This window comes from Muntiacus reevesi, chromosome 13, assembly GCF_963930625.1.
Source record: "Muntiacus reevesi chromosome 13, mMunRee1.1, whole genome shotgun sequence".
Classification (NCBI taxonomy): Eukaryota; Metazoa; Chordata; class Mammalia; order Artiodactyla; family Cervidae; genus Muntiacus; species Muntiacus reevesi.
Window position 1 is genome coordinate 58,032,941 of NC_089261.1, and position 288,358 is coordinate 58,321,298.

General features: G+C 43.7%; 1 protein-coding gene across 4 annotated transcripts; it reads right to left on the bottom strand.

Moving 5' to 3' along the window:
* Window positions 1-29,388: 29,388 nt before the first annotated feature.
* ZNF827 (zinc finger protein 827) lies at window positions 29,389-216,232 on the bottom strand. Of its 4 annotated transcripts, XM_065904481.1 has the most exons (15): window positions 215,686-216,232; window positions 178,900-179,946; window positions 167,898-168,070; window positions 161,589-162,069; window positions 144,241-144,474; window positions 116,715-116,954; window positions 114,260-114,314; window positions 96,354-96,457; window positions 50,508-50,645; window positions 46,619-46,790; window positions 45,602-45,768; window positions 37,369-37,560; window positions 36,830-37,007; window positions 34,812-34,844; window positions 33,186-33,318 (listed from the first exon to the last, which is right to left on the bottom strand). In XM_065904481.1, the coding sequence occupies exons 1-14, from the start codon at window positions 215,726-215,728 to the stop codon at window positions 34,829-34,831; spliced, it is 3,240 nt and encodes a 1,079-aa protein (XP_065760553.1). In that variant the 5' UTR covers window positions 215,729-216,232; the 3' UTR covers window positions 33,186-33,318; window positions 34,812-34,828. The 4 variants fall into 4 exon arrangements, with proteins under 4 accessions (XP_065760550.1, XP_065760552.1, XP_065760553.1 ...); XM_065904478.1 differs by lacking the exon at window positions 34,812-34,844 and having other exon boundaries at window positions 29,389-33,318; window positions 215,686-216,231; XM_065904480.1 differs by lacking the exons at window positions 34,812-34,844; window positions 215,686-216,232 and having other exon boundaries at window positions 29,389-33,318; window positions 178,900-179,252; window positions 179,407-179,540.
* Between the last annotated feature and the right edge of the window lie 72,126 nt (window positions 216,233-288,358).

Here is a 288,358-nt window from a genome sequence, read left to right on the forward strand (position 1 = left end):
AAAGCTGGTTCTTTGAAAAATGTAAAGAAAAACCAGTAAGACTCTAGAAAGGCTAACTAAGAAAAAAGTAGAGAAAGGACATAAATTACTATCAGAAATAAATCAAAGAAGGAAAATCACTACAGAGTTCACAGACATTAAAAGGATACTAAAGGAATACTATGAAAAATTCTATACTGACGAATTTGATAACCAAGATGAAATGGATCAATTCATTGAAGACACAAACTGTCAAAACTCAATAAGAAAAAATAGACAATCTGAATATGCTTATATCTGTTAAAGAAACTGAATCAATAACCTTCCCAGGCAGAAAGCAAAAGGCCCAGATGGGTTCACTGGTGAATTTTATCAAACATTTAAGGAAGAACTTATACCAATTCTCTACAATTTCTTTCAGAAGTTAAAAGGTGAAGGAAGTCTTCCTAATTCATTCTATGAGGTCAGCATTACCCTAATGCCAAAGCCAGACAAAGAGATTACAAGAGATATTACAGATAAATACATTTCATAAACACAGATTCCTAAATCCTCAGCTAAATATCAGCAAATAAAAGAATTATACACCACATCTAAGAGGAATTTATGCCAGGCATACAAGGCTAGTTCAACATTCAGAAATCAGTGTATCCATTACATCAACAGGCTAAATAAAAAATCACATGATCATATCAATACATTCAGAAAAAGCTTTTGACAAAATTTAATACTCATTCATGATAAAAAAAAAAAAAAAAAGTCTTAGTAAACTAGGGAAAGATGGGAACTTCCTCAACTTGATAAAGAAAATCTACAAAAACCTATAGGTAACATCATATTTAATGACAGAAGCTCAAAGCTTTCCCACTAAGATCAGGTACAAGGCAAGGATTCTCCACTCACCACTCTTTTCAACATAATACTGAAAGTACTAGCTAATGCATTAAGACAAGAAAAGGAAATAAAAGGTATGGAGATTGAGGAGGAAAAACTGAAACTCTCTTCGTTCACATATGAGTCAATTTCCTATGTAGGCAATCTAAAAGAACTGACCAAAAAGAAAAGAAAGTCCTGGAACTAATACGTGATGATAGGAAGATTGCAAGATACAAGGTTAATGTACAAAACTTGATTGCTGTCCTATATACTAGCAATGAACAAGTAGAAATTGAAATTCGGTGCAATCCCAATCAAAACCACAACAAGCTATTTTGTGGATACAAACAAAGTGATTCTAAAGTTTACATAGGGGTGGATAAATAGAGCACAGAGGACTTTTAGGACAGTGAAAAAACTGTGTAATAGTATAATGATGGGTACATGCCTTTATATATTTGTCCAAACCCACAGAATGTACTGGCTTTCCTGGTGGCTCAGTGATTAAAGAATCCACCTACCAATGCAGGAGACGCGGGTTCCATGCCTGGGTTGGGAAGATCCCCCAGAGAAGGAAATGGCAACGGCTCCAGTATTCAGCTGGAGGATTCCATGGACAGAGGAGCCTGGTGGGGTCGCGTGGGGTCACAGGAGAGTCAGACACAACTTAGTGCCTAAACAATAGCAGAATGGACAACAGCGACAGTGAACTGTGATGCGAACTGTGGACTTCAGGAGATTGTGAGGCTATTAATACATTGTAGGCGTACCAGTGGCAACAGTGGTTACTGCTCTGGTGGGGGAATGCCAATAATGGGAAAGCTACGCCCCTGTTGGGGCAGGGAGTACATTGGAACTCTGTATCTTTCTCTGTTTTGTTGTGATGTTAGAATTGCTCTAAAAAATTAAAATCTTGAAAAAAGAGAAGCACTTAAAAAAGGTTAATTTTTCTTTCTCGTGGGGGAGAGGGGACATAAAGAAGTATTTTGTAGCTCAATTAAACTTTAAGAAAATTAATACTGAAACACAGGCCCTATTTTAGACTTCAGGAAAATTTCATAGAGAAAGACAAAGACATGTAAAACCGAATTACTCTGATAACATTTTAAAGCTATAAATTCAAATAATTTCAATGTCTTCTTGGCTGTTGCCAATATGATTTTCTTTTAAAAATAATGTTAAAGTGGTTAAAAAAAATTAAAACATTTTTACCTACTCACCCTGGGAGCTCCAGAATGCTTACTATATGAGTTAACTTTTAGTCACAGCTTTGTCTTACTTCTTATTTTTCTGTTGATCAGATTCTAAAGGGAAATAAGTGATGTATGTACAATTTGCTGGTATAGCCTAATTGGGAATGTAAGGAATTTTATTCTGACACTGCGTTTGATCCTGGTTTTTCTTCTTCATTTGCATGCAGGACTGTTACCGCATATAACCAGTTCCTCTAAAAATTCATTTATTGTCAAGCATGGAGTGGTAAGCCCAACATTTCTCAGTGATTGTTTACATGGAGAGCTTAAACGATTGCATGCTGCTTTGCTGTTATTATCTAGGAAACAAACAAACTGGAGCGGAATGAAGTTGTTAATATATTCATTCACGGAACATTTATTTTTGAGTGATTATACATTTAGCTTTCTTCTAGGTGATGGAGATATAAGATTACCAGCATTAGCTGTGAGATGATGATTCTCTGCTTCTTTCACAGTCATGAATTTTTCCTCTTTCCTGTGTGTGACAATAACTATACATACTACATGGACAGTTAAAAACAAAAGCAGCTCTCCTCTGATTGAAAACTTTCAAACAATCCAGAAAAACAGAGACACAGTAAAAGTTACCTGAACCCTTCCCCTCCTCCCAGGGGTAAACCACCATTAATGTTTTAGTGATCTTCCTTAGAAATAGCCCTCTGTACTTAGGTGTACATAAAGACGCTCACGGGGGCCTCCCTCGTGGCTCAGCGGTAAAGAAAACAGCAGTCAGGGCAGGAGACAAGGGTTCGATCCTTGAGTCGGGAAGACCCCACGTGCTGCAGAGCAACGAAGGCCCTGTGCCACGCCTACTGAGCCTGCGCTCCAGAACCCGAGAGCTGTAAGCACAGAAGTTCTCAGGCCGAGAGCGGGTGCTCCTCAACAAGAGAGGCCAGGGCAGTGAGAAGCCTTGGCGCCCCGACTGGAGAGGAGCCCCTGCTCACCGCAGCTAGAGAAAAGTCCACGCAGCAACGGAGGCCCAGCACAGCCAGAACAAGTGAAAAGTTTTTTAAAGATGCACACAGTCAAACACATAGAATACACAGATGGGGTCCATTGTCCTCTGTAACCTGCTTTCATCATTTAAGGTTTTCATGGACCTCTTTCAGTGTTAACATAATCATTATTTTAATAGATACATAATATTCTATTGACTGGATGTATCATCTTAAAAATATGCCATAATGCTGGGCATTTAGGCTTTTCAAATTTGTAACTTACAAATTACACGGGAATCAGTTAATGTGAATGTAAGTTTTTTATAATTGTTCCATCATCATCTCAGAGTACTTTCCCATAGGCAGAATTCTTGGGTCAGAAGGGATACTTATTTTAAATTCTGATATATGGCCAAATTGCCTTTCAGAACATTGGTTTTACGAAACAGCAGCCCACAAGAGTGCCTGTTTTCCTATATTTTCTCTAATGCTGGCTTTAAAAATAATTTTAATATTTTCTAGTTTGATAAAAATAGTTCAATCTTCTTTTGATTTTCATTTCTTTATCACTGAGGTTGAGCATCTTCTGTTTACTAGTTATTCATACTCTTTTCATGAATTATAGTCAGTTCTCATTATTCAAGGTAGTTATCTTTTTTAAAGTCTCTACTAACATGACTCAGGGAACACCGGAACTATTGCTCCTAAGAGAAATATAGGGTCTGTTTCCTGTGAGCCTCTGGTCATACGATTTTCACCAATTGATCAGTACGTAAGTTTGTTTTCCATGTGTCTCTGTTTAACGGCACCTTATTTAACATATATTGTTGATTCATTAACATTGATCCTCCAGCACTATAACTTGTGCCTAAACAAAGCTTATCTAACAACCACATTTTCTCTGGAAGGTACTTCAACCTTCTCGCACTTAGGAACTTTAAGCAGCGCATCAGTACTGCACCTGGGGGCCGTTTAGAACAGTGAGATCATTAACAAAAGACAGGAAAATACAGAAGGTGTGGCACTAGATAGGCTGCAAAAAGGGCACTTGTTTACAGGACCAGAACCCAAACAAGAAGGCAGAGTGTGCTCTTGTTGGGCCTCCACCAAGAACATGCATGCCAAGTGACTCAAACTCTTTGCCACTTTGGGCATATCCTTGAATGATCTCAAAAGCACTATGAGTATTGATTTTGAATGGAACCCATGAACAATGAGGATCGATCGTATTCACTTCCTTTGACCACCTTTCTATTGGGGTGTTTAGCTTTTTCTTAACTACTTTGCATAAACTATTTGCATATAAGGATAGTTATGTTATATTTGCATATAAGGATAGCTATATTTGCATATAAGGATAGCTGTCCAATTTTATAAGTATTTTCTCCAATTTTGTCTTTTCATTTGAGTATTATTTTACTATGGTGGCTTTTGACAGCAGTATCAAAGTACCTTTTGAATGGGGAGGACAACAGTGGAAAAAGAATGTTATTAAATTTCTGTTGCTGTGAAACTGGTTGATATTTATTTTCATCTCTTCTTCATAGGCACACCAGATTCTGTCTGGGGATTCTCCTCCAGCACCTCCACCTCCAGGTTATGAAAGACCATGTAAGTCTGATCCAAAACTACCACTTTACATCCACATTTTGCTTTTAGTTATGACCTTTATCGGATATTTTCATACATTCCAGAGTCTGAAGCCATTTAAGGCCTTTCGCATTTCTGCCTCCTTCCTCCCGTCACACACTTTATTACTTCATTGTACATACCTCTCCTTGGAGAAGGGAATGGCAACCCACTCCAGTCAGTGTTCTTACCTGGAGAACCCCATGGACGGAGGAGCCTGGCAGGCTACAGTCCACTGGGTCACGAAGAGTCGGACACAACTGAGCGACTAACACACACACACACACCTCTCCTAACCTAAATGGAAGGATGGTAGGATGCAGACATAAAAAGGGAATTCCCACAGAGGCACTTGACGGCGGCAGCGCTGAAAAAGACTGTATCTGTGAGAAGGTTGTGATGGTGGCAGAAGCTGGGCTTAGAGGTAGGTGGGTAGTGTGTGTGTGAAGTAGGTAGTGTGTATGGAACTATTGCTTAAAAAATGGTTTAGGAATGTCAGTACAGTTCATCTATTCATATTGTAATAGACTTTACCATGAGTACTTAACCCACTAGCAGTCTGTCTGTTTACACTAGATGTCAGACTTAAAAAGCCAGCACCGAAGAACCTGATGAAGTACGGTCTTCTAAGGAGAGAGCTCCTGAAACATGTAAGAATCTTTTTGCTTGTCACCCAACAGTGGCTCCTTGGGAGTGTCAACAATTCTGCACAGTGTATCCTCGAGGGTGGAGGTGTGTGTATGTTTAGAGTCGGTGTGAAGGTAATCCAACATTTACAATCACGTGACACAAAGAAACAACTCTGGAAATAGGCTGTTTTGATAAGCAATCTTCCCAAAAGTATCATGAATATTTCTTGTGTAGGTCTCTCCAGTTATTTTGGAAACAAGCCTCAAAGAGGCTTTGAGCGACTGGAACTTCTCTTGGACCGTCTAAATGCTCAGCAGTGATGGCAGGGATCTGTGGGATTCCACCTCATGAGAAAAAGGCAGTAACTTCTCAGACTGTCCTTCCCTTTCGGGGACCCACCCTGGGTGCCCAGTATCCTGGACTCACCCTCCTCCCGTGTCCATTCTGCCACCCGCTATCTACTGGCCCTGTTCCCCTGACATGGCCCTCTAGAGCCCAGGCTTTGTCTTACCTGCTCAGACTTTCTCCAAAGCAGTAATTTTAAGCAGGAGGTGACAATGGGATCCTTCCTCTATCTTAAGAGTTCTGGCAGAGACTTCTAGAGAAAGAATAAAAACTGGTTTCTACAAGCACCCTACTGACTTTACTTCATTTAATATAGAAGTTACAGGGATTTCCCTGGTATCCAGTGTTCCCAATGTACAGGGCATAGGTTCCATACCTGGTTGGGGAACTAAGATCCAACATGCCTCACAGTGCGGCCTTAAAAAAAAAAAAAAAGATTAAAAAAAGTTACAATGACTTTTGCTACCTTATTACTTTTGCTTATTAAGATTTCTCTTTAAATTGACTTTAAAAAATGTGGCCTCACCCTAAGTAATTATATTTACAGCATCATGGGTTTGGTATACTAGTTATGTGCATTAGAAAAAAAAAATACTCTGACCATTAAAATAAAAAATGTTATTCAAGTACCACCTAACATTATCACAAGAACTACCAGTACAGACAGTATAGATAGATATCACTAAAGAAAATGCTAGTCTATGGGCACCAACAGCTTATCTAATACATTTAGCTAAGGGGACAGGGTTGAACAGCCCACTTCGGTTCCCAGGTAACTAGAATGGTGGTATTCCAGAAATGGCGTATTTGTCTTCATATTTTTTGGTTTAGGACTTGGTAACTTTCCTAGCTCAGGAGGGCAGGGCTGTGGTAAGCTGTGGAAGGAATTACTCTGGGGCATTTGAAGCTGGGCAGTCCACTGAATGTTGTATTATGCAGATAGCCAGGGACCTCCCTTCACTGTAGAGTTGGTGCAGGCTTCTAGGAAGGGTAGCTGATTTCCTGAAAGTGTATTTACTGCTAGCTGGCCTCCTGGGAGTTGCCTGGGCAAATCATTAACTATTGTTAAATAAATAAGTCCCTCTCGCTGCACAGAGCTGTACCCGTGCCAAGCCAGTCCACGGCCAGTGTCTGCAGCTGTTCAGGGGAACAGTTGTCTGTCTCTCCGAGGGGCTTCCCCGCCCTCCCTTCCCTAAAGTGAATGTTCTATACTCACAGTAGCCTCTTTTAAGTCAACAATTCCGGACAAATTAATGACTTTACATCCTGCTCTTGTTTTTATGGTACAACAAGAAGCTGAAAGTACAACACACACAGACACACCCCACACAGTTCACACGGGCTCCTTGTTTGGGAAACCTTGGGCCTAAAATTCTGAATAAAAGAAATCAGGATTTTTAACTTATATAATAAAGCAAAATCAATTTTTATATTATATTCTACACCAGTAGCAAGTAGGGACTGAATGAAGTTTTCAGCAACAAGTAAGGACTGAATGAAAAATTTAACCATCATTAACGATATTCTCATTTTTAAAAGTATTTGCTTGGTGTCTAATGCCTTTGGTAACCATCTTCTAAATATTTATATTTCTGGGTTCTATCTTCAAGAAGTTCATGATGTAACACTGGAAAGTAAAGAAATCCACACCCAGGGCCATCTGGACTAAAAGGATGGTAGGGAAGAAAGGGGAAAGAATCTTACCCGCTAAAGGATGATTAAAGGGCAGTAAGCAGTGAACGGGTGCGGTTATCGATTCCAGGAAATCAGTGGTTCGGTTATTGATTCTAAGAGTTCTTGCCCCCCTTTCCTCTCCTGCTTATTAATCTGGCCTTCCTGACACAGACACGATATATGAAATAGACAAATTAAAGGAGATGGAGGAAAATGCAGGAACAATTCCAATTTCTGCTCGTTATCGATGTCTTGGCAATTTAAATCCCAACTGTGCAAAAACTAACCTTAGTGGATGGGCGAGTGCTGACAACCGGGCCATTTTTTTCACCCCCAGTTTCATGAACCAAGTGATTCTATAAGCAAGACTAGTTCATCTGGAGGCTCAGAAGTTGATCAAGTCGTTTATATTCGGAAAGGACCACGGTCGTCATTCGTTTAGCTGAGTTGGAAAGCGAAGCCACAAAGTTGGAGGCTCCAAGCCTGCTTAATTAACGACTTGGAGGTATGAGTGGGTCCGGGAAGACACGGGCCTAGGCAGGTTGGTTTTCTTGGGCACTTGCCGGGCTTCAAAAGCCTTCATCCCTCAATTTGTTTTTTCTCTCAAATTGGAGGAGGGGACCAAAGTTATCGTTATACAGATCATCAAACTTTCCTGTAAAGACTTGGAAGCAGACTTCTCTGCAAGAACCACAGAAATGGTGTTGTGGCCCCGACAGCTGTCGGCTCTAGTGTCCAAGGAGCCAGTGCCGTCCATCTGGGCGCCCCAGGCGGGGAAGGGCGCAAGGGCGTGAGAAAGGCTCTTTTGTATTCAGAGCAATCGTCGCCTGAGCCGCAGCCTCACACAACCAGCCTCGCCTCCCCGCGAGGCGCCGCGGGGAAGCAAGTTGGCGGGAGGGGGCGGCTGGCGGTGCGGCGGGGGCGGAAGTGGGGGCGGAGCGATTCGCGGCCTTTCTCGCCCGGGGTCCCTCCAGAGCGGCCTCGCGTCCCACAGGCCCCGCCCACATCCAGCCCCGCCCACATCGCAGTTCCAGCCCCGCCCACATCCCAGCCCCAGCCCCGCCCCACGGCGGTCTTCCTGTCGGAGTTCCTCGGGTCTCTGAATTCCGCCGCTCTCTCCTCTCCTCCTCTCCAGATCCGCCTCCTGCCTCCACGAACCCCCTCCTCCTCCGCGCCGCGGGCCTCCGCCTTCTCCGGCTCCTCCTCCTCCATTCTACGACCCTCCCCCACTGCATTCCCAACGCCCCCTCTGGCCCCACCCGGGCTCGACGTGCCAGTCCCTCACCCCGCCCCGCACTGCCCACCGCCCCGCCGCCCCGGCCGGTGCCTGTGCGCAGCGCCCCGGAGGGAGGCCACCGCTGCGGAGACCCTGTGCGGGGGAAGGCACGCCGCTGTCCCGGGAGCCAAGGGCCTCGGGGACTGCCGTCCCACCGAGGGGCAGGCCGAATCCCGTGTGGTTACGGAAGTAGCTGTCCCCTACCTCTCTTCCTCCGCACGCCTACCCTGCTCTCTGCCTGCTGCCGGGTTTACTCCCGTTCAGCGAGCAGACCTTCTCCACATGGTTTCTGTTAAATAGAAAAGGTAATTAAAAGTCGCACCACCACCCCTACCTCGTCCCTCCCCCAGCCCTTCCCAAACCTCCTTGTGGTTATTTTTGTTCTTTAGCCCAGGTTAGGCTAAGTACTATCCCCGAAAGCCTTCTGGTCTGATTCCCAGGATCCCTTCGTATGGTTTCCATTAAGGGCGCCAAACTGCTTTAAAACTGCTGCCTTGGAGCCACTCAGAAACCTCCAGGATTTTTGCTCTGGCCAGCTTCATGCAGAAGCTCTTGAGCAGAGGGAGGTAAAGGCTCTGTTGAATGTCGGCTTAAAGAATGCTGCTGCTGCGGCTAAGTCGCTTCAGTTGTGTCTGACTCTGTGCGACCCGTAGACAGCAGCCCACCAGGATCCTCTGTCCACGGAATTCTCTAGACAAGAATACTGCAGTGGGTTGCCATTTCCTTCTCCAGACTTAAAGCACATACACAATCTAAAACTTGAGTGTTATATTTTATTTGGTGGGCAATTAAAGACTTCAAGCTCAGGAGACAGCATGTCAAGTGACCCTGGGAGAATTGCTTGGAAGAGGCAAGGGGAGGAACCAGCTTATACGGGAGTTTTACAGCAAAGGGCAGTAGTCAATCAAATGATTATTGTTAACTAAAGAAAACCAGATATCCCAAGTTAAGGAATTTAGCGCTTCTCTATGTATGGGAAGATACATAGATAGTCAAGATACAAGATAGTCGGTTGTTATTGTTCAGTTGCAAAGTTGTGTCCAACTCTGAGAACCGGTGGACTGCAGCACGCCAGGCTAACCTGTCTTTCACTGTCTCCCAGAGTTTGCTCACATTCATGTCCATTGAGTTGATGATGCCATCCAACCATCTCATCCTCTGACACTCCTTCTCCTCTTGCCCTCAGTCTTTCTCAGCATCAGGGTCCTTTCCAGTGAGTTGACTCTTCATATCAGGTGGCCAAAGAATTGGAGCTTCAGCTTTAGAGTCAGTCCTTCCAATGAATATTCAGTGTTGATTTCCTTTAGGATTGATTAGTTTGATTTCCTTGCTGTCCAAGGGACTCTCGGTTCTTTTCCAGTATGCGTGAGTGCTAGGTCGCTTCAGTCATGTCTGCCTCTCTGCGACCCTTTTGATTGTAGCCCACCAGGCTCCTCTATCCATGGAGATTCTCAGGGCAAGAATATTGGAGTGGGTTGCCATGCCCTCCTTCAGGGGATCTTCCAACTTAGGGATCCAACCTGCATCTCTTATGTCTCCTGCATTGACAGGCAGTTTTTTTTACCACTAGTGTCCAGCACCACAATTCAAAAGCATCAGTTCTTCAGGGCTTAACCTTCTTTATGGTACATCTCTCACATCTGTACAGGACTACTAGAAAAACCATAGCTTTGACTATATGGACCTTTGTTAGCAAAGTGATGTCTCTACCTTTTAATATGCTTTCTAGGTTTGTCATAGCTTTTCTTCCAAGGAGCAAGTGTCTTTTCATTTCCTGGTTGCGGTCACCGTCCAAAGTAATTTGGAGTCCAAAACGATAAAACCTGCCACTGTTTCCACTTTTTCTCCTTCTGTTTGCCATGAAGTGATGGGACTGGATGCCATGATCTTAGTTTTGGGTCACTGAAATCATTCCTTTGAAATCATCGCCGCATCTCAGCGATGTGGGGCCAGTATCTCATTTTTATTTTTTTTTACATCCTGAGCATCCTTGGGAGCGGCTGCAGCCTAATGGCTGCCAGGTTGCATGCAGTATGCTCCTTCCGGAGTGCCCTCAAGGCTTACATTGGAGGGCTGCGATCCCTGATGACTGTTACTTCCTTGTTTACCGATATCCAGGAAATACTCCATTTCTCATGAAGGTCTAATTGCCTAATGCTCCTGGTCTTACGCTTTAATTAATGTTTTACTACTCCAAGAAAATACAGTTCTCTCTGTCAATAGGTATTATTCGTTCTTTCAGTATTTGTGGGGTTTTTTTTTTTGCTGTATGCAGGCATAGCTTATTAGAATAACAGTCTTTAAATTAAAAAACCCGATGTGAACAGTTTTAGAGATGATTTTGCAGACTATCCTGGCCACAGAAATTCACTTTAACCAGCAACATTTATATGGCTGGGTCTACACCACCTCCTTTGCTGGCCCCCATTCCTCTACCAGCCCCTGACAAAGTCAAAAAAATAAATGTTCGCTTCTGGAAAAATAGTCCCTTAATTGGGGTTGGGGTTTGTGGTCTAAGAAAAAAGGGAACAGATAGGTTCGTAGAATCAGTGTTGTAACTGAAAAGTTCCTTAGAATTCATCCCGAATAAGTCTGTTAGTTTATTGAAGAGACTCCCAAAGTGTAGGGTTTAGGGACAATCCACATGGCTCATCAGTAAAGGACTAATTCAGAACTGGGGCCTAATGTGGAGAAAGACTTGGACATCTAGTGCTTTATCATGCACAGAAAACGGACGGATCAAACTCAGTTCAATCGTAACACATTCTCCATGTTTCTCTCTCCTGCCTTTTGCTGTCCTGCTCTGGGTCTTGCATATTTGGGGAGTTCCAGCTCTTTCTTCCATCCCATAACCTAGGCTTCACTCCCTTCTTTCTCTTTTTTTCTTCCTTCCTAACCCCCCAGCCTACCCGAGCCCCATCCGTGAGATTTTTATTTGGATTTTTAAAATGAAACCAGGTGCTACATAAAACAAAAGCAAAGTAATAACAAGGAAAGACTATCCAACGCCTAAGGAATGTGCTGAGTTTTATGACTCAGGCTGTCCTGGCAAAGAGCTCCGACTTACACAGAGAGGTGGGTGGCACAGAGCAAGGACCATACATGGCAGCCTCAGCCTCCCCAGATAGGCACGGTCAAGGCTGCCTGTGACTCACCGCCCCAAACCAGAGACTCTTGTTCTTTCTGAAACAAGACTTCCCAAGACTAGAGCCAAAGGATCATCACATTTTCCCGAAGAGACCAGTTCAGGCTGACATAGCAGGGGCCACCCTGAGGTTTGGAGGGGAAGGGAGCCTGGGCAGGAGGCCACCCCCGGGAAAGGAACCAGCTCGATGGACTTGGGCTAGGGCTTTGGTGCCTCGAAGTGATGAGTAAACTGCAAATGACAGGAAACTCAGCAAGAACTGTTCTGGAGACAATGGCTTGGGAACTCCAGGTGGCAGGAGAGTCTTGGAGGAGGGGAGGGTGGCGATGGTGCTGGGAGCCCACGGTGGGTGGGTGGGGGGGTCCCCTTGACAAGTGGTGTGAGGTGCGGAGTGCAGAAAAAGTGCATCAGAGACTGGCAGGGTTTCTGGGGGTGCCCTGGCTCATGTGCTCAGGAAGAGCAGATAAGAGCGGCAGTGGTGGACTTTACATAAACACCCCAGACACTCGGGCGTACATCTTGGAATTCTGAGAATTCTTCTCCAATGAGCACAGTAATGGGCTGAGGTGTACATTTTTTCTGTTACTAAGGGGCAGACGGAGAGAGCTGAGAGAGCTAGGGTGCCCGACTCTCCTGGCAGAGTGGGGGCAGGGGGTCTGAACTTGGGTGACAAGGGTCTGTCGGAGCTCCCTTCATTACACAGGCCCCGGGTCCAAAGGAGACCCATAGAGCTTCCTCTGGTGTCGGCCACCCTATTGAAGGCTGTCACTTTCTGCAGGAGAATGAACCTTGACTGGCATAAATGAGATCCCACGCAAAAGCCTCATGGAGGGCAGCCTAATTTTTCCCTTTTTTTCTTCTCCTTGCCAGTGGAATACCATGTCAAAAAGCTACAGTGACTATTCCGTAATGGCAGGAAAAGCTCTGCTTAACTTTTTCATTAAAGTCTACTTACCTGGAAAAATAAAGCCTTTTAAGGACCATGACTACATAAATATTTATAGTGTGAACAGGCGTCACTCTTGGTTCTGAGGGAGAATGGGCTCATTCAGTTTTATTTATGATGTGACACTCTGGTGAATGACATCCGTCATCTGGGTCGGCCCTACACTCCCTTCCACTGAAGCATGTTTATGGAGTGATTATGCCTGCAAATATTTGCTATATTTAGTCCCTCTCCTCCCCTAACCCCCCTTAGCCTTTTTTTAACACCCCAAATGAGCAAAAAGCCAAGCTTATGGTCTTGGGAAGATTTGAACCCTAATGACAAGACGCAGGGGCTGGAACAAGCAGTGCAGAAGCATTTGACAAGTTGGGAGGCAATTAGGGTGGGAAGGATGAGTTATTACAGCATCACCCCCACTGTAGGGTGCTTTGTGGGGCCTGCAACCAGCAGGTGAGGGCCCTCGGCGGGGCGTGATGGGTTTTGACAGGTGATGGCCATAGCCCCGAGTGATGAATGCAGATAGATCCCGGTGGAACTTTCCTTCCCAGGCAACTTTCTCGGGACAAGACCCCACAAGCCCTCAGATCTGTCACCGTGCACCCTGAGGGCTCTGGGGGCAGGGGTGGTGGGAACTCTGTGACCTCAGCTGGGTCAAGGTTGCTGGTGTAACCCGAGTGGGCCACACCTGGTCTCTGGCTGGGGGCGTCGGAGCTGCCCTCCATCCGCTGTGGAGAAGGGAGGGCCCCCTCTGGCTTCTAGCTGAACAGCTGCACACGCCTGCTCTTGGCATTTCAGGCTGGACCTAGGCTTACTTCAGGGCCCAGTGCCTGCCTCCGGTCAGCTTGGCTACCTATTGTTTATCCTGGGAAGGGCTGGGTCTTGGCAGCAGGGCCTGAAGTGGTGCCTGCCTTTTATTTTTAGAGATGGGAAAATGCTTGCTTTTTGGCAGCCTCTCTTTCTCTGGCACACATCGGGATGGCGTCAAAAAGTTCAAGCAAGAGATTCCAAGCCCTAGATTCATGGTGTGTGTCATCAAAGGCAGTAGGACCACAGGCCTTTCAACAGAAGCCTCTGCATAGCCCGAGATAACTCATCAGCAAGCCTCTTGAACGAAGTGGTTCCCACTGGCTTCATCCTGGCAGCGGGAGGCTTTTAGTCCTCCACCCTCTTAGCCTGGTCTTCTAACGAGTCCCTTTTCAGAACCTCAGCTGGCTGAAGTGTTAGAGTTCTTACCTCTCTTCAGCTCCTCACCTACCAATCCATAGTCTAGTCCAGCTTGATAGAGTAAGAAAAAACCGTCAGTCTGCTAAACCTGACACTCATCACCCCTTCTCAGAGCCACCGTCATTGTCATCACAGTGACTGGTGCGAGGCAACCAGCTTCCACAGCAAGAAGAGCATTACCATCCCCAGGAAGGGCATTTTCAGACTTTATTAGAATTAGTGTTTGTCCCAGCATGGTCTTAGAACATATTTTTGTAGGTCCTGTGATTACAGCTACTGATAGTTTATCTGAAAGCATTTTGTAAACTGTAATGACATGTTGTACAAAGGTAAAAAGGAATGGAGATAAAAGTAAAGAATTAACTTGCATTTCCAATTTTTTTCCCCAACCTTTTAATGAATTACTTTTTAGTTACAAAATAAAAAAATGAATATATTCTCCTTTGCCCCCTTGATTACCTTTTGGGTTCATTTTTCTTCTTGCTGGAGTACATCCTCTGGTAGGTTTTCCTCTCTCCACCAGAAAGTACCTGTGGATAATAAATTTTCCTGAGGGCTTTTGTGTCTGAGACTTCATTTTCATCTCTCTCTAGTATTAAAAATTTGGCTTATTATGAAACTCTAAGTTCATATTTATTTTTCTTGAGCATATCAAAGCTATTTGCCCTATTATTTTTTTTGAAACGTCTATGATTGATCTGACTCATTCTTTTGTAGACTCTTTTAGGACTGTCTTTGTCGTCTTGATTCTTCGGGAGTTTTATTATGATATCTCTCTGTGTTAATTTAGTTTGTAAGCTTATCCTTCTCAATAGGCTCTTTCAATCTGAGGGCTCAAGCCTTTAGTTCTAGGATGTGGGGTGGTGAGGAACAAACCAGAAAGGTTATACTGACCTATGTAATAAAGTTCTGGGGAGAGAAAAGGGGCCATGTGGCCTGAACATTGGGGGAACTCTAAGGGGTTCTAGAGAGAGGGAGAAGAGTAAAGTTTGGAAGAATTCATTGCCGGCGAGGTGAGAACAATGTCCTCAGAGGGTCTTTAAGATCTTTGGATATACATCAAGAATGTACTCCCTTCTTTGGTATTTTATGAAGAAGCTGAAGCTTGAATTGCTGTTAATTATATTTTTTCCGTGAAACTATTTTTTTCTGTGATTTGATGCTGAAACTGAACCACAAGACTCTCTTGAGTTAGTCTGAGTTATAGAAACAATTATTTTTTTAATAAAATTTTAAGCAAATATCTTTGTTTCATTCTGTGTCTCTCTCCTCTCTGACCTCCTCTCTCTTCTTTTATATAATGAGGAAATGAAATTAGATGCTTCAAAGTCTTGCGTTTCTCTGTAACTGTCTTTCTCTCTTTTGCTCATCCTTCGTCTATCTACCTAAATATTCTTTTTTTTATGACTAACAGCTTATAAGAAGCATAGGCAAATAGTTTGTTAACTCATTTCTGTAATCTAGTTTGTCACCAAGTGAGCGGTTTTGAGTAGATCATAAATTTGGATAAAGAGGACAGCACAGTGACCGAGCTTATAGCAGGTCAGGACCCTTGGCTTAAGATCTGGTGTATGAAGCTCTGCCAACCCCCACCCCACCCACACCATAGAAGCTTATTATTCTAGCCTGAGGAATTCATTCCATAAATTCTCTTGGGCCACGCATTGGAGTTGATATGTGGCGTACAGGAGGGAGACTTGGGAAAGGCTCAACCCAAAAGAGCATCCTTTAGCAAACAAAAGCAGAAGATGCAAACAGGATTTATTCTTCCATAAACATAGTCGTTGGGTCAGTTTTTATTTATCATGTGTCTGTCTTACCTTTTGGACAGCACAAAAGATGGTTACTAAACATTTTAAACTATGAAGAATATAGATGTTAGCATTAAAGGTCCAAGTTCTCCTAGGAGGTTTGGATTGTGTGTGGGCTGTTTCTTCCACCTCTGATATACACGCTAACGTGGTTTCTGTGAATTGACAATAAGCATATGCAGCCTGTAAACTGAATTACTCACTCTCCTGACTGAACAGTGATTAGGGCTTGAGTGGACTTCACTGGTAGCTCAGCTGGTGAAGAGTCCACCGGGAATGCAGGAGACCCTGGTTCAATTCCTGGGTTGGGAAGATCCCAGGAGAAGGGATAGGCTACTCCACTCCAGCATTCATGGGCTTCCCTGGTGGCTCAGTGGTAAAGCACCCACCCACAACGTGGGAGACCTGGGTTTGATTTCTGGGTTGGGAAGACCCCTTGGAGGAGGGCATGGCAAGCCACTCCAGTATTCTGGCCTGGAGAATCCCCATAGACAGAGGAGCCTGGCAGGCAACTGTCCATGGGGTTGCACAGAGTCGGAGATGATTGAGCGACTTAGCACACAGCACACAGGGCTTGAGGAGCCCCACTAACCATGCAGCCCCAGTGCCCAGACAGATTCGGACCTCCTTGTTGACAGACGCTAGTGGTACTCTCACTGGCATTTGAGACTGGCCTAGGTAAGGGGAAATGCAGTATATCCTGTGAATACCATTTTGATGTGTCATCCTTTTCAGGTCACTCCATACACAGCAACTGAACTTTGGAGGTAGATGCCTGCTGGTCTTGGGTTAGCACCAAGGTGGGAATGAATTCTCAAGTGGTAGAAGCCGATCAGGGTTCGCTCTGCTGACCTCTGCTCTTCTAGACTGAGGAATTGTTCTTCGGAGATTCTCTCGGTCCACCCAGGGATTTGATGTGTGACGTGGGGAGAGAGATTTGGGAAAGGCGCCAACATAGCACTGATTATCAACAATAGGACCTCAGAGCAAGTGAAGACAAAGGATGTGATCAAAATTAAGATCAGAGTCTTGTTTTTTTTAACTTTCATAATACAGATTTTATTTTTTTTTATTTTTATTTTTTCCATTTATTTTTATTAGTTGGAGGCTAATTACTTTACAGTATTGTAGTGGTTTTTGCCATACACTGACATGAATCAGTCATGGATTTACATGTGTTCCCCATCCTGATCCCCCCTCCCGCCTCCCTCTCCATCCCGTCCCTCTGGGTCTTCCCAGTGCACCAGCCCTGAGCACTTGTCTCATGCATCCCACCTGGGCTGGTGATCTCTTTCACCCTTGATAATATACTTGTTTCAATGCTGTTCTCTCTTAACATCCCACCCTCACCTTCTCCCACAGAGTCCAAAAGTCTGTTCTATACATCTGTGTCTCTTTCTGTTTTGCATATAGGGTTATCGTAACCATCTTTTAAAATTCCATATATATGCGTTAGTATACTGTATTGGTCTTTATCTTTCTGGCTTTCTTCACTCTGTATAATGGGCTCCTGTTTCATCCATCTCATTAGAACTGGTTCAAATGGATTCTTTTTAATGGCTGAGTAATATTCCATAGTGTATATGTACCACAGCTTCCTTATCCATTCATCTGCTGATGGGCATCTAGGTTGCTTCCATGTCCTGGCTATTATAAACAGTGCTGCGATGAACATTGGGGTGCACGTGTCTCTTTCAGATCTGGTTTCCTCGGTGTGTATGCCCAGGAGTGGGATTGCTGGGTCATATGGCAGTTCTATTTCCAGTTTTTTAAGGAATCTCCGCACTGTTCTCCATAGTGGCTGTCCTAGTTTGCATTCCCACCAACAGTGTAAGAGGGTTCCCTTTTCTCCACACCCTCTCCAGCATTTATTGCTTGCAGACTTTTGGATAGCAGCCATCCTGACTGGCATGTAATGGTACCTCATTGTGGTTTTGATTTGCATTTCTCTGATAATGAGTGATGTTGAGTCTTCTATTTTTAATGAGCGATCTGTGATGATCTTTTATTTATTTTTGCCTTGCGGCCCTATGGGACCTTAGTTCCCTGATCAGGGATCGAACTGGCATTCTTTGCATTGGAAGCTCAGAGTCTTAGCCACTGGACCGCTAGCGAAGTTCCTCAGAGCCTTCTGAGAATGTAGGGCAAACAGTGAAAACCATTCATGTGGATCATCAAGGGAATTGGGTGTTTCTTCAAGCTGCCATTAGCATTTCTTCTTTTCTGGAGTGCAAGATTTCCTCCACTTTCTGTGTAACCACTGTTCTATCTGTCTCCAGGGAGGGGCATGTTTTCCAAATTATAGGTCTCTCCTGCCTTCCTACAAAAAAAAAAAAAAGAAAAGAAAAAGAAAAAATGACAGTGAGGTTTTTAAAACTGTGCTTTACTGAAAAAGAACCATGCATTTGCTTTAAATTTTCAGGATACTATATTTTCAATTTTTGGTTACTCTATAATTGTGTCTTCTCTCTGAATTTCCTACACTTTCTTTCATCTTCCCACCAACATTTATGTTAAACAATGAATGCTCTATACATTCGTGGGTAAAGACGCTTCTGGAATTTGGTCCCCATGAAGAGAATCCAATTTTGTTTATCATTATTTTTTAATAACTTAAAAAGTATTTATTTGGCTGCACCAGGTCTTACTTGCAGCATGCAGAATCTTTAGCTGCGAACTCTTAGTTGCAGAGTGTGGGATCTAGTTCCCTGACCAGGGATTGAATCCAGGCCCCCTGCATTGAGAGTTCAAGTCTTAGCCACTGAACCAACAAGGAACTCCTGAGAATCTAATTTTAAAGGGAGAAATTCTGAAATAATCACCACCCCTTGTCTGGAAAATTTACGTGTTCATAGAACAGCATTTGTAAAAGCAGGCCTACCTCCAGAGAAACATGTGACAAGTATCTGGCAGATGCCATCACTGTAATAATGTACTCCCCTTAAAAACCCTTCCATTTTCACTTGCTCTAATTTACTGCTTTAATGGAAGAGCCCGCCATGGTGACACATACACTTTTGTTTGTCAAAGTGTGAGGCCCTGCCAGATGGTCTTCTTCAGAAGAAACGCTTTCAATATGATAATGTTTATATTTGTGTTTCTGGCATGAATTAATAATTTTCTCATGATATTTAATAAGAAACAGATTATTTCATTTCCAACTCATAAAACCCTGTGCCTTTCTTTCCATTATGTCTGATGAGAGTTATTTTCTTCCTGTTGGCAAAGGTGGCAGTGGGTAGGAGCAGGGTCGCTAAATTGTAGCTCTTTTGCCTCAACTGGAGTGTGTACAGCCCAGAAGGGCTGGAGATACACTGCTCCATATAAAGATGGACTTTGCAGTGCAGCAGAAAGCGACAGTAAGGGTAGCATGAGACCAGGCCTCCAACATAAACGATCTCTTTTAAGTTTCAAGATTAGACCCCCGTGGTCTAGTATTCTGGATGTTGGTAACTGAGTCTGTCCTCTCTGGCCATATCCATCACGTTTTGTTTTGTTTTATTAAAGTTAGTCCCTTGGACTGCAAGGAGACCAAACCAGTCTGTCCTAAAGGAAATCAACTCTGAACATTCACTGGAAGGACTGAAGCTGAAGCTGAAGCTCCAATACTTTGGCCACCTGATACAAAGAGCTGACTCTTTGGAAAAGACCCTGATGCTGGGAAAGATTGAAGGCAGGAGGAGAAGGGGATGACAGAGGATGAGATGGTTGGATGGCATCACCAACTCAATGGACATGAATTTGAGCAAACTCCAGGAGATGGTGAAGAACAGGGAAGCCTGGAGTGCTGCAGTCCATGGGGTCACAAAGAGTCAGACAGGACTGAGGGACTGAACACAACAAAACTTATTTTATTTATTCATTTTTAATTGGAGGATAATTGTTTTACAGTGTTGTATTGGTTTGTTGTTATTTTTTTTTTTAATTAAAAAAAAATTTTGACCACACCATGTAGCCCGAGGGACCTTCATTACCCAACCAAGAATTGAACCTGTACCTCCTGCAGCAGATGCACAGAGTCTTAACCACTAGACCCCCAGGGAAGTCCCTCCATCATGTTTTTAAAGAAACCTATCATATTACCTTCTAACCCTGTAACTTTTCACTCTGGAGTCCTTATCTTATCAGTCTGGGCATAGTGGAAAGGTGGGAGCAGGAATGACTTTCCATCCTTCGACTATTTTTTTTTTCAATTCTCCAGACTCTTGTAATTTAGTGTGCTGTGTGTACTTGGTCACTCAGTCATGTGTGACTCTTTGCGACCCCACGGACTGTAGCCCCCCAGGCTCCTCTGTCCATGGGATTCTCCAGGCAAGAATACTGGAGACGGTTGCCATTCCCTTCTCCAGAGGATCTTACCAACCCAGGGATCGAACCTGGCTTCTGCTTTGCAGGCAGACTCTTTACCGTCTGAGCTAGAGGGAAGTTGTATTTAGAAGTACTCCTGAATTTTACCCACGCGGTTCATTTCCCATGGATGTCTTTGACTGACAGAAACTTGTCCAGGCAGACAGCAAGAGCAGGGCATGAAGACAGACCGGATGCACCTCAAAGGAGGAATTATACCAAAAAATGATGTGGAAAATTGGTGTGGAGTGTGGCTGGGATTGTAGATTATTCTCTTCTTCGAAGGACTGTGAAGTGGGGGTCAGGAGAGGTTAGGGCTCCCCGAGAGGGAAGGGAGGGTTCAGTATCTTTGGGCAAGTATGAGGCACGTGTGATTTTTTTCTTTCACTATCAAACTTCATAGGGCTTCCCTGATGGCTCAGTGGTAAAGAACTCACCTGCCAATGCAGGAGATGCGGGTTCAATCTCTGGGTCGGGAAGATCCCTGGAGAAGGAAGTAGCCACTCACTCCAGTATTCTTGCCTGGGAAACCCCGTGGACAGAGGCATCTGGTGGGCTACAGTCCATGGAGTCGCAAAGAGTTGGACCCAATTCAATGACTAAACAATAACAACCAAACCTGATACAAGGGCAGACTCTTCTCTTTGTCACCAGCTGCTTACCAGCAATTCATTCTGGAACATGTGGCAATTTGGTTTCCACCCCTAACCTGTCACTGCATCGTGAAAGATCACCAAGGGCTGGCAGATCAAGGTCAAGGCTGTGGGATTCAACCTCAACCTCCTCTTCCTTAGGGATTTCACTCAGAGGGCCCTCTCACCACAGCTCCCCTGGAAGCACCGTGCTCGGCCGTGACTTCTCTGATTGCCGCTCTTTGGTCTCCCGTGCTGCCTCCCCCTCCTTCCCCTGGGAAGTCGGCATCTCCCAAGGTTCTGTCTGTGGTGCATGTGCTGTTGCTCTTGCTGCCATGGTGTTATCACCGGCCCCCCTGGCTCCAAAAACCACCTTCGGGCCCACAAGCCTGATCATGAGCTTTGTCTGAGCTCTAGAATAATAACATTTTCCACAACCTTTATGACCCAGGAATGACCTACTCAGAGAGGAAATTACTTCTGGATCCTAGGCAAGGATGCCGAGGCCCTGCACCCAGATGTTAAGAGGGGAAAGGCAGGAGAGATTTATAAAATACTTGGCAGATAAAATGAACAGGACTTTGATGCATTAGCTGTCCAAAGAAAGGGAACAAGAGAAAGGAAGAGGAGAGATAGAAGGGGCAAAGTTGACCCCTGTAGCTCAGGTAACTTGGAGGGTGGGTGTCCCTTATTGATCTAGAGCAGTGGTCCTCAACCTTTTTGGCACCATGGACTGGTTTTGTGGAAGACACTTTTTCCACTGACTGGGGGTGGGGGGATGGTTTGAGGAAGATTCAAGCGCATTACATTTGTCGTGCACTTCTATTATTATGACCTCAGCTCCACCATGGATCATCAGGCATTAGATCGCAGAGGCATTAGATCGCAGAGGTTGGGGACCCCTGGTCTAAAGAGCACGCGGTTAGGCGGCACATCTCAGGGAGAAGACGGTGGTTTCAGTTTAGCATATCTGAACCATGTCTCTCTGCCCGTTTTGTCCTCCTTCCCTGTAGCACTGCTAGAATTATCTTCCTAAAATACAGGTCAGATCCTGCCATTCTCCTCAATTTTTTTTTTCTTAGTTCTTGTTAACTAGAGAGTCATTTAGATGTTCAGACTCCTTAACAAGGGATTCAGAGCCCTACACAAGCTGGCTTTGTTTGGTTTCATTATCATCTTCTAGCACAACAGAACCCACCATGCAGTTTCTCACCTTCTTGCTTTTCCTCAAGCTGTTCTCTCAATCTGGAATGCCCTCCCCACTCTTCCCGCCTCGGAGAATCCTACTCAGTCTTGAGACTGCAGTTGGCTTTCTCCATTCCCCAGAAAGCCTCCTGTCACCCTGGTGGTGAGTAGTCGCTCTTTATTCAATATTTCTATAGCAATACATGCGTATTTTCTTCCTGCTATTATAGTGCCTTTGCTCAAGTGTGCGTTTTTTCTGTGGGTTGGCAAACACTTTAAAAAGGGCCTCCCAGGTGGCTCAGTGGTAAAGAATCTGCCTGCAATGCAGGAGATGTGGGTTCCATCCCTGGGTCAGGAAGATCCCCGGGAGGAGGAAATGGCAACCCACTCCAGTATTCTTGCCTGGAGAATCGCATGGACAGAGGAGCCTGGCGGGCTACATAGGGTTGCAGAAGAGTCGGACATGGCTTAGTGACTGAGCACAGCCCAGCCCAGCAGATGCCTATATTTAGGGACTGTGTCTCATTTATCTCTGTTTCTTCCCAGCTGCCAACACTTGACTCCCCACATATCAATTGCTCACTAAATAATGAAAGAAAAGCGAGAAATTGGTCAAGGTTAGAGTGGAAGTGGACTCTGGGGTATGGGGGAAGAAGTGATGGGTTGTGTAGGCTTGCTTTAGAACCTGGCGACGGGGATGGAAACTCTGGGTTGTGGAGAATAGGTGCAGAGGATAATAATGAGGGAGGCAGTGGATTATGGGTAATGTGAGGGGTTCACATATAAAGATAGGATCCCATGAGCCAAATCATTGTGAAAGTATTACTCCCTGAGTCGTGTCCAACTCTTTGTGACCCCATGGAATGTAGTCTGCCAGGCTGCTCTGTCCATGGAGTTTTCCAAGCGAGAATACTTGGGTTGCCATTCCCTTCTCTAGGGGATCTTCCCAACCTAAGGATCAAACCCAGGTCTCCTGCATTGCAGGCAGATTCTTTACCATCTGAACCACCAGGAAGCCCCACAAAATCCTGGGTGAACACAATTTAGCCTACCTTATGGGCAGACAGGTCAAATTATAACGTCCCTTCATCAACAGGGAATTTTTATTCTGCCCATTTAAAAAGACACATAGCCTCGTCATGTAACCAAAACCCTTGCATATTTGGTGATGGCTGCTGTGTCTTTGTCTGATGCCGTTAAAGAGATGGGACCTTGACCAATAGTATGATGATGACCCATTGCCATGCCCATTTATTTAATTGTAGAAAAGATAGGCAAGAAGGTGTTTTATTAATAAGATTTCTTCGACCTTTAATTATTCTTTTCACATGATACTCTTTCATTAGCCTGTATTTATTTTTAGCAGCAGAAAGGAAGAATGAAAAATATTATCTTTTAATAGTGTGAATCCCGGAATAAAACAATTCGTGGTCTTCCCTCTGGCTGCTCTCACACAAATGCAAGTCTATTATGTTTATATCTGCACTGAACGCTGTGCGTGTTGTCTGCGCATGCTCTGTGTAACCACGCTTAGCCCAGTCTTAGTAAAAGGACTGCCAGCTGTGGGTTCTTGGTGTTGTTTTGTCTCTCGGTCGTGTCTGACTCTTTGGCAACCCCATGGACTGTGGCCCACCAGGCTCCTCTGTTCAAGGGATTCTCCAGGCAAGAATACTAGAGTGGGTTGCCATTTCCTTCTCCAGGGGATCCTGAATTGGCAGTCTTTACAGCTGAGCCACCAGGTAAAGCCCAGCTGTGGGTTACAGGTGGGAAAAAAAAAAGATGAAATACCTTGACCATTTCAATTCTCAATTGGGGGCTTCCCTGGTAGTCCAGTGGTTAAGATGCACCTTGCAGTTTAAGGGACACTGGTTGACTCCTGGTCCAGGAAGATCCCACACGACCGTGGAGCAAGCCAGCCCGTGGAGCATGACTCGGAGCCCACACACTGCGGCCCCTGCAGCCGGCGCGCCCAGAGCCCAGCGCCGCAACAAGAGAAGCCCACACACCGCAAGGAGCAGCAGCCCCTTCTTCACAGTGGAGAAGGCCGTGCGCAGCCAGGAGCTGAAATAAACAAGTAAATCTTTACAGAAGTTTTCAATTACTATTTTCCACGAGAGCAGATACCTCCCTGTTCAGCCCCACACTCGCTCCTCTGGGAGGTTCAAGTATAAAGAGAACGCCGGGTGAATGCAGCGCCTTTATCCTCAGATGAGTTATGGCTGCCAGCGCCTTCGTTGGACCAGCTTTCGTGATCAGTTAGGCCCTGTGAGAGCCTCCAGGATGCCTTTGCTTGGGCTTGAGGCTGGCCGCGAGGCCTGAGGCGCGGCTGCTTCGTGTGGCTCTCGCGTGTCTCTCCCGGTCCAGGGGGCTCTCTGAGGTGGGGCACCGCCCATGTCCCTCTCAAGCAATTCCCTCTCAGTCAAGTCCCAGAAGGAGTCAGTCTCATTAGAGAAGTCGAAAGGGGAATCCAGAGGAGGGAGGGCTCTAAAGAGACTTTATAGTTTCTCTCTGGCTATACAGGTGGGAGAGCCTTTATTACCTGCTTCTCAGGCCCACCTCTTTCCTTCCGAAACACCACAAGCCAGCACTGTCTCAGTTCCTCCCAGCTCCCAGTGGGGGAAGGGAGAAGGTCAACAAGCTAACCTCATAGGTTGGATGTACAGCCAACGTTGGTTTAGAGGCTAGTAAAGGGATGTCAACGTTTATGGCACATATGACTATCTTAGATACCTATGGCTCTGCCTCTCACAGGCTTACCTGCTTTTTCCAGCCTTTGCTGCAGCAACGGTCAGGTGTGGTTGACAACAGCTCTTCAACAATCTCTCACATTCTGCACCAGTGGCGGCTTTGCCGCCTCTGTGGCTGGCTGTGGGGAACTTCTCCGTCATTCCTAATCACGGGCAAAGCCGGAAGTGTGAGGGAACTGACACTGCGGCCACTCTGGCCCCTTCTGCCTTCTCTCATGTGACTTGTCAATCCTGAGACACTTTTACACAGCTCCTCAGGAGGTTCCCACGGTGACTGAATCCGGTTGCTCACTGCAGTGACTATCTTGCCAAAGCGCCCTGGATTGGCTTTCCCCTCTTATCAGCTTCACTCTTTCTAGTTTCCCACTTTTGTTTCTGGAATTACTTCCGAAAATAAATCTCAGCGTTCACTTTTTTAGGGGAACCTGGAAAATACCAAGATAAAAGAAGGGAAAGTGAAAGTGAAGTTGCTCAGTCGTGTCCAACTCTTTGCAACCCCGTGGACTGTAGCCTACCAGGCTCCTCTCTCCATGGGATTCTCCAGGCAAGAATACTGGAGTGGGTTGGCATTTTCTTCTCCAGGGGCTCTTCCCGACCCGGGGATCAAACCTGGGTCTCCCGCATTGCAGGCAGATGCTTTAACCTCTGAGCCACCAGGGAAGCCCCTAAAAAAAGAAGGGGGCAGACTATAAATGCTGATCAAACTCATTGTGTGGAGAATGTTCTAATAGACCTTCTATTTGAAGAGGGACATAGGGAATGAGGCGGCGTGATTGTCCTCTGCAATACACACTGAGAAGTCTGTGGACCACTAATTAGAAATTGCAGTTAAAAAGAAAAGAACTCTAAAGCCAGGTGATGACATTTCCTATCTAGAAATCTTTGAGACTGGAGAGACATCATTCTGGAATTCAGGCTGGAGGATGGCTAGATAAATGTCCCTGGTGCTAGCCCCATTTTTGCTCTTGGTCTTACTTGTCTGATGAGGGGCATAGGTCAGTAATTTTCCTGTATCTCTGGAAAGCACGTGTAGTCTTTCCATCCAATGAAAGTGCCTGTGAGCATTGATAATGTGCTTAGAGTCCTTGGGTCCAGAGTCGTTCTGAACAAGTGGCAAAATGAGAATAATATATTCTTTATGATAAAACTAAAGTGTCTTTCATTACCTATTAAAGCCGTTTGCTCTTCTCCAGAAAACACCTGACACCTGGTTGGCAGAGAGCTTTCACCTGGTGGAGGTTGGAAGCAAGTGGTGGGAAAAGGAGGAGGTGGAGTTAGAGAGATGATGATGGCCAAGGCAAAACCTTTTCATCCCACCTGGCTACCCCCAACTCATCTAAGCAGATTAAGTACCCATACTTAGGTGAAGCTTTTTTTTTTTTTTTTTGGTGGTGGTGTTTAATTGCTAAGTTGTGTCCGACTCTGCAACCCCGTGGATTGCAGCCCACCAAGCTCCTCTGTCCTTGGGATTTTCCAGGCAAGAATACTGGAGTGGGTTGCCATTTCTTTCTCCAAGGGGTCGTCCCAACCCAGCGATCTAACCCACCTTCCCTGCTTGGCAGGCAAACTCTTTACCATCTGAGCCACCTGGGAAGCCCGAGCCACCCTCAAGATGACTGCAAACAATCCAAGCATGATGCCTAATGTTTAATCAGAAGACACACATTTTAGATCTCCCCAATTCTGAAGTGGGCAAAAAAATATTTTTAGGCATTGTTTTCTCCCTTAAGTCTGTTGTGGCTTGAAAATGTTGAGGTGCCATTTTTGCTATAACTGCCTTGCGAGGATTCTGTTTGTGACCACTTTTGCTTCAGATTGACTTTTGCTTGTTCATAAAGAGTCATGGAATCATCATACATGTTATCTGTTAGGGTGGGAAGGGATCTTAGAGATCTAGTTCAATCTTCCTTTTTATAAAGTGCTTCCTAGTCAGACTTCAAATTCAGGTGATCTAACTCCACGGGAATGTGTTTTATGGTTGGAAAACCTTCTCTGTCATCCAGACATTCTCACTAAAGAGGCTGGAAGGCCACCTCTAGGGACTGGTGTAGGCGAAAATAATTGAAGTATGAACTGAGATAGATTCTCTGCTCAAGTTCTATAATTCTGTTGAAAACGAATTGACTTACACTTACCTTAACTCCATCAGAAAAGAATTCCAATTCAATATAGCAATTGACTTTCCCTTTCTCCTTTGCAGCTCCTACCAACATAAGCAGGATTTACATTTTCCTATTTTACAGATCCAGCTGGCAAGAATTATGGATGGGAGAACAGCTAACTCATAGAGAAGAGGCCCTGATGGATACCCTCAGACCATTCAGACCTTGGACAGAAGAATGGGCCCCTTGGTCCACAGAACCACACTTTATTTACCCTGGGGGCCAGCATTATGGGCATTTGCTTTCTTAGTGAATTGTAATTACTTGCAAAATAAACCTCATTTTTGTGTGGGATTCTTTTGTTCTGAGAGCCCTATATGTTAAGAGTGTTGCTGGGGTCTCTTGAACATCTGAGGTCGGTGACACCTTGGAATGCAGTCTGAATCCCAAGAGTATTCCTATGATTTTTGCTCACAGGTCCTAAGGCACTGTTGGGAAGGATTCCAGTTTTACCTTCTCTTAGTGGGCTTTTCAGGTGGTGCTGGTAGTAAGGAATCTGCCTGCCGAGACAGGAGATGTGGTTTCCATCCCTGGGTTGCGAAGATCCCCTGGGGGAGGGCATGGCAACCCACTCCAGTATTCTTCCCTGGAAAATCCCATGGACAGAGGAACCTGGTGGGCTACAGTCCATGGGGGTCACAGAATCGGACATGACTGAAGCAACTTGGCATGCACGAATGAAAAAGCTGATGAAGTTATGTTTATTTTGTATGCGCCCCCGGGCTGCTTATGAACCACTTCGAACAGATGAAATCACCCAGCTGCTGTCCCCTCCCACTGCTCCCTCCCCTTCTATGAGTTACCCCTAAGGACTGAAAGTACTGAGGTGACTTGATTGTGTGTTTGGGCCACTAAGGAGATGTGCCTTCGGCTGCAAATCCTTCACGAGCCCCCTGTGACCTTTGGCAGCAAGGGGCTCTCATGTGACGCTTCTGACTGTGGGTATGGAGGTATCAGTGGTCATCAGCCTTGACATCTCTCCTTGTTCCCATGACCGGCCCTGTGGCTCTCTGAAATGGTCAAGGACAGTTTCTGGTGTCCACCATACGGGACCAGTCAGCTGTAGACACACTATAGAAAACATGGCCTTGAGTCTTAGCGTACAGTCTATTTAACATAACAGTAGTAAAAGGATGTATGATGTTGGATGAAATCCCAACAGGGGCCACATAGCTGGGTGGAGGTGCCGGGTCCCTGAGCATGGATCTGAGTAAATGAGGATGGAAGAGGATGAGGTCTGTCCTGTCCTGGATGGCTCCAATCCCATCCACTTTTCAACATTACTGAAAGCTCATTAGCAGGGGAAACAATTACCAAACTGATGATTATTTTCTTTCTATTTCTGGCTTTTCTCAACCAAAGGGAAAATGTGAGGTAGATGTGAAATTTAAGGGAAAAAAATACACACACAAAATGAGATATGTCTGCCTGTGGTGCTAGCAAAAAGCGAAGTCTGACTTACTTTAATGTTTTCAATAAACACCAACCATCCCCCGACACAACTGAGTATTTGAATCAAGGGAGAGAAGATTATTCAGCCACCTAAGACAGTTACTGGATGAAAACATGAAGGGGAGTATAGTGTCTGATTAATGATTGGCCATTTTCAAAGTGGCTTCTCCTATATTATCTCGTTTTATAAAAAGTCAATTTCATCTTTTAAATGTTAAAGTGAAGCAGTTTGTAATTTCTTGCAAGTAAAGGATGTTAATAAGCAAGTTGTGAACCAGCGAATTCTTCTGCTGCCTTGTATTTTTCATCGACCATCACAGATTCACGGGGAAGCTCTAACAGAACTTTAAAATGGGGTTTTAAAACATTGCTTGCATTTACCAGTGTGCTTGCTTGCTGTCACTCGCGCTTGCTCTCTCTCCTTGGGGCTCAGTTTCTTTCTCCAGTACCTTCCTTTGAATGGGGAGCTAGTACTTGCATTTGGATAGATTATTATTTAGCTTATAAAACAAACCACTTTAATTACAGTTCTTATAGTTGCTAGACTTCATTAAGACAAACAATTACTCATCTGTAGTTCCCTCTTCGGCTATGGGGTCACATAAAATGCTGTGAAGCAGGAGAGGGTAAGGCTGGTGTACACTTTCCAAAGTCACCAAGTATTTTCTGGAAGAAGCCCGCTTGCAGCTGTACTGATGGATGAGACGGTCTCAATACCAATGGCCTTGAATGATTTACATAATAGCAATTTGCATTAGAACCATGGCTGTTCAAAACTTGCATTTTGCAATAGCTGTAACTAGCAGTGAACACTTCCTAGGGCTTTCTTGGTGGCTCAGACAGTAAAGAATCTGCCTGCAGTACAGGAGATCTGAGTTCAGTCCCTGGGTTGGGAAGATCCCCTGGAGAAAGGAATGGCAACCCACTCCAGTATTCTTGCCTGGAGAATTCATGGACAGAGGAGCCTGGTGGGCTACAGTCCACGGGGTCGCAAAGAGTCACACGTGACTTGGCGACTAAACTTACCTAAAATACACTGAAATTCGAATATCAGAACACAGCAAGACAAAACTCAGATTAACAAGTAGCCAAGAATGGCACCCAAGAAAGAAAAAGAAACAAAAGTATAGCCAACCTTTTTTTTTTTTTAATTAGAGTATATTATACTTCCAAACTGGATACACTAGAAATTGGCAATGCAACATAAGATGCAAAGGAATATACCAGTTACTGTCAAAATGACCCTGTACAGCCTTGTAATGCAAAAAGCTTTATACAATACAAATTTTCAGTAATGTACATAAACCTTGACAGTATGATCATCTGAACATAATACGAGGAGTTAAAAAAAGGAGAGAAGAAAGTGCAGAGAAGTCTAACTGTATCACTATATGGAAAAATAAGCTAGCTTTCATTGAAGAATGCATAGTGAAAACAGAATCAAAGTTAGTTGGCAGGTGACTATCTCAAAGACATTAGTGTTTTACGCGGAAAGGATATCTATGGAATACATCCTTCCCTGAGTATCAAACTGCAAACCAAATTCAGGGGTATGTATTACCTCAGTGGAATCTGAAAAATGCTGTAGATTTTTCTTTATTAATAACAATAATAATAATATAAAAAGTCAAACAAACTCCAAACACACCTTTTCTCACTCAGAAAACTTTTATAATTTACCAGAAAGATTGATGACTCTTTCCAAAGTGCTAAAAAAGTTGCCCAATTACATTAAGCATCACTAAGTCATTCAAATACAAGTTCAGTGGCACACATCTGAGCGGTAACCGTCTCCTTCCAACACCCCTCTTGATCTTGAAAGTTTTACCCTAGGACCTCGTATTGCACAAGTGGCACACTGTGAAATCCGCCGTCCCGTCAGGGCCACCCTTCAGGTTTTTAACCTGCCGCGGCTCACGTGGGGCTCGCCCTCCTGCCAGCCTCTGTGGGTCCCCATGGCCCTCCTTCCTGTCATCACTGAACTTGTAATTGTGAAAAGCACGTGGTTAGCCAAGTGGCACATTCTCCATTACATGGGGGTAAAGATGTGACTTGAAAAAAACACCAACCCACCCACAAGTCCAGTATTCTTGGAGTGTGTTGTCCATACCTGTCTATAGCGCCTTTGCCCGAGGCACTGTATGCCATGTCTGACCGAGGCGACGGTGTATGACATGTCAAACGTGGCCAGGAACAGACATCTCTGCTGGAGAGGGACCCAGGGTGCGGGAGCTTCCCGCCCTCGCTGGCTCAGCCTCCCTGCCCCCCGGGGACAACTCCGTAGTGTAAACAGGTTTGCCAGGGCTGGATGACTGGCGAGGGAAGCGCAGCATACCTGCTGGGTCTGGGGGAGGAAGGGTGGGTGTGGGCAGGACCTTGGTGTGGACAGAGGTACAGACTTCCGGCTTCCTGTAGAACGGTGCAAGGGGGAGCTTTCGGTGAAGCAAACCCACTAGGGGAAGAAAATTCGGGATGCTTTTATTTCCCTCTGGATGAAACAGATGGGGAAAAAAAAAAAAAACCCCACCTCTAGGGTAACACATGATGGAAAACAGCAACGCAGTAAGAAAGCATTCCTCCTGTACACCGGTTCTTCAACAGATAAATAATATATAAACTTTTATATTCCAAACTTCCCATTATCATACAAAGCACATTTCTTCCTGCTCTTTTAGCCTGTTTCATACTGGAAATTCTGTTGTCTTAAAAATACAAGCCATTAACATGTTTCGCCAAAGATTCTTTCCTTCTTTTTACATCACCCCTGACTTTTTAAGAATAGTGAGGGGTTGTACAACCAATCCACACCTGCTTCTTGCTGCAATAAAGTGCTGCACATAAGTTGCCATTTTAATGACCACAAAAGAAGAGCTTTAAATAAGTATAAAGTTAGCCTCCTAGCAGGTTATATCTACCAGGCGTTAACAAAATGGAATACAGAATTACTAATAACATGGAGAACACCACTATAGCCAGACAATTTGCAAACACAATGGAAACGTCTCAGGGGCATAAACTGAATGGTAGGACTAAACAGCACCTTTTTGTTGGGTTGTTATATGTCAAAGAGGTTATGACAGAAGTTTCAAACATACAGTCTACTCATTCCATAAAAAAGGTACATTTTCTTCCTTTTAGTTTACTTTTTTTGCAGATGAGAAACAAAAACTAGTGCAAGACCAAAGCACTGTGCAAAACTGCTGTTTCTATTTTTTTTTTTTTTTTTAGTCTGAGCATTTATACCCAGAATCTATCCAAACCCCTTTTAATCTCCTTGGCTGGATTTATCAACCATAAAAATTTTCACTCATACATTTTTTTTTTCTTTTCCTGCAAACAAATGGTAACCACTGACTTAATACATCACATATATATATATATATTTAATCTGCCCTTAAAAAATGATGCACTGTGTGTGTACCATACACATTGCATACGTATGGACACACACACAAATCACACTTGAGTTTTGTGATGTTGGCTGCAGTGCTGCAAGCTATTTCTTCCAGGTAGGGGCTCTCGATTGCTCTCTTCATAACCAGAGATGCGAGCACAAGATCTCCAGGACTCTGGCGAAATCGCAGGCAGCACTGAGCTGTCTACCATTCCTTCATCGAGTAAGCACCAGGCCCTACCCCTCTGCAGCCACAAAATAGAGAGGGGAAAGGTGATGAAGGAGCTCCGGGAGCGACTGCAGCGCATGAACCACCCAGGAGGGCAAACAACGTTCATCGCTGTGAAAGAAGCCAGTACAAAGAAGGTGCAAATGTCATGGCACGTGACACACGGCTGTCTCTTTCCGAATCCACAAACGCCCACATGCCCCATTCGCCCAACAGAAAACAAAATGCACCGGTATGGAAGCTTACAAGTGCTGACTGCTATTAAGGACACTCTCTTTAGGGTTTAACAAGACAGGTTTCCTTTCAAAGTAAGGAGAAGGGCCGAGAGTGGGAGCGGGTGGCTGGGAGGCATGCCTCTGAAGGTAGACTATATAGTAGGTCACCTCTCTGAAGATTGGCTAAAGCAGCTTTCAGGTCAATGCAAAGGTGTACACACAGAGCCAGTTCTCTATTCCTTACTAAAGATATACAGTACAGGTGGTTCAGACCCGGGCGGGTCTGTAGGTTTCTGCAGCAATGTACGCCTGCTGGGGTTGTGTTTTAAGTTTCGTGGGTTTTGTCTGTTTCTGTCTGTCTCTGTCTCTCGGTTTTTGGTACGGAGCCCGGCTGCGCTCAGACGGTCTCGGCTCTCTCTCTCAGTCCCAGGTAGGCGAGGAAGGAGTGTTTGGGCGAGGGGATGCTGGGCGGCGCAGTCTGAGGTCGGGGAGGGTGGAATGTGAGATCCAACTGGTTCCTAGGGTATAGCATCGTCAAGGGAATGAGATGGGCGAAATCCGAGTTCCGGTACTTGTCAAAGCGCAGAGGGGAGCCGTTCAAGGGCATGGCCTTGAGTGCCAGGTTGGGCTCGGAGCCGCCGCCGCCTCCGCCGTGGGCGGCCGACAGGGCCACGGTCTGCAGGGCCTGCGAGGCGGACATGACCGACAGCGGAGACAGCAGGTGGCGGGTGCTCCCGACCACCAGCAGCGGGGCCCCGGGGCCTCCGGCTTCCTGGGAGGCCGGGGCCGGGCCCTTCTTGTCCTCCTCCGGGCTGTCCGCGCTCTGATGCTTCTTGACGTGGCGGCTGAAGACGAAGGGATGAGTGGTCTTGAACAGGCACTCTTCGCAGCTGAAGGTCTGGCGCGGGGCGTGCTTCAGCTTCTTGTGCAGGTTGAGATTGTCCTTGCGTTTGCAGCTGTAGCTGCACTGGTCACAGTGGAAGGGCCGCTCCCCGGTGTGCACGCGCACGTGCTCGATGAGCTTGTTGGCGGTCTTGGACAGGTAGCCGCACTGGTCGCACTTGTAGTGGTTGCCCAGGCGATGCGCGCGGGTGTGCGTCTCCAGCTCCAGCTGGTTGGCCTTCACCGTCTGGCAGATCCGGCACTTGTACTCCATCTTGTAGTGGGTCTTCACGTGGCACTCCATGGCGGCAGGGCGGTTGGTGGAATAAATGCAGAATGGGCACCTGCCGGGGGAGGGGGGGAAGCAAGGACGGGAGAGGGTCAGCCCCGCGGGGTCCGGGAGGTACCCTCCCCGGCTGATCCCCGCCTCGCCAGCCTGCCCTCGGCCGCCCTCCCAGCTCCAAGACCCGACCTGCCCCCTGCCCAACCCGGCCCTGCCACCTCCTGGGGACCCTCGGTGGCTCTGCTGCAGACAGAGCCATCCCTTAGCTTGCTCAGGGGGTGCGGGGTGGGGTGGGGGGGTCTCCTGGCTGCACCAGCGGATGCCAGCCCCCAGAAAGGGGAGCAGAGCCAGTGCCGGGTTGGAGGGGGGCGCCCAGCTAAGCTGTTCTCCCCTCCAGGACCCCCCGCCCGGCCCCTCGGAGCCCTCCCCGCCTCCCACCAGCTGCGGCCGAGGGCTCACCCTCAAGACCTCCCCTCTAGATGGGAGCAACACAAAGAATCGACTTTTCATGCACCACATCAAGCACACGCAGAAAGGCTCAGAGTTTTGAAGAACAGCTTATAGGGGAGAGCTACCTCCAGCAGAGAGTCGTAGGGGTCAGAATCGTGCTGATTAAAGGGTGGTTAGGATTGAGAAGGCCTGTGTGTGTGTGTGTGTCTGCGTGTGGGAGCAAGTGTGCTGTAGCTACAGAGATCTGGACTCCTAAAACCTGTCTCTCCTACAGCACTGGGTCTCTCTCCACCAGGGAGGGGAGGTGAGAAGCATCACTGGGGCTCAGGAGAAGGAGACCCAACCACCCGCCTGTCTAGGAATGAGGGATCGGGGCGAGGGAGACAGCTGCTATCTGGATCTTGAAGACATCATTAATGCATTATTAATGATTAATGTTATTACATCATGGAAATAATAGTCATCCAAAGGGACCATAAGTTCTCAGCGGGCAGGACTCCCCTTCCTTCTGCATTCTCTGCAGTGCTCGGTAGAGAAGCCCATAGCGGGCACGGATGCCTTACTGGACTGGTCTCTACAAGTCGTTTAGGCAGATTCTAGCAGGGCCGATTGCAGGCCCAGCTCCGTCACCTGATGGGCGGGCTGTGCCCCGGGACAAAGTCTGGGCCTCTCCATCCTAGGCAGTGAGGCTACGCTGCCCCCGGGCCCCCTGGCTGTCCAGAGGGGCACGGAGGGCAAGGGAGGGGCAGGTTCACAGAGGTTGCTGAGCGTCGCTCTGTAGAAGCTGCCGGGCTCAAGTCGGTGGTTGGTATGATGGCTGTAGCGTGTATGCCCTCTTTACCAAGAGGATGCAAATGCAAAAGTGGCTGCCTCGGCTCTGGACTGGCGCCTGCAAGGGCAGGGCCCGGGAGTGAACTGTCCCCGGAGGGTTTGGAGAGGATTTCAGCAGAGCCCAACACACCCAGTGCCCGTGCACTGCTCCTCAGCACCAAGCCCGCCGTTAGCCTCGGAACCTCAGCTCACAGAAGAGTGCACGCAAGAGAACTATAAAGCCCATTCCCAGGTCAGGTGCACACACAACCCCTACGCCAAGCTGGGCCTTACCTAGAGGAGTCTGAAACTCACCACTGTCCTGAGCTACGGCAAAAGAAAAATAATAGTATAATCTTATTTGATCTGCATTATGAACAGGATATAGAGTACAAGCAGTCCCATCACAGAAAAGCAATTTAGACATCGGCAGTCTGTTTCACGTTAAGGATGTTTCTGTGACCCACGGCTCAATCTTTCTTTCGCTGCTCAGGCAGAGGGAAAGGGTTTTCTATGTTCCCGTTATTTATCGTAAAGGCACTCTCTGACAAATTACTTCTCTGAGATGGTGAAGGGGAAACAAAAACAGAAAAGACTCACTGTATAGCCAGAAGGCATTAGCAATTTTGTCAAAGTATTCTTCTACTTGGTCAGCCTAGAACATAAACTATTACACAGGGGACCGTTACCACTGCATGGGAAGTCTACACCTGCAAAAGCATCAGGGTTCACTCGGCATCCTCGCCAGTGGGTCAGGCTTGGGAACTCCTTAGGTCCCCAAGGAAAGGGGGTTCTAGCTGGCAAAGCCACAACTGGCTGGGGCCGCAGGTAATGGGCGTGACTGGGCTTCTAGGAAGGGCAGCGGGCACGAAACCAACCAAGGAAATACATGGCTTTTTAAAAAATTCGTATGCTAACATTTAGAGGGGGACAGTGGGAATAAACCACATCGAATTCCCAGATGAGCACGTGCTAGGCATTTCCCATTTACTGGTAGTCTTGAATGATCATCGCCCCACTCCCCTTCCTCTTACCCTCCCCCCACCCCACCTAATCAGCCCCAAGAGTGAACCAAAATGGGATCTGACGGTGGGTGCCACTTCCTCTGTCTGGGGGAGTGTTTGAGGAGGGCTCCCCTGACCGGGCAAGAGCCTAGGGACTCCCCCCTGCATTGCCCCCGACACTTGACTCCCGAGCTCCCGCTGGGTCGCTCCACCCCTCGCCCGTTCAGGACAGTCATGCCACCTCTCTTGGCAAGCTGTGAGTTTCAAAGATAAACGTGTTTTTAAAAACAAAAGGTGTTCTTGTTCCTGTGTTAAGTAAAATGTCATTTTTCATTCTTTTAATTACACCATCAGTTCAGCTAAACATGAATAATTATGCTTTGGAAATGGTGTGTCTTTCTGTGCCCAGTGACAGATGCTTCTTTCTCTTTCTTAGAACACAAGTGCCTTGTGAACGGGGCCTCTGATTTCAGAAGTGCCAGGAAGATTAAACTCTGGTAGAGCTCGGACGTACATTTCCCGAGGGTGGAATTATGTTTTATTCCTTGTTTGCCCTTTAGCACCTATTATCAAGCCAGACACACAGCGTGTTTTGATAATAATGGATGGGTCTCTCTTCTGACCAGAGGGCTTGTTGCAAATGTTGGTTAATGATGACGCTCATTGTCTAGGTCTTTGGGGATCTGCGAAGGACATGTGACCGGAGGTGTCAGATCTCACGAAGGCGACACCAGTGAGATCCCAATTCCAGCTCCTGGGAAGGCATAAGGCATATTTGCAGGAAGACACGAGGCACGTGATCTCTGCACGAAAAGAGTTGCCTCTTGCCTGTTCACACAGGCAAGTATCCGATATCTGGAGACGGGTGTGGTTGGGGTAGTTGTAGTGCTTATTTAAAAGACTTGTGGCAAATCATCTAAAAAATAGAGATGGTGAAGTGCAGTGACAGTGTAATGATTTGCACGTGCAGACACGTCATAACCCCTCAGTCCCTTACGATCCAGTCTGAACGGAACTCAAGTGGTGTAGGCTGAGTTTACTCTTGCATACCCGCGTTGGGCTGCTTCAGCGAGTTGGCTGTCTTGGGGAATGGGAGTCTCGTGCTGACATCTGCTGACGCCCTGGGGGACAGGTCTAATTCCTATCCAGCTAAGGGCAGCAGAGGTGTGCCCGACTAATGTCCCCGCCCAGGCCAAGCTCCTCCTCTCCATGACCCCAGACACCTTCAGGGGAGGGGACGGGGCGGGGATGGAGGCAGGGTGTTCAATAAAACAACACAGTAAAAGGTTCTGTACTTGCTTTCCTTACTTCAGCCCACCGGTGGGGACAGTGTGGCATTTCTTATGCTCCAGCAGCTGTTCGGGGGTCTTCATGAACTTGTGGCACACGTCACACTCAAACATCCGGGTGATGAGGTGGATCTGCAGATGGCGCTCAAACATGTTCTTCGTCTTGCAGACAAAGTTGCAAAACACGCATTCGAACCCTGCAAGGACCGAGGCTGGGTGTAGGGGTGCAGGGGGCAGGGGGAGAGGAGGGTAGGAGTGGGACGGGGACCACCCTCCTCCTTCTCTTTCCCTCCAGCTACACTCTTCCAGGCACCGTGCCCTGCATTGCTGAGCTAAAATGAGTTAAAGACACAGACTTGGAATCAATGTCACGCTCCCCATCCTTTCATTCCATTCCATATACCGATGCAAACCAAGTAAAAAAACCGTATGCAAATTTTAGAGGCTATGTCTAATATCTGTTTCCCAACATCACTTCTCTCCAGGGCTTTATCTCAAGACGGGGTCATCCCTGTGGAGTGGATAGGACTGAGTAGACCAGCCCATCTCCTTCCGTACCTTTCTCTGGTTTTTCTTCACTGTTCAGGGAGGGCTGGCTCCCAGGCATGACAGAGATGACCAGCAGGTTGTTACCACTCTTGTTCTTCTGAGAGCTGTCTGAATCGTCTTTGCTGTTGGCTGAATCACTCAGAGCTGAGAGGGATGAGGAAGAAGGGCTATTTGATTCACTGGGGGTCTTCCTGTCTTCCCCTGAAAAATTAAGAAAAACAAACCAGGTCTGTTATTTAGGAGATGAAAACCCTAGAATAATAGCAATCATGGGTGGGGGAGAGTTGGGGCCTCCTGGCTGCACCTTCATTCAGGAAGCACACGTTGAGGTTTCCTGCTTTACTAGTGCTGGGTCCCAGGTTCCAGTCACCTATGGTGATGACACATATGGTTCCTGTGCCAAGAGTAGATATTCAATTGGCAAGTATTTATTGGGGTCCTATAATAATAATTTAAATTATAGCTAAGATGAATGTGTTACCGTGTTCTAGGAACTGTGTCATGCTTTAAATGCATGATCTCGTTTTAGCCTCTCAAAAATCAAACAAGCCAGGACTATCATCATCCTCATTTTAGACTCGGGAAGGGAGGCGCAGCCAGGCTAATGCGGCCTCGGTGGCGTGGCTCTAAGTGCTGGACCACGCTTCACCTGGTCTGATTCTAGTGCCTATGCTCCTCATTAGGGCACTGGGCTCTCCCTCAAAGCCAGTAGTAAACAAATCAAGAGACCAAGAAAATCTAGCGTCAGGAGACTTCTGCTTCTCTTCAAGATAGAGTGCTAGAGATTGGATTGACCACTGCTACTGAAACAATGAAAAAAAACAGACAAAGTTTATCAAACAATAATCTTCACAACACTGGACATAAGGCAATGAGGAGTGACCCCTGCAAGACAGGGAAGAAAAGAGGTGCGCCCTAGGACTGCCCTGCTTCCCGCCTTGAGTAACTTCACCATCCAGGCTGTGGTGCAGGGATGGGGAATCACCTGTCAGACTCACCGAACTGTGGAGGGAGAGCTGAGGCTCTGAGATTAACACGCCCGGACTTTGCAGGATAGAGCACCAGAGAGGAAAGAGAGGCATAGGAGGAGAACCCGGGGATCCGCAGATGGTCCCCCAAGGACACTCAGAAGAGTCGGGATCAGAGCACGCGTGTGAGGAAACCACCCCAAGTTAAAGGGGAAAAAGCCATCTGACAGGCTTAAAGATCAGTGTCTGTTTCCACTAGACAAATTAGAAAAGCTCATAATTCTCAAGGTGTTGGGTAGAAAAACAAGGAAGATCTTTTACTAGTGGGTAATGACTTAACTGCTCCAGACTTGCCTAACAAATCATAAGAGCAAAACCTGAAAAGATCAAAGTTGCCAAATAATTCTAAGACAAAAGTCAAGAGTATTTATAGGAACATAAAGTATACAGCACCCAACAAGGTAACCATCACAATGTCTGACATCAAACAAAGATGATCAGGCATGCCAGGAAACAAGAAGACACTACCCAAAGACAGAAAGAATAATCGACCAATCAAAACTTACCAGGAACTGACAAAGTTGTTAGAATTTACAGAAAATGACATAAGAGCACTTATTGTAACTGTATTCTATATGTTCAGAAAGTTAAGTGGAGATAGAAACGATATAAAAAAGACCCAATCCAAATTCCGAGAGATGAAAATCATAGTGTCTGAGATGAAAAACAGACTGGATGGGATTATTAGTGACTTAGACATGGCAGAAGAAAAGATGAGTGAACTTGAAGATAATCGCAATAGAAATGGTCTGAAATGAAACAGAGAGAAAAAAGAATCACAAAAATGAAAAAAGCATCAGTGAGCTGTGGGATGCCTGCTGGTAGCTTAACATAAGTTCCACTGAAGTTCCTAACTGGGTGGGGAGGGCAGAAAAAATGCTTGAAAAGACAAAAATTTTTCCAAATTCGAGGAAAAGCCGTCAATCTACAGACCCAAGAAGCATAATGAATTCTAAGCATAAGAGAGATAAAGAAGTCCATACCAAGAGACATCATAATCAAATAGCTCAAAGTGAGTGATAAAGAAAAGAGCCTAAAAGCAGCCAGAGGAAAAAAGCTACATTGTATGCAGAGGAACAACAGTAAGTGTGATGGCAGATTTCTCACTGGAAGCGATGCAAGGGAGAAGTAATGAAGTGACCTCTTTAAAGCGCTGAAAGAAACTGTCAACCTGAAACTTTATACCCAGTGAGAATAGGCCTCAAAAATGGAGGCGAAAAGGACTTCCCTGGTGGTCCAGTGGTTAAGATTCTGTGCTTCCACTTCAGGGGTCATGGGTTCAATCCTTGGTCGGGGAACTAAATATCCCACATGCTGTGTGGTACAGCAAAAACAAAAACAAAAAAAAAGACAAAGAAAAAGCTAAGAGAAATCATTACCACAGGCCCAAATTGTAAGAAATGGTAAAAAGAAATTCTTCAGGCAGTAGGAAAATCACACTGAATATAAAACATGGATCTACACAAAAGGAATGAAGAACACTGGAAATGATAACTGCATGAGTAGACAGACAAACTTTTCTGACTATTTAACAGCTCTTTAAAATATAATAAAAGTAATTTTGTTCAAAACTAAGGTAGCAATTATAACAGGTAAATATATGATGACAGTAACCTGAAGGCTGGGAGAGGAGAAATTACTGTGAGGTTCTTATACTAAATGAAGTGGTATATTATCACTTGAAGGTAAATGGTAATAAATAAAAATGAACATTATAAACCCCAAATAACCATGATTGATACATTGTTCATGTTCAAGAGACTCAATATTAAGATGTCAATTGTCCCCAAGCCAATTCAATGCAACCTCATAGTCTTGGTTAGTTTAGGGTGGCAAATATAAGGAGACTGTGCTTCAGTTCCTTTTCAAATCAGCCAATTAAGTAATCTGGTGATTGTAAACTCTTAGAAACAAACTTTATTAGGAGATTAAAAAAATAAGTCATATTTTGTATATAGGCATAAAAAGTCCAGACGTAAACAAAGCTGTAATGGTGGTGACATCTAGTCTATCAAGTGATCAGCCTTTAGGCTTGTTTTTTTTAAATTTGGCTTTCAACATTTTCTGGAGTGACCATGAATTACTTGTCCAATTAAAACATGTGTGTAAAAAGAGGAAGGAAAAATATTTACCAGTTTACAATGTTTTCAATGTTTCTCTTTTAAGAGCTGTACTTATGCCTAGCACACCCAACTCTTACTTCAGTTGACAATTTAAAAAACCTTGCTCCTTAGGAGAAGTGAACTTGGTTCCTGGACACACAGGAGATGACTTCACTTACTGACCCATCGTGGAGAGATGGAACATGTCTTTAACACACATCCCTCCCTTGGTACCCGGAAAGCCAGCACCATGATTGCCAGTCTCTTATCTAAATATTGAACCAGTTCAGTCACATTTTGTAGACAAACAGAATATTTTCAGTGGAGGCCCTGAGTCCCCTGAATTGCCTCAGCAGATTCATCCTTTAAGACTGGTCTTACCAACAGAATATTATGGATGCTTAAACTAGCTTTTAGAATTAAAACAGATAATTTGGGGGATTTTGCTTGTGGTCCAGGGTTAAGATTTTGCCCTTCCACTGCAGGAGACATAGGTTCAATTTCTGGTTGGGGAACTAAGATTCTGTAAGCTGCACAGTGTGGACTAAATAAATAAAAACAGGTAATTTTAATTACCATCTTTAAGAATAGCTCCAAGTACCCTCAGGCTTATGGCACTGGGGAGAGCTACCTAAATGAAGAAACGCGGATTCTCCAGGCAAGAACACTAGAGTGAGTTACCATTCCCTTCTCCAGGGGATCTTCCTAACCCAGGGATCAAACCCAGGCCTCCTGCATCGCAGGCAGATTCTTTGCGGACTGAGCAGCCAGGGGAGCCAACTATACAGGAGCCATGGCAGATACTCCGGGCTAGAGCATGGGGACACAAAAAAAGCCCAGCCCACTCACTCTGTAATCCTGTCGACACAGCTCCTTTTCCCCTCAGTCCACATCCCCCTTCACTGTATCCGTAGGGGGTGAGCCAGGGTGCGCTCGTCAGCCCAATCCAAGGCTCACTATGATCCCAGCGGTCACTGACCTTCAGCATCGCGAAGATTTGTGGTGAAGGACACCTGCGCGCAGGTAATGCAACCTCAAACTCTAGGACGGCCAACTGAAGAGAGCTTTACAAACCTAAATATTTTGTAATTTAAAATGACAAAAATTGAGCAATGAGCCCAGAAAAAGCACCAACCCTCTTTCTGCCTCAATACAAATACCATTACATTTTTGGTGTCCTTTCAATTTAAAAATTGTTGCCATTAATTGCATAGAGGTTAAGAATAAGGACTTACGATCCAGAATACCTGAGTTTAAATGCCATCTGTCCCACTCAGGAGCTGTATGATCTGGGACAAGATATTTAACTTTGTGCTTCAATTATCTCATCTAAGAAATAGGAATAATATCAGTATTTCATATATTTGTTGTGAGACTCAAATGGGTTTTTATATGCAAAGCACAAAGAACAATGTCTGGCTCATGGTAAGCACTGTTGAAGACTATATTATTGTATTATAAAATATAACATACAATATTTATAAAATATAATAATATTAATAACTTTTTGTATTTCCCCATGCTGTTGTATATACCTGACCTACAGTTGCCTCTCAAAAAATTTATAGAAATAATTATGAATTAACAGTTTTAAGTGATAGTACTATATCCAGGGAGTAAACTTATTCTGCATGCATGTGTAAACATGCTAAGCCGCTTCAGTCATGTCCGACTCTTTGCAACCCTATTGCCCATGGTCTGCCAGGCTCCTCTGTCCACGGGATTCTCCAGGCAAGAATCCTGGAGTGGGTTGCCATCTCCTCCTCCAGGGGATCTTCCCGACCCAGGAATTAAATCCACATCTGTTAGGTCTCTTGCATTGGTAGGTGGATTCTCTACCATTAGTGCCACCTGGGAAGCCTTAAACTTATCCTACTCTCCTAAAATATTTCCTTAAAATTATATTTTAAATGAAAATTAATATTCTACTGGCTGCTTTTATTTTTCCTACAGATAAATTCCCAGAAGTGGGATTACTGGGTCATAGAACATTACATTTTCAAGGCTCTTGTTATATACTAATTAGTTTTCAAAAGTTCCACCACTTTGCAAGGCCATGGCCACAGGAGGATCAGCAGCTTCTGGCAACAGTGGAGAACATTATAAGATATGCTTCTGACTTAATAGGTGAAACATAAGCCACTTCTGAGTTTTAGTTTGACTGCTAGCAAGGTTGAATAATTTTCCTGATGTTAAGTGATTAGTTTTTCTTTCTTTTATTGTGAGTTGACTGTTCATGTCCTTTGTAAATTCTTCAGCTGGAGGCTTTAAGTGTTTCTAACCGGTTTATATGAATTTTCCATGCTGTAAATATGTTAACCTTTGGTCATTTTTATAAACACATTTTACAGACTGTGTTTTTTTTTAGTTTTCCTTCTCTTTTGCTTTTCTTTTGCAAACAGAAGAAACTTTCCTGTGTCAAATCTCTTAGTTTTTTTTCCTTTGTGATTTTGTGTGTCTCTCAAGCTCTTACAAATCCTTCTCATTCTGGAAATTTGATAAATATTCTATTTTCTTCAAGCCTTCCTAGGGTTGATTTGTTAACAGGGATGGGGTAAGTTATGTGGAATTATTTTGGTGTCAGTGTGACGTGAAGACAGATGGATGTATTTTCCAAATAGCTATTCAAATTCCTTAATGCCATTATTGCAACATTTAGAGACTGCAGCAAAATTTGTGTTGAGAAAGCACCAGAGGGAATGTCTTTCCTTCCTGGTGTTCTCCGCAGGGACAAGGAGCCAGAGAGGAAGAGGGTGAGGAGGAGTCAAACACGAGACAGCAGACAGTTCCCCAAATTCCTGCTCAGCACTTCATTCACCAGCGCGTCTGGGTAAGAGGAGCCAGTAAGGAAGTGTGAAGAAGGACGTGGATTCTAAGGGAGACGACGTAACAATCTGCTATTCATGAGAGCTTATCTTGTAGGTCACGACTTCACTTAGGTAACGAGAAAGCGCTCCAGATCTCCCGGGGCACTGAAACACAGGAGGCCCGTTTTTATGACAGGTAAGTCAAATGACCAGGCTGCCCCGGACTCGGTGGTAAAGAATCTGCCTGCGTGTATCTTCCTGATACCGGGAATGAACTCGTGTCTCTTGCACTGGCAGATGGATTTTTTTTTTTTAACCACTGAGCCACCAAGGAAGCCCCACTATGGAGTATATATACTGTTTTATATCATAACTTTGCAATCACACAGCTTGTTGATTACAGATGTAGACTGACATATTTTGGGGCAAATTCAAACGCTTCAAAGCAGCAGCTAGATATAAGAAACCCCCCTTGTGACACCATTAGCTTATAACTAGGGGTCAGCACACTGTAACCCTTGGGCCAAATTTAACTTTGTGTTTTTGTAAATCAGGATTTAGTGGAACGCTGCCATGCCCACTCTTCTACATATTATCTGTGGCTACTTTCCATCCAATAGGACTGAACGGTACTGACAACAACTGTATGGCCTGAAAGCCCGAGATATTTACTATCTGGCCCTCAAGAAATACGCTGCTTAGCACCCCGAGCTTATAGAATAGGATGGAACCTTATTCCCTAACAGCAGCAGCACTAAAGGCTTCTACTGTGTTCAAGGAGAAACATCTTTAATGCATTTCACTCTGGGCTCTCTGTACTAATCTTCCTCACAATCTCAGAGGGAACAAGATCTCGCCATGTTCCCCATGGCAATGAGGAGGTGAGTGTCTGCAGCGGTTACTCGGGAAAGTGAAGTTTCCAGTGATGACAAGTAGGTGACGCCAAGTCCGACATTTCTCCAGGCATTAGTTTCTATGGTTTCCTTGGGGAGGTGTGGCGGGGGCTTGGATCAGGGCAGGAGGAAGAAGGTTCTCGGCTGGATTGAGGCGCACTTTGGGGTGGAGAGGAAAGAAAGGAAAGTATAACAGAAAAGAGAAGAAAAATCTGAAAGCCAGTGGAAACGGAAGCGAGGCTGGCCTTTCTCTCCACTGGCCACTCCAGAAATGCTGAATTTAATTTGTCTTGGATGTGGGTTTCCCAGCTCACCTGCTGCCCACGGTGCTAATGTGGTTACAGGCAGAAAACCGACTGTAAAGACGCACCTCCTCACTCAGCATAACGGCTCTCTGCAGACCTCCGAGTCAGAGCTGCTCAACTTACTGACAAAAGCAAGCTTTTATTGCTGTTGGCACCATGGAGCCAAGGTGGCCAGCACAGCAGAGAGAGACGGTTCTCGTCCATGCACACCGCCGGCACAGCTGTCAGGGAAATGCCCCTTCCCAAATCCTTCATGGGCCGAGGATGCAAGAGGCAGCCTGGGGCTGGAGGTCAGCAACCTCTGCTAGGGACTTGTAAGCGAAAGGCAGGGGGAGCTCCTCTTCATGGTCACTTAATGACTGCACGCTGGTGTCATTCGTAACCACCACTTGGGAGAGGGTGAGTGCAAGGCAGAGTCAAATGTTAACATTATCAAATGGACGGAGTTAACCAGCACGGCCTTAAAGGAAAGGAAAGCGCTGGCCAAAGTCTTGGCTGCAGCCTTGAGTGGTTTCAGGAGAAGCTGGTTTTCTTTGCGCTTGAACAGAGCTGCCGTTCATCACTCTGGAGGGGGCAGGGCTGCAGTTTCAGGGAAGAGGAGGGGAGCCCGCAGAGATAGGCATGCTGGACTCTGACCCCAGAAAACAGAGAGGGCAGCCCTCTGCCCGGGGCTGCCAGGGGCCATCAGAACAGTGTGGACAGAGCGGGCTCCAGCAGGAGCGTGCTCAGGGCTGCTTGTAGACTTTGAAGAGAACACCTGACCCCTGGTAAGCCTCCGTGTCTCCCCCGTGTGGTACACCCACAGTAATATGGACGGTGGAGGGTGGTTATAAGAGATCCAGGGTGCAAAGGCACATCGTCAAAGCTCCATGACTGTTACCTATGATGGTGATGACTGGGATGAGGAACCAGCAGAGCCTCTCAACTGCATCTGAGCCTGTGACTGTGTCAGATTGGCGGGGCATAGGCCGGGCCAGGCAATGGCCTTGGGGCTACAGGGTAGCACCCTCTTGGAAGGAGATGCCACGGCGACGCGGATGCCCCTGTCAGGCGGGGCGGCGAGGGGCGGAGAGGAGGGAGGGAAGGGCCGACAGGGAGGGCGGTCACCTGTGTGCTTGCTACTGATGTGCGTCTTTATCTCCGCCTCCTCCATGGTGACGAAGTCGCAGGCCGTGCAGCAGATGGAGAACATCCACTGCTCCTTGTCCACGTGGAGCGACATGTGGCTGACGAACTGGACGTTGAGCTCCGTCTCAAATCCACACACGTGACAGCTGGACCGAAAGAGAGATGTGTGAGCTTCCAAACGGAGGCTACGGGAGCACGCGGTCCCCTCCCAAATCCCGACCTTGACATGCGTTGGTCCCACCAAAGGGCTAGGCATTAGGAAACCCCTCCGCTTTCTGGGATGGCTCGGAAGTGGTCGCCGTGCCAGACAGATTAAACGCCCGCATAATGTAACAAGCCCATGCATGCTATAATGATACTAAATAATCACACAGTTAACTCAAAATTACAGATTCCAGATGCTCTACATCATCTAACTGATTCCTTTGGGCAAAGGGATGCAGGACAGCCTGGCCAAGATATTAGCGGAGCTGGTGTGCCGATAAACTCGCAAGCCTGACAACTCGAGCTGTAAACAGCAACCACACCAAATACTAATTCATGGTTGAACATGAAGAGAAACAGGCACCTCCAGGTCCTAAAGGATAACACCGCGAAGGGAAAGGAGGAAATACTTCCAGGGCTATTTGCTCACAGTTCTCAGATTCATTTTGTCCTTAGGATAATTCTCAGGAAGCAGTGAGTTGCTCAATGATAAAGGCGGGAGCTTCCTGGCTGTAGGGACCTCCCCGCTAATAACCCCCGAGCCTTCCTCTCTCCGGACCCCACACAGCGCCACCTCCATGACCATTTCCCTTTTAACTAACTCTCCCGGGCTCCCAAGCCAGCAGAGGAGTCAGCGCCACACAGGCTTCAACCCAAGCAAAGTCAACACGAAAAGGAGGCTCAGCCCTGAGGCTGAGACGAGACACCTGGTCACCTGTGCCCTAGCAGATGTGCAGGGAGAGTCCGAGAAAGTCTGGGCAGCCCGGACCAGCGGGCCCCGCTGCGGCCCACCTGTAATAATAAGGGTGCTTCTTCCCATCACTGCCTTCGGAGGTGACGGCGCTGACGATGTCCTCGGCGTCCGTGCTCACCAGCTTCACCGAGTGGACGGTCAGGTGCTGGTTCAGGTTTGCGCGGCACTTGGCAGCATAGGGGCACAAGTGGCATTTGTATTTTCTTTCCTCTGGGGGCGAAGGGACAGGAGAAAACCCAAACCACGCTCAGAAATGGGAGCCCAACACCTGGCAAAAGACCACTCAGAGGTATCAAGGACAGGAGGGCGCAAATCTCAGTTCCAGTGGGGACAAAGTGAACCCTCTGGGATTGTGAATATCGAAAGAGTCTTCCGTGATGGATCAAGTGGTAAAGAATTCACCTGCCATTGCAGGAGACACAGGAGACGCGGGTTCGATCCCTGGGTTGGGAAAAAAATCCCCTGGAGGAGGGCATGGCAACACTTCAGTTTTCTTGCCTGGGAAAGCCCACGGACAGAGGAGCTTGGTGGGCTGCAGTCGGTGGGGTCGCAAAGAGATGGACACAGCTGAGCACACAAGCACATACAGTCTTCACCTGGTGGCGCCTGCATTTATACTTTCAAAGATAAAAGAAAATTCCAGGGCGACTGGACCATCTGCTTTTTTCTGGATACCCATAGGCCCCTCTTCCTGATAACGGGAACCCCATGCAGGCTTCAAGAACACTCTGTGTGTGTGTGTGTGTGTCTAAGCTCCCAGGTGTGTAGGTCCAGGGTGGGTGCTGAGCTGAGGAAGGGCATGTGAATCAGCCTTCTCAGGGCTGGTGTGTAAGAGACACACCATCATTTTCCCTAAGCTCCAGGCCTGGGTCAGTCAAGAAATAAACCCGAAGAAAATTAAAGGGGGAAAAAAAAATGAATCAGATGAAATAATTGAATTGGAAATTTTCATGGTACATAAATAAAATAAAAAACTTTAATTATATTTCTTAATAGAATCTCTTTCATAAAACTGACAATGTTTTAGGGCCATTTTCAGAGTGGCATTCTGAATTCATTTGACTAATCAAGTAAATTCAAGGAAAAGGAGCCGGCTTTGCTTTTAGGTACCGCTAGAGATGACAGACGGCAGCAGAGGATGAAAAGGACAGCTTCCTTTTCTGTCCTTAGTTCTGACTCTGTAATACAGGGCTTGCCTTAAAGAAAATACCTGTCTGTCTTATCTACATCACAGGGTAGAGTGCAAAAAAAAGTTTTTCTGCCACAAAATTTAAGGCATCATTATTATTATAAGTGGTCCTCAACATCTGAGGGGCTGGTGGCCTGGGCTCAGGTAGAGCTGGGGAGGAGCCCTACAGTGTAGAGAGAATAGTCTTTTCTTTAGAATTTTGGCATTTCTAATTAATAAGCGAGGTTGTTAAGCTTTGATATTAAGATTGTTAAGTTTTGGTACTAAGGTTACAATTTCTCCATAAAGTGAACCGTTGAGCTTTCTTTCTCTTTTTCCTTTTTTTTGGCCGTGCCCCTGTGGAATGTGGGCTCCCAGTTCCCCAGCCAGGGATCAAAGCCTCACCCCCTGCAGTGCAAGCATGGAGTCTTAACCACTGGACCACCAGGAAAGTCGTTCTCTTTTTCTATCATTTGGAGTAGTTTAACAATATCAGAACTTTCTAGGTCTTGACAGGTTAAAAAAGAACCCTGCTGGAAAAGTTTCTGGGCCTGATACTTTGTGTTAATATTGTCTCCTCATCTTTCCAAATTCCCCTTTGGCAACCAGTTTATTTGAGGAGGGCATGGCAACCCACTCCAGTATTCTTGCCTGGAGAATCCCATGGACAGAGGAGCCTGGCGGACTACAGGCCAAGTTTCTCCCCACCAGCTTTGGTGAATTTTGGAAATTTTGCTTAAATTACCTATGTCATTTAAAATTTTCAGCTTTTTTTTTTTTTTTTTTTTTGCCACTGAGTTGCCTTTATTTTCCAGTAATTCTTTAACAACATCTGTATTAGAAATCAGGCTTCCCAACATAAATGTCCATTAATAGATGAATGGATAAGGAAGATGTGGTAGCTACATCAATGAAATATTGCACAATGCATGCTAAGTCACTTCAGTTGTGTCCGGCTCTCTGCGACCCCATGGACTGTAGCCCACCAGGCGCCTCTGTCCATGGGATTCTCCAGGCAAGAAAACTGGCGTGGGTTGCCATGCTTTCCTCCAGGGGATCTTCCCAACCCAGGGATCGAACCTGCGTCTCCAGCACTGCAGGCAGATTCTTTACCACTGAGTCACCAAGGAATAAAGAAATATTACTCTGCCATAAAAATAAATGAAATTTTGCTACTTGCAGCAACATAGATGGACTTGGAGGGTATTATGTTAAGGGAAATAAGCCAGACAAAGACAAATATTGTATAGTATCAATTATATGCAAAATCTAAAAAATAAAGCAAACTAGTAGTTTAACAAACAAAGAAGCAGACACAGATTTAGAGAACAAACTAGTGGTTACTACTGAAGGGGAGGGGAAATTAGGGGCAGGGAAGCAGGAGGCACAAACTACTGGTGTAAGATAGACTCAAAGATGCATTGTACAACATGGGGGGAATATTTTGTAAGAACTGTAAATGTATAAGAGAAGAACTAGGCTTCCCTTTTCATTACTCATTTTGAATACTTTTGCCTCCTTTGTTTTTCTTAAACGGACTTAAAGGGATTTATCCATTTATGATCTTCTTCTGAGAATTTGTTCTTTTACTAATTCTTTATGATGAGTGCTAAGTTACTTTATTTTTGTTTTTCTTCCCTTCTAATTAAAACATTTAAGTCCATAAAGGTTTCTCAGACCAGAGCTGCAGCTGTTTGTTCCAGGTTTAGGTATGAATGTTCTCCTTTCATTCCTCCTAGATGTCTGGAATTTGTGATTTTCTTCATTTCCTTTGATCCGATTAGGTAGGACATTTTATGGACGCTTGGTTATTTTAAATTTCATTGAAGTATATTCAGAGAATGTGGCACTCAGAAGTTCCACTTTTTTGAACAAGTGAAAGTTTTCTTTGTGGCTAAGTATATGACTAAATTTAGTCTTTACTGGTTTAAAAGATTCAAAATATTAAAAAACAGATATATAAAGAGAAAATTAATCTTGTTATACTAATACTGTCTTGCTTTTTTGTTTTGTGTAATATATAAAACTGTTATCATTTTCTGTTTGCTCTAAATAAGACACATCTGAATTTTTCAACAAGGCTGATCTTCAGTGTAAAAATTCAAACACTTCATTTTCTTATTTCCATCTTGCTTTTTGTTTAATATTGATTTTTACCTCACTTCTTTTTGCCCTAGCTTATTATTGTTGCATTACTATTTATTGGGGTTTCCACTTCCCAGTACTCAGAATCAACCATAATTCTCTTACTGTACATTAACAAAGACAGACACTATTTCTCCACCAAGGTGCTCTTTCCCCTTCCTCCCACCTACCACAATGAGATGAATCCAATAAGATAGAGTGCAGTCACCCACCCCCTATGCCTTCAAGATGAGAGCAATAAACTCTTTAGAGTTGAGAAATTTCCCCTGAACACACCTAAATGTGAATCTTTTCTCATCAATCCTCCTTGAATGCAACAGATCCTTTCAGTACAAATAAAAAACTCTTTCCAGAGCCTTATTCGAGCATGCCAGGTAAAATGTCTTGAAAAGGTCAGGATAAAAACATTTATACCACTTCCTGGTTTAATTAAATTTTTTTTTTGTCCACACCAAGTGGCATGTGGGACCCTAGTTCCCTGACCAGGGATCGAACCTACACCCCTAGGATTGGAAGCACAGAGTCTTAACCACTGGACCGCCAGGGAAGTTCAGAAACACAGATTCTTGATCATGAAGAAGCCAGTGGTCCAGAGGGGGAAGGCCCCGACTCACCTGTGTGCAGAGACAGGTGTCGGGACAACGTCTGCTGTCGGCCAAATACTTTCCCACACACGTCGCAGGGGAAGAGCTGGTCGTTGAACTTCCAGGAGGGCAATCCGTTTCCTGCCTCGAGGACTATCTTTTCTGTTTCTGGGCCAAAAGAACAAAGCAGTGTGAGGAATAAACAAGGCAATGGAAGCACGTTTCAGCTTGGTCAACATTCAAGTTAATGTTCAACATTCAACTTAAGCCAAGGCTTCCTTCTGAGGAAGGTGGCTGGTAAAGTACAAGTAACCTCTGGTCTTCATGCTCATCTCCTGTCTCTAAGAAGGCCATTCTTGAAAACTGTGGGAAATGGATCCCAATTTTAGTCAAGGAGCTTGACTCCCATGGTTTCTCTCCTTCCTCACTAAAGGTCTGTGGACCCAACCCTTTAGCAGGATGACAGCATGGCTTAGCACTCTGCCCCAGATACAGCAGGGACTCTATGAAAGGTGCAGAATGGGTGAGCGGTTGAGTTGCATGTTAAAATTCCAGAAGTGCAGACTCTTGCCTGTGCGTGTGTGCTAAGTCGCTTCAGTCATGTCTAGATCTTTGCAACTCCATGGACTGTAGTCCGCCAGCGTCCTCTGTCCATAGGATTCTCCAGGCAAGAATACTGGAGTGGGTTGTCACTTCCTCCTCCAGGGGATCTTCCCGACCCAGAGACTGAACCTGCGTCTCCTGCATAGGCAGGTGAGTTCTTTACCACTAGCGCCATCTGGGAAGCCTGCAGACTCTTGCCACCAGACAGTAAATCAAGAATGCCAAAGCTCAGATTCTGATGTAGAAACAGATGGTTCCATCTCTTGAAAGGATTACACTTTCATTGTGCTTTATGCACAAAACATTTTGCCCTATGTTCTGGGTTGTGCAAAATCCTTAATGAGGAACCAGTGGTACACAGACTCAAGGACGACAACTGTGTACTGCTCGCTATGGGCTGAGTGTATGAGTCCCCGCAAATTCATACACTGAAACCCTAATGCTCACAGTGGTGGATTTTTAGAGGTGGGGTCCCTGGAATGTGATTAGGTCATGAGGGTACATTCTCACGAGTGGGATTAGTGTCCTTAAAAAAGAGGCCCCGCAGGGTTCTCTGCTCTGTGAGGACTCAGCAGGGCATAGGCAGTCTGTGTCCTGGAAGAAGGCCCCTGCCGGCCCACGCGGGCACCCTGCTCTGGGGCTTCCAGCCTCCAGGCCTGTGTGCGGTACATCTTTATGTTTATAAGCTACCCAGTCTAAGGTATTTTGTTACAGCAGCCTGAGTGGAGTCAGACTCTACTCCACATAAAATGCCCTCATGGAAGAATATACAACCAGAAATTCCCCAAAAGTCCCACGATGCTTGGAAAAACGAGAGCCACAAGTCACCTGTAAGTAATTCAGAGCCACGAATGACCTGCGTGGACCTTAGTATCTTCTTCTGACATCTTAAAAAGGGTTTATTTTCTCATCATCATCCATGGGGTTACCTTTAATTTTCTCATCTATCCTCTGGCCATGGGATTCTCCAGTCAAGAATACTGGAGTGGGGTTCCATTCCTTATCCAGGAGATCTTCCTGAGTCAGGGATCAAACCCACCTCTCCTGCACTGCACGTGGATTCTTTACCAATGAGCTGCCAGGGAAGCTCCATATCGCTTCTCACTGAATTAAGGACTCCATAAACATTCCTTCAACAGTAAGATAAGGAGAGAGGTGACAGAGTACCAAAAAGAGGGAAGGGGACACCTTCATGAGGACACTTGTCTGGGCCCACTACGGCTTTCAGCCTCACCCTGAAGAGCAAGACAAATGATTGACTGAGTCAGTATCTTGTCCTTTATCTCAGTAAATTACTGTGAATGTTCCTACAGCACGGTGGTGCTCGTACAACCAGATACCACGTGGCCATAATTAAATGGTGGAAGGAACTTTCCATAATATCAAGCAGATGAAAACATTCAGATCACTGGGCAGAGACAAACATCAGAGCAAAGAACCCGATTTCCCCCAGTTTGGTGAAAACTGCTTCCCAAACACAAATACAGGCTTCCACCTGCATTTGGGTGAGTCAACTGGATCAATTTTCATTTGAATTCAGACTTGCCAGACAGTGTAATCTCAGGAAAGAAGAAGCAAACACGAATGTATGTTTGGAAGGGGTGGGGGACTGATGGTGAAACTGCAAAAATGTTTGCTGCCAGTAATCCTAACACTGATAAGGCCCATGTATTGATTGATCTGTGTTTGTTAACTGTAGCTCTTCGGGCCTCAGAGACAAGATCGAGTCTTCTTATTAGAGTAGGAATGTGTGACCACAAACCTCTGCAGGGGAAGAGGTGGAGTTGTGGAGGAAAGAAAGTGCATAGGGAGCTATGGGCTCTGATATGTGAGGACAAGACCCACTCTCGGATGGCTGTCCTTGAGTCCGAGCTGTGAGCGTTTCCACACACGGCATGAGAGGGCATTTCGGTAGCTCGTTTGAAGTGTGCAATCACAACAGGCTTCAAAGGAGGATGATAGTAATAATTATAAGGAGAGATCAAGAGGGTACAGGGTCTTCCAGTACACTCCCAACAAGAATGAACTAATTGGGTCACAGACCAAACAAGCAGATGCAATTATAAAGAGAGAAGTCTCTTAGTAACTCTTTCAAGGATCAGTCATGTGCTTGAGAAGTTGAAGCATCATGAAAAGTCCAATTGCCTCCACCGGTCTAGAAAAAGGTTAGAACCACGAAGGCTGTGCTATGGGGAAGCAGAAGGACTGTCTGCAGACACGGTGAGGCAGGGTGGGGGTGTCCAGCCCTGGTCAGCGCCCCCCCCACCCCCCGCGGCCCCGGCCTGGGCCCCAAGCCCTGTCCAGGGACCAGCTCCTCTCCCTCCTTGCTATCTGCGTTTGCTTTGGGCACCATTGTCACTTCACATGCAGGAGCAAGGGAACCAGGCCATTGCAGCCTCATCCCAGAACATGACCTTGAAATCAGACTGGGGTGAGGCTGGGGATGGAGGCGCAGGTGCAAGAGGGGAATCAGAACTTTGCCCAAACAAGTACTGAAGTCAAAGACTTGCTCTTCTTTTTCCCGAGCTGAAATGGAGCCCAAGGGATGCCAGGGTCTTCCACGTTTCCTGGGGATGGTATCACCTGCCTGCCGTGAGAGAGACCTCAGAATCTGTTTTGATCCCTCCCTCCCTCCCTCTCTCTGTCTTTTAACACATCCAACTGGTCACCAAAAGCTGCCCGTCTGGTTGGAGAGCAATAGCTGAATGTGACGGACGCCCTGCAAGGCCACGCTTTAGGACCACTGTCTGCCTTCTGGAAGCAGGGCTGGTTCTCGCACCATGGAGGCCTGGCAGCTGAGACCACCAGCTCTCCAGGACACGTTCTGGAAGAGATCCGAGCGCTGCCTGCAGCTCTTGTGGATCAAAAGTTACCAAAAATACTGTAAACTACCTAAATTGTGAACCCGATAGATAAATGTTTATAAAAATGGATGTGCAGGCCTATACTAATTTCTTTGCATTAGTAACACAGACTGTAGCCCTACGTTAAGAAAACCACTGTGGGAACAAGTGGCAAGTGCCCCCAGGATGTGCATCTTTCAGCTCGATTCATAGTCACAGGTACCGTGCTCCATCATCTCCTTCCCCGGAAACCGAATGAACTGGCCTGGCTACTGCTTAACTGAGTCATTGCCGCTCACCAGGAACACTGCAAAGCCTCCTAAGCAGACTTGCGGGTCCCATTCCAGCAGCCCCTCCTGGGGGTTCCCGGATGACCTTTCTGAGGCACAAGGCAGGTCATGTCTCGTCTTCCGTTCCCTGTGCAGGCCAAACTCCTCCTGCACAGGGCTCCTAAGATCGTCCACACACTGACTCCAACCATCTCCCCGCTTCGCTTCCAAAAGGCTCCGTGGAGTGAGCGACTTGCCTTTCGGAAACAAGCTAGTCCCTCTGGAGCCTTCAACGCTTTTGAATCAACTATGCCTCCACCAGAAGCGACTCCCCACCTCTGGCACCTCTTCCGCACACAGACTCCAGCTCATTTTCAAGCCCTGTCTCAGACCGAATCTCCTTGGTCAAGCCTTGGCCAGTTCCCCAGCTAATGTGTCCTTTTCCCTTCTCTGGCCCAAAGCACTTTTATTGAATACGCTATTGCACCACCTTACCCGTTATATCATGTTTACCTATCTTCTATTAACATATTATGTGTATCTTTTTAATATAGAGCACCCAGTGAGTTTGACATGTGACGGTGTTCAGTAATTATGTTCTCCGGCTCCCCTCCCTATTAGAAGGTGAGTCATTGAGGGAGGGGGTCTGGAGGATTTATTTATGCTTCCTGGGCCTGGGCACAGACCCGATCTATAGCAGGTGGGGAGCAGACAGCTGTTGAAGAAGTGAATGACTGAATGAAAGGACCCGAGTTTGGCAGGGAATAAACATTATTCTTATTTTATACTGTGAAAGACTGAGGCTTGGAAACAGCATTAGTTAAAGCTAATGGCCAATTCAGGGTAAAAAATAAGGCTACTTGCTTTCTGAATGGTGTCTTAACTCAACCCGAGAACCATGATTTAATGATTTTTATTAGAAATGTTTCCAGGCCTGAGCCATATCCCCAGAGGGCCTCTGTCCTTACTCCTTCCCAGTAACAAGCCACAGGATTATTCTCTTCAAGACGCATTCTCCGGCAGACACTGTTTTTTGGTTAACCCAACAGTCACTCTCAACTTTCCTCTCCCCGTCTACTTCCCACTGTAGAGGCAGCTGGGGTGGTCATGTGCCAAAGTTATCACCAGTAAAAAGGCTTTGCTTTCCTGATAAAGAGAAAGATACACTTGGCGTTGGCCCTCTTCTTTTTCTTTCCTTGAACACAGAGACAGTGCCTGGGATTGCAGCAGCCATTTTGGGCATATGAGGCCTGAGGTGAAAGCCAATCTGTTAAATATGTTAAAAGGGAAAGATGAAAAATGTGTGGGTCCTGGATGGCATCTTCCAGTAGCTGAGTAAACGGTTGAAGCCACCCACTCAAGACTCACTTTTTAGATAAGTGAAATAAACCACTATTTGTTTCAGCCACTGTCAGTTGGGTTTTCTTTTACTTATGATGCTCTTAATTGAGACTCCCCCCATGATTACTCTTTAACTGAGGACTTTGGAAGTTAGGTCTGCCTTTGACAAGCTGTATTCCAAAATTCCTGTATCCCGTGAAGACCTCCCCATATTCACTGTCAACAGCAGTTAAGTGTACAGCCAGCTGAGCATATTTCCATCTTAATTATCTTCTGTTCTCCTAAAAAAAAAAACTTTTTAAATTAAGAAATTTGCTTTTAAAAAACTTTTAATTGAAGCATAACACATAACGGAAAAATTCACATAACACTAACTGCTTTGTAATCAGTGCAAAATTTGGAATACAGGTATTATTTTTAAACACTTGCTCTTATTTCCACATCCCTTAATATTTGTTTCATTATTTTAAGAAGCTGTGAGTAATTTTCTTCATTTCCTTTATAGCAAAATACTTAGTTAATGATTAAGCCTGGTGTGCTGCAGTCCATGGGGTTGCAAAGAGTTGGACAGGGCTGAGAGACTGAACGGAGCTGATACTTTTTAATACAGCATCTCAGAGGATTCAGTCTCCTACAGAGCATTTTATTTCCCTTTATCCTCTTATACTCTGGTTCCTGAGATATCCATACATTGTTCCCATAAATTCCCGGCTACTCGGTACTATTTGAGTGGATGTTTTCCTCTCTATTTTTCCATCCATGATATTTGCTTTGAATATCATTTGGATATTTCCTTCCTTAAATACATTTTTGCTTTAAGTGAAGCAATAACTAGGTATGCAGGAGTAAGCACTTTTTATCTCTTATAGTATGGTTCAGAACATAGAAAGGGTATTTGGAGAGTCACCCCATCTTAGCAGTCCCAGTACAAGGCTCTTAGCTCCTCCCCTTTGTGGTGAACTGAGAACCCTCATTCATAATGATGAGGCTCAACAGCCAAGAGACAGGGTGCCAAACTCGCCTCTTGTGATCCCGTGATCCGAGGCCACAGGTCTCATGTGACGCACAGGTCCATCAAGTACTTCTCCAAAAACTTCCATGTGATAAACCCATCTGGTACAGATTGGGAGGGAGCTTCATCAAACTCTATGTGACAGTACATTGGATCCAGCAGAGGACTCGGCTTTCTTTGAATCCAACTCTTTCATTTCCAGGAGGATGAAGCAAAGCATAAAATTCCAGGGCCTCTTCCACCTCACTGCACCTCACAACATGCACAGGTTTGAATAATAGAATCAAGGTTTCCAGCATAAGTGAGGCTCAGGATCATTCTGTTCAATTCTCTCTTCTTACATATGAGGAAACTGAGGCCCAGAGGACTGAGGTAATTGCTCGGGTACCTGGCCAGTGACTGAGAGAGGAGGGACCAGACTGGGCCTCACTGAAGCACCTGCAAGCCACGTGGAGTCACAGACGATGTTTACAACTAACAAGAAGGGATTTTTCTTTCTCCTCCTGTGCTTTGGCTCAGGGTTTAAATTCTTGGTTACAAGTGGACATACGTAATTTAGCAACAATTCACAGACACTAGGATGTATTTCCACCTCTCTCTCTCTCTTTTTAATTGGAATATAGTTGCTGTACAACGTTGCATTCGCTTCTGCTGTCCAGCAAAGTGAGTCAGTCACATGCATACATACATCCCCTCTTTTGTGGGCTTCCCTCCCGTTAGGTCACCACTGAGCATTGAGTAGATGTGCTAACCTGCGCTCCACAGCAGGTTCTCACTAGCTTTCGACTTTGTATGTGTGTATGCCAACCTCTCTTCTTGACGGTGTCAGCCTAGAATATTCCCAGCCACAGAGAACCTAGAGATCAGTATGTCACGAAGCAGAACAAAGAAAGAACAAGAGGAAGATCAAATGGGAAAACTAAAAGCCAAGCCCCTCGGAGGTAAACTACTTTCCTTTGGGCCTTTCGTTGACTTTTGAGGAACATTTTTGTTAAACAAACAAAACCCCTCAAAGAACGAGAGGGGCAAAGGAAAGGACTTGAGTTTGCTTTTCAGCTTTCATATCGTTTAGCTCCCTGACTGGTGTATCATCAGGCTTTGTTACTGTGTTTGTGTGAGAGGATCCCCAGATCTCCTGCCAAAATAATCCTCTCAAAGAACCATCTCTCAACCTGACTTTGGCAAGAGACATGTGGAGAGAGAAGGCTTTATTTGGTTAAAGGCGTAAGCAAAAGAGTGGCCAAAGTGTGACCTCAACGCATAAATAACTGTCCAGATTGACTAAATCCGCATCAGCTGCTCAATGTGGAAGAGGCTCTGGGGCCCCTTGGGTTTTCCGTGGTGACAGATGGTACTGTGAGTCTTTCTTTCATCATCAAGCCCGGAGAGTTGCGAGGCATCTCTCAAATGAACTTCTGAAACCCTTGGCATTTACAGTCCATTCTCTTCTATAGGTTAAAACCTATCTGGTCACTTCCAGGCAGGGCACGTGGTTTACCTGGTAAGTCCTTTCCCTGCCGGTTCTGTCCTTTGGTTTCATGGGCTTAAGACAAGCTGCTTCCTTCTGAGGGTTGCTTGTGAATTAAGGAGAGCCAGTCATGCTTTAGGACTCTTTGGGGGTCAATATCTTTGCAGGGCCACCGTCCATAGGGCCACAAAGAGCTGGACACGACTGAAGCGACTTACACCGTGCACAGAGGCAGCATCTCTGCTATGGTGTTTGCAGTTCTATATCCTTGACAAATTTCTTGTAAGGGTCACTGCAACTTAGGGTAATCTGGCAGGTCCTAACAGACCATTATTTTTTGGGGGCTCCCAAATCACTGCAGATGAACTGAACAGATCTATTAGGTTCCTTACAACCACCTCTCTGCAGGTCTTGGTGCAACCAACTCCATTTTAAAGATGATTCCAAATACTTTCCCAAAGTAAGGGATTTTCCACTGGTCAAGATGTCAGATCAAGGAATAGCTAAGCTAGCAGAATTTAGCAAGAGTCAATCTGTGCTTGATTAAAAATACCGGGTGGAGATTTTTTAGGTATAAAAGTGTTCATGGTCTTGATCTTTTCTGGAGCTCATTTCAAACTTCAGTTCAGTTCAGGAGCCCTCATCTCTATATAACTTCACCTCATCAATCAATCCATTAGGAATTTGTAGGAATTTGGATGTTGCTTCTACATTTTTCCTCTACTTGTATTTCCAAGATCAGTGGACACTCTATAAATGCTTACTGAATAAATGAGACCATCATACCCCCAAGATCATAACAGGTGAACTAAATGGCAACCAAATTTTACATTGCAACATGGAAGCAAACTGACAATATTGATACAGGAGAGACAGCCAAGGGGCTCTGGTTATTATTCTTGCCAGTTACACAGACCAGTGAATCCTTCTCTTCTTAATGATGATGATAAGATTTGAAGTCTTAGCAAATGCCCTCAGAATGTCCCAATGTTGAGAACATTCACAAATCTTTGTTAGAAAACCATCAGACCTGGGAGCTGTCATTCTTCTGTCTGTGGCAGACACTGCTCACTGCTTACTCAATAGCTAACAGAGCTACAATTTTTTTCTTTAGGGGAGCACTGTGCCTCATTAAAAAAAACAACAACATGCATTTCCCTTCCCAGCTTCCACTGCTGTTAGGATGTAGCCCTAAAACATGATTCTGGTCAATGAGATTCATCCTCTTTGGGCAGCTTATCTTCATTATGCAAAACAGCATTAGAGTTTCTTAAAAGTATATTAGAACCTGCTACGTAGCATAGGCTGCTCAGCTCAGTGGTCTGTGATGACCTAGAGGGGAGGGGTGGGGGTGGAAGGGAGGTCCAAAAGGGAGGGGATACATGTATACATATAGCTGATTCACTTTGTCGTAGAGCAGAAATCAACACAACATTGTAGAGCAATGATACTCCAATAAAAAAAAGTCCATTCAGAAGATAATGCATAATTAAAGCCATAGGTTTCGTGTATGGAGGATTTACCACTGTGCCAGGCACTATACTATGCATGTACACATATTATATAGGAACTTATAACAGCACTATGGTGAGATACTATTGTTACCATTCCCATTTTACAAAAAAAGGAGTATCAGGCTCAGGGAGGTTGAACAATGAATTCAAGTTCTCCCAGCTGGTAAGTGACAGCCTAGCCCAAACCCAAGTCTATATGGCTCCAAAGCCCAAAACCCCAACCACTCATTACATTACACGATTATACAAGATCAGTGATGAAAATTCAAAGGTTCTGATTTATTTCACCACAGACAAATCTATCTGCTACAATCCCGATTTGTTCGAATTTAAATTTTCCTAAATTCACCAGCCATAAAGAAGAAGCATCAGGACAGCATAAATTTAAATGGGGGTTTGTTGGGGCAACCCAAATACTGACCCCAGGACCCAGACAGAGAGAGAGTGGTGAAATCTGGAGCCCCCGCCTTCTTTCTCTTGCCTGATTCCTCCTGGGTGTCCTTCTAGGTCTTTACTGCTGATAGGTTGCTGGATATAAAAAATCTGAGCACCAATTATGTAAATTTTAATTAAATCCTTTCAGGTCAGCTTTCACTGGCCCCAGAATAAGATCCTACAATGACTGTTCTTTCCACTTTTCTTAGAAAAGGAACAGGCATTCAAGTGTGGTGCTCCCCCATGACTATATTAGGTGATGGTGAATCTTTATGTCCAAAAGAGTTTCCTTCTACAGATTATCATGAAGTGTGGGCACATATGAGAATATCTTGAGGGAAAACATTACCACTGCTAGGGCAAATGGGAGAATCATCTCTTTTCCTCCTTGCATATTGCTGAACTTGGTGTTCCACATTTATTTATTGAATAAGGGAGGGAATGAATAAACTAAAAGCAGATCACCATTGTTAAAAAATTTAAACTTTCTATAATAGTCTAAAATGTGAAAATTCTAAATATTTTAGACTTCCTAAAATAAGTTCTACAACACTAAAGAATTTAATGTTCATTTACTTCTAACATGTGATCGTACCCAAAAGGCCAAGAAGCATGTTCATTTACTGCTAATATTATATGATGTGCTATGTATCATGCCTAGAGAGCATTTAAAAAATATTTAATGTTTCTTTTTAAATTCAAGTCACAGTCATTTCCAAATATTATTCAAGTAAGCCCCTAGGTATTCTGTCATTCCCTTCACTGAGACGGGAATCCGCTGGTTGTCAATTATTCTAGTTCTCTTTTCTTATGGACAAGTCTTGATCATATCATCCATTCCTTTAAAGATTTCTAAATTTCCTTAAAGCCCTTATCAGTTCCCAGACACTGCAGTATTCTAGTGTGACCACATCCAGTTTCAAATTTTCAGTCTTCTTTGCTCTCTGCTCCTAATCTATTGAATTCTGTATTAACAGAAAATGTAACTCTTCAGTTTGTCTTTCTCTTGACCTTGAGTTTTAGCACATTATACAATATGTGTTAGATGATGGTAGATTTAACATTTGAAGGCAACACTCATCACAAATATTTTTCTCCTGGACCAGAAATACTATCTATTTGATTAAGCAAAGTTATATGTTTTTATGTGATGAAGATTTCTATTTGTTGGTTTCTTTAATTACTTTTCTCCAGGTAGGGCTTATCAACATGGGATTGGGAAGTACCTCTGTTAATAGTATTTTCCTATGAAAGTATGTCAAAATGATTGGCAGCATTGACAATGTGTTACCAATAATAATAAGTAACACCATTGGCAAACATTTTATTTTTAAATAAAATAAAACAGGATATCTCCACAATAATATCATTGTCAATAATTTATTCATGGCCTTTAATGAAGGAAAAAACTGTGGATTTAGATGTAGCTGAAAGAGGAACTGGGCTTCCCAGGTGGTGCTAGTGGTAAAGAACCCACCTGCCAATGCAGGAGACAGAGAGATACAGGTTCGATCCCTGGGTTGGGAAGATCCCCTGGAGGAGGGCATAGCAACCCACTCCAGTATTCTTGCCTGGAGAATCCCCATGGACAGAGGAGCCTAATAGGCTACAGTCATGGGGTCACAAAGAGACAGACATGACTGAAGCGACTGAGCACCCATGCATGCATGAAAGAGGAACAATAAATACAACTAGTTAAGATTTACTTAGCATTTATGTTGGGCTTCCCAGGTGGAGCAGTGGTAAAGAATCCACCTGCCAATGCGGGAGATCCAAGAAATAAGGGTTTGATCCCTGGGTTGGGCAGATCTCCTGGAATAGAAAATGGCAACCCACTCCAGTATTTCTTGCCTGAAAAATGTCATGGACAGAGGAGCCTGGCAGGCTACAGTCATGGGGTTGCAAAGGGTCAGACACAACTGAGGACCAAGCAGACAAAACACAGAGCATTGATATTCTTCCAGGCCCTATGGCTAAATCTCTTATTTACATTATATCATTTAATCCTCAAGGCAACATGTTAGGGTTGATCTCACTGCTATCCTCATTGGGTGTGATGCATGTTCAGTCACTCCAGTCGTGTCCGACTCGTTGCGATCCTATGGACTGTAGCCCACTAGGTTCCTCTGTCCGTGAGATTCTCCAGGCAAGAATACTGGAGTGGGTTGCCATACCCTCCTCTAGAGGATCTTTCTGATCCAGAAAGTGAATCTGTATCTCTATGTCTCCTGCATTTGGCAGGTGGGTTCTTTACCACTAGCACCACCTGGGAAGACATATCCTGGCTGTATGGATGAAAAAAAGAAAAAAAAAAAATCAAAGCTCAGGATACTTAAGGCATCAGCCCATTCTCACACAGCCGGGAAGAGGTGGAGCTAAGGTCTGAACCCAGGACCCCCAGTCAGGAGAGTGCGTGCCCTGGCTTCCCTTATACTGCACATTAACATTCAGCATGTTCATCAGGCACCACCCTGGTTTTGTGAAGGATCTTTAATCTCTGCTTCAAAGCAGAAAAAGGCTGAGAGCTGATGACCTTGACTTAGTGGGTTCCAAGGAAGCCAAAGTCATGTATTTAATTTTTCTCATTCCTAGATGGCAAGTGTCACTGCATTTTATGGTTTCAGATGAAACTACAACCTTATCCAGCTGCCTGAGACACAAACATCCCTGTTGAAGAACAGAATGCAGCTACAGCGTGGAAGGTTTAATGTGAATTTAACCCCCTGCCAAACACATATTTTATCCATAAGGTATCTGAAGAACTGAACTTGCATCTTTGCGACCCCATGGACTATACAGTCCATGGAATTCTCCAGGCCAGAATACTGGAGTGGGTAGCCTTTCCCTTCTCCAGAGGATCTTCTCAACCCAGGGGTTGAACCCAGGTCTCCCACATTGTAGGCAGATTCTTTACCAGCAGAGCCACCAGGGAAGCCCGTTTGAAAGTTAGGGCGTTACTATTACTAATATGCAGGTCAGGAAGCAACAGTTAGAACTGGACATGGAACAACAGACTGGTTCCAAATAGGAAAAGGAGTACGTCAAGGCTGTATGTTGTCACCCTGCTTATTTAACTTATATGCAAAATACATCATGGGAAATGCTGGGCTGGAGGAAGCACAAGCTGGAATCAAGATTGTTGGGAGAAATATCAATAACCTCAGATACGGAGATGACACCACCCTTATGGCAGAAAGTGAAGAAGAACTAAAGAGCCTCTTGATGAAAGTAAAGAAGAAGAGTGAAAAAGTTGGCTTAAAGCTTAATATTCAGAAAACTAAGATCATGGCATCCGGTCCCATCACTTCATGGCAAATAGATGGGGAAACAGTGGAAACAGTGGCTGACTTTATTTTTCTGGGCTCCAAAATCACTGCTGATGTCATTGCAGCTATGAAATTAAAAGATGCTTGCTCCTTGGAAGGAAAGTTATGACCAACCTAGATAGCATATTAAAAAGCAGAGACATTACTTTGTCAACAAAGGTCCATCTAGTCAAGGCTATGGTTTTTCCAGTGGTCATGTATGGATGTAAGAGTTGGACTATAAAGAAAGCTGAGCACCGAAGAATTGATGCTTTTGAACTGTGGTGTTGGAGAAGACTCTTGAGAGTCCCTTGGACTGCAAGGAGATCCAACCAGTCCATCCTAAAGGAGATCAGTCCTGGGTGTTCATTGGAAGGACTGATGCTGAAGCTGAAACTCCAGTACTTTGGCCACCTGATGTGAAGAGCTGACTCTTTGGAAAAGACTCTGATGCTGGGAAAGATTGGGGGCAGGAGGAGAAGGGGATGACAGAGGATGAGATGGTTCGATGGCATCACTGACTCAATGGACATGAGTTTGATTAAGCTCTGGGAGTTGGTGATGGACAGGGAAGCCTGGTGTGCTGTGGTTCATGGGGTCTCAAAGAGTCGGATATGACTGAGCAACTGAACTGAACTGATTATTAATATATTAGGTTGGTGCAAAAGTAATTGTGGCTTTGCATTGTTGAAATTTGCTGTTTGATATTGGAATACATTCTTAAATAAATACAGTTATGTTATACATCATTTTATTGCACATTCCTCATTTTATGTTTTTTTTGCTATTGACTTTTTACTTGCTATTTATTTTATATTTATTTTAAACTAGGAAAATAACATTACACAAAAAGTAAATTTGAGTGATTTTCTTATTAAAATTCAAAATGGGTCATAAAGCAATGAAGACAACTCACAACATCAACAATGTATTTGGCATAGGAAATGCTAACACACATACAGTGTAGTGGTGGTTCAAGAAGTTTTACAAAAGAGACGAGAGCCTTGAAACGAGAAGCATGGTGGTGGGCCATCGGAAGTTGATAACGACCAATCAGCTTTGATGCTCCTCTTACAACTACATGAGAAGTTGCCAAAGAACTCAACATTGACCATTCCACAGTCATTTGGCATTTGAACAAACTGGGAAGGTGAAAATCCTCGATAAGTGGGTGCCTCATGAGCTGACCAAAAAAATCACTGGTTTGAAGTGTTGCACTTCTCTTATTCTACATGACAGCAACAACCCATTTATTGATCAGATTGTGATGTATGATGAAAAGTGGGTCTCTTAAGACAGCTGGTGATGACCAGCTAAGTGGTTGAGAAGGAGCTCCAAAGCACGTCCCAAAGCCAAACTTGCAGCAAAAAAAGTCATGGTCGCTGTTTGGTGGTCTGCTGCCTGTCTGATCACTAGGAGCTTTCTGAATCCTGGCGAAACCATTACATCTAGGAAATGTGCTCAACAAATCAGTGAGATGCACCGGAAACTGCAACGCCTGCAGCCAATATTGGTCAACAGAAAGGGCGCAATTCTCCTCCACAACGGTGCCACAACCAACACTTCAAAAGGCGAACACATTGCATGACAAAGCTTTGCCTCATCGGCCACATTCGCCTGACCTCCTGCCAGCTGAAAGCCATTTCCTGGAGCATCTTGACAAGCTTCTGCAGGGAAAATGCTTCCACGACCAGCAAGAAAACGCTTCTACAGCCACAACCAGAAAACGTTTCCCCCTTGTTTGGGAAGATCATCTTAGGGGTTGGAATCAAGCGATGTTTAGAAGATGGCTGCTCACCATTTACGGATCCTGGGCTTCAGTTGCAACATTTCCGGCCCCTGGCCACCCCAGCTCACTTCAGGCTGGCCCCACAATCCAGACTGACTCTGGCCATCCCTGTTACTGCTTGTCCTGAATTCAGTGGTTTTTATACACTCACAGACTACCTCAGTTTGTCTCTCAAGCCTGAAGTCGAGGGTCGAGCCTGTCAGCAACCAATTCTCTGTTCAGTCCTAAATGGTGGGTATTCCCTCCAATTCCAGGGCTTGGCCCTGTACTTGTGCTCCTAAATACATAGTTACACCACCCTCTAAGTTGTCTAGTTGGTTAATACATTGTGCAGTGTTCACTGCATCCTAAAAGATTTGTGCACTTTTTAAATCTTTATTTCAAAAATCTGAATACAGCTAAGCATATACTCTTTGTCAATTTAAAGTGTTAATGAAATAGTAAAAAAAAAAAAAAATTAACGGAAAGAAAAGAAAATGCTTTCCAAGAGTTGGTTGAATCCCAAAGCACTGATTTTTATGCTATAGGAATAAGCAAACTTATTTGTGGTTGGCAAAAATGTGTTTACTGTAATGGTTCCTATTTTGATTAGTAAAGACATGTTTGAGTCTAGTTATCAATATAATGATTTAAAATTCACGATTTGAAACTGCAATTACGTTTGCACCAACCCAATAACTAAATGAAAACTTGAAACCACTTCTACTTAATCATTTAAGGATAGAGAGAGAAGAGGATTTTCAGCTCACAAACCCAAAATGTAAACATCCAATAGCCTAAAGGATATGTTAAGGAACAGAAAATACTCAGTAATACAACTCCAAAGTAGCTGAGCAAGAGGAGAAATCTAAAAAAAAAAAGAAAAAAAAGGATATTTTCCTTCCACTTCACTTTTCCAATTGAAAAGCAAAGAAATTAAATACAAAAATATCAGTGCAATATTTCAGTTACAAATCAAAACTGAGAAAAATCAAATAATAGATTTGGCAACATGGAGACAGAACCCTACTCCATATTGGAAACAAACTATATTTTACTTATGTGCCTTGTATTACTGTAGGTTGGTATGTATTTTTTCTCATATATTCTGACTTGGTCCTTTTTGAAAGTATCTTTTCCTAGCCTCTCTTCTGACAGCGATCTTAAATACAATAGATAATAAATAAATATTGGTTGATTTGATTAAAATTTCACCAGTTACAGGCAAAAGAGAGGAAATGTGCACTACATGTGTCAATTAATGTGAATCCCCTGCAAACAGATAAGGCTGAGAAGCCCTAGCCTGTCCAGAGTGGCACCATGTCCTAACCCATGACAGAAAGTCACCACCTCAAACTATTGGGTTGGCCAAAATGTTTGCTTGGGTTTTTCCTGCTGCATCTTATGGAAAAACCCAAACGCACTTATTGGCCGACCCAATATGATGACAGAGATTCAACATCCTTTGGAGACAGCCTCCATAGAATCTCGGCCCCACCTTCTGGGAACCAGGTGGACTAGGAAGAAAGCTTCCACTACTGCTTTTAAATTACAGAGAACGTGAGGTATGGGCCGGCTAACTGCCTGCCTAGAATCCGACAGTAAAATCCAGACTGAGTGAACCAGTCTGGGCTCAGTGCCCTCCTCACCTCATCCCTCTGCCTCCCCAACAGGCTGAAGTTTGGGTTCTTAATCACACCACATACCAAAGGCTTTGCATATCTAATCAGTCTTCAAACCACACACTGTACTATGGAACATGTACATGGTGGAGAACAGATGTCACCATGGGAATCTTATTTTCTGCTCCTTCCCAGTTTTGGCATGTGCGCATTTGTAACCTTAATGCTGCAAAAACAAAGAGTCTTGCATTCAATACTAACATGGGAACACACAAACGCGCCTCGTGCTGGAACACTGCCGTATTCCGATTTCAACAGTGCACGCCTGCTTTTCTTGCATATGATTTGCCTCAAGGTCCTATTGGTGTTGTCTGAGCTGCAAATGTGGCCACAATCTCATCTCACAGGAGACAGGGTCAGGTGAGAGTATTGGAGATCTACACTTCTCATTTAAAAAGCACACCCACACCAAACACCCGTAAAGGCCAGTGGGAAAGCTCTTTACCAGTCAAGATGCAGTTCACACAACTGTTTCTACCATTAAGGAAACCAGTAACATCTTCAGCAGAACAGAGCAGTGAAGAACACCGAGGGCCAAATACTGGTCTGACGGGCAGCCATGGATAAGAAACGAGTCTCCAGTGGAACCTATTTCCTCTTCCAAAGTGAAGGTTTAGACAAAATATTAGTAGCACTCTGAAACCTAGACTAAGCCTTTCAACCACACAGTTAGAATCACCATCAGCTGCTTATGGAGAGTGACTGCGTCTGTTTCCCTCACAGAATTATTTATAGATAATATTAACCACAGTACTTAGGCACCAGAACCATCAGAAGTATGCCTTTTTAACCGCCCTTTTTTTTTTTTCAAATTTGTTTATTTTCGGCTGAGTCGGGTCTTGCGGCGTGGGGGCTCTCTAGTTGAGGCATGTGGGCTCAGGAGTTGCGGTGTGCTGGCTCAGTTGCCCTGTGGCATGTGAGATCTTGGTTCCCCAACCAGGGATCCAACCAGAGTCCCTGCATTGGAAGGAGGATTTTTAACCACTGGGGCACCAGAGAAGTCCAAAAGCTAATCATTTTTGCCTTAAGTGACAGAATGTGGGAGAGCTAAATCCAATTTGATTAGGGGGACAAAGGGAACTTATAAGAAGGGAAGTGAATATAGGGTTATCGTTACCATCTTTCTAAATTCCACATATATGCGTTAGTATACTGTATTGGTCTTTATCTTTCTGGCCTACTTCACACCGAATAATGGGCTCCAGTTTCATCCATCTCATTAGAACTGATTCAAATGAATTCTTTTTAATGGCTGAGTAATATTCCATGGTGTATATGTACCACAGCTTCCTTATCCATTTGTCTGCTGATGGGCATCTAAGTCTGTTCTGTACATCTGTGTCTCTTTTCCTAAAGAGACAGACTTTTGACAGAACAGACTTTTGGACTCTGTGGGAGAAGGCGAGAGTGGGATGTTTAGAGAGAACAGCACTGAAACAAGTATACTATCAAGGGTGAAACAGATCACCAGCCCATGTTGGATGCATGAGACAAGTGCTCAGGGCTGGTGCACTGGGAAAACCCAGAGGGATGGGATGGGGAGGGAGGCGGGAGGGGGAATCGGGATGGGGAACACATGTAAATCCATGGCTGATTCATGTCAATGTATGGCAAAAACCACTACAATATTGTAAAGTAATTAACCTCCAACTAATAAAAATAAATTTAAAAAAAAGAAAAAAAAAGAATAAAGGATGAAAACTATATCACTAAAAAAAAAAAAAAAAGAAAAAGAAGGGAAGTGGGAGCAACCATCATTTTTCTGAAGTTCTTTGCTCTACCTGACCAGCTAGAGTGGGATGAATTATACCAGTGCTCCTCAACTAAGGCTTCTAAGTCCCCTTCAATTGAATTTGCAGCCTGTCAGCCAACAAAGCATATAAACATATGTAAGAGAGACTTGGTTGTTGACTCTGGGCACCCGTACATTTGGCCCACGTGGTTAAATGACCATGTCTCTATATGCAGATGGGCTTCCCTGGTGGATCACATGGTAAAGAATCCGCCTGCGATGCGGGAGACCTGGGTTTGATCCCTGGGTTGGGAAGATCCCCTGGAGAAGGGAAAGGCTACCCACTCCAGTAGTCTTGCCTAGAGAATCCCTATGGACAGAGGAAACTGGCAGGCTACAGTCTACAGTCCACAGGGTCACAAAGAATTGGGCACAACTAAGCGACTAAGCAGAGCACACACTATATGCAGATAAAACGACCTGCTCAATGCAGCACTAAACTCCAATGTGAACCATTCCCTGGGTCTCGGTGTCTGTCCGCTCAAAAGGGTCCTCTATATCCAATGTCTCCTTTATCTTGTTAAATCAAAAAGGATGCACCAATTTAATTCCACAGGGTTGAAAACTTGCCATCTGCAACCATGGAGGGAAGAGCCTCTTACTTCATTTCCCAGTTTCAATGACCGGCTTGAAAGGAGGTTCTTTATTCTTTGAAGTGGAGGGCTGCTTAAGAATAAATGTTCCAAAAACAAATATGGATCCATGCAGATACACAGATAGGTTTTTACTTGTCTGTGCAAACAATATCTCTGGAGGGATGCCCATGGAAGTGGTAACACTGGTTGAGTGGTGGAGAAGGGGAAAGTGGGGGAGGAGGGGGTATGGTCAGGAGCAGGGAATAGTGAACTGGTGGTGGGCAGAAGGGTGGGGGAGGTACTTATTTCATCACTTTCAAATTGAATTTCTAACCAACTCTGAACATTTAATATCATGTCTCCCTGTACCCTTTAACAGCTGTGCAAGAAATATGGTAGCAACACCAATAATAAAATTTACTACTGAGAGTTAACAATGCATTGGGCACTCTCTGTAAAGTACCTGAAATAAATTATATCAAGGGCTCCTCCCAAAAGCTACTGTGGTAGGTACTGTCCCCCTTTCATAGATACTAAACTAAGCCACACATACAAAGGGTATCCTCCCAAGGGACGTGCCAAGTCCGAAGCAAGGTCAAAGGCAGGCACCCAGTTATGTTTTATTAAGAATTTTGGTCTTTTAGGGGCAGTAGCCCTGAGTCACACAATTCTTGGACCACATTTGCAATGATTATTAATCAATGGAACCCTTATAAAATATTTCAAAATGAAAATTAGAGTTCTTGAAGTCTCCCACAAACAAACCATATGTGGCTCAAGACAGAATGTGGTAGGTTATTATCTCTGTACTAAATAATAGAGACCCCATAGAACAAAGTGCAGATCTTGCTCTTAAAGGTAAACTCTTTGTCTTTAGGTAAAATTATTGCAGAAAGCTTCACATTTAACCTTCACAGTCATTCCGTCTACCGCCTGGATATAATAATAGCCGGAGGATTAGATTCCTATCAAGTTACAACTGTTCACCTAGTCACTCACATGAGTCTTAGGCTTCTTTCAAGTTGGCCAAAGAGAGGTTTGTGAAGTCCTTGAACTTTAAGAGATTTGCAGCCTGCACGAGCCTTCTGAAACCACCCTCTCCCCATCCCATCAACAAACGCTGAATCACAGGAAAAGTTATTTCTCTCCCTTTCCTCTGGAGCTTGTTCACCAGTAATGTTACCAGCCCTCATTCACACGTGTTCCTTCTATGCTTTTCTGTTTCCTGTTTTCAAAGTACACTATCAAGGGTGAAACAGACCACCAGCCCAGGTTGGATGCATGAGACAAGTGCTCAGGGCTGGTGCACTGGGAAGAGCCAGAGGGATGGGATGGGGAGGGAGGTGGGAGGGGGGATGGGGATGGGGAACACATGTAAATCCATGGCTGATTCATGTCAATATATGGCAAAAACCACTACAATATTGTAAAGTAATTAGCCTCCAACTAATAAAAATAAATGAAAAAAAAGTGTCATAAAAAAAAATTAAAGGTAGCTGTCTAAATAAAAAAAAAAAAAAAAGAAAAAGAGTGGAAGCTTTCTTCTAGGGCTTGTTTAAGCCCTGAATAATTTTTTAAGCCTTATACTGCAATATATTGATCTTTAAGAGACTCAAGCTTCTGTAGCAGAAATGGAAATGATTTACTCTGGAAAGTCTCACTGTAGTGCTGTTAAACCCACATGCCCTCTGAATGTTAAAGCTTTAGCCAGCCTAGTAAATATTTTGATATGGGTCAGTCTAAATAACTTCCATTTCCATGTGAAGTTGCGAAATTGTTTTCTCTATCATTTTGTGGATAAAACAGTTAAGCATTGCTATAATTAGTCCCCATCATTCTCCTTCACTGAGCTTAAGAATAAATGGAGGTAGAATTAGCCATTAAATTTAAAAAATTATTCCATTTTGGTTGTGCTGGGCCTTTTTTGCTGCATGGGCTTTTCTCTAGTTGCGTGCCTGACTTCTCATCGCGGTGGCGTCTCTTGTTGTGGAGCGGGAGCACTAAGGCACCTGGGCGTCAGTATTTGCAGCATGTGGGCTCAGCAATTGTTGCAGCTCCCGGACTCCAGAGCAAAAGCTTCATAGTTTCTGGTCCATGGGTTTAGTTGCTTCAAGGACTGTGAGATTTTCCTGGACCAGGGATCAAACCCACGTCTCCTGCATTGGCAGGAGAATTCTTTACCACTGAGCCACCAGGGAAGTCCTCCATTAAACTTTCTGTTGTAAGGAACAAGGGGACTTTGAGAAGAAAATCAAGACAAAGGTTTGTTTACTGGAATATGGCTGTCCCACTAATTTCATATTCACATCAGAGTATGTTACAGCCTACAGAAAACGTGCCCTGTATCCCATATACAATTTATATGATGTGCAATTCTCTCATTTCATGGAGAGGTAAAATATCAACCCACTTTCAAAATGTATACTAGTAAAAATAAATGACCTAACAAAGAATATGTATGCTTCGGGGGCTAAACTATATGACCACCCACACGGGATTTTCTCTAATACACCCACAGGTAGGTATGTACACTTGCAGCTTTAAAAAAGTTCTAACCTTATTTTTAGTGACCTGTTCAGAATTCAGGGAAGGATATCTTCTCTAGGATAACGAAATCTGAAATACTGTAGAAAGGGTAACAATTACTGCCACGTGTAGATCTTCTGAGCTGCAATGTTTTCACTATGGCTTCTAAAATTCCTTTACTGAAGAGTAAGGAAAGAATTGAGTTTAATGAAATTTGTTGGACCAAAGCAGAAATCTCATATCTGTAGAGAAATCAACACACAGTTGACAAAGCAGTTGGATCAAAGCAACTATACTCCAATAAAAATTAATTTTAAAAAAAAGCAACTCATCAGTTGTCTAGCCTGAATGTCTAGCTTGTCCACCAACTTGACTCGGACATAAAGTGCTGGGAACCCACTGGTTCGTGAGTTGGCTCAAGCTCACGTCAGTCCTGATTTAGCTTTATTTTTATTTCAAATCAAATCTCATGTTTGGATAACTTTATTGGGGGTGAGAGCTACAACTCAAAATTAGATCAAAGCAACAAATCTTTATGGGATTTCAAAACCAAATGAAATCGACAGATGTGTATGTACTTAACAAGTTAAGGCTCAAATCATTGGATAAGAAATCAGTACAGGAATCCCCCACAAAGATAAAAATGTTTAGAGATCTTAGTAGGTCCTGTTGGTGGGCACTGTTCTGAGTGCCTCGTGTGTATGACTTCACTAATCTTCACCACAACCCCATGAGTCCTAAGTCACTTCAGTCATGTCTGATTCTTTGCGACCTTATGGACTGTAGCCCGCCAGGCTCCTCTGTCCATGGAATTCTCCAGTCCAGAATATTGGAGTGATGCCTTCCTCCAGGGGATCTTCCCAACCCAGGGATGGAATCGAGTCTCTTATGTCTCCTGCATTGGCAGGTGGGTTCTTTACCACTAGCGCCATTCGAGAAGATGAATAAGCCTATGAGTTACATATTATTACCATCAACAATTTATGAAGGAGGAAATCTAGGCACAGAAAGTGGAAGGAAGCTTGCTAGAATCAACTCAGCCAGCAAGTGGTGGAGCTAAGATCTGAACCCTGGTAGTTCAGCTTCTGAGCTAGAAATGCCCTGAGAGTGATTTAGGATTAATGTAACAGAGTGAAATAACAAACCATTGTGGACATCATCAGAGTCTGTGCCCTCTGTCCTGACCAAAGGCCATCTGGAACTGTTAAACAGTCTTTGGGTTCCTTGACCTTGAATTAACCACAGACAAGACATTTGAGGCAGAGGCTGCTAGTGTCCTCTTTACCTGCATGCTTTTCTTCTTCCTTAATAAAGGAACCCTTGAGGTCGTGCTGGGTACGTGTCTGCCCACCAAAAAACACTGAGAGTCTCCCTAGCGGCTAGACATAGCCACGTGACCAGGTTCTGGACAGTGGGATGAGCAGAAGTGATATGCACAACCTTTACGTAATATTCTGAAAATGAGGGCCATGCCCTGGACTCCCTTTTTCCCTTCCTGCTGTTCAGACTGTGGACATGATGATGGGAGATTGAGCAGCCACCCTGGATGGTAACATGGAAGTTGTATGCTAAGGCTGGTAGAACAAGATAGAAAACGTCTGGGTACCCTGGGGCCAACACATCAGCCCCAGATGGTTCACACTCTGGCTGCCACAGCAGAGAGAAATACACTTCTACCTTATTTAAGCCACTGTTTTTTTTTTTTTTTTAAGCCACTGTTGTTTTGGCCTTTTTTATAAGCCACCAAAACTGTATCCTAACTAATATATGTAATCTTTTTTATCATTTAGGCTTCCCAGGTGGTGAGGTTGCTAAAGATGCAAAGGACAAAAGAGATGAGGGTTCGATTCCTGGGATGCAAAGACACCCTGGAGTAGGAAATGGCAAGTCACTCCAGTATTTTGCCTGGAGAATCCCATGGATAGAGGAGCCTGGCGGGCTACATTCCATGGGATTGCAAAGAGTCGGAAACGAGGGAGCGTGCGCGCGCGTGCACGCGTGCACACACACACACACACACACACACACACACACACAGAGCTACTTTACAGGGAATAATGCACCTTCTCCATTTCCTGATATTTTAATAATTCATGAGCAAGGTTCTGTTCATGTTTGATGCTTGCTTTTCAGGCCACTGTTATACTGAAATGGTGTCACCACTGCCTAGCTGTTTATGAAAAAACAGGAACAAGTGTTAATGGAGCCACTAAATAACAAAACTCTAGCTTAGAAACTTGAAAAATTTCCAGAAATCTGTGTTTATACACAGGTGAAGTAGTACCATTTAATTGGTATATCTGGTCTATGACTTTCAGTTTTCAAAATGCCCTTTAGATATAACTGCCAACACCTAAGGTGGGATTTCTCAACCTCAGCACTATTGACATCTGGCCCAGAAAATTCTTTGTTGTTGGGTCTGTTCTGTGCATTGCAGGATACTTAATAGCATCCCTGGCTTCTAGCTAATAGGTGCCAGTGGTACCTGCCTTCCAGTCATGGCAATTAAAAATATCACCAGACACTCCTAAATGTCTCCTGAGGGGGCAAATCACCCCCGGTTGAGAACCATACATCTCATACAGCCTACATTGCAGACTCTGAGAAAGCAGACTGTGACTATTTAAATTCTAGCAGGAACACAGGCAGGTAGGTTCTTAACACATCTCCAACGAGAGTGGTGCCCTGGTGATTACCAGGGGCAAGGAGCATGAGCCAATTCTTATTTTTTGAATTAAGAAGCTCAACTGAGCTTTCAAGAAGAAATTTCACAAGGTAGCAAAAAAAAGTCACAGGCATAATTCCAAGCACATTGAACTATTAGTCCAACTTTCTCTATCCAAGGTTAAGATGGAAATAATTGCCTATGTGAAGTTAAAAAAAAATCTTCCAGATCTAAATAGGATTCTTTTGCAGAAACTCCAATGAGAGAAGAAAATTTGACCCTCTCAGAATGGAGAGCATTACCCTATTAAACTTTCAATTCCTTTAGCCTTTCTATGTCTCTGGCACTGTATTTTCAGACATTTGGATATTACATATGGGCAATAAGTGAGAATTATTATCTTCAAATATGTAAACATTTTTAACCCCATCAGTCAAGTTCTTCTACTCCAATAGCCTTCACCATTACTTAGCATTATGAATCTATTTATTTATTTTTTCCCGGGGTATAGTTGATTTACAACATTGTGTTAATTTCAGGCGTACAGCAAATTATTCAGAGATGTACACCTGTATCTCTTCTCTTTCAGATTCTTTTCCCTTATAGGTTACTACAAAATATTGAGTATAGTTCCTGGTGCTACACAATAGATGACAAATGGAAATATTTCATGTTCCATGGGATGAACTCATTCAAAGCAAACAATATCTCCAAAATCTCTTTCCCACTGGAGAGAGTGGGGAAGAAGTACACTGTAAAAAAATACGTCAGGCCCGTCACCTTCCTGAGATGGGACTTCGGGGGTGAGGTGAGGAAAAGGCTGTCACCTTACATTTCTTTCAGATCACTGCATGCATTGGGAAGGTCCCCAGCACCTCTGGCATAATTGATGATTGTCAGGGCGTGGGAAGCCAATCAATTTGCTGTTCATTCTCATCAACAGAGCAGAAGTAATACCCCAAGGGTGGGATGAAATTTCCTTGTTTTCATTGAGTGAATACTCTCTTTGCTGATTCCTGGAGTGGGTAGAATCCAAGACGTATCTTTTTCTCCCTTTAATACACATGCTTTAAAAGGCTTAGCTGATTATTACAATCCATCATTTCCAGCAACCGAAAAAATTCCATTATTTCAATCTCTGAGCATTTTAAAATTAACATTAATGTTGGTGGTGGTGCTGGGCGGGGGGATGGTGGAAGGGGAAGACAGGAAAGGTGATCTTCTATTCATAGGAAGAGATTATTTTTAAAAATGGGAATTAGAAGCAACATACTGGAAAGATGGGGTTCATTCAACCCCTGTTTAATACACTGACTAAGAATCAAGGTTGGACATTGTCAAAGCTACTTACACCCAAGAAGGCACAAAACTGCAGACTAGTTTCAGACTGCAATGATTCAATTCATTTGATGGTTAAGTGCAGAATTAATTTTTTCTTCTTTTTCCTCCCATGTGGGTTCACTTTGCCATTGTTTTAAAATTTTGGAAAGCAATTTAGAGACGTTTGGTCTTCCACGAGCTTCATTCAAATGTAAAACATCATTACTTTCTCGTTTCTCTTGAGATACAAAGCCCAATAGTGCAAGACCCCTCCGGGAAAGGTTTGGTTCCTCTCCTGTTCTGTTTGTTTTCAGTACAGCGGGGCACAGCTTCAGAGGTCTGGTTCCGGGGTGATCCAATCGTCTGAACAGGATGGGAGTTTGGATCTGCAAAGCGTTTGGCACAAACCAGCCTGCTGACTCAGGACCAAAGCAGCTGGCACCAAGGTGATAGTTCTTGGGTTTGCCAGAAGGGAACTAAAGGCTACCCTCCAGGTGTGCTTATCAGTTAGCCCAGGGATGATTAGATTGCTGGGTGTGACCTGGCCGATCCTGAAATGAACTGGGCTCAAGTAGCACTTTTTTTCTTTAAGGTGAAATAAAATAGGGTAGACTAGAAAATATCAGACACGGTACATGGTGAAGACTGTTTCATTTACCTCTCTTAATCAATCAACCAACCTATCTCTCCATACTTTACATTGTCATTTAACACACACATATACATACACATGTACAAACACATGATATTTACCCTGGGTTTTTGTCCAAAAGTTTGAAAGTCACCGACTCAGTACATGGTTCCACCTACTTTGTTATGACAAGGTATTTTTAAGAGTGCAAGTCTATCAAAATCATTACATAAAATGACTGCAAATATCTTTTTCCTAGGGCAGATTTTTAAATGTTTTTTGGAGGGCTTCCCTGGTGGCTCAGTGGTAAAGAGGCCACCGGCCAATGCAGGTGGGAGACATGGGTTCGATCCCTGATCCAGGAAGAACCCACAGGCCATGGGGCAACTAAGCCCGTGCATCACAACTACTAAGTCTGTACTTCAGAGCCTGGGAGCCAACACTACTGAAGTTGGCGTGCGCTAGAGCCTGTGCTCTGCAACAAGAGGCGTGACCACAACGAGAAGCCCAAGTTCAGCACCTAGAGAGCAGCCCCTGCTTGCCACAACTAGAGAAAAGCCCGAGGAGCAACAAAGACCCAGCACAAGCAAAACTGATAAATAAAAAAACCCCAAATGCTTTATTTAAAAATCTTTTTCATGTTACCCATCTGAGCAATTTGGAAAAAAAAAAAAAAAGAGCCCAAGCTGGTTACTATCTTCAAGAGGGTAAGAAAATCACTTCTTTGCTGGCAGGGTAGTATTGGGATCCCTCTCATTCTTCCATTGAGCAAATAAAGGTGGTCATGCTGGAATCCAGCTGTTTGCAAAAGGATTTAGAAAGTGTCATGGCCCTAATCTGAGAGGAGTTAATAGCATCATCGTGAGAACCTCAACCCGCACAAGCTGACCTATGAGACTTCTCTGTCCTCATTCCGAGAAGAGAGAAGTTCCTCCAGTTGATCAAAGAATCCTTATGAAACAGTATATATGACTCCCCAAGATTTCAAGACCATAATAGAGTCAGCAATATCATTTACCTTGAGCCAGTAATGATTTCCCAAAGGTCTTACTGCAGGTTTATCCCAGCTCCCCGGTAAAATGAAAATGACTTAACTGCATTCACCGTGCTAAGCACTCAGGGACATCCTGGTCGGGTTACTGATGCATACCAAAAAAAAAAAAAAAAAAATCCAGTTTCTCAAAATAGACGTAGATTTCCTCAAATGAATTTTTCTTTGTTATTATTTGTTCTAACACATGATGTGCTCCCCTGAAGAAAGACCACTATTGCTAGGAACAATGAATCAATTAAGGACTTTCTAACAACAAAGTCTCTTAAGTGGACATTTCTATTTAAAATAGCAAAGTCTGCAAGTCATACAGAGACAAATACTGTATGATATAACTTTTATGTGCAATCTAAAAAATACAACAAACTAGTGAATATAACAAAAAAGAAGCAGACTCATAGATATAGAGAACAAACTGGTAGCAACCAGTGGCAGAGTGGCGGGGCAATCTAGGTGGAGAGGGGATTAAGAGGCATAAAGTATTAGGTATAAAATAAGCTACAAAGAAAACCTAGAGGGGTGGGATGGGGAGGAAGTGGGAGGAGTGTTCAAGTGGGAGGGGACATGGGTTAACCCATAGCTGATACATGTTGATGTCTGGTAGAAACCAACACAGTACTATAAGGCAATTATCCTTCAATTAAAAATAAATAAAATTTTTAAAAAGATATACTATAAAACACAGGGAATACAGCCAACATTTTATAATAACTATAAATGGAATATAACCTTTAAAACTTGTGAATCTCTATACTGTACACCTGTAAGTTACACATTAATATGGTACAACTATACTTCAATTAAAAAAAATGTTAAAAAAGCAAAATAGCAAAGCCCTTTTAGAGATTTTTGACCAGTTTTGTTCTCACACACCAAAAGAAAATGAACACACACTCACTCACTCATGAGTGAAAATGGATATAAATGGACTGCTTATAAAGGTTTCTCCTTCTCCACCCTCAACACTTCCCCCAGTGAATTCTGAAGCTTGCATCACCCTGGAGGAAACTAATTCAGACTCACTCTCCAACTTGATATTAAGTAGTCAGCCTCACAGCTTGCCAGCAAGGAAATGGACTGCTTCTTTATCACTGAGTCATATTATCTCATTCCCTACCTCAGCAAACGGCTTGGCTGAAAAATGATATGGTAACAGGTCTAATCTAGAAAACCCTCTGCTTTATTCTGGTGGCTGGAAAGAACTTAAAAATTTAGCCAAACAATGTATTTACAGGATGCGAGTCTTGAAAAGTCTAAGAAGAATCTCCATTTCCTTAGATATTATGGATGACATTAAAATATTGTTAAAAGGGGATTTCAGCAACTGAGGATTGCTGGAAATTGGGGGGCAGAGATACATATTTAGCTGGAAGGTCATCTTGAACCTGAGTTTTTGATGGGTTAGTACTTGGTTGTGTTGCTAATAAATTTCTTACTAAGTGCTATTTCCATGAAAGGGGAAAGGCACCCTCCCCCACCACACACACCTCATATTAGGAGAACCCCCCTGGTAATCCAGTGGTGAAGAAACCATCTGCCAATGCTGGGGACGTGGGTTCGATCCCTGGTTGGGGAACTAAGACCCCACATGCCACGCGGTAACTAGGCTTGCATGCCAAAACTACAGAGCCAGAGGTGAACAGTTAGACAGCCTGCGGGCCTCAACAAAGAGCAATTTAAAATCCCACCTGCTGCAACTAAGATCAGATGCAGCAAAAGAGATAAATAAAATTTTCAAAAAAAAAATCCTGTTATGTATAAGCACATATGACCTCTTCTGATCATCAGTAATGCATGTAGCTTGGCTTTCCTCCTAGCTCAGTCGGCAAAGAATCTGCCTGCAATGCAGGAGACCAGGTTTAATTCCTGGGTCGGGAAGATCCCCTGGAGAAGGGAATGGCAACCCACTCCAGTATTCTTGCCTGGAGAATCCCAAGGACAGAGGAGCCTGGCGGGCTACAGTCCACGAGGTCACAAGAGGCGGACACGACTTAGTGACTAAACCACCACCACCAATGCATGTAGGTAACAAATATTTAGGAGTTCCATGGTAAATAACGGATGTTATTGTTTTACACAATATAATTTGGCATAACATTTGGAAAGAGCCATCATTAGTGGTTTTACGACTGTAAATCAGGTCTCCAATGGCAGAACTGGCAAAAAACACATACACAATAGCCTCTAGGCATGCTTTGTAAGCGTCTGTTAGAGTAATTTGCAGTTTTATTGGTGAATTCATAGTTCCCTGACATAGCTCTTTATAAATAATGCTGGAGCAATTCTTGGATGAAGCTAAATTCCCTTCTCTTATGAAGGCACTCTCTTGTCTACAATGAATTCTAAATAATATAAAAATCTAAATAATAGATTTGTCTTGTCATTTTGTTTTAAAAATTATGGTTTCAAATTCTGTAACTTTCCAAGCTTTTTTATTACTGAATTTTGTAGACTTTCCTCCATAAATATTCAGTTGGCTATCTTGATAGTCATTTTTAACTGATTAAGGAAAAAAAAAAACAAATTGAACTAGGCACAATAAAACAAAACATTAACCCTCTTTATTTTTTACATTAACATTAAAAATTTTAATTTTTACTTTTTATTGAAGTATAGTTGATTTACAATATCATGTTAGTTTCAGGTATATAGTACAGTGATTCAGTTTTATCCATGTGTGTGTGAGTATGTGTATCTCACATATGCACACACATATATATATTGTTTTCCTGATTCTTCTCCTTACAGGTTATTACAAAATATTAAGTACATTCCCAGTGCTATATAATCCCTCTTTCATAACTTAATAGTAATAAAAATTAAATGAGATAAATATTGGGCAACGCTCAGCACCACTAATTAATTATAACAGCGATATGCACAGACTCCATCCAAAAAGATACCCAGCAAATTAACTTTCTCTGACTCTCCTATCATTATTCAGGGTCTCTCTGTTTCCATTAAGCCTTTCAGGGGACTTTATTAAGCCTTTAAAGATTAAACAAGAGTGAGTCAGATTAACTTTTTAAAATGGAAGTGAGATTCTGTCATTTCTCTGCTCAAAACATTCCAGTGGTTCCTGACACAGTTGCAGGAAGGCCCATTCCTCGCCAGGCTCCTCCAGGCTCTGTAGGCGCCCCTCTGCCTCCCCTCCAGCCGCCTCTCTTCCTGATGCCACTTCCCAGAGCCAAGCCCATCCTCACCTCTGGGCCTTGTAGTAACTGCTCCCTTTCCCCAGAACGGGACCTTCTTAGGGGCAACTTTCTCTGACCATCCTACCTTTGACGGCCTCTTCCCAAACCTCCTTACCTAACAGTTTAGTTTTTTCATGATGTTATTAAATACTATAGAAATAAAATAATGTATTCCATAAAATACGTTATACAATTTCATAATGCTATGATATATGTGGGTGTATATATTAAAATTATTTGTGTATGACCTGTTTCTCTCTCTAGAATGTAAACTCCATAATGACAGGGACTTTGTTCTGTTCACTGCTATGCTGGACCTAAAAAAGTACTCCATATATCACAGCTGCTTCATAAGTGTGAATGAATAAACTTTCTTTTCACCTGAGGGGTACATAAAACTCCTAATAGCATCTCAGATGCTCACCAAATACTTAATGCTACTCAGGCCCTTTTATATTTAATCCCCATTTCATAGCATCTCAGCATCCTCTGACACTGATGGAGAAGAATTAAAATAATCTAAGGGCTGGTGAATCTGTCCGTAGCCACAAAAATCGTTTTCCTAATTGACCTCTTCTGTTGGGAAACTGAATAGAGGCAACAAAAATGTGAATGCTCATTCTACTTCTTGATAAAACTACTGAAAACATTCTCCATCAGCAGCTATTATTTTATTAATTATATCTAAGTGATTGATATTTATTTAGATATAAGTAAAGTACTATTTACTTAGATATTAGGTATTTACTTAGGGACTGACAGGGCAAGGTAACAGAACAAAGGGCCATTACATTACACACTATTTTCAACAACTCAGTTGAATAAGACTTCTCCAACAGCTTGTGCTCTAAGATAAATTTAATTCATTAACCTCCCTTGCACGGTTAAAAATAAGTAACCATCCTCAAACTTCCAGTTATTCCTTAAGTGAGCTTAGTAAGTAGCCAAACTGAAATATACACATATAAAGGCTATGGCCATATTTATATTTCATATGAAGATTTTATAGTTCTTTGTTAATAACTTACAGGATATGTAACTTAAAATTTTTGAAGTGACTCTGCCAGTACTTGTTCATTGTCACACAAGAACTTTGGGAACTTTGTATGTGACCACGAGAATATTACGATGCAACTCAAAGCTCTGTGACTCTTACCTTTCTCCCTTAACAACTTACTCACTCTAATAAATTTGATTTTTTTAATGAGCATTCCATGCTCATTATAGAAAACTAGAAGAACACAGAGAAATGGGGGGAAAAAAAACCCCAAACCATGACAGTTCCCATCATTACCCAAAGACAACTGCTATGAACATTTTGGTGAACTTTCATTTTATTCCTTTTTCATGTCCAAATGCCTCTTAAAAAAAAAGACATTAATTACTATGAAAAACTTGTAATCCAAGGCAAGTCTTAGTATGACACCAGCGATGATATTTTTAAAATACCACATTTTCGAGTGATAAAAGTAACAGTTGGGAGATAGACCGGAGTGCTTTAAAAATTAACATTTTTCATAAAAATGAAAAACAATTTGGCCAAAAATAGTGTCAAAAATAACTTTCACATACCGAAAGCATGCCTACATGTTAAAAGCATTTGCAAGAGTACACATTTTTTTTTTTCCTGAGTAAAATTTTCCCCTGCTTTTCTTTTGGCAAGTACCTACACAGTACATACAAAATTAGTGAGCAAAAAAAGTAATTTGTATGAGTCATCTTGCCTTTAAGACAAAATAGCTACCTAAAATCCACATAACCCATTAATTCTTGCCTCCACACTCTAGCAAGGATTGACAACCAGAGTTTGCACCTAATCTTCTTTATTTTTTTAAATCATTCTACCCCTGAGCTACCTGACTCCCTAATTATTCTGTTTCCCATTCCTATTATAGAGCTCATTTCCTTGATAACCTCACCATTCCCTTTCCTGGGACTCACCCATTCACGAATCTTCCAACTAAACATCCCTAAGCCTAATTCCATTCAAGTTAAAAGAGAAGCAACTCATCTGAAGGACTCATTTCTGGATACTTAAGGCAGGAAACTCACATCTTGAGATGGATGAGTCATTTTGACCGGAAAGCCCTGGACGGGAAGAAGGTACCCAAGGGTGCATGTAACAGAAGATGAGAAAATCATGAATGCCTAAGGTGCCAATCAGGGCAAGTTAAGAGACAGGGTGGCATCCCTTTGTCTGAAGTACTCTGACATCTTAAGACAGGTTCTGTGTTCCAAACATCCCTTATAAGATTTTCCCCAACATTTTCATCTCTTCCAGCTGAGAGTATCTCTGTTCATTTCAGTAGATCTACCATTTTTTTCTGGGATCACATTTAAATGTGGTTCTGTTGAAGCTGATTGCCTTGTCCAAAGCTCCAGGCGTTATCGTCATGATAAAAACTTCCAAGAGGTGTCAAGTGTTCAGTACCAGAACAAGCAACATAGTTTCACCTTTGTTCAAATGATGTGTCTGATGATAAAAATAATGCACGCTTACTGTAAAAACAAAAGTCCATAAAACATAAGTAAAAGTCACTTGAAAGTGTAATAACCCTGAGATAACAATTAACATTTCTACCTATCCTTCCTGAATTTTCCCCTATACACACACATGTTTACAAACCATGTGATCACACTACGCACAAAGATTCGTAACCTGATTTAGATTCTAATGAACTGTATGAAACACTCAATTAACTCTGGCATCTAGCTAGGGGAGTTTACCAAGGGAAGATGGCTAAGAATCACTGCTTTATGTGTATTTTTCTGAGTTCATTTAATCTAGACAGTATTAGGGATCCAAGCCATCATATGTGTGAACAATAAATTCTTAAAAAAGAAGAGTTATTTGAATACATAGGTATCTCTCTTTACTTTTTTTAACTTTAAAAAATTGTATAAAAGTAATGTAAATTAATGCTAAAAAAGAGAACAAAAGATATAAATTGAAAAATGAAAGCACCCCTCTCACTATCCCTCTTCTCCCAATCTCAGTTCTTTTCACTCCTTGTGGTAATTCATTACTGTTCAGAGTTCATATGCGGGGAGATTATGTCCACATAAGCAAGCATACTATGTGTACATGAAGTGTACCACCTCTGTTTTTAAGTAAATACATATGAGACTGTGTCAAACATGTTGTCTGTAGCTAGCTTTTAAAAAATCTAACAATATATCTTAGACATCTTTTCAAATTAAATTCTAAAAGATCTCCTTCATCCTTTTTTAATAGCTGTGGCATTTTCCATCAAATATCCTACAGTTAATTTCACCAGTTCTCTGCCTATGGACATTTGATTTGTTTTCAGATCTTTATGCCAAAAGCACAGCCTTGCCCATATACCTTTGTGCTACTTGTTCAAGTCTGTTGGTAAATGAAATTCTTAGAATGGCACATCAGGGTCCAAGTTTGTAAAATAACAGGAAGCATTGTATTTCTCTGTAACATAGAGAATGCATTTCTTATTAACATAGAAAATGCATTTCTTATTGATGTGCTTAGTAGAGTTTTTAATGTAAAATTTGCCTCATGTAAGTTCCACAGTGGCTCATAATAGAAAAAGAGAAGGAAAAGATAGGAATGAGACAGAACGCAAAGCACTTTGTTGTTGCTCAGTTGCTCAATCACATCCAATTCTTTGCAACCCCGTGGAGTGCAAGCACACCAGGCTTCCCTGTCCTTCACCATCTCCCAGAGCTTGCTTAAACTCATGTCCATTGAGTCAATGATGCCATCCAACCTTCTCTTCCTCTGTCAGCCCCTTCTCCTCCTGCCTTCGATCCTTCCCAGTATTAGGGTCTTTTCCAATGAGTCAGATCTTCACATCAGGTAGCCAAAGTATTGGATCTTCAGCTTCAGCATCAATCTTTCCAATGAATATTCAGGATTGATTTCCTTTAGGATTGTGGGGTTTGATCTCCTTGCAGACCAAGGGACTCTCAAGAGTCTTTTCCAACACCACAATTCAAAAGCATCAATTCTTCGGTCCTTAGTCTTTTTTATGGTCCAACTCTCACATCCATATATGACTACTGGAAAAACCAGAGCTTTGACTACGTGGACCTTTGTCGGCAAAGCAGTGTCTCTGCTTTTTAATACACTGTCTAGAAACTGGAAAAGTTTTAGTCGATCAGTTGTGTCTGACTCTTTGCAACCCCATGGACTATAGCCCACCAGGCTCCTCTGTCCATGGAATTCTCCAGGTAAGAATACTAGAGTAAGTAGCCATTTCCTTCTCCAAGGGTTCTTCCTGACCCAGGGATTGAACCTTGGTCTCTTGTATTGCAGGCAGATTCTTTACTGTCTGAACCCCAAGGGAAGCCCAGGAGGAGACAAGTAACTGAGGGTTGAAAGGGCTGAGTGGGGGGGGGGGGCGGGGGGCAGGGGGCAGTGGGTGGGTGGGTGGGGGGATCTCCCCCTCCAGGGGGCGCATCTCAGCTGATTTTTGCAAAGCTGAGAAGGAAGGTGTAAGGCTACGGAGGGATGTAGCCTGACAGCTATAGAAAACTGTCTCTTCAGGTGTAAGAAACAATTGAGGAAATATCAGAAAACTCGTAGGACATAGCCTAAGCAAGAGGAAAAAGCCATGGATCACTTTTTAATAATTTGCAAAAAAATATATTTCCTTTCCTTGAGCTGCCCATGTTCCAAAGGGCTTCAGACCTGAATTCAAATCTGACTCACACAAAGTTTCCCATTAGTATGAAAGAGAGACTCCTATGGGAACTTCTGCTTTATTTGAATCAAAATATAACATTGTCTTCTCAATAAAATAATTAACTTGAAAAGAGGGGCTGACCTGATAAAGCAGTTGGCACATGGATGAGAAAACAATTCTATCTGAAATAATTTCAAGCTTTGTAAGACTAATGACATAGGGAATTCTATCCTTGGGAAATTTTATTATTACACGTGAAAATCAGTATTGGAGTTTCACATTAATTCCAGTGTTAGCCTTTCACATCAAACCACTGAGAGTTCTTGGACCTCCATCTTCCACTGTCTGCTCTCAGAAATGCTGTTCCAGAGTTTCTTTAGTCGCAGTCAGATCTATATCTAAGGTGAAAAAAGGAACACAAAGACCCTACAATCTTTCTCCCGTCAAGCTTAACCGTTTAATTCTAAAAAGAGAATTATGTCAGGTTAGTCACCCACGTTAGCAAGAGAAACCAAACAGATTTGAAAAAAAAAAAAAGCTATATTTCACACCTTACATCTATAAAGGGGTCCATTTTAACCTACAGTCAAAAAACAGATCTGTGTCATAATCAAAGTCTTATCGGATCTCTCTTTAGGACATTTAACACTGGCTCTACAAACAACAGAGTTTTTCGGTGCTATGCTTTCATCCAAGATTGATGAGCAGTTACACTTGGTGATGGCTTCTGGGTGATGTTGTGGTCAGCACGCCAGCCTATGCCAGGGAGTTTACTGCTAAGGGTAGAAGGCTGATGCTTAAGCAGGAAATTCTAAATATCCAAGGAGATGGAAGGAAGTGGCACCTGATCCAGTTTTGGAGTGGAAGGGAATGATTTCCAAAGAATGCAGACTATTAAAAAAACAAGCAAACAAACAAAAAAACAGCCTCTAGAGAGACTTGCAGGTATCAGTTAGACTTTACCCTGAGAGCAACGGGGCGCCACCAGGGCGGAGAGTGAGATGAAGAGGTATGCCTTACAGAAAGAGCATGGCCCAGGATGGGAGGAAGAGACCATCAGGAGAGACACTGGCGTCAGGAAGACCAACCAGAGGCCCCTGCTGTAACCCAGGGGACTCATGATGGAGACTGAATAAGGGTACTGGCATTTGGAACAGACAGGAAAATATTCACTTAGGAGAAATGCAGGAGGGAGAATCACTGTGGGAACACAGGGTAACTGGGTGGAAATGGAGCGTGGAGAAGAGGCAGTAACAGAAGATGATGAAGCAAACAGTGCCATCCCCGCTATCACCCAGGCTTTACCCCTTCAGCACCCACGGGGCTTCCTCTGGCCCCGGGAGTCTGGTCTGCCCTCCTGTGTGCCTAAGACCAGGGTGCTGGGGAGCTGACTCCCCCTGGAGCGGCGTGAACCCCAGCTCTCTCAGCCCCACAGGCAGAAAAGCCCTGAGGTGTGTCCTCCACAACTTCCCAGAGTCCCCGGGGACAAGAATCCCCGGGAGTCCACCCAGGAAGCCTGTCTGAGAAGGAACCCAGGGCTGGGTGTCTTCCCTTCCCTGACTGGCCTCCCTATCCCTCTCCCAGGGCCTCCTGGTCTCGCTGCCTTAAAAATACTCCTTGCACAAATATCTGTCTCAGGATCTGCTTCTGGAGGAAGCTGAACAAACAGTGTTGAACCGTAGGGTCTGTGCCACGGGAGGGTGGCGATGCTACTCTCTAAGCGAGGAAAGAAGACAGAGGAGAGGGTTTTCATTCACTCTCATTATTTGGGGAGGGGAGGAAAAACGATACATTTAACTGGGGACCTGTGGAGTCTATAAAGAATTTGCAAGAACCCCTATGTGGGATGTCTCAATAGAACATGAGAGAGGGGATGTGGGGCCTGGATTTTATGGGGCCAAGGCAAAGACTACCCATACCTCTGTGGTTCTAGTGCACATCTTTCTTTCCTGGATGATAAATTGAGAACAGAAATGGTAAGGACTCTGCTAAAGGAAACAAACTGCACGAGAGATAACGGCCCCCAAATAAACCCCCTGACTGTCATCCCAACAACTGCACGGAGAAGGCTGTGGTGTGACATGGGGGGCGGGAGGGGGCATCTCTTACCACGGAGAGGTCCCCCGTTTGGCCTGCATGTGGGAATACAGAATGGATCAGTTTGAATGAAAAACAGACGGTCTAGTTTGCAAGTGGAATGGCTTTTCTTTCTTCCTACCCTGGTTACTGGAGGGCATTGCTGCCGTGCGAAGGAATAAACACAAAGAAGAAATTGCCTGAAATGAGAATATGTATTTTTGATAGCAAAGGAATGGAAGAACGTATTGTATATACAGAAAAGGCCTTGTAGATTGAATTAGCCCATCCCAAACTGAAGCCGGGGTCACCACATGGCAATTTTCAAACAAATACTCTCCATCGTCCATTACACATACTCGAAGATTTGACCTTTTATAGCACTATTCATTCTCCAAGCATCTCAATAGTCTTTGCAAGAGTAAAAACACAACCATGGGCACTGCACAGGTCTTATAAATGGCATGCAGAAAATTTTATGCTCTGCTCACAGGAAGATAAGAGGCCAGGGCCGAAGTGTTCACAGCCCCAGGGGAAAAGTTGTACCTGAGAAATAAAGTCCTTAAACTGGACTTTTCTCTTTCCCATGTAATAAACTTGTAACAGTTTATTACAAGGTATTTAATATCCCCTGTGCTATACGGTAAGTCCTTGTTTTTTATCTGTTTTATATATAGTAGTTAGTATCTGCTAATCCCAAACTCCTAATTTATCCCTCCCCACCCCTTCCTTCCCTAGTAACCACAGCTTATTTACTTAGTCATTAAAAAAAAAGGAAATAATGCCATTGGCGGCAATATGGATGGACCTAGAGATTATCATGTTAAGTGGAGTAGGTCATACAGAGAAAGATGAATGTTGTATGCTATCACTTATATATGAACTCATTTACAAAACGGAAAACTGGGTTTTTAAAAGGGCTTTTGTATGCCACCATTTCCCACAAAGTACAAACACAAAACTGTTGATGATTATCTTCAATACCAAGTGACTCAACCCTAGTGCCATCTGAGCAGAGATAAAGCGATTTGGCCCAAAAGCCACAGTTTTTTTTTTTTCCCCTCCTCTGTCTTTGAGGCTTCCATACACAGCTCAGGTGAGGCACTGAAGCTGGAAATAAACTTTTCCTTTGGAAAGGTAACCCCCCTCAAAACAAGTAAGCCTCCCCTTCAGTATGTCAACACCACAACCGCTGGTCTGCAGAGACTGATTAGTTATGTTTTTGAGAAGATTAACTTGGACACGCAGCTGACTGTGGTTAAAGCAAGACCTTTCTCTGCAAAAAGAAATTTCAGTGGAGTCAACAGCTCCTCTTCGGAATTTATCTACACTCTAAGACCAAACTAGGCTGGTGAGGGGTAAATGGGGCTAGGTGTGAGCACATTGTTATTAGTCTCAAAAATCTAGACTTCCCAGGTGGTAAAGAATCTGCCTGCCAATGCAGGAGATGTAAGAGACGTGGGTTTGATCCCTGGGTCAGGAAGATCCTGTGGAGAGGGAATGGCAATCCAGTCCAGTATTCTTGCCTGGAGAATCCCATGGACAGAGGATCCTGGTGGGCTACAGTCCATAGACTCGCAAAGAGTCAGACACGGCTGAAGCGACTTATCACACAGGCAACATTATCTGGATCAGGATGTTCCATAACAACGAAAACCTCTCCCTCTAGTAAACAGGTGGACAGACTACGTAGCTCAACTACTGCAAGGACATCAATGAAATTCCATAAGCCGTACAGAACAGTTTCCCAACTTGAAACACATTTTATGCTACAAATAGAGATATTCCTATAAACTAAAAGTTGTCTGATTGAAGGCAGCTGGCATCATCATCACGTTCACGTCTCTGAAGTGAAGGCGCACTCCTACTGATGGTGTGGAGGTGGCCATGTGGCATCGAGACCCATCTATTTGTGAATAAGCCAGTTAGCCCTAACACACGCAGACACAGTCATAAGTACACAGCCTGATGAATTTTCACAAAACTACCTATCATGTAACCAGCAGTCAGATCAAGAAATAAAACAGCCAGCTTCCCAGAAGCTCTTCTTGTGCCCCTTTCTCGGTCACTACCACCCCCAATACTGTCTTTCAAGAATTATGCTTAAATACTTGTTCCTTCCCCAACTCTTAGCAGAAGTGGTGGAATTTCTAGTTGACTAGACTGATGTTCCCTTGGACCAGCATACAGTTTTGGCTCTACAAAGAAAAATAAAGGAACCTGAGCTGAAGTTACAGTACCACTACAGGTGGCAGGATTTTTGAAAAAAAGGGAGATGTGAAAGAAGCTTGAAGCTGCTATATTCTCTTTCTACTGGAACCTTAGTTAGGACTAAACCTGGCTTCTTCTGATTCCCAGTTAAGAACTTTTTCTTTTGCGTCCCTGACCAGATCACAACTCATTTCAGTGCTGTGTCTTATTTAACTAGGAGGTTTTAACCCAGTTTCACAAAACTATTTCCTATAGCTCAGACAATCCATGAAAGATTACTGAAAACAAAAACAAAAACATTGTTTCTTTAAGTTTCTTGACTGAAAGATACACTTCAAGTGACACTGATTACCAAAGTATTAAAGGAAGAAAGGAAAGAGGTGGAAGAGAAGAGGACAAAATTAGAATCATAGTAACAAACAGTACATTCTTATCTTGTCACTGCTTTGAAGTATCTTATTTAAAGGACCACTTTTTATTCCTGACTAGAAGAGGGCCACCTTTCACATGTCAACTGGGAGTGTGTGTGGGCAAACACCAGAGAGGCGTGCTCCTGAGCTCACTGCTGGGGACATGTGATCTGACTTAGGAGGCAGACTGACAGGGCAGAAAGGCAGAAGATGCACTGTGGAGTTCTGGGGCTGCTGCTCACCAACTGGACGACCTTCAACAAATAATTACAGGTATATCTCGCTTTATTGTGCCTCACAGATTCCATTTTTTTCTTAAACAAATTGAAGGTTTGTGGCAACTTTGCATTGTCAGATGATAGCATTTTTTAGCAATAAGGTAATCTTTCACATAAGGTAAGTACACGGCTATTTTTTATGGCTTCTCTGGTGGCTCAGACAGAAAAGAAGCCACCTGCCAGTGCAGGAGACTTGGGTTCGATCCCTGGGTCAGGACGATCCCCTGGAGGAGGAGATGGCAACCCACTCCAGTATTCTTGCCTGGAGAATCCCATGGACGGAGGAACCTGGCGGCCTCAGTCCATGGGGTCACAGAGAGCCAGACACAACTTAGCAACTAAACCCCCAATACCCTCACACTGTCTTTTAGAAACAACACTACTGCATATTTAATAGACTACAGTATGGCATAAATGTAACTTTTGTAGACACAGAGAAACCAAAAAATCTGTGTGACTCACCTCGTGTTGCTATCTGCTTTATTGTGGTGGCCTAGAACCGAACCCACAAAACCCGTCATCTCTCCGCAAAAGGCGCAAACTTCCAGTGATAAGATAAACAAGTTCTGGGGATGTCTTGTACAACGGGGTGCCAATAGCTAGCAATACTGTATTGTATATTTGAAAGGTTCTCAGTCACAAGAAAAAAAAATTTGTAACAATGAAATGATGGCTGTTATCTAGGCTTATTGCGGGGTTCATTCTCCTATATCTATATAAATATAGATATATATATATAAAATCATTAGGTTGTACATCTTAACCTGTCAATTGTATCTCAATAAAACAGGAGAAATGGTATTAAATCTCTCTGAACCTCATTTAGTTATCTGTAGGTTCAGCTTAACTCCTGCATCTCAGGGGTTCTCAAGTAGTATAGTGGTAAAGAATCTTCCTGCCAATACAGGAGACACGGGAGACGCAGATTCCATCCCTGGGTCGGGAAGATCTCCTGGAGGACGGAATGGCAACCCACTCCGATAGTCTTGCCTGGAGAATCCCATGGGCAGAAGAGCCTGGGGGGCTACAGATCATGTGGTCACAAAGAGCTGGACATAACTGAGCATGCCACCCCAATGTCTCAAAAGGTTTTTTCAAAACTAAATGAATGACACAGATCCTGGGCCTGACAATTTAGCAGGTCCTTGATAACCATTAACTTCCTCCTTTGTACAGGACAAATTTGTTTAATCAAAAAGGAGCTTAAGCCACAAAATGATACACACCAACAACACCCCATGTTCTACAGTTTGTCCATGACTTAGTCTGAATTTTAAAAGAATCTGCTTTGTTTGAAAAGGGATTGAAGAAAACACTTTGCTGTAATCCAGAAAAGCTTGGTATGTCTCTCTCTCGAGAAAGGAGCTGGGAAATCTTAACATAAAGAAAGGTGACATGCATATCTTTTAACCCACTGCCTGAGAGGTCATTCCTATCTGGCCAGTAGCATGGCAGGCCATCACTTAGTTGCTGGTGGCATTCTAATGCAAGGCACCATTAATTTAGATTTCAGAAAATTATATATGACACGGTACAACTTGTATTAGATTGATGAGTAGAAGAGAAAGAGGAAAATGGATCAAGAATTGGCCTGGGGACAAGGCAGACCATTCCAAATCCATCTTTTTATTTTACATCAAACCTGACTGGCACATCCAGTCTTGAAAAGAACTAGATTCGCCCATGTTCTTTTCTTCTTGTTTGGATGACATAACCAATAACCAGAAAAAAAGTTTCTTTTTTCAAAGGGAAGTTAGCAAATAGTGGGGGGACGGATTGACAAATACAATTGCTGATATGTTTTGCAGTGTCTGACTCTAAGCTCCGTTCGAAATAACAAACAGAAGCATCGGTGACTCCAAACACAGTGCAAGAATTCCATGGAGACCTGCATTTTCCTTCGCACCCGCTCTGCTTGTGTTTTTGTTTTGTGGCTTAATACACAGCAAACATACTGTGACTTCAAAATCATAATAAAACAGAACTGAAGCTCCACATTGCTGAAAAGCAGTGCTGGGATGTAAATCTTTCTTTTAATAGCCTTTGCTTCAGAAAGAGGATGGGAAAGCAGACAGAGCTGCAGGTACAGTGGTTCTGGGGCTACTCCTCAAACAGATCTGCCATTCACGCCCCACCCCCCCACCCCAGACCTCAGAATCTTTCCTCTATTACTGTAAATCTTTTACAAAGTGAGACAACTATCAATTAGACAAAGTACATTAAATTATGCACAGTCTGTAATTTTATCTCCGTCAGAATAGGGAATCTCTTTTATTTCTTTTGTATAATCCCCATCAGCCACAGCACTGCCCAGGGAGCACTCAGCCACCTATTCACAGCCTCTCGGAAGATATTTTGTCCTCCCGTCCCTCCAACAGAAGGGGACAGCAGCTTTTAACTTATTGTTTTATTACAGATTCCTGGTGTTACCTCTGCCTAAGACGTTCACAGCAAGTAAAAATGTTAGGTCTTGGCTCATGAGCCTTCTTTGGTTCTCAGGAAAGTCAGTCTAGAAATAGTGGCAGCAACCGTGGCCAGGACCCCATGCAGCTCTGTGTTTATTCTATTTCTCTGGGATGGTGGCAGCTGTGTGTCTCAGAGACCATCTGCCGGAGGCAAATGCCTAGTTAGCTGTGCTATTCTCGAGTTCCCCATGATCCGTGGTGCTACCATCTTCCCCGCTTTGCTTTCTCCCACACCGCTTGCTTCGTTCATCCACGGGCCTGAAGCATAATCACCACCGACTGCTTGCACCCCTTCGGCCTGGAGCTGCCAGACCTTGAATGATCCTCTCTCAGGATATACTCCCCTGCCCCATGGTCTCACTCCAAAGGTGCCTGGGAGACGCCTTTTCATTCCATTGATAGAGGTATCTAAACACATGCCAATATATATTGTTGCATGAAAGCCAGGGGTTTTCAGCATTTGCAAAGGGTTTTCTTGGATCTGGACTAGGCACATTAAACCTCATTAATTATGGTCTCCACTAATTGAGAATCTGAGATCATTCTCCAGGCTGACATTTATCTTTGCATGATCTGTGGCAAGAAGTTTGCTAAGTAAATAAAGAATAAAAATAATATTTTAATGGTGACACTTACATTACTCAAGAGAAGGTATCTAAGGATGCTGAGGCTCTTATTTATATACTAACAACCAATGATCTTCTGCCTAGTCACTAAAGCAGGCTTTTTCCTTCCTGGCTTCCCCATTTCTGCTCAGTCACCATCAGTCCTTAATTCAACATGCTTGCAACAAAGCTAACCAGTCTTCCAAACTAGTCAACTAGCTTGTTGCCTGCCTGTCCTATCCCCCTCTTTTTTTTCTCAAATCCAGGCCTTCATTAGACTCTTGAGGGTACCTTGGACTGCAAGGAGAGCAAACCAGTCCATCCTAAAGGAAATCAACCCTGAGTATTCACTGGAAGGACTGATGCTGAAGCCGAAGCTCCAATACTTTGACCACCTGATGTGAACAGCCAACTCTTTGGAAAAGACCCTGATGTTGGGAAAGATAGAGGGTAGAAGGGGGCAACAGAGGATGAGATGGTTGGATGGCATCATCGACTCTATGGATATGAGTTTGAGCAAACTCAGGGTGATAGTGAAAGACAGGGAAGCCTGGCGTGCTGCAGTCCATGGGACTGCAGAGCCGGACACAACTGACTGACTGAACCACAACAGGCCTTCGTTAACAATGCTAACCTGGTACTAGAGCATCTCCACTGGGCAACTCCTTCTATTTCCTATAGGAATTCATGATTCTTATGCCCTAGAATCTTAAGATCTTTAACTGTAGCTTCAAAATTTCTTTGTTTCCAGCACTGCATTTATCAAAGTCCCAGAATAAACATAGGATATCTATCTGAGACCTCTGAGGTCTGACGCATTTTGGGATTCACACTTCTTCTGATTTCTGGGTGATAATGTGGTACATAAGGCATGATTTTATGTTATACTCCACTGGGCCTTCATCATCGAGCACATTGATATTTCTGCAACAAAATGTATGAATTTCATCCTTAGTATAATATGTAAAGGTTATAAATAGCCTCCCATAAGGTTTTGCCACCAAGAAACTTATTCAAAAAATTGTGCATTTCAGAACTGTGGGTAAGGGATTGGGGAGCTCAAGTAGGTGGCATACACAGGCCATTTATCACTGTCCAGATGTCAAAGACACGCTTTCTTGAAAAGTCTCCATACTGCAAAATCCTTTGTTTAGATTGGTTTTCTCCACAATTAGTCCAAATTATCAAGGTTTTTTCTTACAAAGCACATCTTCAAAGAGATATGACACATACCTCATCTGAAGCAAAGCATATCATTCAAAGCAGATAATGAGAACTTTGTGGTCACCAGGCTGTCTTTACCACTTTTAATTTTTCTAATTTTAACTCCATTTCTACAGTACATTTTACAAAAGGCCCCCTTTTAATGGTCTGTTTTGGCAAATTTTAAATATCGTCATTTTGCTTATCCTCTGCCTAAAGAAAGGCTCTTTCAAGAGCAGAGATGGGCTATCCCTCAGAATGGTGGATTTGCATTTTAAAAACCCAAGTTGTGCTGATTCTTCCCCTCAAAATAAGAGTTAACTTTTTTAAAGTGTGAGTTTATCTAATTTGTCATAAAAGTCTGTCAAGCAAATCACAGGAAGCTCTCCACTCCCCCCTCCACACAACACACACAGTTAAACACATTACTCTTTGAGGTCGAGCTGTAACTTGACTAATAAACCCTTCTTAAAATATAGCCAAGTCAAACGTTAAGCCAGCAATGCAGGGCTTGTATATACATCACAGGATGCTGGCTGTATGGGTCACAGCACTCTGACAGGCGATTCCTAGGCAGTTATTTTGACATTAGAAAGTCACAATCCATCAACTTAACAGCAGGGTGATAATTTGGGGACCGGGGAGATAGCTATTCAAAATGACACTGTGGGAAGTAAACAGTAGTTCAAATAGACCCTGTTTGAGAATGAAGACATCAACTAAGCGGAATTTCTTTCCACCTCTAGAACCAGGTATTATGTAATATGTTTTTGTGTAAGCATGTTATTTATGGCGTTTGAATAGCCCTGCGAGGCTAACAAGTCTGCAGGTACCGGGACTCTTTGGAGATGAGGAGAAATAGATCTGCCACCACAAGACTAAAGAATGACAAAGAGTGGCTTCTTCCCCATGGTTTGTCATGAACTACTTCCAACGACCTGTGATACCCACAAGCCAGTATCTCAGAAGATGCAACTCGGCTCTTTCTGAATAGAAAAACGCTCAGCTTTACAGCCATCTGCATCCATGACATGGGTTCCTTGCATGTGAGGCGGACCCTGGACTTTATTCTTGTGGGAATTCCCAGCCAACCACCCTGCTGTGAACCCTTCCTGCAAACACATGGCCTTGGTTTCTCCTGGACAAATGGATGGGTGCAGACGCCACCGAGAGCTTCTGAAATTCTCTCAGTTCCTGGGAGCTGACAGTTTCCTGGCTGTTGGCCTGCTGTTGGGATAGTGATGGGGAGTGGGTAGGGAGAGCGGGTTCCAGGACAGGGGTTCTCAAACGTTCTCATTTCATGACAACCCTAAGAGGGCACACAGAAGCCCTGAGGGATTGCCAGGTTGTTGGTAAGAGGAGAGCAAGCACATCTTTCCTTCTGCTATGGAAGGGAGCAAAGAAAAAGAAAGCATGATGAGGAAATTGTGCACTGATGCTGAGGTGGCAAGAGGGAGAGGGAGATGGATCTATGCAGATCCTTTAAGAAGAGAGGCAATATCTGGGTGGCAAGACTGTCTTAACAAGCTGTGTTGCTGCCATGGAAACCAAAGAGGTCTTTGTGGTGGCCCACACTCCCCCAGGGTCATGACCTTCCCTGTCTGCGATTAGCAGTCTTGCCCTCACCCTCGTCTATCTTCCCGGTTGCTTGCCTAAAATACTGACAACGTTGACAGCAAATTATTTCCAGGTTATACTTCGCTCTTTCAAAGGAATTCACTCTACGAATGAAGCATCAGCTGGTCAAGAACAAAAAGCTCCTGCAGCAAAGAAGAATAGCCTTATTACTCTCTGCATTTTCTTTTAACAAACGTTTGTGGCTATTTAAATTGAGTTTCTCCCTCTTTTCAGAAACCAAGCTTCATATGAATACCTTCAACCTATAAGCCGAACATGTCTGAAAATCCACGCATTTCAGAAAAGTAATTTTCAAGCAACCAATAGTAGAAGCAAAAACGACAGTCTCTCCATACCTGGAGCTGATATTCTTCCGTGAAGCACAGATTCACTGGACAGCAGGTCTTTTGAATTGGAGGTGAATGGTGATTGTCTAAAGGTATCTTCTGAAAAGAAAGGGCTGGGGGTGGGGGAGGAGGAGGAAAGTTTAGTAAATCAAAGTTATTTAAGATACCCAGGTCCCCAATATATATGCATACACACAAACAAATGGAAGATAAAGTTTTTTTTTTTAATGGTGTTTAGAGAATACAAGATTGTGCTTAAAATGAAGAAAGAGACAATATATTGCATCAGACAAGTGCCATCTGCACACTCTGCCTGTTGGTTTTACACTTAAGGTGATCGTATGAAACAGCATCTCTGAAACACTGTTAAACCACAGTCAGGACAGCCGAGCAGTATACTGTATTTCTGCACTATATGCTCTGTGAGTGTGCTGTGCTCCAGTGAACACCAACCCCCGGGTCAGGTCAGAAAAGACCGTTTGAGGTTCTTTCCAGGGCGGAGACAGAGCGGCCCCAGCTCACCCACATTCCGTCCCCTGGTCCCTGGGGGACCAACGGCACGTCTCAGAGGGGCAGATGGCTGGAGTCAGGGCCCACCGCACTGATGGAAACAACTCGCTGGTCCCCACAGAAACTCGAGTCTGCATCCTGAACTCTTCTGGTTTGGAAGGAGTTACAGCCAGCTCATGGGGCTGCCAGGAAGGACCCTGAGGAGCACTTCCATTTTCCAAGAAACTGAGGCTCTGACTTGAGTGATTCTAAACTTCCCGAGTGATTCAGCTAGAACTAACTAGACGCTGGACACCCCAGGCAGGGTTTTGCCCTAACACCACAGCCACGGTGAACACAAACACTCTGGCTTCTTTAAATCGGAGGATTTTAACCCAATCATATCATCCATCTTCCATGCCTCCAGAACAAATGGCACTGCAATCACGTGTGAGAATACTGGAATATACAACAGAGTCCAACATGGAGAAAGGAAAGCCCTATTTATTTACAACAGAGAACATTTCACTGAAGCAACTGGGTGCACAGGGGTGGAAGGTTCCTAGAGGAAAACAGTACAGCCCAGAGATAGGAGGAGCAGGAAGCCACCACCATCCTAAGGCTGGAGAGACAAAAGGAGGAGGTAAATGGAGCCCGAGGGGACTGGTCACCTGGTGGAAGCTGGGGGCAAGGTGAGCCTGCCTAGCAGGAAGCTGGAACCACAGCTGCTGCAGGGGGCAGAGAGGGAGGGAGGGAAATGCCCAGGCTCTTTCTTAAACCCCGCCCCTCACCCCATCAAAGGCTCTGATTGGCTGAAAAGTCAGAGGCATGCAGCCTGCAGGGATCAGGCTTCTGCAAAACCGCAGATCAGAGGAAGGGATGTATCTGCGGGCGCACAAGCCTAGGACCCCCATGACTGACGCTGCTTTTCTAAACATGCTCAACGGCCATGGGTAACTTATTAAACGTTAGGAAGGAAACATCAAAATAAAAATGGAAGACATACCTAGCTTTTAAAAGTAAAACACAATTAATATAATTTCACAGGACTAGACTTGATGCAACTTTGTGTGCCACGCTTTTTATTTACATCTTAAACACAAAACAGCTTAAACAGGCTTAAAAAGTGAACTGGCTACAGGCTAGTCCGTGATGGGGAGCAGGAAGACATCCTGCTTTGTGCCAAACATCTCATAACCTGCAAGTGATCCAAAAACCCAAGGAAGGCAAAGCAGCGTGGGAGCTGAGGGCGTGCACTCGCGAGCAAGCAGTTCAAGCCCGGATTTCAGGTCCCACTGATGGCTGCGTGACCTCGCATAGGTCACTGAAGTTTTCTGAGCCTTCCTTTCTCTTCTGTAAAGCAGGAAGCAAACAGATCTACACCTACTCACAAGGACTAAGCAAACTAGTCCATGGAATGTGTTTCTCACCATGTCTGGCAAACAGTAAGTGCTCAATCAACATAAGCTGTTTTTATCTGTATCTCTGTCTAGCCCCCAGGGGAGCATAAATTAATTACCCTTTCCTTACAAATCAACAAAAAGTATAAAGTTTCCTTGTATAAAATGCATGAAGAAAAGGTTGCTCTGATAATGAAGTGTCAGTGAACTGCTGGGATGACTGGTTACTCATCAAAGAACTTCTAAAGAGGTGGAGCCCTTGGAGGACTGTTGGTCAGACCCAGAGTGTGAGAGTTCATGATTCCCCACCTCCTTAGCTCTGAAGCATCTAGACAAGGTGACAATGACATCCTCGCATCCGAGTGGACAGGTCACTTGGGAACATCACTTGGGAACAACCACCAGTTGGGCCAAGGGCAGAGGGCAAAGATCAGGCAGTGTGCCCTCGGTTACACTGGAATGAGCCTGGCACTTGAGAGTTCAGGAAGCTCATGCAACTGTCTGGTCTGGAATGTGGACACTTCCTTAGGGGACACCAGGAATCCCTAGAGGGGCCCCTCAGGGTATCTAGGAATATCACCCTTTTTTGCAACGGAGAAAGGTATGCACGGCCTTCTTTCCGTCAGTGTCGCTGTGACTGTTTGGTGAGTGCCCAGGCACTGGGAAGATAACACCAGCAAAACGGGCTACAGATGCAAACAGCAGAGGGGCTCGAAGGCCTGAGTGGGCACTAGAACTAGACCACGGCTGTGGAGGAGAGGGGCGTGGGGTCGCGGTGGGGGGCATCTGGCTCGGCCTGGAAGGACAGGAGCAGCTGCACAGGCTACAGCTGAGTGGGGAGTAGCGCTGTCAGGGTTCCGGGGGTGGGGAGGACAGGGAGAGGGAGCGTCCCCCGCACAATGAGAGAACAAAGCCAGTCTACGAAGGGGGATGAGGCTAGAGCTGCAGTGAGGTGGGCACGTGGCAAGCAGGGATCACCACTTGGTCAACCTGCCAGTGTGTTAAGGAAGGGGGCACGAAATACGACTTCAGTTTCCAGAGGCTCTGCCCGGCGATCTGGAGAGCACGAGGCCGGTGGCCAGGGCAGCAGCCCCCATGGGACCTGGGTGACCCTGGCGGCCGACACTGCAAGGCGGCCTCGACACAGGCCAGGCTGAAAAACTGTTTAAGCAACAGGTCAGGTAAAGACCACAGGGACATTTCCAACCAGCCCCAAACGTTTTGGGGTGAACAGAACAGCGGGTGCCACGCTACATGCCGGGAAGAGCATCTTAGGTTTTGCTAGCTCTGCATCTTCACGTGCTCTCTTCAGATTTCCACCCAGGTGTGGAATAAAGCCTTATTACCACCCAGTTGCTCAGAAGAAATTGAGTCAATTGCTGAGGGAAACAACCTTCCAAGTAATTTTCTACCCTGGAGGCCAGCTTTATTCTGTATAGCAAAGATTTCTCCTGAGGGAGCAGAGAATTAGAAGGGAGTCAGGCTGGATACTGGAAAAGCACAAAAGGTCTGGCAATGCGAGGGGCAAAGAACTGACAGAGAAACTTCGGCAAGTCTAGGCAGCTGAAGCCTGGTGTAAGATCTTATCTATAAAGAGAAGATGCCTCGTTAACAGAGCATCAGTCCGAGTCCAGATCCCACTGCAGTGCTCGGCATTCAGATCCATTCACACTGGGAGTGCTGTGGTTCAGCACCGAGTTGGGAATCAGAAGGATCTGAGTCTGAATTCCATACTGGTCACTTAATGGTTAAGTGACTTTGCTAAGTCAACAATCTTTCTCTAGCCTCAGTTACTTCTTTTTTTTGGCTCTGCCAAGAGGTTTGTGGGATCTTAGTTTTCCGATCAGGGATTGAGCCCTCAGAATTGAGAGGGCAGAGTCCAAAACACGGGACCACTAGGGAATTCCCTCACACTCAGTTTCACTATTGGAAAAGAGCTTTTAAAATATCATCTTTATAGGGGAGCTGTAAAGGGTTAAGTAGGAACTTCCCTGGTGGTTCAGATGGTAAAGAATCTGCCTGCAATGCAGTAGATCTGAGTTCAGTCCCTGGGTCAGGAAGATCCCTTGCAGAAGAGAATAGCAACCCACTCCAGTATTCTTGCCTGGAGAATTCCATGGACAGAGGAGCCTGACGGGCTATAGTCCATGGGGTCACAAAGAATCTGACACGACTGAGTGACTAACACTTTTACTTTCTTTTTACTTTCAAAGGGTTAAGTAAGATTTTTTATGTCAAAGTTCTTAGTACATAGTACATGCTCAATATAAAATGGCAACTAACACAACATCACTTACCAAGTATTCGGCACTGCTCTAAAGTGCTTTGTGTGTATTAACTTCCCCGAATCCTCACAAGTTCCCTATAGGGTTATGACCATTATTATTATTATCATCCATATTTTACAGATGAAGAGACTCAGGTACAGAGAAGTTCAGCAGCTGCCCATGCCATGAGCTGAGACGGGATCGGAATTTAGGCACACTGGCCTTGCATTCTGCATCCTTGACCATTAAGCTAGGTTACACTGCCTTTTGCTTGATCTCGTAACATTTAGGGAACACATGGACAATACGGAATCATGGATTCTTCTTGGAACAAACAGAACAAAAAGAAGAGAGAGCAGAAGGAGGAGGGGTGGAGGCAGGATGGGAGCACCGTTTCAGTAGGCAGGATCCCAGGTGACCAAAAAAAGGCTTTCTCCATTGAGAAACAGAACACGATAAAATGATTTTAACTTTTACTTCTCTCTAGAAGAGAAGACATGCCCCTTCTCTATAGAAAAGAAAACTTTCTTTTTCTCAAGAAACTTCTGCAAGCCAAGGCTGATCAATTTGCAATCCTAAACATGCCCCTCTGCCTGTAGCCACTGCTTCTCAGGGCAAGCTCATCTTTGCCACTAAGACCAAACGACGAGGCAAGTATAACAAGGGCATCAGGTGTTCAGAAACCTCTATCTCAGCTCGAGATACGGCCACACTGACATCGGTATATTCATCTTGCGGTCTCCTAGATTGGCAACCATGTTTCAGGCAGAGGAGAAGGAAGGGAAAACTAAACTGGGAGTGTGCCTTGTACAACACGGGCTGGTTTAACAGGATTAGATCTACAACAATGCTGGTCGTCTTTAACCCTGCCGGTGCTCTGAGGACAGAGGACGCTGTCCTTGTAGCTTAGCACCGAGCACTGTCCTTCTCAGAATGTGGAGAAGGGGGTCCTTCAGCCCCTTTTCTCCTTCTGTGCCTCACAGGGTCTGTAAAGTGCAGAAGCCCATCTGCTCTCAGCGGATGCCCAGCTCTGCGGTGGACAAACTGGCCGCTCGTTCAGGCTGCAGGGTCTGTGGACGCTGGGAGAGGGTGGTGGGCAGAGGGGGGAGGCCCAGCAGGTTGCTAACACAGCATGAACCGGGTCTGCACTTTTCAGGAAGGAAAGAGACAATGAACTGCAGACTTTATGGTCTACTCGACTCTGAGGCACGTGTGCACTGTTGTTCAACTGCTTAGATGGTCACTATTCTTCCAGAAAAAAGGGAGCTGGCTCCTGAACGCTGCACAGTTCTCGCTTCAACTCCGTTTAGTCATTTCACTGTGAAAAAGCCCCTCCAACAGAAAGAGTTTAGGAAGTGGAAAAAAGGCAGAATGTATCCAGAAGATGATGTATTTCTGGTTCATATTTTTGGTAAAAAGTTGGTAGAGGAGCTAATGCCTTGTGGGGGAAGGAATCGTCACTTATTCTCAATTAACAACATCACCACCTACCACCTCATCTCCCCTTTGGGCTCACACAAGGACAAGTCACTCCAAGACTAGCTAACTCATATAGATACTGGATGAATACTGAGACACTGCATCTGGAAGCTGTAGGTATAGACTTAGAACTGTCCAACTCCTCCGTGACTTTTCCTGCCTCTGTCACTTAGAAAAGACAAAACACTGCCTCATGTGAACTCCTGGTTGCACCATATGGGATCTAGGCCCCCGACCAGGAATCTAACCCTGAGCTCCCTGCACCAGGCATGCAGAATCTTAGTCACTGGATTAAAAGAGTGCGTGTGCTGCAACTAAAGATCACGCATGCTGCCTCGAAGATCCAGTGCAGCTAAGTAAATCAATATTTTAATAATAATAATGTTTACAAAAAAGAAAAGGAAAAAACATTTGTCCTATTCAAGTTTCTTTTCTGGACAAAACTAAAAGGGACAATGAATGCGTATTTTGATTTTTCTCCGGCAGAATATCTAAGAGTTAAACATGAAAGGGCCCTGGCGTCACAGTGACTGGACAATTCTAGGCATTCTGTGGCATGGGCTGTGAGGTCACCAGCCAGGGCTGCAAAAAGAAAAGATTTAAAATAAATAAGAAAAGAGTCCGTAAAAGATTATGGCTCTAAATAGTGATACATTTTGCTAAGTGGCACAAATATTTCCACCTCTAACATATAAATGGCAACAGGGAACTCAGCTTCCTGCAAAACAGAAGACCTAGCTACTTACAAACCAGTCCTCCCCCTGGGCCACCACTGAAATCAGCATGTTATGGGAATTCTCACTCCCATGATGATAGCAAAACAAAGAAGAAAGGAACAGAAAAAGAAGGTGGAAGCCCAGATTGGATGCATGAGACAAGTGCTCGGGCCTGGTGCACTGGGAAGACCCAGAGGAATCGGGTGGAGAGGGAGGTGGGAGGGGGGGATCAGGATGGGGAATACATGTAACTCCATGGCTGATTCATGTCAATGTATGACAAAACCCACTACAATATTGTAAAGTAATTAGCCTCCAACTAATAAAAATAAATGAAAAAAAAAAAAAAAAAGGAAAAGAAATAAAAAAGAAAAAAAAAAGAAGAAAAAGAAGGTGGATAGAGTAGGTAAGAGAATGTCAAGGAAAAAAACTTCACACTTAGAAATGGCACTGTAATTTTAAAGGAGCAATAGAGAAGAAATAAACTTTTTCCTCCTAAAAGAAATAGTAACGACTTTAAGGACTGATCCTGGGAGAGCAAATAGAAAACAAAGATTAAGCAAGAACAAAAGGCTGCTCTGTAATGAATTTGTCCTCAGAATCTATGAGGATCTACTTATTTCAGGATTAGTTTATAGAACAGAAATCTACTTATTTCTATTAAATGTTAGAGTTTTGGGCAAGTCATCCTGTAGGGATATTCTGCCTTCAATCCACACATAGACAAAATTTTCTTCAATCAGTATAAATAGATGATGTATTTTCAAGTGAAAAAGTGAAAATGTTAGGTGCTCAGTTGTGTCTGACTCCTTGTGACCCCACGGACTGTAGCCCGCCAGGCTCCTCTGTCCATGAGATTTCCCAGGCAAGAGTACTGGAGTGGGTTGCTATTTCCTTCTCCAGGGGATCTTCCTGACCCAGAGATCAAACCCAGGTCTCCTGAATTGCAAGCGGATTCTTTACTGCCTGAGGTACCAGGGAAGCCAAGCAAGTACTTTCAAGTAAAAGTACTTAATGATCTCTTCAGCTATGCGTCACGTAACAGGGCTTCTGGATTTTTTCCCAACAGCTGGGTAAATTATGTCCAAAAGAATGTTAGTTAATTTTTATTTTGCTTTGTTTTGAGGAAATTTTAAGACCAGATGATCTGACTTAGATATTTTGGAGAAGTTATATGTTGTGAAAAGAGAGCCAGAAGCCCCCTTCTGGGGTGGAAAAGTCCTGCCGGACACGAAGTTCTCTCTCTGCAGCCACGAACTGCCTCCCAGGACACGCCTGCCCCTGGGCCACCTCACCAGATGGCCCTGACCCCCTCCTGGGAGCAGCGCTGCCTCAATCTCCACTCAGCCCCAGGTCTCAAGTCAGGACACTGAACTACTAGTTTTCTGTATTGATGTATCAGGTTAATTTTTTTAAGAACTGGAATTCCATCTATTTGTCTACAACCATTGTACTGGTATTTTAAAGATAATCAAATTAATGAATTATTTAATTAATTAGACTTTGAATTACTGAATTACTTAGACGTTGAGACATATACACCCCAGAGTGGCTTGCTACATTTATATTTTGAAATGAGCAGGTGGCACTAGTCAAGAAAACAATCTTCTATGCCTCCAGAAGCCTCAAGCAGAGACAGACTGACGGCCTAAATTCTTCCCAGAATAAATCTTATACTCTAGTTCCAGGACTTTCTGACCATGTGAAATATAAATGCTGCAGACTGAAATGGATACCAGTAACTTTTATATGGAATCTCCACCTATAAATCATGAAACCAAAGGAAATGAGAAGAAACCAGAAACATTTTCTCTCAATACAACTGAGGCCTTGCCAACAAATAACAGGCAATAGTCACTGACACAGAACACAAAGCATTGTAGTTTCTTTTTTTTTTTAAAGCTTTCAAACATATCAAAAAAGAAAGAATTATTTGAAGATAAGGGGAACTATCTGGACTAGTTATAACTATCTTCTCAACATTTCCTCAAATACTTTAAGGTCAGACGAAACTCTCTGAGAAGCTGGACTAGCTTGCATGAAACTATGCTCACAACTACAAAAACACTGCCACACTTTATTTTTACATACGCCATTAAAAAAAATGATCAAATGTCAATGATCAAATGATATTCTTTCATTTTCAACTTAATTGTCATGATTAATGCAATTTTCTTTAGGGAGTGCTTTTTTTTTCTCAAAAGGTACTGTCCTTGGGTATTTGCTATAATTTATAATAACGGATACTTGTTATTTCTTGTGCTTAAGTTTATGTAACTCTATGTTTTGCAACAGATTTATAAAATGGTGGTATTTGAAACATATTAACTGCTTAGTTCTACCGATTTTTGTAAGAGGATTTTGAGCACTCTGCAACCTCGGCAAGGCCCTTTTGCTCCAGTAGAGTGATCTATATGTCACTTCAGAAGCTACGTGGTCATACTAACTGCTCCCTTGGACCTCCATTTCATTGTGGATGAGACTGCATAGCTGCTTCTTCTCAGATATCAACATTTCAGATAGAAAAGTCACTGCCAGTCTCCCGGTGACAACTTCTTTGAGGTCAGTTAAAAAGGTAATATACAATGAAAGAACACAAGGTTTTAATGGCATTCTTGTACACGGTCCCTCCCGAGGACCCTTACTCTTAAGGGATTTTATTTATTCACTTATTTGAATAAAAGAACCCTGGGCGGCAGGTCAGGGGACGTGGGTGGAGCAGAGTGCTTGAGATGAGAAACAACCCTGAGTCTCTGACCTGAGGACAACCCGAGCACCTGAAACAGCATACTCCCTATTCAAGCTGAAAAGGGACGCAACAGAGAAGCCCTCTTATGACCCCTGTGCGCTAGGCCTAGAAAGCCGATCATTCATCATGTTGGGGCACGCATTTCCAAAGAAAGAAGGACTGCAGTGAGCAAAACTTGAAGGAATCACATTTATCTACAGATTGAGTCTTGGCACTGCAGACTCAGTGGGTATCTCAAGGGGCCTGTGAGCACATGGAGAGCCACGGTCACTCCATCACTGGGCCACCCATACAGACCCCCAATTTTCTTTAACTTTTGGAGGTGATAAGAAAGTCAAGATGTCGTTCCTCTTCCTCCTCATTGGCATGGCTGTATACTTGGCTGGGGCCAATCAAACTGAACCTCAGGGCTTTCTTGGTGGCTCAGAGGTTAAAGCGTCTGCCCACAATGCAGGAGACCTGGGTTTGATCCCTGGGTCGGGAAGATCCCCTGGAGAAGGAAATGGCAACCCACTCCAGTATTCTTGCCTGGAGAATCCCATGGACAGAGGAGCCTGGTAGGCTACAGTCCATGGGGTCACAAAGAGTCAGACACGACTGAGCGACTTCACAAAGCAATTATAAACCAATCAAATGTGTTGTTAATTTATAAGGTATGCAATGGTATTGCAGAAAATGCCCTTATTTTTTAGAGATACATATCTCAAAGAATGTGAGAGTGAATGTCATGCCTGGATTTGATCTAAAATATAAGGAAAAAAAGACTGGTGAAATAACTGTGACAAATATTTATTCAGTCTGGGTGGTGGGGATGTAGTGGTTTATTGTATTATTTCTTTCTCTTTGTTTTAAAATTTTTCATAATAAAAAAAATCAATATCAACAATCAAACAAAAAGTTCAACCCAGACCAAATACCAGACAGAAAAATGTGACAATAAAAAATTGAAAAAAAAAGGCTCCTCATGAACAAAATGCTTGATATCACCAGAAATCAATAAATGAAAAGGTCTTAACTATAAGATATAATTTTTAACCTTCCAATTGGTAAAAAAAATTTTTTTAATGATAAATCCAAGACCTTTAAAATATTCTCTCTCTCATTAGCTTCTAGTAAAATTGTAAATTCAACCTTTTTGAAAATCAATTAGACAATTCATAGAAAAGCCTGAAAACTGTGCATGTTTCTTGAGTCAGTTTATCCTGGCATTGTTTATATTAGCAACAACTTGGGAAAACAAAACCAAACCATTAATACTCAATAATTAAGGAGATATAATAAATAAATTAGGGCACATGCAAATACGAAAAGAATACTATTGGGTTATGTTTACTGATATGAAGAGAAGTTCTAAATATAATACTAGGTAAAAGAGAACATTATAAAACAGTACATATAGTAGGATCCACTTTTGATAGGACGTATACATCTATGAATAGATAAAAATTCAGCCAGGATACATACCACCAACCTAGCAGTCAGTGGCTGCCTCAGGGTAGCAGAATTGATTAGAAGTGGTTATTATTTCTTCTTTATGGCCCCCTACATTTTCTGGAAACAAAAGTTACTTTTTAAAACTTAAAAAGTGATTAAGTTTTACAGTTTGGAATTCTTTCTTTTTAAAGACACTCTGAAATTCTTTCTTTTTAAAGAGACTCTGAGTCTTTTAAAGAATAAGCCAAGGATGATATAATTGAAGCAGTTGTAAAACACATGGGCAAAGGAAATTGTTATCCAAAATCTGATTCCATTAATATCAGTTGACTTCAGTCGCAGAAGGCTGAAAGTCATCGAAGAAAAAGACTGTTTAAAATATTGTAGAAGAAAAGTAGGGTATTTTACGAAGAATACATTTTGGTAATGCTTTTAAATTTTCTTCTCTAAAAAGTACTTCTAGTTAGTGTATCCTAGAGGCAGGCCTCTACCCCGTATAAACTAACACCACGTTTTCAAGGAACAATGGTTGTTGCTGCAACTCGAGCATTCATCCACCGCCAAGCCAGGAAACTTCTCGGGACAAGGAGCACAAAGCCAGGCCTTGTCCACGGTGGCGGAGACAGGGAGGCCAGACCCTGGGGAGCCGGAGCCAGGAGCAGCCACGGAAGTGGACCTGCATGTCCAGATCCCTGAAATGTCAGCTCGTGGAGGGACCCGGCCCTCCCGCAGGAAGCCGACTTTGTACGTGAACGGGGACAACGGGCTTCTGGCGAGGTGAGCAGAGCACAGATGAACTCGGCCTCCTCTGCGGTGACACGAGAGCCCTGCGATGCCCGTGGAACATGCACGGGCCTCGGGCTGCTGTGCTGTCCACCAGGGCTTGCCCCTCTCGTCAACCCCGGCCTGTTGGAGGTATTTCTAGTAACTATGGAGACACCCTTGCGGGAAAACCCCAGATTAGCAGAGCAGGAGTGAAGGCGGTGCCTGAGCCGCATGTCACATGGCTCGTGTGTGATCTGCCAAAGGAGGATGTCTACTTACAGAGAAGTATGGATGTACTTCTGGTTCCTGACTGCTCTGCGCTCCACACACAGAACACTGTTGTAAGCCGGTAGAAATAAAGATGAGAGAGACCATGGAAATGAAGAAAAGAAAGGCACAGGCCTCTTCAGATCCCTGAAAGGAAGACTGAAACTTGCCTCTCCAGAGTGACACTACCTTAGCAGTCCTGGAAGCACAGTGTCTCAAGGATAACGGCTTGACGGAGCGGTCACTGATGGGAGGAAGAACGGCAGAGCGTGATACCTACAGGACGACGGCGTGCAGGAAGAGAGGAAAGTACTACGGCAGGTGTGGTGCCGTAAGAAGGGAAAAAACCTCAAAGGGCAGCAAGGCACCAAGGGGTTTGCAGCTCTGTGTATTAAACACAAAGAACCCATTGTTTAAGGGTGAATTTTAGCTTCTTTGAAAAATGAAAACTCAAAGAAAAGTTGAAAAGGATGGACTGCCAGTGGAAAACACTCCAGTCAACATTTATGTCAGGGCAGCTACAGACAGTGGTGCAGGCTGTGTACTGAACAAGGGTACCTTATCTGGGGGTGAAAGTGAAAGTGAAAGTCGCTCAGTTGTGTCCGACTCTTTGCGAGCCCATGGACTATAGAGTCCACGGAATTCTCCAGGCCACAGTACTGGAGTGTATAGCCTTTCCCTTCTCCAGGGGATCTTCCCAACCCAGGGATCAAACCCAGATTTCCCACATTCCAGGTGAATTCCTTACCAGCTGGGCCATAAGGGAAGCCCTATGGGGGCATGGATCAGTATTCAACATCACAGACATCACAGATTTACATATTTATTAAGACAGCATTCCAGTAGATGGCAGTGTCTTGACGAAGGGTGTTTTTAAAAATTTGTAATGGCCCAAAAGCCTTGACTTGATCAAAAAAGCACTAAAACTCATAACTAGAGGGACTCCATGAAATTAGTAGCAATTTTCATTTTTTAGAAGCAAAGTTCTATGCCTTTAAAGTCAGAAAATATAAAAGGTAAAGCAACTATAGGCAGAGCTACTCAAATATCAATTTCATTTGCTCTGTTTCCTGTTTATTTTCTTAATTGCTTCCATGTAATCCAATGTTCTTTATTTGTAATCTTTTACTTTTTAAGGTAATGGAACATTGTTCTCTTACGCCTCTTAAAAAATGAAAAGGGGAAATTGCACAAATTGAAGCAGTGCATCGCACTCTAACAAATTTGTGCAATTTCTATTACTGACTCATAAATATTTAAGGACAGGCATCCAAACCACCACCCAGGCAAATTCTATATTGGACACTTTCAAGTACATATGTCTTTTAGTAAACACTGTAAGTGCCTTTATCTAGATCACAGAAAAATAGCCCGCATTTCAAATTCTGAAAATTGGGCAATTTAAATATTGGTTGGCATAGCATGATCTAACTCTATCTTTCTGATTTTCCCACTTCTGCTTTTCATCTAGTAATGGAGAGGAAAAAAAAAAAAAACTATTCAGGTAAATACTTCCTGGCTCTTGGAGCAGAGCAAGCCAGGTGTGAGAAGGTTTTCTTATAGGCCTGCAATCCGATATCCCCATGGACACTGAATTATTAACGGGGAAGAGAGAACAAATAACCAAGAGAAGGTTCTTGGCAGCCATTGTTTGAAGTTCATGGTGTTACACAACATCAAGCATGTCCAATTCACCTGCCAGGAGCTATCTGATTCTTACTCTAGGGTTCCATTTTCCTACTTCGATCTCATCCAGCATCTGGCTGGGTGATGGTCCATGTCAGAAGATGTAGATCTTCTTTTTATTCCATTAAACTTTGGGATCTGGTTATGATATCATGCCTCATATATTTTCATCTACAAATGATCATATTAGCTGGTTATCTACTCCCGGCAGAACCTAGGGTTGTGCCGGGAAAGGAAATCGAAAAATCAAGATTGTATTAGTCTCTTAAGCCTCCAGTCTTTCTGTTCTCCTGGGTCTGGGTAGACCCATCTCATTTATCAGGCAGAATGGCATTAAGAATGCCACGCGCTATCTCAAAGGGGACACAGAGACTTCTTTACACTTAGATTGAATTTTCTCCACTCTAAGGTTAAAGAGGCAGAAGAACTGCTGTTTTAGCATTTACAGTGAGGCTCCAACTGAAGGACTGATTCAGTGGAGGTGCCCCCAGGAGGGCACAGACATGGGTGGAAAAGGGGTAAGTTCAAGGCATGGTGAGCAGGACCACGTGATCCAAAATCCTAGCTGCTAAGCAGGCTGATTTCACTGCCTGGCCACATGGGGTGCCCTGGTGGACTGTCTTCTGCTTTGCTTTTGGGAAGATGATCCTAATTTAAGCGGCTGAGTCCAAGTTATTAGGATGATTTTTTTTAAAGGCATTTTCAAGCTAGTTCTTTAAATGATGTCTAGGATTTGCTTCAAAATAATCTAGGGGAAGGAAGAACAAAACGAAGGGATGGATGAGACAACATTTGTGAACTAACATGAACTGCTAATTGTTTACACTCTATCCTGGGTACATTCTCTGCTTTTGCCTATATTTGAAATTTTCCATTGTAAGAGGTTTTGAAAAATGAGACTGAGAGTCAGTGATCCAGAAATCTGCCAGTTACTGGTTTCAATCCTTAGCTTTACCTAAAACCTCTTTTATGAAATAGCTAACAAGGAATGTTGTCTAACATCACTTTCTCTTTCCATGTCTCCCGTCTTGTAATCGAGATATCGACAAACAGAATTGCCAATGGACAGCTGTGATGAGGGGGGATTGGATGAGGAGAGGGGTGCAGTCGTCAGCCTTTATGGGATGGGCTTCCTGTAGCCTGGGTAAACCAGCACACATCGGAATGCCAAGCTATGGAGTGTCTCACCCTGGGCTGCTACACTTTGCCTCTGTTCTTGTGGTTGCAATTACAGTGAAGATTAATAATGATAATCAACTGCAGGGGAAGTTGTGGGTTGATAAAGGACAGGGAGATAATTGTAGAGAATCAGTTTCTTACTTCAGCTCTGCACATCTCTTTTTCTCCTCTGGTTCCCCCGGATCTCCAGACCTCAAGAGCAGACCCCAACATGTAGAGGGGCTCAGGCAACCACTGGTATTTGGAAACGCCTGATCCCAATACTGCATTGAGGCCAGCATCCAGGGCTGCCCTTCACAAGTAAAGGACCTCGCATGTGTCCAGGAACCCTTAAAATGGACAACTCTGAACTCGAACTTCAATCATTAGCCATCCTTCTGTACGTCAGCTTCTTCTAGGAAATCAAACATGGGAAATCAGGTAACTAACCAAATGTTCCACTTAGTACTTAAAAAAATCAGGAGACATGGAAATTTGGAGGCTTGATGCAAATCTTTTTGGAAAGTATCACAAACCATACCTTAAAACATAACCCCCATTAGTTGATCTTGTGCAAACTTCTTATAAAAAACAGTTCTTTCTAAAACAGGAATCAAAAAAGAAGAGATAGAACTAGCATTTTTTTTTCTTATTTCTGCTATCAGTAACTCAGGTTACAGAGGATTTCTTGGCACAAGGCAGCTTGATTCTATTCCACCTTAAGTAATGAGGTGAGAAGAGAAAAAAAACAAAACAGAGATCTCTTTGAGGAGATAATAAAAACACACCAAGGATATTGTTGAAGAACAATAAACCGAGAAACATGTAACACTGATTTCTAAACGCTATCATGGGGTGGGGCGGGGGGCCCATAGGAAGCATCTCTTCCTTTGCTTTGGGCAAAAGATCTGATTTGGATTTCTTCTTACTCATAATCTCCCAGCAACAGGAGAATTTAAGGATTGCTTCATATTTGCCAAATGGCTTTAAAAAAAAAGTCTTTTCTATCCTATAATTATGCTCCAGCTCCAGCCAAGGGAATTGAGGCTATGAGGCATATTTCACTTGTTTGGGGCTAGTTCAAACCTCCTGTTACCTCTCCCCAGGGGACATCTGAAAAGCATGCCATAACAAGGTCTCTGAGCATACCTTTCTTTCACATAAGTATCATCATGTAATCTTAAAGAGCCAGCAGGAAACCTCCAAGGAGACGCTGCTGGGGTCCTGCCCAGATCACCTTTAATGCACCGGTGCACCCACCCCCATGGTGCTGGGAGTGTTGGCTGCTAACAGCGAGATCCACCCTCATGGTTGGAGTGGTGGGCCACACATTCCCTGCTGAATTAGTAGATAATAAGGGGGTTCCAAGAGCTGGCTCTTTTACCTTGAGGCAGGATTTATTCTGTGATGCAATCCATGTCTCAGAATTCTCCGTGGAAGCAAACTGGAGCTAGAATACAGCTCACAGCCTGTGCTCGCTTAGCAACCCTTCCCTCTCCCAACCCACTGCACCCTGGCAGCTGGCCCTGAGAGCACGCCCACATGAGCATCCTGTCTCAGGCTCTGCTTCTAGGGAACCTGACCTGTGACACTTCAGGAAGCCTATGGAAGCAAATTGACACTTATTATCTTTAATCTGCTGTCTTTCGACATCTACCAATCTGGCCAGTTTCATGTGTTTAGACAAATGAATATAGCATAGACACTAAAAAAACAGCCTGAAGATTACATTTTATGCTTTCAAATTATGGTGCTGGAGAAGACTCTTGAGAGTCCCTTGGACAGCAAGGGGATGAAACCAGTCAATCCTAAGGGAAATCAACCCTGAATATTCATTGGAAGGTCTGATGCTGAAGCTCCCATACTTTGGTCACTTGATGTGAACAGCAGACACATTGGAAAAGACCCTGATGATGGGAAAGATTGAAGGTAAAAGGAGAAGAGAATGGCAGAGGATGAGATGGTTGGATAGCACCACTGATGCAATGAACATGAACTTGGGCTAACTCCGGGAGATGGTGAAGGGACAGGGAGGCCTGGGATGCTGCAGTCCATGGGGTCACAAAGAGTCGGACACGCTTAGTGACTGAACAACAAGATCACATGGTGAAGGCAGACAAAATGTCCAGCAGTTTGCACCTCCTACTTGGGCATCCAACTGAACAGACAAAATCACTTCTCTACCCCCCAGACCAATTTCCCAACACAAAGCACAGACCAGATCAGGTCGCAAGACTAGCTTCCCATCTGTATGCTCACATATGGATCAAGGCCAAGACCTTGATCTTCGGTTCTGCCAGAGGCAGATTCTGTCCCTAACACGATACAAACCCTGTGTAAAGCAAGCCGGCTCTGTGTTAATTACTGTTTAATACGTGCCAGTCCCACATTTCAATTCACAGGATTAAAAAGAAACAGCTCAGGCAAAGGTTCAAAGGGGCACTGCTCCCGTGTACTCTGAGCATCCTGTGTGATGCTCTGAGCCTGAGTCCCGTCACATCTTCTGCCCCAAGAATTAAAACCACAAAATCCATCAACAGTTCCCACCAGGAAGAATCTACGTTTTCTCAGGAAAGTAAAGTTCCTTGACTTAAAGCTGTCCAAGGGGGAGAAACATCCTTCTCTGGTGGCCCAGTGGTTAGGACTCTGGGCTGCCAATGCAGGGGCACAGGTTCCACCCCTGGGTGGAGGACTAAGATGCCGCATGGCATGTCCAATAGATAAATAAAATACATTTTTTAAAAAGCCTTCCAAGGGGGAGACTGTCTCTCCCCAGAGCTCCTTTTCCAGTGATGGGGTCTGCGCTTGCTGGCACTTGCCTGCCAGCTCAGATCTGGGTGGTTGTAAGGCTCGGAACGGGTGGCAGATGGGCAGGCAGCCCCTGGCTAGCCTTCTCTTAAATCTCCCCTGGCAAATGGGGAAGCTTCCTTACCTACAGTTGTTAGTGAGGTCAGTTTTCCTGCAAGTTTTGAAAGCACTGTCTTTCTTCTACATTTTTGCGCTCCTAACAATGCCGTGAGTTAAAAAGTTGGGATGTCCCCGGTGACACATGATCAGCTCACAGCTGCAAAGCTCCTGAGGAACACAGCTGAACTCAGCCTACCAACCGAGTGAGGCTTTCCCTGAGACACAGACCCAGCTCCCAGTCACAGTCCGGCCACCCGCTTCAACCCTCAAGTCAGAAAACTTCTGCCCAAGAGGATAATAAATATCCATGTCACAATATCATTGTAAGGAATTAAAAAAAAAAAAACCATAGCATAAGGAAAACTGGCAGCACAGTGACAGCCTCGGATGTTTAATAACTATGAACGGTCTTTCCCCTTGGGGTCCTTTGCTTTCTCTACTGTTTCCACCAACCAAAGTTCAAACCCAAAACGGTGGAAAGGGGGGTGACTTCTGAACTCAGTGAAAGAAAAAGGTTTGAGGAACACCGTTCAAGCTGTGATGTGGGCCTGATGGCCCCCACAGAGGGCATCCCCAGGGGGCCCCACAGTGGCCTTACCTGGTGGTCGTCCGGAGGGTGTTCTCTTTCTGAGTGTGCTCTTTGCTCACCTTCTCTGTAAAGAGAGAGGATGAAACAGACATCTCTTAGGTTGTTCTGACTCAACCTGTGTGTTTAAGGCTGAAGCAGAAACACCATCCACACCTCTTTCTCTCTTGTGGTTTTCTTTTGGTTTCTCTTTCAAGCATTCAAACCCTTCCTGTCTTACTGGTAAAGATAGGCAACAGAAGCATGTCAACAGCACCTACCAAAATAGTTTATTAAAAACCAATCAAAGGGAAAGAGTTACTAACAAAGCACAAGCGTGTGTCTGATTTTCATCAGGGCTCAGTAAGTACATGTACATACGCCCCCCCCCCCAACACAGATGTGCACAAAGATAGTTATTTCGATTATATTTTCCCCCCAACTGAAAAATGTCTGCTTTTCTCTGATTCAGCATGAAAACTGCAGTTGCTGCAACTGTTCCGCTTCTGACTTTGGTGACAACCTTTAAGCATTCCGTATTGTCAGGCCCCTCTGTGAGGCAGGCTATAAAAACAGTCGTAAGACCTCTGGGTGTGAGAGTCATTGAGCGCTTATTCTGATAAATGTCACAGGGGACAAAAAAATATCATTAGACGAGCGGAGGTAAACTCTCCCTTACTCCGTCTTGAGGTCTGTATCTACCAGCTGTCAGAAATTATTTAATTAGCTTTCAGGAGCACAAAAGTTGACCTCTGGTCTTCTCTAACCAGTTCAAATGTGAGGCTTCTGACTGTCACAGCTCTCAATGGCTTCTTTTAAGTCTCCAGAGGAAACCTGGCCACCTCTACAAGGGTTTCAGATTTCAACGGCAGGGCAAGTGAAAAACCCCTAATCTCATGGATTCGGGGAGAAAATGTAAACAAAGATTAATGCTATCTTTCCCATGCTTTTAAACACTGGCCTGAGGCTGCTGCATGCATGTTTGCTTCGAGGATTCCTTTCTGTCCGCTCAACAGTGGCAATGAGGGTGAATTTGGATTCACAGGCAGGGTTCTTTGAAAGAGCAGGAAATCGGGGCTAAATGACTTGCTTGAGGTCACCAGGGCATTCAGTGACAGCGCCAGGGTGAGAACTCTCAGACACAAAGTTTTGAGCTGATAGTAGACCGTGATAATGTACTGCTGGAGACAGAGACTTCTTGAAAAGAACCATACTGGCCTCACTTCTGCAAATTTGAACTGCCAAATCACTCACAAAATTACATTGTTTTTAGAGATGCATTCAACCTGTTTTGCTTTTTTTTTTTTTTTTAAGAAAAACATCTGGCATGTTTGGAGCATCTTTGGAACTTGCAAAGAACTATATGGCCTATTCAGTTTACTGACTTCACTATTTCCACCTCTCTGCGCTCTGCACAAACACAGTTCTTGTTGAGAACCCAGAGCCATCACTCTCAGCACCAACCAGTAACTTCACAGCTATGGGTGGTGTCACAAGGCCAATGAGAAAATGAGCTATCAGAATGGCATGCAGATCCTTGCTTTTTTCCTTTTTCTGGGGTTTCTCTTAGTGGAGAAAAGTTAGCATTTAAATAAATGTGGCATTTAAATAACGGGTGTTTTAAATCTGCAAGTCACAGCAAAACAGAGTTTATGAAATATCAGTGACAAACGCTACTGATGCCTGAATTTCAGTGTGTAGGCCAATGCTTGACCAAAGATAAAGTATCTGTATTTCTATATAAGTCTGAATCTTGTATGAATCTCCTTCATTCATCTCAATCACATTCAAACAGGAATAGCACATTCAATTTGATAACAACGAAGAGGATGCTGCTTGAAAAGGTAATAAAGGGAACAACTTAGGTTCTAGGACCCTTACCTATTCTATTAAGACATTTAGCTGAGGTAGCAACTGACTTACAGACTTTGAATTCTAAGTAGTCAAAGTAGAAAAGGTTGGTTTACAGAAAAGGTTCTACTAGGTTATAGCTGGGGAAACAGTCCTTACAGTTTCATCTTTTACTTTTCCCTTTCCTTGACGTTTTTTGCAGGGGCAAGATATAGTAAAATCTCATTAATTCCGACCACACTACTTTGGAATTCACGGTAATTCAGCCACTGTTAGAGTAAATTGAAGTTAATCTTTTGCACATTAGGAGAAAAAAAAAAAGACTGTTAATCAGATCAACTGCCCAACTGCCTAAACAAAACTAGAGGTGAGATATTTCATCCATGCAACAGGGACTGAATAGAGTTCTAATTTCAAATGATTCTTAACTATTTATTAAAGAAAGCTTGCCAGGAGTTTGACTTGGCAACATCTGATGGACTGTTTATTTGAGTGGTGGAATCCATGTTAAACTAACAAAATGGATTTCTGTCTTAAAAAGCCTATAATGCAGGTGTTTTTTTACTTTGTTAGAGTGGCTTATCCTCAAATCAGTCCCAACTATTGACATTTTTTTTTTTCCTGCAAGAAAACATACCTGACAGTTGAAAAAGCAGCTCGGAAGCCATCTTCACGGAGATGTCCTGGCTGAACAGGCTTCTCTCCGGAGGCACTCTGCCTTCTGGCAGCTTCTGCAAGGGTTCCGCTTTCTCTCGCCCGAGTAAAGTGCTGTAGCCAACGCTGCAGCTGGGCGAGATGGAGACCTGCGGGTCCTGGATGTCGACCTCCATAGGCTCCTCTTTAATCTTCACCATCTGAGGGTCCTTGTAGCTTTCCGCTGCAAACAGGTGAGCGAAGGACAAGAATGCTAGAGTTTCTCAATTCTGAACCAAACCCAGGCTTTCATCACAGAGAGAACTACAAGGGGGCGGTTAAGAAGAAAGCACCGGGGCTTTTCAAACAAAGTTTGAAAACCTTCCAGTTTAACCTTATGACCGACCCAGCAATCCTTACTCCTGGGCATATGCCCTGAGAAAACCGTAACTCAAAAAGACACATGTACCCCAATGTTCACTGAAGCATTATTTTCTTTTTTTTTCTCCCATTTATTTTTATTAGTTGGAGGCTCATTACTTTACAATATTGTAGTGGTTTTTGCCATACATTGACATGAATCAGCCATGGATTTACGTGTGTTCCCCATCCCGATCCCCCCTCCCGCCTCCCTCCCCATCCCATCCCTCTGGGTCTTCCCAGTGCACCAGCCCCGAGCACTTGTCTCATGCATCCAACCTGGGCTGGCGATCTGTTTCACCCTTGATAGTATACTTGTTTCAATGCTATTCTCTCAGAACATCCCACCCTCACCTTCTCCCATAGAGTCCAAAAGTCTGTTCTGTACATCTGTGTCTCTTTTTCTGTCTTGCATATAGGGTTATCGTTACCATCTTTCTAAATTCCATATATATGTGTTAGTATACTGTATTGGTGTTTATCTTTCTGGCTTACTTCACTCTGTATAATGGACTCCAGTTTTATACATCTCATTAGAACTGATTCAAATGTATTCTTTTTAATGGCTGAGTAATATTCCATAGTGTATATGTACCACAGTGAAGCATTATTTTCAATAGCTAGGACATGGAAGCAACCTAGATGTCTGCCAGCAGATGAATGGATACAGAAGATGTGTCTACAATGGAATATTACTCAGCCATAAAAAGGGATGAAATTGGGTCATTCATAGTGCTGTGGAGTGAACCTAGAACTCTGTCATACAGAGTGAAGCAAGTCAGAAAGAGAGAAGCAAGTTATCATGTAATAATGTATATACATGGAATCTAGAAAAATGTTACTGATGAACTTCTCTGTAGGTAAGGAGTGGAGATGCAGGTGTAGAAAGCAGACATGAGGTCACAAGGTGGGGAAGAGGAGGGTGGGGTGAACTGGGAGGCCAGCACTGACACATATGCACGATCAAGTGTAAAACAGGCAGCTAGCGGGAGGCTGCTGAGTAGCACAGGGAGCTCAGGTCAGGGCCCTGTGATGACCGAGGGGTGGGATAGGCGGGGCGGGAGCGAGGCTCATGAGGGAGGGGGTTCATGCACAGCAGAAATGAACAGGATATTGCAAAGCAATTATACTCCAATTTTTTTTTTTAAAAAAAGAAAACCAGTTTAACTCATCTGACTTCCGGAAAAGGTAGGAAACGGAAGCTCAGAGAGGTCACGTGACCTGCTCAAGGCCACACGAATGGCAGCAGAAGTAGGCTGAATGTCTCCAGATCTAGAATCAGGTTTCCTGACCACAGTCTCGTGATCACTTTCACACACTATTTCTTCTCTCCTGTGCTGCTTCTAGAACGTATGGAGAACACGGCAAATATCTGCCCTTGTTTTATATTTATAACACACTCAGCTTCAGTGAAGCAAGCAAGAGTGAGCATATTCATACTATGATTTCCTCCCCCTCTTTCGAAAGCTCCAATCAATATATTTTTCTTTCTTTTCCAGGACACCTAAATTAATAAAATAAATAGGGTTGATGCAACCACGACATTTACACCTTGCTGGGAGCTAGTAATCCTCAAGACCACCTAGGAAGTTAATTGCAGTCAAAGGATTAACACTTAGAAAAACAGCAATCCTACAAGTTATAATAACAGTTCAACCTGCTGACTGCTCTAGCTTTAGGTGTGGCTATTGAACATTTGGTCTCTAGGTTGAAACACACATTTACTTTGGAAGGCTAGAGTGTCTTTATGGACATGTGTTCCTTAGAGTTAATGAGAGAACACCCTGGAAATAAGGTGGGACAATTGGCCCAGCCGTTAATTTGGGTCACTTTAAAATAAGACCACACTTTCAAATCAGTAAACATTTGTTAGCTATTACTGTACACTGTACACTCAAGCATTCTGGAAAACCTAAAAAAAAAGCAAAAAGGGCCAGATAGATAGATGACAGACTGGATTACCGAGGCAGGCCCTGAATCCAACAACAAGTGTCCATATCACACACAGAGGAGGATGGAAAAGGCCACGTGAGGACAGACCCGGTGCTGGAGGCCGAGTGCTGATATTAACATGTGGAAGCCTGGTCACCAGTGTGACAGTGCTTGGAAGTAGGGCCTTCGGGAGGTGATCAGGTCATGAGGAGCCGTCCTTATGAAGAAAACCCCGGAGAGCTCCCTTGCCCCTTCTTCCATGTGAGGACACAGGGCAAGGGCGCCTGAGAGTGAACCAGGAAGAAGGCGCTCACTTGACCGCACTGGCACCTTGATCCTCGCCTCCCAGACGCCAGATCTGCAAGAAGTACACTGCTGTTGTTTACAAGCTACCCAGGCCATGATGTTCTGGTACAGAAGCCCAAACAGACTAAGACAAACAGACAGACTAGAGTTTTGCAGTCACAAGCTAAGGACTGCCTGGAGCCAACAGAAATTTGGAAGGAGTGAGGAAAGATCCTCCCCTAGAACCTTCAGATTTCAGACTGCTGGCCCCCATTTCTGCTGCTTTCAGCTACCAAGTTGGTGGTAATCTGTGATGGATGGATGGATAGATAGATACATACATACTGGGTTGGCCAAAATGTTCATTTGGGTTTTTCCTTAAGCTCCTAAGGAAAAACTGGAATGAAAATTTTGGCCAGCCCAGTGGATGGAAAAATAGACACATAGACAGACAGACATAAGAGTAAGAGGCAATAGTAAGCAAGTGCAGATCTATGGGACAGTTAGGAGATATGACAGGGAAATCTCATTGCTCTAAGCGGGGTAGTCAGAGAAAGCTAGGCTCTCCTTGCCAAGTATGAGGCAGGTGAAAGTAAAGTATATGCAAGACTACTGATGTGCAATAAAGAAGATAGAGGAGTATTTTTAATGGAACGAAATTAATAGGATGCTACCCATAAGATTTCATGTAAGAAGTGTGCTAATTGTGCTTTTTTTCTTCCTGACGTATTACACATGCTTCTCAGAGAAAACAACCTGATTTTTGTCAGCAACTAAACTACAGGCAACAGTTATATTTAATTTAGATCCCTCTCCCCACCTTCCTGCCAAGCTGGTTTTTTTTTTCTTTTCTTTTATCTTTGCATGTCTGTGACGCTCATAAAAACCAAGTACATTGATTTGATTATCCTAAAAAGAAAAAAAAAATGGAAAAGAAAAGAAGAATATAAAGCTTTCCAAGTTACATGCCTGGCTTCTATGCCTTTACTTCTGGCCCATCTGATTCTTTCTCTGGTCCTGACTGCAGCCCCTGACCCCTTAAGGGATTTGGGGACTTGACAGCCATCCTGACCTTCCCTTAGATCACCCATAGGTGCAGTCACCACACACAGTGCCCTCTTTGTGTCCCCTCAAACTACTCAGGATTTGGAAAATAAACAGTAGGGTCAGTGTCACAGGTACATAATGATGTCTCTGAACCTTGCCAGTCATTCCAAGGCCCGAGGACAAACACAAAGGGATGCTAGAAAGGGATTCATTTCATTAAAAAAAAAAAAAAAAGAAAGAAAGAAACTTAACAAACAAACAAAAAAAAGCAAAGCTAGAAAGAAGCTCTATTATTTATCTCCCCCAAACCCCCTTTTCCCCAGCTTTGCCCCTGGATTAAAAATCACCTATTTTCACTCCTGGATTTAATGAAATCAGTTTTGTCCACCAGCTTTCAAATGTTTTATTTTTAATATTTTTAAACATTTTAATACAACAAATATAAAAAATAATATATTAGTTAAATCTGGATTTAATTTCGAATCAAAATATTTACTGAAATACAACACCGTGCTTCAAGGTATGGCTAACAGGAACTACAACATCTTCAAGTAACACTAAAATTACTTGAAACACTAAAGTAACTCTAAAGTTTCTCTGCAGCTTGGGTGACATTTAGGCAGAATTCTTAGAAGAAAAACACCCACTCTCTGCTGTGTGCTTAGTCGCTCTGTTGTGTCCAACTCTTTGTGACCCCAGGGACTGTAGCCTGCCAGGCTCCTCTGTCCCTCGGGATTCTCCAGGCAAGAATACTAGAGCGGGTTGCCATGCCTTCCTTTAGGGGATCTTCCCAATCCAGGGATTGAACCCAGGTCTCCAGCACTACAGGCAGATTCTTTACCTAGTGAGCCACTAGGGAAGCCCAAGCTAATTTTGCTTCCCCCATTAGGTACCAGTTCCATGCCCTTTGTTTCATATCAAAAATACTTCAGTCATCCTAACAATTCATAGATGCTCTGAATGACAGATTGTTAAATTCAAGCATTTTAAAGATGATATTACTAACTGATAACATTACTTGGCTAGTTCAGACAACCCAGTAGTTCAGATTGAAACAGACCTGAAATAACAATGAAATTAATATAGTATTCCTTCTCTCTCCATACTGGGCACAAAGCTTCCTTATGTTTAAACATGCATACACTGAATAAAAGTCCGCTGGATATTTTAGGGTAGAACATATCCTAGAAAACCAACTTTGGGGGGGAGCTGAATTATGACTTATACATTTCACAGATGTTTTTATTGAACTTAATGCAAAATAATAGGCCACATTTTAGTTACTTGAAACTGGTGGCATTTACTGCGGGATGAGGAAAAGGTGAGAGGGGAACCACGGTCATTTCAGTCACTCAAAGCTACTCAAAGACAGAGAAGGAAAACACCTTCAATCTCTTTCCTTTCTCATTGGTCACCTGAAGCAATCTGACTTTTGATGTTACTAACAAATCAGTTTTTTAAAAGCTACTTGGGATAATTTCAAGTACGATTTTTCCATGAAGTGCTTTCTTTTCTGTCTTATGACAACTCTTGACCTTTCAAAACTGCCCAAAACACTGATGGCTGCTAAAAAACCTTTAGCATTTGTAACCTACCTGACAGACTCCAGACTCACTGAGAGGTTTTCACACTGACAGCTCAATGGGCAAGTGAAACATAATTCAATAGATATTTTTATAGTCCTTACACTTCCATGCATTAGCATCCTTGCCAAGTGTTTTCTTACCTTTTTTTAAAAAGCAGAGTTTCTGAACCTATGGACATCTGAAGCCAGATACTTCCCTGCTATGGGAGGCTTCAGGATGTTTAGCAACTTCTCCGGTCTTTAACCACTAGACACCAGAAGCACCAGTCCCCTAATTGTGACGACCACAAATAACTCCAGACATCTATCTCCAAAGTCCTCTGGGGAGCAAAATCACCCCAATGGAAAAATACATCTGTAAAGTTCTGCCATACTCTTTGTTTTTGCCCCTTCTCCTCTGACCCCATTTAATTAGCATCCAAGGCAAAGAAGAAAGAATGCTCCTTCTAAGTTCCAGCTTGGTTCAACAGTATCTCAGCCCAGCTGGCCTGGGATGCAGGAGGCGGGCTGACTTGGGAACAAAGTTTCTGCTACATTTCTTTCTTGGTCCGGAGCTCGCTCCCTTTTGTGTGGAGCATCCTGATAGAGGGCTTCCCAGGTGGCTCGTTGGGAAGGAATTCGCCTGCCAAGCAGGAGATGCGGGTTTGATCCCTGGCTTGGGAAGATGCCCTGGAGGAGGGCCTGGCAATCCACTCCAGTACTCTTGCCTGGGAAACCCATGGACAGAGGAGCCTGGCGGGCTGCAGTCCATGGGGTCGCAAAGAGTCGGACACGGCTGAGAGACTAGCAGCAGCAGCATCCTAACACAACAAGCGTTGAACTCATCACTTCACGCACTCTAAGCTTCGACTTCCCCACCCAGGGACATGTCTACACATCCAGGATTCTACTCTTTCTTGACATCTGCCCCCTTCACACACATTTTCGATTCCTCTGGAGTCTCTTCCTAAAATGATAAGACAAATATTAATTTGACTCCAGTGGTCTCTACTGATATTTCAACAGAGAACTCGGCATATGGGAAGAGATGGGAGAGTGTCAAAAGTAGGTGATGCCTGGGAGGTGGATTGCTGGTGACTGTTTACTGCAATGCTTATTTGTATTTTGTAATTTTCTATGATGAATATGAGTATCTTGTCATATAGTTGAGGTTTTTTTTTAAATGGAAAACACATGCACCGGTACAAAGCTGCTACTTCCTCTTTAGAGGTACACAGAACAGTGTGCATGCCTGGAGGCATCAGAAGAGTTGTTTGCGACTCCAACAAACTGCATTCAAACCCTGCTTAGCAACAGAGGAGAAAAAAGCAATGGGAATGCTGTAACACTGTTTTCTTTCCCGCCTTCATAAACACAAGTATATATTAGCTATCAAACTGGGTTATTTCATTCATCAGTCACTCAGTCATTCTATAATCTTTTTTTTTTTAAACATCTGCCATGTACTCAGAACCATGATGGCTGATTCATGGTATTCAGAGGTAAATAAGATGAGGTTCTTGCCCTCAAGCAGTTTAAATCCAAATGGACGGATGATCAGACAAGTATCAACAGCCCTCTCATACAAGAAGTAAAATTCAAATGTAGGGTGGGAAGAGGAGTCATGGAAGATCAGAAATCAAAGCACAGAAGTGGAATTGTACTTGACCAGGAGCATCCAGGGAATATCACACTGTCTGTCTGTCTGGAGCATCAAACCTGGAAGGTGCAACTGGCTCCCTGACTGAGCAGGACTTGGGGGTTGTCAACGTAAGAGCAATTCTATCTTTGTCTGCCAGTCTTTAAACCTGCCTGGCAGGAAAATGTTCTTCTCTTGTTCCTGGGTGAAAACTCAGGCAGGCTTAAAACCTGGTAATGCTTAGATAATGCAAGGCCTAACAACCCTTTAAATAGCAAAAAAAAAAAAAAAAGTTCTTGTTTCAGGATACAGCAGGCTCAACCCCATGGGTTAATCCACAGCTCAGCCCTTTCATGAAGGCGATCCCTGCTCCTCCCTGGAAGGGTCCCCAGGATGTCCGAGATGGGGGAAGTGGTGGGGTCGGCTCCCGCTCCCTGTGGTGTTGCCTTCTCCGGATCACACTACCTGTCCTTCCAGACCCCAGAATCAGAGAAGCGGGGAGGTGGTTGGGAGGAGAGAAGAGAGGAGGGAAAGCTCGCTGCCTTGTTCTAGAATGGTTTTATCCTCTTTAGGTCGGCAGACACCTCTCCTATGGGATTCACCCTTGGGGTCTCTGGAGACCTCGGACTTGGTGGTGATTACCCCCAGCATTGCCTTTACCTGGCGGAATGCCCTTCTAGCCTGGGCTCACTGATTTCCCCCACTGCCCCTGGGGACACCACTGCAGGCCTCCATCTCACGAGTGGGCAAGGGTACCCATCAAGTCTCTAGGCAGCTCCTAGACAGCATTTTTGATAACATCCCTGTTGACCCTTCTGTGGGAATCTGGTCCACGCTGGGGCCACGTGAAACACCTGCCTCTTCATTTGATCAAAGAGAGTGAGTTCAGGTCCCACGCAGACCACACCAAGGCAGTCTGCCATCTCTCACCCTTGTCAGGAGCCAGGCCATGAGGCTCCCCACTGAGGAAAACATGTGACTGACTCTGCAGATGACGTCCCTCTCAGATTTGAGCTGAGAGGCTGGAACCCCTCCTCCTGTCCACATTACCCTACAGTGGGGGAATCACAGCCCCGTTCTCCACAAAATCCCCTCGCCCCAACCTTCAATGACCTCTCACTTTTATACTCTCTCCATTTGGCTAAGAAGGACAAGGCATGTGTGTGTGTGTAAAATACATGTAACATAAATGGATCATTGTAACTATTTTTAAGCACACCATTCAGAGGCAGTAAGTACCTTCACACTGCTGTGCCATCACCATCACCCAGCTCCAGAATTTTTTCATCTCCCGCTGGAAACTCTACCCACAAAACACTAACTCTCCATCTTTCCCTCCCCTCAGTCTCTGGCAATCATCATTCTACTTTCTGACTCTAGGTCAGGAGTTTTCACATTTTTAAAAAATTCTTCATGCGATAACCTTGTTGCTGAAGCCAGACCTTCCATCTTAACAACCTGTTTAGCAAAGAGCATCAGGTTATATCCCAGAGAAACCACACTGGAGGGGGCAGGTCAGAGCAGAACATGCAATCTTAAAGGCTGAACCTCGAAGCCTGTCCTAAATCGGGATCCTGTGAGGAGCCAGCCTTTAGCGGGGGTTTGCTTGGAGAAGCAGCATGATCAGATTACATTTCGAAGGGCAATCGGGCAGGGATGCTTCTACAGGAGGAAGGGACTGGCAGAAATGGAAATGGGGAGTGGATGGGGACTTTCTGTATTAACAGCAATCCAAGCAAGGAGATGATGAGAGCCTGAATGTTCATAAGGGGAGAAAAGACTCCCAAGATATTCCAGAGGCTGAACGCCGAGGCACTGCTGGCGGAGTCTGAATCAAGAATGAAGGCACCAGTGAGACAGTAATTGTGAAGAAACCTGGTGTATGGTCCAGGTAAGCGGGAGGGGAAATTTTTAAAAGGAACAATTCTATGACTTTTAAGCCTCTGAAATTTGGAAAATGCTATGAATAAGAATGGGCTTCCCTTGTGGTGCAGCTGGTAAAGAATCCACCTGCAACGCGGGAGACCTGGATTCGATCCCTGGGTTGGGAAAAATCTCCTGGAGAAGGAAAAGGCTATCCACTCCAGTATTCTGGCCTGCAGAATTCCATGAACTCTAGTCCATGGGGTCACAAAGAGTCGGACATGACTGAGCAACTTTCACCACATTCTTCTTCACACATAAACAAGAATAAGGAAAGTTGGGTTGGGGAGAAATATGAAGGGAGATTTTCAGCTCTATGTTGGCTAAGTATCTGTGATTCCCACAAGAAGAGGAGGTCGTGATGGCTTAGAGGCAGTAAGAGAACAGACAGACAGGAAGTCATCTGAATCCAAGGGGCTGTGTGAGATCAGAAAGGGAGGGTGAGCAGAGAGCCGAGGATGGGGAAGAACTGTTCCTGTCCACTCCTACAGAGGAGAAGGAAGAAAAGAAGGGGGAGAAGAGGTGGAGAGGGCGGGGTCCAGCATAATGGCCAGGCACACAGAAGGTCGGTGGGGGAAGGTGGTGATGGGGGTAGTGCAGAGGCGCTGCCCACTCCTGCCTTTGGGCACCCACACCCTTACAAGGATTCCTTTCCTTAGTGTCTGCCCCATATAAACCCTCAGTCCCGCTCTCCCTGCAGTGCTGAATGAAACCCGCCACCTGCCCAAACACACCCCACCATTCCTCAACTTGTGCTCAGCTGCTCGGCTGTGTCCAGCTGACTCTTTGGGACCCCATGGATGGTAGCCTGCCAGGCTCCTCTGTCCATGGAATTCTCCAAGAATACTGGAGTGGGTTGCCACTCCCTACTCTAGAGAATCTTCCCAACCCAGAGATCGAACCCCCCCGCCCCGTCTCTTGCATCTCCTGCACTGGCAGGTGGGTTCTTTACTACTAGCACTGCCTGGAGTTCCTCACCTTATTCCCTTCTCTCGATAATAACCTAGGCAGGTTTCAAAATGACTTAGACATTCCTCTATGAGGGCCTTGCTTTATCTCCATCAGATGGCACCCTTCCCTCCTCTCTCCTGCCTCTAGACGGTTCAGACCTTGCTAACGTACTGGGCTATTAGTTTTATTATTTACAGATTTGTTTCCCCTGTGGACTGAACGCTTGGCAAGGGCCTGGTTCTGATTCCACTTTCATTCCCAGGACTTTGGAGATATTGGGTTAATATCTGTTTGTCACATGCATCACTTGAGGCAGAGCACACAGTAGGTGTGCTTCTCCCTTCCCTGACTCCTCGGTCTGCTATGGACACTCACACATGCCACGAACCTGAAATACAGAAGGGTCCAGCACTGGCAGTGGTACCGAAATAAACAACGATAATTGGCCGCGCTGTCCTTGGACTGCCATCGTGATCCTGAGCGAGTGTTTTTGAATAACCAGACGCTTAAAAGAGTCTCTAGAAGCAACACCAATGACTCCATATGGAAACATTTCACTTTCTAGAGTGGTACCCCTGTCAATCAGATGAACTGAAAATCTTTTGTCTTCAACTTGCCATTCTCAGAAAGTTCTGGGCTGGGCACAAAAATGCAGTCCAGGTATGTATGAACTGATTCCTGGAGGTGTCAGCTTTATTGCTTAAAACTTTAGAAGCGTGGGTGACAGCTCTCACTGCATTCAAGAGATGCACTTTAGGTAGAGCCGAATCACATTCAAATCCAGCCCCAAGTCGCCCTGAAACCAACAGTACCAAGTAGAGAAGGGGAGGGGAGGGGGCGGATGGGAAGACTCCCCCCACCCTCTTCCCTTCACTCCTCGGATTCAAAACCCAGGGATCCAAGTAACACTGGCCAAATCATCTCTCCGTGGTACAAAGATAAATGACAAAATCAGATATTCTATCTACTTCTTAACCCATAATCCAGTTAGGATGCTGGGAAGTGATGACATTCAGTTCAAGTGAAAAGCACACAGAGGCACCGTCTCTCCTGTTTCTAATCCATGCAGTAAGAACAGAACTTGTCCACCCTACACACCCATCAACAGATGAATGGATAGAGGAGATGCAGTATTTACACATGGGCTTTCTAGGTGGTTCGGTGGTAAAGAATGCCAATGCAGGAGATGTGGGTTTGATCCCTGGGTTGGGACGATCCCCTAGAGAAGGAAAGGGCAACCCATTCCAGTATTCTTGCCTGGGAAATTCCATGGGCAGAAGAGCCTGGTGGGCTACAATCCATGAGGTTGCAAAAGAGCCAGAAAAACATAAATATAATATATTTATATTATAGTATAAATATAAACCAGAGAAGGCAATGGCACCCCACTCCAGAGCCTGGTAGACTGCAGTCCATGGGGTCTCGAAGAGTCGGACATGATTGAGCGACTTCACTTTCACTTTTCACTTTTATGCACTGGAGAAGGAAATGGCAACCCACTCCAGTGTTCTTGCCTGGAGAATCACAGGGATGGGGTCGCACAGAGTCGGACACGACTGAAGTGACTTAGTAGCATAAATACAAATGTTTAAATACACACACACACATATATATGTTAGTTGCTCAGTCATGTCTGACTCTTTGAGGCCCCATTGACTATACAGTCCATGGAATTCTCTAGGCCAGAATACTGGAGTGGGTAGCCATTCCCTTCTCTAGGGGATCTTCCCAACCCAGGGATCCAACCCAGGTCTCCCACACTGCAGGCAGATTCTTCACCAGCTGAGCCAGAAGGGAAGCCCACATATATATATATATATATATATATACACACACACACACACATACAAACATACATACATACAGACAGACATACATGGTGGAATATTACTCAGGCATTAAAGAGAATGAAATAATGCCATTTGCAGCAACATGGATAGACCTAGAGATTATCATACTAAGCGAAGTAAGTCAGACAGAGAAGTCCAGATATCCTCTGGTATCACTTGTATGTGGAATCTAAAATGTGACACAAATGAACCTACGGAACAGAACCATGGACACAGAGAACAGACTGGTGGCTGTCAAGGGGGAGGGATGAGTGGGAGGCCGGGGTTCGCAGATGTAAGCTTTCATATATAGAAAGGATACACAACAAGGTCCTACCGTTTAGCACAGAGAACTATATTCAACATGCAATGATAAACCATGATGGAAAAGAATATAAAAAAAGAATGCATATATATACATGTATAACTGAATCACTTTGGTGTTCAGCAGAAATTAACACAGTACTGTAAACCAACTATACATCAATTAAAAAAATAAGAAACTTCATGTGTCTCCACAGCGGTCCTCAGTTGGGTCAAAGCTCCCTAGTCCTGCTCTGTGGAACAAAACTCAAGCCCGGGGCTTACCCATGGCAGCGTCCACATCCCAGGAGAGGAAATTCAGGCTCCTACTGTCCCTACGGGATGTACCAATCATCTCTTCCCAAGGAAAAAGAGAAGAAGTGCTCTCCACGAAAGGAAACAGTGGTGCAGCAATTTTTCTCTAGTTCTCCTAATACACAAGAACCTTCGAGAACAGTGTTCCACTGCCTCTTCCTGGAACAGCAGAATAGGAGACTTCTTCTCTGGAATGGATAACATGCACGGTCTCTGGACTTGAGGGTAACAGGCACGGCTGAGGGCAGGCCAGATAAATGGTGTGAGGTAGGGAACTGAATTTCCCCCCCTCAATTAAAAAAAGGAAAAAAACAGCATTTTTCAATAGAAGAGCCTTACAATGACCTCCAGTGCGCGCACAAACACACACACACACACACACCGCCCACCCAGAACTGCACGGGAGTAATTCAGCAAATCATGAGAGCAAGCCAGTATCCATGAAGAAGCAGCACAAAGCTGGGCACACCTTTCAATAATTCATCAGACAATTAACTGACTAATTAAATGAGACTGGGACTTCCTTGCCAGTCCAGTGACTTTGCCTTCCAATGCAGGGGGTTCGGGTTCAATCCCTGGTCAGGGAGCTAAGATCTCATGTGCTGTACGGCCAAAAAAAACCCAAAACATAAAACAGAAACAATGCTGCAACAAGTTAATAAAGAGTTTAAAAATGGTCCATGTCCAAAAAAAAAAAAAAAATTAGACCCCAGGTGAAAAAGACGCACAAGAATCTAAACACTAGGAGAATCCTGTTTAAAGTTATGGGGTTAGGTTTTCGGTATGACCCCTTCCTTCTCTCTCTCTCTCTCTCTCTCACACACACCCCCACATGTTTTATTCCTATAAAAACTTCAAATATTTGATCAGAATTGGCCCTTTGAATTGGACCACCAAAACCACAAGTGAAGTTGCATTTCCCCTCTCTATCATGTACTACTTAGCAACTTAGGAAGGAGAATGAATGAATGTCTGAAGAGTGAGCTATGGACACTAGAATTCACAGTTAAGTGGACAGGGCTAAGTAGGAGGTCAACTCAGAAAGACACCATCAGGAGCACCCAGCGTTCCATTTTATTAGTTGTTCTGAATCTGCAAGGAAAAACACGCCCTAAAAAAGAACAGAACCCAAACTTTAAGGATCATAAAGAGTGAAATGAGACCTGGAAGTTCCCTTTCAGGGATCCAAGAAACATATCCTTTTTCATCAGAGCAAAGTACGCTTGAACTTTATTCTTCCAAGCATTCTTCAATTAGTTTTTGCCTCCCTGCCATCAGTAAGTAATGCAGGAGGTTCTTGCCCGAGATAACTCAGCTGGGCATTTGCCAATGTTTCCAGCCACAAAACCGGACTCAGAGCAGCAGCACAAATTCTGGACTCGCTTCAGGGCCTGACACTGCTCAGGGTTAAACTATGTAGGGGGCTCCCTGACACAGAGGAAGGTCCCTCAGACCGGCCACGTGGTAGACGATCACAAGTCAGAATACGAGCACCACACACAAGTGCTGCATTCGATTTCACTTCTATCCAGAGGACAAGAATTAAACTCTGAGTCACCGAGGGCTCCGGGAGATGAGCTTCTCCGGCCAGCAGAGGCCGTGGAGGGGGCCAGTCATTATCGGTTGAACTCTGAGTGTCCCAGTGTTAATGCAAAACCTCTCCCAATCATCTTGTTTTCATTTGATGATTTCACGAGAAATTAGCTAAAGAGGTGCATTTAAACTGTATGTCTGCCATTTGGTACCATTCCAAATGATCTCATTTTTAAAAAATTAACCTATTTTTCATCTAATGTCCAGAATATACTTTTCTTGTCTCACATTTAAAAAAAAAGAAAAAAAGGGTCAACTCAAGTATCTGATCTAAACCTAAAGTGATTTAACATCATTATTCTTTGCCACTTAATAAATCTAAGTCCTGTCCACCTCATCTGTTGTGATTAATAGGCCTTTGTATACCCTTCTATGAACCTGAATGCAGGAAGGATGGGGTTGTAGGGGGGACGCACAAGTAGATTTTAAACAGAACTCCTGAAAGATTCAGAAGTCTTGCTGACATAAATTAAAAAAAGACCCAAAAGCAAGGTCCATCTCTGCCTGGTGATGGGTTGGCCATTGCCTGACCCTCAATGAGGAAGACAAAGCAGAGTGAGCCCTTAATGCCCAACGAGAGGAAGGAGCACACCAAGGATTTTATTTCAATCACTTAGAGTTTTACCAAACTTTTAAATATTTTCCACTAACAGATGGTAAAAGGGCTTTAGTATATGCAGACAAGTTTAAAATGCTTTTCTTAGGTGGTGCTAAATATTACTGAATCGTGTCCCAAGGATATCTCTGTTGAGAAGCCCTGACGGCTTCTCTTCCATCGGTCACTGTGTCCAGAAGGCAGGCAAGGGCTGCTGAGATGATGCAGAAAGCAGAACACGGCATGACAACATAATAACTGGAACCCAGCGTGAGCACGAGCAGGGGGATGAGATGGGAAGAGAAAACAGGGTCACACAGGAAAGGACACTATCTTGTTCACCTTGGTAGCCCTAGTGGCCAAAAGGGGCTTGGGAATTAGTAGCTCAGTTCAGTTCAGTTGCTCAGTCATGCCTGACTCTTTGAGATTCCATGAACCGCAGCATGCCAGGCCTCCCGGTCCATCACCAACTCCCAGAGTTTACCCAAACCCATGTCCATTGAGTCGGTGATGCCATCCAACCATCTCATCCTCTGTCGTCCCCTTCTCCTCCCGCCCTCAATCTTTCCCAGCATCAGGGTCTTTTCCAATGAGTCAGTTCTTCACATCAGGTGGCCAAAGTATTGGAGTTTCAGCTTCAGCATCAGTCCTTCCAATGAACACCCAGGACTGATCTCCTTTGCAGTCCAAGGGACTGGTTGGATCTCCTTGCAGTTCAAGGGAGTCTCAAGAGTCTTCTCCAACACCACAGTTCAAAAGCATCAATTCTTTGGCTCAATTAAATCAGTAATTAAATTGGAAATTAGTAAGGGCTCAATAAATAGTGCTGAGTGAATGACTAAGGGAAAGAAAACAAAGAGTACCCTAAGAAGAGATAGAAAGCTGTGATGAGAAGTAGAGAAGAGCTAAAGTACAGGGTTCATTGAACCCTCCAAGAAAACTTGACGAACTTTTGCCAAAAATCAAAGCCTTCACGGCTGATGACAGGTGAGCCTGTGCGTCCCTCTGGGCTCTGATTCCCCATACTTCTAGGAGACGCTGGTGCACGGATAGTCTCCCAGTGCATTCTGGCTGGCTTTCAACATTCTTTCCCACATGTTTTAAAATCAAACCTACTTGCAAGTAGCCCGAGTGACTCATCTTAATGTCCCTTCCTCTCTCTGTTCCCGCGTCCTCTCCAGCACAGGTGGTGAAGAGTGACACAGTACACTGGGGCAGCGGGATGAGGAGGAGGGACGCTCGACTGAGAACTTGGCCCTCCTGCTTGCGCTGTCCCCGTTACACACGGGGTGAGGACTTCAGCCTCAGGGTCTTCAAGAAAACGGAGGAGTCGTCCCAGCCTTCTGCTGTGAGCATTTTAGGAGAAACTCTTTTAAACGGTATTGTATGTGCAGGCTGTGCATGCTCAGTCACTCGGTAATGTCGCTCCTTTGTGACCCCGTGGTCTGCAGCCTGCCAAGCTCCTCCGTCCATGGGACTCTCCAGGCAAGAACGCTGGAGTGGCTTGTCAGTCCCTTCTCCAGGGGAGCTTCCCGACCCAGGGGTCGGACCCAGGTCTCGTGCATTGCAGGTGGACTCTTACCATCTGAGCCACCAGGGATGCCCTTAAACAGTATCAGGGTAGGTAAGCAGGGTTTGAAAGGTTTTAGCACAAGTGGTTGAAAGGAGACAACCATTCATCTCATTTAAATTATCCCAATCCCCACTTTTCTTCTTTATTCCACAGCTTTTAAAAAAGTGCAAAAAATATTACCTACATATCACCCAGTAGCTTGGTACAAAGGCACTGGTGAATCCCAAGTAAAGACTGCTACCAATATTTAAATTTTTTATTTTTCAGCCATGCTGCATGATCTTAATTCCCTGATCAGGGATTGAACTGTGGCCCCTGCTTTGGACTTAACCACTGGACAACCAGGGAAGTCCTTCCTACCAATATTTAAATGTGGAGGGAGGCACAATGATTCTGCTCCCAAGATAAGTCCCACAGATCACTGCCATTTCCCCTTTAGTCCCATTAAGGCTTCAGCTTTGCTAAGGGTCTCTCTTCCTCTCAACCAGAAGGCTATTACATTTGCCTTTGGCAACACGGACATGGATCACAGGAACTTCCAGGAAGGCTGTCCTGATGACTGTGACTCCAAAAGGGCAGGAAAAATCTTGGCAGCAACAGGAGGGAAGTGTGAGTGTGTGTGAGTGTGTGTGTGTGTGAGTGTGTGAGTGTGTGTGTGTGTGTGTGAGTGTGTGTGTGTTTAGGTGGGTTTACAGGGCTAAGACTGGCAGCAGGAGGAATAAGGAAAGAAGTTCGTGACATATTCTTTAAACAGTGAGGCTCACCACTCGATTTTGAAATTACGATAAACGGTGGCAGGTCACAGGTATGCCTGGTCATTGCCCCCACTTCTCCAGCTGTGGCAACAATGGGAAACCAGGAAACAGGCTTGAATCCAGCTGCTGGCCCACATTAAGAAAATAGGAAGTAAACCAACACACAGCACAAACTCAAGACAGCCTACATATGGGGAAAACATACAAAGTCAGTATCTGTCGCTCTGTCGTGTCCTACTCTTTGCGACCCCGAGGACTGTAGCCCGCCAGGCTCCTCCGTCCAGGATTTCCGAGGCAAGAATACTGGAGTGGGGAGCCATTCCCTTCTCCAGGGGATCTTCCCAAAATATATACACGTGTAGAGTAAACAGAAGACTTATTAGGAAGAAGACTGAGCGTGTGCTAGGTCCTCACACTTTGATAATGAGAAAATACCACTCTCCAAGCCTTCGACTTCCTAGAAGAGTGACAAAAGTCATAAGGCAGAAATAGTTCTCTTCAGGAAAGCGTTCCCTTCTTGGGCCGACACGGACACTCGCCTGCTCAGAGGGAACAGCCGCCATCGCTCTCACCCTGTGGGTACCTTCGGTGTGCTGTGCGGACCGGCCCGGGTACCACCACCCCCAGCTGAGCCCCAGCCCAGTGGGATGCGGCCACTCGGCAGCAGACAGAGGAGCCTCTTCTCCAGAGGTCGGTCTGGGAGACCAGCCTGTACCCACATGGGCACAGAGGACACGGGGTTTAATTATACATGCAAACGTTCCCCTTCTGTGACATGAATAAGTTAAAAGCGAAAGGTTAATATGGCAACAAGAAGAAAAACCATCGTGGAATGAGAATGTTTTAGAGCTCTCATTGAGGGAAATAGCGGCTATGCTCTGCCTCACAAGACCACGGCTGCGCTAACACCGCACTAGAACGTCGGAGCGGAGGAGCCGGAAGAAGCCAGGGGGGTGTAAGAGGCTCTAAGGCCTGGACGAGACACACCGTTTCTACCTGGCAGGGAAATCTGCCCTGTGAGTGCAAAACGGAACAGCATGTTTGACTGGTTACTTAAATATTTGCAGTCGGCTCCCTCAGAAAGTAAAGCTTCTTCTTAGAGTCGTCGCCATCAAATACTATTTACTCAGGGCCTCTCGTGCCACTGTTTGTGTCCTGGATAAGATAATGTCTGCAGAAATGGTTCTGTATTTCTATCAAAAAACAGAAATCAACGCAGAGAGACAGGCATGCCAGCGGTGAACACATTTCCTAGGTGCCATTCGCAATTCTTTTGCTCAGTATTGGAAGCGACCTGGAACCCCTTCACCAGTCCTGACTCCACCTGGCACCTCCTGCCCCGAGGCCCTCTCTCACCCAATCTGGCCAAACAGAAAAGGAATCTGTAATGAAGGTAGAGCCCATGACATTGAGCTTTTGCCCGGTTTCTGGAACACAGGCCAATACAAATGTTCATAGCTATATTAACATATGAGCTCTGCACCAGGGAGATGATAATAAAACAAGAGCCCTTTCGAGTCCAGCCTTTCGGAGGCCCGGGTCTCAGTGTGGGAGTGAGGGAGCTGGGACAAGAAAGCTAAAGGGCGGCCAAGGGGTGAGGACCTTAAGGGAAAAAGAAGTTCCGTCTTCTAGCCCTCCCAGAACTGCACGAAGCTCTTTCCCAGTCTGTCTTGTTTAAGCAGCCAGGTAAATAACACCAAGGTACATCCTCTGAGTTTAACAAGACCTAGACATTCAAGAAAGGAATTCTCTGGGTACATAAACAGGTCACATTTTTATCTTATTAAAGCAACCTATTCCCTGTTTGTATAAGAAAGAGTTTTGGCACTTGGAGTGCAATTCTCACTGAGTTTTCAAGTGCTTAAAAAAAGAGTCTAATTCCTAATTTAAGATCTAACTTCCCCAGTTATGGGTTTTCTGTGTATATGTCTTATGTATACACACACATACATATATCCTGAGAGATGCTTAGGATACATATATGGCAATGACAGAGTGACCTCATTAGTGTAAGACCACTGTTGGTTATATTTATTAGAAGTCACTTAAAAAACTGACAGAGAAAGGCAAATGTATGCTATCACTTATATGTGAACTCTAAAAAAAGGAGTCCAATGAACTTATCCACAAAACAAACAGAATTACAGGTGTAGAAAACACACGTATGGTTACCAAGGGGGAAGCAGGGGGAAGGGATAAACTGGCAGATTGGGACTGACATGTATATACGGCAGATAACCAGAAGGGCCTACTGCATGGCACAAGGAACTCTACTCAATACCCTGTAATGACCTATATGGGAAAAGAATCTTAAAGAGTGGATACATGGATATGTGTAACTGATACACTTTGCCGTATACCTGAAACTAACACAACATTGTAAACCGATTATATTCCAATAAAAATAAAAAAAATAAAGCTGACATATAAATATTCCTTGCTATCAGCTGAAGTACAGAATGTTATAGCAAATACAGAAATCACAGAGGTCAACCCCACTGGGGAGGTATTTATTCAATAAATTAGGTTTCATAGTCTTTATATGGGCTTCCCTTGTAGCTCAGTCGGTAAAGAATCTGCCTGCAGTGCAGTTGATCCAGGTTCAGTCCCTGGGTTGGGAAGATGCCCTGGAGAAGGGAATGACAACCCACTCCAGTATCCTTGCCTGGAAAATCTCATGGACAGAGGAGACTGGTGGGCTCCAGTCCACGGGGTCGCAAAGAGTCGGGCATGATTGAGCGACTAACACACTTAAATATGGTGAAAATGTACATAAAGACAGGCTTTCCTGTTAATATTAAACAAGTCTGCATTTTTTACCCAATTTTTGGAATTACGGAAATGTGGTAATTCCCTATCACAAGCAACAAAAGAGAGACAAATTGGATTATAAGTAAAACATTTTGCACCGCAAATAATACCATCAAAAAAGTGAAAAGCAGGATGAGAGAAAGTATTTGCAAATCATATATCTGATAAGAGACTTATATCCAGAATATATAAGAAAATTTTACAACTCAAAAATAAAAAGACAAGTAATTTAAAAGCAGCAAAAGAACCTGAGTAGACATTTCTCCAAAGAAGGTATACAAATAGCCAAAAAGCACATAGAAATATGCTCAACACCATTAGCCATCTGGGAAATGAAAATCAAAACCACAATGAGATACTAGCTCACACCCAGACGATGGCTCTAATAAAAAAGACAGACAATAACAACTTTTGGCAAGGATGTGGAAAAACTGAAACTCCCATACATTGCTGTGGGGATAAAAAGTGGTGCAGCTGCTTTGGGAAACAGCTTGGCAATTTCCCAAAATGTTAAACCTAGAGCTACCATTTGACCCAGGAATTCCACTCTGAGGTATATACCCAAGAGAAACGAAACACATTTCTACACGAAAACTTGTACATGAATGTTCTTATCAGCAAAAGCTGGGCAACAACCCAATTGTTCAACAACAGGTGAATCGATAAACAAAATGTGGTATATCCATTTTATACCGTGTATAAAATTAGTATTGTTGGTGTATTCATTCCAATAACATCAATGGAATATTATCCTGCCATAAAAAGGAATAAGGTACAGATGCATGTTACAAGAGAGACAGACGGGCCTTGAAAACGCTATGCTAAGTGAAAGAAGACACGTACTGGGTGATTACATTCACATGGAGTGTCCACAACAGGAAAAATCTACGGACAGGCAGTGAATTATCAGTTGGAAGGGTATTGGGAAGAAGTGGGTAAGGAGTAGCTGCTAATGGACACAGAGTTTCTTTCAGGGGTGATAAAAATATTCTGCCACTGGAACTGGTGATGGTTATGCAGCTCTGTGAATACACTAAAAGCCACTGAATGGTATACTTTAAATAGGTAACTTTTATGGCATGCAAATTAGATCTCAATAAAGATGTTGAGAGAGTAGGATGGTGTTTACAAAAGCAGTTTAGAAGTCCCCTCTGAAACATAACAATCTAAAATATATACATGATTATGGGACTTCCCTGGTGGGCCAGTGGTTAAGACTCTGCCTTGCAAAGCAGAAGACACAGATTCCAATCCTGGTCAGGAACTAAGATCCCACACGCCACAGAGCAACTAAGCCAGCATGCCAGAACTAGGGAGTCTGTGCGCTTCAACGAAAGATCCCGCATGCTGCAGCTAAGACCCAGTGCAGCCAAATAAATAAACAAAATCAAATAAACAAAATACATTCATTATTAGAAAAGTAGGGTACCAGGTTCAATAGGTTTCTCCAGGTTCTTAAAAAAAGTTGAAGTGGGAAAAAAAAAGCATTTTTTTCAATTTCAGACTGATTAGACTAGGCCATTTTTACATTTTCATGCTTTCAAATTCCTCAGCATCACGTATTTGACAATGTGCTAAACAGACAGCATTAATAAAATACTTTTTTTTACTGGCGTTTCTAAATTACTCTTTAGCTCTTTTCTTTTTTTTTTTTTTTTTTAAATTACTCTTTAACTCTTTTATAGTTTGCTAGCATGTCCAACGTGTTCACTCAGGAGTTCCTTTCCATGGAGTGTAAGCAGGGAGAATCACGGGAACTAGGGAAAACCATGCCTTCTGGGTTCTTTCCACTATTCAGTGAAACCACTTGTAAGTTTGAAGGAGGGCAATGTCAGATGACATTAATATAAACCGGACATAAGTCTCGGTCATAATCTCAGACATAATCTTTGATTTGTTGGGGGTGAGGGTGGGGAGATTCTCTCCCTTAAAAGAATGCACACGTTGCACAGAAATAATCACAAAATTTCACAGCAAAGAACATGGAAAAAAATAGTATTATCTGACACTCACCAGCAATGCCATCCTTGAATTATTAGGGACACATGCCCTTCTAAAAAAGATTCCCAGTTGCCTTTTTTTCCCCTAATAAATTAAAAAGAATCTCCATTGAAGAGAGATGATTCTTTTTTAAAAGTAAAGTGTGCATTTAAGATAAGGGTGGGATGGGGGGAGGGGAGGGAGGCTCAAAAAGGAGGCAATATATGTATAATTATGGCTGAAATAAACACAATATTGTAAAACAATTTTCCTCCAATTAAAAAACAAAACAAACAAAAAAGAGAGCTTTCTTCTCTGTCAGTTTCAAGCTGAGGCACGCTTTTCAGATGAACAAAACTTACATCTCTAATTAACCATTTCCTTGGCACAGAGCTTCTCAAAACTTAGCTTTCAGAATTATAAAAAAACTCAGCGTTTCAACTGGGTCCACAGAAGAACTCAAGAATTTGCATTTCTATAACTTCCCTAAGGCGCTTCCCTGGTGTCTCAGACAGTAAAGAATCCATCTGCAATGCAGGAGACCTGGGTTCGATTCCTGGGTAGGGAAGATTCCCCTGAAGACTCCAGTACTCTAGCCTGAAGACTCCAGTATTCTTGCCTGGAGAATTCTATCTTCGCCAACTCGTGTTGACTTGGCTCCTCCAGGGACCACACTTTGAGAAGCACAGCCTTAGCATACACAGAGTTGCTACTGGCTAGGTCAACTCCTGGCTGGGCAGTTTTCTCCAAAACTCCACCAGAAAGGAAAGACAAACATCACCCAAAGGCCAAACACATTTACATCCAATATTTAAACACCAGCAGTGACCATTAACTTTTAGGGGCTCATACATACTGCTTCTCTTCCTGATTTCACACCACCCTCACTCTTGCCCATCTGAGGTGTGGTTCTAGGGATTCTTCTCCTTCCAGCTATCCTACAGGACTGTAGCCAGGTCTGTTCAATACGTCCTTCTCCCCAGATACAGCAGGAGTTTCCACTAGTGGGCTCCCACCGGAGTGGACACAATCAGCTGGAATTTGTAACTGGGACTAAGACATTTCTGTCCAGTTGCTCTTTTGAACAAGAGGTATACTCAGAAATTGTTGGCAATTGCTATGTTCTACCACATGGGCTGGGTATCAGAAAAAACCCATTTATGAGCAGAGAAGCAGGGATGAGCAAGGACATTCTGGGCTCCATACCGTTCCCACCCCCAACCCCTGGCTTCAGTGGAGGCCTGACGCCCTGCTGCCCCCCGCCCTTGGCTTCACTCGATGAGTCAACCCCAAATGTATATGTGTGCATGCTAAGTCACCTCCGTCGTGTCCAACTCTGTGACCCTATGGACTGTAGCCCTCCTGGCTCCTCTGTCCATGGGATTCTCCAGGAAAGAATACTGGAGTGGGTTGCCATGTCCCATTCCAGAGGATCTTCCCAACCCAGGGATCGAACCTGTGTTTCCTGCAGCTCCGGCATTGCAGGCAGACTCTTCACCACTGAGCCACTGGGAAGCCCCCCCGCCCCTTGCGCCGCCCCTGCAAAATGTGCACCTCCTATTGAATTCCCTTTCTTGTCTAAACTGGATGAAGAGGATTTGTTACTTAAAACCAAAGGGGCCCTAATTAAAACTGTTAACAAAGTCAATCTTTGGGTACCTTTCCTCTCTGTTTCTGCTCACCTCGGAGATTGAATTCACCTTAAAACTTCATCCTACCCAAGTTTACCTGCTTTTCAATATCTCTGCACTGAAGCCCTTTTTTACATAGATGATTCCCTGAACTCTACATCACTATGTATTTCAAATCCAGGACCTGCCTGGATTCCTCTACAAGAGGCAATGATAATTTATACTTCCCTCCAAGACTAGGTAGGGATAAATGAATATAAATCAGAAATGAATGTAAATCCATGTGGCTTCCTTCTTTGAGCACGGAAAAAAGAAACCCAATATACATGTTTTGAATTAAGATCTAATGGGAGATTTTATTTACCATGTTAGATCAATTTAAATGTCTAATTTTTCATTAATGTTTCTGAATACATCCAGCTTTCCAGCCACTTATTTTTGTGGGATTCATATTTTTAAATGGCATGCTTATCTGCCTACTTCTTGGTTCAACCATACATGTAGTGTGTTGTACATATGCATGACCAGGGAGAAGGGGGTATTTCTTTGTTGCTTTGAATCTAGCTATTTCTCTTTTTTTTCTTTTTCTTTTTAAATTTACTGAGGTATGGTTGATTTACATTACAGCTACTTCTCTTAAAGCACAAGAGACAGAGTCACTTAGGGCACTATGTCATACCTGGGATAACACATCTGCTCTTAAGGTTTTCAAAGTCACTAGATGCTGCAAAACCAGAGGTTAAGAGTGACTTGACTCTCTTAGTCTGTCTGATGTTATGTAGCCTCTGAATTTGATTTCAGGATTTGGGACTTCTGGGAATTATCTTTGGCAACTATATGCTTAGCAGAAAAGTCTGATTATCTTGGCTGCCTCATGTCACATAACAACACGTAGTCCCAGACACCCAGTGGTTTTGTTAGAGTGGGTTGCTCTCTTTATGGTAATCAATTTACTTGGCTCAGCTGTCAGGCACTTGACTGTCCAACAAACAACTGGAAATAGGACTTGAGCCACAAGGAAGGGAGAAAACTCAGATTTTCCTAAACACACAGTGAATGAAAAGTTTTGCCTGGTCACTAACATATCTGTGTTTTCCTCATGAAACAGAAATGTCAGTTTGGAAAACAATGTAACTACAGAGGTTTCTCCACCCAGGAAAGTTTCACATGATATCTGACCTGGCCATGAGCCCAACATCCATCGTGAAGGACTTAACATAAATTAATTTAAAACCGGAAATGAGGCAGGTGACATTGTTGACTAGTTTCCTCTTGTTAATTCAAGGAAAAGATTGAAAGGACCTAAGATATGGCAGATGATAGCACTGAAAAGCCATAGAAATAAGTAACAGAGAAGAAAATTTCTCTTATTCCACATTTTAGGTATTCCTTGGGTCAAAACTGAAAGAAGGGGGAAAATGTATGGTAATGCATGAGACATACTTTTCTCATCCAACTCTTCTGCACCATATGGATTCTCCCCAGGGGAACAGAAGACTATAAAAGAAAATTAGCAAGGCAGGGACTCCCACCCATAGGAATACCTGCTGGGATCTCAGATGAGAAGCAGCACAGACTACCTGCACAGACGCTACTCCTGTCTATACGGGGACAGGACACACCACGGGAAAGGGGGGCCTGAGGACCCAGACAGGTCCTCTCCTCAGATGCCTTTTAGGGCAGAAACACTGAATTGCTAAAATTGTAACTTGAGGAAACGCAGCATAGGAGGTTTTCTTCCTAACATCTTCCTTCTCCCAAGAGCACCAATCTGTCCGTGACTAGAAACCCTAATGCCCACTTTAAACCTAATAAAAGGTGAGGTCTCTTTACCTTTGTGGCTTAGGAATGAAAAGACACTTGTTATTTTTAAGTCACGCTCCTATTTTTAGGAATGACTTGGAGACTTCTGCACAGTCTCCTGGCCACAGTCTGCTAGACTGTACAAGTATGAAGTTCCAAGTGCAAAGCACTGACTGAATGCATTCCACTGCCCTGGATTACTTCTGACTAGACCACAAGCATCTAGAAGGTAGGGACTGCGGTACATATTTCTTTAACCTAAGTCTAAGCACACAGAATGCTTGGGAAATTTTTTCAGGGCAAAACAATACTTATCTTAGTCTTCAAACAAGTTTTCATTTCTACAGCATGAAGCAGAGGAGATGCCTTTGGAAATACGACCATGTCATCCATTCAACTATTGTCTTTTTAAAAATTTTTGGTTGCATCCTATGGCTTGCGGGACCTTAGTTCCCAGACTGGGGATCAAACCTGTGTCCTTGGCAATGAAAGCAAGAAGTCCTACCCACTGGACCGCCAGGGAATTTCCAATTCAACTATCGTGGAGCCCCACAGCATGTGTATTCACTAACACTCAACATAAGCATTTAGAAGAGCCATTACTGACCACAAATATCATTAAATGTGCACGGCTGCCTGGTCGTATTCTATTTCGGGGATCTCATTACTACCCAGGAAATGATTTCATACTTCATTGTCTCAAATCGCATCATCCAAAAGAATTAGGATAAAACGGTTTCCTTAGAGAACATCTTTCCTTCGATCTTGTTTTTGCATATTATCTTTTGGGGCCACCCCAGCTTTCTCAGCTCACAATGCTGGCTACACAGCAAACTCTGAAATAGAAATATTACACACTAGAGTCTTACCATTAGGAGGGGACAGGAGTCACTGTTGTAAGAGAGTTAAAGTCATAATATGCAAGTCCACGTTATCAGAGAAGAAGGAGAGAGCGTGTGACCTCCCTGAAATGACTGGAAAGCCAGTAGATTACCGTATGTCACCAAGACCTTTTGACATAGGAGGGAGGGTTCAAATTATGAAAGCATGTTGGCCTGAACAAGTTTTTTTTTCTAACTTGCAGCTTTTAGCAATTAGCACAACCTTGCGAGATCTCCTATTTACATAGGAGAAACTGTACCATCAGTTTAGAAAAATGGGATGATAGTAAGGATGTAGTAATTGTATTATGCTTTATCTGTAACAAATTATGTCCCCTGGAAGTTCCAGTGTGTTTTAAATTCACATTAAAGGAAAGAATTCTTAATCCCACCAACTAGCAAATACAGGAATTTCAACTGTTCTGATGCAATAATTTTAAGTAAATAATTATTAATTTCTTACTTTCCAACCTACCCGTCAACCAGAAACACGCAACTGCTGGTGAAATTACACTGGGAAGGGGTCTCACTAATACATTTCTTGCTTTCATCCTCCAAGCATCATGAATTACAAACTGAATTTACCATCCTCCAAGTAGGATCCATACCAGAATTCTGAGTTTCTAAAAATTATCTTTAAGCAGCAATGAACTAAGGATGGGATATGATTTGATAAGTATTATTATTAATGCAACTTTTCCTTCTCTGTTTTTAAAGTCATGCCTTTGAATTTTATACTACACGTATGTTTCTTGCTGTGTGTGTGTGTGCTAAGTCCCTTTAGTCATGTCTGACTCTTTGCAACCGTAGGGACTGTAGCCCGCCAAACTCCCCTGTCCATGGGATTCTCCAGGCAGAATACTGGACTGGGTTGCTATGCCCTCCTCCAGGGGATCTTCCTGACCCAGGGATTAAACTTGCATCTCTTACATCTTCTGCATTAAAGAACCTGCAGGCGGGTCCTTTACCACCAGTAACACCTGGGAAGCAAATACTTCAAAACGCACTAAGTTTTTCAAAACACGCTAAATTTTTATCTGTTCTGAAGCTCATGGGACAGATAGGAGACTGGGTGGGAAAAGAAATCCAAAGTACATGAATTTCAAATTCTAAACCAATCTGCCAAAATTGGATAAGCTGAAATGACATTTTAGATACTAATAAAAATATTGTCTCAAGAACTTAGATTAATTACTGTAATATTCCATTATGAGAAATTTCTATTTATAAAATCTCATTGCTACTCTATCACTAATCACTTCAAGTGCCATCTTAATGGTTTATTAAGTTCAGAAAAATATTTTTAATGGTTCGTAAAGAAAATAGTACAAAAACACCAAACAGTGCAAGGTCCTCTATTAGGAAAGAAAGATATTTTGATCAATTAACAGAAGTGCTTTGCATGTCATTAAAACCCATTTAAAATTATGACCTACATCATCTTAGAAAAGCAGCAGTGTTTCCCAACAATTTGCAGTCATAATCAGGAAAAGAGGAGTGAATTTTTAAGACAGATATACGGTTAACATCCACAAACTCATACATGAAACACATGAATTTAAGGCAAGTAATCCAGTCATTCCCGACTTTACCTTAATAATGCGATATTGCTGCCAGCAGGCTAATGTAACCCATGGGTAGCCCAGCCGGCTTGCAAGTGATGGTGTCAGTATGTGAATATTTTAGCAGAAATCAAGTACCTGATAGTTTCATGAGAAGTTCAGACGCTGCTTTGACCGACATATCCCGTCTCAGTACGTTGCCCTTTGCTTCCTGGGGCTTAAGCGTGTCCTCAGAGATGCTCGGGGCTGACACTTCCGACTCGGGGCTGAACACATAGCTGGACCGAGGCAACGTGTCGCTCAGGGCCTCCTCTTCCTTAGGCTCCTCTTTCACTTTAAAATTGAGATTCATGGGATCCTTCTGATTTGCGGCTGTCAAAAGAAGAAAGGGATTACATACATATACATATACCAGAGACCACGCCCGCTCTTGGCCACTCCCAACTTAACGAGGTTTGGGATGCAGGAACGCACCCGAGCTAACACCGGAGGGACCACAACCCCATCAAAAGAGGCTGAGCCCTCGGCACGAAAATACAAGACACTCCATAGAGCAGGACTTCGGAGAGTGCGGACTTCTGAATCTTTGGAACTTACCGTATTTCAAGAAGTGCTGCCTCTACAAAGTGTCTGGGCGTTTTCTCTTTGGTTTCCCTCAATGTCTTCTTCGCTGTACATGTCACTGCCTCTCTGACCTCTTAGCACTCTCCCTACCTAACCCTGTTATAGAATAATGCATTCACACAGTTACTCTGCCATAAAACACTGAATATAAACATGTTAGTCGCTCAGTCCTGTCTGACTCTCTGCGAACCCCATGGACCGTAGCCCGCCAGGCTCCTCTGTCCACGTAATTCTCCAGGCAAGAATACCAGAGTGGGTTGTCATTTCCTTTTCCAGGGGATCTTCCTGACCCAGGGATTGGGCCTGAGTCTCCCCCATTGCAGGCAGATTCTTTATGGTCTGAGCCCCCAGGGGAGCCCCTAAACATGAGTTCATGGCAATAATCCAAGCAAAAACCTAGACAGCAGTGGTCAGGTGGGGATGGAGAATCTGTCGAAGAGAAAAGCTCAGCACAGAGATGTGCTACTTTGGCCTTATCGTAAGCTGACGCTAGAGCCCCACAAAGGGTGGGGCATGTATTTGGCGCTGTCTTTCTGGTCTACATCTTGTAGCCCAAATTATCTCCTAGTCCACAATGGGCATTTTTAAAGAAAAAAGAAACATTATTTTCTAAATGTAACTTTAGTTTTGCAGAGAAGCTGCAAAGATGATACAAAAAGTTCCCATACATCCTTCACCCAGAGTTTCCTAAAGTTATCATCTTACGTAACCATGGAGCATTTGTCAGAAGGAAGCAATTCCCACTGCTGTGATCTAAGATCCAGACTGTAGTCAGATTTCACCAGTTTTTCCACTAATGTCCTTTTCCATTCCTAGCATGGTTGGCTGGTGTGGCGTGTGTGGTCAGAGCAAAGCTGACTGGCCTATTATGGGATAGATTCCGTGGCTTGGCTATACCACACCAAGTCTTCCCCCACCGTGCTACATACACTTCCTGATCTTGGGAAAAACCAAAAAGGAAGGCAAGCAGCCTCATGTACCACTTGCCAATTTCACAGGCATCTTGCTTCCCGTTAAAGGGTCATAGTAGGAAAACTTTATGTTGGTAATATTAGGTATACTGGTATTTTGAGAAAGAAGATCTCACCCCAATACAGAAATTTTAGAAATGCTTACTAGAATGAGTCTTGAGTCCACCCCTGCTTAACAAAGAAAAAAATAAAAGGATAAATCACCAAAGCAAACACCTATCACCCCCTGCCTCCAGCCAATACATAAGCACAAAGTCCTTTCTTTCTGTCTCATGCCCCACTAAGAACATTTATTCTGGAATCAGAAGTCCACACAGACCAGCATGCTTGGAAACTGGACCCCAGAAGGCTAAAGTGACCTTTAGAGGTTTTACTACCAGAAAAATAAAGTGTGTGTGCATGCTCAGTAGTGTCTGACTCTTTGAGACCCCATGGACTGCAGCCCACCAGGCTTCTTCATCCATGGCATTTTCCAGGCAACAATATTGCAGTGAGTTGACATTTCCTTCTCCAGGGGATCTTCCCGACCCAGGGATGGAACCCACATCTCTTGTATATCCTGCATGGGCAGGCAAGTTCTTTACCACTGCGCCACCCAGGAAGTCTAGACAGATAAACAGCTAGGACTAAAACCCAGGTCCATGGATTGTCCACTTTGTATCCCTTCCTACCTCCATCACACCATCCCTCCATCTCTGGTCTCTGTGTTAGACCAACACTTGAATGGAACTTGACCTTCACGTCTTGGCTAAAACACCACCTTCTCAATGAAGGCCCTGACCATCCTCATCAAGACTGCAACCCCCACCCCACAGGACTCCCAATCTGTCTTACCCAACTTTACCTTTCCTTTTTACTCCAAAACGTTTATTACCAGAAAACACTTCACTGTGGACTGAATTTTGTCTGCCCACCTCCCCAGACACATATACTGAAGGTCTAACTCCCACTGTGACTGTATTTGGAGACAGGGAGATAATTGATTAAATGAGGCCATTAGGGTGTGACCCTGATCCAATATGATTGGTGTCCTGAGAATAAAAGAGACACAAAGGATGTGCACAGCAAGTAAAAACCATGTGGGACACAGAAGAAGGCGGTCACCTTGAAGCCAAGGAGAGAGGCCTCAGGAGAAGCCAAACCTGCCAGCACCTTGATCTCGAACCTCCAGAATGATGAGAAATACATTTCTGCTGTGTGAGCCACCAACTCTGGGGTATCTTGCCAAGACAGCCCCAACAGGCGAATCCATACTGCATCATTTTCTTGTTTATCAGGTTAACGATTTATGGTCTACGTCTCCGATTCAAAGACAGAGGTTTCATGAAGGCGATGACCTTTACGGGATTTTATTTCTTTTTATTTTTTTACTTTCTCCCTCAAAAAATTCTTTTCATTGTGAAATAAAATGTAATTAAAAAATGTGCGTAAAACTGATACGCAGAGCTCACCAAGTAGTTATAAAGTGAACGACACTGTAAAAGTCCTTTGGGGTCAAGAAATAGAAAACAGCCCTGTTTACTTAACAAATAGGAAGCTCGTGTGCCGGGTTGGTGGGCCTCTGGGCTCCGCTTTATGAAGAGAGCTATGCCTGTCATGGGCATCCTTCCTGAGGTCTGGGGAGTATGTCTGTGCTCAGTTGCTTCAGCCGTGTCTGACTCTTTGTGACCCCGTGGACTGCAGTCCGCCAGTTTCCTCTGTCCATGGGATTCTCCAGGCAAGTATACTGGAGTGGGTTGCCTCGCCCTCCTCCAGGAGACCTTCCTGACCCAAGGACGGAACCTGCATCTCCTGCATCTCCTGCACTGCAGGTGGGGTCCTTATCCACTGAGCCATCTGGGAAGAACAGGGAGTATGCTAAACCTTTCAAAAATGAGCTAGGATGGAGAGCGGGTGCTCAGTGCATCCTGCCCACTTTCCATCATCACAGGCAATGACCTTTCTTAAAATGCTGATGTACCTTGAGTGTGCAGAACAGGGCCTGGAACAACACATAGTAGGTACTCAACATATAGTGGTTGAATGAATAAAATAGGTTGGCCACAAATCAGTGATATCTGTTGGCACTCCATTATAACTCACGATAAACAGGAACTATGAATTCCGAAATATTTCACTAAAGGCAATCAGAAATGCTTTCCCCAGGTGTCATTAGTTCTGGGATGAAACTTCCCACATAAAGCTAAAAGCTCTGCTACTACACTGCAACTCCTCTGGAGGTGTTTCTGAATGATCACTTGGACTCTGGCATTACTGAAGGAGGAACCCAGAAGAATCTCCGGGAAAGTGCTGCAAATCTAGTCCACTGGGGACAACGCCATTGGAATCTGAGCCCAAGAAGACAAAGCCGTGTTCAGAGCAATCTTCAGGCATGCATTTTGGACCTCTACAGAAGGTAACTCCTAAAAGAATCCTGTTTGGTTAGCACATTTCTCCCCTTCCAACTACTTCCGGAGGGGTTTTTACCAGCCGTCTCCTAAAGTCTCTCACCTCAGCCTTTCCTCCAGAATCCTGCATAAAACCTTTTCCAAGAGTACCCCAATTTAGTGGACACAGAGTAATTAAATGGATGCTATCTATTAAGTCTGAAACTTCAGTTCTTTGGGAAGGAAAAATACAAAGTGAGTGGTTATATATTTTTAAAAATGCTTTAGATCTGCATATTTTACTTTTGAAACTTTAAAAAATTCTAAGGTGAGGCTAGGAAAGAGATAAGAAATTGCTGGAGCCCTAGAAGCAAATCCCAACTATTGGAGAGGACAACCATTGAGCATTGAACATTTTCTGAAGGTATAAGGTAGCTTTGGGGAGCATTAGTCAGAACACATGCTACATAAGATACAAGGGGAAAAAAGATATTTGGCATGGTTTGCCCAACCCAAATTTAACAGAATTGCAATGACACTTAAAAAAAAAATACACAAGCTGTATGTTGCTGTTTTTGTTGCTATTTTATAAATTTGCAAGGTACTTCATTCTGACAATGTCAAGAATGGCATAAAATGAGCAATGTGCTAGGGAGATGTAAATGTAGCTAATGACATATCAAAAAATATGTGGGAAACCCTCATTCGTCCAAGTTTAAATTTCCCAAACATTTGGGTCTAAATAGATGATATAAAAATAGCAATATGAAGGCTACACTGTTATCTCTCAATTACCAGAAATATTTGCACTGAGAATAGTATATAAAGCCCTATATTTTAAAATTAATATGACAATAATTGCCATCATTTTTTACTATCATACTTTTAAAAAGCCTATTATCTTTTACAGAGAAAGGTGGAACTAAAGATGTTTTCTTTCTCTTTGGGGAAATTGCTAGGGAAAAGCAGTAATTTATGACTCACCGCCTAATCTTTGCTTCATTCTCACCACTAAGAAGATCTGTGCACATATGGAACTCAATTCATAAAGAACTTTCACAGCAACTGCCCTGAGTTCTGTTTATGTGTCTTAAAGCTTTAGACACTCTACTTAATGCATCAAGGAAGCCCAACTAACCAAGAGACCCCCTTCTCTCCCTGTTCAAGCACTTTGTGACCTGAGAAAATTATGACTAAAAATTAAGTATATTTGTTGAGTCAATGCACTTAACAGAGCTGGGTTGCCACTGAAAGGAAATAAATCAGTTTTTTCTAAATCAGGATTTAGAAAGGATTCAAGATAAATGCTCATATGGGAAGGGGATGGGGAAGCCACTGGGATAAAATGATTACAGGTTTCTAATTCTAACAGGCCAGCATGCATGAGCTGTAAAAGGAACCGCCATTCTAGCGAAGTGCCCTCAGCGTCATCAACACACATTGACCCTCTGTCTAAGCCCCTCCCATCTCTGACCCCAGAACAATGCTATATAGCTTTCTTAAAGACCATTATTTGGAGACTTCCCTGGTGGTACAGTGGCTAAGACTCTATGCTCCCAATGCAGAGGGCCTGGGTTCGATCCCTGGTTAGGGAACTAAATCCCACACGTCACAACTAAAGATCCCATATGCCGCAACTAAGACCCAGGACAGACAAGTAAGTAAAATTTGTTTTTTTTTTTTAGAAAAAGACGACTATTTGTTTCAACGACACACACAACTAGCATTTGAATTGTTACACAGGAATTGCTCCTTCCATCAACCACAGGAGACAAGTATTACTACCATGTTCATCTTAGAGGTGAAGGAAGCAAGGCCCCAAGAGGTTAAAGGACTGACGCCTTCAAATCAGACACTAGACGTCAGAGTTTCTTGCTGAAAACGCACTCAAGCTCTCTCCTTTCTCTCCGACACAGTCCAAGTGCCTTTAAGGATACGGAGCCAAGCAGTTGCACCGTGGGTGTTGGACAGAAGTGATCTGGCGTGAGCTAAGCATCGTTAGTGAGAAATGAAGAAAGGGTGGGATGTAACCTGAAGGAAAGGGACATTTTCTGGTAGGGAGGAACTTTCTAAAGATCTAAGAGGGCGGAAGAAGATGAGTCTGCAACATGACTGCTTCTGTTTTGCCTTGTCCATTCCCTTTGGTGAAGGAGAAGGACACTTTCCTTGAGTTTAATAAGACAGAGCACTCTCAGTTCGGAGTCTGGCAATTTTGTGACTATTGAGCTGCTCCATGAAAAAGTTAGGCCTCGTTAAGAATTTTATTTACCACCTCCTGCTAAAGCAGAGCCAAAGACGCTTGGACCAGGAAGGAACTGCAGATGGGTGGTTTTCAAAAAGTATCCCAAGGAACCCTGGGTCAAGCTTCAGGGGTTCCAACAAATATCGGTTTCACAGTGAAGCTTTAAAAATTATTTAACTTAAAAGTTCATTTTAAAATGTGGAGCCTTAAAAAATAAATAAATAAAAAATAAAATGTGGAGCCTTAACTCTGTTATATATAAAACGTCATCTCACTGGAGACCACTGATAGCTTAACTTATGTTAACAAGTTAATTCAGTCCTGTGTATCACTTGTTCTTCCTGCCTCCTAGGAGTGGCAGCATTTTGGTTATATGTGGTTTCCCCAATGGCTCAGTGGTACAGAATCCACCTGCAATGCAGGAGACACAGGAAACGCAGGTTTGAGCCGTGGGTCAGGAAGATCCCCTGGAGGAGGGCATGGCAACCCACTCCAGTATACTTGCCTGGGAAATTCCATGGACAGAGAAGCCTGGCAGGGGACAGTCCATGGGATTACAAGAGAGTCAGATACAAATAAAGTAACTGAGCACACGCACAAATCTTTCCAAAAATTCAGGCCTATGCATGTAAAATGTACAATTATGGCATCAGAAGGGTCTATACGCATGCCTTAAATCAGGCTTTCTCAACTTCAGCAACACTGACATTCTGGGCTGGATAATTTGCTTTGGGGGCTATCCTATAAATAGAAGGAGGTCCAGGAGCATCCCTAGTCTCTACCCATTATATGCCAACAGCACTTCCCAGTCGTGAAAACCATTTCTTGAGACACTGCAACTACCCCCTGAGCACGCCTCTGGTGGAGGACCACTGTCTTAAGCTGGATGTAAGAAACAAGTGTGTCTGCTGTGATGAGGCTTCTGATCATGGCTGACAGACAGGAACATGTAGACATATAGATATACTTGGTGCTATCATTTATAGAGCACTTAATATGGGCCAGGGAGTATTTGGATTAATTTATCTGATCCTCTCAACAACCCCTTGAAGTAGTACTACCATTTTCCCCACTTTGTAGATGAAAAATGAGACTAGAGAGATTAAATAAACCTTCAAATATCAGTTAGCAGAGTAATGCATGCTCATGTGTGCTCAATTGTGTTTGACTCTTTACAACCCCATGGACTGTAGCCTGCCAGGCTCCTCTGTCCATGGGATTTTCCAGTCAAGAATACTGGAGCAGGTAACCATTTCCTTCTTCAGGGTATCTTCCCAACCCAGGGATCAAACCCACACCCCTTGAGTCTCCAGCACTGGCAGGCAAATTCTTTACCACTAGCACCATTGGCGAAGCAACTGAGTAATAACCAAGTAGTTAATATAGAATTATAGATGGCTTTAGTGCCTATTGAAAGTTTAGGATGTTTCGTGCCTGCCCTTTATTATGATAAGGAATAAGGGCAGTTGCTAAATGTGTCAACTTAGAAGCAGAAACTTTTCATTATCATACTCTCCTTTCAAGCAGCTGAACAAATTTAATTAAAAGGATCATGAGATTACAAGGCAAATTGTTAAAAATATTATCTCATTTGTCACAATGCCCTTGTGTAAATGATATTTCTTGAAGCTGCAATCAGCAAAATAAATTTATAGAAACATACTAGATGCTAATACTGCTCATAACACTCATCCTAACACTAATTTCATGTTTGGGGCTTATCACTTAGCAACTTTTTTCTAATTGTTGGACTTTTAGAAGAAATAAATATAATAAATGAGAACGCAAAAGATAAAATTAAATTTTAAAATACATAAATTATGTATTTTTTGTGCTTTATATGTTGAGTCTGTACTTTAAGATTTTGCTTGATAAAAATGAATTTAATTGCTTAAAAATACACAAAATGAAAACCATTACTGTTTTTCAATCCATTATTTTACAAAGAGAAAATACAGTCTCAGAGAATGATACGACCTTTTTAAAGTCATACAGCTCATTTATGATTCAGAATCAGAGCTCAACTCTCCAGATTACAAATCAGGGCTATTGGAGAGACCCAAGTTCCCTTGTAAGCCTATGTAAGGATGTATGATCTGTTTGGGTATCTGGGGTTTTTTTTTTTTTTTTTTGACAACTTGATACACTTGGTGCGAGAAGAAAATAAATTGCCTCCTGAAGTTATACGGAAAGCCAAGAATTCATTAAATAATAGCTAATAACAGTGATGAATATTCTATTCAAATAGAAGGTTTAAAACATTAGCTAAATATTTTCAGATCTTGTTCTCTCATAATGTAGACCACTTAATTGGTCTTAAGTCATTTTATATTTAGTGTTTGGGTATTTAGTGTTTGGGAAAGTCTTAACCACCTTATATTTCTCATTATATTTCATTACATTTGTTATCCCCATCTGAGCTAATCCTAAGTTACACTTCAGGATCTATGTCCCCAGACTAGGACCACGCAAGTCCCCTGTGAAGCTCCTGCGACTACAGACGTAGTAACAGAGGGAAAACATAAGCGCCTCAGGAGCAAGGGCAAGGGTAATAACAATAAGCAATGCCACAGACCTTTAAAATAAATAAATAAGGCTTTTCTCTGTGAACCAAACTATTCCAAGCCACACACGATGAGCAAGCGTGGCTACCTGCAGTCACCACTTAACGGACAGGATCTCTCCCTTGTCAAAAGCAGGAAGACCCAGTCCTGAAAAACCAATCAAGCCTCAAGCCAGGAGTAAATGGGAAAGAAAACTGCATTGTAAATTCATGCTATTAACATATCAAAAAAAAATAATAATAAATTGCACAAACAGCGGTGAAGTGATTCACAGCTTGAGGTGACTTGAGACCAGAAAAAAGAAAAACTAAAAGAAAAACTAATGATTGGATAATAGATTTCCAACACTTTCCAGGGAAGTGGGTGCCCATCTGCCCCAAATGACATCTCCTCTTGATGGTCCCACCTGTCATTTTAAGTGACTATACTGACATTCTGGTTCATACATGGAGATTGTAATGTGTTTCTGTCTTCATGGAACACCCATCCAGAGAGTCTGGGAACTCCACCAAATGATGACTGTGATTCCTCTCCCTGAAAACCCACTCCTTTTGTCACGTGACTCCACGGCGCCTGCCATTAAGAGGTGGAGATTCTCCTGCCCTTTGAATCTGGGCTGCAGTTGTGGTTGGCTTTGGTCCCTGGAAGGTGGCGGAAGTGATGCTGGGCCGGTTCTGAGTCCAGCCCCCTGAGCCCGGAAGCACTGTTGCTCTCTCCTTTGGAATCAAGGACAGTCCAGCTGCCACATGGGCAAGCTCAGGCAAACCCACTGAAGGACGGAAGACCCTGGAGGACAGAGAGAGGCCATCCTGGCCAGAGTCATCTGAGACCAGCCATGCCCCGGCAACCTGCCAAGGTCCTGCAGACCGATGAGTCAGCCCGGGAGAGGCCGGAAGAAGCACCCTGGTCAAAGATGCCCAAGCTCGTGAGCTAAGTGAACGGCTACTGTGCTGAGCTGCTAAATTGCAGACAGGCTGTTACTTAACTGTATGCAAGACTCTGGTTCCTAGACGTGGCCCTAGCAGCTGAGTTCCTGGTCAACACCACGGCGCTCACACTGTTGGAGGCTCCCTTTTGCTTTCTTTCCATGGATCATCTTTTCCTTCCAGCCTCTTGACAGCACTACAGAGTTGGTTGTGAATTTGCAAATCTTTCTCTTTTTAAGTGAAGGAATATCACAACCTCTGAAAACCTGACTTCCAGAATAGATATGACTAATGAAATATCTCTCTTATCATCTACCACGGAATGCACTGTGGATGATACTGTGCAAAGATAAAGACATTAAAAAAGAAATATTATCTCTTCCTGAACACTGCCCGCACCCCCCGCCCAGCAATCTGAAACAGAGTTGAAGAGGCAAGACTAACACACAATCAATAATACAAATATCCACCTGGGTCTTAAGACTCAGCGGAGGCAGCTGAGCAGTGAGCAGAATGGGGGCAGGGACAGTGGGGGCAGGTATCAGCAAGGAGGCTCAATATTGCTAGAAATTCTCTACAAAGGCATAGACCCACTGGAGGTCAGAGGTGCATTAAACGAGTTTGTTGTTGTTGTTGTTTTTGCGAGGATCTTTGTTCCTCAACCAGGGATCAACTGCCCCGTGCAGTGGAAGTGCAGATTCCTAACCGCTAGACCACCAGGGCATTTCGTAGTTATTTTAGTTTTAATAACATTATTAATTCTTTTTAGAACCTCCCCTCTCCCTTTTATCTAACATGAGAAGGATATATGGAACTCCATGGTTCAAATGACCAGACTCCTGGAACATGAGTGAAGGCAGGTAAATGGAAATGGGTGTGTCTATGAGCTGGTGAAGACTCAGCATTTTTCTTAAGAGTAGAGGGGATATAGTTACTCAGTAGAAAGGAGCCAGGCAGGGGCACAACCTGATGCCCGAGGCATTGGAAGGGTCCAGGAACACCTTAGTGGCCTGGAAGGGGGGATGCTCCTGGGGTGGCGAGAGGCATCAGGGAGGGAGCTGGAGGGGCAAGCTGATTACGTGTGAGGGTGACAGCCCCCGGAGAGGCTGCCCTCCAAGGGACAGACTGTGGTGTATTTTGAAGACACAAAAAAGTTAACCAGATTAGTGACTGAATTAGCATGCATTAAAAAGGATGCCATGGTTTGAAGCCAAGGAAAATAAACAGTAAAGCAGACTGAGGTCAAAAGACACTTCGCTCAACTGAGAAAAAAAAAAAATTAGGTAATAGCTCATTAAGTGCTCAGGAGCCAAGCTTTGCCGTTAGGCAGTTAGCTCTATCCCTTGCCCCTGAAACTTTCTAAGCCTCAGCTTCCTCGTCTATAAAATAGGTTTAACATCAATTGGGCTATTGGGAGGGTTAACTGAGAAATTACATTGCATCGTTGGCACAGCGCCTGGCTCACTGTAGACCCATCTGATCAGTAACAAGGCTCAGGATGATAATAGTAGAAGTAGCAACAAGAGTAACAACAGTGGTGAGTAGAAGAAAATGTGACTTCTGAGGGAAGGCAGAAAATGACCTGGATTCAGTTTTGCAGAAATACAGACTTTGATCAACTTCCCCAAGTCTATCAAGATAAAAAGTTACTCTGTGGACAATTCTAGAAGGAGGTAAACCTTATCCAGCACAGAGAGGAAAGAAGCGTCTGGATTCCAGTGGCAGCACCTCTAAACTACTGACTTGCCATCTTGATTTCCTCAACTACATGCCTGTTACAAGATACAAGTGTATTTGAAGATACACTGTAACCGGCCTTACCATCACTGCTCTGTTTGCACTAAACAATGCGTGAGAAGCCTAAAAGCCTTAGTACAATTTCTAGGGTATGAGATTCAGAGAACGGCTCCCTTGCTGGAAGCTCTGACTCTACTACAACAACCAGGATGGAGGACAGAGCCAACTTCCGGTTTTACCACTTCTTACTCAGTGATTTGGCGGAAGGGATGCTGGAGCCTGACTGCCTGGCTTGGAACCCCAGTGCCAACTCTTAGTAGCTGTGGAAACATGATCCGTGTCTGAGCCTCTGTTTCTCAGTTTCCATCTGTACAATGGGAACACGAACAGTGTCTTCCTCTAGGCTTGTTAGAAGTTCAGGTGGGTTCGATGGCCTGGAGCAGGCACAGTGCTAACTAGTATCACTGACTCAGTGGACATGAGTTTGAGCAAACTCCAGAAGAGAGCAGAGGACGGAGGAGCCTGCAGTTCGCGGGGTCGCAAAGAATCGGATGTGACTTAGCAACCGAACAACAATAACAAGGTACTAAGCAACTGATTGTTCAGGAAAAACCATAAACAATTAGTCAGTGTCGCAAATCCCCCGTCCCTGGAAGCCTGAGCATGTGAGTGTGTGACTCCAGGCCCCATCTTCTTGTAACAACCACCTGCTCCCTTTTGTGACTCAGATCAGCCCTTGTCTCGTGGAGCTGCAAGTCAGGAAAACCGACTTGCAGGAAAAGAGGAAAAACAGGAAAAGAGCCACACACTCTCTCTCACACGAATCACCCACCACTTTGGTAAAATCCAGGATTGCAACAAGGCATTTGGACTGCCTGCACATATGAGGGAGGCCCCTTCTGACACGAGGAATTTTAGTCACGTGATCAGTTGAGTGTTCATCATGAGAAAAGCCAGGCAGGGTTAAGAAAGGCCACACTGAAGATGCGAAGGAAGGCTGCCCAAAATAAACCTTTCCGGAAGGCATACTTAGGCATAGGAAGAGCTCCAGTTAAGGGCAGTGAAACCTGAGGTCATGAATGGCAGAAAACTGACTTTTCTTTGGAAGAAAGATGCTAAGATGTTTGACAGCCAATCAGAGTCAGCAGGTAATAAGGATGCCTCGTTTACCAGGCGTCTCCTGGCTCCCACCTTCTCTGGCAGCACAAACAAAGGTATCACTGGATAAGGAGCTGCCCTTTACAGACAAACAGTATTGTAACTACAGATGCATAAAATTCTGGGAAATAGATGGAGGTGGCAGAGCAAAGGCCCATGGGAACCCGCAAGATACAACACAAACACTCACCACCTCCCCGTTGTTGATTCAAGAAAACCTTTGCCATTTTACCGCTGAGCTCCTAACACATTTGAAACAATTCAGCTTGGACTCATTTGCAAGTCATTGCTTTCTGAAATCCACCTCTCATGGTTAAGATGTTTTCAGCCTCAATTTTATGAAATTAATAGAATGCGGGAGACAGAACATTTTTTTGGCCAGTTTCCAAACTAAAAATAGTTGAAATGACTTGTATCTTTTTATTTTCAAAAAACCCAGTACAAGAAGATTAAAAAGATATTCCCAGCCAACAACTGAGGTGCCAAGTTTCTGTCAACTGCTTGGTTCTAATTTGGAGAGTTAGATTTACATGTGATATCTTGAAAAGTGTGGTTTTTCAGAAAGAGAAGTGATGTAAGGCCACAGCAGGCAACTTTTAATCAGGCGTCTAATGACGATACTCCCAGTTCCTAGATGTTTCAGATGAGTCTCAAGATTTTCTAATTCTAACTGCAGAACATCCAGATGCTTGTTTTAATTCTGTCATGTGGCCCCACGAGGGGGAAACATGGGGCTCAATGACCATGACTCAGACAGGCCTCCAGTTCAGGTCAACCTTGAATGCTTCAGACCCAGCCCACAGCACCAGGCCCTTTTCATGGTCTGGAACAGAGAGTGAGGGAAGAGAGCTGTACTGAAAAAAACTACAACTGCACTGGAAACAAACCAACCAACCAGGTATCAAGTGCAGCTTCCACATCAGTGGTCCTTAGGCCTTGCTGCATTTTTAGAATCATCTGAGGATTTTAAAGAAAACACCAGTGTCTGGGTCCTATCCCAGACCAACTAAATCATAATTTCTGACAGTGGGGCTGGACCCTGGCATGTAAAATACAAAAGCTTCCCAGGTAAGTCTAATGTCAGTCAAGGTGAGCACTGCTGCTAGATTAAGGAGAGGTGGCACAGAAACTGCAGGAATTTAACCTCCCCTCCCTTGCAAAGCCCCAGTCATGCGGCTACTGAATCCCTTGCCCTGACATGAGACAGTCTGTCTTCTGATTCCAAGAAAGATCTGGGCAAACATGCAGGCTGCAGCCCTCAAAGGCTTGTCTCCTAGGCTGAAACGTAGAGCAGAGTTCTCAGAATTATCTTTGCCGTCATCCCAGAAAGCCATCAGCAAGGGTTGTCCCATCCTCTCCTCTGGGACAATTACAGCGCTGAGCCTGGGAAGCCTTGGTCCTAGGAAACATTAATCGCAAAGGACTAAGGAATGTTAAGTGTGGGCTCAGGCAGGAGAAGTCTGGATGGTTTGGGGAAGGGGTTTGATGTCACAATCACAGACGCTGGGAATCCTCAAAATGGGGATCGGGATGGGTGGCCTTCGAGTCCCCTTAAAACAGCATTCCACCAGCGATTTTTAATACTACTGTGTGTGTGTTCAATTGTGCCGTGAGTCTGTGGTTCCATGGACTGTAGCCCGCCAGGCTCCTTTGTCCATGGAATTCTCTAGGTAAGAATACTGGAGTGGGTTGTCACTTCCTACTCCAAGGGGATCTTCCCGACGCAGGGATCAAACCTACTCTTTTGCATCTCCTGCATTGGCAGGCAGATTCTTTACCACTAGCAACACCTCGGAAGCCCTATAATCCTCCTGGGTTCTCTTAAAGTCATTTGTGTGCTGAATGTGTGTTGAAGGAGCAAGAAAGACTCCCCTTAATCAGCAAGCAAAAAAGAATCAAGTGTTTTCCATCTCGCTTTTGAAACAAGAAGATACGGACACGCTTTAATTTGTCTCTGTGCTCCGGTTCTGCAATGACGTGGCTGGCAGAGGCTCCCAGCCCCGGTGTCCACAAACAGCTGCACCCTAGGGTCCCAGCAGGTGCACGCACAGAGCCTGGCTCAAAAATTCAAGACGAGAACAATGGCACCGTTATGAGGCTGGGGGACAAGGCCCAGTGCTAACCCAACATCTGATAAGGGAAAGAGCTAGAAGCTCAGCCACAGCTCCCCGGGGTCTGGCCCTTTGGTCCCGGGATCACAGCCACAGACACAGCCAGGTGGAGTACCCTGGCGCGAGCCGCTATCAATTATAGGGCCTGATCAGCCAGAGAGCAAGTGGAAGAAAAAAAATAATAATCTCTCCCTCTCCCCCGAAAATGTATTCCTTTCCTTTTCACATATCTTCTCCCGTGGGCTGCACTGCCCCTGTCACCAAGTTTACATTTACATCCAAATATGCACACACACAAAAAAATTACTGATGCATCTCACTCCCCGGTGACTTTGTAACAGGTTGCTAGGTAACAGTGCACACAAGTCAGGTTTCAGGACCTCTAGTAAGCCACCATAAAATAGCTGCACGGGCCTTTTGCATAAACAGCGTGCATTTGTTATCTGTTTTCTTATGCCCGTTGATCAGTCAGTAAATACTGCGACTGCCAAACCCGTAAACAAGTCCCCCCGTTAACAGCCGGCTGAGGAAACAGATGACGGGAGAAGGCCTGGGCGCATGGTTTTCCACCCCAGCCTCCTGACTGGCTTTTCCTCTTGCGTTCCTCCTGTTTCTCCTGTTTGCAAGCCTGGCTTTCAGCAGCCACAGGTCTTATCTTACACTCCCTGAGAATGGGTCTGTAGCTAATCATAGACTGATGTGGGGCACTCATAGCTAAGCCCACCAGAAGTCGTGCATTATCAAGCCTTCCTCTACCCTCTCTCACCTTCCTCAGGATTTAAAAACTTTCTGGAGTCCTGGAGTAAAGAAGACACCTTCTTCCTAAGAGCTACTCACCCCTCCAGTTTCCCCCTTGTCTGTTAAGTAAGGAAATGTCCCATTTAGCCATCCTACGTGAACACGCCCACCATTGCATGCCTTCCCTTGAGGAAGCACTAGAAGAGCCCAGAAATCGAGCCCCTTTTGCTCTGACATTGGTGGGACATACTATCAAGAAAGAATCAGTGCTCTCCCAGAAGTGGAAATTGAAGGATCTGCAGCAAAACGAAACCCAGAAGCCTACGTTTTCCCCACATCTCCAAAGATGTTTATGTGTAAAATGCAGAGTTTTCAAGAGCACATGTTCCCTTGGCTGGGATGGGAGAGGAGAAGGCAGGGACAGATCTTCGTTCATTGCCACGCTCAAGGCACCTGACTTCCTGCCACTTGACCATTCACGGTGTAGGATGCGCTCACCCGCCACGCAGGGTGGGGTGCCTCCCTGTGCCATTCCATCTCAGTTCTTTCTGCGACGCCTCGCTTCCATCCCCTGCCTTTCCTTATTTCTTCCAACCAGCCCTGAGCACTCCTGAGGGACACAGACCTGGGGTGATGGGAACGTTCCAGAAGGCCTGACTGACGTGTCACTGAGCAGAGGGACTGCAGAGTGAAGCAGAACCTCTAATTCACCTGGCGATGACATTTAGTGAAATTTGACTCACAGTCCATTTAAAGGAAGGTGGTGACCAATTATTCTCCATGTAAAAGGGTATTGTCAATCTCCAAAGAGCTGAAATGGCATTTGGAAATCATCGTGGGGCCTGCCGTCTTTACTGAGAGACAGAACCAATTCTCAGCCGACCTTTCCCCACCCTCTACATCCCTTTTAAAATTTAAAATCAGACTTTAAAAAATATAATGAGTAGCAGCACAGGCCCACAACAAGTTTTCTCATTACAAAAAAGTCAGGAAAAACAGTGCTCCTCCGGCATCATGACACTCCCTATTCAATTCCACGACTTAATCAAAGAAATTGGTGGTGGATCAGGGTGGGGGGGGGGGGACTAAATGAAACATCATGTATAATTTGATGGTGAAAGTGGTATCAATTAGTAATACATTTTTATGACATACTACAACTTCTTTCTAAAAAGCACTTGAGACAGCTGCAAAAGAATAGTAACAATTTTTTAAAATTCCACTTTACATGAGGTTGCTAGTGTGGTTATGTTCACAGAGACAGAAGGTAGAATAGTCACTACCAGAGCAGAGGGGAGTGAAGAATTCTTGGTTAATGGGTACAGGGCTTCAGTTTGGATGAAAACTGATGAAAAAGTTCTGAAGACAGGCGGTAGTGATGGTTACACCACAATGTAAATATATTTAATGCTAAGGAACTGGATACCTGAAAATGGTTAAAAGGGCAAATTTCATATTTTTTTTTTAACCACAATAAAAAACTTCCCATTAGGAAAAAACAAAACCTAAAGATAATTTTATCATTCACTCAGATTTTAAAACTCTAAAATTTTTCTGATAGTACTCTGTGTGTATATGTCCTTTAGAGTCTTTCACATCAAGGCAATCAAGAACTTGAGTATACGCAAAGCAAGATGTCCCACACAAGCCCTTTCAAGGAACCCAGCGGAGAGAGAAGTTAAATAAGGTTTAAGGTCAATGGAGAGACAAGTTAAATGGGGCTCAAGGTTACACAAAGAACTAACTGTCCCCAACCTGGCTGCCCTCTGACCTGTCCCTCACAGCGGGAACCCGTAACAGGGGGAATCCAGAAATAAATCAACCATCTCTGTTGTTTTGAGACCCAAACCACAGCCATGCCTACTTCCACAGGACGGTTAAAAAAAAAAAAGTCTCGAGGAGAAAATGTGTGAGGGTGCAGACAGCCGTCATGTAGAGGGACCCTGAAATCACTTAGCCCTACCAGCTCGTCGTATAGCCACGGATACTGGCGGATAGACACAAAACGGGGGAGAGAGAGAGAGAGAGGGGACACCCCTCTTCAAGTACCTGACAACTTCATGAGAAAATCAGACGCCATCTTAACAGAGATGTCCTGGCTGAACAATGCGGACGCACTGTTGGCCGCGAACTCGGAGGGCTCTCTCAGCTTTGTGTGGTTGGCTGGCCTGTCGGTAGCATTCAGAGGAAAGGAGGTTGGCAGGCCGTTATCTTCCTTGGGCTCCTCCTTCACCAGCAAAGGCGAGACGCCAGCCCCACCCTGGCTAGTCCTCTCTGGAGTGCTGGACTTCATCATGGTCCCCACTAGCTCTGTCCCTCCTCCTTCCCTTTGCTGCCCCAGGCAGGCACTGTCACTGAGGTGGGGAGGCCCCTTGACCTCGGGGTCTGGGAGCTCCTCCTTCACCTTGGCTTCTGTCCTCAGGAAGTGCTGATGGCAACGCATGTGGAGCTTCAGGCTGAAGTGGCGGGAGGAAGTGAACGGGCAGAGCTGGCACTGAAAGGTCTCTCCCCGGTCCTGGTGCTGATGAACCTGGGGGAGAAGCAACAAGAGTGAGCTGGCCACTGCGTGCCGACGGAGGACGCCCTGCTGGGCCCCCACCCTCTGCATGTTTGCACGGCTGAGCTGCTGGGTCACGTCTGACTCTTCGCGACCCTGTGGACTGTAGCCCGCCAGGCTCCTCTGTCCGTGGGATTCTCCAGACAAGAATAATGGAATGGGGCTGCCATTCCCTTCCTGGCCCAGGGAATCGTTATCACCAGAGGAGCACTTCATCATGTGCTTCAGGTCATGAGGGTCATCCCTAAACACAGAGCGGGTCCACACAGGTTAAGAGTCCATTAGAGATCCACACTCAACAACCAGGGACGGTGTCTGCCCACGGAGGCTGTCTAGGGTAGAAACCTCTTCATGTTCTAGTCATCCCACCTCCGTTGATGTCTTCAAAGAAAACATTATAAACCCAGCACAATTTGAACTAACATAATTACTAGTTGAGGGGGGGGGGTGGTCAAAAGAGGTACCCTGTCAAGTCATTCCTCTCACAATATAATATGCTGCATGGACCCAATGATTACCACCCGGAGAAGTAGTTATGCTTTGCAAACATAATTTCCACTTTCAAAAATGCTTCTCTAGGTAATTAAGACTGTGGAAAATAGTGCCTCCAGGGCATTCCCGTTTCATAGAAAAATTGACACCCTGGAGCACGTGGCCGGAGCAAAAGGACATATAAAGAAAGCAGACGGGGAGGGACTGCCCTGGAGGCCAAGTGGTTAAGAATCTGCACTCCCACTGTAGGGGCATGGGTTCGACTTCTGGTCGGGGAACTAAGATCCCGCATGCTGTGCAATGTGGACAAAAATAAATAAATAAAAACAACTCTCTAAGCTTATAAGATACCCTTCCTTTCTGTATCCCTCCAGCCATCTATAGGCAGCGTCTAAAAAAAAAATAAAAAAAGAAGGAGCACAGAGGGAGAAAAACCAGACTCTGATGCCCACCATACAGTCTCAGCAAGATGAAACCAGAGGTGCCAAATATGGTTCTTTCTAGCAGGGTCTAGATAGGCATGTCTACCGTGAAAGAATGCAGACTTGGAAACCCAGTTCCAGCCTTGCCTGCACAATACCTGTAAAAATGGGAAGAAACGTTTTTCTTTCCTTCCTGTCATGATCACATTTAGGGCTTGAAAAAGTGGGGAAATCGCTGCATTGGCCTGAGCCAGGCGTGGAGCTGGCAGGTGTAAGCTTGTAACTTCCCCATTCATCTCTGCCAATGTACTTGAGCACTGACCTGCTCCACCCTGCTATTTCAGGACTGGCCCTCCCTCGAGCAGAAACTGCCAGTGGCGTAGATTTGGGCCAAAAGATTTGGGGAACTGTGTGATTTTGGAAAAAACGAGGGAAAGGAATTCAAACCCCGAGTCAAACCGACCTCTCCTCTTTGGCGATCTAGGCAGGATTTGAACCCAGGTCGAATGAAGGTGAAAGGTTAAAGCTTCCTTAATCCACTGGGCCACCTGGCCCCTCTGCGTGGGCTTCCTTTCTAAGAGAGCAAGTTTTACTACAGCTGTTTATGCATTCTGAGTGCAATCCAAAAGCATTATTCACCAGCCAAAACATACTTTTAAATAATGTTCAGTGACCAACAAAAGCAAAGAAATTAAAAGTTAATGGTGAGATCCTGTCGCTACAGCACCCCACTGTGGCTTTTTGAAAAAAACAACAGAAGAGATTCTGGGTCCCCCAAAGCATGAATTTCTCCAAAGAAATAACCAGATACACTTAAATTCAGCAGCTCATTAAAAGGCTTTCCGCCTGCCAGGTGGGGAGAGGCTGGAGGGTGCCACACACCCTTTGTTGCTGGCTGAGGACTGTCTCAGTTCTTTTACAACAAAAGGACTTCACTCTGGAGTGGATGGGTTCACTTGCTTTCTCCCTCACACAGTCGGGAACATTCCCCACCCTCTCTTCTACCAGGCTCACGCGGGAGCTGGTGCTTTGTGGGGCCTCCGGTCACAGCCCCAGGGGACCCTGACAGGTGCCACCCACGGCTCGCCCCGGAGCCAGGTGGTAAAGGTCACTAGGCAGAAAGCTTCCGCCATCCCCGGGAGCAGGGTGGTGGGATAGATCCCATTTCAGAAATGTCCGGACATCTATCCCCAGCAGGGGACAGGCGCTAATCAAGAAGGAAGCTCCGGAAGCAGCTTCTGGAAAAGAAAAAGGATGGAGTCCAGGTTCTAAAATCCAAAATTCTGGATTCAAAAGAGTCCATGCCCAAGCCCCATGCACGGCTCCTTTTCCACCCAACCTGGCTTGGCTATATTTAGTTGCGGGAAAATGAGTGAGTGTGGAAAAGAAAAACACTGGATGTGGTGCTGACAGTCACACTTAGCATTATATTTGAGCTAGACCTGCCCAGAGGGGCTCAAGCTCGCATTTGGCCGTGGAGGGAAGGCTCGCCCCTGCTCTCCTGACAATAAAAGCCCCTTCTGGGATCATCTGTACTCTCTTTAGCCTGACATCGCCTTCAAAATCGCTCTCGGTCGGCTACGGTCAAGAAACCCTTGACTAAAGCGTGTCATTCTTTCCAGGTCACGTCGAGAGGGGTTGCCTGCTGGTCACCCTACACAGAGAGCGCATGTCACCACCACAAGAAGTTTAAAGACTGTTGCATCACCGTGTCCTTCTCCCGTGCAGCAGTCGGACAGTGTGGGGAACAACATCTCCTCCACTCACCCTGCTTAGGGGGCCAGGCAGGCTGGGAGGGGGCGAACCTAGCAGTCACTGCCTTACCTGGCACATCTGAGACTAGAAAAAGTCAGCACCCCGACCCCTGCCTGCTTCTTGCCGTTTCTTCACCCATGTTCCTGTTCTCGGTCCTTCTCACCTACTCTGTTCAATTTCAGCTTACGAATTCCGTATTGAATTCCTGTATGCTCACTCATCCAGGAAAGTTGTAAAAGACTTAATGGAAATCTAAGATAACCCCGAGGAAGCTGGAGGCATTTACAAGCTCCTTCCGAAGCAAGCCATAAAAACATTTGCATGATATATTAAGGAGAAAAGGCAGGCTTTCAGAAAATGTACAGTGCCTAGAACCCAGTAAGTAGTATAGTTGAACAAATCCGTTAAGAATCCCATTGTTCCTTAAGTAAATCTATATAATAAATACAGAAGGCTATACAGATTAGCATGGTAATAATGGTTATTTCTGCGTGATGGGATTAAGGGCCAATTTCAGATTCTTTTCATCAGTTTTTCTAAATTCTCTTTGTGTCACAAAGAGAGAAAAGCAATAAAATTTAGAGTCATTCTTTTATGCCATGTCATTGATTTATTTCTAAATGTAAATGTTAATATATATTCAGATGGCTTTTGGATAGTAATTACTATAGTAGCCACATTTCTTGAGGGCTTCTCCATGCTGGGCATCAAATTAAGTGCTTTATATCCATTATTTCATTTAACCCTTATAACAACTCCACAAGATATACCATACGATTACTATCTCCAAGAGCGGAAACAGAGGCTTGGAGAGGTTAAATGATTTACCCAAAGCTCCACAGCTACTGAAAGTCTAACTAAGGCTTTTTTGTTTTTGTTTTTCTGACCACAGGGTTTGAGATATTAACCCTTAGGCCATACTGTCCCTGCTTCTGAGGCAGGACTCAGATTAGGAAATCTGTTCCTACCATAGCCTCCGGCGAACAGAGCAGAGAGTATCTATTCCTAAGGAAACCACCATGATGTTTCTCTGTAGACCATGTTTTCAAAATCTAGCAAAATTAAAGTCTATCTCATCAAAATTAAATCATGAGTTCTTTGATGAAAGCAAAAAACACGTGCCCATAAGTGAGGTGGAGAAGAGCAAAGAAAGTGTGCACCATCTGAGCAAACTAAACTTGCGTGAGCCCTTCTCACACGTCTCTCCTCAAAAGCTCAACAGGTTAGGACACCATGGGTTTGAATAAAGTAGTCACTTCACACAACCGCTTCATTGTACTGGTTATTGATTTGTTCTGAAAGCATTCTAAGACCCCACGACCTGCAGAGCCCTGGCTGTTCTCATCTGTAACGCTGTCGTGGCCGACCGTCTGTATCACCAAGGCACCCCACTCATCTCCCTGCAGTTTCAGGGTCACTAGTTCCTGCTATTGAAAACCCAGCTTTTTTTTTTTTTCCATGGGTTTATAAATAGGTTGTTTTAAGTGACCCTGAGCTGAAACCAGGCTTACAAGGTGTCAGGCCAGATGCAAGTTTTCTGCTCACTGAAGCTTTAAATTTGCCAGGCCTGATTTCTAAACCCCAGTGTAAGGGCATAGTAACGGAAGCAAATTTTAGTTTTAAAGGCACTTCTTTGAAAGTCTCCTTCGAGTTAATGAAATCCACTTATGCCGGTGTAAAATACAAGATTTTTCTTTGGGAAGAGGTGACAGAGAATGAGGAGGGTTCAAGTAAAACACCTGAGTTGGCTCAGTAAAATTCAACCAACCAGAACCCCTGGTTAAATGGATTCTGATGATGAAGGGCATGGTATACTCCCCAGAGACAAAGACAAAGGGTAGAAAACAAATTATATTATAGTTTTTTTTTTTTTAATTTTCCAAGTTATTTCCTAAAGTCAGTAGAGGTTCTGTCTGATCACATTCTTTTACATCTACAGTCCTAAACAGTGATTCCTGGTCTATTCATAAGTATGAGACTACAAGAATTTGAGAAAAGCAACTATCTCATTATGTTACACTTTATATTACACTTCCTATGGCAGGATAGTAAACACTTTACAAATAAGCCAGACCACAGCAAATATCAGTAAAAATGATGGTTATTACTATTAAAGTGTTCAACAACTGTTACGGAAATCAAACAACTACCACTGAACATTTCTGTGTTGAATACTTTGCCATTATTTCCTTAAATATTAATGATATCCCTTCCAGATGGACATAACTGTTCCCATTTAACAGATGAGAAAATTGAGTCTAAAGATGCATTTGCTCACAGCCACTTAGCTAGTAAGCTGCGCCATAAGGTTTAAGGGCAGGTCTGTCAAAATCAAAAGCCCATGCTCTTTTGATCTCTTGCATCTCATATACTGGGTCTCTTTGCATTTCAGGCAAAATTAGCATTAATAGAGTCTGCTAAAAAGATTGCTAGCTGCCTAAGTTTTCCCCCAGCTCACTTAAGAGTCGCATGTAGTCTAGACAATTCCCGATATGCTCCTACAGGCATAAGCCTCCCAACTGTCCCTAATATAACACTGAAAAAAGTACCTTCCAATGTTTGCTAAGTGTGACCCCGGGAATTATGACAACTGAAACCCTGACAGCCTCAAAGGGACCCAGTCTTGTCAGGAATGGCCCCCAGGCCTGCCACAGTGTGGACGTTAAAGCCAGATGACTTTCAACTTCCTCACACTTCCTGTTCGAAGTCTCTGGGTGTGCCTCTGGGTTTGAAGCTGGAGAGCTAAGCAACAGAAGAGGACGCTCCCTCCAGGAAGAGGGGCAGGTCCAACAGCTCTTCCTGAACATGTCTCTCCCCGCTTCTTACTCCTCCCCAAGTTTTCCTCCATGTGCCCCCAAATGCATCACCCTGCAAGGCCAGGTTAGGCTGCCGCTCCCCAATGGGAAGGGATGGTTCTACATGACCTATATTATCTGGCTGCTGAAGCTGCTCTCTGCCTTTAAGTTCTGGGCTGTCGAATGGACATGAGGACGTTTATAACGAGATACTTTCCAATACAATCCTTTTATCCACATCACACTCTATCTTACAACCCTGAGCTCAGACCCCAGTTGGTGCAAGGGCCCTGGCTGTGCCTGCCTCGCCTTCAGGCCCTTCCACGGGGGGGCTTACCTTCATGTGGGATTTGAGATTGTCCTTGCGAGCACATCTGAACGGACAGAGCGGACACTGATGACTTTTTAAACCTGTGTGAATCACCATGTGCCGCTTCCAGTAACTCTTCCTTTTTATAACCAGACCACATATGGGACACTGGAAAGGCTTGCCGCTTTCCTCTTCTGAGGCTTGGGAGAAGGAGAAAGACAGGAAAATTAAGGAAAACAAAAAGGCACGTTGTATCCACCACTAATTCACATGCATTGCTCTATCAAGAAAACTAACAAGGAACCGGGGGACTGGGGAGGGTTTTTCGCTCGTCCTTTCGTTTTTGATGTTTTTTGTTTGGGGTTTTTTTTTTTTTGGTTTGGAGTTTTTGAGGTCTTTTTTGGTTTTGCTTTTTCGTTTGTTAGTTGTTTGTTTCATTCCAAGACTTTATCTGTAAGGAAGCTTTATTCCTGCTTTTCTTCAGGTGGAAACCCATGTTCATCTCATGACTTCAACCTGGGTTCCATTCTTTCAAAATCGGCTCATCCTGCCTTGGAAAAGTCCTGCTTTCAGAGGCCACCCACCACGCTTCAGAAGGCATCCCACACCTCAGCCCAGAGAAGCCCAACTCCAGGGCCTTTGTTTCCTGAAGGAAAAGTGCCAGACTCGAGTTCATATCTGAATTCCTGACCTTGGAAAATGGCAAGAAATAAAGACAACTCAAAGGGACCGAGAATAACGCCACGCTGGAAACCAAAGGGCCGTCGTAAAGCTCACACGCCAAACCCCAATGGAGACAGACTTCAGACAGACTTGTGCTGTGATGGCTTGGGCAGAAGCTGCTGACAATTTGGCCATCGGGGGCCTTAAGGTGAGAGGTTGTCACTCTTATTTTTGACCCACCACTGGTCACTAAGGTGTGCTGCCCTCTGCGGAGCCTGGGGCCCACCGCCCACTTTGGGAAAAGCTACAATCAGGCGGCCACAAATGCTTCCATTTTTCAGGAAAGCAAACAAACCAAGTACTTCCTGCAAGGAAAGCTGAGATCACTCCTCCACCGGCCCCAAAGGGGAGGGTGTCTGCTGTGCCTTGTGTCGCTACACCTCTGGTCCACCAATTTATACTGCACAGGGTCACACAAGCCTCTGCTATTTGGGGACAGAGGAAATAAAAACAGAATTAAGGACTCAGGCTTTCCCTTCATGTGGGATCAGAAATTTCCAAACTGGTTAAATATGTTGTGATACACTCATGAAATAAAATGTAAGAAGCCCATTTTAAAAAATAAATTAGATCAATAGATGCTGACACAGAAACATGTCCAAGACAGTAGTTAGTGGATAAAGCAAGAATTGAAACTATAAGTCTAGAAGGATTCTATTTTTATTCTCTAGAAAATAGGAACCAATTGCTGCTCAGACCATTAGGTGAAAGGTTGATAGGGGACTTTATAAAGGATGTATCAAGCTGACAACACTTGGCAAACCATTACTCAATCTCAGCATCACTAAGAATGGATGCACGTTGGGTGCCCTTTGATAATTCATGTATGAAATATTCTTACAAAATATTTAATCAAGCTTCTAGATAAGTAGTGAGTTTCCTGGAAATACAGGTGGTTTTAATAAAAAAAAAAAAAGTTACACATACTAAGAGGGATGGAATCAGCCAAATTCAGAATGTGGGACATTCTATAGAACAGATGACCCAGTTTCTTCAACAAGTAACTGGCATTTTAAAAAGGGAAGGGGTTATAGATGAAAAGACACTTAAGAGACAGATAAAGCAAATGCAAGGTGTGAAGCTTATTTCTGCTCCCGATTTGAATGAAACAATTATAAAAGGACACTTTTGAGATAATTAAAGAAAATACTGACTATAGCCCTGGTGTTCCATAATATCATATGACAATCGTTGATCCTATTACATGTAATACCAGTTATTGTGACTATGCGTTTTTAAAGTCCTTAGTGGTGCTGGTGGTGGAGGTTTAGTCGCTAAGTCATGATCAACTTGGGACCCCATAGATTAAAGCCCACTAGGGTCTTCTGTCCACAGGATTCCCCAGGCAAGAATACTGGAGTGGGTTGCCATTTCCTTCTCCTCTGGGAGATCTTCCTGACCCAGGGATCAAACCAGTGTCTCCTGCATAGGCAGACATAGGCAGGCAGATTCTTTACCAGGGAAGCCCTTAAAGTCCCTGTGTGCTATGCTTACTCACTCAGTTGTGTCTGACTCTTTTCGACCATGGACTATAGACCACCAGGCTGCTCTGTTCATGGGGATTCTCCAGGCAAGACTACTAGAGTGGATTGCCATGCCCTCCTCCAGGAGACCTTCCCAACCCAGGGATCGAACCCAGGTCTCCCACACTGCATGTGGATTCTTTACCCTCTGAGTCACCAAGGAAGCCCCTTAAAGTCCTTATGTATATATAAATACTTGCAAGCAAATGAATATGAGGCCTGGGATTTGCTTTTAAATACTTGGGCAAAAAAGAAAAAAGAGAAATAGGAAGAAGAATGAGATGAATAAATGAAACAATGATCATCTTTTATCTGTATGAGAATTATCTGGAAATGTACATAGAAAACCATTAAGCAGTTCATTTTAAAGGACTGTGGATTAAAAGGAAGGGATCATGGTGGGAAACTTGCTTTCATTGTATATTTCTCTGTACTATTTGAATCCTTTTAATATATATATTACTTTTATAATTTTAAAAGGAAATATTCCCAAGTGTAAACTTTTAAATAATCTTATTATTTATTCATGGAGTCAACTGAATCTCCACATGCAAAGAACCACTTAAATGAATGGAATCAGAAGAGTTCTGGAGTAAAGCCAGGGCATTCCAATTGTTCTTACATTGCTTATGGGTATAAGCAATATTGGTTAGTGCAACGAAGGACCTAGAAAAAGAATTCTCTATCTGAAAACATATCCCTTAAGTCTGGAAATTCCACTTGTGACGGGTCCCATCACAGAACTCCCTTTTCTGATTGAGGATTTCCTCTGACTCGAGGAAAAGCACGCTTTGTGAAGGCTCATCAACACGCTTTTTCTCAACCCACTCGAGCTCTCCTCCCACCTCATTGATCGCCTTTGCTGACCTGGACTCCTATCCCTAATTCAGCCTCTCATCGCCTATCCTTTACCATCATTCCCTCCACTCTGACGTCCGGATCACAAAGACAGCATGTTGAATAACAGATTTGAGAGGAAAGACTGACTCAGGGCTTCCCTGGTGGCTCAGTGGCAGAGAATCCGCCTGCCAATGCAGGAGACACAGGTCCAATCCCTGATCCAGGGAGATGCCACATGCCACAGAGCAACGAAGCCTCTGTGCCACAACCATGGATCCCATGCTCTAGGGCCCAGGACCTGCAGTTACTGAGTCCGCGAGCCCTAAGTACTGAGGCCGGCACGCCCGTGCTCTGCAACAAGAGAAGCCACTGCAATGAGAAGACTGCACACTGCAGCTAGGAAGCAGCCCCAGCTCTCCACAACTGGAGAAAAGCCCACAGGGCGATAAAGATGCAGCACGGCCAAACGCTAAATAAATTAATAAAGCTACGTACATATAAAGACTGAATCAGGCCCCTAGGTGATATTACTGTCACAAGCCAAAGGGGGAAAATGATAATAATGTCTATTTGGGGTTATTAAGAACATCAAAGTAATATGAAAGAGATACACAAACAGGCTGCCGCTAATCCCCATCTTCAGGAAGTACTTCCCCCTGTCTAAACCCTAAACTGCCTTTCACACAACTGTCTGGGAGACGAGAGAAAAGCTGAGATGTCATACCCTGACCTGAGATTTCATGGCATATCACAGGAAGGCAATCAAAAGGCAATTCCTCACAGAAGGAACATCTCTGGCTTTGCCTGGACAACTGGCTTTGCCTAATGTGACCAACAGGCTTCCTGTTTTTTCTGACACTCTCCACCCCTGCCCTAATCACCTATTCTACATTGTATATGGATCAGACTACACTGCGTTAAACCCTGCATATTCACATTTCATATAAATTTATTTTATTTGGGAGCTATGCTCATTAAACCTATGCTAGGTTTAATTAATATCAATTATACATGAACAGTGCACAAATCAGGGTGCCCTTGGACTGACTGGGGGGAAAAGTTCAAATGGTCATAATGAAGAGAAACTAAGTGCAAGATAAGCGGTCCAATAGCCAAACTACTGTAACTATTTGACGATTTTAACTTATCACTGCAGGAAAGGAAGACAGAGCCAGTGTAACCGGAAAACAATGACCGAGTTTAAAAATTGGAATTTCCCCTGGTAATACTTGCATTTTTATTTATTAAAAATTTATATTTTGGTAAGATGCTTTCCATACATATATGATGTTGTTAACTACTTTTGAGAAAGACAGAAGTAAGGATGGACTCTATTGTGTATGCCAAAATATTTTCAAAGAACTGACTGCTGTAAATTTCACTCAGATTTAGAGTCTAAAGAAAAATGACCACTTCCTCAGAATGAACCACAACATGTTTTCAAGGTAACAGGATTGAAATGTTCACAATTTTGCTGAGTTTACAACTGTTCGATGAACAACGTCCCCCCAGTACACCACTAGTTAGTATCACTGCAAACAAAATTAAGTGCTACTGGACCCTGGTGCAGTAGATAGCTGCTAATTTGCTCCCTTGGAGAAAACATGTTCTCTTTATAAGCAATAATATTATTGGAATAAAAAAAGATAATAAATGTGTATAAAATGCCTGTCATGGAGGCTCTCAGTAGTAGCTATTGTAATGATTGTAGCGACAATAAACTCTTCCCTCCGAAGCAGAAAACTTACCATCAAAGCAGGTATAAATGTAAACAACTGACATCACACAATAAATACGTAGCCCATGTTGGGCCTAACCCAACATGGCAGATTATTCCTGGGGCCAAGAGGAAGTAAAATTCAGTGGGAATCCACAGTGCCGTTCACATAGTCCAGTTCAGCCTACGCAGAATTCTGATGTCAGGTTCAGCTCAGCAGGGAAAAGAGGAAGATGGAAAAGACGGAAGGAGAGAAGAGGAGGGTGGAGGCCGGGAAGGGTTGGGGCAGAGCTGGAAGCCCTTACCACCCAACCCAGGGCCAGGGACCAAGTACAATTCAGCAATTGTGTGTTGGACCATAATGAAATTCAGTGCAAAGGGCTGGGTCAAGACAGTATCCCAAAAATTGAAACGAGGACTGGAAATAGAAGAAGAAGGTGCAGGAATCTGCCCGTAAGTCCCAGCAAAATAGTGCTAACCCAAGAGCACATGCTTTTCACACATTATGCCAACACACATCTTGAAAGAAAGGGTAGGTACACCACGATGATCACACAGAGATGTTCACATACTCATAGCTCACTTGTTTCCAAAATTAACTCCCAAGCAGCTTATAATCAAAGTGCACGCAGTGTGACTACCTCACTAATAAAGTACAATCAGGTATGTCCATCTGTTTACAATGGGCTGGATCTGGCCAAGGCAGAGAGATCGTGCAGGAAGTTTGAGAGTGAATTTTAAGAAGCAACATATGTAATTCAAAAATTGGAGGGAAAAAAGTTCTGTTTTGAGTGGATAGACAAATAAAGTGAAAGAAAGTAAAAGTAAGGAATTTTAAAGCAGGGAAGAACCTTGAAGATAAATCTTAACCAGTTCAGTGTGCAGTAGAGGCAACTGAATTGGGATAGATGCTTACGATGGTCCCTCTGCTCATGAGTGGCAGAGTAGTGATGACAGACAATCTCTTCACTTCCGGTTGGTGCTCTGCCCTATTGCCTATATGTAAAAATTTCACTGGGCTAAAAAAAAAAAAAAAAAAAAAGAGGGTTTTAACTGAATCACTGTAACTGTCTTGTAGGCTTTGAAATCAAACTTTACCTTGCTACATCCTAAGTGGCAATCTGTAGAAAATCAAGATAATTTGCAAGTGCATAGTTTCTGCAAACAGACCCCTCCATACACAGCGAAGGAGTTTAAGATGACAGGTGGCCCTGGGTGTCTGTAATCCATGCAACATCCATCTCAACTCTAGGCCCACTAACCTACTAGTGCACATCTGTGTGGGATAAGACACCCTCCTTCGTAACAACATACAGGGATTTGATATCTTTCCATGGAATTTATTGGGCAAGTCTTTCAAATGCTGTTTCAGAGAAACACAAAACTCTGTTGGTCATGGATGTCACTGGGTCCTTCTGTTGTTACTGACACTGAGATACTGAGATAATTGATGCATATTCTAACAACTGGTAAATATTCAGTAAAACTTACAGAAAAGCCTGATATCGTGAGACAATCTAAGTTTAAGTCACTGGGGAGATATTATGGAGATGAGCGACAGAGAATTCTGAATCTTGATTAAAAAGCGGATTCCTTTTCTAAGAAAGTCCCCGTATGCGATCATCCCCAGATTACGGCTCTAATAATGATGGACCTGAGGGGAGTATCAGAAGAGGTGACCTGTCTTTCTGGACTTTCTCTGCTTTTGCAATAATGTTAATAACATCTCATAAATAGGAATGAAAACAGCAACCAGAAAACCCTATCTATTGACCCAGGAAATATTCTTAGCTCCCAGCTGTACGAAACCAGCTTGCTCCTAAGCATATTTAAATTTTATTCAGGAAAATAAGATGTTTTGGAAGACATTCTCTGGGAAAGGCTCCTCCTGGTTTCCTTTAACCAGGAGCCTGGCATCCTGGGAATCTTGGTAGCCTTCTACAAGAAACTTTGTCTTTAAAATAAAAACTATTTATTTTGTTCTGAGCTGCAGCAGAACAGTAGCTTCAAAGAGAATTGAGTCAATGTGTGACATTTATCTTTAGAGCAAACGGACATAATCTTCTCTCTACCGTGTCCCCTTTCAGAAGAGCAATGTCGCATGTGCCGGGGCTCAGGGTCACATGAAAGAAACCTCCTACTCCAGCAACACCTCTCTTTGCAGGGGGAAAGGCTATCGAGTGATGGACCCTTTAAGGAATTAAATACACTATGACCTGGCAACAACCGAATCCTGTTCAAAAAAGAAGAATAAGGCCAGATCTAAAAGACACCTTTTTTTTTTTCATGGTTTGGACTTCCCTTGACCTAAAGAAGGTCAAAGAAACGCTAGTGTCTAAATGACTCAACACAAGGCTGGCTTTTCTAGCACATCTCGCTTTGTAACTCCAGAATCAACTTTATATGCCCTTTGTGCAACATTTTGAGAAAGAGCTTCAAAATATAAGTCCTGCTTAGAATCAGGATAGTGTGTATTTTTGTGGATTTTTTTGGGGTGGGGGATGAGAGGTTATTACTTGTTTAAGTCAGTGGGCAACAGAAACCGTTTCCCTGTGAGAAGTCAGTCCACCCACCTATTGTGAATTAAACTTAGATTTCTCACAAACATAAAAAATAAAATAGTCATGAGAACTGTTTCAAAGCATGGGTGACAGCTCTCACTGCATCCCTGTAATGCTTCTTAGGTAAAATCGAGTCACACCCAAATCCATCCCCCAAGTGACTCTGAAACCAACAGTACCAAGCGGAGAAGGGGAGAAGAGGGGAGGTGGGGAACAGATGGAAAGATTCACCTTCCCTTCTACTCCTCAGATTCAAAAACTGGTGAGGGACCTAAGTAACACCAGCCAAATCATCTCTCCATGGTACAAAGATAAACAACAAAACCAGATATTCTATCAACTTCTTAATTCATAACCCAGTCAGGATCCTAGGAATTGCTAGCATTCACTTTAAGTGACCAGTGCTCAGAGGCACCACCTCGCCTGTTTCCAGTCCATGCAATAAGCAACAGAACCTGTTCCGCAGCCTAAACATCCACCAACAGATGAGGTAGTTAACAAAATGTGGTATATACAGACACATACAACAGAATAATACTCAGCCATTAAAAAGAATGAAATAATGCCATTTGTAGTGACATGGATGGACCTAGAGATTATCATCCTACGTGAAGTAAGTCAGACAGAGAAAGACAAGTATCACATGATGTCATTTATATGTGGGATCTAAAAAATGATACAATCAACTGGTTTACAAAGCAGAAACAAGTTCACAGCCAGAGAGAACAAACTTATTAACAAAAGAGGAAAGGCAGGGAGGGGTTAATAAGGAGTACAGGATTTATAGATAAACAACACCACATATAAAATAAACACCAAGGATTTACTGGATAGCACAAGGAACTATAGGGAACATCGCTTAAGAACCTATAATGGAAAAGAATATGAAGCTATACAACTGAAACTAACGCGGTACTGTAAACCAACAGACTGCAGTTAAATAAAAAAATTTTTTTTTAATTTAAAAGAAACAGAACTTGAACTTAGGATGCACCCACATGGATACACAGGGGATCATTTTAAGAGCCCTTGTGCTTTTCTTTGCGACCATCTTTTCTCTTGCCTGAGTTCTGCAAAATGAATATTTCTTTTTAAATACAATTACTCCATCAGCGGAGCCCCCTCTTGGAGTGTGAACAGAGGCACATGGAAAACAGGGGTCCTTGTCAATCAGCAAAAGAGGTGGCAGGGTCCCGTTTTAAGTTCTTCTCCCTCCTTTTCAATTGGAACGTGGTCATTGATTCAAATAGTGTTTCAGCAACAGAACACGTTCAGTAAAGAGAAAAGAAAAATCGATTTCTTATAGACCTCCACGGTCACTCCTGCTGAGAAGCCCGTGGAGATGCGGGCGTGGTCTGCGCTCTGCTCAGTCGCTCCGTTGTGTCCGCCTCTTTGTGACCCCGTGGACCATAGCCCACCAGGCTCCTCTGTCCATGGGATTCTCCAGGCAAGAATACTGGATTGGGTTCTCATGCCCTCCTACAGGGGACCTTCCCAACACAGGGATAGAATCAGGGTCTCCTGCATTGCAGCTGGATTCCCTATCGTCTGAGTCACCAGGAAGCCCGTGGACATTTAAAGCAAAACGGGAGCCCATCTTGTCCCTGGGTTGTAAATCCTACAACAAAACAGGCAAAAACAGTCTAGCCCACCCTGGAAGCTTGAGACCTCCCCCCCTCCTCACATGCATCTAGTCACCTGAATGAAAAGCTCAGACTTCATAACTTGCTGGTTATACCCAAGACTCTTTAAAATGACCAAGCCATTACAGTCAGCCTTCAGGAGACAGTCTTTTCAGGTCCTTCTTTCAAGCCACCAGCAAGCTAAAGTTTATTACTATTTTGTATAAGCTTTTCCAAATAACTAATGTCCAGGTGAGTTTATAGGAGAAACACCATTTAATTCAGCTATTTAAGAACCATATGAAGAATATACATAAAGTAACACTTTACATAGACAGCCATACCTCACTTTCTGCTGCTCCCCCTAAATGAAATTTTTATAAACCAGGAATGATTTATTCCCCTATAAAAATTACTCTGGTCCCTCTGCTTGTCTCCTTCTTCCCTAATTTTAGCCATTTCTCTCTGTATCTCACCAGATGGCAGGTGAGAAGTGAGGAGAAGGGAAACTCAGCATTGATAAAATTTTAGGATTTTATTGACACTTCAGAAACCTTGGACTGAGCGGTCTGGATCACTTAAAGAGTCATAAAAGTTCCAGATATCCATTTTCCTAGTTCTAGTCTGCTGTTTACACAAGTTTTAAAGCAATTATGATGAGTACATAGAGCTTATTCAGCAATTTAAATGGAAATCTGTCATAAACGCATCAAACTGACATTCGCTGTGATTGTTCAGTCAATGGTTTGCCATTCTAAGCCCCTCTCATCAGTGTGGCTGCAAATAATCAAAAGTCGGCTAGACGCACACAACGGCAACGTTTCTACCGACGAGGACACACATGGCCCACTTCCTGCTCAGGTCTGGCAGGATATCCTCCAGAGACATCTGAAACTCCATACATCCATCTCCAGGACCCTGTTTTTTACCATGGACATCATTTAAAAACAAACCAGTACAAGAAATGATGTTTCTACTGTGAGGACCGAAGTGACTAAGTTTCTCCCTCAGATGAATAACTGTGAACATCAAGGCCCTAGAAGATCGCGACTTCTCCTTTGGAAAGACCGTCCCCATTAGAAAAACCCATGATTCACATTTTCCACATGCACATTCCTTCAGAATCTGATTGGACTGGAATAAAATAAAGAATTTGTGGGAAATGCTTTGATTACATCTGAATGACAATATTCTTTAGAGTTCTTATACAATAAGAAATTACATAAGAAGAGAGTATGTAAAGGCTTATGTCCCACCAAAATATTAATAAAAATGCTAATGTAAGGGTATACAAAAGGGGTGACATGAATTGCGAGACTGGGATTGACATATATCAGTAGTGATATAAAAGAGATAACTAATGAGAACCTACTGCAAGGCAGGCACATTGCTCTGTGTATGACCTAAAGGGGAAGAAAATCCAATAAAATAAGGGGATATATGTATACATATAGATGATTCACTTTGCTGTACAGTAGAAAGTAATACAACATTGTAAAGCAACTATACTCCAATAAAAAATTATTTTAAAAAGCAGATAGTGTGATAAATTAGGGCAGAATAGTTACTGATGACACAAAAGTCCATTTGTGATGGAAGCTGTAGGACAGTAAGCTCTCTCTTGTCAACTATTTCAAAAGCAGTGAGTTTTTTTTCTTCCCCCCCGTGCAGTGATGCCATGCACTCCATGACAAAGATACTTTGATCTTCCTCCATTAAATATATCTTGTGTGGACCTAGCCTGAACTCGGTAAGGGAAAAAAAAAAAAATCATTTCTATGAAAGGGAAGGAGTACTGTATGTCTCTAAGATTATTCATTACCTTTCAAAAATAAAGCTATTGGTGAAGTTTTTGTGTCATCCACACATGAAAGACCCACCCCGAGGCTGCTTACTTATTTTGTCGTTGCTTCTGCTTTTTTATTCCTGCCTCAGATCGGATGGGGAACGCACGCGAAGGAAGAAGGCAATGAATTAGACATTGCAATTGACAGGCGGAAGGAAAAAAAACTTAGAGGCTGATGGAAATGAAAGCGTCCATACCTGAGTTGGAGGGCTTAGAGACTCTTCCCTTGGGGACGGGGAGCAACAGTAACTCCAAGGACTGCGGCGGTGGTGGAGGCGGCGGCGGCGGCGGAGGCGGCGGGGTTACTTTCTCTTGCTTCTTCTCGGAAGGCGGTGGCGGTAGAGGGTCCTCAGGCACCAGTGACGATTTCTCAGCCAGCAGGGTCCCGGCAGCCCTCGCAGCGACCTCTTTCAGAAGGGCCGCCGAGGAGGTCATGGAAGCCAGGGAAAGGAAAGAGCTGGCCGGGGGCGGGTGCTCCTGGCCAGGAGTCAAGCTTCTCTCGCTGACTTTCTTGGATAAAGCTGCCAAGGTGGAGCTGGCAGACTGCGAGCTGAAAGGGGGGGAAAAGGACTCAAATCGCACGGTCTCCTCCGTCCTGGCCAGCGACTTGTCCTGCAGGACGGCATTGGCTGCAGCTTTCAGTTTGAGGATGGCGGAATCCGGGGACAAGCCGCAGGTGGTGGTTGAGTTTGGCAACCACTTACCTTGATTCCATAGGAAACGGTTACTTGGAGGGTATTGGTCGTTCTGTTCCTGCTTCTCGGCCAGCTTCCTGGCCAGCACGCTGAGCTGCTGGGCGTGGTGGGACGGCGGGGAAAAGGAGAGATTGGCGCCGGCGCTGACCGGGGACTCCACCCTGCCGTTGGCCGTGGCCGCGGCGTCCAGTTTGAGGGAGCCGGCTTCCAGCAGCCGCCTCAGGTTGCTGCTCAGGGGCTTGGTGGCGCCCGGGTGGTCCTCGTCACACAGAGAAGACACGCCGGGGGAGAGGTGATCCGCGCACTGCAGTGGGTCTCGCAGGACCTCGCCGTCCAGTGCCACCAGCTCCAGCGTGTGGCTGCTGGGGGTCGCGCTTCCCAGGGAGGTGTCGGGGGACGTGGACTGCTCCTGCATCCGGTCCTCCAGGCACAGCTTATAGTTCTCCTGCACGTCTCCATAGGAGGCTTCCGACGGCGTCTCCGGAGAGTTCCCATACCAGTGGTCTCCTTCACTGAGCTCTCCCTCCGCCTCGTCCTGCCTACTAACATCTGGGGGAATTAAGAAGATCAGGTTTACTCCCAAAGCAAGCAACAGGCAAGCCTGAAGACAGGCAAAAGTGGAGTCGTGGACATGCTTCCTCTGCCCTGCCCCTCCCGCCCCCAAACCACGCGAAAGACAGACAGCCTTCCAGCAGGTCAGGGGCTGGGTCAGAGCCTCTGGACCTAAGCTTGAAAGGATGCTGAACGGGCCACGGATTAAGGCACAGCCACCTTCTACACACGCTCATCCTTTTCAAATTATCCCAAATCAAGGGAAATGGAAAAGGAGGAATGAGAAAAACGGAGCTGGTAAAGAAGAAACTGGATGCAGAAAATGCTTTTCAGTGAATGGGGGAGTCTGGGAGAAGCTTGTGCCCAGGTAAAAAGCGAGCAGGAGATCTTCAAGATCATGTGGGAAGGAAACTGACAGCCAGAATAGGGGGAAACTGGGTGATGAGACCCCAGGCAGTGGGAAGCTGCTTCTCACTTTCTAACTCCACCACCTCAGGCCAGTCACTTAGCTGGCTTGATAGAACATGCAATTCATTTAAAAAAAAAAAAAAAAAAAGATCAAAATATGTAAATAAAAACTTGCCTATTAGATATTCTACCAATTTCACAGAGTCGTTCTGAAGTTTCCATCATAATAAACATGCGACCATGTTTTGAAAAAACAGTCGAGTACTATACAAAAATCAGATCTCACTAGCAAACACTACTCACATTCCTGATTTCTTAAAGGGACAATCTCTCCCTGACTTCTTAAAGGGACAACGCAAACTGCTTGTCTGAGATCCCAACCCTCAACTTGCCGGCCCTCTCAACACAGGCAGTGATTAGTCATCTGTTCCCTCACTCCACCGGGAGTCCCCTTTCCTCATTTTCTACCCATGAGTTTATCTGTCATTCCTTACTGCTCCCACTGGGCCCTGGCACCAGTCAGCTGGGACTCTTTGCCTTTCCAGGAGCACAAGTGGGCTCAGCCACTCCTCTGCCTTTGCACAAAATACTCCTTCAACCTGCGATATCTCCCCCTAGAAGACCTGACTGTCCAATTCTGCCCATCCTTCAACACCCAGCTCAAAGGATTCCTCCTCGTTATTCTCCCTAGAACCCAGTGTCAGAATTAATTTCTCTTTCTCATTCATTCACTCATTTATTCGACAGCTAATGAGGGGGTGCCTGCCACATGGCAGGTCTTGTTCAAGACTGAACAATGTTGAACAAAACGAAGATCCTGCCTTCTTCAAGCTTACATTCCAATGAGGAAAACAGATGTTAAACAAAATGAATAAATGAGTAAATCCCAGAGAAAACCAGAGAGCGGTAAGTGTGGAGAAACATACAGAAGGACACAGAGGACTGGGGTAATGGGTAGGAGGTAAGTTGTCATGTTCAACAGTCACGGTTAGGGTGAGGCTTCACTGAGGTCCTGACACCGGTGCAAAGACTCGAGAGACACCAGCAATCGGCCATGCAGCCATCTCTGAGAGCGGGGCCCAGGCAGAGGAGGGCCATATAAATGCCCTGATGTGGGAACCTGCCTGGCACGTGCATGGACCAGCAGGGAAGCCAGTGAGTGTCAGAGCAGCAGGAAAGTCAGAGAAATAACGAGAGAGAGAGATGTAAAGGAGGGAGGCCGAGCCTATCAGAAGGATGCTGTAAACTGCCGCAAGATTTTTTTGCATCTTTTGCAACTGGTGTGACTGGGAATCACTGGAGGGGCAGCGGCGGGGCAGTGACATGAGCGACTTGCGGTTTCCAAGGTTTGCTCTGGCTGCCTGTGGAAAAGAGAATGCAGGTACAAGGTGGGAACAGGGAGGCCGCTCAAGGTGGCTGCAGGTGGGAAGAAGCAGTCAGGTTCTGTACGTATTTTGAATGCAGACCCAACATTCCCATTTTTAAAATACTGATACTGTATCAGTCTAAGTGATCTGTCTACTGTGGACTTATCTTCTAAAAAATTAAGTGACCGGGTTCCTGGAAGGTAGGGATGGTGGCTTACTATGTACAGATTCCACATATGCCTCACACAATGCCTGGTCCCTAGAGAGTTCGATGACGCTTTAGGGATGGAGCCAAAATTCCCCACTGTGCCAAGTTTTGCTACATATATCGTGCTGTTTCTTTTCTGAATAGAAATAGCTGGAAGTAGTAATGCCCAAACTACAAGCTAATACATCGATCTTCCCATGCTCTTTAGAGAAGAAATGTCACAAATGACAAATTCTCTTTCACTAAGTTACAGTTCTGCAACTCCTTCCTGAGATTCCTTATTAAGTTATCACGAAAATATAAAATATCAAATGGGATTTGCTGGAGAAAAGCAGGCAAAATTGAGTTTTCTCTGTTAAAAACAGTCTGGCTCCTGGTGATTTGCCACATTTCCTTCTTCCCATCTGATTTCAACATTTGTCATCTTTCCTGAAACCAGCGCGACCCAGAACCACTCATCTCACCAACGGCTTCTCGAAGAGATGCTCTTTACCAACCACCAGGCAGCCAACATCAATTTCAACAACAGGGTTAATTTTATGTTCCTTTTTGTAAATTATGCTTTTGTCAAACTAGAGTAGCTCTCCATAGTCAAGACTGGTGTAGAACCTTGTGTGCATGCTAAGTCGCTTCAGCCATGTCCAAAGACCCACCAGGCCCTTTGTCCATGGGATACTCCAGGCAAGAATACTGGAGTGGGTTGTCATTCTTCGCAGTCTGGAGCAATTAATAAGGTACATAAAATCAGGGTTTTGAGAACCACAAAGAATCACAACCACATCCGTGTACAGTCTTGTCATTTTACTGAGACTATTAAATATTCTTAAGGTTACCAAGTTGGATCTAAGGCACACACAGAGCTAACCTACTGCTAACACTGGAACCAAAAGCCCAAATCTCTCAACATCTGGCCCAGTGCTCCTTTTCAAAGCCCCTGCCAGATGCCCTCTGAGTAGCATCTTCTAGAAAATCTGAGCAGCTGTCCTTCCATCCTCTGGAAAGAGAAATCAGCAAGTGAATTCTCATTGATAAAGATATCGTTCACTCTTATTTTCAGATAGACCAATAAGAGCTAAGTACCAATTAATTCTATAATTTCTCCATTCCCTCTCTGCCTGTTCTTTGTTGCTGTTCTCAAAAATGGATTCAAATGTCTAAAAACTTTGGCACACCTTTTGGCAAAGCCCCAAAGGCAAAGTTTAATTTCCGGCCCACTCCAGATGTGAGAAGAAGATTCACCCCCTCCAGATGTGCTGAAGCCGGTGAGTGGGTCAAAAACTGAAAAAGTTGTCAATTCAGACTCTAAGCCCATCAAACAGTGATAAGGAGATCCAAACTTTCCAGAGTGATACAAACAGCTGATAACTACCTTTAAAGCAACCTCCTCAACCTCACCAAAACACAAGCCCAGAACATGCAAACAAAACATTTCTTAAATAGACCAATTTAAGTCCTCTAAAATATCCATATATTTCTTAACCATCTACTGCTCTGTGCTTTGCAGATACACTCACTGAGATACATACACTCTTTTCTGTACTGCAAGAAAACTCAAATACCTAAAGAGTATTTTTAAACTCATTTTGTTGTTGTTTAGTCGCTAAGCCGCGTCCAACTCTTTAGCGACCCCCTAGACTGTAGCCCACCAGGCCTCTCTGTCCATGAAATTTCCCAGGCAAGAATACTGGAGTGGGTTGCTACTTCCTTCTCCGTGGGAATCTTCCACACTCAGGGATGGAACTTGTGTCTCTTGTATTGGCAGGCAGATTCCTTACCACTGAACCACCAGGGAAGCCCTTTTAAATTCATAATATTCCATTAATCGCTTTTCGAAAGATGCTGCTACTGCAATCGTGGTTATTTAAGTAATAAACCAGCAAATAATTGTAGTGCATGGCCTCGAAGGAGTCAGACCAGAAACCTGAGGAGAAACATCTCTGAAACTATTCTGTCATCACCTGAGGTCAAGTAAAAGCTGGGGTATGCACTCAGAGAAATGAACACAAGAAAGGTTGGGACCCACAGAGGGTGAGAGAAAAACCCTGAAAGTCTCCAACAAATGTGTTTTCACTTCATAAAAGAGCAGCAACAAAGATTTTCTCCCACGCATAAATTAATTTGGTTTCCCTTCTGCTGGGCAGCTGTTTATTTTCACATTCAGTTTTATCCAAGAGGTGTTCCTTGGTCCAGTTTTGGGGAGCTCCCCTTCAGCAAGGTCTGTGGGCCACCCCCGCTCCCAGCTCCTTTCAGGCTGCAGGATGAGAAAGGCTTCTGTCACTGGGATGCTCAAATAGCATTCCTGCAACCTAAGGGATTAATTTGTTGGACATCGCAAAGTTTAGAACAAATGAGGCTTGTCTTTTGACCCTCTTTCACAATTTGAGAACTCACCCCCATCCCCAGTTCCTTCTCCCGTCCCCACCCCTCTCCCTCCCAGAGCTGTGAGACGCCCTCCTAGAAATGCTGTCTGCGCATCCAGCATCCACCATGGATTTCACAGTTTTTCTAACTAAGTCTCCAGGGGAAGCCTCTGAATGGCCAATGTAAACAACTCCCTTCTAGATGCATTATTTTTAACCTCTAGAATAGGAAGCTATTTCCATTGCTAATTTTACGACAACCTATGTCTCTGACAGCCAGGTTCACACTCATTCCTGTCAATTTTGCACAACAGTCTGTTTCTGTGTTTTTCCCTTTAACTCAGAAACTCAGAAAGAATTAAGAACAGAAGCAGCGCAATTACAGAATGAAAACACGCTGAATATATTTTGTTTCCATGTGGCAAATATTTCTCCTTTGGGGAAAACAAAACAAAATTTCACTACCTAACACATTTATTTACAATTCAGTTCTCAAGCAGAGAAACTGAGTAACTTGAGATCTGCCACTCTTGCTGCAATTTTTTTTCAGTTCACTTCCTTTTTGGTTTGACAGTTTTAATCAGGTGCATTTAATTGGACCGATATTCAACTCAAAAGATCCTTGTTCAGAAAGATCAGGAGGAGAGAGAGAAAAAAAATATAAGGAGGCACCTATTAACTTTCATGCCTTTTGGCTGAAGTTAAAGCTAGTAGAGACGGAAGCCGAAAAGCCTCAGTTCTTAATCTACCCACAAACCATTCCCACCAGTCAATACACAGGAATCTCATTGGCAGTTATTGAAGAGCATCAGGATTAGGTTCCTAGGATTTGCCTGGAAGGAGCTGACTCATGGTCAGTCCTCTGGCAGCCAACACCCTCTTCTTGTGACCACAGGTGTGTTCACCTGATCCCTAACCTTCCGGTTCATTTGCATCTAAAAATATTGCATGTTTTCCATTTCCACCTAATATGCATCCAAAGCTAAACAGGCCACTATCAGTATTATCAGTTATACCAGGAATACCCACCTTAAATCATACAATAGATTTTTCCTTGCAATTGTACATGAAAGCAGTTGGTAAAGTTTATACAGCAGTGTACAAAAGCTATTAGTAAAACCAATGCTGATAATGGATTTAATTCAACACTTACTGAGCATTTACTATTAACATAGTCAGGGAACTGTTCTCTGCAACAGAGAGCCTCCGAGACAGTGACAATGTCTAGGTCAACAGTTTATAATTAACAGGGCAGCAAGGATTGCAGAAGCCTATGAAACACAATGGCTGGTGCCATCACAGAGTCCTGTGTGCCTAAGACAGCAAATCATTCATTCCCATCGTGCAGGTGGCTTTGGAAACGGACCTCGGAGGATGAAGAAGATTTCAACAGATGACACTGGAAAGTCACTTATAAGAGGGCTGCCTCTTCTGCAAACTATCAAACAGGAAAGAGCCCAGTCGTGGAGTAAGCTACTATTCTGGTGACCTTGTTAGATAGTTTCACTTAAGGAAAATGTTTTCAGATTCTCCACTCTTCACATTTTAAAGACACCCCATCTATTGACTGGGTAAGGGCAGATTGACCAGTTACGTTACCCAACTCACTCCTTTTGAAATAAAAAAACCAGTAGGTTATACATGGCTGAAGCAGGACGATGAGGCAAGCCCTGACCAAAGCAGGGGTAGCTGGGCTCCTGTGGTTGTCAGTGAGGAGGACCGCGTGCGTGAACGTTCTCACGCACGTTCTCAGTGCACGAACGTCACGTTCTCAGTCCCTCTGTCAAACCTGGAGAGGGATGCATGTCGCTAGCCCCAGGGAGGGTGTCCAAAGCACCACCAGGGCTCGCTCCCTCTCATTCACGCCTAGTCTCTCCGGGGAGGTGAGCCTCCTCTCAGGCCACCTTTGCTGGGCTGTGCGTAGTCACTCAGCCACGTCCGACTCTTTGCGACCCCGTGGACTGCAGCCCTCCAGGCCCCTCCGTCCATGGGGATTCTCCAGGCAAGAGTACTGGAGTGAGCTCTCACGCCCTCCTCCAGGCCACCTTTCCCAGCAGGCTAAAAACCTGGTGTACAGGTTCTGGAGTCCACTCTCAATGACGTTATGTATCACAGGAGAAAGGTCTTTCCCCTTCTGATTGGCTGCTGGAGGTCACGTGCCACTCCCTGGACCTATCGCTGAAGCCAAGGGGCGGGCTCTACAACTGGATCCACGTGGGTCACAGAAGAAACGGAAGAGGCACCGGGAGGACAAAAGCAGTGACCTCGGTAATGCTTAATGAAGGTTTAGCATGCTGCCCATCAGGTTGTCCTGAACCAATTTTATGATCCTGAGCATAAAACACATCCTCATTTAGGCCGCTTTACTTGCCAGTTTTTCGACCGTCCTTTTGTAGCCTGAAAGCCTCAGCACATTCCCCACACTGGTTCTGCCCTCAGTGAAGGCACCTCTCAGGGGTCCAGGCCTCCAAGTTCACAGTCTAAATGACACGCCCGCAATCGGCTCCGCAGGACCAAGCCGCAGAGACCACGGTTATTGAACCTGATGCCCAGGGGCACCCATCCCTTCTCAGCATGGCCAGGAAGAAAATGTAAGAACTGCTAGGTATTTCAAACTGCCAGACTGGAGAAGGCAGCCAGATCCCTGTCACCCGTCCAGCTGGGGAAAAGGTGCCATGAAGGCAGTGGGAAATGAGTGGAAGTCTGGAGAGGATAAGAGTCTGCAGACTGAGATAGCAGGGCTGCCTCCAGGGTCAAGACGACCATTTTGCACACAGCAGTGTTTGCAGATTACTGCTGGAAGTGTCCACGAAGAAAACAAAGGTAACACACATTAACACATTGCTCCTTATCTTCAAAGAGAGGTGCAAACAGTATCTAAGCTGGTTTCAATATTCTCATAGAAAGTTGCCAGGTCCTCCAGTGACCCAGGAACAACCCAAGCTCCCCCATCAAACTGCCCATCTCAACACAAATGGCAACTCCTCCACCCCTACAACTGCTTGGACCAAAATGCCACGGCCAGTCTCCACTAGCTTCTTTCTCTCACACCCCTCATCTAATTAATTTGTGGATTCTGTTGGTTCTGCTTTCAACATACATTCCAAATCTTGCCACTTTTCAACATTTCCACCACTCCCACCCTCGTATACTGCACTGTACCCCTGGCCTAGACTATGGCGGTAGCCTTTTGACTGATTGACTTACTTCCAATTCTTGATCCCACCCCACTCTCATATTCTTAACCAGTAGCCAGAGTAAGCTTTTAAAAATATTATGTCCAATTCCACTGTGTGTGCTAAGTCACTTCAGTCATGTCTGACTCTTTGCGACCCTATGGACCATAGCCCACCAGGCTCCTCTGTCCACGGGATTCTCCAGGCAAGAAAACTGGAGTGGGTTGGGTTGCTGTGCCCTCCTCCAGGGGGGATCTTCCTAACCCAGAGATTGGATTCTTTACCATTAGAACCACCTGGGAAGCCCCTAATTCCACTGCGTCATCCCTAAAGCCTCCACAATGGCTTCTCAGGCTTCTCCGAATAAAATCCAAAAAACCTTTACCTTGACCTAAGGGCCCTACACCTGGAAAATCCCACGGACGGAGGAACCTGGTGGGCTGCAGTCCATGGGGTCACGAAGAGTCAGATGCAACTGAATGGCTTCACTTTCACTTTTCACTTTCATGCACTGGAGAAGGAAATGGCAACCCACTCCAGTGTTCTTGCCTGGAGAATCCCAGGGATGGGGGAGCCTGGTGGGCTGCCGACTATGGGGTCGCACAGAGTCGGACATGACTGAAACGACTCAGCAGCAGCAGCAAAGGCCCTACATAATCTGCATCCCTCTGACCTTGTCTCCTACCACTGCGCCTGGTAAGCTCCTGCTTCAGGGCCTTTGCACTTCCTATTCCCTTTGAAATCTTTCTCCCCTAGAAGACCAACATGACTGATTCCCTTATTTCCTGAGGTCTCCCCTCAAATATCACTGTTTATTAGAATAGAAGTCCCCTGAGAGAGAAGATTTTGTTCTGCTTGCCACTGTATCCTCAATATTTAGAATGGTACCCACCAGAGCAAGTGCTCAAATATTTGTCACATGTATGAATGAGAAAGAAAAAATGGGCTTAACAATCAGAACGGTGGCCCTTGTCAGTACTGGAAATGAGAATGGTTTTCAAAATTACAAATGACAATTCTATTTTTCTCATGTGATCAAACACAGAATAGGGCAAAGAGCCTGCTTTGCAAACGTTTCCACCAGAACCTCCCTGCTGGCCAACAAAAGACAACAGCAGTCTAGGGGAATGAGGGGCTGAAGCAGAAGCCCCCTCTAGGAAGCCCCAAATTTCTTTGAGTTTTAGCTTAACATTTGAAGTGAATTCTGCACTCTATACTACAGATGAGCTCATCCTCACTTAACAATACAGGGGTGTTTCTCACAAACCATCCAAGAACATTATTCTCCTGGAAAGTGCACCATGTCTCTCTGGATACCCATCTTCTTTGGAGAAACATGTACCCTAACAAGAGGAACAAGAATGTACGAAAAGTATGTAGTACAATATCAAGAGCTCAGTAAGGAGTGGCTGGCATTGTTACTATTATCAGAAAACAGCACGCATCCTAGTACCCCCATCTTCAGAGAGCAAAGCAAATGCCCAGAGGGTACTTGCCAGGCTGATCCAATGGATCTGGGGGATATTGAGAACTATAGCTCTATTTGTTGAAGTTGAACTTTGTTATAGGAATTATTTTAGAGATGGAAAAGCCTTGGAGAGCTAGTTCCTAAGTCTAGCTTCTAGGCAGAGGCTTAGAGTGGGCTGGTGATCTTTGGGCTCAGATGTCCCAATGCAGAGGTCAGTGCTTCAACTACTACATCACTAAGTGATCATCAATGAGTAAACAAATGAGTGAATCCTAGAAAGAGGCCTGGAACATGACAGGTTTCCAACAAACATTTGCTGAATGAGCAAACAATTATCTATAAAGCACCTGAAATATACCTGGTTCTGTATTCGGTGTTTTAATATTCAGCAGCAAATTTGATCCTCACAATAATTTTAGGTGGTAGACTGTACTCTTTTAAATGTACAGACCAGGAAAGCAAGGTTACAAAAGGCTTACTTAATATTCACACTTAGTGACAAAGTAAGGTTTAAACTCAAACCTTCAGAATATGAATAATTGACAAAAAAGTAATATTTCAGGTCAAAAAAGTAATATTTCAGGTAACCAAAAAGTACCAAAGTACTTTCACACAGTTGATGTATTTTTTTATCTTGTTTTGATGAGATTTAAAAATGCATACATACTCAAACATGATGTGTGAAACATGATTATTTTGTTTGTAACATGATTATTATGTTCTGAGAAGTCTCTCAGAAACTACTGAAGCTTTGCAGCAGCTTGCCCCCATATCAAATAGCTCCAAGCAATGGCATTTTAAGTCATTATTCCTATTTTAACAGTTGTTACGAATTCTTTTTTTTCTCTATTATGCCTATGCAGAGCCCTCTCCTTCTAAATTTGAGGCTTTTTGTCTGCCATAACTGAAACAACAATCACCAGGCTTATTAAAATTCTGTGCAAACTAAAGATGAAAGCCTTGTGTTGTAGGGTGAATTGTTGTTGTTGTTTAGTCACTAAGTCCTGTGGGGCTCTTTTGCGACCCCATGGCCTGTAGCCCGCCAGGCTCCTCCATCCATGGGATTCTGCAGGCAAGAATACTGGAATGTGTTTCCATTTCTTTCTTCAGGGGATCTTCCCAACCCAGGGACTGAACACATAGCTCCAGCATTGGCAGGTGGAATCTTTAGTGCTGAGCCACCTGGGAAGGCCCAGAGGCTGAACTGCATCCCCCATTATGATGCTAACGTCCAGTTTGCAGTACTCGTGAATGTGAGTGAGTGTGGAAATAGGATCTTTGCAGGTGATCAAGTTGAGAAGAGGTCATTAGGGTGGGCCCTAACCCAATATGACTGGTGCCCTAATAAAAAGGGGAGATTTGTACACAGACAGACAAGCCACAAGTCAAGAAGCTACCAGGAGTTGGGAGAGAGGCCCACAACACACCCTTTCTTAGCATCTTTGGAAGGAGCATGGAGCCGCCGCCACCTTCATCTCGATTTTGAACTTTTGGCCTCCAGCAGTGAGACAATACATTTCTTTTTTGACCTTCCTTTGAATCATGGGAATACAATATCTATTTGCTTTGTGTTAAAAAAAAGACCCTGATGCTGGGAAAAATTGAAGGCAGGAAGAGAAGGGGATGACAGGATGAGCTGGTTGGATGGCATTACCGACTCGATGGACATGAGTTTGAGTACCTGGCATGCTGCAGTCCATGGGGTTGCAAAGAGTTGGACACAACTGAGCATCTGGACTGACTGACAGAACATATAATTGTTACATGATCTTACTAATTAAGAATAACTAAAACAATTTTTCCCATCATTGAAGCCATTCAATTGGTGGTACTTTGTAACGGTAACTTTAGAAAATGAGTACATTTAAGTTGGAATGAAGAAGGGCTGAGATGCCTGAGACTTTTTTCTGGGCTTTCACCTCTGAATTCTAACCTGTAGATTCAGTCGGTACTGAAATTTTTGTGTAAGCTAGGCTTATTGTACAGAACCAGCCACGCTCACCACTCAGTGTGAAGTCCCCTGAGGCTACAGAGGCTATAAACAGACTAAAAGGCTATTTTTGACTCTCTCTAAACTTTAGCCAAATTTCTGTCAAATGAGAGATTTTGAGAAAGGCATTAATCAAGAGAAATCTTCTATTACTACAGTAACTTAGAAATCTCCAAATAAATATATATGTGTGTATATATATGTGAACTTCCCAGCTGGCACTACTGTTAAAGAACCCACCTGCCAATGTGCCAATGCAGGACACATAAGAGATGCGAGTTCAGTCCCTGGGTTGGGAGGACCCCCTAGAGAGGGCATGGCAACCCACTCCAGTGTTCTTGCCTGGAGAATCCCCATGGACAGAGGAGCCTGGCTACAGTCCATGGGGCCGCAGAGTTGGACATGACTGAAATGACTTAGCTCACATACACATATATATGTATGCGTACTCATCACCACATATGTTGTGGCCAATTAATAAAAACGGGATAGGTGCAAATATAGCATGAATTCACCGCCCTATCGAGAGACCAAAACAGTACTGGTTAGCCCACGGATTGATTCCTTGCTGCTTCACCCTTTCAGGCATCTCCATGTTACAAAAAGCATATAGAATCTGTCCCCTCAAGCAATCAGAAGTAAATTTACCATGGCTACCATGGCATTATCAGAAAAATTGTCTGCTAAGGCTGATAAATCGGTCGATTATCTGCTTCCTTGACTTTTATTTCCTCTTGTATAAATGTTTTCATCCCAACGTTACCAATACCTGTTCTAAGATGAGCGATAAATTATCAAACCGCTGAAATCACCAGGAAATTATTAATAGATCAAGAAAGAACTTAACAACAACAACAAAAAGCCGTAATAACATAATAATGCACTCAGCAGTCTAAGAACAGCCCTCTATGGGAAGAAAAATGGCTACTTAGTAGAATCTTAGCTTATACATAAAATGATACATTTCTTTGTGGATACATTTACCAAGTGTTGACAGCACCCACCTTAGAATGAAACATATCACGGTCATAATAATTCTGCCTGCCAACAGAAAAGTTCACACAGTAAGTCCTTTATTGACTAAAAATATACCTATTCCAGAAGGAAAAGAGCCTAGGGGGATAAGAGAAGTTAGCAAGGGAGAGGAAATTGTTTTTTATTTAGTGATTAAATACACATAAAACAAAAGCTTCCGAAGAAGCCGCTCCCAACCCCCTACAGGCTCATAAAAGTAGATGGTGCTATGGTGTGAGAATATTTCTTTGGGTTATGCATGAGAATCCATGACACCAAAGAACACCACTTACAAGGACAACCCTAATTCAAAGTCAACTTCAAACACTGATTTAGGTCAACGATTTTAACCTTTACTCGACCAGGCTTTGTGCCAGAGCTGCTATCTAGTGGTCAAATGTTCACTTATTTGCTATCTCCTTTCCCTGCCCACCTTCCGGCACGCACAAACGAAGTCAATGATAGCAGGTCGAAAGACAGTGGATACAACAAAAACCACACGAAACCAGCAAACAAGGGCAACTCCGAGGGTCACAATGCCCTGGAGTCAGATTAACAGCCCCTTAACAACTTGGAGTCCACTGGTTTTGTCCACTTCATTCTCTTTTAAGAATTTCAGGGGGGACTTCCCTGGTGGTCCAAAGGTTAAGAATTCATCTGCCAGGGCAGAGGGTTCGATCCCTGGTCTGGGAAGATCCCACAGCCATGGAGCAACTAAGTCCACTCGCCACAACCATTGAGCCTGAGCTCTACAAGAGAAGCCACTGCCACTGCAATGAGAAGCCCGTGCCCCGAAACTAAAGAGCATCTCCTGCTCACTGCAACTAGAGAAAGGCTGCAGGAAGCAACGGGGACAAAAAACATCCATTAAAACTGGATCCTATTATATATACAGTTTTAGAATCTTCTCTTTTACCTAGTAATATGTTTCGAACTTCTTTCCAAGTCAGTAGACAAAAAAATTAATTAATATTAATTTAAAAAGGCAATGGATATGCCTTATATCTCTAATCCGCTTTGATTACACTAACCAGTTTCTTGTTCTTAATTCTGTCCAAAGAAGTTGCTGACCTTTGGAGGTCCACTGACAATGAAGACCCAGCACAGTCAAAAAAATAATAATAAAGAAGAATTTCAGGGATGATTTCCTCTCTTCCTGGGCTTTTCTTCTGGCATGCCCACGTGGGGTTTCACTAAGAAAGCTCTGCTGTCTTTCACCTGAAAGAAACCTGGCACTGTTTTCTAGTTCTGTCTCCAGGAGCAATGCTCCAGAGGGGGAAATATTCATTCCACTTCCCAACAAAGCTTGATCCTTCTGGAAATGCATTAAGTAGTAACGCTGAGGTCAGGGAACATATCTACTGTTGCTGCAGATGAAGGTTCAACACCAAGGTAAATGTTCAACAACAACAAAAAATCCTTCTGTCACACAGAGGTCTGGCCCCAAAGTGACCCTGGCCATTTCCCGGGAGTGACCTCTTACACTATCTGTATGTCAGTTCCTCTTGTTAACCTTTTGGGAGTCTATAAAACGCCCCCCTTCTCTATTTGAATAAGCACATCACTTCTTTTTCATCTTATAGGTCCTATAACTCTCTGCAGCCCTCTAGCTGCAATATTCTCCCACATGTTATAAGGACTTAGTTACCCAGCTGATCCTCCAAGCAAAAACTGGCATTTGAAAGGGAGGATGAAAGACTGTGGGGCTTCCCGGTGGCTCAGACAGTAAAGAATCTGCCTGCAATGCAGGCCACCCGGGTCAGATCCCTGGGTTGGGAAGATCCCCTGGAGAAGGGAATGGTAACCCACTCCAGTACTCTTACCTGGAGAATCCCATGGGCAGAGGAGCCTAGCGGGCTACAGTCCATAAGGTCCCCAAGAGTTGGACACAATTGAGCAACTAACACACTTTCACTTTTCATGAAAAGCTACAGAGCCATTGAAAGCTTTCATTGGAAAAGCTTTTTGATATAAATATTCTCAACTGCTCAGGCTTTGTTTTCAATCTACATGGTTTGAAGCTACTTAGAGAAAGTCAAATTCTTTTGGTATTTCCACACTAACGTCAACAGTAGTGAATCCTGTAAAGCAGGGTCGGCAATCTTTTTCTGTGAACAGTCAGGCAGTAAATATTTTAGGCTTTGTGGTTCACATACGTTCTCTGTCCCATATTCTTTGTTGTTGCTGTTACCATTGCTTATTTTTTTTAAACAACTGCTTTAAAATACAAAATCCATTCTCAGCTCAAGGGGCTGCACAGAAATAGGCCATGGTTTGCTGACCCTTATTCTAAAGAATAGACATTTTTTTTTCTTTATCATCAAAGCAGAATGGCATTTAAAACAATACTGGAAATTCGGAGAGATGGTCACAAGTTTCATCACCATTGTCTTAATCTAGCCTTATCTGTGGGTCACTAAGCACCTTGGTGCCTCGGTTTCTTCATCTGTAAGAGGGATTAGAAGAGATTTGTGATTTATAAACCCCACTCTCAAAAAACCCTAGGTCTCCAGGGAAGGGCTTGGTTGTATGGATCCATTTACCTCCCACCTTAGCACAGCTAACCTGCAGCCCTGCTTTTTCCTCGTCTGTACAGAGGCACTCTTTAAAGACAGCAGTTCCACTAATTTTTAAAAAAATATTTATTCATTTATCTATTTGGCTGAGCGGGGTCTTAGTTGAGTACTCAGGATCTTTGATCTTTGTTGCAGCATTCAGGGTCTTTAGTCATGACAGGCAAACTCTTAACTGCAGCATGTGGGATCTAGTTCCCTGACCCAGGATGGAACCTGAGCCCCCTGCATTGGAAGCTTGGAGCCTTTGCCACTGGACCAGCAGAGAAGTCCTTTCTTTTGAGTTTTAAAAACACTGTATTAGATGATCTTGGGGATCACCCTAGTGCTCATCCTCCATGAATCCATTATTGGATAATGGGTCCTTTTCCAATCATACTGGGAAGTGTCAGATAGAGAGGAAATGATTTAAAATCCTATGCTGAAGTTAAAAACAAGAGATCTTATTCTAAGAGGCCACATGTGCTTACTTAGATTTGTGGAAATCCACCAGATAGCTGTATCATATGCGTGCAAACCTCACGCATAATGATAAGACTTCACACTGGCATCTCTCTGCTTAGGGCTCTGGAAAAGCAGGATGGTTTAGCACCGGACAGGGCAGTTAGCTCAGATCCAGAGACCCAGCTTCCAGGCTGAATTTGGTACTTACAGGTTCCCACTATAATTCCTGGTGTTTACTTAACAAAAAACTGGAGAGACTACTAAATACCAACCCTTTGACTGGGTGTTAGGGCCACAGAGATGAACCAAACAGATGTGAACACTCTGTCCCCCATTACTCAGATCCCTCATCTGTAAAGTAGAACAATAACACCTGCTCCCTCTCGAAGGCCCTGGGCTCCTACAGAGATGGCAAAGTTCGTGTCAACTGCCAAGCACAGACAACATTAAACTAGAAAACTACAGATTCTCCTTCTCTTAAGTATATAATGTATATGCAACTTCAAGAATTTACCCAACTGATGTGACTCCCCTGGGTGCTCAGTGGTTAAGAACCCACCTTCCCATCCAGGGGACGTGGGATCCATCCCTGGTCAGGAAACTAAGATTCCACATGCTGAAGGGCAACGAATCCCACACCGCAACTAGAGAAAGCCCTCATACATTATACAAGGTACCTTGCACCTTGCAATGAAGAGCGTAGGCGGCCAAAAAAATTAAAATTAAAAAATAGAAAAGAATTTACCCAATTGATAAAATGAGACCACAACACGTTTTGCCTAACCAAAAACCCACAGCATTTCTAGAACATGAAGCACAAGCCTTGGCACCAGAAAGTCCCACTCAAATCCCACCCAGCCTCCTACTAGACCCTCCCAATATCGACAGGCCTACGGTTTCATTTGCAGAACAGGGTATTAAGGCCTGCAATTTCACAGGGTCACTGTCAAGGTAAATCAGAATTCTATGAGTAAAGCATGTGGCATACTGTTAGCACGGAGTGAATATAGTTTCTCTTTTCCCTCCCTCCCAGGCACCCAGAAATCTCAGATGAGGGAACACTGTATTTTAAATAGTAGAGCCTACCTCCAAATTGTTGCTATTGCTACCCAGCTCTATATCATAATCACGTCAACCAAAGAGGACAGGAAACTTCTGGTTGTTATGACCATGGAATCCAGATGTAGAACATGCCCCGTCATCAGGAAAATCTTACAGTCTTGGCACGGTTTGAGGACACAGAGAGAGAGCGAGCAGAGCCAATGACAGAGGGGAGACTCTACAGTCTGGAATGTGCCCCAAACTTCCAACCACAAAAGTGCTCGCTCGCTCTCAGACTGCGGTATCTCTGTGCTGTGGGCCACAGCCTCTGCTCCTCTGGGCAAGATGCCCCAGAAGCACATGACTTTCTCCAGTCATCACTAGGCCACATCCATGGGAATGCTCGTGGCACTGCGCATCACCTCCACCCAGTCCAGTGAATCAGTTCAGGCCAATTCTTTTCTCATTTCTGAGAGAGGAAGACAGCAGGAGATATTTCCCCAAGTCCTTTCTCTCCCCCAAATCCTTTGATTATTGACGCATTCTTAACTTCTCCATTCATTCATTCTTTCATTCAAGCATGTTGATGGAACACCTCCTATGTCTTGTATTCTGTGACCCATTCTTTCATTCATTCATATATTCAATAATGTTTACAGATTAGCTCCTATCTTTGATTCTGTTCTTCTTTCATGCACTTATTCAACATATTTACCAACCATCTACTATACACCAAGTACTGTTATGTGCAAAAGTATACAAAAATGAGTAAGAGATAGTCCATGCCCCAAGCTCACAGTCAATAAGGACATAGATGAATAAGCTATTATAACATAGCACAAAAGGTATTATGAGAGACCCATGGGAACCAGGAGACAGGATGCCTAATTTTGCCCAAGAGGTGGGACAACGGTGGGAGGAGAGTGACGAAAGGCTTCTCTGAGGACTGAGTGTTGAAGGGTAAGAGAAGGCTGTCAGGCCAATCAGATGAGTTGAAGACATCCCAGAAGTAGGAAAACAAATATGCCAAAGTGAGGCTTCCCTGGTGGCTCAGACGGTACAGAAACTGCCTTCAACGCAGGAGATGCGGGTTCAATCCCTGGGTCGGGAAGATCCCCTGGAGAAGGGAATGGCTACCCACTCCAGGATTCTTGCCTGGAGAATTCTAAGGACAGAGGAGCCTGGTGGGCTACAGTTCATGGGGTGGTAAAAGGAGTCGGACACAACTGAGCAACTAACACACACACGTGCGCGTGCACACACACTCACACAGAGAGATATAAGCATAGTGGTCTGCAAAACAGATCACTCAGTATGACTGAAATAAGGGATTATAGGAGGACAAAAGAAAAGGGGCTCAAATGATGAAGCATCTTCTATACTTTGCTAAGAATAACAAACTTTATCTTTTTAGGAAAAGCCTAAAAGATCCTAAATAAGGATTATCTAGATTACAGGAGTGTTTTAGGAAGTCTACAGTGGCAGCAGGGTGAAGACTGGATTTATACCAGCTGAGGTGGAGGGAAAGCAGGCATGAGAGTGAGGCAAAAAAGATCTCAATTCTTATGGGAAAAACTAAGAACATAAATGAAAGCAATGGCAAGGAATGTGTGCGTGATGAATGCTAGAGAGATTCTGAAAGGAGAATCAACAGACTTGGTGGGTAATTTGATGTGGGAGGACAGGAAGTGGGTGGCAATGTAGGCGTGCACCCAGGTTTCTGTCTTAAGTAGGTGGGTTCATGGACCAGCCCAGGGACCGCAAGACCAGAAATCCTCCCAGCTCCCAGGGCCTGAAAAGCTCGGGCATCTCTGTACCCAACAATGCACTCTCCACAATAAAGCATGCTGGACCCGTGGTACCCACTAGAGTTCTCCTTCTCGAAGAGGGGTAACCAGGGTAACCAGGAAGTCACAGGGTGGACACGGAGCATCTTCACAGATCAACATTTTGACATATGTATTTGTGGAGACGAAAAGCAATTTAGCTGCTAAGTTTATTTACAATATTAGCTTAAAACAAACATATGTTATAGAGCAAAATGCTGATTTCCATCCAAATTTTCAGATCAAACAAAAAGACTTCGAAGACACTTCAAAGAAATCTCCTGTAGCCTGAGCATACTTGTGAGGGAAGGGTCCTCTGCCTTTGGGGTTCTGCAGTGCAAACAGTCATAAAGTTCTGCACTGTAACCTTACCAAGCCAAGCTGAGGACTCGGGAACACCAAGCCTTGGCATTTCTATTCCTGTGCAGGCATCTTGGAGAGGTGGTTCTCGAAGTGTGAGCTGTGGACCCCCCAGGATCTCTCTGAGAGCCTCTCAGGGATCCTCAAGATCAGAAGTGTTTTCACAATAATACTAAGATGCTATCCGCCCTTTTCACTCTGCTGACATTGGTACTGATGATGCAAAAGCAGTGGTGGAGAAAATGCTGGCACCTTGGCTCCCATTGGGACAGTGGCACCAAACCACCCTTGTAATAAATCATTGTAATCTTCACCACCACACACCCACAGTAAACACACACACACAACAATCTTGCCAGTTTCACTTAAGAATGTCTCCGATGAGGGACTTCTCTGGTGGCCCAGTGATTAAGACTCTGCGATTCCAATGCAGGGGACATGGGTTCAATCCCTGGTGGGAGAACCAAGAGCCTATATGTCAGTTGGCGCAGCCAAAAAAAACAAAAGAATGTCTCTGATGAAGCAACAGTAGAAATTATTCATTTTATTAAAGGTTGACCCTTGAGTAAGCTTCTTAAAAATATTCAATGTGATGAAATATGTGCATAAGACATTTTTGCTATGACTGAAGTCAGATGGCTGTCCCAAGGGAAAGGACATTTGTGACTGAGCTGGGAACTGGACCAGTCACTTTTTTCGATTAAAACTTTATTTTTAAATCAGAGGATAATTGCTTTACAATGCTGTGTTGTTTTCTGCCATACAACAATGTGAATTACACATAAATATACATATGTCCTCTCTCTCTCGAACCTCACTCCCACCCACAGAACATCACTTTTAATTAATAAAATAATTTATAAGTAACTGAATGACTTTGGTCATTCAAATCTGGGTATTTGGCAATTTCTTGGAAATAAATGAAGCAGGGTTACTATTTTAAGGGAAAACTGACAGTATTTGTAGCCAATGATAAAATCCAAACTTTCAAGCCAGAGTTAAAATTTTGGAAAATTTGTACTGTACACCATGAACTTAACTGTTTCCCGGTACAGACTTTTTAAATAAGATCAGTGTTGACAATACACTTTTTATACCGTGCAATAAAATGTATCAACATTTGGTAGGTCTACATAACTCAGTGAGCCAATAGTTTCCAAATGACCCGTGCATGATGGTACCTACGGGGTGGTCCATTCCAAGTGCAATATAGACCAGTACATTTTAATGCAACTGAATACAAAAGTCCACTGAAATGGTTTCAGATTCCACAGTACAACTAAGCTAAGAGGTAGCTTTAAGAAGCTCCCTCTTTTTGAGTCTTGGTAAAGTATCAAAGATAGCTGCAATTATCTGAAAAGGCTGTTACATATCTGTGTGAAGCCAGATAGTCTTCATATATTCCACCCAAAACAACATGCTGCAGTTGACGGAACGCAGCAGCAGATATTAGAATCTTTCTATTAAGCCAGATGTTAAAGGGATTACGAAATAACTTCACTCTTCTCACTAAATTTATTTTTTAGAAAAAGGTATTTTTCATAAAAATATCCTATATAATTAATAAAAATGGATCATAACCATTATTTTTCATAATAAAAATATAAATTTCTCAATTTTAATCTCATATGAGATGGATACAATGTATATATACAAAAGCTCTTTGACATCCTCAATAACTTTGAGGAGGTCCTGAGACCAAACTGCCTGAGAACCAGTGTCTTAGATTTCCACTCAGGCTCAAGTGATACGTACTTGCACGTCGACAACAGCACTGTTCCAACAGCAAAAAGTAGCAACAAACCACACACGCTGCGGTACGTTTCTCCAGGACAGAACTGGGGAGCGGTGAAAATGAATGCACCACAGCTAAATACACCGACGTGAATACATCTTACAAAGAGAACAGCTGGATGAAAATCCAAAGTGCAGAATGCATGCTACTTGCTACCTCTTTATATTTTTACATTTATATTTTTATAAGTTGCAAAGACAAGTGAAACTAAATATGGTAAAGCTATACAGAAAAGGGATTTCCTGGTAGCTCAGACAGTAAAGAATCTGCTTGCGATGCAGGAGATGTGGGTTCGATCCCTAAGTTGGGAAGATCTCCTGGAGAAGGGAATGGCAACCCACTCCAGTATTCTTGCCTGGAGAATTCCATGGACAGAGGAGCCTGGTGGGCCACAGTCCATGGGGTTGCAAAGAGTTGGACATGACTGAGTGGTTAACACTTACTTAAAGAGAAAAAACAAGGGGAACAATCAACAGAAAATTTAGGATAATGGGGACAGGTAGCAGGAGAAGGATACAGAAGAAATTTGATAGTGTTGAAATTCATTAGATTGGACAGCAGGTTTATTAATGTTCATTTAACCAGAATGCTTCATTATACATGTATGAAGGTTAGATGTATTTTGTAAATGGCACATACTTTAGGACTTGTAAAGGTAGGCACTGCATTAGAGCATTCTTTGGTGAAGAAACCAAAGAAGAAAGGGGATGGGGGCCCTAAGCCCTGGCTGAGCGTCTGCAGCACTGGCCCCAGAGAAGCCCGTCACTGGGCAGGTCTCCTCCTCAGACACCTTCAAAGCTCACGTACACTGCCATCCATCTATTGCGTTTGCCAGAAAAGTTCATTTGGGTTTTTCTGTAAGATTAAGGAAAAACCTGAACCAACTTTTTTGGCCAAACCAATACTTTAGTTTTTCAACAGCCCTCCCTACTTAAAAAGGCTATTTCTTGCTTCAGGCCATCATCCTCCACCTCCATTTATATAACACAATGAAAAAACTGTCAAACTCCACAGTTGATCTTGTGTTGTACTCAAAGGAGTAAACTTAGCCATCGTAATCTCTTATCACCTGGGTTAGCTCCTACTGTAGTTTTCCTACCTCCTATCCATACATCACGAATATGCTCGCTCTGGTTCAGCCTAGTTCCTTAGTGTCTCCTGCCTACTTTTGCTTTATTTCAATTCTTTTGGCTGATTCCATTCCTGCTGTTTGGAATGCTTTTCTCTCTTCTCAAGATCTAAATCCACCACATCCATGAGGATGCTGGAGGCACCACTCTTATTCAAGAATCTCCTACCCATCAGTCTCACTTTGAGCGTCCACAAACAGTTACACACCCAATTCGTACTATACTGCCTCGCACCTGTTAGCACATTGATTTGTACTTAGGCTCTGTGGCTGTTCTGTGTCAACGTTTGAAAGAACTGTCAGCAGAGATTGCATCCCATACAACTTTTATGAGCCAGGTAAATGATCAAAACTTCTTCTCAATGAACAAGCACCAGGTAGGGACTCCAACTCTCAACTAATCAAATCCTCATGGCTCTAATGTGTGTCGACATCCAAGTATTATTCTCAAAAGGCTTTCAACTCAGTATATTGAAAGATGCTCCCCATCCCCCAACACCCCCTTCCCCCCTACTAGAGGAGCAGATTTCCCATTTTATAATAGAAACCAAGCAAAGCAGCATTTGCTCAACAGAATTCTCAACATTTCTGCTCCCCATCTCACCCCCTCTTTACTTGCAATCTTTAAAAAATCACCCCTGACATGTGGTTAAACCAGCTTCTTCATAACACACAAGATCTTCTGTTTCATTTGGGGGCAATTTTATTTACTCAACAGATCCTTATCTTAAGAAATAAAAGTTATTTTCCCTCTAACTTTTATCCAATTGGTCCTAGTCTCTGTTTCTTGCTCAGCATTTCAGAAATCTATGAAAATACTTTTCAAACTGAATTTTAATTATTTGTTTGCATCACCTCTGCCTGTTTGGCTCTGAGATCCTTGCAAGCTCGGACCATACTCTATTCAGGTCCACAGATCCCTAATTCCTGGTAGAGAAGCACTCAGTTACTGCTGCTTGAATGAATGAATGAACAAATCAAGTATCAGACACAAAGTAAGAATTTAGATGAATGACCATTCAGAGTAAGTCTACTCCCTTTTTCACTTGACAGAACTTCAAACATTTGAATTTAGTTACCATGCACAACTTTTATCCACTCTCATTCTTTTCTTCATACTGTGTGAGTGTGTGTGTGTGTGTGTTAGTCGTTTCCGACTCTTTGCCACCCAGTAAACTATAGCCCACCAGGCTCCTCTGTCCATGGGATTCTCCAGGCAAGAATACTGGGGTGGTGCCATTTCCTTCTTCAGGAGATCTTTCTGACTCAGGGATCAAACCCACGTCTCCCGCATTGCAGGCAGACTCTTTACTGTCTGAGCCACCTGATGTTAAGTACTCCCATGATGTACTTAACATGGGGTAACTAATTCTTCACATGATGATTTCATGCTAGTTGCCTCTGTTCTGGTGAGCAGTTTATCAATGAAAGTGAAAGTTGCTCAGTCATGTCCCACTCTTGGTGACCCCATGGACTATATAGTCCATGGAATTCTCCAGAACAGAATAATGGAGTCGGAAGCCTTTCCCTTCTCTAGGGGATCTTCCCAACCCAGGGATTGAACATAGGTCTCCTGCATGCATGCGGATTCTTTACCAGCTGAGCCACCAGGGAAGCTCAAAAATACTGGAGTGGGTAACCTATCCCTTCTCTAGCAGATCTTCCTGACCCAGGAATCGAACTGGGGTCTCGTGCATTGCAGGCAGATTCTTTACCAGCTGAGCTACCAGGGAAACCCCTAGGTTATCACTGTCCCTCTTAAAATCAGGGCACCCGATCTGGGATCCACTATTTTGCATGTGATCTACTCAGTTTTTAACGCCTTTGTCCTAAATTCAGTACATTAATTCAGCCAATACCACTGACATGCATCCATTTTGCAAATGATGGCTGGGTTTTAAATACTCTTGTTCATTCACTGCAGTTACTTCTGGCGGGTGTCAGCTGCGAAAGGGGACTTTCACATTTTACTTTAAATATTCCCACGTTGCTTTAATTATTTACACAATATGTATTCTTCCTGTCATTAAAAGCCAATATAGATTTTTTAAATACATTAATAAACTATTAACTAGCTAACTCCACGATTCCAGCCTTATGGAGTACATAAATCATATTTAAAATATGTGTACTCTCTACCACGTATAAAATAGATAACTAATGAGTACCTACTGCATGACACAGGGAACTCTGCTCAACACTCTGTGGTGACTTAAATAGGAAGGAAATCTTAAAAAAGAGGAGATGTATGTAGACATATACCTGACTGACATTGCTGTACAACAGAAATTAACACACTGTAAAACAACTATACTCCAATAAAAATTAATAAAAGAAAAAAAAAAAAATTAATAAAAGAAAGAAAAAATACATGGACTCTTTCTTCTCTTTTGTATATATTTTCTTATCTATCAACATGTATTTGAGTAGGCGCTGGTACACAGCACTTCTAGGATCTAGCAGTCCAGCCAACCCAAACCTTCTAGATTATGAAATTCCTCCCTTTCTATAAATGTCAGAAAGCAGCAGCTCACTATAATTTGATTTCCCTCTTTCTTAAGGTCAGATTAAAACCCAGTAAGATGTTATTTGAGGTTTGCCTTCCCCTAGAAGGGAGAAATCACACAGCACATTTCAGGAATATTTCTTGAAGCATAGGGTGTCCCAGCTTCCCAGGTGGCTCAGTGGTAAAGAATCTGCCTTGACGGAGACGGGGTTCAGTCCCTAGGTCAGGAGGGTCCCCTGGAGGAGGAAATGGCAACCCACCCCAGTGTTCTTGCCTGGAGAATTCCATGGACAGAGGAGCCTGGCGGGCTACAGCCCATTGGGTCACGAAGAGTCGACACAACTCAGCGACCAATTGAGCATGCACAGGGGTCCCCACTTTGCTTCCTTCCAAATACACCCGCGTCTCATGCTCCAGAGAGGCTGGCTGGATGAACAAGTAGGCTCATACAAGCACAGACTAGAAAACAACTCACAATTCTAGGCCATTACACGAATGCAGTGTCCTCCATGTGGAGTACATGGTTCACACCTCAAAAAGCATCATTGCAAGTGACTCTATTCTGTGACCTTCTGATTAGTCTAAGGTGAAAATAAATCTCTGAGAAGAGCAATATTCTGAATCACCGGGCAATGCACGTGCTCCCTCAGGACCAAAGGGGCGTCCTGCAGCAGAGGGTGTGCGAGGAGGTGCAGGTGGTGGAGGCACGTTCTCCAGGTTTGCGACCCCATGAAGCTTTCAGACCTCTGAGCCCGGAGAGACCCGCACAGCCTGGCCCTTGTTAGCACCCACGCTGGTGACATCAAGCTAGCTTCTTCCTCCCTGTAGCCCAGCTCCCCTTGTCTCTCTGGTTGGTAAGAGGAGGAGCTCTTCCCTGCCTGCCTCATAGGCAGATGATATCAGTGAAAATGTTTGGTGGATACTAAGCATTATATAAAGAGAAGGCATCACCAATGAAATGGACATGAACTTAGGCAAACTTTGGGAGATGGTGAGGGACTGGGAGACCTGGCGTGCTGCAGTCCATGGGGTCACAAAGAATTGGACACCACGGAGTGACTGAACAACAAAGAGAAGGCATGATTAATGTACTATTATCCACGTACAACGTATCCATTTACAGTATAAAGAAAGCTGAAGGCGGAGTAATTGAAGCTTTTGAACTGTGGTGTTGGAGAAGACTCTTGAGTCCCTTGGACAGCAAGAAAATCAAACCAATCAATCCTAAAGGAAATCATCCCTGAATACTCATTGGAAGGACTGATGCTCAAGCTTCAATACTTTGGCCACCTGATGAGAAGAACTGACTCATTGGAAAAGACCCTGATGCTGGAAAAGACTGAAGGCACGAGAAGGGGACGACAGAGGATGAGGTGGTTGGATCCCATGAACAACTTGATGGACATGAGTCTGAGCAAGCTCCGGGAGTTGGTGATGAACAGGGGAAGCCTGGCGTGCTGCAGTCCATGGGGTTGCAAAGAGCGACTGGACTGAACTGACTCACTTTACAAGATGGCACTCCATAAGCACAGAGAAGTCGGGTGACTTATCCAAGGTCAAAAGCTAGTGAGAAAGCCTGGTATCTGTGGTGGGAGAAGGTGACAGTGAAGACTGAAATCTGTGCCTTCTGCTTAGTACGGGTCCTTCCCTGAACCTCTGGCTTCCAATCTGGAGGAGTTGGAGGCAATTACTCAGATCCATGAGCTATTTTTAAAGGTTTTAGGAGTCTAACAGATTCTCATCAATAAGCTGCCCAGACTCAAAATCACATGTCTTTATTTTTGGCTAAAATGGCATCAGTTCGGAGTGAGAGCTCTTGTTAGCTCAGGAGTCCTCAACTTGGGCTATCCATTTACACCACCAGGGGAGCTTTTTAAGGACGTCCGGGCCCAGACCCCACTCTGAACCAATTAAATTTAAACCTCTGGGGGTGTTTGCGTTTTCTAAATTTCCAGTTACAATTGACTGCCAGAATGGAGAACTGCTAGGTTGGCTAATGATGATCAGAAACAGATAGGCAGCAATAGTTATCTTTAACTGATTATACAACACAGTTAAAGCAATCTTACTGAGATCCTTAATTGAAAGAAACTCACAAAACAAGGAAATTAACACCTCAAGTGTCTTAATGTAGCCAGCGTTTATTGTACACATACTATGTGCCAGACATGAATCTAAATATCTCCATGCATGAACTCACTTAGTTCCCATAGAACCTACAATGCATTCCCAATTTACAGATGAGGAAACAGGCAAACTGCAGTAACTTGCCAAGGTCACAGCTAAAATGTGGTGTGGCTAGGACGGGACTCACGCATCTGGTGCCAGGATCTTTCTCTTTCATCGTTGTTTTATAGTGTTGTGTTAGCTTCTGTTGAACAACAAAGGGAATCAGCCATATGTATACATACACCCCCCACTCTGGGACACCCCCTCCCACACCCACCCCCATCCCACCCGTTTGGTCATCACAGAGCAACCCAGCTGAGCTCCCTGCATTACACAGCAGGTTCCTACTAGCTATCTATTTGACCCATGGGTCGGGGGGAGGATGAGATGAGAATTGGGAAATTGGTAGCAGGATCTAAATTCCCACCCCCGGCAGCTTCCTGATATTGCCATCAGATGAGGTTGACAGAATCCTGGCCTGGGAGATGACATAAAAGATCACACAATACCGGGGAATACAAAACAATTTCTAATCCAAACGCCTGCAGGGGCCAGGACCTAAGACGCTTCGGCAGGGGCGGGCAGGTGTACACGCAGGCAGGGACACGGAAGCCCCGGGGTGGGAACTGTGGCAGCCTGCCGAGCACACGCCACGGAAGGGGGACAGCCGCCACCGAGCGCAGCAGATTGCGGCCACGTGGGGAGGTGGCCCGCGCCGCTGACTCGTCCAAGTTTCAGAAGAAGCTGGAAGCCTGGACTTGCATGTGAAGCCGCCTATTTCCAAATGCTGTCTTGAGTTTTGAACATACTGTACAAGGCAAAACATACCAGAAGGCCAGTAGCTTGTGGCCTCTAATGTCATCTATAGCACATACGTGTGAACACACGTACAACACACACACATAGCCCAATCTTTCTTTTAAAACTTTTGGAGAATAGATACGTGTATATGTATAACTGAATCAGTTTGTTGTACACCTGAAACTGACACAACACTGTTCATCAACTATGCTCCAAGAGAAAACTAAAAAAAGGTTTAAATTAATAAAATTCACTTAATGTGTCCTCTTGGCTTGGCTCTCTGCAATTAGAAACAGCAGACCCTGTCTTCCCTTTGTTTTGTGCAAAATGTGAACTATTAGCTGTGTGACACATGGAAAACCCAACAGAAATTTCCCCTGGGTAGTTTTAATCGGTGGACTTACTGGTAAGTCAATGGATAAATGAACTTTTATTAAACACCTATTTTCTCATTTGAATCTCAGCCTAAGTCTGGGAACACGGATTTACTATCCTCACTTTATAGTAAAGCTCAGTCATAATTCATATGACTATTACACAATTGAGATATAATTCAGGTCAAATCATGCACACAGAAGAACTTGTTCCCCTAGTAAAAGCTTAAAGTAATATTGTTGGCCTGTGAAACAAGCACTTGTCAAGCCCTATTATACAGCCTTATAAAAGAATTTTACCGTGTCATATTATTACTGTACAAGGTACATGGAGAATTTCTTAAAAAGAATAATAAATACAGACATCACCAAAAAATTCTGAGTCCGAAATATCTATAGTCTAATCACAGGCTATGCAAATTAACACTTATTTCATACACTTAATAATAGCGAATCCTTCTTGAGCTCTTTCTACAAAGCAGCCACTAATAAGGCATGGTTTTGTGTGTGCACATAATACTGATACTTCTGTATGTATTCAATTATTCATACAATATCCCTGTGATATAGGAACTGTTGTCATTATTGAAAGATGAAGAAACCAGGGAACAGGGAAGTTAAGTAATTTGCCCAAGGTCACACAGCTAGTGAGCAGCAGAGGTTGAATCTAAACAAGCTGCTGCCAGAGGCTGTACCCTGGATCTCTACTCTGTGACCTTAAAAAGCATGTCCAGTCCCTGCTTGCTTGTTTGTTAAGATGTACAGTAGACAGTGCTGTTGGTGGTTTAGTTGCTAAGTCGAGTCCGACTCTTTTGCAGCCCCATGGACTGTAGCCCGCCAGGCTTCTCTGTACCTGGGATTTCCCAGGCAAGAATACTGGAGTGGGTTTCCATGATCTCCTCCAGAGGATCTTCCCAACCCAGGAATCAAACCCACATCTCCTGCATTACAGGCAGATTCTTCACTGCTGAGCCACCAGGAAGCCCACCATCTACAGGAGATCTAGGGCAAGGAGGACAAACCGCATGGTATTTCTCCCCCCGGGTCACAAAACAACAACACAAGCTTTTAGAAAACACACCAGCAGACAACCCAAGACGCTTGCCCCGTGTAACTTTAGAAAAATCTATCACCCTCCTCAAGTACAGTAGCTTGTTTCAAAAGCACAGATAAGCAGGCTGCTGCTGATCAATCATGGAAAAGATCACCTTCCCTGGCCTTCTCCAGTCCGCTTGGAAAGCCAACCTCTCCAGAGCACTCAAAACAATCCAACGGGAGATACAGATCTCTCCCATCCCTCGTCCTTTCCCCCCACACCTCACTTTTCATGGGATCTAACCACTTTTCTGACCCATGGAGAAATTACAAGGAAGAGAAAGAGACAGACACAGGGATTATTCTGGAGACTGCTTTTTCAGGCCCCAGCCTCGAAGAAGCCTCCTTCCTTGTCGGGAGACCGAACTTGGCTGAATTTGGACTTTCTTAAAAACAGAAGCAAAGAGCACCTAAGTCTTAGTCATTTCAGAACCCGAGAGGGAGAGCTTCAGCGGTGGAGGTTTGTTTTTTAATAAGAAGGGAATGGCCGGCTGGAAACAATATCCTTTTTAGGCACACAGAATCTGCTGCATTTAATATAACCCTGGGTCAGTCTGTGAAAAACAGGGTGGCTAAAGGCCTCATGCTGATTTCAGACCGTGGGCGTGTATCACTGTACATTTTATAAAATTAGCTACAGTGCAGCCTGTGTGTGTGTGTGTGTGTGTGTGTGTGTGTGTGTGTGTGTGTGTGTGTGTGTGTATGTACAAGCAGTGAGGCTGACTTTTACAAAGTAAACAGCAGTATGTACCCAGGAAGCTGAAGATCAGTATCAAGCCAAAGTCTGATTTTAATTTATGAAACTACCTGGTAACTACAGTGATTCTATCCCAAGGTGGGTCCTTGGAGAATGATAAGTCACCTGAGAGGCCCTGCTTCAGCACCTAGTCACATATACTATTCTCTAATATCATAAAAGGGTAATTTACAGATGGAGCATAAAAATACAAAACTTGCTCCTAAACAGAAAGGGGAAAGAGGCTAGAAACTTCAGTCCATCAAGTCTCTTAGCTATTTCTAAGGTCTGTGCTTAGTTTCTTATAAAATATGACAAAAGACATTTCGGTTACCAGGAACCATAAAGGATTTTGTACACACGGCCCTAGATGGCATGCATTACTGAGCTACACCTAGAAAGCAGGAAATAGAAAAGAGTCCATCAGAAACAGGGCACAGAGGGGCTTCCTTGGTGGCCCAGTGGTTAAGAGTCTGCCTTCCACTGCAGGGGGCGCGGGTCCGATCCCTGGTTGGGGAACTAAGATCCCACATGCCAGCGAGGTTAAGGAAAAAAAAGAAACAGGACAGAGCGACTTCACTGACAATCTGCATCTCTAAAATGTGATTCTAGAGTGCCTTTACTAGGCCAAAATGGGAACGAAATCTGAGGAAGAAAAGCAAAAACAAAACCACATGTCTTACCATCACTAGGCCTGGTCTGCATTTCTTTCGGATAAGAGGAAACTGAAAATCCACTCCTTTACCACAAAGCTCACGGTCTTGTGAAAAACCTTATGCTGGAAAGCCTTTCATGCCCCCAAAAGTCCTATTTTGTAGGTCACACTCTCATTACCTTGTTCTGCGATCAGTCTGATTAAATTATAGAAAATTACTAATACATCACTCAGAACAGAGACAGAAGCTTCCAGCCTGTTGTGTCTGTTTCCCCATCCTCCTCTCCTAAGACTCCCGCAGATATTCAAAAAGGAAGAGTGGAGGAGAGATAGGGCAACTTGGAAAGGGGACAGCAAAAGGATGTATCAACCTCCTCCCAGGACTAAGCTGCCCTCAGCGTTCACAAAGGGCGTTATTGACCAGTCACAGAAACCATGACAATCAGGGTTCCACCATCATTTCCTCTGCGTCTTGTCATCTTTTGAGTCCAAAGACACCACTTTGCGTGAAATGGCCAGGGTTTGTGATACTGGCTGAGTTTTTCTCTTTGGGGAAACAAAATCATTCAGACACAATCTCAACTACTGGGATTACTAAATAAATGGGTTTACCACCAGCCGGGGTTACCGCCCCCTCTCCCCCATTTCAAATCCGGTCTTTCCTATAAAGATATCTTGACATTAATTAATTAAAGCCAACTTTTAACACCAGGAGAAGCCTGCCTGGTTACTCCACCAACACAACACGATCCCTTGGCTGTCTCTATGGCTTTTGTCCATCTAATTTTATAAGCCTCGCGAGATGAAGATTTTCCACACCTCCCTAGGAACTCTCCTAACAGGCCATTCAAAGACTCTAAAACCTCAAATGCACAGCAAGCTTTAACACTGGCCAAAAGCTGTCCAATTTATACTTCCCCAACGTGATTTATTAACACTTGGTGCAGGAGACTTGTCAATTCACACCAGCTGTGTCATCCCCAGCACGAGATGGCAACACATAGACAAATTAAAAATCAATTTTTTTATTAGAAACTATTTTGAAGCATTAGAAGGAACCCAATTTTGAGCTATCTTCCTCACTTTTAGCAGCAAAGCTCACTGGACCTACTTACTGTATGATGAATACATAGAAGAACAGATGGTCATTTTTGCCCAGAATCAAGCAAGCCTGCTTTGCGGTGTTGCAGAATCATCCACAGTGAAAGACTTTACTCTTTCAGATTCAGAAAATTTCCCCCTGGCCCTTGTCTAGTCAGGAGGTATTGTCTGGTTACTGAAAAAAATTTAGAAAGAGTAAGTAAGGGGAAGATTCAACCTTCTATCTTTCAACAGACATACAAAGACACAAAAAATATAACAATAAGGGATCCTGTTGCTTTTCAGTCATTTTGCTTCCCAATTTTACGAGAAGGCAAGAAAGAATTTTTACAAAGTTTTGTTCTTGACAAACACAATAACCTGTTCTGGTCTTGACCCGCAACTGAGTAAACAGTGAAAATACTGGAATAACAAAACAACTGTTTTATGAACTTTTCCTTTGTGCTCCCCCTTGGGAATAGGCATCAGGCAGCTTTCCAGCAATAAACAGAACAGGGTCTAAACGTGTGCATGTTTAGGGGTAAGTTGAAGCTAATGAGGAAATCTTAAAAGTGCTGATGGCACCAATGGTCAAAGGATTTACAGATGCAACCAACACACCCCTCTCCCTCTCCAGTTTGTGATCCCAAGTGGAATAACGTTCACAAAGGGCTGAGCCCCAGGCCTGGCCAACAGTCACCGTGTCAGTTTCCCTCTCTTCTGCTTTCTTAGGCTGACAAACACTTTTAAACTCTTCAGTTTGGGGATTCTGCTAAAGATAAGTACACGATATAGCTCCAAGGACCTCCAGGACACGGTACTGGACCCTGTTAAAGGAAAGAACTTTTGTAAAAGAGCCATCAATCGCAGCAGTCATATTTAAATCCCCAAACGATCATCACTGCTCTAGGCCAAGAAATAAAGGCCTTGTTTTGAATAATAATTTTGAGAGCCACTTCTCAAAAAGAGTTTAACACCCTTGGTTTGGGGTCACCTCTGAAACCTAGTCCAACTCGCCTTTTTTACTCACAGCCAGTAAGATCACCATTCAATTCTACAGGACAGACCATTTGTTTTTCTGCCCATGTATGAGGCCCATCTAACAGAAAAAAACGAACCCTCACATACACTTACTTCGGAGGCCCAGGAGGAAAGGACTGTGCACAATTTTAAATCAGAAATCTAACGCTTAGGTTAGTAGTGTCAGGTTAAAGGCTCACCCATTCCCCAAAGCTAATTCGGTTCTGAACGGTCCCATGGGTGTCTAGCTGAACAGAAGCAGCTAGGAAACCTTAGCAGGCCGAAGCCCAGCCTGGGGAATTGCTGGGACTCCGTGCCAGAGGCTGAGGCTCACCCCAGACTTGGTATCAGATAATACCAACTGCTAGTCTGGATTTCCAGGACTAATCTACTCGAGGTTGGAACTTCCAGGTTCCCTGGTGTCTGTGCTATAGAGTGGGAGGACTCTGGGCTTTGTAGATTCACGCTGTGGTTGGCTACTATCATATTTAATAACACACAGAAAGAGTTCATTCGTAGCAATGATTCATAGGGAAGGGGAACAGAAGCATGGTGGGGGGGTTACCTAAGAGGAAGTAGAAAGCATTCTAAATTTTCTAGAGATGTAGTTATCACAAGTTTCTTTTTCTTGTAATTCTAACGTGAGTTTCTTAAATGTGTTTGCAGGTTCTCTAAATTTTAAAGACATTCTATCAATAGTAGCTCTTAAGCACCTGTATTTACTCAGAAGGCTCTTTGGTTTCAAAAGCAGTTCCTTCCCATCTCATCCCCCTCTGACCCTTCTCACCCTGAAACTACTCACATCACTCCTTTCTTCTATGGAGAAATGCGAAGTCTGCCTCTACATAACTTCTTAAAAACTCAGGATGACTTCTATTAGGGCAATCCATCCCCAACTCACTATATTTTAACTTTGATTCAAAACGGTTCTCCAGGGAAAGAAAAATCCTGACACCCTCCCTCCCCCACATACACACAAATAAACAAATAAAGACTTTAGCATTCACACCAGAATTTAGGACTACGCTTATATTCTACACTAAACACAAATGAACACTAATTTTACCAAAGTTCACCTCAGTGCAAGTTCCTTCAGGACTCACTCAGCACTTGAGGCAGTCTGGGGTTACTGTCTGAATTGCAAAATACACCATTTGCCCAGAAACTGCTCTCAGCTCAAATGCAAACTGCTTACAAAACATGTGTAAACCATGCTTAAAACAGGCTGCACGCATCCACAAAAATCCACTCAAAGCAAAGGTAAGTGGAAAAAAAGCATCGCAAATTGGGCTTCTCTTTAAAAACTGGAGGCACTTTTACAGTGTTTCCAAAAGGTAATTGCTTTTTACTTCAGTAAAAGTCGCTTTATGTGACTGGGAGAAGGAGTTGATTTTTTTTTTTTCCCTTTAAACCGAGTGTATAACAGTATTCAGTTAGAAAACTGGGTGGGTGGGAGAGCCCACTGGCAAAATCTAACTCAATCACCAGGCCCCGGCGCCCTGCAGAGGCCCACCCAACACACGAGCTAAAATGGAGCCCGAATTTCCTCTCAGACGGAGGGTAGTCGCGCGAGGTCAGGGTCAAGGTCACCAGCAGGGCAGGCTGCAGCTGCCCGGCTGCATACCCACAACGGGAGGGAAGGCGTTCCATCTCCGTCACCACTGAACAGATAAATCCCTTCTCCGCTCCTACCCTCCCTCTCACCCCGCCAAGATTTTTTTTTTTTTTTTTTTTTAAGGAGAGAAGAAAGGAAAATGACCAAATAACCTCACCGCCCCGGTTTTCGCACACCAGCTCATCAGCGCCCGAAGTTGCCATCTAAGGGCAAGTTCGCAGAGAACACTGAAGCCCGTTTGGTCCGAGCGGGGCAAGCCTCCCCCGACCGCCGCCCCGCTCCCCAGGATTCCTGCCTCCCGTCCCTGCCCCCGCGCGCCCCCGAAAAGAGCTGGGAAGCGCGGCGGGCCGGCCATGTGCACGCACACACTTCCACCAACTGCTGCGAGTTTTCTGTGAATCGCGGCGCGGAGCCTCCCAACTCGCCCTCCCCGACTCCGCCGCCTGCTTCCCTCGCACAAAATTTCCCTACACACGCAGCCGCCTGCGAGCGATTTCATGTGCATATATATTACATATGTGATATTATCCTCAGAACCTCTAGCGGGCAGGCGAAGAAAGGACTGCACAGGGGCATTTTTTTTTTTTTTTTTTTTTTTTTTAAAGGAAGGGGAAAAAAAGCACAACCCAAGCTCTGTGCGTCGACTCCTGCGTACCGGGAAGGGGAAAGAAAGAGGAATGTTTGCCGAGCGGGCAGCCTGCAAGTGCCCTTGCTCGCCACTTCGGCCGCGGCCCGGGTGACACGGAGGCGCCGGGGGGCGCCCGGCCCGAGTCACCCGCGCCCCCTGCCCGTCCCCGCGGGCCGGCACCGCCGCGGAGATTTCGCGAGGGGGAGATCGATCGCGCTGCCTGTCTGCAGCGGAAACGCACACGCTCACACAACCCGAGCCCGAGACACCATAACCTTAACCCTTCCCCCACCCTCCGTGAACTTCAGGTGACCGACCACGTCGGCCTGACACCCCGGCGGGCGGGCGCTCCGGCTCCGCTCCCGCCCCCAGCCCGGGTTTTGCAGGATCGGGCTCCGAGCAGCGCCAAACCGCCGAGAGAGGGGAGCAGTGCGGGGTGGGGGGGTCGGGGGGGAAGAGAAGAGAAATTGACCCTCCGTCTCCCCCGACCCCTCCCTCCGGCGCCTCCGGCGTCCCCTCCTCCCCGTCACCCCGCCCCACGCCTTCTCCCCTGCCCCCTCCTCCCTGCATTCAAGGAGCCGGGCGGCCCCGGGGGATATTTTTAGTTGCTTCTTTCTCCTTCACTTTTAGCTTTAGCAGCATCTCGGAACACTCAAAGCGGAGAAAGATGGGGGTGGGGGGTGGGGGGTTGAGCTGGAGAGGGAGTGGGGGAAAAGTTAAGAGACTCGCAAAGAAAAGCCGGAGGGAGGGCGGAGAGGGACCGGGGGCGCGGGTGGAGGAGGGGACGGGGACCGGGCCGTGCCGGCGGGTGTGTGTCTCCAGTTGGTGTGTGTGGCTGCAGCCGGGGAGGGCTACGATGCACTTTAGTCCTGGACTCTGCTCAGGCTCGCTGGGGAGGGGGGTCTGAGAGCCCGAGTCTCGCCCGGCTCCGTCTGCTCCGACTGACCCCGCATTTTATTGCGGCCAGGAGCCCTGCTCCTCCCTCCCCTCGGCTCTGCAGGGACCTCGCGCGCCGCGAGCCGCCCTGCCTCCTGCCTCCGCCTCGGCGCAGCTCCCGCACCCCACATCCGCCCGCCGCTGCCCGGCCTCGCCCCCCGCCCGGCCGCCCCGCGCCCCGGCGCGCCCCCTCGCCCCGGCGCCGCGGGAGCAGCCGCCCGGCGGCGCGTGTGTACCCGTGTGTTTGTGTGCGGTGCCCCCACACCCTCCTCGCCGCTCCCGCCTCGCCCGCCCCCGACTCCCCTCCTCCGCCGCCACCTCCGCCTCCTCCTGCCGCCGCCGCTGCCGCCGGCGGCTCCGGGGCCGACCAACCCCGGCGCAACCTTTAGCTGGAGACGGACCTCTCCCTGGATCCCGTCCCCGGCAGGCGGCCGCGCGCCCTCGCTCCGACACCCCCAAACGCCGTGGCACGGCCCCCCAGCCCTCCGCGCGCCCCGACCCCCGCACCCTCGGGCACCGGGGATCCGCAAGGAATTTTCTTTTTTTTTTTTTTTAAAGATTCCAACCTCTCCCACCTCCCCTCCACCCCCGATTAAAAAAAAAAACCCGGCATCCACACTACTCCCCTCCTCCCGTCTCTTGCCCCCTCCCCCCAGCCACCCGGAGTGAGGAGGGGGAGGGGGAGGGAAAGGGGAAAAAAGCCCGATCGCAAGGAAAAAAAGAGGGGGGTGAGAGAAAGAAAGAAAAAGAGAGAGAGAATAGAAAGGGCACGGAGCTGATCATCACCAACATGGCTGCCTCAGCATAGACCTAAGCGAGGAGTAACCCGGGCTGTGTCTTTGTCGGTTTCACCTCTGTAACCCTAAACTAATGCAGAAAACAACGGAGGAGGCTGCGGAGAGGAAAGAGGAGAGGGAGGGCGAGAAAATGGCACGAGAGGAGGTGGAGAAGGGATGACTTACGTGAGGGAAGGCGCTTGGGCTGCTCCTGCTTCCTCCTGGGCATTTTCCCCCTTTTCTCACATTCTCCTCCTTGGTTAATGTGAGATCAAATAAACCCCCGTGGGGGCAGAGAGGCAGACACTGGCAGGAGCGGGGAGGTACTTGGGGGGCGGGCGGGCGGGCAGGGGGAAACCCCTTCTCTCCGGTGTGTGCAATGGGTTGAAGCTTGTTTCCTGGAGCCAGAAGAGGGGTTTTCTTCTTTTCTTTCCTTTCTTTTTTTTTTTTTTCTTTTCCCTTTTTTTTTTTTTTTTTTTTAATTTTTTGGTCGTGCACCTGGCTTGTCCCCGAGCGTAATATTCTTCAATGGAAACAGATCTAATAGGTGTGAGTGTGTGTGCATGCCCTGTGCTCGCGTGTGTGATGGGAGGTATAAATAAATGAGTGCCGGTGCCGCGGCGTCTATGGCCGCGCTGTGTCTCCGAGCCCCTAACACTAATGTCGGGATCAAAGGGCAGCGGCGGCGGCAGCACAGCTCGCAGCTCGCTCTCTTGCTCTCTCTCTCTCTCTCTTTCTCGCTCTCTCTCTCCTCTCGCGCTCTCTCTCCCTCTGTCACACACACACACTCACACACACACACACAGAGGCACAGACTGAAGGAAAGAGCGAGAGCTAGACACGCGCACACACACACAGCAAAGAGGAAGGTGCCCTGAGGCTCCCAGGACCGACTCAGCCTGGGATTTGCAACCGCTCTGTCTGCAAAGAATGGGGGGCGCGCGTGCGGGGGTGGGATGGACTTCTGCGAATTTATCCCGCTACTCGCCAGATCTAGGGGGAGAAAAAGTTTTTCCCACTCTTGAAACGAAGATTAGTTCATTATTCTTCTTGATTTGTCCAGAGGAAAAAAGGGTTTTCTCTTAACTTTCTTTTTGTTGATTAAACTGCATTTTGTTCTGTATAAAAATTCTTCAGGCTTTTGCCACTCAAAGAACTACTCTCTCACCTCATCACCTGAAGTCTGTGGAGGTGACAGTCTTCCACGCACTCTCCAAAAACGTTCCAATAAAAATAACGACAATAAAAAGATAACATATGGTGAAATCAGTAACTATGTGGATGGACTACGCGCCCGGTTTTGAACTGTCCAGTGGAGTTAAAACTGGAAAATGCCTAAATGAAAATTACAGCTCCTTGACAAAGGGGGGATAAATAAGATTAGGTCACCCCTGATGGTTGATTTAACTGCTACATGATACTCCTACAGTGCACACAACAATCTTGACTTCTGAAATTTACTTTTTTCCCTGCTATAATGGAGGTGTGTGAAGCTTACCCTAAAGCAATTCCAGTTTGCATTATGAGCTCAATATAGCAGTTTTCATTAACTGATACATACTTTCATTACTTTACAAATCACACATCTTTCTTCAAAGAGAGACATAAAGGGGAAAAAATAGAAAAGGATGGGTCTCACTCCAGCACAAAAGGTATTTGGTGAAAGAGGACTGTTCTCTTTGTGACTTGCAGTCATTTGGATAAAAGTTCACTCAGAGGTTGTTAATGATTTAAACTCCAAAATCTGCTACTATAATTGAAGTAAAAAACGGTCTGAAGAAGAGTTGTTTCATAAAACTCTCTTTGTAAGAGAAAACTTTGAACTTAGCAGAATACATTATATGTCATGAGTCAGATGTAGCGAAAAAATAAAAAAGGTGCATTATTTAACTACATCTTCCCTTTTTAGCTTTTTAAAACCTCTGACTCATCATCTTATTATGTTAAATATTTTCTTACAAATTTTAAAATAGACTTTTTCATCAAAGAAGGTGGAGGCACGGCAAAGATACAGAACATTAAAATGACACTCCATACACTTACATGGATAGATAACGCCTCTTTGAGGTTCTGACTGAATTTTCACAACTGGAGTGGTGTTCAAGACAGTGATGGAGGTTAATTCTGTAAACACCCCTTCAAAAATAACAATAAGCTTTCATATTGCACGCTTTTCTTAGAGAAGCTTAAAAAGTATTTTATCTCCCAAAAGATGTTTTTCATTGATAGTGAAATCTCAGGATGAAACTCTCACTGCCACCTCCCCCGAAAGACCTAGCTTCCCAGCGACAAGTAATGCTATCTGAAGCAGGTTTTGAAACACCTGCTTGAATTCAATCTAAAACCAAACAGAGAGCAGTCAGGTTTGAAATGGAGCATCAGTGCTTAAACCAACTCTTACTTGAATATAGGCTTAAGTGAACTGATGGGCTTCTCTGTTAGATCAGTGGTAAAGCAGACTCGGGTTCAATCCCTGGGTTGGGAAGATCCCTTGGAGAAGGGAATGGCAACCCACTCCAGTATTCTTGCCTGGAAAATCCCATGGACAGAGGAGCCTGGCAGGCTACAGTCCATGGGGTCTCGAAGAATTGGATACAACTAAGCGACTAGACAGCAACAAACTGGTAGTTAAGTCTCCTCAAGTTCCAACTTGAAGTAGAACTATCTTCCAACCCAGATCAGATTCAACGTAGGCCATGATTTTTGACTACCATCAGTAGCATTGGGCATGATATTAGTATATGAATGGTAAATTAGATAAATTTTTACATTGACTCATTGCCTTGAACATGTAGCATCTCTTAACCTAACACAAGATCAGCAGAATGGTCACAGCACTTCACCACTGCTCACTCCAAGCCTCTAGCTGAGCTTTGGAGGACTATCTGCACAGACACACCATCACCTCTTTTTGAATTGCCAGCTCTTTCCAATGCTTCAGTTCAGTTCAGCTCAGTTGCTCAATCGTGTCCGAGTCTTTGCGACCCCATGCTTAGTACCTTATAAAAGAAAACACACTTTAGGCCTTTCCTCAAAGTAGAGTGCATTTCCTGCAACCTTTTAAAGGCATGCAGACAAATGCTATCAACATTTAATTATATAGGTGTTCTATCAACAGCCAAAACCATTTTTAATTGAATTTGTTCATACCTCTGCCTCTTTCCAAAAATCATTTGAGGTAGCGCACAGCAACAGAAAATGGAAATAAGGACAGAACAACTTATGTTTTAATCTCAGCTTGGAATCTCGGCTACAAAGCACCCGTCAAGGGCCCTGCATCTCCCCCTCAAAACCTAGATGTTTAGGGAACACAAACTAATTTTAGCATTTGACTAACCTAAAAATATTAGGAAGATAAATAGCTGGAGGTTACTATAATGGATTTCAAAATCAAGCGGATAAATAATTCGGGAAATATGTACCTTTTGGATGCCTTTTCCCATGAACTTGGATTACTGTTGACTATGGTCATCAAGTTGTAATATTCTATATGATTCACCCTTGTGGCCCAAGCTTTTGAAAGCATATTTTATCTTAATAATTAGAGTACTCTCTCTACCTCCATCTCTATCACCTCTCAAATGTAAGATTAAGATGGATTTTCTCAGAATTGTACATTCTAAGATGATGTTTCATAAACACTCACTCTTCTAGGAGTAATTCTGTCCTTCCCCAAATATTCCTAAGGGTGGTAGACAGGGGAGCACCCTCCCTAGAATAATGTGTGGGCTAGAGAAGTCCCTGAGATCAAAACTCTTTTCAGAATATTATTTGCCCTTTTATCTGTGTTGACTGATGCTTAAAAGAAATGGTAATAAAATGCAGGCAACTTAGCAGCTCAAATCAAGACAATGACACAAAAATGTGTTGTATCAGTGGTCATTCTCTTCTTCACTTAGAGAAAACAGAAGAGGTTCATTTAAGAATGTCCTTGATGGAGCAGTAAAAGTTATTAATTTTATTAAATCTCAACCCTTGAGTGCAAGACTTTTAAATATATTCTTTGTGACAGAATGTTAGGTACATATAAAGTACTTGTGCTGCACACTGAAGTACATCGTTATCTCAAGGAAAATCACTCTTGAGATGGTTTGATATAGCTGCTTTTTCCATGGAATATTATTTTTACTTGAAAGAATGACTGACAAACTGTGATTATTCAAACTTGAGTATTTCTCCAAAAATGAATGAAGTGAGCCTGTAACTTCAAAGAAAACAATTCATGATATTTTTTGGTAATGATAACATTTGTAGTTAGGAGTGAAAATTAGAATTTTAGACAACTGTGTCTATCATTGTGACTTTCAACAGCTTCCTGATATAGACTTTCCTGATGAGATTCATAGTGATATTAATGAATGTGACTTTTTGATATTGTGTCAACCTTTTGGAAGAACTGAAGAACTCAGTATTTTCCAAATGACCAAAACAAGATGTTGCAAAATCATATTGTAGTAAAGATCTATTTAAAGTACAAGATAAACCAAAGGATTTTAACTTAACAGTGTAAAAAGGTCATTGATATGGTTTCAAATTTCACAGTCAGTAACTTTTAAGAAACTACCACTCATGAAGTTTTAGTGTTACATCAAAGAAAAATATCTACAATTATCTGAAAAAGCTATTAAAATCTTCCTCCTTTCTTCAACTACATATCTGTGTGAGGCTTCATTGTCCTCTTGTGTATCTTTAACCAAAGCAACATATCACAACCGATTGAATGCAAAAGCAGATAGGAGAATCCAGCTTGTCTTCTAGTAAGCCAGACATTGTAGAGATTTGCAGAAATGTAAACTAATGCCACTCTTGTCACTAACTTTTTTTGTTTTGAAAAATATATTTTTCATAAGAATGTGTTAACTTGAATTACACTTACTGTTGTCATTATATAGGAATTAATAAATAACTATTTTAGAAATTCCACAGTTGTTATGTAGTATATATCAAGTCATAACCCACATAAACAACAGTTCTTCGGAATCCTCAATAATTTTAAGCATATAAAAGATCCCCAATTCCATAAAGTTTGAGAACCACTGCCCTAGAAATAAGTTGAGATACAATTAAGGGACAAAAGAAATTCTATGGGTATTTTACTTGTCTCCAAACCCAATTGTAAATATGCTACACTTCTGAAAAAATGAAGCCCTCTTATCTCCAGGAGATGAAAGTTGGTTCTGTGGGTCCCAAGACTGGCTTCTCTTATGTGATTTCTCATGAAATGCAGAGAGTATATATTAGAATTCTCCAGAGAAAACCCAGTTAAAAGAATTTGCCTGCAATGCAGGAGACACATGAGACACAGGTGTGATCCCTAGATCTGGAAGAGCCTCTGGAGGAGGGCATGGCAATCCACTCCAGTACTCTTGCCCGGAGAATCCCATGGACAGAGGAGCCTGGAGGGCTACAGTCCACAGGGTTACACAGAGTGGGACTCAACTGAAGCAGCTGGGCACGCACTTTTTCATTCATTCATTTACTTATTTATTCATTACAGATTGACTCATGAGGTTATGGAGGCCAAGAAGTCCCATGACCTGCCAACTGTCAGAGAACAGGAAAGCCAATAGTATAATTCAGTCAGAGGCAAACGGCCCAAGAACTGAATTCAAAAGGCTGAAAACCAGGAGCGGCAGTGTCCAAGGTCGGGAGGAGAGGGATGTTTCAGTTCAAGTAGCGAGACTGAATTTGCCTTTCCTCTGCCATTTTGTTCTATTCAGGCCCTCTGTGGGTTGGACTATGCCTACCTTCGCTGGTGAGGACAATCTTTTCTACTCAGTCTATGGATTTAAATGCTCATTTCTTCTGGAAACACCCTCACATACACACCTAGAAGTATTAATAATACCAGCTATTCTGGGCATCCCTTAGCCCACCCAGTTGTATGGACACATAAAATGAACTATCATAGAGGGCAGGCTTCCCTCATAGCTCAGTTGGTAAAGAATCTGCCTGCAATACAGGAGTCCCCAGTTTGATTCCTGGGTCGGGAAGATCCCCTGGAGAAGGGATAGGCTACCCACTCCAGTATTCTTGGGCTTCCCTTGTGGCTCAGCTGGAAAAGAATCCTCCTGCAGTGCGGGAGACCTGGCTTTGATCCCTGGGTTGGGAAGATCCCCTGGAGAAGGAAAAGGCTACACACTCCAGTATTCTGGTCTAGAGAATTCTATGGATTGTATAGTCCATGGGGTTGCAAAGAGTCGGACACGACTGAGCGACTTTCACTTCACTTCATAGAGGACAAGTAGGTATTCAGCAAGTGCTGTTGGTACAGGTTGTTCAGCTGGGTGGAGAGGCTGGTTACTCTGAACAGAGGACCCAACCCTCTTCCAATCTCAGACCCCTTAGGACAAGAACATCACCTCTCTCTCTTTCTCAAGGCCTGAGCTATCTGCCTCAAGAGTTAAAACAGGGACTCTCTTAACCCCCAAAGTGCTCCAAGTCTGACATTTTAAATAATGAGTGCCTGTCCCAAGGCAGAGATATGGGTCTGGCGTCTCTCCTGGCCTGAACCTCACATGTTGTAAATCAGTATCTGGTGACAATGACCAGCCATCACACACAGAGAGGGGAGGCCTTTGTTATCATGTGTGCATATGTTCTGAAGAGGCCAGGGCCTAGCTGGGATCAGCAAGTTTTATCACAATTTGGATTCACTGTGTTTTCAAAGGTTGTGGATGGACAGGCATGTGATCTGACAGAGAACCTGGCAAAGGTAACATTTCTGGGCATTTTGGAGGTCTTCCATCCAAATTCTTATGCTTGGGGTCTTTCCCTTAAACTTCTTCCCCATAGTTCTCCAACTCAACACCATCTTAGAGTACAAGTCATATTTAGATTTAGTAAGTTCCTGATCTCTGCCCTCTGTGATCTTTATTTCTCTTACCTTCCTATAGTGACTGAGTTACTCAGTCTTTCCTTATTTATTCCAAGCTTGAACCCCAACTGAATCTTAAGCCCCTGTCTCCCAAGTCTCATTGCTAGGATTCATAACGTATCTATCAGTTTAGCTTCCCTGAGTCTCATTTTTTTTAATCTGCAATGGATTAAAAAACTCCCCTAAGCAACTGCCCCCCACCACCATTTTCATGCATTTTTCCAGCTGATTTGTCTGGTCACTTAATGTACTTCTTTGCTGCGTGACCCAGTCACCCTCTGACCTGCCTCAAATCATACTGCTGTCTCCTTGCAAGACTTGCCTTGTGGCTTCTCTCAGAGCCGCTCTCTGGCTACAGTCATCTCTGATTCAGTGTCTCTACAATGTCTGTCTTCCTTGAGTCGGTTCTTCTTGCCATCTTCTTCTCCCACCATGGAGAGAGCACCCAGGGCCTCTCGGTAAGGTTGTTTACCCAACTCCCAGGTCAAGGAATGCCCTGCTTAGACTATAGCATCGTAGGGCCTACTGCTTACAAGAATAACACAGAACAGAATGATAACACTTTCCCATTCATGATTGTTAGTGATCAGCAAATAAAATGGGAGCAGAAACCAATCAGAAATTTTTCTGTGGGTTTCCCTATATTCTTTCCTCCGTGATTGCTATCTTTGTAGTCAGTAGTCACACCCATCTGCCTCTATCCTTTTGTGATTTTGCCAAATTTTAGGTAGTCAGATATCTCACTGACAGAAAAACCAATTTACCTTGAGCTTCAGCAGTGTCTTCTTGGTTATTGAAGGATGGCTATTTCTTTTTTATTGGATTACAAGTCATTTCATACAAAACAGCAAATGATAATGCCATGGGAATCAGCTATTACATGCTCTCTCACTTTCATCACTTAATCTCATACTTTATTATTTTTAATAAAGAGGTAAATAGAGCTTCGAATTAGAATCACAGAACTTTGTGGCCAGAAGGTACTTGCAGACCACTTGGTTTATCCCCGGTATTTCACAGACAAAGAACTTAGAGGGACTGAAATAGTGGGGGGTGATGCATCTACCTGAGTTCTCATTAGCAGCTGTCTGCTATTCCAGAAAAGTAGAGCTCAAACATAGGATAATGTGATGGCTTCTTTGTCCAGCCTAATGGATTTAAACAAACCTACAAGAACTTACAAGCATTTAATATAGCAACACACAAAATGAGGAAACTGAGTGCCTTTAAATATTGTACCTGGAAAACTCAGCCTAGATTTATTATTTTGCTAGCTTCTGGAAGGTTCTTTTAAATATGAATAAAGGACAGCTGTGGGGACTACAAGAAACTTAAAATTACAAAGAAAAATTCACAAATCGTAGCGATAAACTCTACCTAGAGAATACAGATGCTGTTGATAAAAAATGGAAATCTTCAAAATAAAAGCAGAGGAGAGGAAGTTATCATTCTGAGCAGAAACGTTATAAACATTTCAAAATAAAATGTTTATACCATCATGAAGAGAGTATTTATGAAGCCCAACTTCAGACCCCGTGTTACCCCATGGTACACTTGGCCTTGGCTAATTGTCTTACAGAAGTCTTTCAGTGAGGGTCATAGGTACTTTGGAAGGATGTCAATGTACCAGTGCAAATGTATTACCCTTAAGGCAGAAACCATGAGTCACCAGCCCAGCTCCCTGACAGCAGGTCAAAGGGTCATTTTCACGTTGGAAGAATGGGCCCTCTTATGGCAGCAGCTTTGAAAACCTCATTCTCCCTCCACGTTGCATTCATGAGTCCCATTCAAGGGACACCGGGAAAGTGGAACATTGTGAAATGTTCAGGATCAAAAAAAAATGATACCTCCTAATTGCTCAAAACAACAGAGAGGAACAGCATGGCTAAACCACAATACACACACTTGTCTTGGCATCTGAAGCCCGACTGGTTCAGCAAGTGTCCTCTTAGTAAATAGACTCTGGTGAACAGATTAACAAGTTCGTGTGGAGTTACACTCTGACAGAGGAGCTGCACCGGGACATTTTACTGTGGGAAACCAGGGACCCAGGGGACTGGCCGCCATACAGCTCCTGCTGAAGATGTCCTAAAAAACAGACTCCAGGCATCGCAGGAATTACTGAATTTCCAAAGGTCATGCCTCTAGAAATTTGCACCTCAGGAGGTGCGAGCTCCTTTTGCGCCAGGTTGTTTGTTGTTTTAGAGAAAGGTTAGGTTGCTTCAGGCATTTTTCTTTCTTTCTTTTTTTTTCCTTTAACATATTCCAACTTCTCAGAGACTTTGTTTCTTTGTAGGGTGTCTATGAGAAGCTTTGTTGTGCCTTGGCATAATATAAATGTTTTGTCCAGCAGTATTTCTGTCTGAGATCAACACAGTGACATATGGCAAAGCAGGGATGGGGGAGGGCACACTCTACCAACAAGGGCTGTCTAATTCATCTTCACATCGACTCTTTGAACCATTTCTTTTTTTTTTTTCACTTAATGGCTGGGGAAACTGAGGCACACCCTTTTAAGACACTACTCAAGGTCACTTTCACTTGCGGCTATAGACATTATAATTTGATGACCAGTGTTCTCTCGCCATCAATCAGGCAGAAACTCTAGGAACAGATGGGCCAGGTGTCATGCCCTAGAGGCCAAGAGGTTCCAGCTTCTTCTAAAACTGAAGAATAGTTGATTTACAATGTTCTGTTAATTTCTACTGTGCAGCAAAGTGACTCTGTTATACATAATATGTACATTTTTTTTCACATTCTTCTCTATTATAGGTTATTACAGGCTATTGAATATGCTATACGGTAGGACCTTGTTGTCCATCCATTCTATGTAAGAGGCTCTAACTTTTTGTCTAGGGAGAAGGGATAAGCCTAGATGCCCTGGTACTCTCTCCAGGAAATGTTGTTTCCAGTTCCCTGAAAGACAAGTATGAGTTCCCATGTAGACATCCACTGTTACAAAAAAAGAAAGTCATCTCTGCAAGCAACCAGAATGGTGACCAGCAGAGATGGACGTGGACCTCATTGTTGAGATTGCATTGTACTGGCTTGTCCATCTTCGCCTCCTCCATTCTCCTCGCTCCCTGCCAGATTCCAAGCCCTAGGAACTGATATCACCCAACCTCTCTGTCCGGCTTGATGTACAGTTGGCTCAGCCAATAGGAGGTATACTTGTGGGAGGGAAAATAGTAGGAGGGCAGAGGGGTAGGCATATTTCTTTTTTCTTCCTCCCTGCTTTGATGCCTTGTCTCTGAGTGTAGCTTTATCTCTTCATGAATACAGTGCAGCTCTGACATCACTGAACTTGGGATAGATTATTTCCTCCCCTTGTTTTTTCAGCCTTAGATGTGGTATTGGCTTTCCATCATTGCCAGCCTCTGGATGCCTCATCAGCCCTCATATATTCTTATAACCTAAACTCACCCACATCCCAATAAGCAGTCCCTTGGTTAAAGACTCATCATTTGAATTATCTGAGGTGAATTTCATTCACTGCCCAAATCTGGGCTGATCCAAGCTCCTTTCATTCATTCCCCAAATATTTAATAACCATTGTCTTTAGTCGCTCAGTCGTGCCTTACTCTTTGCAACCCCATGGACTGTAGGCTCCTCTGTTCATGGCAATTCTCCAGGCAAGAATACTGGATTGGGTTGCCATACATGCTCCCAGCAGATCTTCCCAACCCAGGGGTTGAACCCAGGTCTCCTGAATTGCAGGCAGATTGTTTACCATCTGAGCCACTAGGGAAGCCCTTAATAAGCATTACTCTGAGCCAAACACCACACAAACTATTGGGAATGCCATGGCGAGCAAATAGATATTATCCGTGACCCTGAGAATTTACAGAACTCCAAGGCTTATTTTAGTTAACCCTTCTTTGCTATTTCCCATTAAACTAACCCCTACCACCACCTTTTTTGTGGTTTTTAAAGTATGGGAATTTTCCAGGTCAGCCAAGAACTCTGAGAACAGGGAACAAAGCTACATGAGAGGTAACAATAGACCCTGACCCAATATTGGCTTCCCAGATGGCGCTAGTGGTAAGGAATATGCATGCCAATGCAGTAGACACAAGAGACCCAGGGTCAATCCCTGGGTTGGGAAGATCCCCTGGAGAAGGAAATGGTAACCCACTCCAGTATACTTGCCTGGAAAAATCCCATGGACAAAGAAGCCTGGTGGGCTACAGTCCGTGGGGTTGTAAAGAGTCAGATGCAACTGAGCACTTGTGAGCTCAATTGGCCTGATATTAGGCACGTAATTAGTAGAAGCTATGAACTGAACTTTGCCTCCCCCAAAATTTCTATGTTGAAGCCCTCAGTGTGATGATATTTAGAGTTGGTGCCTTTGGGAGGTAATTAGATTTACATAAAGTCATGAGGCTGAGCTACTCAAGACGGGATTATTGCCCTTTGAGAAAGAGACACCAAAGAGTTCTCATTTTCTCTGCCTCTTTGTCTCTCTCTTCCTCCTTCTCAGGAAAGGCCATGTGAGGACACAGCAGTCTGATAACCAACTGCAAGCCAAGAGGAGAGTCCTCACCAGAACCTGGGCATGCTGACATCCTCATCTCAGACCTCCCAGTCTCCAGGACTGTGAGAAAATAGACATCTTTTGTTTGAGCCACCCAGTATATGGTATGTTGTTATGGCAGCCTCAGTTGATTGATACAGTAGATGAAAAAAAAGCAAACAGAATCAGTTTCCCAAAGGAAGTCTTGACCCTCTGCAATCTAGGACCATATCAGTTCTGAGCTCTGAATAAATTCCGAGTGACCTAAACAGAATTGCCAAGTGGGCCATATTTGTCTCTAGGACCCTTTCCTTACATTTCCTCTGTCCTTTCTCCTACCCCCACGTCCACATGTTTGGTGACTTTTTACCCTCTCAGCACTCCTTTTAGCCCTGGAACACCCACTGTGCTGCTTACCAAACCTACCCTCTCCTTCTTTTCTTTTGGCCATGTTTTGAGGTTTGCAAGATCTTGGTTCCTTGACCAGGGACTGAACCCATGCTCCCTGCAGTGGAAGCGTGGAGTCTGAACCACTGGATGGCTAGGGATGTCCGCAGACCTACTCCTTGCTGACAGGAGGAGCTCACAGTCTTTCTTCATCCAGAATACAACTGCTCCCTTGTTTCCCATCTCCCAAGGTAGCATCATGCTTTTATTTCCCCCAAAATGATAGCCAGTGGAATAAAGAGGGCTATTCATTTTTTTTCTTTATTACTTTGGGCATTATTGAAATATATTGCCATAATTAAAGTTTTTTTTTAATTTAAAAATTGTAGGCAGTTAAGTGTATTAGCTGCTCTATGCCAGTGTCTTCAACAGTGCAAATAGCTTATACTTTTGTTTCTTCCAATAGAGATACACATAAAGGAGCCCAAAAGTACAAGATGTCACAGAATAAACATGGCCATCTTTCTGGAATGCTCCTTTCACTCAAATATTTGTTGGCAGAGAGTTACGTAATTTAATGTTCAAATAACTTAAAACATGCTTTAGGTACCTTGGGCTTTCTCCTAGAAAATGGGTAATGACGGCATTGTCTTTTCCCTAGGACACCGACTTAAAGGAATCCAGTGTGTGAAGCCATGAGCCCAGTAATCGTTCCTTGTGGCACAGACTCTGTCATGAGGGCCAAACTCTAAATGCATTTTAAGTTACAATTCAAGGTCTTGGGACTTCCCTGGCAGTCCAGTGGTTAAGACTCTGGCTTCCAGCGCAGGGGGTGTAGGTTCGATCGCTGGTTGGGGCATTAGCATCCTGCATGCTGCAGGGCGCGGCCAAAAATGAAAGAACACTGGAGTGGTAGCCATTCCCCACTCCAGGGGATCTTCCCGACCCAGGGATCGAACCTGGGTCTCCCGGATTGCAGACAGATTCTTTCCTGTCTAAGCCACCAGGGAAGCCCAAATACCTACACACAACATTGTAAATCAACTACACTTCAATAAAAAAATTTTTTTAATGCAAGGTCTCAAAGAAATTTTTCCCGGAACCCTCTTCAGGCTCTATCCCTACATTCCCAGAGGATGAGTTTTCATTTTCTTTGGCTACTAGAGGAAAAGTTTGAATATATTACCTCTGCTTTCTAGACTCCCCATGCTTTATCCCAGAGCAGCAACTTTAATAGCAGGAATTTTAGGCATTGTGGCATTCATTCAGTTATAAATTTCACTTATAAAACATTTATTGAGGTTTTCATGATTTGATTTGTTTTAAACCAACCTATTCTCCCTCTTCAACCCCCATTGTTGTGCCCGAAACAAAATAAATGACCCAGTATTATTTGGCATTCATCTGACATAAATCATAACCCACGTTGGATTGCTTGCAAGTCTGTGTTACAGTCCTATGGAAAAAGTATAGTTCTCAGTGAGGACAGCTCTTTCCCTTTTAACACTTCTCTTTGTCTAAAACAGATAGGCAAGCAAAATCTAAAAATATAATAATAATATCAAAAGCAAAATTTATCTTATAAACCCGGACTTTCTCTGAATTCAGAGAAGGAATGTTACACCAGAAAACCATACCAAACCCAAACAAAACAAAGACCATATATACAAATTTTGATAATGTTTAACCAAGTCTTAGGTTGGAATCTTATCCTTGAAAGGACTAAGGTCACGAGACAAGTACAGTTGTCTCCATGCACTTTCAGTGAATGAATGCTTTTAGTTATACCCTATTTCAAGTACCTATGTCACCCTGTTAGTTACTATATCAGACAACACATTTATCTTGACATGAAACATACTCAATAATTAATAGCAGAGAATGCAGAGCAATAGCCAATAAACATCCCAGGCCAACTAAGCTTTGGGAAGACAGTATGAAAAAGGAAACGTGGTTGCTACTGTCATGAAGCCAATATAATGACAAGTCACTGTCTTTTTACTAAAAAGCATCTAAGGAAAACACACAAGGATTTAATCCAGTTATTTTTGTTTAAAAATTAACAAAACAAAATAACTAAATGTATGAATTTTGGGAAAAGTGATAAATGTGATAAAATCTATTTCAGATGCTTTGGTCAAAGAGTTTGTATCTTACTGAAAATTCTTTAGGTACATTGATCACCTCAATTCACAATTCATTTATAACTGAGAAACTTATCTAAATGGACAGCTAGGGTTGGAGGGTGGCGAGTGGGTTGCACACTGTTGAACAGGTCAGTGAGGCCACCTCTGGTTTCTCAGCTCCAAGAACTGTGGACCCTTTGTCACATGCCTTCCCATCTTTTAAGAGAAGCAGGAAATCTAAATTTTGTTTCAAAATCTCCAAGCAGTGAGACATATATACCAAACAAATTATCAGTTCAGTTCAGTTCAGTCGCTTAGTTGTGTCCAACTCTTTGCGACCCCATGGACTACAGCACACCAGGCCTCCCTGTCCATCACCAACTCCTGGAGTTTGCTCAAACTCATGTCCACTGAGTCAGTGATGCCGTCCAGCCATCTCATCCTCTGTCATCCCCTTCTCCTCCTGTCTTCAATCTTTCCCAGCATCAGGGTCTTTTCCAATGAGTCAGCTCTTCGCATGAGGCGGCCAAAGTTTTGGGAGTTTCAGCTTCAGCATCAGTTCTTCCAATGCATATTCAGGACTGATCTCCTTTAGGATGGACTGGTTGGATCTCCTTGCAGTCCAAGAGACTCTCAAGAGTCTTCTCCAACACCACAGTTCAAAAGCATCATTCTTTGGTGCTCAGCTTTCTTTATAGTCCAACTCTCACATCCATACATGACTACTGGAAAAACCATAGCTTTGACTAGACGGACCTTTGTTGGCAAAGTAATGTCTCTGCTTTTTAATAAGCTGTCTAGGTCGGTCATAGCTTTTCTTCCAAAGAGTAAGTGTCTTTTAATTTCATGGCTGTGGTCACCATCTGAAGTGATTTTGGAGTCTAAAAAAATAAAGCCCCTCACTGTTTCCCCATCTATTTGCCATGAAGTGATGGGACCAGATGCCATGATCTTAGTTTTCTGAATGTTGAGTTTTAAGCCAACTTTTCCCTCTCCTCTTTCACTTTCATCAAGAGGTTCTTTAGTTCTTCTTTGCTTTCTGCCATAAGGATGGTGTCATCAGCATATCTGAGGTTGTTGATATTTCTCCCAGCAATCTTGATTCCAGCTTGTGCTTCATCCAGCCCAACATTTCTCATGATGTGCTCTGCGTACAAGTTAAATAAGCAGGCTGACAGTATAGAGCCTTGATGCACATCTTTCCCAATCTGGAACCAGTCTGTTGTTGCATGTCCAGTTCTAACTGTTGCTTCTTGACCTGCATACAGATTTCTCAGGAAGCAGGTCAGGTGGTCTGGTATTCCCATCTCTTTCAGAATTTTCCACAGTTTGTTGTGATCTACAGTCAAGAGTCAATAAAGCAGAAGTAGATGTTTTTCTGGAACTCTCTTGCTTTTTGATGATTCAACAGATGTTGGCAATTTGATTTCTGGTTCCTCTGCCTTTTCTAAATCCAGCTTGAACATCTGGAAGTTCATGGTTCACATACTGTTGAAGTCTGGCTTGGAGAATTTCGAGCATTACTTTGCTAGTGTGTGAGATGAGTGCAATTGTGTAGTAGTTTGAGCATTCTTTGGCATTGCCTTTCTTTGGGGTTAGAAGAATTTTTTAGTTCTGTGACTGAATTTTTTAGTCCACAGATTTTTTTAGTCCTGTAACTAAATTTTTAGTCCACAGATTTTCTTGTCCTGTGCCCACTGCTGAGTTTTCCAAATTTGTTGGCCTATTGAGTGCAGCACTTTCACAGCATCATCTTTTAGGATTTGAAATAGCTCAACTGGAATTCCATTGCCTCCACTAGCTTTGTCTATAGTGATGCTTCCTTCTAAAGGACCACCTGACTTCACATTCCAGGATATCTGACTCTAGGTGAGTGATCACACCATTGTGGTTATCTGGGTCATGAAGATCTTTTTTATATAGTTCTTCTGTATTTTCTTACCACCTCTTCTTAATATCTTCTGCTTCTGTTAGAAGCAAATTGTATCATAGGTCAAATCTGTGGACCACCGTTTTCAGTCTCCCCTTTATATATGCATAGCTCCCAATTATTCATTGTAACTCAAACATCGTATTTAACTTATATACATCAGACCAAAAATAAATAAGGCCCTCAAATACCATGGTGTATTATAGATTCATAGACTCTTCACATGAGGAGTCAGTTAATACTTATCTAGTCTAACTTTCTAGTCTAACTTCTGATTTGGTCATCCCAAGTAATGAGGCTGACTGTTTCATTGGACTTCCCAGGTAGTGGTAAAGAACCCGCCTGCCAATGCAGGAGATGTAAGAGATGCAGTTTCAATCCCTCGGTTGGGAAGGTCCCCTGGAGGAGAGCGTGGCAACCCACTCCAGTATTCTTGCCTGGAGAGTCCCGTGGACAGAGGAGTGTAGTGGGCTACTGTCCATGGGGTTGCAAAGAGTCAGGCAGGACTGAGCAACTCAGCACGGCATCACACATCTCATTGGACAGAACTTACTGTGAGATGGTTCTTTTGTAGAGTCAGTCAAAATCTAACACTTCCCTCCCACTCATTAGGATGGTTATTATCAAGCAAACAATAAGTAATGGTGAGGAAGCAGAGAAATTAGAACTCTTATTAATGGCTGGTGTGGAAAGCAATATGGCAGTCTCAAATAATTAAATATATATTTAGCATTTGGTCCGGCAATCCCACAGGCTTCCCTGGTGGTTCGGTGGTATAGAACACACCTGTCAATGCAAAAGACATCAGTTTGATCCTTGGGTTGGGAAGATCTTCTGAAGAAGGAAATGGCAACCCACTCCAATATTCTTGCCTGGGAAACTCCATGGACAGAGGAGCCTGGGAGGCTACAGTCCATGAGGTCACAAAAGAGTTGGAGCTGACAGTAACTAAACAATAGCAACAACCCAGCAATCCCACTCCCAAGTATAAACTTGGAACAATTGAATATAGGGACTCAAAGTAGATATTTGTACACCTAAGTTCATAGCAGCATGATTCACAGTGGCCAAAAAGTGGAAATAATCCCAATTTCCATTGATGATTAAATGGTGGTGTAGACATACCATGGCATATTGTTCAGCTTTAAAAAGAAAGGAAACTCTGAGAATGCTACAACACGGAGGAAGCTTAAAGACTTTATGCTAAGTGAAATAAGCCTGACACAAAGGGGTAAAAGGCCATGTACTTCCACTCTTATGAACTACCTAGAGTAATCAGATTCATAGATACAGAAAACAGAATAGTGAATGCCAGGGATTGTGGAAAGGACAGAATAGGGAGGTATTTTTTTTTGTTGTTAATTCTATTTTTTAATTTATTTTGGTTGTGCTGGGTCTTCATTGCTGCGGGCTTTTCTCTAGTTGTGGCAATTGGCAGCTACTCTCTAGTTGTGATGTGCTGGCTTCTCACTGCAGTTTCTTCTCTTGTTGCAGAACACAGGCTCCAGGGTTCGGGGGCTTCAGTAGCCGTGGCTCATGGGCTCGGTAATTATGGCTCCCGGGCTCCAGAGCACAGGCTCAATAGTTATGGCATATGGGCTTAGTTGCTTCGTGGCATGTGAGATCTTCCCGGACTAGGGACCTTCTGCACTGGCAGGCGGATTCTTTACCACTGAGCCACCAGGGAGACCCAGGAGTTAATGTTCTTTTTAATGAGTACAGCCTCTCAGTTTGGGAGGATTTAAAAATTCTGGAGACATATCGTGGTGATGGTTGCACAACAACGTGAATATACTATTTAATGCCACTGAACTGTACACCTAAAATTGGTTGAGATGATTGATTTTATGTTTTATATATATATTACTACAATTAAAAAAATGTAAAAAAGAAATCTAGCATTTCTACTCTCTGCTCTTTCCTCTGCCCTCTGAAGCTACACTGTGCAGGTCTGCCCTTTCACATGACCATTCCTCAAATATTGGCAGAAAGCAGTCCTGGTACCTCACAAATTCCCTTTTAACTTAGCAATTTTCCTCCAGAGTCCGTCCAGTCTTTCTGGGCCCCTGCACCCAGGCCAGAACCTAGTGTGTGTGCAAAAGGTGGGGCAGGAGATGACCACCCCTACCCTGAAAGTAAAGTCTGGGAGGCCGCCTCTGATTGCAGGACTCAAGTGTTTTAGGTCTTATCTCATTTTCTTTGGGGCCTCAGAAGTTGGTTCACTTATTTGCAAATGCTAGCTAACCTCAAAGGGAAAAAGCAGAAAAAAGGAGACATCCAGAACTATTATTCCCTGATCAAGCAGTTTCAAAGCCCATCTATAAACAATGCTTTAATTTCTTTCTGGATTCTAGAACTGTGGCTTGAATGGATTTGAATTTCCACTGCGGATTAGCCTACAGTTGAAAAAGTCCCCGAAGAGGGCTTTCCAGGTCATCTGTGGACTTTACTGTCTAGAAGTTGTGTCCATCAGCGCCCCGATGAGGCTCAAAGAGGAGCCTGAAAGATGCTAAAACAAAACTTTTTTTTCCTCTACACTTTGCCACCCACTTTCCCAGCACTTTCATTACGGAAAGATAAAGGCCGTCTAGTAAGTTTAAAAGTTAAGATTTCCAACCGGGCTCCTCCTCCCCTTTGGTATCAATAAAAGCAATTGTCCCCCTTGCTGTAAAACCTTCTCTAACCCTAGAATATAGTGACTTTTAAATCTTATTTCTAATTTGCTATTTGCCCATCTAGGAGAATGTAATAAAAAGTGACTTTCTAAAGACGCTCTGACAAAAATCCGTGAGCCCTTTTGACCTGCCGGACTTTAAGGCATCCCAACTAATTTCCTTCTAAGAAGAAAGGCGGAAGAAAAAGCTTCCTTGCTCACACAGCCAGCTATGCAAAGGACCTTGAAAGGTCTGGGGGATGCTGGGAGCTCCCAGCTGGCCGGCTCGGGCTCCGGTTCCACTAGGTCATGTTCAATGTGAGTGTGTACAGAAGAGGAGGGAGGTGACCTCAATTGTCTCAACAGGATGTAGGACAGCATAGGGGCGAGGCAGCAAGTGGCCCAGGCCTTCGCTCTGAAGAGCTTTAAATATCACCGGTATTAGTAAATGAGCAGCTACAAGCCGTGTCATAAACTTTATGGGTTCACAACACGGTGTGACAAATCCTTCTTGAAATATTGGTTGTGGCTGAGGGATTCCTGAATGTGCTGGGCCTGGACGCAAGGCAGACGAGCCGGCAAGAAATGTCATTTGTCTCTCAGCCAAAGTCCATCCCCGGGTAGAGACATTATTACTTCTTCTTACTCACTACGATGACAACAAGACACGTTTTTATGGCATTTGGATATTGCAAAGTACTTCAACTTTGTTCTAAGTTATTCTGCTCCACAGTGAAGCAGGTGGAAGGTCAGAAGGGAAATACCAAGCTTAGACGTAGCAGCTGAGTCTCAAAATTTGGGTGGAGTTGGAAGCCCACAGGAAGTCTTCCTTTCCAAAATGGTATGTGTGCCTGCGTGCTCAGTCTTGTCCGACTTTTTGCGACCCTGTGGACTGTAGCCCACCAGGCTCCTCTGTCCACGGGGTTCTCCAGGCAAGAACGCTGGAGTGGGTTGCTGTGGCCTCTTCCAGGGGATCTTACCAACCCCTGCACATGATCAAACTCACATCTCCTGTGTCTTCTGCATCACAGATGGATTCTTTACCACTGAGCCACCAGGGAAGCCCTCTGAAATGGTATAGATGAATCTATACCATTCATGCAGGGCAGGAATAGAGACCCAGGGTAGGAATACCTACCCCTCCGCCCCCATCAAAAGAAGTTATACCTACCCACCCACCCACCCCACACCCCCCCAACCCCCCCACCAAAAGAAGTAATTGGTTCCTATTGCTGGAAATAGGATTGCTCCTATTGCGTTTTCAGCTTTTCAGCGATGGAAACCAATTACTTCTTTTGGTGGTGGTGGGAGGGGCAGTTGGTATAGCTGTGTTATTTCCACAACTAAGCGAAACAAATATCCCCCACCTCTAGGTCTTCCCTCCCACCCCCCATCCCATCCATCTAGGTCACACAGAGCCCCGAACTGAGCTCCTTGTGTGACACAGTAGGTTCCTGCTAGCTGTCTGTTTTACACGTGGCCCTGCACATTCTTCAGATCCCTATCTGCCAATGTTGCAATTGCAGACTTCAACAAAGTGTCAAAAAATCCGGAGCCCTGGGATTTTCACTTTGCCTCTTCTTTCCTTATTAGCAATTCATTCCTCAAGTCTCAGCTTCCAGCCAGGACTCCAGACTCTACCTGCCAGTTGGCTTAACCAGCTTCTCTGAATTCACTTCCGGTTCCTCCTCCCTCTGCTCAGACGCGCCTGATCACAAAGTCTTGCTTTTCCTTCAGCAAGATCTGTTCTTTCCTGCATCGTAGGGCCCAAGCCTGCATCATAACAGGTTCTTCCGTTAAAAAATTTCAAGTTAAATTTTATGACTGCATGGGTATAAGGATGAACGGATTAATGTCACGTATTAAACTAGTCCCTTTGATCTGAAATTTTATGTTTCCTTTCAGATTTTAAAATGAACTAACACATTTTCATCAGCTCCTAAAGGAATTGTGGCCCTGTGTCTACTGGGCCTGGTGGAGAAGTCAGCCCTGAGGTCTTCGCATGTGCCGTTCCCTCTGCTAGAAGTGCTCTTCCCCCAGATAATCACACAACCCAAAAACACTTCATGTTCCTGCAGAAATGGCCCTTTTTTCAGAGAGGCTTTCTCCCATCACCTTATCTAAAAGAGGCCCCATACCTCAGCTCCTGACAATCACCTCCACCCCTCAGTCCTACTCTACTTTTCTTGTAAGCATCTAACACCATTTTAGATATTTATGTTTTACTAGTTTGTGGTCTGTCTCTCTCACTAACGTACGTTGTGTAAGACTAGGTATTCTGTCTCCAGGGCCCACTGTGCCAAGACTCACAGTTGAAGCTCATAAATATTTGTGCATGTGGAATGAATTTGTGCTTTCTTGATTCTAAACCCTTAATTGTCCCACATAGAAAGAAAATTGAAAGTGGACATTAAAGAAGAAGGAAAAGACTTTCTTGATCAAATATCCTACCTTATGGATATTGGATCTTGGAAAAGCAGGAGACATGCTGGGCACCCTCAGGCCTTCCTCCCAGGCCCTGTGCTCTGGGCTCTCCATCACCCTGTACATTCCCCTACCTCGAGGCACATCTCCTGGTTCTGTAATGACTCATGGTTGATGAAGCTGGGATTTTCATCCCTCATGCCTTCCCCTCCTCCTCTTCCTTCCCCCTCCCCCCTTACCACCTTCTTCTTCTCCTTCTCCCTTTCCTCCTCCTCCTTCTCTTCTTCCTCTTCCTCTCCCTCTTCTCCTTCTTCGAAAGTGAGTGTTAGTCTATCAGTTGTGTCTGACTCTTTGTGACCCCATGGACTGTAGCCCACCAGGTTCCTCCTCTGTCCATGGAATCCTAGTAAGAATACTGGAGTGGCTTTAATTGCATTTTATTGTGGTAAGAATACTTAACATGAGGTGTACCCTCTTAATGATTTTTTTTAAGTCTACAATACAATATTGTCCATCAACTATATCCCAATAAATTTTTTTAAAATGCAGTATTGTTAACTATAGGTACAATGTGGTACAGCAGGTCTCTAGATCTTATTCATCTTTCTTAACTGAAACTTTATGCTGAGGTTTCTTACTGCCCCATTTCTCCCCTCCCCCTATTCCCAGATTCTAGCAACCACCATTCCATCATCTGTGCATTTGCTTGTTTTAGATACTACATATAAAAAGGATCACTTAATATGTGTCTTTCTGTGACTGGCTTATTTCACTCAGCATAGTAACCTCAAGGTCCATCTGTATTGTCGCATATTGCAGAATCTCCTTCTTTTTTAAGACTGAATAATATTCCATTGTATGTATAGACCACATTTTCTTTATTCATTTATCTGCTGATGGACATACGATTTGCTCCCACATCTTGGCTATAGTGAATCATGCTTCAGTGAATATGAAGGCGTGCAAACAGGTCTTTGAAATTCTGTTTTCAATTCTTTGGGAGTATATACTCAGAAATGGGATTTTGGGGTTGTACAGTGGTTCTGTTTTAATTTTTTTTCTGGAAATGCCATACTATTTGGCATACTGGCAGCACCATTTTACAACCTTACCTCCAACATGCAAAGGTTCCGATTTCTCTGCGTCCTTGCAACACTTGTTTTATATATACATGTATATTTTTTATACATATTTTTTTTAGTAATAGCCATCCTGAGAGGTGTGAGGTGATACCTCACAGTGTCTTTGATTTGCTGATAATTAGTAACATTGATAATGTTTACATATACCCATTGGCCACTTAAGTCTTCACAGAGAAATGTCCATTTAAGTCTTTAGCTTATTTTTTATCTGGGTTACTTACTTATTTATGTTTTTGCTCATGAGTTGTAGGAATTCTTTGTATATTTTGGACATGAATCCCTTGCCAGACAGTTGGAAAATATCTGCTCCCACTCTGTTGGTTGCTTTTTCACTTCATTTCTTGCTTCCTTTGCTGTGCACCTCATGACTTCTAAGAACACCTATTGAGAACTCAGTAAATTGCTGCTGAATCAAAAGTGAATGAACAGGAAAGAGAGAAAGATACAGAAGATTCTGTAAAAGTTTAAAGAACTTACACTTCAACACCAGATTGCACAGAATGAATGAGGATGGCTTCAACAAAATGGGGAAGTATGTTGGCCGAAGCAAGAATCATTTAGTGTGCAAAAAAGAGAGCTTGTAAATATCACAGATGTCTAGACCTGTAAATATCACAGGTCTCTGGAGTGATCTCCAAGTAGCAGGTATGACTCTTGGTTGCAAAATTCTCTCTTGAGGACAGAGGAGACTTCACGGCTCTTTGAAAAGTCCAGGGGTAGGTTTCTGTTGGGCTTCCCAGATGTTGAGCTCTGCTGACTCACTGGCCGGTGCTGCTCCTCGCCCAGGTGCAGTGGTGTCAGCTCAGGCTCCACGCTGCAGCCACACGGAGGTGTTGCTCCAGGCTTTCTGTCCTCTCAAAGCCAGCACCCAAGGCAAGTGAGCCTCTTTCTCAGAAGTTATGGTGAGGTCTCATTGTATTTCACTGCTTGTGATTTGCCCATTTACTATCCTTGGCCAACCACAGTAGCTTGGAGGAGTGTGCTGGGGCTCTTAGGACTGGGTCACCTCATGGAGTGATCCTTGGTGTGGGGAAAGGCAGTGGGAGTGCCCCAGAGCCCCGGGGAGCAGAAATGAGTGTGCTGGGAGCGTCCCCAGACCACAGTTACAGGAAGTAGGGTGTATGGATGCTGAGTGGCCAAAAAACAGAAGTCCATTATGCTTGGCACCAGAAAGAGTCATGAATTGTTTCACATCAAAGGCTGAGACTTGAACTAAGAGGTTGCAGGGAAATATGAATAATATTAAACCCCCAGGGACAACAAGAAATGATCATTAGCAACTGTGGAGGAAAAATAGATTCCTACCCTCATAATTCCAGCACCCTGTTATGTTAGCAATTCCTATGATCTCAGGAATGAAGAGGGGGGAGTTTCATTTTATTGAAACATTAAAAAAGACACAAGACGTTAATTTAGTTTTAATGCAACTTCAGCCTTGAGACATGGGTGTGGGTGTGGGTGGGGAGTGAATTACCTTTCTTCAGGGAAGGGAAAGAATCTTTCACCCAGGAAAGCTGATGTACAGAAGGAGTAGTTGGTTTTTCTATAGTTGTTTCTGACCAGATTATCTTAAGTAAGTTATTTCTGTGCCTCTGAGAAGTCGGGTCAATGCCAGATAATTTTCTACTTAACCTTAAGAGTTAGGCAAGAGAGCTTGGTAGATGTCTTATTTTATTTATTTTTTGAAATTGAAATATAGTTGATTTACAATGTTTCAGTACAGCAAAGTGATTTAGTTATATATATCTACCTATATATATATATATTTTCCACTATAGGTTATAATAAGATATTGAATATAGTTCCCTGAGCTAAAAGTAGAATCTTCTTGTTTATCTTTTCTATATGTACTAGTGTGTATGTGTTGATCCTAGACTCCTAATTTGTCTATCCTCCTGTTTCCCCTTTGCTAACCATAAGTTTATTTTCTCTATCTATGAGTCTATGTTCATTTTATATATATGTTTGTATCATTTTTTTTTAGATTTTATGTAAAAGTTATATCATATGATATTTGTCTTTCTCTGTCTGACTTACTTCACTTAGCATGATAATCTCTAGGTTCATCCACATAGATGCAAATGGTATTTCATTCTTTTTAATGGCTGAGTAATATTCCATCATATATAATATACATTATATATAATTATTATATAACAATTATTATATATTATATATAGTAATATATAATATTATATAATTGTAATTATATATAATATATATATACAAAACAACTTCTTTATCCATTCAGATGTCTTATCTTACTATGTCTTATTTTATTCAGTATAGAAAGGAGACAGATACCCACCTAGGCTCCCTGGTAGCCACAGCCCACTCACACAAGTAAACTTTACTTCTTCCAGGTTTATGGTTTGGAATCAGGGGAGCAAGAATTCCATGTTTGTTTCTGGAAAGTCTATCGGTCAGAGGCCACACAGAATTGAGAGGTCCACTCACCTCTCCACCTGCTCCAAGGAAGAAGGCCACTGAAGACCTGATCAAGCCAACATATACTCCCAAGTTCTCCTCTTCAGCACCATGAGTGGTGGTTACCACTGAGTAACTACCATAATTGCTGTATTTTGCCTGTTGAGAGGAACAAGAAAAACACAAAATAAAATAAATCCAACCCAGGAATTGAACCTGGGTCTCCTGCATTGCAGGCAGATTTTACAATCTGAGTCACCAGTGAAACCTCTAACCCCCCAGCTCTCCCTCAATTTCATCCCTACTGAACACCTCAACCACCAGGCCTTAGAAGGGTCTTCGGAGGTTACAGTCCAACAGCATGCTACCATACGCAGCCAAGATCCCTCAGATACTTTCATGCTGTAAATCCCCTTTCTCTATAAAGTGCCCTTCTTGAAACTCTATGACACTGTTGTGGTTCCACTTTATCTCCCCTTGTCCCTCATCTACACATTTCTCTAAAGAGCTATTTCCTGATATTATCTTCTCCTCCCTTTTTGTTTCAATCTTTCACAAATACTTACTGAGCACCTAATACACACACCCTTTGAGGGATGGAACAGTGAATAAAATAGATAATAGCTCTGCCCTGCCTTATGAAGATGACATTCTGAAGAGGGAATCACAGGGAGATGGAAAATAACCACAATGAAAGCAATCAAATTTATAAAGTCAGGTGGTGATCTGTGCTTTGGAGGAAAAGTAGAGCTAAGGCAGTGAGGTCAGGAGACTGCTTCCCTGAGCCCCAAGCCTGTCTCCTCAACTCAGCGTTTTGCTTGGGTTCCCCTCCAGAACTGGGATCCAGTGAATGCCTCCAGGCAGAAAGTTCGGACTCCCCTGGGCTTCCTTCTCCTAAGGGTGACAGTTGCCCATTGTCCGATGTCTGAAGTTGATTCCTATGTTTTTGTCCAGTTTTCTAGTTTTCTTATAGTGGGAGGGCTAGTCTGGTACCAGGATCCCCTGGTGGCTCAGACAGTAAAGCATCTGCCTGCAACGCGGGAATCCTGGGTTCGATTCCTGTGTCGGGAAGATCCCCTGGAGAAGGAAATGGCCACCCACTCCAGTACCCTTGCCTGGAAAATCCCATGCACAGAGGAGGCTGGTGGGCTATAGTCCGAGTCGCAAAGAGTTGGACACGACTGAGTGACTTCACTTTCTAGTCTGGTTCCAGTGACTCTTTCATGGTCAAAAGCAGAAGTCTTCTTGCTCAAATTTCAGAGGATGGCTCTGGCTGCTGTCCTTGCTACCTGCTGATTTCTGCCCTCTCTGTCCTCATTGTTACTTTCTCATCGGTTCTAGACACCAGGTCCAGGGAACTCTTCTTAAGCCTCATCCTTCTAGTCCTTTCCATAGCATTTTATTCTACTGGTCGCCCTCTCCTTCCTGAAATCCTCTTTTCTTGTGGCTATTATGAGACTCAGAGTTACTTTTGTTTTTGTTTTTACGATCACACTTCAGTTCTCATGCTCATTTGAATGCATACGCTCTTTCCCACTTGACTGCAAGCCCCTCGAAGCAAAGATACAAAATGTTCATCTTTGTGTACCAGGCCTAGTGTAGTGCTCTTGACTTCAGCAGGGGCTCCATAAATGCTTGTTGAGAGAATGTGAAATGCAGTCATAGAAGACAGTGTATGAGAAACACCCTCGGAGGGGCACAGACCTGCTTAGAGCTTTCTGCGGGTGGCCAACTTTACGTGTAGGCCCAAGTGTCGAACTTTCAGTACTAAAACCCACAGTGCCCTCAGCTGCTCAGTCATGTCTGACTCTTTGCAAACCCAGGGACCCTGTAGCCAGACTCCTCTGACCATGAGATTCTCCAGGCAAGAATGCTGGAGTGGGTCGCCATTTCCTCCTCCAGGGAATCTTCTCCAACTCAGGGATTGAACCTGGGTCTCGTGTGTCTCCTGCATTGGCAGGAGGATTCTTTACCACCAGTGCCACCTGGGAAGCCCATGAAGCCCGAAGAGGCCTAGGCAAACCAGAGTGATGGGTCTTCTGGGAACCTCCCAACCTTGTCAAGTCATGGTACATGGACAGTGGTTATCTTTCTGAAGCATCCTGGAGTTGATGGGTGAGACCCACTCTGGCAGAAATGGTCTGGGAGCTCTCCACTCCTCAGTCCTGCAGAGTCCTTGGGAGAGCCACAGGGATTTCCCAGCTGAGCACTCTTCCAGCCTGGCTTGCGAGGTGGGTGTGCCCTCCCCACGTGGGTTACCCTGCTATTTGTAGTTGCAAGGAGGAGGAGGCGGCTGGCAGGCAGGATGGGCCTGAATTAGGAAGGCTTGCATTAGAGTCCTCATGCAGGTACTCATCACTTGTGAACGTGAGCAAGCCCCTCATCTCTCAGAGATTTAAAAATGGGAAAACAGGACTTCCCTGGCAGTCCAGTAGTTAAGAATCTGCCCACCAAGTGCAGGTGACACGGGTTCTGTCCCTGGTCTGGGAAGATTCTACACGCCATGGGCGACTAAGCCTGGTGCTGCAACTAGTGAGCCTACTTTCTAGAGCCGGTGCTCTGCATCAAGAGAAGCCACTGCAACGGGACGCCCTCGCACCGCAACTAGAGAGTAGCCCCCGCTCTGGAACTAGAGAAAGCCCTCACACAGTAATGGAGACCCAGCGCAGCCAAAAGTAAATACAAATAAAATAAATAGATAAATAAATAAATAAATATTTCTAAAAGACTTTTAAAAATTAAAACTGGGAAAGCAATGATACCCGTTTCTTTTCTTTTGTTTGTTTGTTTTTTTTTAGGTTGTGGGGATTTAAAGGAAGTTATGTGTGCAAGAACATTTCCTATACTAAATATATCATACAGGTGTTATTTCTTCTTCTTGTTGCTTCTATTACATAATACAAATATTTAGAGGAAAAGGAACTGGTTGAAAGGACAGAGCCACAGAAGAATTCAGGACAAAGACGAATGGGTGAGGCTGGAACTGGGAGGGCAGCATCTTTCCTGGGACAAGAGGGAAAAAAGAAGAGATGAAACATATTGAGTTGGGGCCAAATAACAGGGGCTGTTTAAATCCAACCACTGAACTTCTCAGGAAAATTAAAAACAATGCCGTTTGCGCAAACTTAGGTGATGCTGGAGCTGAAGGTCCCTAAAGAGTATTTGAAATGTCTCTGTTTTTCTTTTGGCCCCCAGGCACGCAAGACCTTAGTCTCCCAACCAAATATCGAACCTGTGTCCCTCAAGGTGGAAACGCAGAGTCTTAACCACTGGACTGCCAGGGAAGACCCCCAGAGTGACTCTGTTTTATTAACACAAGTGTGGTAGTGGGTGGCAGGGGAGGGAACTGAAGATATTTGTGGGATAAGTAGAGAAAGGAAACAGCAAACGCCCCCCATCACTCCACCAATAGTCCTTCAAGTGGGGCAGAAGTAGCAATGTCTAAGAAGAAAAGCCACTGACTGAATATAATCAACTTATTTTCTTCTCTTTCTTTCATTTCCTCATTTTTCTCATGCCTGCCTCCCTGCCCCCACTTTCTTTCCTTCATTGGCCATAATAGAGGCAGTTTTAAAGACATTAGTCTTGCAACTTATATTTATTGAACTCACGATTACTTTAAAAGCTTGGAAGTTGAATGCTTTCTCCTTCTCTCTCTCTTGGAAAAAGAAATGAATAATGAGAGTGTTTTCATTTCTATGCAGCCAGTAATGATTTTTTTTTTTTTTTTTGGTGGATCCTTTATTACCCTTGTAGTGGGCGGGGGCGGGGGGGGAGCCTCCCCATCCTAAGACTATTCCTTATAACAGTTAAAACATGGGGCATTAATGACTCTTCTTTAATATTCATTTACCACATTTTCAACTTTTATTTCCTGTGCAACTTTTTTCTGGAGAGACAAAAACCTCTCTTTTGACCATTTCCCACCTGATGCAAAGAACACACAATGGTTGAAAAATCAGAGAAAATGTTAGTTGCTCATTCGATCTGACTCTTTGCGACCTCATGGACTGTAGCCCACCAGGCTCTTCTGTCCATGGATTTCTCCAGGCAAGAATACTGGATATGGGTGGCCATTTCCTTCTCCAGGGGATATTTCTGACTCAGGGACTGAACCCAGGTTTCCTTCATTGCAGGCGGATTCTTTACCGCTGAGCCACCAGGGAAGCACAATCCTCCCAAAGATCATCTGCGTTGAAGTTTGTCCCATCAGTGCTCTTCTAGGAAGAGGAGGCTTTAAGGTTCGACAGCTGGTAAATGCCCCTGCCCCAACTCTTGGTACATTTTGAGTGGTTGTGATGATTCTCATAAATAATGCATTGATACTCATACAGTAATTTATTTTTATTAAATAAAAAATTTATTGGAATATAGTTGTTTTACAATATTGTCTTAGTTTCCACTGTACAGCAAAGTGAACCACTTATACATATACATGTACCCCCTGTTTTTTTTTATTTCCTTCCCATTTAGGTCATCATTAAGTGAAGTGAAGTCGCTCAGTCGTGTCCAACTCTTTGCGACCCTGTAGACTGTAGCCCACCAGGCTCCTCTGTCTATGGGATTCTCCAGGCAAGAATACTGGAGTGGGTTGCCATTTCCTTCTCCAGGGGATCTTCCTGACCCAGGGATTGAACCCAGGTCTCCCGCACTGTAGGCAGACGCTTTAACCTCAGCCACCAGGGAAGCCCTGCATTGAATAGAGTTCCCTATTTGTTATACACTAGGTCCTTATTAGTATCTATTTTATAAAGAGTAGTGTATATATGTCAATCCCAATTTTCCTATTCATCCCACCTCCCACTTCCCCCTTGATGTGCATACATTTGCTTTCTGCATCTGTGTCTCTATCTCTGCTTTGCACATAGGTTCATCTGTACATCGGGTGTTAGCACACATATGTGGAATCTCATGACTTCCCTGGTGGCTCAGACAGTAAAGAATCTGCCTGCAATGCGGGAGACCTGGGTTCAATCCCTGGTTTGGGAAGATCCCCTGGAGGAGGGCATGGCAACCCACTCCGGTACTCTTTGCCTGGAGAATTCCATGGCCAGAGGAGCCTGGCGGGCTACAGTCCATGGGATCGCAAAGAGTCTGACACAACTGAGGGGAATCTCATGGAATCTCACGCTGTGATTTAATTTGTCCCTTTTCTTATGACCATGCCCTCACTATTATTACGAATACTTTCACACAAGTACAACTTCTTGGGTATTTTCTCTAACATTCAGGACTACCTTACTATCTTTGGCCTCCAATAAGCTAAGGATTAACCTTCTGCCACCTCTCTGTGAAGTCTGAGCCAACAGATCATTTCTAAAGTTGAGTTTACTTATTTGGCTTTGCTGTTTGAAGTTAACTTATGATGTAGCCCAACTAACTTATCTCCTTACCAGTGGTTTAACTTGCAAAATAGCAAGAAAATATTAATAATATAAGTCTAGAATGGTCTCAGGCTTTCAAATGCTGTTTTTGTCTTTTTAACCAATTCCTTTAAATATCAACCATGAAGTCAACAAGCCATTATTTGGCATTACTGGTCAATATGCAAATATATCTTCATCTGAATGAGCATTTCTGATAGAGTGCATTGAGCTACTGGACTATTTGTTAAATTCCACATTTATACAGGAATCAGTTCAAGACTTTAATTATGTGGAATTTGAAATACCCAAACTCAGATATTTGCATAAGTCTATTTGGTTTAATCCACAGTTCTCTATCAAGGTTGAATTCCCTAGGAATCTTACTTGGTATCAAGATGGGTGAATGTCAGAAAATTAGACTAAACTTTTGTCATTGCAGTGCATCTAATCTACCATAATATCAATTCAGTTCAGTCCTTCAGTCGTGTCCAACTCTTTGCGACCCCATGAATCACAGAACGCCAGGCCTCCCTGTCCATCACCAACTCCCAAAGTTTACTCAAACTCATATCCATCAGGTTGGAGATGCCATCCAGCCATCTCATCCTCTGTCGTCCCCTTCTCCTGCCCCCAATCCCTCCTAGCATCAGGGTCTTTTCCAATGAGTCAACTCTTGGCATGAGGTGGCCAAAGTATTCTAGTTTCAGCTTCAGCATCAGTCCTTCCAATGAACACCCAGGACTGATCTCCTTTAGGATGGACTGGTTGGACCTCCTTGCAGTCCAAGGGACTCTCAAGAGTCTTCTCCAACACCACAGTTCAAAAGCATCAATTCTTTGATGCTCAACTTTCTTCACAGTCCAACTCTCACACCCATACATGACCACTGGAAAAACCATAGCCTTGACCAGACAGACCTTTGTTGGCAAAGTAATGTCTCTGCTTTTTAATATGCTGTCTAGGTTGGTCCTAATTTTCCTTCCAAGGAGTAAGCGTCTTTTAATTTCATGGCTGCAATCACCATCTGCAGTGATTTGGGAGCCCCAAAAAATAAAGTCTGACACTGTTTCCACTGTCTCCCCATCTATTTGCCATGAAGTTATGGGACCAGATGCCATGATCTTAGTTTTCTGAATGTTGAGCTTTAAGCCAACTTTTTCACTCTCCTCTTTCACTTTCATCAAGAGGTTTTTTAGTTTCTCTTCACTTTCTGCCATAAGGGTGGTGTCATCTGCATATCTGAGGTTATTGATATTTCTCCCAGCAATCTTGATTCCAGCTTGTGCTTCTTCCAGCCTAGAGTTTCTCATGATGTACTCTGCATATAAGTTAAATAAGCAGGGTGACAATATACAGCCTTGACGTACTCCTTTTCCTATTTGGAACCAGTCTGTTGTTCCATGTCCAGCATATAGCTTTCTCAAGAGGCAGGTCAGGTGGTCTGGTATTCCCATCTCTTGAAGAAAATTTTCTACAGTTTATTGTGATCCACACAGTCAAAGGCTTTGACATAGTCAACAAAACAGAAATAGATGTTTTTCTGGAACTCTCTTGCTTTTTCAATGATCCAGTGGATGTTGGCAATTTGATCTCTGGTTCCTCTGCCTTTTCTAAAACCTGCTTGAACATCTGGAAGTTTCACAGTTCATGTATTGCTAAAGCCTGGCTTGGAGAATTTTGAGCATTACTTTACTAGTGTGTGAGGTGAATGCAATTGTGCGATAGTTTGAGCATTCTTTGGAATTGCCTTTCTTAGGGATTGGAATGAAAACAGACCTTTTCCAGTCCTGTGGCCACTGCTGAGTTTTCCAAATTTGCTGGCATATTGAGTGCAGCACTTTCACAGCATCATCTTTCAGGATTAGAAATAGCTCAACTGGAATTCCATCACCTCCACTAGCTTTGTTCATAGTGATGCTTTCTAAGGCCCACTTAACTTCACATTCCAGGATGTCTGGCTCTAGGTGAGTGATCACACCATCGTGATTATCTGGGTCTCAAAGATCTTTTCTGAACAGTTTTCTGTGTATTCTAGCCACCTCTTCTTAATATCTTCTGCTTCTGTTAGGTCCATACCATTTCTGTCCTTTATTGAGTCCATTTTTGCATGAAATGTTCCCTTGGCATCTCTAATTTTCTTGAAGAGATCCCTAGTCTTTCCCATTCTGTTGTTTTCCTCTATTTCTTTGTATTGATCGCTGAGGAAGGCTTTCTTATCTCTCCTGGCTATTCTTTGGAACTCTGTATTCAAATGGGAATATCTTTCCTTTTCTCCTTTGCTTTTCACTTCTCTTCTTTTCACAGCTATTTGTAAGGCCTCCTCAGACAACCATTTTGCTTTTTTGCATTTCTTTTCCATAGAGATGGTCTTGATCTCTGTCTCCTGTACAATGTCACGAATGTCCATAGTTCATCAGGCACTCTGTCTATCATATCTAGTCCCTTAAAACGATTTCTCACTTCCACTGTATAATCATAAAGGATTTGATTTAGGTCATACCTGAATGGTCTACTGGTTTTCCCTACTTTCTTCAATTTCAGTCTGAATTTGGCAATAAGGAGTTCATTATCTGAGCCACAGTCAGTTCCCAGTCTTGTTTTTGCTGACTGTATAGAGCTTCTCCATTTTCGGCTGCAAAGAATATAATCAATCTGATTTTGGTGTTGACCATCTGGTGAGGTCCATGTGTAGAGTCTTCTCTTGTGTTGTTGGAAGAGGGTGTTTGCTATGACCAGGGCGTTCTCTTGGCAAAACTATGTTAGCCTTTGCCCTGCTTCATTCTGTACTCCAAGGCCAAATTTACTTGTTACTCCAGGTGTTTCTTGACTTCCTACTTTTGCATTCCAGTCCCCTATAATGAAAAGGACATCTTTTTTGGGTGTTAGTTCTAGAAGGTCTTGTAGGTCTTCATAGAACCATTCAACTTCAGCTTCTTCAGTGTTACTGGTTGGGGCACAGGCTTGGATTACAGTGATATTGAATGGTTTGCCTTGGAAACAAACAGAGATCATTCTGTCATTTTTGAGATTGCATCCAAGTATTGCATTTCGGACTCTTCTGTTGACCATGATGGTTACTCCATTTCTTCTAAGGGATTCTTGCCCACAGTAGTAGATATAATGTCATCTGAGTAGACAGGTTTAAAAGTTCTTCCTAAGAATTCAGAAATTCATAAATAAATTTATAACAAGTTTGCCTCTTCTCCTCATCCTTATTTATTGCAATCTTCTGACCTCCAAGCGAGTTTCCTGCTTATGTGGAGCAATTAGAATTTCTATTTGCTGCTTTGCTCTTCACCCCAGTTCTTACCATCAATTTGGGTTACATCAGTGTCCAGATGAGGACCCACTAGTCATCCTACCTTATAGCTCCTTAACCTCCTGTAGGCCAGTGACGTTGGTTTCTGTCTCCCCAAACCGTTACCAAGACCATCTCCTGGACCTTGTTATAACCAAAAATCACCCCACCTCTGAAACACCTCTGTTCTTTTTTCAAACTATAATTTCCTATTCTTTCAGCTTTTGTTCTCATTCTATACCTTGAAAGGCTTTTTCCTCTGTCTTCTTCACCAATGCCACTTTATTTCTTACTATGCTATTCAAAAAGGAAGTGCTTGATTGTAAAATACATCATTATTTTATGTACCACTGGTGAAAATAACCATGTCAATTAAACAACAGCTCAGTGATTTCTTATCACTTCCAATTTTTATTTTATATTTACTGAAAAAGCTCTTTTAGACTTACATGTTATTTTTATTATGTAGCACTCTCATGCATCTATTAGTAAAGGAACTCGACCACAATAAGTGTCTGAATTTTCTGAATCACTTTTCAAAGTAGTCATTGATACCTATGGCTTGCTATGTAAAGTCGTCCTCTGGGTTAACCCCAGCACTGGCGATGGAGCAATTTTTAAGACCGTGTCACTACTGTCTCTGTAGCTTTCTCCAAGACAATGACAGCCATTCTGCAAGTTTTGATGCTGACATGTTATTGATCATATCAGAAAGTATCAATAGAAGGTTTTTGACAATGATAAGTGCTCATATTTCTTTCTCAAATGGTCTTCAAATGGTCTGTTGATTGAAATGTCAAGGAGACGTCATGTCCAGTTGTAACACCAGAAAAAGCCATCATATCACCATCCTTTCCAGTGAACTTGTCTTTAATTGTTAATATACAAGTCTGTGAAATGGATCAAAAGCTAATCATTGGGCGGCTTAAGTGAGGTTCACAGAAGCCTATTCCAGGTAACAGTTAGTGATTTCTACTTCTGTTTTTCCTGGTGCTCCTAGTGAGGCTCTTCTGGCCCAGAGGAATCCACTTCCCTTAAGATTAAGAGGAGTTCTTAAGGCTGTGAATTCCTTTCTCCTTTAGGCTAAGCCTGTATTTTACATTCCTCTTTTTCTTTCTCTTCCCCTTTCCTCTGTTCCTTTCTTTTTTTTCCTGAACAGTTTGGTCCTGGAGCTGTTAACTGGGGGCAGAACAAGGTAGGTGTCTGAACCTGAGGTGAGGTGGGGGGTATACCCCAGACCTTGAGCAGGGTACCCACGGGAGGCCGTCCTGCAGGAAGTGTCGGAGGACGCCTGTGCAGGGGAGGGGACAAAGGAGAGCTGGGTTTGGGTCACACAGGTGGACTAACCAAAAGTGACCAGAGAGCCAGTTTTTTTGTTTTGTTTTTACTATTGGAGAATGGACTTACAGATACGGAAAAGAAGAAAATTAGAACAAACACCGTGCTATTGGATTGGAATCAGCAGTAACAGTGTGTATCAAAAATGTGAATAGATGAAAAAAATAGAGACACGGGGAACTTCCTGGTGGTCCAGAGGTTAAGACATGGCATTTTTATGGCCATGAGCTGGATTTGATCTCTGGCGGGGGAACTAAGAATCCACAAGTTGCATGACATGGCCAAAAACAAATAAATAAATAAAAATATAAATGTGTGTAAGAGTCTTTGTATGTGTATAGGTGTGCGTGCATGCCTGCTAAGTCGCTTCAGTCGTGTCCAGCTCTGCACAGCCCTATGGACTGTAGCCGTTCAGGCACCTCTGTCCATGGGATCCTCCAGTCAAGAATCCTGGAGTGGGTTTCCGTGCCCTTCTCCAGGGGATCTTCCCAATTCAGGGATCAAACCCATCTATCTTACATCGCCGGCATTGGCAGGCAGGTCATTTGCCGCTCGTGCCGCCCAGGAAGCCTGTATAGCTGTAGACGCAAACATGTATTCCCTGGTTCTATACATGGAAAGGGCTTGGAACCACTCATCTGAGCACATCCAGCTCTCAGAAGGTACCTCCTAAATGTTGTTCTTTCACCAAAAGGAATCAAGTATCCTTAGAGAAATGACTGATTTCAGGGCTGGTAGGGAAAGTACAAGCTGAGTCTGGAATATCTTATTTATGTCAGAAAGCAAGGAAGTGTTTCAAGAATGGTAGGTTCATGTCAAAAAAAAGACATGGAAACTAGCCTAAAGGGGCTGCCACTGGCCAAATCTGGGTTAGTTTAAGGACATCCATAAATAATGATAGCAATGGATTATTACCAGCTGAGTAAATAAATCATGAATCCATTCTGATATAAATGAATGAATGAATAAATTGAAAGTTTGATGAGAAATAGCAAATTTACTTATTAATTACATAGGGGAGAAGCATAGCTTTAAAGTGAAGAAAACTGGCGGATACCACTTTTAATCAAGCAATCAAAGCCAACATCATCAGTAATGGGACAAACTGAAATCACCTGATACGTTGCAATGAGAAGGTAGAAAGGTAGAATCACGGTGATTTTCCTGCCAAAGACACATAAGCTGAATCTCACATCAGGAGGAAACAAGAGGCAAGCCCAAATTGTGGGACATGTAACAAAATAACAAATTCGTCATCTTCAAAAGACTCCAGGATGAGAAAGGCCAGGGAAGACCATGGCATGGTTCCAGACGGAAGGAGGCCTGACAACAAAATGGAGCTTGGGATTTTGGACAGGATCCTTTTGCTGAAAACGACTGATGGACATTTGGCAAAACTTGTCTGAGAGTGGAGGACTAGACGGCAGTAACCTCCCTGCCAATGCAGGAGCTGCAGGAGACGCGGCTTCCATCCCTGGGTCAGGAAGAGCCCCTGGAGGAGGAAACGGCAACCCACTCCAGTATGCTTGCCTGGAGAATCCCGTGGACAGAGGAGCCTGCTGGGCTCCAGCCCACGGTACAGTCCATGGAGTCGCAAAGCATCGGACACGACTGAGCCTGCGTGCACAGACACACGGGCAATGTCTCGAGCTAATCTCCTAATTTTGTGGCTATCTTCTGCTTATGTGGGGGAATGTTCCTGTTTCTAGGAAATGCATGCTAAAGAATTTTGTATTCTCTACATTCAGTTACGGTCGCAAAGAGTTGGACACGACTGAGCAACTGAACTGATGGTTCATCAGGTCCGCAATTTACTTAGACATAATTAATAGGGTTAAAGGGGTAAAAGTTTTATTTTTCTTTTGTATTGTAATCACAGCTTTTCTGTAAGTTTAGGATGTTTAAAGATTGAAACTATATAAAGAGGGAGAAGAAAAAATATTGCTACCTGGTTAAACCTCATATACTTACAACTGAATGTACCCCAGACAGAAATGAGTACTCTCCCTTTGATCCTTTCCTGATTTGCAATTTTGATTACTGGTATTTTCACCAAAGCATTTCCTAAAGCTGGAAACCTTAGGCTCATTCCTAATGTCTTCTTCTCTCTCTCCCACATCTAAGCTTTATCTCTTCTGCCTCAGAAATATCCCTCAATTTGAACCCATCTTCTCCACCCCCATGACCACAATCCCTACTCCTTGTCCCGGACATCACCCACCAGTCTTTCTGCTTCCAACCTCTCTCCTCTACAGCCCTGGTGACAATTATCTTACTAACAGGGAATGTTTTCATGTCATCCCCCTGCTTAGAGACATGTCTGGGCTGCATGTCTGCATGTCTCAGGATAGAATCTAGCATTGGTTATAGTAGTTTTCCAAGGCTTCCCCAATGCCAGCCAACCACTGTCATCTTCTCTCCTGCACCCCCTGAAACACTACAGCCAGCTGCCCACACTTCTGCACCTTCCTCAGACATACCTGCCCTTCCTTGATTTTGTGTTTTTATGGATGTTGTCTGATTCCCTAAAATGCCTCCTGTGCCACCTTTAGAGTAGGGGACATACACTGGAAGGCCCACAAACTGATTCTGGCCCCCAGAATATTTTGCCTGTCTCCCCTCTAAAATGGGAACCGTACATCGTTGAGGTGAGGGGACTTTGCTCGGCAGGTCATCATGAAACCATCCACGTGGACTTTGCAGGTTCGTTTGACTTTCAATAGTCATCTCTTCTGAAGCCTTTCCTGACTTCTCCTCTCCAAGCCTCCATCATCACCTCCCAAAATCACTGACCACATCATCCTGAGATTTCTGCTGCATGTTGCTTAGTTCTATGGGAATCGCAGCAAGAACCAACCTAGATTCTACAGAGCGAAGTCTGTCTCAACAGACCTGGATTGAGAAAGAGTAGCCAGGAATTCAGAAGTGATTCGGCCCTTACGTGGAGCACTGCTGAGCTCCAAAGGTAGATTCTTGAGCCCTCATTTTCATACGGTGCCAGATCATACATTTTTTAGAAGAAAGTTCCAGAGGGAAGCCAGTAAGTTGAAAGTTTCTTTTATCTTCTTTGGGAAAGTGGTGACCCTAAATATTTGGCCTGGACTGCAGATTTTGTCTAATTATGCCTTTTGGTGAATTGTGAAGCAGAATGTGAGCTTTTTCTTAATTTGGGTGCTTTCTCATTCCATCTCTATTTCAGATCTTCTAGCCTTCAGACAGAGAGCAAGCAAATGAAGAAGCATTATCTCTGTAATGATTATCCCACCCAACAAAGCAGCAGATTTGTTAGGACAATTAAAAAGCCTTTAGGTTGTGTGTGGGGTGTGTGTGAGTCACTTTAGTCATTCCTACGTCTTTGCGACCCTGTGAACTGTAGCCTGCCAGGCTCCCCTGTCCAGGAATTCTCCAGGCAAGAATACTGGAGTGGGTTATATGAATCAACATCAAACTTTGGCTCCCATGGAAATGGGCAAAAGGATTTACATGATTCCACCAATCCTGTATGAATCCTTATGTTTTGCTAAATTTTTTGGATTTGAATTATGTTCTCTTGCGACACATTCTTAGAGGGTTTGAGAAATTAAGAAGCATACCATAGCAGATGAACAGAAATGCAAAAGCAACAAGAGTGCTCACCAGGTGGATTCCCTGGGTGCATTCATAGGTCTGTTTGCTCCCATCAGAAACCAGAGCTCATAAATGCCAGTCATCACAGGGATGGCAAACAGATGCCAAACACATGTGGTTCCCCTTCAGAACGGTCTTCCGTGGCGTGTTCACTGTACTTCTGACAGTGCTCTCTCTGCGACCAATTCTCGGATTCCTTAGATGAAAGCAGGTTCCTTTCCTTCCTGCAGTGGGAAAGAGGGAGGCGGGTTGAAAAAGGAAGGGGGTGTGGCTTTTGTAAGTTATCAGGGAGTGACACTCAATTTCTAAATCAGATCTCTTGTTCATCTACTGAGACAGCCACAAATGGCTGAGTCAAATTCTGGGGGTAGTCAAAAGTCAGCAAGTTCTATTTTTTTTGTTTATTGTTTTCTATTGAACAGAGTTGGTAGAAAGTTCCGATTTCTCAAAATCTAGAAACAGGGCTTAAAAAAAATTGGTTATAGGACTTCCCTGGTGGTACCATGGATAGGAATTTGTCTGCCAGTGGAGGGGACACAGGTTTGATCCCTGGTCTGGGAAAATTCCACTTGCCAAGAAGCCGCTAAGCCCATGCGCCAGGGCGGTTGAGCCTCGTGAGCCTTCAGCTACTGAAGCTCATGTGACTGGAGCCTAGGATCCACTGCCTGAACAAGACAAGGAAAAACAGTCCCCGCTCGCCGCAGCTAGAGAAAGCCCACGCACAGCAGTGAAGACCCAGCACAAACAAAAATAAATAAATTTTTAAAAAATTCACTCTATAATTAAGGATAGTGATGGTAACTCCTAAGAAAGTTTCAGATGGGACCATCTGTATAGACTTTTTGGTGACAAGTGTGCTTATTGGTTTAAAATGTTGAGCTCAAATAAATACAATAAGCCTTGGCTCCCGGTTTTTTCTAATTACCTGGAAATTTGTCATATACATATATATGCTATTATAATTATATATTAACATATATATATATAATAAATACATATATAATTCTAGATGTCTCTGCCTAGACCTATCTGTTAAGACCTTTTTAACTTGTGATGTGTGTGTATGTGTGTGAGCTCAGTCCTGTCTGACTTTTTGGGACCCCATGGACTGTAGCCCACTAGGCTTTTCTGTCCATGGAAGTTTCCAGGCAAGAATGCTGGAATGGGGGCACATAACATGCCACTGGCCAAGGAAGCCAGTGGCCTTCATTGGTGTTCTATGGTCTCCAATTCTGAGATGCCATCACATGCAAGATGTACCTAATAATCTGCCAAGAGGCAACATCTCCATTACATTGAATATGCATTTGATTTTATGATAAATCCTTATTTTAGAAATTTTGTCAAGTCATTGGGAGAAGAAGGGAGAAATGCATCTTAAAATGGGGGTAGAAAAATACTTGGAGAGGGTTTTCTCTTACAAAATGACATCTATTTTAAGGTAATAGAAAGATCTCCTAGAATCCAGCAGCAGGAAGCATAGGAAGACCGCGTAAGAATCAGGCAGTCACTCAGCAGCAGGACTGAAGTGGTGGTGTGGTGTTCTCTCTACCCCTCTTTCCAGTGTATCTTTCTGCCAATCTTCCTATCCACCACTCTGAACTTCTGCCTGCCCATCATTCCAGCTTTCACTTTTCATGGAGCCAAATTTGGGCTCCATTTGACTGATGCCTGCTGCTCAGAACCTTTTTTTTAAAGTGTTCCAAAATTTAACAGGAGGAATCTGATTGGCTCAACTTGGGTTAGGTAGTCTCTCCTTGTCCAATCAGGTTTGGTCATGGAGTTTGGGTTGCCTAATGAAAATTGGGGCACACAGACTCACTTCATCAAGGTATGGGTGGATCTAGGCCTTGGAATATGGGAGGGGAGTTAATGGTTATCATTGTATGAAAATCATGGATGTGTAGGGAAATTTTCAAGTCTGTAGATTTTTGGAGTTAAATGAAAGGTGGTCATAAGCACCTTGGCTTACATTTTAGATGGCAGAGGATGTAGCTTATAGTCTGTAGGATGGAGCTTCCCATCTTAAAGCAATAGGCATTCGTTAAACAGAACTGTTCTGCCATCTAAAATGTCAAATAGTTAAAGCTACAGGACACTGGGTTTATATAATATACAATTTGTGTGACACACTCTCTTAAGTTTTTAATTTTAACACAAGACACATAGTGAAACAGTTTTCTTCCATTGCTTGTGGGAGTGCCAATTGTCTGAATCCTTTTAGAAAGCCATTTGGAAATGTGTATGTATCAAGAACTTTAATGGTCCATAACTTCATTTTGAATTTAATTTGAGGCTTCTTTGAGCTGGTTACATAGTTGGTGCTCAATGAAAGCTTGTTGAGAAATTACAGTTGACCCTTGGTATGTACAGATCAACCAACCGGGGAGCAAAAATATTCGAAAAAAGAATTCCAGAATATTCCAAAAAGCAAAACTTGAATTTGCTGTGTGGCCAACTACTTATATTGTATTAAGTATTATAAGTAACCTAGAGGTGACTTAAAGTACACAGGAAGAAGTGTGTAGGTTATGTGCAAATGCTGTCCCATTTTATACAAAAGAATTGGGTGTCTGTGGGTTTTGGTATCCGAGGGAGTCCTGGAGCCAATCCCCCTCAGATACTGAGAAGTGACTGTAGTTTACATTTTATTTGCTTTTAACATCCTGTCCTTTCATACTTTTCTGTTTAACTTGCCTTACTGTGTGAGGCATATCACACTTATGTTTGAATGAACAAAACAACATTTTCGAGAGCAGGATAACTGTATGCATGCAGTTTGGGCAATCGAATCCAAATTGCATGAAAATGGTGCGCTGTGCTAGTTGGCTTGTGAATACAGGTGTCCAATGTGAGCTTTAGGATGTGATGATTGAAGGCAAACTTGGGCAAAGGGCACTGATGAGAGGTTGAGGTTTTATTATGTCCACTCTTGAGTGAAATTTCATCATCCTGGAGTTTTCTTGGTCTGGCTCAATTCACTTTCTTGGGCAGCCAAAACTCATCACCTCACCCACCGTGCAAAAGGCGGGTCTCCTTCTTTTGACACTGGCTCTTTGTCAGCAGTAGGAGAGAAGACTGTGGAGCAGGCTATTTCTTCCCTGCAATAGGCCTCTCCTTTCCCTCCTCCTGCTTCCACATGTTTTAGGGTGTTCTACACCAAGTTGCTTCTGTGGAAGTTTCATGTACAGAGTCATCCTCGAGGGATATCACGTGTTGTTCATTCTAGGCTAATATGATAGAAGATCTTCCCCCTGCCCCAGTTTTATAGAGATAAATTGACATGAAACATTATATTCCTTTTAAGTGCATGACATGATGACTTGATATATGTATATATTGCAAAATGATCACCACAATAAATTTAGTTAACATCCATCACCATTCACAGATATGATTTTTTTTCTTGGGATAAGAACCTTCGAGATTTACTCTCAGCTACCTTCAAATATACATATAGCATTAAAAACCATAGTCACTGTACTGTGCATTATACCCCAAGAGCTTATTTATCTTATAACTAGAAGTCTGTACCTTTTGATCACCTTCACCAATGTTTCCCACCTCCTACTTCTTGCCTCTGGCCACTGCCAATCTGTCAGCAGGAGGTCTTATGATCTGATTCCAGGCATCCTTTGACAGAATTGCACAAAGGTTGGTCCCTGACTTTGGAGAGAATTTGTCATCATGCTTTCTTTTTTTAATTTTTAAAAAGAATTTTTATTTTTTTTTTATTTTAATTTTGGTAGCACTGGATCTTTGTCACTGTGTATAGACTTTCTCTAGTTATGGAGAGCAGGGGCTGCTCTCTAATTGCGGTATACAGGCTGAGTTGCTGCGAGGCATGTGGGATCTTCCTGGACCAGAGATTGAACTGGGTTCCCCTGCTTTGCAAGCTAGACTCTTAATCACGGGACCACTAGGGAAGCCCCATGTCATCATGCATTCTTGTGCACACATCAATGTGTAGATCGTTCCTTGCTTACTTTAGGACTGTTGTTCCTAACGCAGCAGTGGAGATTGGTGAATGCCAAGGTTCTGCTTCCTCATTATAGACAAGTTCAGCTAGACTGCCATCTTTACCGGTGGTTTGTCAGAAGCAAGACAAATCTAACTTGAGCTCCCCATCCTTTGGGGTATGCAAACATACATATGCATGGTAATAACATTTTCTGCTTGACATATTAAATTTAGACGTTCTTAACATAATGTGGAAAGTCATCACTGAGTAAAAGAACTCAGCATTTGACTGTGAAGTTACTTAAAATAACTTAAAATTTCAATATTAATTGAATTTAGAGTTTTTTAGTTATTAGGTTTCCAAGATTCCAATGAAATCTTTAACAACATTTGTCATGAGAAATGCCAGTTGCCATTGACAGGTTTGCATGATCTATACTAAAGAATCCTTTATTAAAGGCCACTACAGATCCTGTACATGTACTTCTTTCCTTATCAAGATTCCTATGTCTTTATATTATAGAAGAAGCCAGTTCAATTGAGGTTTGGGGTATTGAGAATTTGTGAGGAGAAGTAAGGAAGAGAAGAAAATAATTTTATCTACATTGGTTGTGAAACAAAAGTTTTAAGTGGACCCCTGCCACACATCAGCATAAAGGTGAGTTGCTGTAGTTCAATTTATACCTACAATTTATATGTTAAAATTGTAATTCTAACTCCTTTCCTGCTAAAATGTGTAATTTTTAAGACTTGATGATAGAGTGACAAGATGACCCTTCAGGTCTCCAGTTCGTCCTAGGTCTTAAAGTGGAGAGCCCCTTTCTCCCAAGGCCAAGGGTAACTGCAGGCTTATCTACCCATTCCAGACTCTTTAGCATCCCAGGAAGCCTTGACCTTGTACCCCTTTGTCCTTGAACTCCCACAGAATGGAGGCAGATCTGGCTACTGGGTCACCATGCAGAATGTTAGCCTGCCAGGATGCCATGAAGACTTTTATTAAGATTTCTGTCACCCACCTGTTTTTGCTTTCTTTTAAAATACATATAATTTTATGTATTTATTTTTGTCTGCACTGGGTGTTTGTTGCCTCTCGAGGGCTTTCTCTGGTTGCGGTGAGCGGGGACTACTCTTTGTTGTGGTGCGTGGGCTTCTCCGTGTGGGGGCTTCTCCCGTTGCGGAGCACAAGCTCTGGGCCAACAGACTCAGCAGTTGCGGCGCACGGGCTCAGAGCGCGGAATCAGTAGTTGCGGCGCAGGGGCGCAGCTGTGCCGAAGCACGTGGAATCCTCCCAGGCCAGGGATTGAACCAGGGTGCCCTGCATTGGCAGGCAGACTCCCAGCCACCGCGCCATCGGGGAGGTCCCTCACCCACCTGCTTTTTGCGGCCAATGCCTAAGTGCAGCAACAAAGGGGAGCTTTCCCCCTGTGCCTGCACCGCTCTCCTCCCTGGAAGCGACAAAGCCATCGGCATCGGTACGCACGTTCAGAACGAGAGGAGCCGGCTTCCTGTGCTTGTGATCACTGAAGGTTTGAGGGTGAACAAAGAGCTTTCCCTGGGAATCACTCTGAGGCCCTGAGACGAGATTTGAAACTAGTTCAAGGTCAGGAGATAAGTAAGAGCTGATGTCAACACCAACTGAGTGTGTAAAGTTCCCTCAACCCCGCATTCTGCCTTGAGTCATGTGGAAACAAGGCAGAATTTTCAAATTCAGGGTGCCATAGTTTTCAATCCAGCCTAAGTAAACAGTTCCGGAAAAGGTAAATACATTTAACTCTTCCTGTCGAGTCTGAGGTGCTTCAGTTTCTCCTCTGGCGGGTACAGCAAGAAGCAGGGGGTGCCAGTATTCAGCCAGGATGAAGCATCTGTACTTAAAGCCGTTTCTCTGTCACCATGCAAAGTTGTAACAGAGAACAATAGATTTTTTTTCGTTTATTTTTATTAGTTGGAGACTAATTACTTTACAATATTGTAGTGGTTTTTTATCTTAACTACTTGGTAAGCCACATAAACTCTTAAAATCTAAATAAAGGTATATTAATATATATGGCTACAGAGGGGTATTTTTGTTTGTTATTTTGTTTACTTTGACTTTAACCACTTTTAATAATTTTTTAAACATGGATATAAAAACATATTTTTGGTAAGTGAAAGTGTTTATTCTCTGGGAAATTTTAAAAGAAGACTTTCCTGAGTTTTATATCTTTAGCAGTTTTTTTTTTTTTTAATTTTCTATTTTATTTAGCAGAGGAGAATTCAACAAAGTTCTGCAAAACATCACTTTAACTTGCAATTGACTGTGATTACACTTGAAACGCTTACTTACTCTTCAGTTAAATGCATTAAATACTGTTTCAATGGTCCTTGCTGTGTCAAACTATTATTTCTGGCATTTCAATATAAGCATAAGGTCAAGAAGAATAGAGAACACCAAATAAATTGCTCAGCAGGAATTTCAGCTTCCCTTCTCCTATATGTTCAGACTTCAAATATCCAGGAGGAAAAAAGGAAATCTTATAGGCAGATAAAGTTGTCTGAATTTTGCTATCACTTCTGCTCATGGCTTTAAGAACACTGAGTGTATGAGAGTCTATACCATAGCGGATAGTTTTATACAGTAGAGGCTGACTATAAATCTTGCTAGTTTATACAAGGCCAAACAAAAATCTGAAAATAAAATGGATTTTAAATCCTCAACTCATACTCTCTCTGAGTCCTTTCTTATGTAATTCTCCTACAGGAAAACATGCTCCATGACATCTCATTTCCAGACCCATCATTGACTGGTGCTTTCCAAACTTCGATGTCTGAATGTCTTTAAAAATGTTTAATCACCATAATGCATAAAACAGTGTGGAGCAGTCTGACATTGTATGTCTCTGTGTGGTTGAAAAAAATGCAAAAATAAATTGTTTGTATGGTGCTGAAAATGGAGGTTGGGATTAAATTGACCTCGGGTTAATGATAGGATGAAGATCAACTGTCAAGTAGCGAGAAAATGTTATAGCCTTGGCAATAATTAATGTTGAACAATGACTGGAGTTCAGATTATTGTAATGAGAGATGATACGCTGTTCTGACTGTCCAGAGGTCATTGTTACTTGGTTTCCTAGGTTTAGGAGTAAATAAGGAGGACTTTCTAGTAAAAACAATGTGACTGGATACAGTGAGCCTGGGGTGACCCAAGGTTCATGGGAGACGTTGTTAGTATGTATAAAGAGTTTATAAAATATGTAACAACCACTGTCCTACGGAAGTTGGTGCCTGATGGGGTGTGGGTGTGGAAGCCTGGGGAGCTAGAGAGGTGTCTATCTAACTATAGAACACTGACCAAGGTTACAGTTTCCAGAGTCCCCATGTGTTGGCAGTTATCCTATAATTTTAATGAATCGTTTTTTGAATCCTTCATTTTCTGAATGGCACCATTCTTTCCATCATATATCATCATTGTCCTTGCTCTGATAATGTATTACATTAAAGTATCATTAAAGCAACAGATGTATTAGGGTAATACATTATCAGGGCAAAGCACTCTGGTGGTGATGCATTTCACAAATGATGGCTCCATCTTGGACAGAACAGGTCTGGAAGCTAGGGTCAGATCAACAAGACGAAGTTGAGTCCATGGCACATGTTCGTTGGCACCGAACACATGTCTCCAGTTGCACGTTGTGACCCAAGGATAATACTCAGTCTTGTTTCGTTTGGACAGTGGACCCTTCATCAGAATCCTTGGTATGGTGAGTCCCATTTCTGGAAAACAGTGTGGAATGAAAGTCTTCTATGAGAGGGGAGTGTTAGCAGGCAATGGATTGTTCAACACTGCTCCGTTGCTGGGAAGTCCATCTGGGAACGCAAACCTAAGTCTCACAGTCAGATTGACAGCTGTGCCATTTGCTGACACAGAAAGGCCTTCCCTGCCTGTATTTGCCTTCCCTGCCACCTCACTGTAAGCATCATTCTCCCTCAATACTTCATCAAGTCCTTTAACCAGGACAGGCGCTTTCAAAACCAAACATTTGGTCTACACGTAAAGAGAAATTTACAAGATGCTCAAGATCGTCAGGAACACTAAAATAGAAAAAAAAAAAAAAAAGGTAAAGAGAGAAAACCAATATATTTCATCTAAGATGGGCATATGTGAGTCCTGCCACCACTGACCAGAGAAATGGGACGCAGATGGGGGGAAAGATGAACTTCAATACTTAGTGCACTTTCAGATAAAGACGGGTGTGTCTTTAATAGTTTGTCTTTCATCATCTTCATTCTGTCAAAAGTGCGTTTAGGAATTCAGGATATGCGGAGGGTTGGACCAGCAGGATCTTAAGATTACAGTTGGGTATGCTGGCATGTTTATAGGCAGACGGTGCCATGATGTGTGCTGGGATTTTTCTGGCAAGACCCCAATCACATTACTGCCATCATGGTGCAGGAATCAGATTTTTCATTCGCTGCAACCCTTTAAAGCTGGCTTGCCTGGTATGTCAGTGGTAAAGAACCTGCCTGCCAATGAAGGAGACGTGGATTCGATCCCTGAGTCAGGAAGATCCCCTGGAGAAGGAAAGGGCAACTCAATTCTGTGTTCTTGTCTGGAGAATCCTGTGGACAGGGCAGCCTAGTGGGCTACAGTCCATGGGGTCGCAAAGAGTTGGGACATGACTTACCAAGTGAGCATGCAAGCACACATGCTTTACAGCTATTGGACCTGTAAAAAATTCAAAGAAAGGAACCAAATATTTATTTATAATAACTCAAAGGCAAACTGGCTAGAATCTGCAATTGAGGGGTACATTCCCATTATTTAGGGTGTGTGTGTGTGGGGGGGGTTTATACTTTCTAAGTAGTGACCTCTTGCATCTAAGTGGGCCTGAGAAAAAGGGTTTTTCATTTTATTTCTTTCTCTTTCAGAATTGTCTTACCCTCTTTCTCTCTGTTTCGGGGGAAAGCAGCAATCACCTCCTACAGAGCCTGCAGCAATAGCCAGTACCTTGAGAAACTAACACCAATGTAGAGAATGGCATCATAAGGGGTTTCCTTGGCATGTGAAGGGAGGATTTGGGCACGTCCAAAGCAAGGAGAGTATGTACTTGCTAATGCCATGTTACGGCAGTTGTTGTGACTCTTTGTCATGAGACTTTTGCCTAGACTCTTGGTGTGAGATGTTTGTTAACTCATTGGGCATTTTCTGAGCGGATGACTTAGATGAAGAGATGGATCCATCCCTTAATGGACTGATTAACTCTTGATGCTTCAAGACTGGTGCCTCAGACAGTAAAGAATCCACCTGCAATGCAGGAAACCTGGGTTCGATCCCTGGGTTGGGAAGATCCCCTGGAGAAGGGAACAGCTGCCCACTCCAGTATTCTTGCCTAGAGAATTCCATGGACAGAGGAGCCTGGTGGCTGCGGTCTATGGGGCCACAAAGAATCAGACCTGACTAATCGAGTAACACACTTTCTCTCTTGATAGATTGCCAGACATCCCAGGAGAGAGAAGTAGAGGGAGAAAGTGACTGTTTTGCTAACTCCAGTTCCTTGCCTAGAAGTTACAAAACAAAATACACATGATTTACATGCCTGAAAGAGAAAGAACTCTGAGTGGGACTCATTGCAAAATGCCAGCCTTAAATATTAGACACAGAAACAGGCTTGTGAGAAGAGACAGTTCATCTCCCACATGAACTTGGGTCCCACTGTGTGTGTATTTACCAGTGACCTTACCACTGTCACTTTGTACTGGATGATATAAGAAATAATTGAGTGCTAGTGTTTAACATTTCACCAGAATAGACTCAGTCCCCCACAAGGGGACTGATCTAGCCAGTCCCTGAGGTCCCATAGATTAATTCATCAATCTTAAATATTTTATAAAATGCACCCATCAAAAGGCTAGAAGCATATATCCATCAATTAAAAATTAAACAATCAAGGCAAAACAATACACATACACACACAAACTCAGCCGTGCCATCCATTACTATGAATAAGCCATCAACAGGAACCCAAGGAAAGACAAATAACTTACATCAAGCCTGCAAGTGAAATACATTTATCAGCCCACTTAATAAATGCTTTTTGACATTTAAGAGCCTGTTCCTATGTGGTCCTATATGAGAGAGATTTACACATGTATACTGTGTGCATTCTCAGAACTTACTGCCTAAGAGAGAAAGGAGCAGAGTCCGCTGAGGGCTCCGTGGCATGCTCTACTAACAGGAAGTTGTTTTCAAATATAACAGGGGTTGACATGTACACACTACTGTATATAAAATAGATAACTGATAACAACCTACTGTAGAGCACGGGGAGCGCTACTCAATACTCTGTGATGACCTGCAGGAGAAAAGAGCCTAAAAAAGAGTGGGTATCAGTTCAGTTCAGTTCAGTTGTTCAGTCATGTCCCACTCATTGAGACCCCGAGGACTGTAGCATGCCAGGCATCCCTGTCCATCAACTCCCAAAGCTTGCTCAAACTCATGTTCATTGAGTCGATGATGCCATCCGACTATCTCATATCCTCTGTTGTCCCCTTCTGCTCCTGCCTTCAATCTTTCTCAACATCAGGGTCTTTTCCAATGAGTCAGCTCTCCACATCAGGTGGCCAAAGTATTGTAGCTTCAGCTTCAGCATCAGTCCTTCCAGTGAATTTTCAGGACTGATTTCCTGAAATGATTCCAAAGAATGACTGGTTTGATCTCCTTGCAGTCCAAGAGACTCTCAAGAGTGGATATATGCAGATGTATAACTGATCCACTTTGTTGTACACCTGAAACTAATAAAATATTGTAAATCAATTATACTCCAATAAAATTTTTTAAAATAAAATATAACAATATGGTTGCCTTTAGGTTTTTTCTTACATCATAATCTGAATTTGGAAGATAGATGAGTGAGAATAAGATAAATGAATTAGAGGACTCACATCATATGAGTATGCAGTGACTCACAGATATTTCTAAGGGGAGTGCAAATTGTTTCCAACTTCCTAGGGCCGTTTGGCAATGTATATTTAAAGCCTTGAAATTTTTCATTCCCATTGGCCCAGAAATTCTACTTGCAGGAATTTGTTTTAAAGACACAGTTATGGAGTTTGCAAAGATTTAGCAGCAAGAATATTCATTTCAGCATTGTTCACAGGAGCCCCCATTTGTAAACAGTCTAAATGTTGAAAAATATAGTATTATCCTGATTTATTAGGGGATACCCAAATAGTCAAAGCCTGTTAAGTTCCTAAGAAATGATGAAGAACAATTAATGAGATTTTACAATGAAAAAAGTATGCTGTAGAACAGTATCACCGAATCATCACTTTGTGTTTAAAAAATTACACATACAGATATACATGCATAGTCTGATTTCTGTGTTCATGTAGACAGTGCAAGACTTCAAGGAAACATGACCAAATGTTAATAATGACTATCTCTGTGTGAAATTATTGATGAATTTTATTTTAGTTTTGCTTGCTTATCTTCATTTCTAAATTGAGCTATTTAAAACTAATAAAAATGTACTGAGGTAGGTGAAAACCAGTTTCAGTATGGCTGGAGTGGAACAACGAGATAAAGTTGGAGTTGAAGCTAGAAGAGTCTTGAAGCTAACAAACGAGACATTTTCTTCATATGGAGGAAAAAAACAAAAATACACACACACACACACACACATATATATATATAATGGGCTTCCTAGGTGGTGCTAGTGGTAAAGAACCCATGTGCCAAGGTAGAAGACAAGAAACATGGGTTCTATCCCTGGGTCAGGAAGATCTCCTCAAGTAGGGCATGGCAACCCACTCCAGTATTCTTGCCTGGAGAATCCCATGGACAGAGGAGCCTAGCGGGCTACAGTCCATAGGGTCTCAAAGAGTTGGACGACTAAAGCAACTTAACATGAATGCATGCATATATATAATATATTCCGTGGTGGCTCAGATGGTAAAGAATCCACCTGCAATGCTCGAGACCTGGGTTCGATCCCTGGTTTGGGAAGATCCCCTGGAGGAGGGGATAGCAACCCACTCCAGTATGCTTGCCTGGAGAATTCCATGGAGAGAGGAGCCTGGCGGGCCACAGTTCATGGGGTTGCAGAGTCAGACACAACTGAGCAACTAGCACACACATCCAGGGCATTTTACTGAAGTTACATAAAATTGAACAAGCGCTGTGTAAAACACTGGCAGTCTTGCTTTATATTCAAAATTTAAGCTAATTGGAATCTCACCCCCCCCCCTCCATTAAAGCCCTTCATCGAGAGTCACACGCCATCAGAGCCGGCAGGCTGCGCAGTCTGGAAGCTGTGGTCCTGTGGTCACAGGACGGCAACACGGTAACCACCGTCCTTTGTAAATGTCCACTGAACCGCAGCTCTTTACCTGCGTGGGAATGTCTGTGAGAGACCTTATGGCTTTTCCTCTGTTATTTTAACATTTGCTGCCATTATAATTTAAAGTGTTCTTTCTATCGAGCCTATAATCCTGTAACAAGGTCACCCAAGAGTTCATTAAGTGGTAGAGCTGTAAAACACTCAGGAAAGTCGAGAACTTTGGAACAGATCTTGGATGTGCTAAATCTCGATTGAGAAGGCCAGACAACTCCCATGATGCTCTGTGCTGTTAATTTAAGAGAGAGCACTTCAAAATATTAGAGGAAATACAGGGAAAATAAAAAGTAGTCTTAAAGGAAATATACATTGCCACGTTCTCAGATTTATGCTCTTCAAGATTCATCTCCCTCCTGCGCGTACTTTCTATTCAATCCTGTGGGAAAAGCAGGCTTGAATTATGTAAGTTTTGAATTATAGGAGGTCTCCAGGAATACATTCTTTGCATGAAATGTAACCATCTTGTGCAGTGGGGCTGGGGTGGGTTGAGGGTGATGGCGGAAGGCAGAATGAAAGGCAGAGGGGATGCTGAAAAGAGGGTGACAGGAGCACAGGGATTTAGAAGCTCATAGGGGACTCTCGAGGGAAGAGGAGATGGGGGCTGGGAGGCAGCGGGGAAGGGGTAAGAAGGAATGAAAAGTTATTTGTAGAAGGCACAGGAGAAATTTACTTACATGGATCACGCGGCTTAACTTTCACGCTCAGGAGATGGTACTGCTTCTTGACCAGAGAGAAAGACAATGGAGATCCCAAAGATGCTTGCATGGAAAGACTCCTTTATTTATCCATTTCTTTTTCATTCTTCTGATTGTTCTAAAATGAAACTTTTGATTATAAAAGTAACATGTTTAATTTTCTATGTGAAGTGAAGTTGCTCAGTTGTGTCTGACTCTTTGCGACCCCATGGACTGTAGCCTACCAGGCTCCTCTGTCCATGGGATTTTCCAGGCAAGAGTACTAGAGTGGGTTGCCATTTCCTTCTTCAGGGGATCTTCCTGACCCAGAGATCGAACCTGGATCTCCTGCATTGCAGGCAGACTCCTTATTGGTTGAGCCATGAGGGAAGTCCAAAAAACCGAAAGTGAAAGTCACTCAGGCATGTACTCTTTGTGACCCCATGGACTAGCCCACGGAATTCTCCAAGCCAGGATACTGGAGTGGGTAGCCTTTACCCTCTCCAGGGGAGGTTCCCAAAACAGGGATTGAACCCAGGTCGCCCGCATTGCAGGCAGATTCTTTACCAGCTGGGCCACAAGGGAAGCTTAATTTTCTATACTTAATCTTTAAAAACCCTTAGAAAAAATTTCATGAAGATAAATACATCTCGGAATGTCAATACAGAAAGCCAATAGAAGTAAAGATCCACTAATCGCTAGGTAAGACCCTGATCTCAAACTGCTCCTCTACCACAGTGCCGTGAGCTATCTCAAGGGCACCCTTGGGATCTCTGGATGCCTGAAAGGGATTACAAAAATGATATTCAGCATCACAAATGGTGATCTAAACTGCAAAAATAAAAACTAACCTCAATTTAGGGGGAAAAAAATAACACATGCTTTGAAAATATAAGTTTAAATCATGAGGAAGTATTTATTGGGTTGGCCAAAAAGTTTGTTTGAGTTTTTCCATACCATCTAAGAACAAACTTTTTTGCCAACCCAGTAAAATACAATGTGGAAGTCCACCATCCAACAGCTTCTCTGTCTCCCACAACTGAATTCTCTTCCTTAGAGAGAACTGCTGTTAACCATTGAGTTATGACCTTCTAGACATTTTTACACACACATAAGGATCATTCTATATCTACTGTTCTGAAACCTGCTCCCACCCCCATCCAACCATGTGTTTTGGACACTGAAGATATGAACCACTTTATATTTTTTAAAAAATCCATTTGGTGGTGCCGTGACTCAGTTGCAGCATGTGGGATCTTTGGTTGCGGCTCACTGACTCTCCAGCTGTGGCATGTGGGCTTTAGTGGGGGTCTTAGTTCTCTGACCAGGGATCGAACCTCTGTCCTCTGCACTGCAAGGTGAATTCTTAACCATTGGGCCACCAGGAAAGTCCCCCTCCCTTTTTTTTAAATGAATAAACTTAGTCTTTTAGAGAAGTTTTGGGTCACAGAAGAACTGAGCAGAAAGTACTCTCTGTTCCCACACGGCCCCATACACGTACAACTTCCTCAACTGCCCACATCCTGAAGCCCAGTGGTCCCTGTGTTACAACCCATGAACCTACTGTGACACATCAATATCACCTAGCGTCCACACTTCACATTAGGGCTCATTCATGGTGTCTGCTGTACCTTTTATGGGTTTGGACCAATGTATAAGGACATGTATCCATCATTATATATATATTGCAAAATAGGTTTACTTATTTGGCTTTGCCTGTGCTGGATCTTTGCTGCTGCGTGCGCTTTTCTCTAGCTGTGGCGAGCGGGGGCTCCCTTCTAGTTGCTGCGTACCGGCTTCTCACTGTGGTATCTTCTCCCGTGGTGGAGCACGGGTTCTAGAGCGCACAGGCTTCAGTGGTTGTGGCTCCAGGGCTGTAGCAAACAGGCTCATGAGTTGTGGCACGCAGGCTTAGCTGCTCTTCTTGGGTCAGGGATTAAACCTGTGTCTCCTGCCTTGGCAGGTGGATTCTTCACCACTGAGCCACCACGGAAGCTTCTATCCACCTTTATATGTTACACAGAATAGAGTCACTGCTCTAAAATTTCTCTATACTCTGCCTGTTTATCACTCCCTTCCTAACTGACAAACAAGTGAACATTCAGGAGTTAAAAATTCCAGGAACACCGGGTCGTCAGGAGGCCCCCACAATATTATGAGTTGTATCTCCAGGAGCGTGACCAAATTCCCACAGTAAATATCATAGAAAAATCCCCTCATCCTTCCTGCAGAGGGAGGGGAAAGAGGAACCATTCTGAAGTAACCCTGGGGAGCTCTGTTCTTCTTGACAAGGTCTGCCCTCAGGTGAAGCCTAATTGCTTGGGGTATTATCAAAGCCTGACTGATCCAAGGAAGGGAAATACCCCAATCCAACCTTATAGCCATCCTGACACATCCAAGAGGGGAGAAAAAACTGAGAATTGCTTGTGAAGTTCACAGTTCAGAGGCACAGCCTCACTGAAACACTAAATTCTACTTCAAGGATTACGGGATGCTTCTACATGTATCTTTACTTTTCAGTAGAGTTTCTTGTAGACCCCATAGAGTTGGGTCTTCCTTTTTGATCATCTCTGGCAGTTTCTGCCTCTTAACTGGTGTATTTAGACATTTGAAGTGATTATTTATAAAGTTGGATTCGTATCTGTCACATTATTACTGTTTCTGTTTATTACCCTCATTCTTTGTTCCATCTTTGTTTTTCAGGCTTTTTCTACCTTTTGTGATTTTAATTGAGCATTTAAAACAAGTCTATTTACCTCATTTCTTAGCATATTAAAAAGTCCACTTTCAATGGTGTAAGTACTTTGCTTGCTTGTTTTGCTTCAGTCATGTCCAATTCTTTGCGACCCCACGGACTGCAGCCCACCAGGCTCCTCTGTCCATGGGATTCTCCAGGCAAGAATATTGGAGTGGCATTATCAGAGAAATGCAAATCAAAACCACAATGAGGTACCATTACACGCCAGTCAGGATGGCTGCTATCCAAAAGTCTACAAGCTATAAATGCTGGAGAAGGTGTGGAGAAAAGGGAACCCTCTTACACTGTTTGTGGGAATGCAAACTAGTACAGCCGCTATGGAGAACAGTGTGGAGATTTCTTAAAAAACTGGAAATAGAACTGCCATATGACCCAGCAATCCCACTCCTGGGCATACACACCGAGGAAACCAGATCTGAAAGAGACACGTGCACCCCAATGTTCATTGCAGCACTGTTTATAATAGCCAGGACATGGAAGCAGCCTAGATGCCCATCAGCAGACGAATGGATGAGGAAGCTCTGGTACATATACACCATGGAATATTACTCAGCCGTTAAAAATAATTCATTTGAATCAGTTCTAATGAGATGGATGAAACTGGAGCCCATTATACAGAGTGAAGTAAGCCAGAAAGATAAACACCAATACAGTATACTAACACATATATATGGAATTTAGAAAGATGGTAATGATAACCCTATATGCAAAACAGAAAAAGAGACACAGATGTACAGAACAGACTTTTGGACTCTGTGGGAGAAGGCAAGGGTGGGATGTTTCGAGAGAATAGCATGTATATTATCTATAGTGAAACAGATCACCAGCCCAGGTTGGATGCATGAGACAAGTGCTCGGGGCTGGTGCACTGGGAGGACCCAGAGGGATCAGGTAGAGAGGGAAGTGGGAGGGGGGATCGGGATGGGGAACACATGTAAATCCATGGCTGATTCATGTCAATGTATGACAAAAACCACTGCAATATTGTAAAGTAATTAGCCTCCAACTAATAAAAATAAATGAAAAAAAAAAGAATATTGGAGTGGGTTGCCATTTTCTACTCCAGGGGATCTTCCTGACTCAGGGATCGAACCCATGTCTCTTGAGTCTCCTACATTGGCAGGCATGCTCTTTACCACTAGCACCACCTAGGAAGTGCCTTAGCATAACAAAATAATTTCATTTCCTCCCTCTTGTCCCTTATATTTAAGCATATATTTATGCTTATATGTTCACTTATATTTAAGCATACAGAAGCAAATATATATCATATATATACACACATAAGATATATATATATATATATATATAAACATAATCAAATACATAGTGGCTATTTTTAACAAACTTATCTGTTAGATCAATTAAAAATAAGAAAAACAAAAGCTTTATTTCCCTTCCCTTATTCATTCCCTGATGTTCTTTTTCCTATGTAGACCTAAGATTCTGAGCTGTCATTTTCCTTCTGTCTGAAGAACTTTTTAACATTTCTTGCAAGGCAGGTCTACTTATAAGAAATTCTCTCAGTTTTGGGCTGAGAAAGTCTTTTTTCCTCCCTCATTTTTTCAAGAGTGCTTTTGCAAGATAAAAAATCCTAGGTTGGTCGGTTGTTCTCTCAACATTTTATTTCCCTCAATTCCTTTATTATCTGTATGGTTTCTGAAGATGTAATTTGGATATGATTTTTATCTTTGCTTCTTGCTTATCCAGAGTTAAGGTCTTTTTTCCCTTTGGTCTCCTTAAGATTTTTTTCTTTATCTTTGATTTTTGAAGTTGGATGTTGATATGCCTAGGTGTTTTTTGTTTATCTTGTTTGGATTTTGTTTCTTTGCCATATATTCTTTTTGGTGTTCTCTAAACTTCATTGGAAGGATTGATGCTGAAACTGAAACTCCAATATTTTCACCACCTCCTGCAAAGAGTTGACTCATTGGAAAAGACCCTGATGCTGGGAGGGATTGGGGGCAGGAGGAGAAGGGGACGACAGAGGATGAGATGGTTGGATGGTATCACCGACTTGATGGACATGAGTTTGGGTAAACTCTGGGAGTTGGTGATGGACAGGGAGGCCTGGCGTGCTGAGATTCATGGGGTTGCCAAGAGTCGGACATGACTGAGCGACTGAACTGAACTGAACTGAAACATCTTAGATCATGGTTTGGTGTCTGACATTAATTTGGAGGAAATTCTCAGTCATTATTGCTTCAGTGATTTGTAAGGGCCTAATTCCCATTTTAAATTCCTTCTGTTTAACACATCTGGGTAGTTTCTGTTTCTGGCAACTGACCCTACTGATTCCAAAGTCTGTAAAGTATTACCTGGTAATATAAGATAGTCAGAGTGTCTGATTCTAACTCCCCTGGAACAACTATTTAGTGAGATAAGGATTCATAAGCAAGTGCTTTACTAATGAAGTTCTTCCAGGAAGGACCTGTAAAGGTATAGGAGAAGCAGACGGGGGCGGGAAAGATGCCAAGCAAGGATGCTACTGCTGCTGCTAAGTCGCTTCAGTCGTGTCCGACTCTGCGACCCCATAGACGGCAGCCCACCAGGCTCCCCGGCCCTGGGATTCTCCAGGCAAGAACACTGGAGTTTGCCATTTCCTTCTCCAATGCATGGAAGTGAAAAGTGAAAGTGAAGTTGCTCAGTTGTGTCCGACTCTTCGTGACCCCATGGACTGTAGCTTACCTGGCTCCTCCGTCCATGGGATTTTCCAGGCAAGAGTAGTGGAGTGGGGTGCCATTGCCTTGTCCAAGCAAGGATGGGATCTCAGTAAAGCCAGGCAGAGGGTGGTTTCCACCCAATGCCACCAGGGAAATGACTCTAAGTGTGAAAAGTGACAGTGTTATTTGTGTCCTACTCTTTGTGACCCCATGGACTCCTCCCACCAGCCTCTTCTGTCCATGGAATTCTCCAAGCAAGAATACTGGACTGGGTTGCCATTTTCTCTTCCAGGTGACCTTAGGGATCAAAATGGCATCTCCTGCATCGCAGGCAGATTTTTTTTACTGTCTGAGCCACGAGTGATACCTCAGAGTTGTCTTGCCTCAGGGCAAGGGGCTAGGTCTCACATTCCCACCCCTGTCATCCCAAGCGACTGGTGGCAGTTTTCAGGAATTTCCAGCTCTCTGTGAATGAACGCATGCTAAGTTGCTTCAGTGGTGTTCGACTCTTTGTGACGCTATGGATGGTAGCCCTCCAAGCTCCTCTGTTCATGGGATTCTCCAGGCAAGAATATTTGAGTGGTTAGCCATGCCCTCCTCCAGGGGATCTTCCCAACTTAGGTATTAAGCCTGCATCTCCCACACTGGCGGGCGGATTCTTTTACCACCAGTGCCACCTGGGAAGCCCTCCGACTGTCTGTATTTGTGGGCAATGTGGTTCTAGTAGAAATGCTAGTCCTCCAAAGGAAAACTGAAGGTTCTGACTGTTGGAAGTGATGGGCATCAAGGACAAGAAGGGTCCACAAACATGGTAGGAAGGGGACTGAGGAGTCTGGGCAGTGCTCAGGGCCGCACTGGGCTTGCTGATAGACAGGAGCTGAGATTCTGGAGCATGGGCAATCCTCAGGCATAGCTGGTTCCCTTTCATCTTGGTATGATTGAGGAGTTAATCATAAAACTGATGACAAGGGGACAACATGAGCCACAAACAAGAAACCTGACTCAATCCTCACTTTTTAATTAGTTAGGATTTTCTCAACCATCAAGGCTAATTTGTCTTCTCTTTTCATCTCAAGAACCATTAACACTTATTGGGCATCTGCTTTTATCAAAGTAGTCTTTATGTGCTAGGGATACAAAAAGATGGAGAACCCAGACTCATTGACAAGGCCCACAGAAGTCATCTTGCTTCAACTCTGCCTTCTTCTCCCTGTTTCCCATTTCCCTGCTCACATCCAGGCTCCAGGAACATGAACCTGCATAAACAATTAGAATACATTGCTCCTTCCCCAACTCTATCCTTTTACCCATCATTTCTTTAGCCTGAATACACTTCCGTCTCTATTCTATACATTCACTAGAATCCAACTTATGGCAGATGCTTGGAATGGACCCAATCATGCTCCCAGATCCTTTTCCCTTCTTCATTTCCCTATAAAATAGAGAGATGGTTACTTTTGCATCCTTCCTTCCTGCCATTGACTGTGTGTACTCAGTCCTGGCCAATGAAGCAAAGGAGAAATCTACATCCATTTGGGACAGTTGGGAAAGCTTTGCTTTCTAACAAAAGGGAAAAGTATAAGAGGAGAGCTGCTGGGGTTGCCTCTTCCTCTTTCTTCTTGTCTTGAGCATGGGTGGACCCAGTCCTAGAGCTATTGAAGTCATTCTGTGTCATGAGACAACAAGCATGAAGGAAGGCAGAGCTGACTGATGGAAAGGGCCTGGGATCATGATGACAACCAGGAGTTCCCAAGCTAGAAGCAGTAGCTACATATCCCTGAGTCTCTTTACACATACACGTATAGACTTTCTATTTGTTAAAACCAGAGCTTTGCAAATTATGGCCCTGGATATGATTGCCCGCTTTCCCTGTTACTTGCAACCAAAGAATTCTTAATGGAAACTCTGACTTCAGGATCACCTCTTCTGAGATCTTCTTCCACACCTCAACGTTATTAATGCATGTATAGATTATTTTGTACAAAATATTTTGTGTAGATTATTATTCTACAAAATAATCTTTGTAGATTATTTTATTTTTAAAGGTTTTTTTTTAAAAAAATGTGGTCCATTTAAAAAATCTTTATTGAATTTGTTACAATATTGCTTCTGTTTTGTGTTTTGGTTTTTTGGCTGAGAGGGATGTGGGGGTCTTAGTTCCTGAACCAAGGATCGAACTCACAGCCCCTGCATTGGAAGGTGAAGTCTTAACCACTGGACCACCAGGGAAGTCCCTGTAAATTATTTTGTTGTTCTTATCCCATGGAGTCAGAAGAGCTGCCTTTTCCCCTCGCCTCTACATGTTGGGTCTGTGAAGGGGAGAGTCTGTGTGTTATTAATGTTTAGCATCATTCCAGCCTCACGCCCAGCTCTCAGAAAAAGACTGTGAGTTTGTGGGTGATGGATGATGACTTTAGCGCAGTTCAGGACATGAGCCAACTTCCAATGAAGTTCCAGCTGAAGCTCTTCAGTGACTGTGCTCTGTGGAACATCACACTGATCGTCCTTCCTTTCTTTCTCTCTTTCTCTTGCCCTGGAGACCTTCTCTTTTTCTCCCTTCTTTCTGCCATTCCAGAGCTTGCTACCTGATGACATAAGTGTGTTAACCAACTTAACTCTCAAGGGCTTTCCAAGTGCTCTGGACTTACTTTGGGGCATCAATTGTATCTTGCTAAACAAAAGTGACAATGATCTCTGATGACACTTGGGAGAAGTTCTGAAATTCATTTTCCTTCTACTTCCTTCAATTTCTTAGGCAGGGTTTCCTGCAGCCTATAATCTGTGCACTAGTGGGTGGAATGTAGGTGGAGTGGTCCTTATTCTTGAGGCAGTTGGGGAAAAAATGAGATGGTCTATCTGAGAAAGGAGAAAGCTGGAAAACAAGTTAATAGGCTTCAAATACAAATTTTATTTGTATCTTGAGAGAGGAGAGTGGTAGCTCTGATCATCTCAGATTTATGAATAGCATTGCAATGTATATGCTTGCACACTTGATGCAGCTAATTTTATAATGAGTTGGCACTCACCTGCTTTTTTGAGAATATACTAGCTGAGTCAGAAAAGGAGATAATGCTATGGTAATGTGTAGGATGGAGGGGGAACTTTACCTAGGAGTTTTTTTTAAAAAAGTCACAAAGTGGATAATTAAGAGCTATCAACAAAGAGATATTATATAACCATTCATTAACCCTAGGAAGAGAGAAGGGGGATGAGAGAGGGGAGAGGAGAGGAGGGAAAACACAGAGGGCCTTGAGCAAGCTACTCTGTTTCTTTATGCCTGTAGAGCTAGAATTTCCTGCCTCTCTGCTGAGAGGCTCTGGGAGTAGGGATATTCATTACAACATATTGGGCTTCCCTGGTGGCTCAGCGGGAAAGAATCCGCCTGCCAATGCAGGAGACGAGGGTTCAAACTCTCAGTCAGGAAGATCCCCTGGAGGAGGGCATGGCAACCCACTCCAGTGTTCTTGCCTGGGAAATCCCAGGGACAGAGGATCCTAGAGGGCTATAGACCAGGGGGTTGCAAAGAGTCAGACATGACTTAGGGATACATACCACCTCCACCCCGTGTGTCTGCCTGGCATATGAAGGGTCCAGAGTCCATCCAAGGTTCAGCTCAGCATGGCCCTGAACTTGCCTCCATCCAAGATAGCAGGTTTTCTAAATTCGAAAAAATTAAAGAGGCAAAATGAAGGTTTCCTTGGGTGAAGGGAGGCAAGGGGATTAGGTGGGTGGGTGCAGGGGAGGGAGGCTGGAACCTCATGAGATACTGTGATAAAGGCCCTAGCTTTCGTTAAATGTAGTGAGCTCCTAGGTGCTTATGACATTATTAAGAAGAGTTAGTTCACCAAATAAGCAAAAGCAGGTTATGCCTGACCTTCAAGCATGGCCGTGTGTCATGAATCAAGGATTATGATTAATCTGATGCTGAGATTAATTAACAGAAAGAAAGGGGAAAATGATAAATACTGGTTCTTTCTCATGGCACTACTCCTGACTCATATCCTGCAATTAAAAATAAATAAAATTTTAAGAAAGTGAATGTAATTTTAAAAAGTAAATAAAGAAAATCACTACTCTAAAAAAAAAAAAAGATAAGTATCCTGGGAAAAAAAACAAAACAACAAACTTACAAGCAAACAAAAACCTTCAAATTACTGAAAGGGACATAGGAGGGAAGGGGGCACTGCTGGGGCTTCCCAGGTGGCACTGGTGGTAAAGAATTCACCTGCCAACGAAGAGACATAAGAGAGACCCAAGAGACGCAGGTATCCCTGGCTCAGGAAGATCCCCTGGAGGAGGTCATGGCAACACACTCCAGTATTCTTGCCTGGAGAATTCCCATGGACAGAGGAGCCTGGTGGGCTACAGTCTGTGGGGTTGTAAAGAGTTGGACATGGCAGAAGTGACTTAGCATGCATGCACGTACAGGGCACGCGGATTGTGATAGGTGATATTACAGTGAGTTCTATGACTGTACATACAGCGTGATCCCACTCAGTCCTGGCAGAGTCCATGAATTTGGTGTGATACCCGCTTCACAGATGAGAGCACCGGAGCTCAGGGAAATGAGATGGTGTGCTTAAGGCTGCAGCGTCAGGAAGCGACATCTCTGGGTTTCTGTCCCGGATGTGACTCCCAGAACCTGAGCGATCCCTCAGCTGTGCCATGCCAGTGGCCAGGGGCCCACGGAGAGCAGGGCTGGGTGGGAGGGAAGGCCTTCACTCTTCTCCCGTGGGTGCCACCCTGGCCCTGGATTGGTGAACAGTGTTAGTACTTTGATAAGGATCCTTTTATAAACACAGTGAAGCACAGAAACAATAATAATCCTGCTCCAAGCAGCGGACTGGCTCAACATACCCAGCTCCCCAGAATCACTTATTTTTTGAGTAGTTAAACTTTCCCAGGAACCACATTTTATCAATTTCTAATATTAACAATATTAAAATGATGCGACATTATCATCTGTTAACCAAAATGTCAAACAAACAAACAATAATAGCAAAGCCCCAGAGTAGGCAGAAGTCACTCTTAGGACTTGCAAGAAAATATGATAACAAACAAGGCTGTATGAACAACACAAGTTGTAGACTTTTACCCACAGGGCTCACAACAGTGTCTCAAAACAGCCAGTCCTGGGTCCTTCAATTCAGTTCAGTCTCTCAGTCATGTCCGACTCTTTGTGACCCCATGAATCATAGAACGCCAGGCCTCCCTGTCCATCACCAACTCCCAGAGTTTACTCAAACTCATGTCCATTGAGTCGGTGATGCCATCCAGCCATCTCATCCTCTGTCGTCCCCTTCTCCTCCTGCCCCCAATCCCTCCTAGCATCAGGGTCTTTTCCAATGAGTCAACTCTTCGCATGAGGTGGCCAAAGTATTCGAGTTTCAGCTTCAGCATCAGTCCTTCCAATGAACACCCAGGACTGATTTCCTTTAGGATGGACTGGTTGGATCTGCTTGCAGTCCAAGGGACTCTCAAGAGTCTTCTCCAACACCATAGTTCAAAAGCATCAATTTTTCGGCACTCAGTTTTCTTCACAGTCCAACTCTCACATCCATACATGACCACTGGAAAAACCACAGCCTTGACTAGACAGACCTTTGTTGGCAAAGTAATGTCTCTGCTTTTTAATATGCTATCTAGGTTGGTCATACCTTTCCTTCCAAGGAGTAAGCATCTTTTAGTTTCATGGCTGCAGTCACCATCTGCAGTGATTTTGAAGCCCCAAAAAATGAAGTCTGACACTGTTTCCACTGTCTTCCCATCTATTTCCCATGAGGTGATGGGACAGGATGACATGATCTTAGCTGTCAGAATGTTAAGCTTTACGCCAACTTTTTCACTCTCCTCTTTCACTTTCATCAACAGACTTTTTAGTTACTCTTCACTTTTTGCCATAAGGGTGGTGTCCTCTGCATATGTGAGGTTGTTGATATGTCTCCCAGCAATCTTGATTCCAGCTTGTGCTTCTTCCTGCCTAGAGTTTCTCATGATGTACTCTGCATATAAGTTAAATAAGCAGGGTGACAATATACAGCCTTGCCATACTCCTTTTCCTATTTGGAACCAGTCTGTTGTTCCATGTCCAGGTCTAGCTGTTGCTTCCTGACCTGCATACAGGTTTCTCAAGAGGCAGGTCAGGTGGTCTGGTATTCCCATCTCTTTCAGAATTTTCCACAGTTTATTGTGATCCACACAGTCGAAGGCTTTGGCGTAGTCAATAAAGCAGAAATAGATGTTTCTCTGAAACTCTCTTGCTTTTTTGATGATCCAGCGGATATTGGCAATTTGATCTCTGGTTCCTCTTTTTCTAAAACCAGCTTGAACATCTGGAAGTCCTCGGTTCACGTTGCTGAAGCCTGGCTTGGAGAATTTTGAGCATTATTTTACTAGTGTGTGAGATGAGTGCAATTGTGCGGTAGTCCTTAGTGAGGTCCTTAGTGGGGTCCTAAATTAACCTAGGTCTAAGTCAGCAATTTTTTAAAGAAAAAAAAAATAGAAAATAGAATTAATCTGTACAGTAAATGTAAGTATCATTTTATAAGGGCTTTGTTTCAGTCATAAAAGTGTGTGTGTGTGCATGTGCATGTGTGGGCCCATGTGCACACGTATGCACTGGGTGGTGGATTTCTTACTGGGGATAGTGGTCGAAGATGGCCCTTGGGTGTGACCCTCTCAGAGCATTAATGAACGCCTCTGAGGGGTTAATGAGAAGGTTGTGAAGAATATACCCTAATCGCGTGTGTGCACAGGGAACACGGACTACACATTCATGATGTGTTTTGCAGGGTTAGAATTAGATATTGAGGCAAGCCATAAATGCAGGCCACTTTAAAGCAGATGGCACCCGGGTATAATTTAGAACACGAATAGTCAGCAAGAGAGTTGAGCTGGACAGAGCCATTTGGACCAAGTAATTGCCTGAGTTATAAGAGGCTAGAGAATTGCAGGTCTTTAGAAATATTGTGGCCTCACTGCTACCTTACTGCCTATAGATATGTTGGGAATGTCTCCTATTATGAGAAAGAATGTCTCCTACTTATTGTGGACAGAAGTTATTTATTACTCCTTTTAAGAGCATAGTGTATATTGGATTTGGGATGCCTGCAGGTACCAAGATCCACTGATGCTCAAGTCCCTTATATAAAATGGTGAGGCATTCACATATAACTTGCACACATCTTCCCATATACTTTATTTATTTATTTTAAAAGACTTTTTTTGATGTGCAACATTTTTTAAAGTCTCTACTGAATTTGTTACAATATTGCTTCTGTTTTTATGGAGTTTTTTCTTTTTGGCTTTTTGACTATGAGGCATGTGAGAACTTAGCTTCCCAACAAGGGATGGAACCCCTACCTCCTGCACTGGATGATGAAGTATTAACCACCGGACAGCCAGGAAAGCCCCTTCTCATATACTTAAAATCATCTCTAAATTTCTTATAATACCTCATACCATGTAAGTGCCATGTGACTAATTTTAAGTACAATGAAAATGCTAGGTAAATAGTTGCCATCCTGTGACAAATTCAAGGTTTGCTGTTTCAAATTTTCTGAATTTTTATTTTATTTTTTTTAGTAGTTTTGGTCTGAGCTTGGTTGAATCTGTTGATGTGGAACTCGCAGATAATGGAGGTTGACTGTAATTCAAGACATGTACAGTTATCTCTAAAATGCAAACAAGCACAGCGATAATTCCCATATTTATTGTCTACCTGGTGTCAGGCATCCTCTTAGTTGCTCGGCCTGTATTATGGTTCATCCTCTCAGCGACCTTACAAGGTTGTCCTTGCAGAAGTTTTACATATAAAAGGACAGCAGCTATTGATGGTTCTGAGGGTTAACAGGAAGCTAGCTGCTCATGCACAAGTGCTCAGGATGCTACTAATTTGGTGGCATTTGCCCAGTCCTGGGCTCCACAGGCTCAGATGCCCACTTTCATCAGCAACCTGTCTAAAGCTCACAGAGAGGACAACCAGAGTGTCTGTTGATTAAATTACGATGAGAATAAGTGACACAGCCTGGACCACCAAAGCAAGCAGAAGCAGAAGCGTGGAACTCAAAGTCCAATTGAAGCTTGTGTGCTGAACACTAAATTAGAAAAGGAGATGAGTACTGTATAGCACAATATTAGGGAACTCTGCTCAATATTAGGTAACAATCTAGACAGGAAAAGAATTTGAAAAAAAATAGATACATGTATGTGTATAACTGAATCACTTGTCTCTACACCGGAAACTAACACAACTTGTTGATCGACTATACGCCAACATAAAATAAAGCTTAAACAATAAAAATAAAAAATTAACCAAAACAAAATAAACAGTGAAAATAACAACAACAAAAGAAATTGGGGCCAGGGGTAGGGCTGGGGGGCGGTGACGACCAACGATGGACTGCCCGCAGGTCAGAATGGCCTGAAGCATCTCTTGGAGGTGATCGTTGCTGGCCCTCACCCCACAGTCAGTGAGAAGAGAAAGTTCTAAACGTGGAATGTTCATGGAGAAAAGCAGTGTCTGTCCCTTGAAGCCCCCAGGCTCCAACTCATCCAAACTGAAGGGCATGGTTAAACGGACTTACTCCCTCACCCTCTATGACACCTCCCCAGACGCACCCCAAAAAGCCGGAGCGGGAGAAGGCAGAATGCAGGCTACTGGGGATGTGAGGTTCAAGGGGCCCCCAGTGCTGGGCAGGCGGATCCAAGGGCTCACAAGTCTTTGAGGCGCAGGGGCGGTTCCCTGACTCCATGACCCCGCCCCCTGGCGCATGAGGCCAGGACTTGATAGGCTGTCCCATGTCCGGGTAGCCCCGCCTCCTTCAGGGAGACAAGAATAAAAGGGTGGCGCGAGTGCACCCATCTGGTCTTTGCAAGTCTGCAAGCTGGGTGGTTCAGGGTCCTCCATCTATGAGCATCAGCTGATAAAGGAAGGGGAATAACATTGGTAGCCACAAATGGGCAAACCCAATGCCTGGACTACTGGATGTTTTTGATTAGGTTGCCTCTCTCCCCCCAGTATTTTTAGATGGATGCTGTGAGCTTGGCATGGGACTCCACGAAGGCAGAGCAGGCCCGATTTCGTTCACTACCTTGAGGGCAATGCTTAGCAAACTTTCAAAATGCAAACAGAGTTCATAAATTTTCCTCTTTGTTCTCTCCTTTTCCTTCTCCCATAGTATCGATCGTTACTTCAAATTGACCATTATTCCTTTAGCTGTGTTAATATCTTCATTCAGGTTACTATGTTCAGCATGATGACTCTGCATATCTCTGCTGCATATAATGTTTATATATATCGATTCTAAAAATTGAAATATAGTTGATTTACAATGTTGTGTTAATTTCTACTGTGCAGCAAAGTGATTCAATCAGTTATGTTGAATACTTATATGTGTGTATATATATATATTCTTTTAAAAATTAAAAAAAAAATCTTTTCCACTGTGGTTTATCACAGGATATGGAGTACACTTCCCTGTGCTGTCCAATAGTTGAATTGGTTGTTTGCTCTTGGAGGAAAATTTCATTTTCCTTCATTCCCCATACCAAGTTCTTTAGAAGGACATTTCCCTGTGGCTGTCCAGTGATTACCATCTCTTCCTCATTCTACAGTCACTTAAGAGAAGAGGGAAAGTTGAGGTCCAAGGTCACAGAGGGAAAAAAATCCTGGATGCACTGTTTGAACCACCCCCATTAGACATTCATGTTTCAAGAGAACTCACTGGAGAAACCCATGTCTTCACAAACTCTACATGTATTTCCACCTCCCACGGCAGTTAGCTTGCCCAAGAGAGGAATAACTTCCAATTTACAGAGCGGATCCATTGGAAAAGACTCTGAAGCTGGGAAAGACTGAGGGCAGGAGGAGAAGAGTGTGACAGAGGATGAGATGCTTGGATGGCATCACTGACTCAATAGACATGAGTTTGAGCAAACTCTGGGAGATGGTGAAGGACAGGGAAGCCTGGTGTGCTACAGCCCATGGGGTCACAAAGAGTCGGACACAACTTAGCGACTAAACAACAAACAACAACAGGTGGTAAAGGGCACCTCCTGAAGTTTCCTGTGAGGGTCAGAATGTGATCTTACTATGGGGTTAATACTTTTATTGGGGCAGGTCCTTGGCCTGAGTTAGTGAGCAACACTTCCTCCACCACCCCTTTCGTAATTGCTGTGGAAAGAGGCTCTGGTGGGGTTGTTGCAGAGACAGTTTGGGGGATCCACTGAAGTTCGGTGTGCTGCCTAAAAGCAGGGATGCCCTGTTCCATCCCCGAGTCACCAGATCCTGTCACCAAGGAGCTGAGCAGGGTGAAGGTGGATGTCTCTCTGCCTTTCTTTTCCATTTCCTATTCGTCCACTTCTTCCATTGGCTTTGCACAACTAACCCAGGCTGCCCCCTTTCTTTTCTCTTCTCTTTACAAGGTCTCCAATGACGTGATAACTTTTAAAACTTTTCTTTCTTTCCTAATTCCTTACATATCTCCTTAGCTTTTCAAATGCACATAGTTCACCATCCAGCCAAGGAGGCAGTGCAACTTGCAAGGTTGAGAAGATAGACTGTAAAACCAGACTTCCTGAGGCTGAATCCCAGCTGCCTGGGAGAGTAATTTAGTCTCTTGGTTCCTCAGTTTCCACATCTGTGAAATGGGGGCGATCCTAATAGCACTTTCACCATAGGGTTATTTTGAGGCTCAAATGAGTTAGTACATGCTTAGAAATGTTGCTTAATACACATAAGAGTGTTTGCTGGGATGGGGGACCCAAGATGTGTTGTAGGTGGGGAAGAATGAATAGGAAAGCAAAAATGAGTTTTAAAACACAAATCATATTACACACTTTGTTCCTCTGATTGAGGATGGGGGAATACACTTATATTTAACTCTGGATCTGTTCTTTTTATGTAATGTGAATTTAGTCCAGAAGTATTTGCTCTCTCTCTCTTTTTTTATTTGTTTTTCTCTTTTGTTCATATTTATTACCATTTTTTTCCTGGCAGGGTGAAAAGTCTGGCCCTTTTTATGAGGAGATATCTCTGGCCAGTTTATTGATGGTGTTAATATTAATGACTGTTTCTTATGGCCATGTGATATGTAACCTGAATGACTGCCCCTGCATTATATAATTCATGTTCTAGGTATGGAGGTTAAAATGCCAGGATATTATGGGGAAGAAAGAAGTAAACATCGCCAACCCACTGGTAAAGTCTCCCCTCCTCCCATATTCACTCTTTAATTACAGAACTGTATTTATGTACATATTTAGATAATTGCATGTTTACATGTCTTGTCTCCCCTAGATCACAAGCTGGTGTCTGTTCTATATTATGTTAGTCTCAGTGCTCAGAACAGCGCTATACTTACCTGTGGGGGCCTAAGTACAACTTGCTGACAAGCTGAGGTTTTTGATGCAAATCTATATAAATACACCATACATTAAGCAAGTTTTATAAATGTAGAGTGCATCAAATTTATGAGTTTCAAATGACAAAAATGAAAGGAAAGAATTAAAATGAGAATGGCTTGCATTTTTCTAATCACATTCTTTTACAGAAAGATCTGAGAGGCAATATCAAATATATTTTTGTCGTCATGTGCACATGGAAGGGATATATGTTACATGTACATATGTATATATATATATATATATGCACTGTATCTTGACTTACCTTGTCAATTAAGAAATGTAAATTGAAAGAAAAACCTGTTTTGATCCAGTTGGGAAAGACTTTTTAAAAAATGGTAATATTCATATGGTTTCCCAGGTGGTGCAGTGGTAAGGAATTTGCCTACCAAAGCAGGAGACTCAAGAGATGCTGGTTTGATCCCTGAGTCAGGAAGACCTCCTGGAGGAGCAAATGGCAACCCCCTCCAGTATTCTTACCTGGAAAACTCCATGGACAGAGGAACCTGGTGGGCTACTGTCCATGGGGTCACAAAGAGTCGGGCATGACTGAGCACGCACACACTCACTGTTTTGAGGGATGGGACCTCACTGTGTAACAGACATTCTCTCAGCTGGTGGATATAAACCATTTCAATCTTGCAAAAAGCAACTGAGTGTTGTATATCTCAGTTCAGTTCAGTTCAGTTCAGTCGCTTAGTCGTGTCCAACTCTTTGCAACCCCATGAATCGCAGCACGCCAGGCCTCCCTGTCTATCACCAACTCCTGGAGTTTACTCAAACTCATGTCCATTGAGTCGGTGATGCCATCCAGCCATCTCATTCTCTGTCGCCCCCCTTCTCCTCCTGCTCCCAATCCCTCCCAGCATCAGGGTCTTTTCCAATGAGTCAGCTCTTCGCATGAGGTGGCCAAAGTACTGGAGTTTCAGCTTCAGTATCAGTCCTTCCAATGAACACCCAGGACTGATTTCCTTTAGGATGGACTGGTTGGATCTGCTTGCAGTCCAAGGGACTCTCAAGAGTCTTCTCCAACACCATAGTTCAAAAGCATCAATTTTTCAGCACTCAGCTTTCTTCACAGTCCAACTCTCACATCCATACATGACCACTGGAAAAACCATAGCCTTGACTAGATGGACCTTTGTTGGCAAAGTAATGTCTCTGCTTTTTAATATGCTATCTAGGTTGGTCATACCTTTCCTTCCAAGGAGTAAGCGTCTTTTAATTTCATGGCTGCATTCACCATCTGCAGTGATTTTGGAGCCCATCTATTTCCCATCTAGAACCATAAAAATGTTCAAGGCTTTGGATCTAGCAATCCAAACCCCAGAAAAAATTTTCAAAGATAACCAGATATACTTGCAGATTTATGATGATGAAACACTGAAAGTCATATATGTTCCCAAGTAGAATGGCTTGATAAATCAGTGTAAACTTGTGTGATGTGATATTACACTGCTGTTAAAATAGTATCTTTGAATGTTAGTTGATAGTTTAAAAAACGTTTATGCTAACTGAAAAAGAGAATCCAAATATATATAAAATCTGATTCTTATTTTTTTCCATTTTTTTAAAAGTCTTTATTGAATTGGTTACAGTATTGCTTCTGCTATTTATGTTCTGGTTTGGGGGAAGTGAGGCATGTAGGATCTTAACTCCCCAACCAAGGATCAAACCTGCACCTCTGCATTGAAAGGCGAAGTCTTAACGCCTGGAGCACCAGGGGAGTCCCTGATTCCTGTTTGATTATCAAGAGTGCATTGAGAAAAGGGGCCAGAAGAAAACCAGTTAGAGGTGAACATTTCTGGTTTGTGAGCTTTGAAACATGCTGCCCTGCTCATAGTAAGGTGTGCAGTTTTGTATACGTGTTGCTCAATTAAGCAAATGAATGAATTGTGGGATTATGGATAATGGAAATCTTCTCCATAGTTTTTGAAATTTTCCAGATTTGGTACAATGAGAATGCATTCTTTTTATTATTATAAAAATTTACCATTATAGAAAACTTATAGTGTGTTGATTCTGAATAAGACAGGAAAAACTCTTTGTTTTGTTGTTGTTGTTGTCCAGTATCCTCCATTTTTATTGCTTTTCCAAAAAGCAGAATATGAGGACTCAGTATTGACTTAGTAACCTTTTCACGGTGAGGCTGGATGGATCCCCTTAAAAATTAGCTTGCTCTCTATTCTTAACCTAGTGATTCTAGTTGATAGAATTTATTCATTCAAGGTCATCTGAAGACAGATATATGATATCACTTATATATAGAATCTAAAAATAATACAAGTGAACTTATTTTGAAGCAGAAATAGACTCACAGACACAGAAAACAAACTTATGGTAACCAAAGGGGAAAGGAGAGGGGGGAGGATAAATTAGGGATGTGGGATTAATGGGTACAAACTACTGGACATAAAATAGATAAGCAACGAGGATTTACTGTATAGCACAGGGAACCATATTTTCAATGTCTTATAGTAACCTAAAATGGAAAATAATCTGAAAAAATATATAACTGAATCACTTTGCTGCCTACCTGAAACTAACACAATACTGTAAATCAACTGTACTTCAATTTAAAAAAGACCATCTGCTGAAGAGCAGCTTTGTATTAGTCAGGGTTCCTCACAGAAATAGAACCAGTAGGAGATGATTTAGCTACAGATATAGATGATACAGATATAGCGATTGATTTTTAATTTTTTTATACTATCTTTAATGATTACTTCCCATTTAGTTATTACAAAATATTGGCTATATGCCTCACATTGTACAGTACATCCTTGAGCTCATTGTACACCCAGTACTTTGGGCCTCCCACTCCCCTTTTCCTCCCCCACCCCTCCCAATGGTTACCACTTTTGTTTGTTTTCTATTAGATACAGAGATTTATCATGAGGGATTGGCTTTCATGATTATGGAGGCTGAGAAGTCCCACAGTCTGCTGTTTGCAAGCTGGAGGCTCAGGGAAACCAGTGGTGTGGCTCCCATTTCCAAGCCCCCTGGTCCAAGAATGAGAGCAGGCAGCCAGGCTGGGGTGACGGCACAGGTCCCAGGCTGAGTCTGAAGATCTGACAACTCGGAGGAGCACTGACGGCTGAGGGTAGAAGACAGATACCCCAGCTCAAGCCCAGAGAGCAAATTTGCCCTCTTTCTGACTTTTGCTCTGTTCAGGCCCTCAACAGGTTGGACGATGCCCACCCGCACTGGTGAGGGCAATTTTTTTCACTCAATCTATTGATTCAAATGCTAGTTTCTCTGGAAACACCCTCACAGACACACTCAGAAATAATGTTTTACCAGCTATCTGGCATCCTTTAGCCCAGTCCAGTGGCCATATAAAATGAGCCAGCCCTGCCAACAGAATTAAAACCATTATAAAAAATTTTCCAATTTTGCAAAGATTTTTGTTTCATGGCATAACTTTTAGATGTACCCAGGCTTTGTATCATTTCCATATGAATGGAGACGTGTATCGCAGAGGGCAGAAGGTAGCTAGGGCTGTGATCATGCTATGGTGACTTTATACAAGCCAACTGTCCTGCATGGAAATAGGACTTCTGATATCAGGCTCCTTGGCATTATATATTAACCAAGTGACTTCCTGGGTTGTAGAGGTGACAATGGGAACTCTTAGTGTAGAGTTACGGATGGCTCGGTTCAACCCATTTCTTGCTTCTGAAAAACAATTCTAATCTCAAAGCCAAGATCTGGAAGGCAGTTGAGTTATATTCATACAAGAGCAGCTCAATGTCCTTCCAGGTTATCTTTTCCTTAGAATATAAAAAATAAGTTGCTGTGCATTGTTACAAACATTGCAAATTGGTGTGGAAATCATAAAAGAACATATCTCTTTAGCAAGAGCCATCTCCATGTATTTTTTATAATTTAGTAATCTTTCAGAATTTAGTAGGGTAGAAATTGCCCCACAAATTACTGGAAAATTATCATTGACTTTCTTGCAAAGGCAAATGAGAAATTTTTACTAAACCTGGGGCTTCAAATTGGGACATTACTGAAGAACCAAGGGGAACCTTTGGACCTGTTTGAAGCAGAGAGGTCATATGAAAATGATTTTGACATTAAAAAGAGAGAGAGAATCAGTTACGCGACTGAATCAGATACACTGAAGTCAAGTAAGACATTCTCATGTCAGCACAGAAAGCAAGATTCCATTAGTTCCTCCTCGCAAGGAGTCCATTAGAACTTGCTGCATATTTTATAAGGAATGGAGCTATTAAGATTATTTTGACGAGTGAGGTTATCTGCCCATTGCATGTTTTTTTTTTTTTTTTTTTTTAATCTACATCTGGGACTTCCCTGGTGGTCCAGTGTTTAAGAATACACCTTCCAATGCAGGCAACGAGGGTTCAATCCTGATCAGAGAACTAAGACCTCACATGCCGTGGGGCAACTTGAGAACCTGATCTCCACAGCTACTGAGTCCCTGCACTGCAACTGGAGACGCCCAAGCATTGCAACTGTAGAAACACTTGGGCTGCAACTCCAGAGAAGAGCCCTTGTGCAACTATAGACACCCTCAGGCATCAACGAAGATCCAGTGTAGCCTGAAAAAGTTTTTTAAGTTAAAAAATTTAAACTTACATCTATATATAAATTAGCTAAAGATGACATTGAATTTGTTTTTTATGACCATCCATGTAAGAGTCAGGCTGAGGACAATATAGAGTTATTGCACTTGATCAATCAAGGGATTTCCCAGGTGGCGCTAGTGGTAAAGAATCCACCTGCTGGTGTAGGAGATGCAAGAGACGTGGGTTGGGAAGATCCCCTGGAGTAGGAAATGGCAACTGATTCCACTATTCTTGCCTGGAAAACGCCATGGACAGGAGCCTGGTGGGCTATAGTCCATGGAGTCTCAAAGAGTCAAACAGGACTGAACGGCTGAACACACACACAG

Bases quoted from the DNA above. Each gene is read 5' to 3' on its own strand.
- ZNF827 (XM_065904478.1), bottom strand. From the start codon at position 215,728: ATGCCCAGGAGGAAGCAGGAGCAGCCCAAGCGCCTTCCCTCAC. The intron at 96,458-114,259 runs GTAAGGCCACTG...CCCCACCCCCAG, and splicing joins ACCCTCCGGACGACCACCAG to CCCTTTCTTTTCAGAAGATA. The intron at 46,791-50,507 runs GTGAGTCGGGGC...CTTCGCCCCCAG, and splicing joins ACACCTGTCTCTGCACACAG to AGGAAAGAAAATACAAATGC.